This window comes from Prinia subflava, chromosome 1 (assembly GCF_021018805.1).
Source record: "Prinia subflava isolate CZ2003 ecotype Zambia chromosome 1, Cam_Psub_1.2, whole genome shotgun sequence".
NCBI classification, from domain to species: domain Eukaryota; kingdom Metazoa; phylum Chordata; class Aves; order Passeriformes; family Cisticolidae; genus Prinia; species Prinia subflava.
The window spans coordinates 23,072,564-23,326,810 of NC_086247.1; the positions used below are offsets into that span (position 1 = coordinate 23,072,564).

At 41.1% G+C, this 254,247-nt stretch overlaps 1 protein-coding gene, 1 long non-coding RNA gene and 1 other non-coding gene across 8 annotated transcripts; 2 read left to right on the plus strand and 1 right to left on the minus strand.

The window, feature by feature from the left end:
• Positions 1-25,236: 25,236 nt before the first annotated feature.
• Positions 25,237-227,398, minus strand: LOC134547118 (uncharacterized). 5 transcript variants are annotated; one of them, XR_010079382.1, is made up of 5 exons: positions 227,127-227,398; positions 224,985-226,586; positions 161,353-161,441; positions 153,960-154,063; positions 146,546-147,617 (listed from the first exon to the last, which is right to left on the minus strand). It is a non-coding gene; the product is annotated as an uncharacterized LOC134547118 (long non-coding RNA). The 5 variants fall into 5 exon arrangements; XR_010079387.1 differs by having other exon boundaries at positions 146,546-146,901; positions 147,067-147,617; positions 224,985-227,398; XR_010079386.1 differs by lacking the exons at positions 146,546-147,617; positions 153,960-154,063 and adding an exon at positions 25,237-27,543 and having other exon boundaries at positions 224,985-227,398.
• On the plus strand, positions 213,022-238,871 carry CFAP418 (cilia and flagella associated protein 418). 2 transcript variants are annotated; one of them, XM_063390694.1, is made up of 6 exons: positions 213,022-213,162; positions 229,442-229,541; positions 231,935-232,005; positions 232,507-232,572; positions 233,377-233,472; positions 235,410-238,871. In XM_063390694.1, exons 2-6 carry the CDS (start codon positions 229,458-229,460, stop codon positions 235,567-235,569), a joined length of 477 nt encoding a protein of 158 aa, XP_063246764.1. In that variant the 5' UTR covers positions 213,022-213,162; positions 229,442-229,457; the 3' UTR covers positions 235,570-238,871. The 2 variants fall into 2 exon arrangements, with proteins under 2 accessions (XP_063246764.1, XP_063246755.1); XM_063390685.1 differs by lacking the exon at positions 213,022-213,162 and adding an exon at positions 227,428-227,584.
• TRNAS-AGA (transfer RNA serine (anticodon AGA)) lies at positions 227,214-227,295 on the plus strand. Its single transcript has one exon. It is a non-coding gene; the product is annotated as a tRNA-Ser (tRNA).
• Positions 238,872-254,247: the final 15,376 nt, after the last annotated feature.

The window sequence follows — 254,247 nt, forward strand, 5'->3', positions numbered from 1 at the left end:
TTCACTAGAGCCTCAAGGGATCATTAGTTTCATATAAAGCTAACAACTTGTGTATCTTTCCAGTATTTAGGTAAGTGGAAAAGAGCCCATTTTCCTAATTTTATTGGCATCTAGGTTGTATTTTATGAATTTTATCATATGGAACTAATATTTCAGTACATGTCAAAAAGACTTTGCTTAATGAAATCCAGCATTCCTGATTATACTGGCCGATTTATACAACATTATGAAACAATTAGGATGATACATATGCAATATGAATATGGTATAAGTAAAAATGAGCTGAGCAACATGATGGTGAACAGGCCTACTTATAGGATACTCTTAGCTGAATACTTGACTGAACAAAGAGGGACAGAGATGACATAGATGGGAAGGTGCTTCCTGTAAGCCTGAGGCTTGTGTACATGCAGCAAATTCAAATGTGTGTAAGAGGCAGCAGTGCAAAGGACACCATCAGAGCTACCCCTTCTGTAAGCCTTGCTGAATGCCTACAGAAAACCCACAGGAGTGCAGGAGTTTTGCTCTTCCAGCTCATCTGTGAGCCTGAGGCCAGAGCTAAAGCCATTAAAATTACTCAGAAAAACTGGTAGATATTACCCTGTTGGACTACAGAAGGACACGAGTTTGCCAAGCTGCAGGCACGGAGACATGGGAAGAGATCTGCCCTGGGAATTTTCTGTGAGTAATGGAGATCAAGGTTGCCTGTGAGAGGAGGGGGAGGTTGCAGGGAGTGAGATGGTCTCTCACAGAAACCAGCCCATGCAGGGCGCCCCCAGTAGTGTGCTGGGCTTCAGTGCCAGGAATAGGGGCAAGGAGTGACACAGATGTACATTCACACAGCCAGACCCCTGGTTTTTGCAGCAAAGCCTTTCACATAAACATGGGGAGAGAGCTTCCAAACAAACCTGTGGAAATGGCTGACCCCAGGTGGTTTATTTACCAAGTAGCAAAGCAGCATTTTGCCTCAATTTCCCCCCCTGATGCCACACTAAGGGCAGTGGCGGAATAGGTTCCTTAGTTTTGCGTACATGGCAAGTTAGCCCAGTATTAGACACTTTTGCAGGGCTAGAGATGAAAAATATTAGGGTCAGAGAAAGAATAAACACAGGCAATGAGTCATCTGGTAAACTATTCAAATAAAAGCTGATGAAGAATCCTGTGTGTCTGCTCTGGGAAACACTTTTAGCATCACAAGAACCTGTTTTCCCATGCACAGTGCCTCGGCAGGAGTTTAGCACGGATGGTCTCACCCACTGCCACTGCTTTTCCTGAAGACAGTAACATTGCATCTAAGCCTAACTCCACTGTTCCTGTTCCTGCAGCAGTGCAGCAATTTCAGGCATCAAAGACCTACTCCAGTCTCTCTCCCTCTTCACCTTTGTTGCCCCAGGATCTTGTGGGACTCTGAAAGTCTCTCACTTCATTTTCTTTTAAAGAGATTACTTCTGGATATTCAGCTGTGAGAGGGGAATGGGATTTTGGCAACTTTAACGTAGTACAGGGTATTTAGGTTCAAGTGATGACAAATGAGTGTAATTAATATATTAAAGTATGAGTCTGTAAGTACTCCCACCCTCAGAGTAGTTTGCTTGTTTTTAAATGCAGTTTCAAAACATAATTCATTATGTGATCCGAGTGAACGTCGAGCCAATTTCCACTTGGATCTGTGTCCTGGAGGACTGTAAGAAACCTGTTATTCTGTCTAGCACCAGGGATAACATGTAAGTCTCAGACTAAATTCATGTGAATTGTTTTCAAGTAGCTGTAGTCAAGCAAACAGCTGGTTTCTGGACTGAAAGCTCCAGAGAAGTCCCAGGAACACATGCAGTTAGATCTGCTCTTCCTGACCATTACTGCTTTCACTCAGATGCAGGTTTGGTTTGAAAATACTTACTGGCACCACCAGCCAGCAGAGGGTAAAAGGCATAATTCCTGCCCTAAGTTAATAGTCCCATATATCAGAAAGATCTTCCACACCACCACCTATCTGTACTTGAATATCTGATCAAAAATGTCAAGGTATTACCACTTTCTTGTCCCAAACTTGATTCCAGTGGCTGTGTTCAAAACTTAGACAGACCTTAAAAGTGATTGTGTATTTGGATTTTGCTTTAGGTGTTTTTAGGATTTTTTTTTCTTTGATCGGTAGGATTGGTTGATATTTGATTTTTTTTTGTCTTTATTATATGCTTCGTTGGTTGACACATTTACCACCATAAGGAAAAATGTGTTTAAATTGTACAAGATCTTTTGCTGATGGAGACCAGTCATATACACCTTCAGCTTTTCTGGATTTGTCTTTTACATGATGCAGAGGGCAAGTCAGAACAACCTAGCAAACTAGCAACCATCCCCAATGCAGGAGCAGTAGCAGTAGCATTCCATCCTCTACAGGACGGATAGGAACATTATCCTGATAACCTGGAAAATTATGGCATGGCAGAGTAATATGTTTTAAATACCTATACTAGGTATAATTTAATGCAGATACATTAAATTAATTAAATTTAACATTTAAATTTCTACATAGAGAGGCACTAAAGAATTAAATGCTCAGTGAATGAGCCCCAAACCAGGAACGATGACTTTAATGAAAACACTTTTAAAGAACTTTAAGGTATTTTAAAACATAAGCTATAGTGAACATATATTTCATCTTGACTTATTTTTTTATGCAGAACTATCCAGCTGGATTGCATTTGCATACAAAATTTGAAAATACAAACTGGAATAGATGAAGGGAGTACTGTAATTATTGCTTTTTAAAGTATACGAAGTACAAGCAGCCAATACTTCTGCATGCAGTTCCCATGTTAAAGGTTCAAAAATTAGGACCTCTAAAATTTGTACCCATCATGCTGTATGTTGTGTGCAAATATTGTTTCCATTACAAGTGCTTTATACCACACAAAGCTAACCTGCTTTGAATAAGTGTCCAAAAGTGCCCCCTCAAAATAACTACACTGATTTCAGTGTAGGAAACCAACATTATAAAAACAGCTTCCTCAACAGTAATCCTTGTATTATATCTCTCTAGCCAGTTGTAAAAGTTATTATTTTGTATTTCCCAAAGAAAATCAAAATGTCAAGTTCTCAGGTGTGAACCTAAGGTCTAATGCAATATTTATCTGGGCTTGTAATAAAAGTTGAAACAATACATGAATGTAAATTCTAAAAAATGAGAATTTGTACCGTTCTAAAGATTTAATAATTTTTTTAATCCAGAGAGAAATATTGGAAGACCTTTACCCTTGAGACAGCAAGTTCTTCATAAACTCTTTGAGTCATTAGCAGTATACAGTCCATGTACAGGACAGATCCTGTTTCTAATTATAAGAAAATCATCTATCACTTCAGTCAGGAAAGGGCTTTCCAGCCTATCCCCTCCTCCCCAGCCCATTTGCATCTGTTTGCTATGTGACATGCTCTTTGTGATATAAGGGCCCAGTGCCCATGGAGCTACACAGCTTCTCCATCACCTCAAACCCAGATGTGGCTCTGCAGGTTAAAATTGCAATTAAAAGGATTGTATTTGATATTAGACTAGTATTTTCTGATTTGCATCAGCAATTCAATGTTGAGATACAATGTAAGACAGGTAATGGATGACCCACATATTTGATATGTCTGCTGTACTTATATAGATGTGGCAGCTGAGTACAGGACAAGTGACATGCCAAATTCTGGTTTTATATACTCATATCTTTTAAAATATTAACTTTTTGATTAAAACTTACTATCATTGTTTCCTACCTTTAGGATTTGGATTTTTTGCAGTTTGCTAAACCTGAATTTTGTGTTCCCAGAAATTGGGATGGGCATACTCCTCTACCTGCAGAACTATTCAAACTTCTGCTACAGATGATAATTGGTAATACTTGAAATTTAGTTAAGCTCAGACAAAACTAAGCCAAAAGAAATTATAAAAGCAGTAAAGTTTTCCCTTGCCTAATGAGGCAGCTGCCAAGATTCTTGGATAATTTACAGAATCACAGAATTATTTAGGTCAAAAAAGACCTTTAAGGTCATCAAGTCCAAAATTAATGAAGGCCTGCCCCCAGGTAGATGGATTCACAGCCTGGAAATTACAGACCCTTTCACTAACTTCATCAGGGCTGGGATCAGTCTCTTTGCATCATTGACACTCCTTTTCCTGCTCAGGCCTTGTTCGTAGGGCTGCTTATCAGCTGAGGCTCATGCTTTCCTCATGTCACATGGAAATTGCAGTTCATGTGTTAACATGAGTTTAGCTGCAATAGAGAAAGAAAGCAAAGCCTGCCCTCTCATTCTCCCCAGCAACATTGTCCTCCAGGCAATGGGGACAACCACCCTGCTTTGGCGGATGATTATGAAAGCTGCATGTTGCTGATTTGGCAGTTTCTCCCATTTTCTCTGTTTCCTTTAGCTTCAGAGAATGGTAGTGGACAGTTTGATCTGTTGACTTGGGCTCATCCAAGAAGATGGACGTGTCCCAGAATGCTCAGATTTTTTACTGGGCAATACCTATCTACCAATCTGCAATCATATTCAAAGTCTCCAGGACAAATTTCAGATTTATGTATTTTATTACACTGTCCTTGAATATTTCCCTATCACCCTTTTCAGATACAAAATAAACTAATTCCTAAATAAACTCCAAGCCAGGACATGAGCCTCCCTCATTCATTCATCTGCTGCTAGCATCATGCAAGAAGCACCAGCTCTGTGGTTTTGTAAAATGGACTAATTTATCACTGGATGTGGTGGTTGTGATAGTACCACCCTTACTTATATCAGATGCGTCACAGCTGTCTGATGAGATAGATTTCTTGTTCCTCTGGCAAGGCTTTATGAAAGGCACAATGCTAAAGATTAAAGGTCAATTTATTAAAATGGATGAAAACAGTGAGTAGCAGATTAAACTTGCTTTCTAGTAAATGATGCCACTACTTTCCAGTGAATAATGTCATGAATTGATGAACAGCAAAGATTGTGAGATAAAGAAGATACTCATTAAGTGATGGAAAATTATGCAGCTTTATGCACTCAAATATGCCTTTAGCTTTCTTTCCACCATGATCTAGTCCTTGAAATATTTACCAAGCAGTCAGTTTAGCTAGGCTAACTAGTGAAATCTGCATACAAATTAGAGCTAAATTCAGTCTGCAGCAATAGCACTATTTCATCAGCCCTGTTCCTAGATTTACTGGTAAGTGAGATGGTACAGGGAGTGCAGCCCTTTCCAAGCAGCACATACAAAAACCTTGAGCATCCCCTCATACTCCAGACCCTCCTGAGAGCCACCCTCACTGCTTGCATCACAGCAATTTTAAACAGTCATCTCAGTTCCTGGTTGCAAGTCAAAAGTATCTCCCATGCTAGCAAATAAATAAAAAAAGTTTCCTTACAGAGATAGAAGATTTTGTGTGGTTTTGTTTCCAGGGGAAATTACAGCTGGCACGACTGCTAGCCAGTACAACAAGGGGAACTCTTCTGCAGTGGAAAGGAATTCCTTCAAAGAGGAAAGATTATGTCTGGCCTAAAATTACTCAGTTCTGTTATCTTTACAGAAGTAGTGAAGCCAAGATCAGTGGGGAATCTTACATGAAGAACAGGAGGAAATATAATCTGTTCAAGTAAGAAAACATATTTAAAGTAACCATCTTTCAAATAACTCCTTAGCAGTGCTTAAAAAATCCTAGAGAGCACAACCATTGCTCGTGATATGAGCAGAGAGGCTCTGCAAAGCACTTCTATCAGGCATAGGGGATAATTATAAATGTAGCCTTTCAAAACTGAACTTCATAAACTGAGAAAGGAATTATAACAAGCAGTTGTCAGTGACCTTGAAGAGATTCAACTTAGTAACCCAGTAAGGTCCCTTCCAGTTCTGTCACCACACTTAAAGCCACTTGGCTTAAGTATAATTCAGCTTCTTTATTTGCTTTCATAAACACTTGTGCCAAAGGTTTCTATTTTCACAGATAAGTGGGGAATGATTGCTGAAGACGTGAATATATGCACTCCTTCATGCAGACACTTGCAGAGAGGGCTCTCTATGCCAGGCTGTGCCCTCTCCACTTTTAAACTTCAGTCACACAGGCAGAGAGCAGAATTGGGCAGTTGCCTGTTACTTAGGAGGATGGTAGCATACCCTGGAAAGTAAGCCAGAAAATATTCAAATGGTCACAACTTTGCAATGAGAGATGGAAGTGGCAGTTCAATGGCATCAGGCTTGCACTATATGTGCTCTCTCTAGTAAAGATTTTGACAAAGCTGGTCACAGCTGTGCGCGTGGAAACTAAGACCCATGAAAGCCAATGCCTCCCTCTTGGCCATCTCACCCTGGCCCAAGCTTCTACACACTCTCAGAGGGGACTCCAGGTCCACAATAAGGTCTTCTCCTCAAATCTTTGACTGGTAAATACCAGCCCGCCACCAGTATCTGCTAATGAATAATCCACTACAGAATAAAGGGCTTTGTTCCCTGGGCCAATGGTGCTGGAGAGTCTGCTGAGACTCCCTCTACTATCAGATGAGGCTGCAAATCAAATGAAGATGTTAATCTGACAAACAAATATTTACACAATGTCATTGACCATTTCAGCCCAAGGTCACTGTGGAAAAAACAACACAGTAAATTTTTTATAAACAGCTTTGGCATGTGTCTTCTTCTTTAGAAATTACAGCACATTTACTTTCTAAATTATTTTCAAAGAGGGCAAGGAGTAAACCACAAAAATACACATTTTGCAATTATAATTCATCTTTAATGCAGCCAGGGGAAGTGGATTACCAGATACTTTTTCATCCAAACTTGTCCTCTTGAATATTTCCATCTTTTTCCATCTTGCCCAGATAACCAAACACAGATACCAGAAAGATTAATTTCTCCTTTCTGGCTCAAGAAGGGACCTCTGCTAAATGATTCCCACGAAATGTACAATAGCTTTTCTTCCTTATACATCTGTTTGCTGCCTTATGCCTCATCAGGACACTTTACCTTCAGCCAATGCACAGAGCATTTTACTGCTGGGAGACCATTTTAGAGCATCTCTTTTTGAACCACCTAGATCTATACGTGGAGCTTCACTCCCATTTTTTTTCCTGTTACCTACACTCTGTGTGTGTGTGTGTGTGACTGTGGCTCAATCCATTGCACATGCACCATAAGTGGCACAGGATTTCTATCCAGCTCCTCAGCAAAGACCTTGCACTACCTGCATAGATTTGACAACTGCCCCTTGATTTTCCATGCCTTTTACACAGATAGTTTATTTTTAGCAGATAATTTCATTCTCAGTGTCTGCATTCCCACTCATTTATGCTGCACAGATGTTCAAGCTACAACAACCTTTCAGGACACATGAGTAAGAGTCAAGAACAGAGCACTCTCTTTTTGTTGAAGAGCTGGTTGAGCCTGTGCAGCAGACAGTTGGTCTTCTTGGTCCAAGTGGGAAAATCAGGATTTACAGACTTGGTCTTTAGCTATTTCAAAGAGTGAAATATGCTGTAAATTGGATTTGGCTCATTTGACAGGTGTCTCAGAAGTGATTGATCATGACCGTCTCAGACAGATACCTGAGGATGGCACAAGTGTTTCCAAGGAACTACCTGCTTCTTTTTGGTGTCCAGTTAAGACATGGAGACCTACCAGATGAGTAGAAGAAGGTGAGATGATTCCTGCCCCTCATGACTTGCTCACATTTGTACAAGAGGTATGTGTGAAAGGCAGGCACTACACCAGGACAGACCATGCCTGGATTGGATGCTCAGTGTGGTAAACTGTGCTCTGATTTGTCAGTCATTCTGCAATGACTTTTGAGTCCCCTGAGGAAATCATGAGCACTCGCCATTACCCTAAAAAAATCAACTTACAAAGTTGATAAATAAGTGAACTTGTAAAGTCAGGCTTAGCCAGGTAAATCTAAATTTTCTTGGTTGTTCTAGTCAGATATTTTTAAATACTAAATTCTCCACTTGACTTTTGTCTCAATTACCCTAAATTGTTAAAACTATAAAGGAAAAGTCACCACCAATCTGGAAACAATAAATCTCAATCCTGGAACACTAATAGGGTTTCCAAACACCCTCCTAAATAGCACTTAATTTGACTTATGGATACTAGTTGCAGCTGTGTACAAATAAGAATGGCAAACATGATTTCATCATACTGGGACGTGACTGCAGCTTCACAGTTTTATCACTGAACTAAGGAGTCATTTCTAATCTCTGTGTCAGCAGAAATCCACTGTCGTCAGCCTGTTTGGAAAGACCATTGAGAGGTAGTCTGCAGCACTATTTGATAACAGCTTTGAAAATAAAGCATGATTTCCTGGTTGTGGCTGTTGCAAAATGTTTCTTATAAGTCAGACCTGATCTGTATTGGTTTCCCTTCACACTGCCCGACAGTCACACAGCATCTCTTTGAGGATGCAACCAGTAAGTCTGGGAATCATCAGCTGTGCTGAGTATGCAGCATCCTTGACCATGCAAAATGTGTCACCTACAGGAGAATGTAGCATATTCTGAAGAAAATCACAGCTATTCGTATGTATTTTCAATTAAAAATATGTCAATGGAAAAAAATCAAGAGACATTTGATGCTACTTCTGTTTTTTGATGTATCCTAAAACCAGGCTTGAAATAACATTTTATCTTGAAGCTACTCTTGCTGTACTCCTGAGGGTTTTTAAGAGCTGCTTTCTTGTTAGGATCACTCAAAAAACCAAAGGAAACAGTATCTTTCTTGCACCAAATAAAAGTGAAAATTAAATTCTTAACACCTTCTCCTTAATTTCTGCACCCTAAATATTGAAAAGCAGCAGTACTTCCACAACTCCAACGCTTCCACAGCTCTCCAAATATATATTAAAAAAAAAGAAAATTAAAATACAGTTAGTTTTTCTCTTCTGCCCTGTGCTGCCCAGTTTAGCTCAGCCCAAGGAACCTCTAGCTCAGACTCCAACAAGTCCTCTGGCATATCACTGGATCATTTCTGAGCTGTAAACAAGAACCCAAAAACACACTCATGGTGCAGCTGTGCTTGTGGCCAAACTTCAATGTGCTATTACTTTAATTTGACTCTTACAAGCATGAACAGATTCCCATCTTCAGCCAGAAAAGCACCCCATCAGTGGTTTCTTTGCTGTTGATTTGTATACATGCCTCCAACTCTTGCTGTGACTGCTGCAGCCAAAGGGAGAACCAGATCTCCATTTCATTCAGCCTTGCATAAATAAAAATATCATTAAGCACTATTTAAAATATGTTACATTTAACAAATTGACATGTAATCCCTTACAATTTATTGGACTTGGCAATATTAATAAGTCTGGTCTATATTCTATAAATCAAGAACATGTTTGCTGGAGGTATGTGCACTTGAAGTCACTTCTAGCCAGAACTCTTACTTCCATTAGGGAGTGTTTTCTTCTGTTTTACTGGATACATGTCTACGGATGTGACTACAAGATATATTTTAGTCTAACAATGTATTTTTCTCCTCCCACCAGATGGGAAGTGTTTTTTCCTTGTTGCAAATGTCATCTTGTACTGATTATCAATGACAATAAATACATTTTAAGGGTTTGAATTAAAGTGATCCTTTAATTAAAAAAAAAAAAGGAATTCAGAAGATAGAACAATGGGTACAATTAAATACTGAGAAATGCTTTACCATTTTACTGTTAAAAGTCTTTGGGTTAACTTAGTAATGTCATGCTCTTTAAAATTTACATATAATAAGCTGTTACACTGTTTGCATATAATATTTTACATTTTCTAGTTTAAGATGTAGATTTTAAAGAGCTGTCACAAACAGAGAGCTTTATGCATTCCAGATGTGTTGGTAGGTCCAGAGAGGTGTGTCAGTCTGTGACCCACTGGTGTTCCAGATACATGTGTGATATGGATCCATTCTACAGAAGACTGTGGAAGTCACTGTTTTCTATCGGTGCATGATGCTACAGCTAATACACGTAAATCCAGAAAAGGAGGGAGCATGCAAGTTATGGATTTTTAACCAGGTCTTCGGAGTATAGTCTTTCTACACTTCCTCTGAACACGTCCTGAGGCAGCCAGACACAGGTAATGATGAATCCTCCAGCCTCCAAGACTCTCAGATGAAGGCATTTGACCAGATCACCCTTTGTTACCTCTGAGCCACCAAAATCCCAAATTAGTCCTGGGGCAGAGTTTGCTCTTCAAGGAACAGATTAAAGCAGACATGACTAGGAAGAGAGCAGAATCTCCTGAGATACAGGAGCCTTTTGCTCAGACTGCATAACTGAACCAGAGAGGAGTGGATCTGCTGAGATATATCCGTTGGTTTCAGCCATTACTGGAGAAGACATTAACCCTGGCCCAAAAATCAGCGTAGAGCCAGTGAGGGGCTTCTGCAAAGTGTAGTGGTGGGAGTTCTGTGTTTTAGATGTACTGTAAAATGTGGGGACTGATTTTCAGCTTACCTTACTGGAATAATGTGCAGTTCATTGGGAAGTGCATTTCTGTCCTGTAACCCTGGGGCTCTGCCTCTTGTTGCTCTCATTACTCTTGTGTCAGCCACTGACACTTCCTTTGTACATCCAGAGAAAGCTTGAGTTATATGGCCAAACTTATGAATCAAGATGACAGACTGTGTTACTGCATGTAAGTATTTTAAGTATTTTATATATTTTTTCTTACCATTAAAGGGCATCTTACATTCATTGTTAAAACTGTCATGACTCACTTTTCCAAGTTTGTGGGTTTAAAACTAAGCCAGCTATTACACTTGCTTCTGATGGCTACACTAAGTAGATTTCACTACCTACCTTGGTCTTTCTGGTATGTATTAACATTCTTACCTCCCTCTCTTCATTGATAATGCTGCAAGTGTGGTACAATGAATCAGATGTCAGGAGGTTGTCATTTGCTTCAGCTTCATATTTCACAGATGAAAAGATGTAGGAGATGAGATTATATACTCACAAACACATGCCCTGCTCCCTCAGAGCTTCTTTATAGTAAAACTATTTTGACTAGCTGACCTTAACACAGCAGAAACCTCCCATGTGTTCGCATTTAGATTTCTAAAGGACTTTTTTATTCTTCTGTCCTTGCATTCTCTTCTGTATCTTGCTCTTAAACAGTGAAAAATACAAATAAAGGATTTCTAATTGACCTGATTTACCTTAATAATCATAGCTACAGAGAATAATAAAGACCATTAATTACTTTAAAAATGCACATATCTTTGTAACCCCTACTTTTCGTGGACTTGAAAAGATGGTCCTGTATCACTTTTGCCACTCTATTACATGCCACATTTGTAGTAAACATACCATGTTTTCAAACAAGTCTTTTTATCAATGTTCTTTAAGCTCAGAGTCACCCTCTTGACTCATGTTTTATCTCTGCAAAAGCATCATGAGCATCATCACTGAAGTGTGCTTACTGACCTCATTGTTTAACTTCTCCCTGTACTCTCACTGCTTCATTTTTGCAGTAATGCATGGGATTTGGACCCATGACTTAATGTAAAAATACTGGAATAAATCATACTCTCAGAATGAAAAGCAAGGAAAAAATTAGCCAGAAGAATTCACTGCCTTATGAAAAAGGAAGGGAGAAAGTGGACAGTTTTAATAGTTACTAACTTCTGAAGTGAAGTTTGACTAAGGAAAATGCTGGGTCCAGGAAATACACCCACAGTGAAATATGTGGATGTATGGGAGGATTGAATATTCTTCCCAGATAAACTTTCCTGATATTCATGACCGTGTTTTTAGCATTAAATAACAATTCCATGCAGATCTAGGACAAAAATCTAGGAATTTTGTTACACTGAGGTATGTATTCAAGAGGCCTCTTGACCTGAGGCCAGAATTAAGGGACTCCTTTGACGTGTCTCTGTGCAGTTGTGGGGAAGAGGAACGCCTTGGATGTTTGCCCTTGGAATCAGGCCATCACCCAGCCACAAACGCTCCCAGCCCCTCTTCCAGGAGCTCTTTGCTGAAATGTAGTGTGCCCTGCTAGATAAGGGCAAGAATTTCAGGATTTGTTTTAAAATGACTGAAGAAATTGCATCATTGCTAATACATCATCTCTAACACAGTGCTCCCTGCCAAGGAAAAATCCATACAATCGCATAAAGGCAACAAGCAAAGCAGCAGACATGAGCAAACTCCAAATTCCTGAATGCCTGCATTAGACTGCTACTGTTGCCTGCAACACAGACTCTACATGAAAGGCCTTGCACACTGGTCCATACGTTATTCAGACATCTAAGCTGCTCACCCACAAATCCTCAGGCTGAGCAGGGCAGAGCTCAAACTGCCTAGGGAGAAGAGAAACCACAGGCACCAAGGCCAGACTCCTAACCTGCACCACAGTGGGCTCAAATTGTGGATAGAAAGGCAACCTGGGAAGCCTTTTGAAGGTTTATTTACATATAGCTGGGAAATGACATAAGCTTACTTATAGAAATGTATTCTAAGAAAATGAGGCATTTCCAGAGCTTGTATATGGTGCTATGTATTTTATAACCATTGTCATATGTCTGAAATCATCAAAGCCACTGAGAATAAAAATGGTCTGGTGACCTAGAACAGCATTTAGAGAGTTCATCCAACAAGAGGGAGCCTGAGGTTTAATTCCATCTGCATTTAATTCCATCTGGAGAACACCAAGGTTCAGACATCATCCCTCTCGCAGGGGAGGCTGGGTCATGGCGTGGTAAGCCTGCACCTTCTCCCATGTCCCAGCTGTGCTGCTGGTCAGGAGGGAACTCATCCATCTGCTACAGACACAGAGTGAGAGCAGCTCCTTGGCCTTGTCTACTGGGCATTTGACCTCGGGACTCTCTGCTTCCAGTGGAAATGCCATACTGGATGTTTCAGCAGAGCAATACTGAGAAACAGGCTCGGGAGAAGATCTAGAGGCATCAAGGCCAGTCTGACCAGCACAAGTGCCCTGTGCAATGCCCAGTGGAGCACCCTCTGCCCAGTGTCACAGCTCCCACAGGAGCCAGTTGGAAAGCCCACAAATACCTGTGAGCACTCAGAGGTCTCTGCCTTCCTGTGCAGAGTCAGAAGGCTGCAGAGTTCTTCCAGATAGGATGCAATCCAGCCCAAAGTTTCAATACAGGAAGAAGTATATACCTTTGCCATCCTGATGGATTTTGATGTGGCATATTCCTAAATTTCCCCCCACAAAGGGACATTCTGTAGCTGTCCCAGCTGATCTGTTACAAGCCTCCATTGCCTTGCTGACAAAACCATTTTGTTCTTTCTAACCAAAACTTTTCTTCTGCAATTTAAATCCATTACTTCTCATCCTGATCACAACAGATAGAAAGAAATTATTCCCTTGTGATCAACAGGAACATTTTTTATCTTGGAAATTTGCTGGCATATTTTTAGTCTCAACTTTTCCTTTTTCCAGTTTAGTGACTCAAACTTCCTGAGTCTTCTTTCCCTGACCTGTTCTCCAGACCTCATCATTCTCTGTATAAAGGGCTTCTGGTTGATTCACACCTGCCTCAAAGCACGGCAACATAACAGGAAGCAGCAGTCCAGCAGAGGTCTTGCTGAAGCTCAGATGAGCAGGAAGAAGGCTTAGTCTGGTAAAATTCTGGTAGAGGCAGTCCAGTCAGGGTGGTCACCATTCATGACAACAACTTGGTGCACACACTCAGGAGGCCTGCAATCCACTACAACCAAAGGTCCATTACTGCAGTTGGACACAAGCCAGTAGATCCCCAAAGGCATTCCAGCAATAGGTTATCTTATAAAAGCATCTGATAATGCTACCCTTTTTAAGGCATCTTACAATATGTTACTACATGTTTGATTTTTTTCAGACTTAAGCTCCAGTCTTTGAATGCCAGAGCCCTGTCCTCCAGTGTACATGAATTCACTTCAAGTTATGACAGCTTATTTAAAAAGCCTTTGAGCACTGCCTGATCTTTGTCGTGCATGTCAGCAGGGAGGAGACCACAGACTACATGCTGCAGTTGTTCTGTTCTGCTTACTTGGGTCCAAGAGATGGAGGCTGTGTCCCCCTCCTGTAGCACCTTGTCGGAGCCATAGTTCTGGTATATCAGCCTCACCTCAGGAACTTCAAACAAAACCCCAATGCAAAGGTTAATTAATGCTGATTCATTCCTTGCCTAATGTAAAATCCAATTTAATAAGAAGTGTATGTTTTTGCCTTTTCTTGTTTCCGCTACAAACATTAGATTGTGGGAATTCAGTTCAGGAAAACAAGAATTAAAAATTTGCTCACTTTGGTCTCTGCAGTCAGAGTATTCAGTTATTCAGTGTGACCAAAAACTATAGGGGAAAAAAATGGGTCTGAAGCAGAGTAGAAATATCTCTGCTTTGCATGAGGTGTGTGAGGGAGAAAGGGCTTCTCAAGCTTCTCAAAAACCCTGAATACACATTATCTTTGAAGCTGACAGGCTCTAGGTTATGCAGTAATGTAACATGTATTTAGTAATTTTGTATTAGCTAAATATTAACTAAAATATTTATTTCATTTCCTTTTTGCCTCTTACTTGTCTTAGATTATTTGAAAGGAGTAATAAAGCTTTTGCCCAAGACTTTCATGATGATATTGCAATTAATTAAGGTCCTTTATCTAAGCTGTAGAGTATCTCTGCACATTCAGTTCTTCAAAAATTTGTGTCCAGCATTCCAAACTTTTAAGCTAGACATGCTTCAAGCAGGACTAGGAGGGATTGCTGAGGGTTCACCAGAACACTCAGTCAACATTTTCTGTTATGTGAATTATGCTCTTGGGCAAACAAAATATTCTGCATCTCAAATTTGGAATTTTTCTCATAACACAAGACAGAAGCAGTCTTTTGCCTCTTTGTTGGAGTCTAGAACATCCCTCTGGCCACCCTGGAGGGTTTGGAGACCGGACAGGGGGGTCTGGGATCTGTACAGGGGGGTCAGTTAGACCCACACGGATCCCAGGAGGACACTGACTCTGATTCCTGTCCTTGGGAGTGAACACTCACATGCAGGAAGAATCACAAATCCTAAGAATTTAAAATAAGTAGTGGATGGTTTATTATAGAATATAAATATAGAAATTAGGATTCTTAGCATATGGGGCTGAAGAGACAAGATGGAGGAATTGGGGAGTGGCCCCTGTGCTCCTTGTTCTTGCTCTCGTCCCCCATCTTGTGCTGAGTTGGGTTTTAGAGATTGGTTTAGAGTAGAACTGACATGTTAGTATAGGTAGTAGGCATTGGTGAAATTTTGTAAATAAAAAATACTTCTCGGACAGTGGTTGGGTCAGGGGTACTGTACATAAGGTGCGGGGCTCTCTGATCCGCCCAGTCCGCCGCGTGTCCTGCTCTGCTGGGGATGCCTTGCAGAGCTGAGAAAGAACTAAGATAAGGTACCCTGCCAGGGAAGTGCCTGGCAGAGCTGAAAAAGGACTGAGATAATGAAGAATAAATAACCTTGGAAATGCGCACCGGCGGACTCAGCTTGTCATCTCTACCTCTGGTGTGTAACACTTAGGGCAAAGAGAAGACTGAAAACCTTATTACCTCTGGGAACAGCAACCCAGGGGAAACTCCCAGGGAACAGCAACCCTGGGGGAAAACCTTATTACCTTGTGGGCCAGCAACCCCAAGGAGAATCTCAAGGAAACAGCAACCTTGAGACCTCTTGTCATGTCTATTTTGAAGGCCAGAGTTAACATAAATGAGGGATTTGGTAACTAGGAGCAGAATCTTTTTCCGATTGTCTCTTTATTATAGAACCACAGAATATGCTCAGCTGGAGGGGTCCCACAAGGAGCACCAAGTCGCTCCTGGCCCTGCACAGGATCATCCTTAAGAATTACACCAAGTATTGGACAAACACTTAGTTCGTTCCATTTCCTAGTAAAAACTTGCCTAAATTCAAATTTTTATTTCTTTACTTTTGCATTTTGACTTTCAAATAACTTCAACAGCGGAAGTTGTTGTCCCACTCCTTCCATTCTGCTCCTGTTAGTTACTGCCTGTTATTCCAGAACTTAACATTAACCTTTCAGAATATTTCACTACTTCATTTCAGTACGTCATGATACCAAAATATTTTTAATTTCTGCTCTGCAATGTAATAAATTCCAAGTACTTCTTCAAGAAATTACTGTAATTATTTCATATTTTATTAAGACAAGTAGATAGGGAGAACTGAGCAAGGTCTAAGCATTACAGTTGGTTAGGTTGCCTTCCAGACAGTCGTACAATGGTTGTGTTTTCTGTGCATTGCTTTCCAAGGTGTATATGCTGGGACTACTGATGTTAGTCTGCTTCATAAAATCCTTCAGTCAGAAAAGCTGTAATGTACTTCAGTACTTTAAAGTGCATTAAGATTATTGAAAGGACAAAAGCCCCAAAAACCACCTGCCAGGCTGCTTCATTTTGCACTTCAGTTTTTCAGCTAATGTAACTAAGATCTGGTTTAGAATTTGGGTCTGATTTTGGCCCTCCATACTGCTGCAGGCTTGAGACATGTGCGTAGTCACATGCAACTCCTACAGCAGATTCTGTAGCTGTATTATTACAACCATACATAGGTACATATAATATCTGGAATCTAACCAGCAGCCAGATTTGAAGGATCATCCATAAAAGTTTCACATAGCTAAAGACAGCAGTCAATGCACTCTTAATAAATTTAACATTTTCACAGATTCTCTGGTCAGCTTCATGGTGTAAGGTACTCTTTAAAGAGACATGTACATTTATATAGAAGTATGCAGGTCACCTGGAAAACATCCAAACTCTTCCTTAAAGCAGTCAGTCACAAATTTCTAGACATACGGAGCAAGATCTGTAGCAGTGATATTACTCACGGCACTGAAGATTTATTTGGTGCAGCAGTGGGTTCAGCGGAATTTCAGACCTGCAATTATGTCATAAGATAAGCATGTCAGAGGCTATGGCTATGTCAGGTAATTTGACTTGCACACCTATCTTTGTTCTGGCATCTGCCCACTTGTGATATACACAAATGATACTGCCAAGGGAGTACTGAAGATCTGACTGTTACTGGTACTGTTAAAGTGAGACATAAAATGGTAAACATTAAGAATCCATCTGCTCGGTTTAGAAAAGTCAGGCAATTTCTGGCAAGATGAAGCACCAGCCAACGTGGTACATGACATTTGTATCTGATACATAATTAAATGCCAACATGTAAGATGAAACACTACAGATCTTCTTTATGGCATTGATTCTAGCAAAAAGATGTTTAACAGTGGTAAGAGAAAATACCAATGAAAAATAATCTCCTTAGAAAGAACATTCCATGCTTTATGAACAAGGTCTCATCTCAAAGAGTTGTCACAGGTAGTCTGCTGTGGGCTGCAGTGTGGAGGAGCAAATAAGGAAACAGAAAACATTAAAAATCCTGAAATTAAGTGTGATGTTGAATGTTATCACTCATCTGGACTGAACAATATGACAAGACTGGCAAAAAGAAGGAAATTTGAGGTCGTATGGAATACAAACCTTCATATGACCCCAAATGTTAGAATAAACTGCATTACTTTTTCCTTAACTGCAGTGCTAAATTCTGAGTCTCCAGAGGAGGTGAGAATTGGCTTGGCAGACTCCAAATACCAAAAGAATTGCCATAGTGAAGATTTTTTTATCAGCTCTTTTACTAGCCATCCATTTTTCTGAAGAATTTTGCTTGAGCTTCTGCCTATGTTTCCTTGAACTAATTTGGGCGAGACACTGTGCCTTAAGGGCACTATTAGGAGGGCATCAATAAAGTTATAATGCTATTAAAGTTCAACAATAACTCATAGATGACAATTTCCTAATTGGAAAATTAGGTGCACATTGATTGATGTTTTCAGTTTCTGATGCCTACTAGGTGGCCTAAAAATTAAACCAATCTCCATTGTATTTTTCTTCATCAAAGCTGGTTTTCTGGCTATTTCTCAAAACTATGAAGTCATACTCTTTCCACCTTATATTTAGTATTTGCCTTCTGTGAGCTACCAAATTAAAAAAAAATTAATCATAAGAGAAAGAAATATGAGACCTGGTTGAATATAGGACTAGTAGATGAAAACACCCTAATCAATTACATCCTTGCTGAAATCCTCTATGTGTAACTCCTTAGAAAGGAAGAACAAGTAATTTATAAGTCAAGTTTAATCTATGAAATTCAATCCATACATTTTTATAAAATCTTTTAGGACAGAACCCCTAGACTTTTGTTTTGTTGTTATTTTTTAACTATATAGAATATATCGCAGCATCATCAAGGTTAGAAGATTCCTTTAAGATCATTTAGTACAACCATCATCCTAGCACCATCATAATCACCCCTAGCTCATATCCTCAAGTGCCATATTCAGATGCCATTGAACACTTTCAGAGATGGTGACTCCACCAGCTCCTTGGGCAGCCCATTTCAATGCTTAACTGCTCTTTCAGAGGAAAAGTTCTTCCTAATATCTAATCTGAATTTCCCCTGACCATTTGTCCTTTTGTCCTTTTCACTTGAGACATGACAGAAGACACCACCCCCCACCTGGTTCCAAACTCCTTTCAGGTACTTGTGCAGAGCAATAACGTCACTCCTGAGCCTCCTTTTCTCCAGGCTAAACACCCCCAGCTCCCTCAGCCACTCCTCACAGGACTTGTTCTCCAGACCCTTCACCAGCTCCATTGCCCTTCTCTGGACACGCTCCAGGCCCTCAATGTCCTTCCTGAACTGAGGGGCCAGAACTGGACACAGCACTCGAGATGTGGCCTCAGCAGTGCCCAGCACTGGGGACAATCCCTGCCCTGCTCCTGCTGGCCACACTATTGCTGATACAGGCCAGGATGCCATTTGCCTTCTTGGACACCTGGGTATGTTTGCTCGTGTCCACCAGCACCCCCAGATCCTTTTCCTACTGACTGCCTTCAAGACACTCTTCCTCAAGCCTGGGTTTACTGTGACCCAAGTTCAGGATCAAGCACTCAGCCTTACTGAAACTCTTGCTGTTGTCCTCAGCCCATCAATCCAGTCTGTGAAGATCCCTCTGCAGAGCCTTCATACCCTCCATACCAGCTGATCAGCATTCCCATCCAACATGGTGTTGGCTACAAGTTGACTGAAACTCTCCTCGAGCAAGAAAAACAGCTTGAAAGAGTAAACATAGGTGGTAATTTAATTAGCACTTAGAAGATATGCCTTGTTCATGCTGGAGGATAGTTTTCAAAGGTATTAACTTAAAATAATTTTGACATTATTTGCACTGAAGTGTTGTCGGAGGATATTTCAAACACAGCCATACGTGTAGACGGACCTTGCCTGTTCCACTGAGCTACTCTGAAGTAAGGTTCAAGTGACCTTTTCCTAGGTGAAGTGAGCAATCCAAGAGTTTCTGGGTAGGATTTATGAAAGCAAGATCTCAAAAGCTTAGATAATTGGTAATTGTAGAGTGTTTACAAAGCTGATTCCAAGCCTGCTGTATGAAATTGTGAGTGTGATTCACCATATTGCTAGGGCTGTTCTGGATTAAGATCAGGATTGGGAATTCAAATAGGATTTGTAACATCAAGCACCAAAGAGATACTTTTATTGCAAAAGCCATCAGCCTCTGCAAAGTCTCTGCTGACAGAGGTCAATTCGGGATCATTAGCATGTAGTTTAGATGAGGGTGAGTAAAGGCATTTTTGACTACAGAAATATGGTCATGGCTGTAACTCCCTCCCTACATGTAGGCTCTGGCACACAAAGTAGGCCTGCATCTGTCAGTGACCCAAACAGTATCTTTAGCCATAACCCACCAACACTTCGTAAAAATACAGCTGTTTGCCTCTGCTAACATAGAATCACAGAATGGTTGGTTTGGGTTTGAGGGAACCTTTAAATGTCATCTAATCCAACCCCCATGCAATAAGCAGAGACATCTTCAACTTGATCAGGTTTCTCAGTGCCCCATCCCACTTGACCTTGAATGTTCCCAGAGATAAGTCATCTACTCTCTGGGCAACCTGTGGCAATATTTTACCACTCATCATAAAAATTTCTTCTATTTATCTAGTCTGAATCTAACCTCTTTTAGTCCAAAAGTGTTACCCCTTATCCAATAAAACAGTCCCTGCTGAAAAGTTTGTCTCTGCCTTTGTCCCCCATATAAAAGGTCACAATGAGGACTTCCCAGAGCCTTCACTTCTCCAGGCTGAGCAATCACAGTTCTTTCAGTGTTTCCTCATAGAAGACATGTCCTATTCTTCTGATCATTTTACGACCTCTTCTGGGCCTATTCCACCAGGTTCCTGCCCTTTCTGTGCTAAAGAATCCAGAGCTGAATGCAATACACCAGGTGGGTCTCACCTCAGTGGAGTAGAGGGGCAGAATCCCTTTCCTTGACCTATGGGTCACACTTCTGATGCAGCCCAGGCTACAGCTGTCTGTCTGGGCTATGAGTGCTCACATCCAACTTCTCATCCAGCAATCCTCCCAAGTCCTCTGCAGGGCTGTTCTCAATCCCTCCATCCCAAGTCTGTATTGATAGTGGGGGCTGCCCCATCTTCATACTAGCCTTGAGATCTTTCTAGGGTCCAGCAGTTAACTTGGATATTCAGATATTCAAATCCTAAATCATACCTTAACTTTAATTGCTGATTCAGCTTATGCCAGGAGCAAGCACCAACCTGCTCAGACTAAGTCTGGGTAGAAGGAAGAAAAAAACTCTAATGATCTAGAAAACTTGAAGCCAAACAAGGCTACTTGGAGTGAGTCCAGTACTGTGTACTGTGTACTGTGCAGGACTTGAACTCACTTTTCCTGGAGGAACTTTGGGTGTCCAGATGTCTGGCTGGGTATACAACCCAATTATTTTGTGCCTAGATGCACTCATCTTTTTTTCTTTATATGATCTGTTGAATGATACTGCTCTATGTTTGCAGTGGTTTCAGTGACTACAGCCATATTCACAAAAACCTCTCAAAGAACCCAAATATTCACAGGATTTTACCACAAGTAGTAGTGCATTTTTATTTTCTATTCCATCAAATATTTTTAGCTGCTATTCATATGTTTAAAGTCCTTATTACTATTTACAGTGCTTCATAATATAGATAAACAATTTTGGACCTGGAAAAGCAGATGCTAATTTAACAAAAATGCATTTCTGGAAAAACCCTGAAACTGAAGTTCCTTCACATAAACTATTCCATCAGTATTTATGAATAACAAATTCATCCACTGAAATCAGGTTGTGAGTGACTCATATTCAAGAAAAGGCCAAAATTCATTGGACAATCTGTTCATAACAAATAATTTAACCAGGTCTAAAAATATTTGTGGGGTTTTTTCTTACAGAGGGAAAAAAGTGTCTCACCAAAATGAACTTGTTAAAAGGCAAAGAAAAAAAAAGTCCAAGGACTGGTTTGTAACCCTGCAATCCAGCCCAAATAAGGGCAGTATGTGGTTGCACTATCCCAGGAGCAGAGTGCTGACTGGACTGTGCCTGACAATCCGATACTTCCCCTCTGAAGCGTGGGAGAGAGAAACCACTTGGCTGATGTATTGCAGCTCTCTGCCTGCCCCAGAGCAGGCCAGAGAAGCACAGGGACACAGCTAGCAGGGTCTGCCATCCCCCTGACACTGACAAGCTCCAGCAGCACAAGGCATTCACCTGGAGCCAAGCAGCACGTAACGCTTTTACTCAGCACAATGCAGATGTAGAAGAAATCATCACTTAGTCCAGGTTTTCAAAACTAATTTTCAAAATCTTGGGCAATAGGTTCTGAACATTTTGAACCTTTTAAACATAGTTAAAATAAAAGAAAATGCAAAAAGAAATGTGTGAATATCTCATTCTTTTTCTTGTATTCTGCAGGTTTTAGGTGCCTGAAACTAGTGGTGAACCATTTACTTTGACACTTCCTGCCTCATCATCCCTGTAATGTTTTCTGACCTACTGAGACTGCACTGATATGTGGTACAGCACCAGATACATTCCTGAAATCCAAAGAAATTATGTCTATCCAGCTAGGTTAATGTATCTTAAAAAATCCAAATACACTTCTCAGACATGGGATTTTTTTTTTAATAATTTCATGCTGAGTGACCTTTAATAAATCAGAGCTAAACAAAGCCCTTATAGGTCAGTGCATATATTTCCTCCCTTTAGCATGCTCCAGTTTATAGGTATGTAGAAAAATGCTGTAATTTTTCAGCCTCCTGCAAACTTCCCCTAAATGCAGTGAGAATTGGTCTATTCTGGCTGGGAGCCTGCATGCCTAAATTCTTTTGAGTAAGAGCCCTTCCCAAAATGTTGCTCCCTTGTATGACAAGGGATAGGTAGGTTCAGCCGTACTCTGCTAGGACTGCCTTGGGATACCTCTCCCAGGCCAGAATCCCTGGAAATAAGATGCCACCATTCAGAAAAAAGCTGGATGTATGCAATATCCATTGTCCAGGCTATCTGTAGGAAAATGGCTTGAGAACCAAGAACAGAACCAAAGAACAAGGAAGTCAGTGCCAACAATGACTGGTGAGGCTGAAGCCATTCACGGCAAGAGGTTTGATTTTAGAGTGGAAATAGCTGAAGGAGGCAGAAAACTACCTGGTTTTAAGGTGAAAATAACTCTGAAATCCAGCTCCATAGACTGTTAAGGGGCATGGAGGAAAATGAGGCAGGAAAAAGTCATTGTGATTTAGTTGAGTTTTGCTTGTTTGTTGGGCTACTGAAGGACTGATTGGCCTGTGATTCTTTCAAAAAACTTTCCAAAGACTGTGCAGGTGTTTGCTATACAGATGAGTACAGGTAGATCCCGAAAAATAAAAAACTTGGCTGTTTGAAATTATAAAAATTTGCTTTATCAGCTTATTTAAGAAGTCTCAGCTGGGCATGAGGTGGGCAGAGTGGCTGTATGTGTTGGCTGCAGTGTGTGCAGGCTCACAATGTGCCATGTGAAGCCAATCTTAATGTAAATGAAATCCAAAATACTGTTTACAACAGCATCATACAGAGTCTGGGTTCTGTGAGAGTGTGAAAGAGAGCCTGAGTTTGCTGCACAGTTGACAGAAAAATCTCTTGAACACTGCCAGCACACAAATTGGCTGTGGACAAATTGCAGTCTCTCAGAGCCTCCCACCTGGGATCACGACCTAATCTGTACCCACCATTTACAATGCCACAGGCACCCAGAGCACTGCTAGTACTCTTCATCTTCCTAGCCAAGCATAAAATGATTTATTGCAGGTTTATATAGCTGCAATGATTCCCTTGTCATATCAGGATCAAGAGATAAACAGCTGCAGGTTGGGGAGGATAAAAATGATTCAGGGTAGGGCACTGGAAGGAAGAAGCCAGGAGCTGACTGCTCATCCCTAGCCCTGCACTGAGCTCTGGGACTCCAGTGTTGCACATTTATGTCTTAGAGCAAACAGAATTCCCAGCTTGTTAGCTACAATGGGACTTGCAAGGTTAAGTTAGATGGAAATGGAAAGCAACCCATCAGTGCTAAGAAGCAGCTGAATGCTTTCAACTGTACGGTCCAAATACAGCTTCAAACTTTCAGTTAGTCCATGAGGATGGACTTCTTGCCCATAAAGAGCATATTACAGGATTGGGGCCAAAGCTAGCAAAATTCTTCTGAAGCACTGAAGACATGAGTGATTTTTGTAACATAATATTTATTCCAGAGCAAGCCACCATATATCTTGTTTCTACCACATTCTAGAAAAAGCACTTCTCAAGGAATTGGCTTTCAATACTAGAATAATTGTACCTCCAACTGTAGGACCTCAAACAGCATTGGATATTGTTCTGGCTGATGAGCCAGACCTCCAACTACAATATCCTTGTAGCTCTCACTGATGTCTCTTCTGAACTAGTGTAATTTGGAAGAGGAGGATAAAAAGGGAAACTCTGTGTTTACAAAGGGAAGAAGGAAACCATCTGTGACAGGGCTCTATTTTGAGCATTGGCTGTTTGAGCACTGCTCAGAAGTTTGTAATGCCAGAAGTGGTCCCAGCAGAAATGGATTCGTGGGCAGAGAACAAGTGAGAAGGTCAAAAGGTGAAAAATAAATGCAATTTATCACATGCCTGTGCTGTTTGTCACCAGACAAGAGAATTTAAGGAAATCACATGGATATTATCACTGTACTTTGGAATACGATGACCCTATATGCATACAATCTGAGCTACTGCTCTGTGTCGGCTTGTTAATTGTAAAGTGGTGGTGAAGGAGACCCAGCTAGTTTGCTTCATCTGGCATGCTCCTGTTTGGGGACTAAACTTATGTCAATAACTTTAACATGACCAACCTTTACAGTAAAGAGCCAGAGAGGACATTTCATACCCAGACTGGGAATTTTCCATGCCAGTTTTACAATTCAGAAAATATACATATCACACAGGCACATGTGCAGTAAGCACAAAGGATTAACATTAGAAACGACAACTTGTAAGCCAAGTTTTAGCTTTAAGTGATTTGAAACAGCTGAGTGATAAATTAAAATAAAAACAAATGCCAGCAGCTCCTTAGCGCTAATGGGATTGGTGGGTGCTCCTGTCATGAGAGCCTGGTGAATACATATTGTTATAATTGTCTGGGTGGAGGTGATAGAACAAACGTGACTCTTCCAAGCCAGTGTTGGCACTGACAATAATTGTTAACAGATTTAGTATCCTATTCACCTCTTTTTTCCCCTATAGCTCCTTCTTAACTTATCAGCAGATTTTATTTTTGAGTTATTAGAAATCGCATCCTTCTCTTATTGATTCTTCTGAATTGCCAGCCAGCCACTAATTGTTTCCAGCTCTGATGGTTCAAAATTACTGATTTCCTTTTAGATAGTTCAATCATTCATATATCTTCCCCTCCATCCCTCCACCCCCTTTTGACTTTCTTTGGCTTGAGGTTTTCTCAGGGGAGTTATCAGCGTAGTTAACCCTATTTGTCCTAGCCAAACTCTGCTCTCATTCCTTTGGCAAAGAGGTAGTCAAGAAGAGTTGACAAACATAAATCCTCATCTAATTCAACCCCAGCATGAGAACTCTGAGACCAAATACTCTGAACACCTAGTTGGTGTATGTTCAGGTGTACCTATATAGCTATCTACACACATACATACACATATATCCTTATCCATATCTATATACATAGTGAGTGTGGGTGTTTATATGTAAATATACTATGTTTATATGCAAATATAAATATACTGTATAAATATAGCATATAAATAATATATGCAAACCTGAATTTATAAATTAATGCATATGCATGTATTTAAGGTCTGGCTTGCTACTCCCTTTTGCTTGCTGCTCCCACTGTGTCACACGGCTCCTTGAAGCAGAATGTCACAGCACTGAGATTGTCATAGTCACCCAAGGGTCACACATCAGCAAGTCACCACAGAGCAGCTGAGTGGCAGGAGCTGCTGACAGACTTGTGGATAACCCAGGGCAAGGGGAAGAAGAGGTGATTTCTTGCAAGAGCTCTCCAACTGTTAGCAAAGATTACTTCAATTACATTGCGTTATCTGGGCACTACAAACATGCAGACAATCTGCTGCTGGGGGACCACAGACTTGAATCACTTGTCAAGAAGCAGGAACTGGTGCATGAGCCTGTGCACTGCCTGCTGACCAAGGCCCTCTCCTGCTCCTCTGCACAGCGGAGTCAGCTCATGCCCCTGGTCCTCTTCTGCCTTCGATGACCAGCTCAGCTGCCCATCATCCCCGTGGCACATTGGGATGGACATTTGGGGAGCTGCAGGAGGGGGAGTCTTCCCACAGTGCTGCCCTTGCCCAGGCACTGCTTGGTTCCCTAAAGTCCCAGCACAGCCTTGCCAGCTCTTTGTCCTGGGAAGCACACACCGACACTGCATTACTCCCTGAGCTTCCCACCCAACCCAGAGACATCCTGGAAGCATGGCCAGGCAGCTGCCAGAACTGCATGCCTCTCCTGCTGCAAACTGGAACTCTCCAGGCCCCCATCCTTGTTCAAGAGCCCAGCATTACTGTCCCAAGTGCATGTCACTGAGAGGTCCAGGTTAACACATTCTTGAAGAACCTAATATAAATTTTCCTAGGCAGGAGTTTTTTCTGTCAAAAATGCAATGCTCTGAGCTTCCAGCAGTGCAAGACTCTTTAAAAAATGCATAACTCATAAACTAATCAATATAAGACTAAAGTAAATCAGTACAAGGGCATTTGAGGTCACTCTTTCTTTCCCTGTTGCATAGTTGCTCCCTGTCCAGACCTTGCCAAAACTACTCCATTGTTACATTGAAAGCAACTAATGGCAGCTGTTAAACATGTGGTTCAACTTTAGGGATCAGTCCCAGGCATGAAAATTAATTTTTGCTTGGGTTAAATGCAAGTAGCAATGAGGTGCCTCCGCATAGTGACAACAGAAGTAGTTGGAAGCTGCTGCCCAGAGCAAGATCCTGCCTGAGAAGCACAACCACCCCCAAGGTTCATCCCTGACCACAGGCACAAAGGTGGAGGAATGGACTGGTTGCAGCTGTATGCATTGGTGAAGCAAAGGCTTGAAGATAGACATGACTGTGGGAGAAAAACAGACATTTCAGCCACGATATTCGTTAGAAAAGCAAACTTGTTGAGAATACAAAACAAACCTTGGTCTGTCTTCATGCAATATTGCCTTGTCTTATTTAGAACAGTTCTCCAAAACCACACAATATAGGATTAAAAAAAGAGAAAAAAAAAAAAAGAAAAAAAAAGGAAAAAAAAACCCCAACCAACCAACCAACCAACCAAAAAAAAAACAAAAACCCACCAACCAAAAAAAACACCAAACAAAAAACAAACAAACAAAAAAACAAACAAAAACCAAACAAACAAAAAAAACCCACAAAACAAAACAAACCCAAAAAAAACCAACCAAACAAACAAAAAAACCCTGAGTCTAATTAAAAAGGAGGAAGAAATGAGCTTTACTATCTGGAAGGGCCATGTTGTCACTTTTTCCATAGGCCCCTTCAAGTCTTATGCACTTTGGTTCAATTGTGAGTTTACTGAAGGAAGCAGGCTCAGGTTCCTCGGAGCGCAGTCAGCATCCTAGAATGATGTAGATGAGAAGTATCAGTGTGTATGACTGAGTCAGAAACCCACTCAGTGCATGCCATCAGGCTTTGGAAGTCACTCTTCTACTGTATATATGCAGCAGTGATAGTGACTAGGGCAGTAGGTGAGAGCTGGTGTCCCTTGGTGTGTCTCCAAGTTAAAATAAAAAACTCATTCCCTCCAGGCAAACCAAATCCTCTAAGCAAGCCTGGATATGTTGTCCTTGTCCCAGCTGTTAAGTTAGTGTAGTTTTCCAGTTCAGTAAAACTTCAGTCTCTTCAGGGCTCTGAAAGTCTGCAGCGGAGTGTGTAGCCAAGGAAGTGCAATCCAAATCCACAGCCTCGCTCTTACAATTGCACCCAATCTTGAATTCTTGTTCTATTTCTGTGGGAGAACCAGGATTCTTGAGTTGTGTCTCAGCCAAAAGAGAATTTTCTCTGCCTACAATTTTCTAGAAATGTCAACATATCACTGACACGTTGGCTCTTGACAGATAAAGTGGGATGTTACAACTGAAAAACAAAAAGAAAAAAAATGTCTGAGTGTTGCAGAAGATCCCTCTTCTCAAACTGAGGAGAGGGAATGGTTGCCCTGTTGGATCACACTGGGGCTGTGGCTGGGTAATTGAAAAGATTTGTTGTCTGAGAAAGCACATTTTAAAATTCCTCTCCTTTCTTCAGCTATCAGGATACCTCTGGGACTTTACCAGGTCCGTAGATCTGCTGCATAATGTGTGAACGGCCGTATCTCACCATGGAGTCAAGAGCTGAGCTGTTACAAGTACAGCGTAAATAAGATCAAAATCAGAGTTGACTTGTGAGGGGAGATATAGTGGCTGTGAGTAAGAGCTATGAGTAAGGCTGTGAGTAAGGAAAGTGGGGCTGGAGAAATCAGGTGGGTAAAATACAAAAGAGCAAAATGTTTTGGGTAGATAGATTTGAAACATTCAGCACCATCTCAACTGGTTTTATCAAAACCTGCTTATCATTTTGAAAATGATGGGTCATTCAGGTCATCTCAAAATTACTGAAGGAAGGGGTGGACTGAAGTCCAATTCAAACAGTTGAATTGGACTTTCCCATGATAAGTTTCTCTACAGACATCTCTATAGGTCATCCCAAGTATTACTGTATCACTCTGGAGTAAGAAAACCCACTGAAATAAATGTATTTACTACATATTTACACTGATATCACTTCATACAAGGTCAGTCAGGAGGATTTCAAACATGATGCTTCACAAACAGTGGCATGAGCTGATCACTGTAACATAGATTAAGGTTAATTAAATCTTCACCTATCTGAAGACTTATGTCCTAGACCTTTTCATGTTCAAAGGATTTTACCTTTGTAAAGGATTTTATGTCCTCTCTCCTGCTATTACAGCAGACCCACACAGGACTGAAAACATATTCTATTTCTCAAAAGGTTTTTCTCATCCATATGTGAGACAGCCACCTCTGTTTACATGGCAAATACAAGAAATTATGGTAAAACTACACAGATAAAAATTAAAGTATAGCAGTTCCAATGGAAGTAAGGACAAATTGCTCGTAAGTTAGGCTTCAGTGGGCAGGATCAGTGGACATTACAGGAAAACACAAAAGCAAAGAGAAACAGAGCTGGCATCCCTTAAAAATCATTGACTTCTACTCTATTTCAAGGCACTATCAGCAAAGTGTCATGAGCCTATCTGTCCCACTTGATGCTTTTTCTGCAGAGCTTGCAGGGATGAGCCCATGTGAGTTGAGGGGTTTTTGTCCCAGTGGTACCTCATATCTCATGTGACAGTGGTTTTTTTGGTTTGTTTGTTTTGATTCTAGGGATTTTTGCTGGAGGTAGGGAGAATTAGTCCTCAGTTTTGTGCCATCTCTGAGTTGCCAGCCTTTGGATTGCAACAGTCAGAGTCCAGCCCAGCAGCAACAAGGTACTTGCCCAAGGGATGAATTAAACTAGGTACTCTAGCAGCAACTTTCCTTTGGAAATGTACTGTGTAATCTAAGTATGCTAAAATCTCAATTTTTAGGGACACATGGTATTATTTCTGCTAAGGGATATTTTAACTTTGAGGAAACAGGAACATGAGAGTGGTGGAGCCATTGAGTTGATTTTGTTCTTGGACCCTCCATGAATGCAGCAACATCCACCCAAGCAGCACAGCTGCCACCCACACAACAGCAGTGGAGGGGCTCTTCCAGAGCCTTCCCACCTTCATGGCTACAAACAGCCTGCCTATATATGTTCACAAATTCCTTCTCTGTTCATTCAAAATCAATTTATAGGCAATCATTCTCAAATCACTATAGACTATGACTCAAATAAGCTTCTCTCCTTTATTCTTTATGCCTCTTTGTAAATAATTTTCCATCCCCTTTCAGGCTTTTTACTTTTTATTTTAATGAACTAAAAACATTCTCTAAGTCTTCTTTTGTATCTCTCTTACAGATTTACCCTGCCCCTGTTTTGCTCTTAACTCGCCATCCCTTATGATAGATGGCTTGGACAGTGTCTGTCCTCCCAGGTGAACCCTTGCCAGACACCTGTGCAGTATGGCAGCATTTCACGCCTCTCCTGCAAATGCCTCACCTTTACATATTTCATGCTGTTATAACTTCAGAGCATTGTAATTATTCTGAAACTACTACACAGTCTTTGTATGGTGTTATATTCTTATCATGAGCTCCCAGTTTTCCGGGAGCCGAGTAACTGACCATGCATTTTGTACTACTGACCTTGATCTTACTTGTCCCCGTTTCACCTTCTCCATGTTTTAAGTGTTACTGGCAAAATATTCTGAACCTATGCTCTTAAATGGTGCCCTCTTCCAGCCAATAATCTGTGGTAAATCAAGTAATTTGTGCATCCTCAGAAGTCAAAGATAAAATTCCTACTTCTTTTCAATTAAGTAGTCTCTTCTGCTCAAAAAGCTGCCTTGCCAGATGGTTTGTGCTTCCTCCTCCCATCCCAGACAGATCTGGCTCCCAGAGACTGGGAAAGAGCCCAGCACCGACAGCAGGGATATTCCCAGCCAGGGGTGTCTCCCTGGAAGTGGTTGTTTAGATGAACTTCGGAGTCCGTCCTGCCTATAAAAATATTGTTCATAATTTTGGTTCTCTGTCAGATCAGCCACTGATAATGGACTGGCAGAGCCTGTAAAATAAAATGGCAAGCAGAAACCTAGCATACAAATCCACCCTTCAATTTGAAATGCAAAGTGCAATACTTTTCAGGAATCTGGAGGGCTAATGTAACAAGGAATGTATCCTCCCCTAAAATGAGGGATTCATTTCAAAACACGCTGATACTTTGGCACAGAACAGTGACTTCATCAGCAAAGTCAAAAATAAGAAAAAATATTATTTAGAAGATATTACCTCTGGGCCAGATCATCATATGTCACAAATTTGGATTAATTTAAACAGAGCTACATTAGTTTTTATCAGTTCCAAATCGACCTATTTCCCATGGTCTGGAGCATTATATTTCCAAATTTTTTATTTCCTAATATTTTCCAAATGTTGTTAGAATTTTATTTTCTATTTTCCTTTTCACTGTGTTTTACGACTGAGCAATCTTTCATATGGATTTCTTTTTGATTTCAGAGAGAAGCTTTTTAATAAAAACAAAAAAGCTGATCAGCAAACATTGTAAGATGTCAGTTGGATGGGGAATCATTAAAGAAGAATTGCACATTAAAACCCTGTAGTTTTAGAATACCAGATATTAAATTAAAGAAGGAAATTTACTGGCCAGTACTTTGGAAAGTGGCTATCATTCATGGCAAAGTTCAAAGTAAAGGCAAGGAAAAGTGACTGTTAACAAATTTCACCGTCCTGATTCATTTTTCCATTTTCATGGTGACAAATGTCTTTAGATGTCCACTTAGTATTAAGTTAAATTATCTACTTGAGATTAGGAAAAATAATATTCATGTGCTAAAATTTCATCTTATTTCTGCATTAGCACTATGTTCTTTTAAATCAAATTTTCTCTGCTAAGAATGAAGCAGAGGTTTGTAATTCATACCTGCATCATTTCTCACAGCTGTGCCAAAGCCTGTACCACAGTCCAAAGCCAATCTCACCTGGGCACTGCTCAACACAACTTCTTGCTTGGACCTCAACTTCCTGCTAGGGGAATTATTTCATCACAGATAGAAATCAGTGACTAATTAGTGTTCACACATCACAGGCAAAGGGAGCACCAGGATGTGTGAAATGTGTGGAGTTTCATTTCAGCACAACAGTAAAAGCCAGAGCTGGGGTGTCTCCTGACTATCACACTCCTAATCACTCCTTTTTCTGTTAATGTTAGCTGCGTAAATATCAATTCATGTAATTATCAATTTACAATCAAAAATGTGCCCACATTATATTCAGAGGAAACATGAACAAGTTGAAAATGTGAAGAGAATTGTTTTTATGAAATCTGAAAAATTGCAGGTACTCAAAAATAGCAAGTAGATTGATTTTTTTAAAAACTTATCCTTTTGACCCAGTTTTCTCTTGAACATTCTTTTGAATGTGTTCAAAATATTCATTAATAATCTGAGAAATTTGTCTACTGAATGTCTTTGAAATTCATCTGTAAAACATCTGTCTTTCCATAGTTAATATCGTAACTATATTTTGAAAAATAATCAATCAATCAAGTATAACCCATATCTCATAAAACCATATTTGGCATCTGTAATAAAGTTGTACTTTTTATTTTAGTTCCCTCAACGAACAATTTTATAGTGTTTACATGGTATCCTGACCACCCATGCAGAATACAACAGCTTATTTCTGCGTCTTCCTAATCACACACACTGTACCCACATTTCCTAGTTCTTTCAGATGTTAATGCCTACCTACATTTATCAGGCATCATTCATTTTGATCCTTCCTTCCTTCAAAATTCAATAGTGAGAGCTAGCCAAAGCCCATTCCTTCAAACTCTGCCTAGTTTGAGGGCTTTTTATCTTTGAGAAATCACTGTGAGAGGATTTGTTTGGGGTGGAATTCCTCTTCTGCTCCACTTGAGGACCTCTTGCTTGCAGTGTTAGGCTATGCTCAGCTTTGCACTGTAAAGTGTAGAGAGAGAGTAGAGAATAGTTTGCAGTGAGTGACTTCTTAGGTGAAGTATGCTTCTAATTTTTTTTGCAGATTTTCTGTGCTTAGCAATCCCTATCTGCAATGCCACTATCAAAATTATTTGCTAATTAAGGCCCATGAATACCTCTTGGTACCCCATGTGCTCATGGGCAGTTTTACTGGGGCAGTAAACCCAGCAAAACCCAGAACTATATTGGGGTTAATGAGTGCAAAGATGATCTCACCTGGATGGAGGTAACTTTTGGAGTAAGGACCTCTGAAGCACCATTCTGTCACATATTGGGTATTGAGATAAGCTCCCAAAGTTAGAAACTCTGGTGGTGTTTGATCTGTGGCCACGGGACACTCCCCAGTATGCAGAAGGGAGACAAGTGTGTTCCAGCCAGTCCCTGGTCTGGGCAGCAGCAGGGCCGGGCCCATCATGAGTCAGGAAAACTTTCTCCTGGGCAATTACTCAGAAACCTTCTGCATTCACACATGTGAGAAAGAACCAGGTGCTCAGAGCTATTCAGATTTAAGATAAACTGCTTTTCAGAATAAGCCTTTTATTCATTGGGAACTGATATCAAGTATTGAAACTGAACTCTTAACTGAGACACTTCAGGCTAGTTGCCTAAATTTTGGTGGAATGTATCCAGGCCCTAACACATACACTAATTCTTCTGGGTAGCTGTAGACACAGCAAAATTCATTATTTCCATGAAAGCACTTGCTAGTCAGTCTTTACCATACCATATCTCCTGGCAGCATAGACAGAAGTGTGTGTTTATAATAACAAGACAGCAGAAATTTCAGACAGTGCTTTGAATAATGCATTTTGCAGTACTTGCTCAGGCTTGTTAAACTCAAAGCAAAATATAAAACACCCGATGTTGTTCTTCTTGTGAGGTTTATACTTCTGTTTTTTAATGGGAATTATCTTAAAGGATAAGTTCATTTCTTTAACATGCTACTAATACTAACCATGAATCCATCTAATCTCATTGCTGCTTGCATTGTTATTTTGGTATAAATTCTTCTAATCTTAACTTAGTCCCACAAGTCTGTCACTGGACTTTGTCCTGACTTGGCCCTCCAGCCGTTTCTAGCCTCATCTCTCCAAAAAGATAAGACTACTTGCATCCTGTAGTGGAACTCAAAGATTTTGCCTGTTCAGCTAGTGATCAGGTAGTCTAGTGAAGCCAAGTAATTCATATGGACTTGAACCTAGTTGGGACTGATAGCCTCACTGTTACTTACATTCAGTGGAGATAACTTCATGGTAGCCACAGAATTGTTCAAACCAGTGTCTATGAGGTATTGTGAACAATCATAAATTTTGCTACCAGCAAAAGCCACAACTGACCACAACTGCACAAAAAGTATGCAGCAGCTTGACTCTTGCACATGTACAGAAATCACTGTAATTGTATGAGTGTACATAACTCACTTCAGCATATCTTGCTAAGAGCTGACTTCAGGATTCTTTGTTTGAACTTTGAAAACCTTTCACAGTGTTACTCCTACCTCATCCAAGTATTTAAGTCCCTGTACATATAAATATCGAATCTTATTTCTTATTCTCAACTAGTAAATCTTATCTCTTTCTAAAGCTCTCTTGAAATATTGGTGTTATTTGGTGTGTTCTGCCATAAGTATGACTTGGTGGATCACATTGCCAAAATGCATTTGTGATCTGTCTGAGCTTAGTCATTTTAAATCCATCCATTAATACACATCTGCTCACAGATGAGTAAAATTCTCTACTGTAAATGTAAAAGATAAATTTCCTAACTAGTAATTTTGGTAGGTGATGTTTTCTCTGTGTGTGATTTTTCTGTTATTTACTCCTAGACTTTGGCTCTTGTGACTCCTAGATCCTGGATCCCACCCCTGATTGGGATGAGACACTTTCTCTTGGCACTCAGCAGAGTGGTTTTGGTGGGCCAGATTGTCACCCATGGGGACAGATTTGAAAACTGTCTAGTATCTGAGGGGATCACATGGCCTAAACTGGTGCATGTGTCCTGGCACAAAGCTGCAGTCTGGGTCAAATCCATGCTTGGGTTTGCAGAGAGGAGGTGAAGACACCATCAGCAGTACCAACAGAAGGTTTCTTCTGCCAGCCTCCTTGCTCTGTCAGCCCAGGCAACTTGGCTGAACCCTTCCACAATGTCTGGGAAACAAAACCAAGTCTTTGCTGTTGAGGGCATTATGAACAAGAAATTATTTTATACCAGTATTTTGCTACTAGTTGTAACAATCTGTATAAATATTTCTGCCTTGCTGCACCTTAGATAATGTGAGTGAGTTTATCCCTCACTAAAATACCTTTAATAAAAAAAGGTATAAAGTTATTTCACATTCCAGTGAAGAAAGAAACAATGTCAGATGAGACAATAGAATTTAGTTTGGTTTCTGCATACAACAAGCCTTTAAATTTTGCTATCACACCTGTTCCTGCAGCCTTTGAATGGTTAAAAACCATGTTTCGGAACTACATCTGATTTGCTTCACGGGCACCAGAAGAAGAAACTTCCATTTTCTAGATCAACCATTCATCCAAATTAGATATTTGGAAATTAACTGTAAGCGCCACACAGTTGAATTTATCTGTCTCTTACACTTTGACATTGCTTCTGGAGACTACTCCAAGAAAATGTTGTGCTTGCAGCAATCACCACAAGGAGTCTGCGCAAGATGGAATCAAGGTTCATCTTCCACATTAGAAAGGTTCTGGTGGAAAGGCTGTACTACACCTCTTGAGGTACCTGCCCCCAGTCCTTCTCTGCACACCTTTCTGAGTGAATTCAGCAATCAGAATGAATTCATGTGGCTATCATGTTTTATCATTCAAAACCTGGGGCTCAGGGAGTAGCCACAGACTTCTTGTTTATAGCAGTGGCCAGTGGTCCCAGGCCTATCTCCTGAGATGACACCATGGGTCCAGGAGGGATCTTGTGCCCTTTCTTTCTACACAGAAATAGTTCACACAGGACACTGCTAATTTTCAAAAGGCTTTACATATTCAGTGACTGTTGCCCAAGTGACTGAGCTGTTGGAGAGGTAAAGTCCAAGTCTGAATGAGGGCTGGCACGTATGCAGACTTAGAGAATAAATCATCTCTTTATGAGTGGGAGAAGGCAAACCACCCAGGAGCTGAGGTACTCTGGGAGCCTTCGTTAGCTGACTGCCTGTGGGAAATGCCTTTTTTTGAGACACAGAGCACTGTTTGGTGGCACTTCTCATGGACATGTTAGTAAGATGTCTGCCCCCAAGAGGCGCACATCAGTTCCACCTTGAGAGGAACCAGGATGCTAGATCATGTCTGTACCTGCTGAAGCACCCAAAAGACCCTTCCTGGACCTTCCTGCAGGTGCCAAATCTCCAGCACCAAGAGGAAACTAGGGCTGTTCTCAGCATCATGGCACAGCCCCACATGGCTGGATCCCACCAAGTGTTTCCCCCATTGGCTAAGTGTCACAGTGCCTTTAAGAGAACTCAGTCTCTCTGCCTGCCCAGCTGGCTCAGACACCGCAGAAGGCTAAAAGGTACAGCCAGGCAAGTCACACAAGCCTGCTGATCCCTGTGAGTTCTTGTCCTGAGAGGCTGTGTGAGGCTGTGGAGAATGCTGACAACGACGGAGAAGGAGAAGGAGAAGGGAGGAGCCAGTCCAGTAAAACAACAGATTTATTTGGGGGGTCACAGGGAACCTCCTTACCACTTGCCAGATCCTCAGACTGCACCCCCTAGGCTCTTGTGACCTGCCATTTTATACAACAGTGAAATGGGGTGTGGTAAGGAGCTTATCACCAATGGGCTTCAACCAAAGAGGTGGTACGAACATGGGGTGACAAAGAGAAACCAATCAGGGACAAAAGGGAGGGATTTACACAGACCACGAGAAAAGATTGACAAATAACCGAAGAGTTATATGACTTGGGGAATTCCAGGATAATACCAACAGAGGAAAATGGGGTACAAGGAACATACCATTGTACAATCAACCTGCACAAACCCAACAAACCTACCATGAACTTTAATTCCACAGCACCACAGAGAAGAATGATCATCCCGAGAAGACTCACTCTCTAACCGTGTGTCGTATTTTTTCAACAGAATTTGTGTCAGGCAGGGAAGGGAATCAGTGGGAAACCAGCCTCCGTGGACACCATTTCCACATGGTGTCTCCAGTATGTCTCCATCTGTTTGACATAATCATTCCTTGACTTTGTATCAACTGTAGGGCACAGTGGCCTGTCCGCTTGTTCACAGGCAGCGATACCAAGTCCTTTCTAAAAACTGCATGTAGCACTAACCTCCCCTTCACTGTACCTCTCCAAGCTGCTGGTCCACCTGGTGCCCTCCGTGGCTGGGACAGAAAACAGCTTGGTTTTGTCCCCTCTGTTTTATAAGTAATATTATCCCCCAAGGCTCTAAACATATAAGAGTTGCTGTGTGCATTTGGCTTGGGTCTGTGAGCTACTTTCCTGGTCACTAGTAAAGAGCAGTGTCTCTTGACCTTCCTCTTGAAGAAAAATTCCTCAACTGATCCTACCCCTGGAGCAGGATGGTCTGTGCTACGCAATGCTACAGCTGACAGCTCTGAGCCCCAGAAGCCAAGCCCCAGTGAGAGGTGCCACTCCTGCCTTCACACTCTCCTGCACCTTGAACAACACACACTGACCTACTTTAGGAGAGAAAACTGTCCTGCCACCCTGGGATGGATGACATCCTGCTACGGGGCACTACCAAAAATGCTGCTGCTGCAGCTGCTGCTGCTCCACCTTCCACCTGAACAGTGTGGGGACCTGTGCGATAAAAGGCGTTTATCACCTCTAGACCTGTGCATTCAGCTGAGGACCCATCAACCCAGACTCACCCACTCCAGCCTCATCCAGCCTGCAGGAAGTCACTATGTGGTGACAAGCAAAACTGGCCTCATCTTTCATAAAAACCTTCCTCTCCCTCCGAAAATGAATTGGCACATGTCTCATAAACCTGCCTCTGGTGGGAGAGATGTCTGTCAGGGCATAAAGGCAAGAGAAACACATTCAGGCACAGATGTACACCAAAGCAGATACAACTGTAGGAAAAAAAGGGGGGAAAGCTGGCTATGGAACAAGTATTTTTAATAGTGTTCCCTTTAACAGAACCTAAAGAGAAGTAACACTTCATTTTACTTTTTCTATTAAAGCAAAAGGCTCACCAGTGTCGGTTGTGTGCAGGTGCTATGCACAGTGGGAAACAACTCAAACCAGCATGTGTTCTTTGAAATATTTCTTTTAAACAGACACTAAGTATTTTCAGCTTTTGGAGAATGTGACTCAAAATAACAAGAAGATAAAATATCACCATGCTGTGCAAGGGAGGATATGTGCAGTTATCTGCTGTGATTTCATACTAATATTTAGCTATCATATAGCACTCTCTCTGCTGACCCCACTGTATAAACACTCAGTAATTAACCAGCCCACTCCCTGCTATGCAACAGGTAGGTAATACTGCTCTTACCATCCCCAAGCTACACTGAAGGAATTTAGACAGCGAGATGACAAACCTTGTCCAGACCCACTTGGGAAGTCTATGGCAAAGCAGAGAGCAGGATCAATTCCTGCAAAATGTGTTCGCTTTCCCCCACTCTGCCTTTTATGTTACAGTCCAGAGACACATCAGACTCCAGCACAGCCCTGAGCAGAGAGGAGTCCACCTGCAAAAACTCCTAAAGCTGTTTCACACCACTGACAGTTTCTGGAGCAGACATGGCTCAGAGGGGAGCCACGGGAGTGCTGTAAATCAGGACTGAGGCATATTGGCAGAGCTTTGTGGGAAAGCTTGCCTGGGGCCTGCCTGTTCCTTGTTGTTTTTCGCAGTGCTTTTGATGCTTCTTTTTCCTGATGACAAAGCACTGCCCCCAGTCATCCTACACTCACAATTTATTAATTGTGCAGTTTAATTATCATGTTTAGTTCAGCTGAGAAGGGGGTATGGAAACAAACATAACACGAGCAATGCACTAATGTACTGTGGGGGGCAGCTGCAGACTCCCCACTACAGGAATGGCTTGTGAACCTCCTACAGCTCCTGTTGTGCCCCAGCAGGGACAGTGCTCATCACCTGCCCTTCAGGAGGAAGCACTTGGTTCAACCCATTTACATTTACTGCCATTAGAAGCAACAACTGAAACAATGCAAACTGGTTCTCAACAGAAAAACAAAAAAAACCCAACCCCACAAAGCAGATCAAATAATATTACACATGTAAGGATTAACTGCTCGCATTTTGCACTTGATTTTGCTGTAAGCTTGAACTGATGAGGAAGCAGAGTTCATGGACCACTGAGATTATTTTCACCACAGGAAATTATGTGAGGGAAAAGGCAACCTTCATAAGGAAATTGGTAAAATCTTGTTAAAACTTCAATTTACTTTAAAGATTGCATTTTTTTTTCTGCAAGAATTACAGCAAATTTGGGAAGGTACTAAAAAGCCCTGTCCATTTTTCCCATTTCCCCCCCAAAGTAATCAAAATATGCAATTTCAGGGACATTTAAACAAAAACAACCTTAGAGAAAGCAACAGCATTTTGCTGTCATGATATTCATAAATTTTGGCTCGGCTATTGAAAGACACTGTTGAATTCTTAACTTTGTTGCATGGAAACTGCTTATGACCCATGTTTTTCTTAGCCTAACACATTCTTATTCCCTATTATAAAAGACATCCACTTAAACTGCAGCAACATTGCCACCACTTCTGAAACAAGCTGGTGCAGTGCAGTCCTGACTATCAGAGATCACATCTCTCACAAAAATCAAACTGCATGTTTTTCCAGGTGCTGCCATCTTGGAAACAAGACACATGGGGACCAAAAAATGTGTTTGAGGACTTAACCTGAGGCCTACAATTAGAATTTTTTATTGAGCCTAGTTATTGCAAACCTCTTTCAACTGAAGTGTACATTTGTTTAAACACCTTCAAACTCATATTTGCTCTGACTGTTGAAGGAATTTATATTCTCAGAGTCAGTAGAAGAAAATAGTGCCATTTAACTGCTAGTGTAATTTCTTGTAACTGAAATGCTTTATTTTAAGCAGTACATTTTTGCCGACATTGTAAAGAGACACTGCAAATGTTTTAAATGTGCAGGCTAAAGTTCCTCCATGGAAGCATGCTGTGCTGTACACAGACAACACAACAAACACACCCTAGTTCAAATGCCTATTGATACATATGCATACATATACATTCAGAGTTCCTGTGTAACTCAGGCAGACTGCTACAGGCCTGTTTTCCAGCCTATTTTCCTACATCTTCAGCTGCCTTCAGATGAAGTTAAACCTGAAATCTAAACCATCTCTTTAGCTGGAATTTTAGAGTCTAAAAAAACTATGCAGACCATATGTAAAACCCCCTCATCTTCCTTGAAAATGAGATTTTGGTTCCTAGTTTTCCCCAAAATGGAAACAATGATAATTCTTTTTGCCTAACATTTGCCTGTCTGTTTTATATGTTCATACAACTCTTAACCCACCTTGACTGGACCCCCTTGGTGGTATTCTGGTTTGAATAGCATAATACACACCAATCTAGATAGCAAAATGCCAAGCTCCCAACTTGTTGTCTCATGGACCTCTGGGTTACAAGAGAACAGGCTCTGACTCTGCAGAGCAGCTCCTGGAACTTCTCTTCATGTCAGATCAGAGCCTCAGCATGAGACCTGCAAAATGACTTCTGGCCTGCCCAAGGATGTTAGAGAGGCTCAGTCCAGCCCAAATATCCATGTGGCGACTCCTTTTCTGATAGATCACGACAGTTAAAACATGAAGTGCAGAAAGAGAATTAGGTGCTAGGAAATTTTGAGTGCTGTCTAGCTCTGGGTTTGACCAGAACATAAAACACATAGAGAAGTGGTCACAGCACCAAGCCCAAGAGAATTCAGGACACATTTGGACAATGCTCTCAGGCACATGGTGTGATTCTTGGGGATGGTGGTGTGCAGGGCCTGGAGCTGGACTCAATTATCCTTGTGACTCCTTTCTAATTCAGCACATTCTGTGATTCTGTGATATATCATTAGCAACTTTCTATATTACAGCATTTCTCAGATTAGTACCATGAAAATTAATAAAATACCTGAAATTACAGCTCTTTCAAATGAGTGTTTGGCTCTTCTCCTGTATTTTTCTCTTAATCACCAGGATTTCTCAATGGACAGATCTTCACACATGAACTTCAATGTGTTTTTACAGCATCTACTTTTCTTGTGGTCCTTGTCATTTCTAGTCTGTTCTGGAAATGCACAATGATATTAATATCATTTCAGGTATCATTTCAGGAGACATCATTGCTAGGATATTTTTGCCAATGATTTGCAGAAGTGGCCCCAGCCACTGCTCATCCTGTGGCTTTATCTGATTCTAGATAGCACTCGAGTAACATTTGCTGCTATTTCCAACTCAGCTGCATGAGGTAGAGCACTAGCTTTGTAACAATTTTGGCAGGAATAATAAAAAGACATGGATGTTTTCTGGGGTGGTGTTGGTATATCTGTACTTGTTACTATTCTCCTGGAAAGTGAAGAATTTCCCACCCTTTATTCATAGTTCCTGGCCAACACTAGCCAGATTGATCAATGAGGAGAAATCCTATTCCAGTGTAAGTCAGGCATAAACTGGCGCAATGGCATAAGAAGTCCCCATCTCTATTCCACTCCTTTACCCTGAATATTTCTGCAATCACTTTCTCCGTGAGGAAACAAAGCACTGGAGGTCAGGACAAGTATGAGAGGGAAGAGAACCATCCCAAGACTGGCTGGCAAGTTAAAAAAGGGACTGACTTTGTAGTAAGCCCTACAAGCGCTTGAAGTGTCTTCACATGTTCTTCTCTGACTCTACCCCCCTCCATCATATGCAGTCTTTGCTTTGCTAAAACACATGAACAAACTTCTCAGAGCCTTTACAGTTTCTCTCTATATCCTCAACTATGTTTGTGGCTTATCACTGAGATTGAGACTTTACTCACAAACCAAGGAGCCCAGAACTGCACCAAGTGTCCAACCCCATATGAAAGCCTCTTGCAGCACCCTGAGAGGGAAAACTACCTCCCTGAGAATGGATAAAATGCCTCCATCTACATGGTTTAAAAACCCAACTGCACCTTTGCTTTAACAAGATCTAAGTCTCATCTGATTTATCTACTATCTTCCCTAAATCTTTATAAATGCAAATGCTTCCAAATATTTCCCTCCTGATGATTATGCAGTTAGGATGTTTTTCTCCTGAGATATATGTTTGTGTTGTTTCCTAAGTTGAATCTAATTGTGCTATTTCCTGCACATATTTCTAACCCTGCAAGTCCCATTGGAGAAGTGTATATTTGAAGAAGACTAAGTAATCACTGGGGCCAGAAAAACAAGAACCAGAAAGGAAATAAAGTTTCACAGTTCCCAGGTCCCATTTATTTTATATGCACTTTGCAGATTGTAGTTAGAAATCAGCACCATGCAGGCAGGCAAAACACAACTGATTCCTGAGAAAGAGGAACAGAAGAGCTGGTAATGCATTACCAATCTCCTTTTACACACACACACACACACACACACACACACACACATATAAATTGTCTTATCATGTAAATAAAGAAATTAAATAAAATAAGGATTAGTTATAATCCCTGCAGACTTTTTCCAGCTCAGTATATTGCTGTTTACCACTAACATTTGTTTCCAATCTTTTATTCAGTTTTCACTCTACATAGTAAAGGTCATGTCCAAGTGAGCGTTCCGAAGTCTAATAAGAAAGAATTCATGGGGTGTTTTCATCAGTGAAATATTCCATTGAAACCATTCAGGTACTTCAGTGATCTGCTTTAGGATTTTGATAACGCACACAAACACACACACACACATTTTCTTTTTTTTGCACAATTCATAGGTCTCTTAGATTGTATTACAGGCAAACTGATTTGCTATTAATTTTTTTTTAAAAGATACTCTGCTGCAATACCCAATAGTAATAATTTAAAGAATACTTTTCTGAGTAGTCAGGATCATTGTGTCTTCTCATCTTCAAGATAATTCTTGATAAAAACTACAGAAATCCTGTAATTTTAAAAATTTTTAAAAATTTAGTGGAATGTATCTGAGACAGTGAAAAGTAATTACTCAAGTGTTCCTCATCACACACAAGATGTTTACTGTAGGAGTTTTGCTTAAGAAATTATTAATTGTTCCATTCCTAGATTGCCAAAACAGTTCAGAAGACCATTACTGAGAAACTCAGTGACTTTATGGAGTTAGAGAACTTGTTTCATGAAACGCTAACATTATTTTTGTCCCTTAGACTACAACTTTTGTTAACACACACAAAAAATTAGTCACAATGATCAAAATGTTCTCCTAGTCTCTGGAGGCTTTGAGAAGAACCTAGGTTATTTTCTAGCTCTACACTGAAATATTTACAACATTTCCAGCTTGGGTCAGTTTCAGTTTGGAAAATAAATGGAGCTCAAGAGCTCTGAATAAGTTTCATTCTGTGATTTTTGTAGTATTCATAAGTTTACTGGGCTGAAACTCACACAGATCAAAACCAAGGAAAATGTTCCCATGATTTCTTGTGAAGACTGAATTTTTGGCAAGCCTGCTGAAATCTAAAACAACCATGAGAGAGCTGCAATTGTCAAAAATTATTCATCAACATTTTCACTGTATATGGGTCTATTTTATTTATATAAAATTTTCTATGTGTTAGGATGTATGAGCTGTTTGCCTGTAACTTATCATCAACAAATCTCTGGGCAAGCACCAGGATTTGAGTGTCTGTCTTCTTGTGGCCTTACTACAGAGGTGCTGAGCTGTAAGCACTCCCCACCACCAACTGTGAGACTGCTGGTCAAGAAAAATGCAGACATACTGGCTTGTTTGTGTCAAAACTGCCAAATTTGCAGTTCCCTCAAAATTTGTTGAAAGGCTTTAGGCATATCTGCTGATCTGTGTCATCTGAATTACAAAATCCTGAGATGATCCTAATGTTTCCATGCCAGCCCAAATCAAACTAAATCAAATTATACTAAGCCACCTGAATTTAATTCTATTATGAAACAGAAGGGAAATTCCCAGCCATAATAGCAATAGAAGATGCTTTACATTGGAAAATAGTTACAGAGGATCTGTATTCACAACATAAGAGGGAAGGGAAGGGAAGGGAAGGGAAGGGAAGGGAAGGGAAGGGAAGGGAAGGGAAGGGAAGGGAAGGGAAGGGAAGGGAAGGGAAGGGAAGGGAAGGGAAGGGAAGGGAAGGGAAGGGAAGGGAAGGGAAGGGAAGGGAAGGGAAGGGAAGGGAAGGGAAGGGAAGGGAAGGGAAGGGAAGGGAAGGGAAGGGAAGGGAAGGGAAGGGAAGGGAAGGGAAGGGAAGGGAAGGGAAGGGAAGGGAAGGGAAGGGAAGGGAAGGGAAGGGAAGGGAAGGGAAGGGAAGGGAAGGGAAGATTAAAATAATACAGTAAAAATATTTATATTTTGACAAGGTGAAAAAGTCTCACAATAGGACCAAACATATTCCAAGTTTACATGATGGGGTTCAATGTGCAGGGTAGATGAGCCTTTTTTCATCTCAGTCCTCTCCACTGTCCCTGTCTCTGACCTTCTCTTCAGGTCCTCACATTTAAGTTTCTTCACCCTCACCTAAAGAAAGAAAAATGTGCAGATGGGTATCATAACTGTGCAAATAGTTCCTTTGTGAATATTTGGATTTGAGGAGTAAGAAACAAAGTTGAACTTGTTCAGCTTCCAAGGTTCTCAAGAGGTGCCTCTCTGACAGAGTTATAGTTGCCCCAAACAAACCTTCTATACATTGTATTAATCAAAAGGGAAAAATGAAGGAATGGCAAAATCTCTTCAGAGCCTTTTTCATTTGAGTGATGATCCTGTTAGTGAGCTGGAGAACCATTCCCCAAGTATGCCCCTAGAGCATTCCTGACCTGGAATGCAAACTGGAAGATTACGTGCAATAATAGTCAGGAGGAAAAAAACCAAGTCATTCCTGCAAAATCCCACTTATTACCATGTTATATAGGTATATATAACATTGTTAATAAATAACTAACTGGATGGTGTTGACAGCTTTGCTGTGTCTAACAGGAATGAATACACATTTAGATACAAATTGACAGCTGCTTTTGAAGTTGAAGCGCTTTCAATTACAGTGCTGGATCAGTATGCATGAGAATTTGAAATCCATGTTTCCATGAACAAATAGCTGATTCTAGTTTATAAAAAATGTAAGAACAGAAGGTAATTTGTTGTCTTGTGGGCTGCTCTCGTGCAAATTTCATATGCAAGGAAATTCTTATCGTGTAAGTAATTTGGTTTATTGGTAAACTAATAAAGCTGAAGAGGGAAAGGGGACTGATACTACATGAGGTGCAGAAGTCTCTTTAACTGCAGAATCTCAAAGCAATACTATTCTGGGTGTTTCCCTTTCTGCTTCTCTACTTATGTTTCTTGTTCAGCCCACAGCCTGAACAACAACTGAAAAACAGTGTTGTTCCAATGCAATGTACAATGCGGAAATATTTGAAATGGGAAGCAGTTGGAGTTACTGTAACAGTAACCTCAACAATAACTCAAGTATTTAGAAAGCAGGACATTTTAAAGTCAGGGTAAGGAGAAACCAGCAGTTTCTATTTCTCATTTTCTGTGTTTTGGAGCTGGCTGACCACACTACAGGCATACTGCATAGTAATAACACCTACGGGAGGCGGTGTTGCCATCTGGGCCGAATGGAGCTACGCTGATTTACCCCATCTGAGAATGCAATCTGTAATCTTCCACAGGTGGATTTGGTCAGAATGAGAAGTAGCAAGACAAGGAAAAATGAAAAGCAATGGTAACAAAGTTACCACAGCCTCTTTTGCTTGCAATGAAAAATCACTTTCAGACTTCTGTTGTCTCTTTTAATCTCATTTTCTGTTTCTCCCCTTTTCCTTCCTTTGTCATTATCTTTTGCTCTGCTTGTCTTTCCTCATTGGGTATTTTGCTCATTCCTGCTTGTGTGGTATTGAGGCAACATTTTTATGGATGTTCAGCCTCCTGATGGACCTGGATCATGGCTGCAAAGCCAGTCCCTCAGGCCACTCTGCCCCTCATTCTGCTGAAAGAAAGCCATTCCTCACAGCTCTCTTCCTCACATATGACCACCAGACCTGTGGCACCATTACCCTCAAACTATCAACATTTAGCAAGTTGAAAGTAGGGAAATTTTCCACTGGTCCAGCCAAGTAAATGTTTATGAGGACACAGAGCATACACAGCGCCTCTATGTATACACAGAGGAGATGATCTAAAAGTTTCCTGTTACTGTAGTAGAGCTACTAAATGGAAACTGACAGAATGTGAAGAACATTATCATGGAAACATCAGCAAGCAGACTAGCCTGTGGGAAAACATCACAGGAAAAGGAAAAAAGAGATCCCCTCCACATTTGAAAATTTGGATGAAGTGCTAAGCTGCAGGGGTTGGTTCTTGAAATAAATGTCAGTGCTTTTGGGTCAGTGACCTTACCTCTACAGTACTTTATTGGTAGTGTGATAGATAATTTATAGCTTTAAAAAATGCTGGAAGGACATACTCTTTCATTGAACATATGGTTTGGATTTCTACTATGTCCATTATTCTTATTTCTGACAATCTGTAACAAGTCTATATAAATTTGTTACCAAATTGCTATTTTCTAATAGATATACAAAGTTTCTATTATTTGATGATATTAATATGATAATATTAATATGATATTGAGCTTGCCATATGTCACAGGGGTACATATGGCAAGCTCAAAATCTATGAAATGTATGAGTATGTGCCAGGATTTCATTTGACACACAGACTTTAATTTTAAATGCAATCATATAAGCAATAAAGTTTCGCTGTTTCAGCTTGAATTCCTTGTAATAATAGCCTTTTGTTTTCTTCCTTCTTTTAAATAAAATTGACACTGACAGCATATTGGCAAGATTAAAACACTATTATTACAAGCATTTAATCCCAATAAAAAGGAAAGAATGTCTTTTTTTTTTTTTTTTTATTCCTTTGAAGCATTACTGCCTGATTACTTCATAATATATTTATCTGTTAGTTATTCTTTGCCAAGACTGTGCTTCACTCCTCTGTCTGTGAAGAATGTCATTTTCTCCCCAGGCAGAAACAGAATTTCTTTCAGTGGCTGTGAAATTCTTTCCTGTTTCTGATACTCTTACAAGGGTCTCCAACAATGATTTATCATGGGAGATGGGGTTTAATTACTACCATAATTTGCATTGACATTGCAGCAATCTGTAGGCTTGTTTCTGTTGTTTGGCCAAATGTGACTGTTTGCATAAGCAATAACTTGCCATTTCCTTCATGCTGGTGACACTGAATTCCTGTGACCTGGAGAAATTAGTGCATCATCTGCTCCCTCATAAGTCAGTGGGGTTTTGTTTTCAACTTGCGTGGGAATAAAAATAAAGTTCCAGGTAAGAAATTGCTGAATGAGCTGCTTTTTACACCTTTTTCTTTACAGAAAGCTAATCCTTTCATGAGATTCAAGAAAAATCATACAAAACCTTTTGTTTCTTTCATTATACTATCTTAGCAGCCAAGGGTCACTGTTGAAATGTTATGTCTGCTAGAGACTGCCAAGGTTTGTCATTAAGCACGATCACTTGGGAATGTTCCAAACATTAATACTTTTATATTTGAGATAATGATATTTTCAGTCAAGAAATATGCAATTTTTGCCAAACCCAAGCAAGGCAAATGCAACTTCTCTTTGGTCGTATTGGCAGGACCTGTATCACGTGGCAGGTGTCCTCCACAGCTTTGGTCCCCTGAGAGGTTGCTCTGGGGCCCTTCTGGAACATTTTGAGGTTCCCTCTTGACATTGAGCCTGGGTTTCCTCTGCAGAACTAGACAGGATTGTCTGGAAATGATGCACATCTGAGTCTTGTCCCAGCAGGAGAAACACTCCTGGATCCCACACTGTGGAGGAAGAATTTATCATTGCCTATTCCCATTATTCTGCCTCTCTGTTCATTTTGTGACAAACCATAACAGAACAACTAGCAAATGTTCAGTCTTGCCATTGTTTGTAGTGTATTTTTAACATAATTTGTTATTATCACTTTTCAAAAATCAAGGTCTGTGACATGGCAATTCTTCTATTTTCACGCCACACATTAACTCAGACTTCGCCTGTGCAATACATTGAAAACATAATCATTCATCCTACTGCCACTGGAGATCAGCAATTCCCCATCAACACAGAAGGAAAACAAGAATGGTCTGTGTCCTGGATTAAAGGACAGGTGCCTGCCAAGGAAGGTGAGAAACTCCCTTGGAATAGAAAATATGACCCCCTTCCCTCCTAATTATTATAATTCTAAAATTACTGGGCTTTCAGGCAAAGATATGGGAAATGGAATAACAGTTATTTACTAGAATATGTGCATATATATCTGTGTTGCTTGCCAGGTCCCGTTCCCTTACCGGCTAGCTCAGGATCAGGTCAGTTGCGGACAAGAGTGGCCGCTCCCAGACCACTTGAAGCCTGGGTCTAGGTAGTGGTACCTCAGGGCAATGGGCTGTGGCCAGCAATGGCTGGAAATTGTGTCAAGAGTTCAAGTAAAAGAGACGAGAGGGGTCCTCCATGTGATGCCAAGAGAGTTTATTCTCCAGCGGGACAGGGATGGAAAAGACCAGGAGCAGCCTGTGTCGGCTTCTTTTAAAGGGGGGGTGTGGAACAAGAGGTGGTCACAAACAAAAAAACAATCAAGGGATGGCAAGGGAAGGGACAAGGGGAATGACTTCACAGTCAACAACCAATAACATAACATTAGGGGTGGACCTCATACTAGCGGTCCAATGAGGAGCCGAACTTAACAAAACCTTCAGGAACTTGGGGAGTGGAGAGACACTGACTGACAGTGGGGTGACTGGGAGGGGATACAGGAAATTGGCTGGAGGGAAGATGGGCATGGAGGGCTCTAGAAAAGGGGAAGGGATTTAGGGCGACTGACAATCCATAGAGGCAGGGACAACTTTGGGGCACAACCATTTCTAATCTTAAAATGGAGGGAGAACAGAACAAGCCATTTATGAACCAGTAAACAACAGAAGTAAAAAATGCACCACCATATATCTGTGTATCTATATATTTATGTGTATATATATGTATATATAAAACAAGGCAAACGAACAACAACAGCAGCAGCAACAACAAAAATAACCAGAAACCCCAATACGGCTCCTCTCTCAGCCGCAGGCACTTTCCCCTTGGGTGCAGTTCCGCTCACAGCCGGCAGGGGCGCTGCTGGCTCCCGGCCGGGCAGGGCGGGCGCTATGGTTCCTCCATGGCTGCAGGGGGCGCTGTGGCGCGGGTTCGGCCACCTCAGTCAGGAGGACAATGGTGGCAGTGATGGAAAGAGGCGTCCTTCACACACTCCCCACGAGCAGCCTGTCCCAGTGCCTCTCCAAATGGTGAAATAGGCTGCAACACGAACCTTGGAAGCAGCTAGCTGAACAGCAGAGGCAGGCATATCCGGGATGGCAAACAAAGTGTACCAAAAACTGTGAAGCCCACTGGGTATCAGGTTAACATGTAGCAAGAGGAGCCTGAAGCAGTGGCAGAGAACAGCATCGGGGCTCCCACATGCAGCTGGAGGGGCTCCCCCAGCGGTGGGCCCTGCATTTTTCCCTCAGTCACCTGAGTAGATTGTGAGGGTCCTTCCCGGTGAGAATGAGTACTGAACAGGCCCCAGTCCATGGGCCGCTCTCACTAGCAAAGGCTCACCCACGGTAGGAGAAGCAGTAAAGGGCTGAACTCTGCCATGGCATTGAATTTTCCTCGCAGCAGCAGCCCAGCACCAAAACCATGAGTGTCTCACCTTTGATCCCGAGAGAGAGAGAGAGACAGGACAGAGTGAGAGAGACACAGAGAGGCGAGCCCAGGCCCTCACCCTCTAGCCAAAATATCAGCCTAGCTCTGCATTTCCCAAGAGAAAAAAACCCCAAGACCTAAGAGACTGCAAACAGCTGCACTCCTGCCTCCATCTTGGCCACTTATTTTGTCTCTCTTAAGTATCCATTGTATCCATCCTTCCCATCTCTTAGGCAACAAATGGGAGAATATTCCCTGAGAGAAGAAAAAAAAAAAAAAAAAAAAATCCTGACATCCAATAGTCTGCTCCTGTTTGACAAACCTGTATCTTTTATTAGTAGTAAAAATACTTTGTGCATATAAACTACATTTCATGTAAGAATCCCTGTTGCATTACAAAGGTTGAATTATCATCATTCGTGTTTTACAAATGGTCTGCCAGTGTCACAATGAAAACCATTATATCATTCCTTCAGCTAGATCTTTTTAAACACTAGTACCCAAGTCTGAGTTTAAAATTAAACTCCCATGCCAAGTATCAAACTATTATTTAACCCTCCTCACTGTCCCCTGGTGACGTTTCATGGAAGTAATAGCAATGAGCTTGAACATGTTGCTGAGAGCTGCATATTTGTAGAAGAACATCCCTAACACCAGTGAACATTCCACTCTTCCAACAGTTTGAGCTGTTCCTGGAGTAATGCAGGAGTTATCTAGTTGGGCACCCCTCTCTTTGGGTACACCAAAGAGAGAAGTACAGCTATAAACATAGGGTGATCTCAAGAAAGAAGAAATCGGTCCACAGCATGTATGATTACAGAGCAGACAGTCTTTCCTTTAGGAAACAAATTGTTGGGGTCGATTCCTGTAAGTCTTCATTCTATATGTGCACTGGAAGGTTTTGAGATCCTTTAATGGACACAAGACAAAACAGTTGGTAAGAAATTCATCCTTCCAGTCAGGTCATGGAAGGTTAATCTGTGGCAAGAAAACGAGGGAGTACAATTTGTAGCCTGGAAGACACTCAAGGAGCAGAAGAAGAGACCAAAAGAGAAGTCCAGTGCAGAGCCAGGGTAATTCCAGTGGTGAGAGAGATGTCCTTATTGCCTCCCTAGACCTTCAGAAAGTGGCAGATGATGGCTTAGCCTCCTTCTAGTCCACAGGGAACACCTGCAAGTGAAGCCCCCTCTCCATGGTGATGGAGACAGCCTATCCCTATGTAACTCTCTGCTATACACACTCAACAACAATATAATTTGAAATACATTTCTTCAGGGACTCTAACTTCACATGGGAATGGAACAACTATCTATTTCAGAAACCCCTGAAATATATCTGACTGAAATTTTGATCCAAAATGATTTGTTAAATCAACAAGTATTACTTCTGCTAGTACATAAGCTAGAGGATGTCACAAATGTTTCTACTCTTTAGGGTCAAAGACTGATTAAACTAAGAAATTTCAGTCTTCAGGTAGCTTATCAGTCAAAGCTCCAAGCAAAGAATAGGGTAGGCAGACATTCCCAGTATCTACAAACCCAAGAGATATGGCAAAAGAACTCCAGCATGAGAAATTTGAGGCAACCCCTCACCCCCACAGAACCTCTCTCAAAATGAGAGGTGGAAACTCCTTCCTAACACCAATTTGTGGATTGGTATTAATCTGATGAGCAAGAAGTGAGGGTTCAGGCTGAGAAACTTCAATACCATCTTAAAGCATGTAAGCCCTTTCTGCATTCCCATTGCCAGCTATAGTTGCTCTTTCATGCTTCAAGGGAAGGCAAAACATCTCCATGAGCTCTCAAAAGCATATAATTGCCATTTGGTCTCTGAGAGGAAAAAAGCTTTCCCCATATATTTGCAGAGACTGTGAACTACCTTACACTGAGCTGGAAAAGGCTTGAATGAAATACAAGCAAGACTGAAGTCTCACAGCCCATGCAAAAAGGGGGTGAGTATGGTTTCACACACTCATTAGCCTGTCACAGACTAGCTAGTCTCCAGGAAGCCGTGACAAAACATCTATTTTTCAAAGTCTGTAGTCCTGTGTTGGTATTGCAGCATTAACTTTGCCTGTACTACTTGTCAGCAATGATGGTTTTATTTTAATGTTACAGGTACACTCATGGCAAAAGATCATGGAAAGAGGGATGCCAATCATAAAAAACATTCTCTAATTTGCTTCTTTCCACCTGTGTGGCCATTCTTGCCTTGTCCTGTGAAACTTCTTGAGAAATGGGACAGACCTCTCTTCAGCAAAAACTTGGCAGTGCTAGTATCAGCTTTACCAGAGCACAGCAGAGCCATGTGGATGTTTATGGCAATAGCGTGGTATTAAATACAAAAGAGAGTTACAGAAAACACAGATTTTTGCTTCTGGACCTTGTTCAACTCCTCTGCCAGTCCCCCCAGCTGGGCAAGTTGTCTGGCATTTGTACATGCTGAACTACTCCTTGGCACTGCTTATATAGCTTTTCACTTTTCCTAGTGATTCTACAAGCCTGTGAACAGATGCATTTTAAGTATTAACCAGTTTTTCCAGTTCTCTTGGAATATTGCAGTAACCTCATCAGAAGTGGATGCACTCTTGCAGTACTGAAAGAGACATATTTACCATCTTTCTTCCTTCAGATTCATAGGCGTTTTTTCATATGCACTTCAATTGTAACAATAAAAATATCTGTTGGTATCCATACCTTTCACCAGCATGCATGGTGGATGCCTCCTGTCTGGGTCAGTGCATGTAATATTTTGTCTGCCATGGAATTCGTTCAATTCAGCTGAGTCTGAGGAATCACACATATGAATTCTAATAGAAATGTACAATACATATTCCTAAAAATATTAGTCTCAAGAGGAGTAACCAATAAGTAAACACTGAAAATAATAGAGAAAAATCCTATATTTTGTAAACTCAGCAGGATAAGAGGTATGAAATACATGTATGAAAGTTGTTGCCTTTGGTTGTAAAAAATACATTGCACTGCCTTGTGTGTGATGACAATTTCAGGCTACATGGCTGTTAGTTAATCTACTGCACCACAGCTGTGTGAAAGTGCCTAATAAGATGCTTATCCCCTTATAAACCTAGACTTCAGTAATTTAAAAACCTAACACTTTTTTTTTATTGTAGCTCAACCTAGGAGTTCATTAGTTTAGCCTCAGAGGAGACAGAGAAAAGCTCTCACAGAAGGATACAAACCCCCAAAGTAAATTCCTGCATTTGTATCCAGCTTGTGGAGTTATAACTACCTGCCTTGCATGGGTAGCCACCATCCTTCTGTGGGCAGCCCAGCACAGAGCCCTGCTGCAGGGACACCACGCTGTCTGTGCTGTTGTTAGTCCTCAGAAGGTGCTGTAAGCCATACCCAGCAGCTGGCAGGTGGGAAGCAGAGTCTCTGTGGATGAGTGAAGTAAGTGCTGTGAGGTGAGCAGAGAAATAATTTCCTTAAACTTACACAGCAAGCAGCTATTTGAGCAGGGAGCAGACATAGGTCTTCCCTTAATCTGCCTCCCAACAAGCATCTCCCACAAGCGCATGAGCATTTCTCCTGTGTGGAACTCACTTCTTTCTTCTCAGTTTTGTTAAAGCTTTTCAGCCTATTCTTACTTTGAATTCACCTAGCATCAACTTCCAGCATTTCTACTCTGCTATGCCTTCATCTTCAAGGCATTCTGTTGCCAGCTTTACTGGCATTCTTCTGAGTATTCTGTATTTTCACCTCCTTTGGGTCCCCAGCAGATGTTGGATTAGTGAAAAAGGGAAGTAAAATATTGGCCAGCAATGTAAGCAGGGAAAAGAACGACCAAAATACCTTGGAAATCTGAGTAGAATTATTTCATACACACAAAGGATCTTATTTTGGTTTTTCTGTTTTAAACACATCTGGGCTTTGGAGGGATGAGAGGTTTGAGTCCTTCTCTGCAAAATCAAGTGAAATTGCAAAACAGATCCAGATACCAGTGGCTGTGTGGCTCAAGGATGATAGCAAGAAGCATTGAATTTACATTGAAGCCTTCCTTGAAGCCTGTTTCTGCCTAAAAATGATCTAATGCCATTGTTGTCTGTTGGCTTACAGGCATACTGTCTCTGGAGTGCAGGAAATAAAACCTGGTGATGTTTTTTCAAGTTTTGGAGAATTGCTCACAGTCACTATTTCATGCCTTTTCAATAACTTCATTGGAGAGAACAAGTATGGAATGAAAATGCTCTCATTCCTCCAGACCAGAGTTGATTATAGCACTAAGTCAGCACTAGGATAACTGCTCTGTGTTGCCTGGAAAAGAAACAGAAAAAGAAAAAGAAAAAGAAAAAGAAAAAGAAAAAGAAAAAGAAAAAGAAAAAGAAAAAGAAAAAGAAAAAGAAAAAGAAAAAGAAAAAGAAAAAGAAAAAGAAAAAGAAAAAGAAAAAGAAAAAGAAAAAGAAAAAGAAAAAGAAAAAGAAAAAGAAAGAAAAAGAAAAAAAAGCATAATGTTTATTTTCTGTTCAGAGGAGAGTTTTCTTAGTTCCCAACTACAACAGGTATGTGGAACGTGTGGCCCAGCCATGTTCAGACCAATAGACATGGCAAAGACAGTAAGTTGCCTCATTTATTGGCTACCTGAAATCAAATAACAAAATAATAATATGCTTCTCTCTATAGATCCTTGTGCAGGTTAGGGATTGTAAGGAAATATGGGCAGACACGGCTGCCATGGGAAAAATAAAGGTCTGTCAAAACTAGAAGATTCATGAAAATATTTGGGCTTTTTAGAAACTTTTGTTAGGACTAAAAGAGAAAATTTTGCTAAGAATGATAAAAATGACTGATTTGACATTTTCTGATTCAATACATTCTGACTTTTTTTTTTCATTAAAAATAGCCTAAACCTTTTCATGTTATGAAACTCCAAATATTTTAATTACCCACATCTTTCCTCATAGATCTTTTTTTTCATTTCAAAATGAAACCATATTTCAATATCCTAAGAGGCTCATGAGAATGAGTTTGTACTCTCTTCATATTTCTGTCACATATTTAAATTGTCTTATTTTGATGCATTCACTTATTTCTCTGTGTTTTGCCAAAAGTGTAGTACTCATGTCTTAACAGAAAAATACCTTAGGAAACACATATTGAAAGTCCCATTACAAGTGTTTCTGGGTGGGACAACCTTGATGTGATGAATGACAAATCTCAAATAAGGAATCCTATTTAACACATGAATTCATATTCAATTTACAGTGTAAAACAAAGTATTTAAAGAAATTAATGGGAAAAGATGAATTCACAAGTAGTCTTAGGTAATGGAATTTCCCTTTCTGTGCTCTTTCAGTATGTTTCACTTTGTGTCTTATTTGCTTGGATCCATTCATGACATAATATTCCATTCAAGTAAGTTATCCTTTCTTTTTCTTAGTATTTCCAAGTCACCAGTACATCTAGCATGGCTTCATTGCAAAGATGCCAAGAGTTTACAGGATTAAAAGATTCAATCAGGTACTTACACAGATATTAAGGATCTTTACAGTTGTGTTACAAATATTTTTCTTAATCCTACCAGGTGTAGAAATTCTCACATTTCAAACCAGAAAATGACTCAAAGGGAGAAACACCTATTTCACTGGATATTTAATAGCTTAGCTAGTGACTTCTCAGTTGTCTGAAGCCTTTATGGTGGTTGACTAGTCTTTGCAAAAACTTAAAAGAGGAATGGGACTAAATGAGATATCGTATTTATTCACCAGTTTTCTTCACTGGATACTTAATGTATTAAGTATCATGTAACAGAGAAGCAAAGCATCACATTATTTTCCCCAAAACCAAGATGCTTTGAATTCAATTAACTTCTCACAGAAAGAGACAGCCTGCTATAGACATTTATGTAGTCGATGCAACCTCTAAAAGCTGAGCACCTATCCTGCCTTGATGCCCCAGCCCTAGCCCAGCCTAGGTGATAGATGACCTACATGGTTGGCAGAGGAACCAGAAAACTCTTCAAGAGTGCTAAGAAGTCCAAAAAAGCATGGGAATGAGTCCAAATTTCAGGGTCCTAAGAAATGTCTCAGTCTCTGAGAAAAGTCAGGTGTAGGGTACTGCACCTGGGGAGGAATAATCCCAAATCCCCCCCAGTATGGGGGCTGACCCAATAAAGAGCATCTCTGCAGAGAAGGATCTGGAAGTCTTGGGGGAAGTCAAGTTGACCATGAACTGGCAGTGCCCTTGTGGCCAAGAGTGCCAATGGTATCCTAGGGTGCATCAGGAAAAGTGTGGCCAGGAGGTCAAGGGAGGTGATCCTGTCTCTCTGCTCGGCCCTGGTGAGGCCATATCTGCAGTGCTGTGCCCAGTTTTGGGCTCCTCAGTGCAAGAAAGACAAGGAGCTACTGGAGAGGGTCAGCAGAGGGCACAAAGATGATGAGGGCTGGAGCACCTCAGATAAGGAGAGACTGGGGGAGCTGAGCCTCTTTAGTCTGGAGAAGACAGAGGGGATCTCATCAACACCTATAAATACCTCTAAGGCAGGTGCCAAGATGATGGTGCCAGACTCTTTTCAGTGATGTCCAGTGACGGCACAAGGGCAATGGCCATAAACTAAAATACAAGAAGTTTCATCCCAACATGAGGAAGAACTTCTTTACAGTGAGGGTGGCAGAGCATTGGAATAGGCTGCCCAGGGATATAGTGGACTCTTCCTCTCTGGAACCATTCAAAACCCACATGGACACATTTCAGTGTAAATTACTCTATTAATTAATAATAAGTCTAAACTAAATATAAACTACATCTAATCTAAACTAATTCTGTGATTTTGTGATGACAAAGATGATATTTGGATAAATAAGCACAGTCAGTCCCACCCTCCTGCCTCTGCATATCATTGTTAGTACATTTTACTTTGTTATATCTCAGTGCTATCCCTTTACACCACATACACCAATACTCTGATCTCCACAGCTTGATCTTCTAGTAGTGCATTTAGCCAAAATTCTCCATCCCTTTTAAGAGATCTGCAGTGACAGCAAACAACTTGGCAGTATCAGATAACCCAAAGACAGGAGTAGCTTGGTGTTCTGAAGTTGTGTCACGTGTATATACAAGTTACCTCGAGGCTGCTTTGTTGTTTCTACCAAAGCTGGTCAGCGTGCCAGATCACTGTTTCAGGTGAAGCTGAGAATGCACAGCTAGAGTACTCTTCCAAGTGTTTTTAGGAGATCCTGGTTAGGCAGTGCCCAGGCAATGGAGAGAAAGTGTTCCTATGCAACTCCGCCTGGCTGAGCTTCCTGTGCAGTCCTCCAACTCATCTTTTTCTACTTGAGATGTTCCTGTATCTGCCTCTAAGGGGATATTTACCCAGGAGATTGACTGCAGAACAGTGAGAACCTTTCCAAACTATATATCTTTTGCATGACATATCTTGTGCTTTGAAAAATAGCTACTGATCTTACTTAGCTTGCTGTATAGGTGGCAATGTTTCAGGTACCAAGTGCTCTGTTTGCAGCAAAATGGTTTCATATATGTGTCCACAGACTGCATCCAGAATTGGAGAAGGATGATACAATTGATGCTGAGACCAAAGATGTCCTGACTGGCTTGTCAACCCACCCAGGCATAATTTTCCCAGTAAGACTGAGCCCTAGTATTTGGCCTCTTCCCACAAAAGTGTGCTTTGATCAGAAATTCTTTACCCTGAGGATGGCGAGGCAATGGCAGAAATGTCTTAGAGAAGCTGTGGATGCCCTTCCCTGACAGTTCAAATCTTTGTTGGATGGAGCTCTGAACAGCTAGGTGTACTGAAATGTGTTCCCGCCCATGGCAGGGGGTTTGGAACTTAATGATCTTTAAAGTCCCTTACAACCCAAACCATTCTACGATTATGTTCTGTGAAGGAAAAGACAGCAGCACCAGCTGGGCCACAAGACACACGCCACCCTGAAATAGCCCAGGCCCTGACTCACAGATTCTGAAAGCCAGAGGAGAAATCCCAGCAGAGTTTTCTCCCAGGCTCTCAGTCTCATTAAGTGCATGGAGTTGCAGAGGTGTTCTGAAAATATCCAAGTAAGTATGCAGCACCTTTCTGCTTCTTTTCAGATTTTAAACAGGTATAAGAGCTTCTGCACTTTCATATTTGTTTTATTTTTCTTTCCTTTCATACAAAATCTCAATCAATACAAGAGAGGGAAAAGATGGCACTTGAGTTCATTCCTTAATTCTGGTTTTTAAATAAACCAGACTGGTGAGGTTTCTGTGGCTGATGGACAAGCACTTGTGTGATCTTAGAATTGCCAAGATTGGAAGAGACCTTTGAGATCAAGTCCAACCATCAGCCCAGAAATCTGGTACCTCGCACTGCCCCAAGCAGCACAGCCCTGCCCACAGCACTTCTCAGCAGCAGTCACTGGTGCATTAACTAGCCTTGAACCATGCCCCAGCAACGTCCAGGACAGAAATGGACACAATAGGTCCAAAGCAGCTCAAGGGTGAATGTAAACAATTAAATGATTCACGTCATTGTGAGTCTGTATCCTGACCGGTATTCATTTATCACAATAGATACACAACACTTGCTGCTCTGTGCTGTGCTTAGTCTGCACTCACACACTGAAGTGAACTATTTAAAATTGTGAGAGTACCTCCACTGGTGCTGTGGCTCTGATGCAGGCTGCAAGGGAGGACCCTTATTCCACCCTCAGCCATCTCCACAGCCCCCATAGCAGACAATACAATCCAGCCCTTGCTGCGTGCCTTGCCACTGCATCCTGTGCCTCTCCAGGCTGTTGCCCTTCCAAGATCACAAGTGGCATTGTTTTACTTCTCTTAGACTTTGTGAGCCTGTTGTGAAAAAACAGAGTCAAGCTGAGACACCACCTGAAGGAATTTGGACTATTTCTGCTGTGTGTTTGAGCACAGAGATTTTATTTGCCTGTAATAAGAAACATTACCTTCTCCTCCCCCCAATAAAATGATTCCTCTAATATGTAAGTTTCAAGACCATACACTGTGTTTATAACCCTTAGGCCCTGAAGTAAAATAAGATTGAGTTTCCCTCAGGTAAGTACTTCCAGACACTTTATCTGCTATATCATTACAACTCTACCCTATTTGTTACTGTACTGTGTAACACAATACTTGCATTATATTCCACATAAAAAGCTGTTTCTGCAGCATCTTGTCATCATTTCACGAACGCAGCTTTGAAGCCGTTTTGAATTCTGAATTCAGCGCATAACAGCGAAGGCTCAAGTGCACAACACCGTATTATTTACTCAGATGGGGTTAATTGCTGAATAAAAGAATGGTTCCTTTCAGTTTACCTTTTTACAATCTCACTCACACTGGATATGGAAGACAGGTAAGTCTGTGATAAATATCAAACTTTCTAATCAGAAACGAGCCCAGTCGTATTTGAAATCTTGAACTTAATCCAGAATCAGGAAATGCAGCCACTTGTGTTACTGTTGCTGAAAGAAGAAAATGACCTTTTTATTGTAGCTTACATTCACTATTGTACTTGTGAACCATGGGGAATGAAGCAGAAGAAATGCAAGGGCTTAAGGAGACCTTCTTTTAACAAGGAAACTGAAATTGGGTGCAATAAAAATATATGGCCAATATAAAGGCAGTGATTCTCCAGGGGAAATCTATGACTTTGACATGGATTCACTTCTAACAAATTATTCCTGCTTCCTAGCTACCATTAATATTTCTTTTCAGCTACTCATTGCCTTAAATTTTACTTGCTTTAGCCTCAGCATGGGTTCATTTGAATGTAGAAAAATTAATAACCTATACCTCTAATAAGAATATAAAAAGTGAAATGACACTATAAATTATTAAGTGGAGATTGACTTTCAGCAAACTTTTTTATTTGTCAGCAATGTTCCGGGGCAAATGTCTGCTGGATTATTTCTTAATGGCTCTCTGCTGATGACTAATTTACAGCTGAACTGGAATCCTGGGCCAACATCAGTAACAGAGTGCCATAACTCAGTGCTGTTGCACAGCAGACAGTGATACCAGAAGAGACCAAACATCAGACCAGAAGAGATGAGAATCATAAAATTATACACAATTTTTTGTGACATGGAACTCAGATGAAATTTATACTTTACATAAACTAAGTTTTTTACACGATCAGTCTATTGTGATGCCCTTCTCTGTCAATATTGCAGCAGAGGCTAGATTTGCCAAGCAGTCATAATAATGTATAGGCATTTAAATTAGATGGATGGATTTTAAAACAGTTTTAAACTTTTTCAAATGTTTTAGAAATACTGAGAGCCTTACACATTCCCTCAGGGCTGTCTGATCCCTTTTTTTTTTTTTTTAAATCAGTTAACTTAATTATCTAGAGAAATCAGAGCCTAGCTATGAGTGAAAGTTTAAGTTGATGGGTCAGGCAGTGGAAAGATGTGAGAGCTTTCTGTGCATTTTTACAAAGTCTCAGTATCTTGTAAAAGAGACTCAGCCTTGTCTTCTGATCCCTAGATCTCATTTTTCACTCTCTCTGATTTTGAGGATAAGACTATTTTTTTCTTTTTCACTGTTTCTACTATAAAATTATCCAGAAGGTACTTAAAATGAGATTAAAAAAAAAGAAAAATCTCATAGGAAGTTCCTTAAGCTGGCATGTTATTGAGTGAGGTACTGACTTTGACTGAAAGGGTAACTCATACTCATACTCAAAGCTAAACTCATAGTTTCTGGAATAAGGTCTTGTGAATTTTTTTCTCATCAGCTCACCAACTCATAGGTCACTGAAAATTTTACCACAAGCTTCAGCGGGAACAAATTCTAGCCTTACCTAGGTGTTTTCTTGGCTGTGATGGGCAAGGATCATCCAAGGCCAGCACTAGCAATGCTAATACCAGAAGATGGGAGAGTTGCTGAATAAATCCCACCAGAAGCCTCTGCCAGCAGTGCTCTGTGTGATTCCCTGGTGTCCCATCTCAGCAATCATGGTTATGATGTGCCCCCTGAGTAATGCTGTGTTCCTATATCCTATTAACATGGGGAGTTGAAGCTCTCTGAGAACAGTTGTCATTCTCAGGAAGCAATTCTGTAGTCCCACCTTACTGCAGTGGAGATTTTAATTTTTTCCTCTTTTTTTCTTTTTATTTTTTTTTAATTCAAGAAGAGGGAAAATAACACCTTCTGAACTGAAAAAGAAGAGTTGTGAAAAGCAAAAAAATATCTAAAACTGCAGCAGTCAGTTCTGTACTGAGGTTGAACTTGAGATGTGGGAAAATAACTTCCATGTCACTACTTTAAATCATTTCAAGTCATAGACGACAGAAGGGGACATAACAGGCCAGAAAAGCTGTTATGAAAAGCATCCATCACTCATGATTAGCTCTGTAAATTGAGTAATCAGCGTATCTCTAACCTGAGCACATAGCACTGACTGAAAAGCACATTTACTGAAATATAAAACTAGACCAGCAATCTGCCTCTCTTTTTCTATGTGAATGTCTGTTCAAAGATACCCATTACAGAGAAATTTCCACTTACTTCCGCACAATATTTATATGCATAGAGTGTAGTCCTACCTGCTATTGCCTGAACAATGTCCTCCAATACAAAGTCTTTACCTAGTGTTCCTAAGATGTATTTTTATGGATTAGTTATGTCCTTTCTCATTCTTAGTTCTGCTGAGCTAAGCAGGCTGAACTGCCCAAATATCTTCTCTCACAAGAAACCCTCTCCCTTCCAGCCATCCCATTCCTTCTGGATGAAAAGGACTCACACACAGTCTTTTCTGGAAGCTTTGTCAGTAGCACTGACCTTTCCCTCCCTCTACTGGCACCTCCCAAGATTAAATAAACCTCTTTCACATGGATCATGATGAGGAATCACAGACATCCTGTAGCAGACCAGTACCCCCTGATCTTCCTTCTCTTCTGTCATTTCATAGTAATGAAATAACAGAAAAATCTTGCATTTTTTTACATAAAATTATGGCTTTACCACAAGAACATTTTAACATCATGCTGCTATTGCAAACCTCCTCTGAGCTGATGATGCTTCCCAGTTTGATATCATCAGCAAGAGCCACTAATATACTTACTTCTGTGTGTGTTAAAGCAATTCATGAGAACATTTTGTAAGATCAGTTCAAAAATATCTTTCATGTACTTTGTCAATAATCTCTTCCCAGTCAATTTTAATACCACTGCCAATTACCATCTCTCATTAAAGATTTTTTCCAGTTTCAGCACAAAAACTGTGCACAACATATTTGTACCAAAAAAAAAAAAAAATCTCCCTCCTAGTGGTTTTATTGCAGATAACAAGCATTTTGTAAGACTTTTGCTTGTTCTAAATATGCATTATATCACAGAAGAAGGTATCACCTTCAGTCTGGTTTGATTCACTTTGTTATATCCATTTTGTACTCTATTCTATTTTATGTTTTCCCCTGTCTTTTTTTATTCTTCTTTTCAAGATTTTCTCTAAAGCTTTGCACACTGTTGAAACACAACTAAGAAACCTGGCTATTCTAGAATCTCCTTTCCTTCCTTTTCAAACTTCATCTCTACCTTGGAGGTGGACCCTTGCTGCTGGATACCAGAAAGTTATCCCCTAAAACTGCATGATGGGGGTGTTGCACAGGTCAATTTAATTCAGGAAACTCCTGACCTGAGCTTCCATCTAGGCTCAGAGCTCAGGAACCATTTGTCTCTCCTTTCCCAACTATGCTGGTTTCACTGTCAATGTAACTTTTCAGCCAACAAGGACGGAAGAATGGCTGTTAAGTTGCTGGTGTGGCAATTGGAAACATACCAAGCTGAATTTCTTTAGTCTAGCTTCAGTTGTGATTCAACAATGACTTTGTGATAACACAAGAAAGAGTTAACAGAACAAAACCCCAAGTTTTGCTTCAAGTATTTTTACAACTTTCTTTACACCATAGAACTGTAGAGAGAAACATCTCAAGGGTTGCTCTTTTTTTCCATTAGGTTGTCTGCTTTTACAGGTGTAGAGTTGATGTAAGATCTGAAAATCTCCATACATGAAAATGTGATGGTGAGATGGTCTGGAATGGAAACGCTCAACCTGCCCGACCCAATGCTTGCAGGTTTATAACATAGTCACTTGCTGAACTGACAGTAACAGTCTGCAGTATGAACACCTAACACTATGAAAGCCAGAGATACAGTTTTCTTCCTGGTAGCTAGTTCACCTTGTCCTGGAGCAGTGTACACGAACTCTCTTCTTCAGCCCTTAGGAGGAGTCAAGTGGTCACAGTATCTACCCACCAAACAAGTGCTGAATTCTGCTTGTAATTTCCATAATAGACAGATCAAACCAATATTTTCCTACCATTTTTTTTCCTGTAAGGATTTGGAAGATACCTTTAAAACTGAATTACTTACGTACCATTATTCTGCCAGAGAGCTGAATCAAGATGAATATTTGGAGTCAGAGTGAACAGAGCTGACATTTTTGGTGTCAAATCTTCTCATGGCCATCTGATTCCACCAAACTGGTGTCATGTTCAGGGTATTACTGGACAATTCCCTTATGAAGGGACCTAACTCAGCCTGTTGCTCCAAGAATGGTCAGCTGTTGGGTCAGCCCAGAGTGCTACAGAATTTATTCAGTCAGCTCTTGAAAACCTCTGAGGATGGAGAATATAGAATCTCTTTGGGTACATTGCTCCCCTGCTTGATTGGCCACATGGGAAAAGGCTTTTCCTTTTACTCCCTTGAAAACCTACTTTATTGAATTTCATTGTTATCTTGTCCCTTCCAGATTTTCTGAACTCTTTACCTTCTTACGATGGGATCCCATCTACCCATTTCCTGAATGAACTAAAGCCTGGTTTCCTACAGCCCGGGATCTGTACCCAGCTATACCCCCTCCTCACTCCCCTCAGATTCTTCTAATCCACAGGCTCATGGGCACTAAAACAGCAGGAGAAGATACTGCTTTTCACATTGCCAACCATTTCTTCCTTGTAAATAGCAGATCCAGCTTTGTGTCATTTCTGGTAGGTCCATTGAGTACCTCTTCCAAGAGGCGATCCCTGATTCTGTCCAGAAACCTCTCTGTAGCATCCCCTATTGCTGCTCTTCCAGAAAATGTCAGGAGATTGAAATACCCCATCAAATCCACAGTCTCTGATCCAAGAACTTTCTTGAGTTGTTTAAAGAAGGTTTTGGCCACTTTCTTACCCTTTTCAGGTGGTCTGTAACACAATCCTACCCAAATGGCATCTTTACTCAGCTCTTTGAGCCTGGCACACAAGTTCTCACTCAGCCATGATGATCCATCCCATCCAAAAGCCCCATATATTAAGACTGTTCCTTAACACAGAGAACAAGGTACACTCCTCTTCCACATCTCTCCTAAAGATCGTGTTGTTATGAGAGCCTACTGCATCACATCTGAGTTATTCCAGTGATGCAGTAACTTTGTAAATACATACAGAGCTCTACTTGTCCCTGCTTCTTTCCCAGGCTCTGTGCTTTGGTGTACCTGTACACCAAAACCAGCTTTAGCTAGCAGGATTGATGAAATGACAGAGTTTTCAATTCTCAGAGAAGTAAGGAGAGAGGTCAGCAGAACTATGACCTCAGACTTTCAGAGGGTAAACTCTGGCTTGTTTAGGTAGACAGTTTGAGACAGTGTATTTTTTTTTCCTTATGCAAAGACACCTCTTTCTCTGGGGTTCACAGAATTCATTGCATTTCTATCCTAAAGTGCCAGCCATGCAGAATAAGGGCATGTACCAGCACAGAGAAAACACAAGGGAAAGGAAGGTGGACAAAGGTAAATAAGATGCATATACATGATTATGCAAAATATTAATCCATTTCATTTTTTCTGATTTCAAAGAAGATGTTAATCTATGAGGAGGAACATGAATGGACTAAGAAGATAATATATATCCTTCAAAGAACTAATAAAAATATTGTGAGTCTGTTGTCTATTTTGCACCTTGCAACATATTATTTCTGTTATTAGAATGTAGAACCTGTGCATATTTCTAACATCTCTGAAGCTAATAACAACATGAAGCAGATACTAGAGGATGTCCTCAGATGACCAAGGGAATTTTAGTAACTTGACTGATTTATACTTCCAGACAACAGCACATGGTCAAGCTGATGGAGCAAGACTTTGATAATTGTAGAAATGCTTGAGGCCTAAGTAGAATTATTCCCAATCACAAATTGGAAATTTTGGGTCAATTGAACCTGATTTGTTCCAATACGGCAGTTGTTCTGTATCATCCTGCCCTATACATTAGAAAAAATATTACCTGATAATTTTTTTTAATATTTATTTTTATTGATGCTGAATCTTTCTGACCAAGAGGCAGCAAGAAGTCCAAGGTCATTCAAGACTTGCTCCACTCTTTTGAGACAGAGTTCTCAGACAGACAGAACTGCTTTTCATGCAATTTATTGGTCACAAAAAGGAGTGGAATAGAGGTAAAGAGATGGCCCATAAAAAAAAGGTTGTTCTAGATTGTATCTGATCTGGAATTTCACATCTGGAAAGGTGGAAAGTCAAAAGGCTCAGTTTTGCCCTTTAGGTGTGGAAAAGTGAGTATGTTTTATAAATAACATTCTCTTTCACTTGAATAAAAAATAATAGCATGCTGTATGTGACATTCCTTCTCTGAATAGGTGAGAGTGACATGGGGGCAGCAACATCTGAACTGAAGAAGGAGGTGAATCAAATTCTAACTCTTCTTACCTATGACAAAAACTGCAACTAGAGAGGTACAAATCAATCTGGACAGAATAACAGTCCAGACAATTCCCTGGCTTATTGAATATTACTGTAAAATACATTTTGTTTTCCATTTTCTCAAAGATACAGATATCAGACACACTTACCAGATACAGATTTTTGACCTGCCCATTTTATGCTTTTTGAAGGTCTTTGGTTTTTGTGTAAATTGCTTTTCTATATCATTCCATAAAATTCTGTAACATTCTGTTCTTCAAGGGTTCCTGGTTCTACTAGCTCTGTCAGAAAGGTCCTGTTGGTGGCCCATCGAAAGTCTGGCAATACCAGGCAGCTCTGCTCAGCTTTTTTTATGACTTTTTTTTTTTCAGTATTTGTTTTGGTTTTTTGTTTGTTTGTTTGTTTGTGAGTTGTTTGTTTGTTTGTGAGTTGGTTGGTTGGTTGGTTGGTTTGGGTTTGGGGGGGGGGGTGTTTCTTTGTTTGTTTTTTTTTTCCCAGTCATTTTCTGACCCTGACTGGAGCTGAGAGTAGTAGAGATCAAAATCAGTCCAACATACAGATCTGAGAGCCAACAGATCCAGATCCAACAGCTCCTCACTTGCTCTCTTCCACCTGGTATTTAAAGCATGGACTGCCATGAGTGAAATCTGGCACCTAATCTCACAGCCTCTGAAAAGCTGGATGAGCTTCTGATAAACCCATTAGATTCTGAAGGCTTCCCCTAGGGGTGTATTTAGCACACAAGGGATCTTTAATGACATAATTCAATGAACCAAAATCTCACATTTTCTTGAGCCTTTGGCATTATTCTATCCTTCTTCCCAATCTTGAGAGGACAGCAAAAGCAGATTTCCCAATGGTGTCATTGATGTGAGAGTATCACTAGAATCAACTGATTGAATATGGGCTGCCAACAATTAACAATATTACTTACAGGTTATTTTTAGCTGTGCATATTGTGTAGATAGATGAAGTGCACAATAAAAGGAGACTCTCTGCATCTTTTATAGCTCATTTGGGAGAAAGGAAGCTCCTCTCCAGTCTGGTTCTGTAAGACAGACTGAGCTCTGAGCTTGTGGATGATCATGCCTGGGAGAACGTGAGAGTCAATTTCTCATCACACAAGGCAGTTTGGCTACCCACATGGATGTTTCAGCATCTATGATGGTGCAGAACTAGAAAAATTACTCACCTGTGATTTCTGTGGCCTTTTTCCAGCAGAGATTTACAGCATCTGATGGTGAGGCATATTTTAGCTATTCCTAATGGATATAAACAGCCCAAGCTTGAGTCATTATATGTTCTTTTGGATGCATCAGCCTCAGATACATCTTAGCTGTCTTGAAAATTTGAAGCTTCACTGCTTTTTAAAGTCTACAGTGTAAAAAAACAATTTTACAGTGATTTATTTAAGGCTCTTGCCTGGATTCACATGGGTAAATCTCTGCATAGTGTTGATGTCTATCAGAGTGTCTGTTCAATAGGGCAAATAAACAAGGACACAAAGATGCTTCAGATGCTATGTTGCAGAGAAGGTACTGGTGTCTGTATGACAGGCAGATTTCAGCTCAGAAATGTACAGGCTCAGTTAGTTTGGTCTCCAGATTCCACTGCTTGGAAAACTCCAGTTTGATGGCGAGGTTTGACACAAAGCTGGGACTTCTCCTTTCCTATACTTAATGCTATGCAGATGTGGGGCAGACAGGGCACAGGTGGGAAGGGAGGATGGTGCAGAGCTTCCCGGGGGTGCTGCAATGCAAGGGTCCTTAGGACATGGAGCTCTTCCTCAGGTGCGTGCTGTGGCAGCTGTTACCTTGCAGGACACACAAGAACTCAGGCACACCAGGGTATGTCATGGAGCTGGAGGGAGGCCACAGTACTGTGCTGCAAATTGGTTTGGTATGTGCTGACCACCAGGGAAGGAGGTGAGAGGCAGAGGGATGAGTCTACCCCAAAATCAGCTTCAAGATGTGCCTGTCAGCAGAAAAACTGTGCTCAGCAGCTCAAGCACTGTGTGGCAGATCACAGGCCTCATCCACCATGAAACTCTTGCACCTTGAAATTGAGGTTAGGGCTCAAGGAAAGGCTAAGCAAATGCTGAATGAGCTCACTGTGAACTTCTGACCAGGGACCAGATTAACTTTTCTACTACTTTACAATCACAGCTCTACACTGCACACATGACAGAACCTGGAGTGATCATGGTTTTCCACATGTAGACAGCTTTGGTGGCACTGAATTCTTCCACGCAAGGCCTTCTGCCTGGTGCCTCAGTCGAGTGCTGGCACCATACGGAAACTGGAGCCAGTTTGATATGTCTTCTAAGCAACTCATTGCAGGAATCTGACTTCTGGTGTCACCCCAGGGATTCTGTTGGCCCTGGGGCCATTATCACCTCCCTGTGAGGGGGAAGGAGCAGGCTCTGCAGCCAAGCCTGCAGCCTGCACACAGCACAGGTTCGCATTCCTCCTGTGTTGCGGTGTGGATTTTCTACTCTAAGTTTTCAAGCTAGCTTTCTATTTCATTTGTGTGTTATGATTTAAATTATACACACTGTTAGGTGTCAATCCTCTGTGCCCCTGCCTCTATTTCTAGAGCCTTCCCTGCCAGTCTTTCTTAAATCGATATATCATTTGCTGTTTCATATCATCACACTGCTTCTGCTATTCCCATTGGATTTTGTTCTGTACTCCCTGCCCTAAACCCCTCCCTGAGTGCATTTTCATTGGTTGCTTGCTTTGTATTGCCCTGTCTAGAAAACGCACGGGAGGACACGTGCCCCTGGGCTTTGGGGTTCATTTTTTAGTTGTTATGCTTCAGTTATACCCGTAATAAATCTCCTTAGTTCACCCCAAGACCCGTCTCGTCTTCACTTTGTCTCTGCGCCCATAGACTGGCTGAGCCAGAGTCCCGGTGGGGAAGTGAGAGCTCCCCGGGGGAAGGTGTCGCACCCGTGAATGTCGCTGCGTGCCCTGGGGTTTAGGAAAACACGCACAGCGACACTCCTGCACAGCTGTATCGTGTTGCTTGTGTGGTGCTTTGCATGGTGTGAGGACAGTGCCACTGGCAGGCCTGAGGGCTCCTGTCTGCTTCATCACAAAACAGCATTTAGGGCCAGCTTCAGCTCCAAACCTGCAGCTCCTCCATCTGCACAAAGCTGCAGGAGGGAAACAGGAGGTGTGTTGGGGTGGGAATCCAATCCCTGCAGCCAGCTCTGGAGCTGAAGGAACACTGTGAAATACAGCATTGCCTGGTCTGCAGGGGGACAAACCTGGAATCTCTGAATGAGCTTTAAATGGATTAGTTACACCCCATCAAACTCTAGTGGGCATTTTATTATTCAGAATTAAAGTGACCTGATTTCAGCATTGCTTAATTCCACTCGTAATGCAGTTAAGCTGAATCTGAAAATGAAGGCTTTATTACAGCTGGTAAATCCTCTCTGCATCTCTGGTTAATTTGGATTAACGTTCTGAAGAGACCTTCCATGCCTGAACCCTGCAGGTGGTTGACTCAGTTACAGCATCTGTCACTCCTCTCTGCTAAGAGTGCCAGGAGAAAAACATGTGCTGAGACGGAGTGCTCCTCACTGCAGGCTGAAGGAGCAGGACAGAGCCAGCCACCAGAAACTACGTACTCCCCATGCAAGTCAACACTCAAAACACTTCTTTCCAGAGCTTAATGGCCAGCTGCCTCCTTAGCCAGGTGCCACATGGTCTCAATGCCAGGGCAGCAACACAGGAGGGGAGACTGCCTCCTTGGAACAGGAGATCCTGTCACTGCCACTGTGGTGAGAAACAACAAGGGGATGCCCTGGCAGCATCTGGTTTTCTCAGCTGAAAGAGGAAGGGAAGGAGGGGCACCCATGTGTCCTCCTCTTTAGCCTTTTCAAGGTGAATGGTTTTGAGACCCTCTCTTGGCTAGCCATCCCTACTTGCAGGGATTCTTCTGCAGACTGCTACTTGCCAAGACTTTGTGCTGGAGACTTGGTATTTCCTAAAGATGGTGACTCTAATGGTCAAGGTGACAATCTTGTGTATCCAAGTGTATCCAGGGCTCAGCAGCTGAGTGGTCATTCCTAGTTTAGGAATACCATGTTAGACTTCAGTCTCACAGATCTGTCACAGCCACTGGGCTTTTCTGCCTCTCTGGTGTGCCTGCATTTCTGAGCTTTCAAAAGTGACCAAAAAGGCTCTGGTTCTGCCTGAATCAGAACATTATTCACTTCATGAATATTTGTCTAAGATGTCTGGTTGTTAAGGCCAAATGAAGCCTTCACTTCCTCTACAAATACTTGTGCAATGACCTATAACTACTGGCCAACATGCCTGCCAGCAGTCCATTACATGACATCCCATTTGACAATTAACTATTATCATTTGATAACCTCTTGAGGTTAAGAATACAGATGTAAGATCTCCAAGATTTCTAATGGGGATACTTCATATCAGAAGTATGTTTCCCTTGAGGATGACATCACCACAGGGACACATATTTCAAATATTTTGGCCACCATATTTTGAAAGTTTCTTTGGAAATACAAAAGTGCTTTTTGAGCCCTGAAAGAGCTATTCTATTAGTCTCAAGTAAACATACTACCATTTAACTCTTTGGAAAGCCTTGAACAATAACAACACAATGTGTCACGGGAAATAAAATAAAGAATTGTAGAGTAGCTAAAAAAAGAATATGTTTGGTATATATTTTTGTTATTACCTGAAAATAGTTCTTTGCTGGATAGTACATCAGGGTTTTTTTTTTGTGATGAGGCAGTTCAAATGGAGCCTGAACCACAATTTCAGAGCAGAATCCTGACTACCTGGGGAGTTGAAAGCTAGTTTCAAGTCTAAAAAACGGTTCAGTGTGCACAATATGCCATCAGCTAAACTGAAACGCTTAGCTTGAATCACTCCCACCAGCTGAGCTCTGGAGAAAGTTGTAAGCAGCTGTAGTTTTACCTTGAGTTGCAGACAGGACTTTCACTAGTGCCTGGGTACTGAAGCTAAATCCCTTGGCAATTAAATTCAGTAGAAAAATGTTATACATATATGTGGATGTATATAGATATATACAAAACTACATATGTATATGTTTTTGTGCATATATATGTATATAATTTGGATATACAGTTACATGAATAATTTATTAGTCATTTTGCTTTGGGGTTTTTTTTTCATTCTTTTTTTCTTTTAATGGCTTTGCTTCTATTTATGACATGCTTTATATGTCTCAGATTATGCAATTTAGGAAAGCAGACTATGAATGAGCAGCATTTATTATACTTTCAACTACTGAAGGCTCCTTTCACTTATAAATATAACTAAAGTTCAGTGTATTTGAGGATTCCTACTGAGGAATACTACAGTTCACGGAGACAATGCAGATGAAAGAGTCATCTTTCTTATTTGAGGGTCTGAAATTGATTTAAGTAATGTACCTGGGGACAGGCAAGCAAAAATTCAGATTCCTGCCCCTCCTTTTTGGCAGAAGCAAAACCCAATTCAATTTGGGCCCTCTTACTGTGACTGTTGCAAGGGCCAACTATATTCCACTATCAAGGCCATTATCTATGACACTTACTAAATGTGGGATGGCACTTATTAGACGCACTTTAATTACCTGAAGTTTTTCTTGTCACTGATGAACAGGTCAATAACTGCTCTAAGATGTTTTTTTTATTTCCTATATTCATACTAGATTAATTACAAATAAGAGTTTATGAAGCATTAGACTATCATTCAAAGGGTAGAATGCATTAGTATTATCTTTATAAACCCTTATAAACAGTGACAATAAATTAAAAATGAATATTCAAGTATTCATTTAATAAAATGTCTGTTTTAGGTGTTGAACCTCATAAATGTTTTTTGAAAGTGGCATTCTAGAATTGCTTCCATTCTCACAGAATTCAGAGAACTAATAATTTGATAGACAATCCCTAAAAATTGTGAAATGGGGATGATAATAGGAAGTCATAATTTAAAAAAAATTATTATAACTGAAATCTTAGTGTAGAATTAACACTAATTATCTTAGTGGTATAGTTTGAAAGTGGGGTATTTGAAAAGACAGATAGTTTATCTGAAGCTTTAAGATGGAAAACATACTTTTGCTTTTAACAAACTGTATTAATACCTATGTATATAGAGAGATCTATTTATACTGTGAGACACATTATTACATTAATTTTTAATAGAGTTGTTAAGGTAAACTGTAGCTCACTTCCAACAGTTCAGACAGCCAACATTTTGGATACTTTGATAATGAACCTGGGGCACCTGCTCCTTCTTCCTCACGTATCCAGAAAGAGACTTAGCACAACTGGAAGGCAGACTTTGAAAAAGCAAATTGCATCATGTTCACATGAAAAAAAAAATACCTGTTCTTTTGAAAATAATACTCAAAAAGCTTAAACTTCCTCTGAAAAGTGATCAATTCATTTTCCAGCTTATTGGGAAACCTGGACATAGGCTTCATCTTAGCCTTTCTAGAATGGTTACAGAAGAACAGATGTGCTTTCTGGAATGAAAAGCTGAGACAGAGGAAAATACACATCTCTCATATGGGATTTACATTTTATATTGCTGTAGAACTGTCCCCTTGGCTGTTTGTCTTGTCCTGCAAGATCTTTTCTGTAGGGGTGACAGCCTTCAATTCTGATTTCAGTGAAACACCTCCCAGAATAAAGCATATAGAGAATGGGACAAACACTCCCTATGTTTGTTGGTTTTTTTTCTCATGCTTCAGTCTCATTCTATTTAGGCTTTTATATCACACTGATTGAGTTTTTCTGTACATTAGCCTGATTGCAGACTGGGACAAAAGGAAGTAGAAGACAATCCTATTAGGCAACATGGCTCCTTTTTACCATGCATCTTCTTACCGTGTTAAATATCATCACAACAGCACTGTTAAGATTGCATTGGATCTGTTACTTGGTAAAATACCATCAATAACCATAATCAATAAACCAGTAATTTGATGCAGAAATACTGAATTATAAAATTTGCCTAAGACACAGAGACTGGGTTAGCATGGCTACCGCAGATCAATCTTTTTATTATGAACACCAGTGTAAGAAAAGAGAAAAGAAAAAGAGATTGGCAGGAACTGAGCTTTCAATTGATAGACACATGAAAGTGCATGAAATACGCATTTGCTGGCTTAACAGCCCATGAGAGAATGTTACCCCAAGAAGGAATGAAGAATTATTTGAAAAACACAGTGAAGCTCACAGAGTGATACCAAATTAAATGGATTTCATTTTTAGTTTTTGACATTACTAGACAATGGACTTCACAAATCACTAACACACACTGATTCTAACGTGACCTAAAAATTATAGGAACTTAGGAGAAGGAATAAAACCCCCTCAAATTCAGTTTAAAAGTACAGATGTCTTTGTTTTTTCACTGGCAACTTCAACACTATTGCCTTTGGACATTTTATTTTTAAGAAACATCTGTCCAATTTGGATCTGTCATACTGCAACTGTGATTAGTTAGAGATGTTACAAAAAGTGACATCAAGACTGTACTTATGCAAGTCAAGTCTACAGAGTTAGTATATCATGAACACAAAGTAATAAACTTCCTGAAAACAAAAATCTGAATTTCTCTGTTGTCTTTTACTCATGGACCCCAAACCACCTGAAAAGCATTATTTAATTACATATTGCTCAACGGAGAGACAGGATGTATACCAAAAACTCGGTAAGTCTCCTCTGAGATGGAAAAGAACACACATTCAGAAGAAATGAAATGCCATAACTTAGGAGGATGTGAAAAGTAAGTGAAAAATCAAGAGCACATAAGTAGGGAGCCTTAAATTATTTGGTTATATGACTGAGGTATCATCTTTTACAACAAAGCCTTTTAGGTCATAATCCATGATGCTTAAAACCACTGGTGGATAGTAGGGCAGTTTTCCCCCTAAAATATGGCAGTGGTAACTATTCTGCTTTAAATCTCATTTATGAGAATTTTGAGATAAATTTTAGATCTGGACAAAGATTCATAGACAAATAGTACACTCACCAAAAATGAAGGACAACCGAAGCTCTTTGAAAGTTTGGATTGATTTCAGCAGATTGTTTCAGCTAAACAATGTGGGGGAGGAAAGTGGAATTCTGAAAATGTGAAACATTCTGTTCTAACATTATCAATTACAAAATTCCTCTTTTATTTTCTTCTTTTTAGTTAAAGCATTAGAAAAAGTGGGTAATTCAACCAAAAGACAAGAAAAGAGAGTTACACACCACAAGAAAAACCTAGAGTGTGTCGCACTTGGAAGCTTTTCAGTCTGACTATTCCCAGTTTGTGCAAGAAAGCCTCCAAACTAGAATGAGCTTTACCACAGAGAATAAGGATACGTGCACATTCCACATATTTCTCCTGTGAGTTAGAGCAAAGATGCACCAATTGAAAGCTGGAAAATGCTATTAGTAAAGTCTACCAATTTGATCTCTTTGCTCATCTTACATAACCTGTTTGATGAAATGCAATTTAGATGGCTTTTCATGAACTCTTTTTGACAGAACTATTTTTGCACAGGTCATCTTCTGCCTTTTAGTGATTTAAAATATTGATCAGATAAAACTATCTGTACTCCTAAATTTACCACTCATTTTAGATAAATGTTTCTCTTCAGCAGACTACTGTTTCCTGGAGCTGAAAAGTACAGGACAAAGTTAAAGTTGCCTTACCTGCTCACAAGAGAACTGTGTCACAGCAGAAGAGACACTATCTAGTGACCAAGAAACATACTTTAAGCTATGAACATCCCACTTGGCAGAAGACTGAGATATAACTTGCTTGAAATACCCCTTGAATGTAGTTAAAATATACCCCTTGAAATACCCCTTGAACATTACTTAAAATGAGGGCACTCTGGCACATATTGGACCAGTTTTCACTGGAGAGCACACAAAGAGCCAGAAGGAAACAGCTTGCTTGATAATAGGCAGGGGCAGAGCCTTTACTCAAATGCATGAGTGATGGTCAAATGTCTCATGCATCATTCCTTCTACTGTAGGAAGCTAGCAGAGATGCAAAAGAAGATTAGAAGACCTTCAAAGATGCACATTTCATGTATCTGCCAGAGGCTCTGACCCATTTCTTGATGGATATTTGTGCTTGTGCTCAGGGGCACGTTGAACAATCATCCACAACACAAACCACCAGGACCCAGCTGTTTACCTCAGGTTTCAAAATCTCTGGAGTCTCACCCCAACCTGTTGTTGTCATGATGTCTGGACAGATTGGGCAGCCTTCTACTAACTACTGGCACAAATCCCAGGCTCAGCTGTACTGGGGCTCTTTGGCTTCTCTCACCCACTAATGGCTCATTATGCTGTCTTGCGAGGGAAGGACCTGGCATCCAGAGCTGCAGCTACTAAACTCCATCTACTGTCATCTGCATACAATTTGCTGTGTGGAGCTCAGGCACCAGACTGTTGTGAAAGGAAAAAGTGATGTGGAGGAACAAAAAACACTCACTCATACGCCATCCAAACCTTGTTTTTATATTTTCATACGTTTGTTCACTTTTGCAGTGAGCAGAAAATGGGAGGAGAGACAACTTTGAATATGCATATGGAAAAATCACCTGTGATGCACCTGGCCACTAATATGAATTTGGTTCAGCTTAGCAGTGACTGTATGTAGACTCCTGTCAGTGAGAAACTTTCTCAGCTGTGTTTGTTTTGCTGTTGATTTCTGGTTAGAGCATCTTCTCAGGGCCCAGAAGTTGCTTTCCAATATCAGTGTGTGGGAAAATACAGTCCACTGACATAGTGAAGGCCTTTAGCTACCAAGATAACAGAGAACAGGGTTTGACATGACCAAGAAGGCTACACTGTTAACCAGATAGAGTCAGAACACATGATGAAATAGATTAACTTGCTCAGGTCTTGCCTTTGGCAGTTTTGGGTGTAAATGACCTCTTGCCTGTATAGTACAACTGTCCATTTTCCTGCCTGCTTCTACAGAAGGCACCCAGCCACCACTTGTTTCAGTGTGCTTTTCTTTATCTAGTTCCCACCTGTAAAAAAAAACAAAAACGAAACCAATAAACCCAACCAAAACCCCTATCATAGAATCTGCTATGGAGTGTAAAATGTTTTCCATCTACTCTCCCTTGCCCCTCTCAAGTCTGCCAAATGATCTGCTCACAAGAATGCTGTCTCATCTGATTCATCCAGATTAGCAAATATTATTACTGAAAGTATTTTGTGTTGTCTGGCTGGTTTGAACAGGCACAGGATAGAAAACTCAACAGAAGCAGCTCCACCAAATCCAATGGAGCAGTGGTATCTGTCAGAAGAGGGCGATGAGCAGGCAGAGTTGGAAGGAAAGCAAGCAAGAGGTGACAGTCCCTTCTGCCCACCAGGCTGAGTTTTGTTTGCGAGATCAATCTTCAGGAGTGGTAAAACTTCTTAGACCAGGAAAAGTTTAAGGCTGTGAGCCAGAAGGAAATCTCTCAAATTTGAGAAACCTACTTTGGACAAATGCCACTAGGCAGCATCTCTCACATGAAAACAATATTAACAGCTCAATCCTTATATAACTAAAAGGGATAAAATATGGGGAAAAGGAATAAAAGGATCTGAAGTTAAAAAGGAATACCTGGATTATGAATTTCACCATTATTTTTTATTCAATTCAGAAAAGCAGGCCTGCTTTTTATGAAGAGAAAGTATTTTTCCTTGATCTTTGTGAGAGACAGCCAGTACAGCAAGGAAAAAAAGAGAGAATTCATAGTCTTTGCCATTTCCAGGGCCCTGTTCTAACTCAATCATTAAGCCAGAGCAGTAGTGTAATCACACCTAAACATGATCAGTTATCTTTACTCCTTCCCTCTTAACATATGTTCGATTTTATAAAGTGCTGAGGAAGAGAAAATTGAGATTCTACTATTTACAGATGTCCTGAGTATGCTGGAAATGGTTGATGGAATAAACTACAATGAGAGATCACCTTTCCCTCATTTAAAAGCATGTGATCCCTAATTTGGCTGATGCTGAGAGATGTTTTCTTCATGGGGCCTTCTGTCTCTATAACTTTGGCAAGCAATGGAAGAAGATGATAAAAGAGAAACTGATCCAAATTCAAACACTTTCAATCTGGACTTTAATTCATGTTTGGGAGGAGAGGTTTTTCAATTATATAAATAAATCAAAACTTTTATAAAATCTTTTCTATGGCTCCCTGACTGCATTGGTCAATAAAAAATAATACTTCTGTCATGCATAACCCATGAAAACTATCCCTTTATCATGAAAATGGATTACAGATATGCTGTTTTCATTCTTGGCCCATTTCCTTAGCTAAAATATAATGCCTGAATTTCCTTTTCTTTTCAATATGAAATTAGTCCTGATGAAAAGTACCAGCTTAGCAGCTTAGGTAACTGAACATGTTACTCACCCAGAGAGTGAGAAAACCACAGGTAAGCATAGTGTAGGGTACCACCAAAACAAATCAAAACTGGTGTAGATGAGAATGTTATTTCAAGAAATAACTTGCTCCCCCCCCCAAGATATATACAATTCTTAGTCTCCCTGAGGACTTTATCAATGGCAAAGACAAAGAAAATATGACTCAGAGTATATGAGCATAGTGATTAGGTGATTTAAATTAAAATATCAGAGGTAACTCAAAGTTTAGTCACTGTTGAATATGAACAGGGGTATGTTTTTTATGAGATATATTAAGGTTTTAGCTGTATGTGTGCCTTTCTATAGACCTCTCTTTTCTTCTGAAGTGGTAATTGGTGGTCTTCAGGCTATCAAAGCATATATGTTGTTAATTAAATTTATGATAGATTTATCAATACCATCAGTAATGAGAAAAGTGTCATTAATTACATTGTTGATAATGAGATACATCTTGACATATGTACATTAGTGTGACACATGCAAATGCTTAGTCTTTGATTAAGTTGTGGGTTTGTCTGTAACCCATGCCCATCTTGGCTCCAGTGGTGGAAGGAAATCACACTCTGAACTGTTCTCTTCACATCAGGATCACCTGGGGTCAGAACAGGACCATGGTCTCAAAAATACATCAGAAAGGTCAGTTAATAATTAGTCAGGAGCAAATGAGTACAGAGGCAAAAAATAAAAAGAGAAACCTAATTTGAATTTATGCTCCTCTGTTAGCTGCTCTTCTTGTACCACTCATCTCTCTCTCAACCCTTTGGTGGTAGGTTACTAACTAACTTAGGACTTCCTTAAATATTGCCTTGGATGGCCAGGTTCAGGATTCATGCAAAAAGCTGGGGGATTTAAACTATGGCTGGTGGATGTGAGCCTGAGTACATCTCAATGAACATAAATGAAAACTAAATCTGAGGGAAGCTAGGCCAGCATAATGCACTCCTGGGATGAGGGGAGGCGGAAGAAGGTGTAAAATACACCAGCTCAGACTCCCTCCAGAGCTGGAGAACTCAGATTCACATCTGAAATTGGCTCTCATTGCCTGACTCAGAAAGGCAAACTCTTTCCAAGTCTGGAGACACCGGTACATTCTGTGCAAAATTCTTACAGAGATACTGTTCAGCTTGTCTAGCCCACAAATTAACTTAGCCTGACATATCTCCTGTTTTCCTCTGGAGGCACAGGCAGCGTTCAAAGAACCTGTGTTCAGCAGAAATGAGAACAACGCCGTGTGCTGCTCTGTGACCTGCTGCTGCGTGCCGGCATGTGCATGGGCAGGACCCCGCCTGATGCCATGGGCTTTAATGCCGGGGCTGCTCCCTTAGATGGAAGAAAATGAAAGTGAAATAGTCTACTACAGGGCCAATACATTGCAGGGAAGGCTCCAGGATCCTTAGAGCAAGATGTGCTGTGAAAAGTACACTACAAAGTAGGGACTGCTTGGCTTTTAGATGCATTGTAGTCATGTTGTGAGCTGCAAAGAGGGGACATCTATGGGTAAGGATCTGTCAAGCAAAAAGACAAAGAGAGTACCAATACTGACAGCCAACATGGAATTTTAAACCCTAACTCAGATCTAAGAGAAGATGCTTTGTAGCAAAGTCTACTTACGCCACTGAAATTTTAAGAAGTTACATGGCCTCCATGACAAACAGCATAACACTCAAGGCTTGGCTGAAGGAAACCTTCTATCTTTCCCTAGAGCTGCACTCTAGAAAAGAGTGGGGAATTTCAAGGACTGCCACCTCCTCATCTTCTACGGTCTCTACAAAAAGCAATACAGTAAATTATGTTTTCTTTAATTCACATGAGAATATAGAGAGATGACTAGAACCCATGGCTTGGGTGGGATCACAAGCCACACTTCAGTCAAAATGGTGTTAACATGGCAGTTCAGAACTAAATCCAGGAATTACATACCCAAGAAAATCTGGGGAAATACTTTAATCTCTCTTTTACCATGAAAAATGTGGCTTAGTCATGGAAAAGTTACAAAAGTAAAAGAAGATAAAATTGGGGACTTGCAAAATTTTTAAAAATCTGGCTTAATTCTAGTCACAACATTAGAACTTTCTTTTATCTGGATCACCAGATGAAAAATAATTATATTAGAAAAGGAGTGCCTCCAAAACCAGACACATGAAACTAGAATGCTGTTCCCCCTCAAATATTAGCACTGTTAATGGATGACCTGAGATCCTAGAAGTATCAATCAGGGACTCAGAGCTACTTTGACCTCCATTCTCTCTGTGGCAGGGAGCAACCTCCAGCATCTCCCCAAATCCAAGCTGCACATTGACACAACAGGACAATGACCACCAGGAGCCACCTGCACATGGGGCACAGGGGTGGCCAGGCACAGGAACCCAGCAGTGCTGCTGATGTCAGGGAAGGGCAGCGGGGAAAGCAGAGCAATAACTGTGGTGGTTTGGCCCAATGAGGGAAGGCAAGGTGGGAACACTACAAGGAGGTGAGCAGTGTCAGCAGCCTGAGGCTCCATGAAGTGTCAGTGAGAGGGAGCAGCAGCCCCAGCACAGCTGTGTCCCAGAGACCGAATTTGTAATGACTCGGCAAAGCACGTGCCAGAAAGCCTGCCTACCCCTGCAACCATAGAAGTTGTGAGTGGATGCTTTGGGCCAAATTAATCCCTGCTGGAAGCTCAGGAAAATCCAGGGGAGGTAGAGGCACAAAAAATTGTGGCCCTTTATTAGCATCATAGCTTGAAAGTCAATTTTTGTACATCATGAAGGATAAGCAACCAAAACAATGTCAAAGCGAAAGACGAGTTTTCTTTCTAAGAACTTCTGACTCATGTTTCTCATTGTTGTTTCTGCAGTCCCATCCATTCTCTCAAATTGCTGGTGGGAAATCTATTATCACTCTCTAGCAAAACAGAATAAATACCTCTTTTAAAAAGGGCTCGGTGATTTGGTCAGCTTCATGGAAATGGGCCAAGAGATTAGCACTAGATTCTGAAAGCAGGATCAGCCTGCTGCAAGCCCACACTGTGTGCAGGGAAAAGTTTTCCAGACATTGGACTTACACCTGAAAACTCTGCACTGTAACATGATAGAGCAGGTAACATCTGCCAGGTTATGAGAAATGTTAAATACACAAACATATGTTTGGGCAACCTCATGCAGACTTTTGTAGCTCGTAAAGAAGACACCTAAGGGGGTATGCTTTCAAGAGCTGAGGTTGATATTTTTCATTGGGGTGATTAATATTGGCTGGAAAGTGAGCAGTAATAGTGGTGAAAACTGGGAAAAATAAACTTCAATAAAAGTCTCTGCGAAAAGGAGACGTTCCCAGAAAATGTTTAGACCAAAGCCAATTTTCCTTCAAGAAAAAGCACTAGAAGAAAGCCACTAGCCCAAAAACTAAGTCAGTGTTTTGATTGCTGCCAGGCACTTTGAGGTACAAATACACAGATTTCCAGCTAGAACCAGGCTGCAGGTGCAGGTCTGATGGCAATGCAGCAAGAGTAATAAGCAAAGCAAGTATCAGTGTGCAAACTGCACCATATAAAGAACTATTCATGTGCTTTTCAAATGTTATACACAGTTCAGTTTAATCTATGTCATGACTGACCACATAGAGTTAAATCAAAACAGGCTGTTAGAAGAAACAAAAAGGAAATGAAACAATGGCAAAGATATGTTCAAGCTGAAAATACCAAGTGGTCTTTGAGGAAACAATAGGGATGCTATTAATTGTAAAATACCCTGTAGGCTCCAAGCAGGTTGGCAGCATTCACATTTCCAAGCCTGAGGCCAGAATCAAAGAGGACACTAAGTCCTGAAAGCCTAGGAAAGCAGAAAAGCTGAGTGAGCTGCAGAGGGTTATGGAGAGGGTGTCAGTGAATGCTGTTGGCTACACAAGGCACCCAGATGAAGATGTGAAGATGATGCTGCAGCTTAGCAATCTGTTGCTAACCCAGTGAAGGAGTTAATGGGACTGAAGAGGAACTCATACATGCAGAGCAACATTGAATTCCTGCCTCGCATTACCCTAGGTGAGAGAGAGCTCACGGAACCAAGATAGATGCTCAGTATTAGACCTATTATTTGTGATTTACTAGGTAAAACCTAATATGGATTTCAATGCAAAATCCTTAGGCGTGCTTGGGAAACAGAAACGTGGCACAAGGAAGGAGCAAGGAACATGACATGTCATCATCCTGTGCTGGAGTGTGGCTCAGGTGTGGAAGCCCTGGCCATGACACACAAGGCAATGCATCCTGGCCCTGTTATCATCAGGCTGCACAAAGTTGCTGCTCCCAGCCCCAGAGCTGGCACAGCATATGCCACCTTAAACACCGCTGCAGTGAGAGGTCTGTCCTGGGGAGCCATGTGTCATCCCACAGAAACCTGCTCCTGGAACACCACTCAGCTTCTGCAAAGCGTGTGGGCAACCTTGAGTGGGGCCATGGACCAGGGGTACTCAGATGCTTGGCACATGGTAGTTCCCACCCCCAATCTGAGATCGGTGCTTGTAGTAAGACCCTCCTGCTCCTCACCACTCAGAGAGTGCTGACATCTGACACCACAACATTCTCAGACTCGCAAGCCTAAGCTGGGCAGCAAATCGGACTTCAAGGTCTTTTTCTTAAGTAAGGATTCACATGCTAGGATGCCACAGGCTTGTTGTATGCTCCCTCATGGACTACAGATCTTTCAGCCACTTGGATTTAAGTGCAGATTATCCTATTTGGGACTATATCAAATAATTACATAGCTAGAGATAAGAACTACTATTGACTCTTAAATTATTACTGCTAAAAACAGCTGGTTTAAAGTGACAACTATAACTCAGTCGTGTAGTTCTGTATTATTTGGTGATTGCAAACAATACATACAAATATCTGTATAGAGACATTTAAGCAAGAAGAGGTTCATAAGAGAAACAAAAAGAAACAAGTTAATGTTTAAATCAATGCCTATTCATGTTCTAGTCAGTCTTGCATAAAGTATTCAAGGTTACTTTAAAAAAAACTGTAAAAATTATTTTGGATTAAACTTGCTTGAAAACAAGTGCAGTTTTAACATGAATTGTTTTGACTGCACTTTCATTTTGAATGCATTTTGAAATAAAATAAACCAAACCAAAACAACAAAATGTTGCATTCAGAGTGATTAACAGAAACCTTGACATTTTCAGCTAAAGCAATTTATCAAATCTAAATGCAATGTGTTATGCTTTGCTGAAACTTTGATTGGCATAAAAATATGCCAAATCCTTAGTGTCACCAAGAAAACAGGTGACAAAATACTTAGGAAATCAAGGAAAACTTCGAGGACATAAGTTCATAAAATAAGGATGAAAAAGTATCATAAGACAAACCCTGAGAAAGTTCCCACAGCTATAAATAAAGGACAAATGTGAAGCTGGACAGGCTCATTGCCCAGATCATTGGTATCCTATATTGTCCCTGTGTTGTCACTCGGTAGACTTGATGGTACCTTCTGCCCAACTCTTTGATGACACCCTGGGTTTCACCAGGAGAGCCCCCAGGAGCAGTGGGCAGAGCCAGGAGCACCCACCTCTCTCTGAGGTCAGCACACCCCACAAAGTCCCAGGCAGTGCTGTGGTCAGTGGTGGTCACCTCACGTGGCATCCCTGTGGGTCACACAAGGCACTGCCAGGGCAGGCACCCACAGAAACACACCCCTGACCTTCACACTTTCTCCAGCACTGCCAGTCCCATACAAGTAATTAAACTCTGCCTGGCATCCAGCCACTCGGGGGTGAGTCTGGGTGACAGCAGATGCTCTGCAAATGCTGCCTCTTTTGGCAGCTAATGTGCAAGGTCCTTGCAAGAGCTGTTGGGTTGTATTTCCTTCCTCGTCCCCAAAACTGTGGGGATCCAGGGCAGCCTGTGCTGTTATTGAAGGGGCAATGGTGCAGGCTCAACCAGCCCATAGCCACATGGCACAGGCAAGAACAGACAGATGTGACCCTTTTTCAGCAAGGAAAGCATTTTCTCTGTGACACCAGCTTCTGCTTCAGGATGCCTGCTGCCTCCACAGGTCTCTGTGCTCTGCTATGAAGAACTGCAGACCAACATGGAGAAGAGCAGAGAGGAGGGTTCACCCAGCAGAGCTGGCCAGCCTTCCATGGCCATGCAGCAGAAGCATGCTCAGGGTGAGGTGGGCTGCCCCAGTTTTCCCCCACCCACAGGGAGGAGAGGATGATGACACTGACCTGAACATATTTCGGATTCTTCTCTTTCTCTTCCTGCCATCACCTACCCACTTCTTGCTCCTACCACCTCCCTCTTGCTATAAGGCAGCTTAATAGTCTCCAATCTGATTTCTGATTTCTGATTTAGTCCTTTCAAGTTATGTTTCGATAAATAGATTAAATATTTTCAAGGCCCACCCCTACTAACGTGTCACTATTTTGAGGGACAGCAAATTTACCAGGATGGACTAGTTGGCCTCTGTTCTTGAGAACATGCCATGCCATGTTTACTTTTCCATACAGATGTGACCATGGGGACCAGGAAATATCATGCAGAATTAAATAAACACATAAAAGAGAATATTTTCCAATATCTACAAGGAAATTTTGGAGGAGATGACTGATGCCAAATATTTTTTACACTTGATGTGTCAGCAGGGTTTTGGCAGGTGCCCCTAGTAAAAAACAAGAACATATTTGTGCACATTCAACACCCTCTTTGGGAGATTCTGTTTCCTTAAACTGCCATATGGGTCGTATTCCGTATCCAAGGTGTTTTACAGGAAAATAAAACAATTTTTTATCATATACAGAGCGCTTAAGCCTAAACAGATGAGGGGAAAAAAGTAAAATATCATGATAAAAGGCTCCAAGCAGCTTTGGAAATAACTAGATCTGCTACAAAGAAGTTAAACAAACAGTAAGTGTAATCTAAATGCTATATAATGTAAATAACACACTTGGAAAAGAAGATTCAACAGCCCAACACACAGACAGTTTTCAGTATATGCAAGCTGTCACTAACATGTTTGCCCTGACTGGCAGAAGATAGACAGGTTTCCCATGACAGTGAATTCTGGGAAGAAATGTATGACTGAAAAACCTTGTCAAGCAGCCAGGAAAACAGATCCTTTTAACGGGGTGCAGTTCTGAGTCAGCCCCACACCAAACATTCAGCATAGCACTGCCTCTGGACATGCTACCAGCATGGCGCCCTCACAACAGGTGGGTCTGTACTTGGAGAGTGACCAGGGAACAGCTCTGTGCAGGGACCACCACTGAAAACTGCAGCTGTCCTTCCTCCCAAGCTTCAAGGGGACAGATAGTTGCTTGAGGAACTGCAGCACCAAGATTTAGAGTCAAGCAAGAACAGTGTATTGCTGTTACAAACCACACCCTGTCAGGTCCTTCCCAATCCTGAAGACTGGGATCCTTCAGCTTTCAAGTACTATTTTGCAGTTGAACACAGAAATAGTCTGGAGCATGTCACAAATCTATACAGGTCTTCAATCTAAACCAGCTTTTGTATAATCCAGCCTGTTGAGTCCATGCCTTGTCTGGCTTCAGAGAGATGATGCAGAGATCAGAACTGCTGCAGAGGGCAGCTCTGGTACACAGGGCTGGAAGGGCATGTCCTGAGCCCTGCTGAAGGCATCAACACGACATTCCTCCCCTGGCAGAGAGCACTGATCACAGGTAGAATCACACCCTTGAATACCTGCTATTCAAGAGCAGGTAAGCTGTTCTGAGGAAGATGAACTGCAATTGAGGTACAGGGGACAGGGTGGGCAGTCTCATCTGAGGAAGTCTCATGTGTGTAACTGTAAAACTGAATCCAGACAGCCATGTCCTGTGACACAGCACAGTGGTCTCCACCCAACAGCACAGTCACCAAGGATTAGCCACACCGTGCCACTTGGTAGGCTGCCTGACATTCTGCATGATCTACATTTTGCTCATTGTTGTTTTCATAGTATCTGCAGAAAGAGAATGTTTGTCTACCTTTACTGAACTCTTGCAGAAGTCAACTGGAACCAATTTTCAGCTTGGGCAGGACCTCATTTCACATAGCACCATCAGTGAGCACCAAAGCTCTTCTTGAGGGTAGTGACCCCCTGTCAGACACTCTGTCTGGCCATGGACATCTGCACCCAGACATGCCTCAGACACCAGCTAGCCCATGGCTCCTCGCAGCACGCCAAAAGAGGCAAGGGTCTGTTTTACAGCACAGTGGCACAACATACAGAGAGATTCTTATAGGGGAAGAAAACAGTGAGGGTCATCTTGGTGGAGAAAAGGCAAAACCAAAAGGAGCTGACTGGTTAAAACATGAGATAATCAGAACACAATGACCTGCTGTTTAAATCAAGACTGATAATGCAAAGGGAGAAGAAGTTAATGAAATACTGACACAACTATTCCATTTTAAAAAGTCAGACATTTCCTTTTATAAATAACCAGTATAAAACAATAGATAGTGCAGTGAAGCGACTGAAGAATATATTGTTTTCACCAAACAATGTTGTATTTGGGAGTAGAGGAACCACTAATTATGATATTTTAGCAAAGCCTGGTTTTGGCAGCTTTTGCAGCATTCACATGCAGAGTGAAATGTCAATTCCAAATATCAAATTAACAGTAAATCTAGCTCTCCCATTTCTTCTGAGCTTCATTCCACTGACTTTCAAATCAATGAGTGATTTAGAAAATCAGTGTGTTTCAGAAACAAAATATACTTGGTGGCATTTCAAGTCTAATATTATGCTCAGATGAGTATTGTACAATTCAGCAGATTGTTTAAGAGAAAGCAGCTACAAGGGTCAACAGACCTGACTCAGCTATGAAGTTACTGGAAAAATCCAAGTTGGTAGATTTTTAAAAATCTAAAATGAGCCACATGATTTGGTTTCAAGGTTTAAATGAATTTAACAAAATTATCTGGTTCTAATAAAAAAAAAAGGGCAAAACACCAAAACCAATATCAAAAGGAAAGGAAGCAGAGAAATCAAAATCCCTTTCTAGTAACTTCAGTGCTTGCTTGATTGTGGGGATGAATCAGCATGTCAATAATGCTGGTGAAATTTCTCCAATTTTATGTGGAAAACATATTGCATTAAATAGACTTTAATCTACAGATCCCTTGATTATTAAAACTCTCCACAATCAAAACAGGGTCAAAAGGCAAACAAATGAAATGAAATCCCGTGATTACAAAAATAAACAACTGAGCAGTAGATGGTAATTTTATGAAGCATATGCAGTAGTTCATATCACAAGGGCAGAAGGACCGGGAAAAAATGCTGTATTCGGAAAAAAAATATATTTGTCTGAAAATGATCTCTTAATTTTTTGGCTACTCTTTCATCCAGCACAATTGTGTGGTCTGTTTTTCAGAGAAAGAAGAAGCCATCTGAACTTCCTTTGGCCAGAGTTTTTTGTCTCAGGAGTGGAGTCAGGTTTCTTTTAAATAACTGAAGGCAAGATGGTTGTCTTATATTATATGTGTTGTTACCAAAGCTATTGTGGATGAAGACCATACCCAAACCATTGAAGACTGTACCAAGTCCAGAGAAATATGTTTCTTCCTTCACAAGAAGAAAAAAGTGTTTTCCATTGTATGACTGAGAAAACATCTGTTGCTAATCCACGCAGTTTTAAAAGACTGACTGGTAGCTGTGTTCCTCTGGAGATGGATTGACTTAGCAAGCAATAGATCAGTTCTAAGAAAAAAATCTTCATTGGTACCTCCATGTCCTCCCTGCACTATGAACATACCAACCCTAGGGAAGAGGGTGTACCAGACTCCAGAAAAAGATGACACAAATTTGAGCTGGAGGCATCCCTAATTATCCAAGAGCACAATCCTGAGTTTACCTGAAAGGCTCTGGGTGTTATTTCCTTATCTTCTCATGCTATTTTTAAACATTTCACATGCAGAGCACACGTAACAAAGTGGTGATAAGAAAAGGAAATTAAAATATGTCTGAGGAGTATCCATGGACCATGAGCACAGGGGAACACACTAAGCATATAAACCTTAAGATCTCAAGCCTATGATAACTGTCAGCTATCCTCACATTATCTAAAGCTGGTATCTGTGGTATTTGAGTATCACTTCAGAGATCCTGTTTTTATCCCTGTGACTACCTCAGGGAGAGTGCAGGACGAATTCTACAAGGCAACGCAGGGTCAGGAGCAGTGTGCCTCGAGGCAGACAGACCTCTGCACTCCTGAACCAGGAGCCTGTCCACACAATATTTTGTAAAGTATGTCAGGTGACGCTTTTTGATTTTAACCAATGAGTAGCAAGGAATGTATCTCTCTATGTAATTTGACTTGAATCTTAGACCAATATCAGAAAACCTTAGTTCCTGGAATTGTATTACTTTTCAAACTTCTCCCCTTTCTCTGTTTTTTCCCCTTTTCTCTCCCAGCATTTTACTCCAGCAGTCCCATATTGCAGCATGAGGTGAGGCATCTCCTGCTCACATTACATCACAGCATCAATACCCCATTTGATGTCTACTCTCTGTTTTCTCCTCTGTATAAAACACAGCAATGATCTTTGCTTCAGATTTTAAAGAGGATATATCAGTAAGCTCTGTTGATCCTCTCACAGATCCTAAACTGTCTTTCCTTCCCACTCTCATAACATAGGTGCTCCCATACTAACTTTCACAAGAAAATGTCTTGTTAGGAAGAAAACACAATGGTGTCTTAGCATTTTATTGCTCTCCAGTATAGTGTTTCATACCCAGGTATCTGTAAAGGATGTGTCAGATTAGGTAAAGGTCTCTATGTTGGGATCTCACAAACTGTGGTAGATAAAATGAAGGCAAGTCAGTTACTCCTGGATGTTTACTCTCATTCAGGGCTTAAATGAAATAAAGTATCCTGTAGGCTTTTGAACATAGCAGCTCAGAAACTATAATGAACTCAATGAAACATCCCAAGTGCAATTTTAAGTTGTGCCCTATGAAGTTCAGTGCTCAAATCAAAATATCCTGGAATGGACATGAAAGGAGGTCACCCTCTGTCTAAAGATGTTGTGTGGCTTTTTTTTAGTCCTGCAGAAAGCTGGTACTCAAGACATGTGAATGTCAGTCTTGAAAATGGAGAAGATTGATTTTTTCCCTCTTGAGTAATTTTTATATCTATGAAAAGTAACATCTATGATGGTGGTTCTACATCTAGTAGAGCTTGGTTGTGATAGAGGGATGTTGATTAAAGATCTTGAAAAATCAGTGTAAGTTGTAAAATATTTGTTTCATGCTCAGGTTTGCCCTATCTCAGCATGTATGTTATAGGGGTGTTTGAAACTGGTGAGTGTTTCTGAGCAGGGGCAGATTTGGGACGGAAGTTCCTGACAAGAGTGTGGCAGTACAATAAACTGCGAGATTTAAAAGAAAGGTTAAGAGAGAATTTAATTAATGGCTCCTGTGACCTCAAGAGCAGTGGGAGGGCAGAAGCTAGGACAGAAAGGAAATCTTGCTTCACTGTTGACTCTGAAGTATCACAAGTTATCAGTCTGACAGGAAAGTGTAAGACTTTACCCCTTTACATGCTTACTTGAACTTAGACCTTCATTACCCTTTCCTTAATAATTTTCTGCAGTACTGCAAACCACAACAAACCACTCTTTAACCATGTATCTGCAAAGAAAGGAAGGACAGTTCTTTTCCAGGGCACTATGTGTACAACGTCTGAGTCTGTTGGTAGTGTCTACCCCTCTAGCAATTTTAGAAGTGTCGGCAAATGCTATCTAAGTCACTTGTCACTGCATTTTTCAGAGATCTTCCGTACCATTGTCCACAAAAAAAAAAAAAGTCGTGACACTGTTGAGTGGACAATTGTATTGGCAATATCCTTAAGAAAGCTATTCCTGTTTTATCGACCCAGCTAAGGAAGGCAATTTCCGCAGTTGCTTCCTCAAGTGGTTGCACTGCATATTGAAGATGGTAGGCTGAAAAATGTGTATCACAAAAGATCACTTTTTAAAAAGTTTTGATTTGAAAAGGGATAGGGATTTTTTGCAAAAGATATGACTTAAGAGTTGGATTCGATGATCCTTGTAGGTCCCTTCCAACTCAGAATATTTTGTGATTCTGTGATATTTTAAAATCAAAGTGTTTGATTTCAATTCTAATACTTATGGCTTAAGGACATTAATTTTGGATAGAATTCACTGTGTGATTTCTGCAAGAACCAGAAAGAGGTTTGTACAGCATTTCAATTTCAATTGGCCTTAGTCAGCCCTTCACACCTCCAGAGGATTTGTAAACAGGGCAGGAAAAACCTTTGTATGAAACTTGAATTATCCGAACTTCTGATGCCAAGGCAGGGGGTTAATGCTTACACTTTCTTCAAAAAAAATGGTAGCATGTAGAAAGCTTAGTGTAGTCTGTGAACACAATAAAAATAAGAAAATTCAGTGGGACCGAGGTGTGCTGCAATTTAGCTAAAATGCCAAGAGGTAGGATTATTACAGCTCCAAAACAGAGTTAAAATGTTACTTGAAATTTCTTTCAGATTACATGACTAGAAAATAAAAATCTGATTTTCAGTAAAAATTCATGGCTTCTATTGTTTTTTGTTTGGTAATTTTATGATTTTTTAGTATTACTTTTTAATTACTTATACTCAAAATAATCAATAAATACTATTAATATTATCATTATTATCCTCATTATTAGTTTAAAAGGCTTAAGTAGTATCAGTACTTTCAATATAATTTCATTGTCTGGGAAGGGAAAACTTATAAAAGTGCATGCATTTATATATGATGTCATTTAAGCATACAGACAGTTTCAGAGAAGTGTGTTATTTAGGAAATCACTGAAGTTCTACCTTTTCCATCAAGTTGTTTAATGGTAAATTTAGGCTGACAGTTTACTCAGAAAAAGGAAAATGCATCTTCCACAGAGCACCATTTTCTACAAAACTTCTATTTAGGCTTCATAGAAGTCTGAGACAGTAAATATAGAATACTAAAAATTATTTTGCCTGGAATATTGTAAAAAATCACCAAACTATCCATTTGGCAATGGATGTTTCACAGAAGATCTTTGCTTGTGCTGTTGTGGCCCTGATTTTTCATGGTTAGAACAGAGGTGTTTGCTGACTCTTACAGGAGTAAATTATGCTGCATCCAAGAGGTGAACTTCTGCTAGCAAAACGGGAAGTTTTGTTATCAACCTCCACGGTAACAGTATTCAGATGTAATAACTTCCATGGGATGTGCTGTGGTCTGGTGGATTACACATGAGCCTACTATATTTTCTGCCCTGTAATCTAAAGCAATTTGTTTTTAAGGAGGTCTGGTTATTTTGATTCTGTCTTAATGAACTTTCAAAGAATTTTTTATATTGTGAAACACTTCAAATCTCAATCACTGAGGTAAAAAAATAGTAGTCATTTTATACTGCTTCAGCACTTTCAATGCATTCTGGTCTATTGAAATTACAAAATGGACTTTTTTGCAAGTCATCTTAGATCTATCCTGGTTTCCCAGCAGCAACACTTTCCATTATGAAAATTTTGAAATCAGACGGCCCATGCTCTCTTCCCTCTGCATTACAGGTCTACTTTCTGCACGACTACCTGCCCTGCAAGGGGAAAGCTCCCCCTCCATCCAGGTCATGTGGTGACCCATGGCAGCCAATAAACCCCAGAGCCAAGCACGAGGTTCCCAAAGAAACTTGGTCAGGCACCCGTGTCCACACTGGTGAGCACTGGCCTGCAACACCCAAGCTAATCTTCTGAAGATGTACATGGATGTTAACTGGGATGGTTTGGGCAGTTAAACAGAGCAGAATGTTTTCACTTGGGAACATGAAGAGTGAAAGATGCTAACTGAAACCATCAAAACGAAGAATTTTCTCGTCTCAAACCGTGAAGAGTGAAAAAGCTAACTGAAACCATCAAAACAAAGAATTTTTTTGTCTCAAACCATACAACTGTATGTGCCATGATCTTCCAGTTTCACGACTCTTCACACAAATGAAAGATGAAGTTTCCAGTCCCTGACACTTGTCCCAGTCTTGGATGGTATTTATAGGATCAGTTGCCCTTCTGCCTGATGTTAGGGTCCCTCAGAAGGCACCTCATTCATCCTTGAGACCAAGACTCCAATTTTCCTGGCCTTAGTTCCTGGATTGCCTAAATTGTCTAATCCTGTTCCTGGATCGCCTCAATTGCCAACATCATTTCACAAGCTCCTTTCAGACTGAGCAGTCACTTCTCTGGAAGATTTTATCTGGCACCCTTCTTAACAGAATTGCACAGATTAGTCCTTTAGAACAAAAGATTAAAAATTTTGAAAGCATTTGGTTTAATACACTTATATTACCTAGGAGTTTGTCACCTTTCAACAGAGAACTTCAATGACATTTATTTATTCATTTTCCCTGAAAGTCCATTTCTTTAAAACCCATTCCTTACTCCTTCAGAAGTTGTTTGATTCAGTATCCTGGAGTTTTGGTTCTCCTCTACATCCTGCTTGGGACATGTTCCCAGGTGGGCAGAGTTTGCTAAACCCCTCAGCTGCACAGATGTAGGACATCAAAGCAGATGGCATTTGCAGCATATCCTAAATGCAATTAGATTCTTCCTTGCCCATGGACAGTCAACACCTCCTAGGAGCAAACATATTTCCATACTGTAAATCCCTCATGGCATTTAAAGACACTTATAAACATATGGAATTCATAAATTATTCGAGAGCAGTCCAACATCCTTCTTTTTTTTTTTCCTGAAGCGAAATATTCTACAGAAATGCAAGTTATTATTATTATCATGTCATGCAGCCAATAACAGCTGGGAATAGTGAAGAGATTACTGCCGCTTTCTCTTTGCACTGTACTGGCCTAATATGTGTTTAAAGTTTGCTGGACAATTACAGTTTAAAATAACCCTTTGTGTAACAACATTTTTCTATGAGCAAAGAGATGGAATTCAGAACATACTGAGCAGAAGTAAAAAAGCCCAGTGCTAATAATCTTTATATTACTGAGCTAATTAAGTTAGGGCAAGCAAATCACATTCTCTAGATTTCCATTAGATTTAAAATAAGCGAGTTCGAAGAAAATGGATTCAGCTGTTACTGACTTATATATGTACACAATTTTCCACTGGAATGTCTGGGGCAAACTGTACTGCTACAAGCACAGGAACAGCTGGATGTATTTTGATGAAGCAATAAAAAAGGTGGGGGGAAAGGTAGTTTCAGAGAGTAGTTTGATGTAGAAAGGATTTCATCTAAGATAGTTTTGGTACATTAGATTAATGCCTGACTGAAAGACAGCTGAAGCCAAAGACTCCCTCCCACCTTTGATGGGCTTTGGATGAAACCACGCAGGAGGTCATAATACAAGTTGTGCTCCATTCTCAGCTGCTGCAGGTGTCACTGTTCCAGCTACAAATCACTATCAAATAACAAATACTGAGGCACCTTGAGTATTTCCACCAGACAATGCTCATCTGGTCTTTGAACAAAGGCTCCATGCTTCTGATTGATGACTATTTGGTGAGTTTTCAATACATTGTGATTACCCTGACCTGCAGCTTTCTGCAGCCACTGAATGTTTGTTCTACTGCTGTACTTGGGCCATAGGGCCAAAGGTCTCTTTCATGGTGAAAACTGTGATGTTAGAGGGCGTTTCTGTCCGCATAAGCCTGTAAACCAAACAGCTCTTTGTTGCATATGTTTAGGGCTGTGAGAGCAATATGCTGAAAACATGTTAGGGGAGAGGTGAGACAGGGCCAGAGGACACCAGTGGAGCAGAGTTCACATTTCTGCAAGACACAGAGCTCTTCCAGTTCTCTCTGTTCCAGAAGGTGGAGTAGTCCCAAGATAGCCTAACACTGGCTTTTCTTCTCTCCCTGTCTCAGCAGCCACTTCCTCCACAGAGTTTCTCCAGCCAGAGTAGAGAATAAGAACATTGTTTTGATCAAGGATAATCTTATCTTCTTTCTGGAATGCTGTTTCAGCTAGAAACTGATTCAGAAATAAGAGTAGTTGAGGGAGTTCAGGGATTCCTATTTAGGTGAAAGATGAGATGTTGATCTATTCCAGCCAACTAGAAACACTGTGGAACAGAAGCTTTAAAAAAAAATTCCTAAAAACTGTCTGTTTTGAATAACAACTAAAATAACTCACCCTGTTATAACACAGTAATAGTAGTGTCTGGCAGACCATCTTTGCTTTGCAAGGCATTGATTAAATGCAATTAGACATAGACAACTGGACAACAACCTTGGATTTTTCTCATTAGCATAATTAAAAGTACTGGCCACTCCTAAGTGGGCAAGAAGATCATGGCCCCTGTCCCAGAGAAGGCAGCAGAGTTGTTGTGTTTCATGTGACACTGTAGAGGGTATCATTCAGTTTCTGTCTGGGCACTGTGCTTCCAGCAGCTCCCTCATTCTGCAAAAGGCTGATGCATACCCCAGATGACAGTACGCAAGCTGTATGGATGAAGAACTTACTCGAACTATGTGTGGTTCTGAACACACCATCAAGACCAATTATTACTAATACCATAATCTAACTGCTAGGGTAACAAGGTGGCCCTTCCCTCTTTACTTTGTGGGATTTCAACCAAAAGACACTAGCATAAGAGAGATCATACAGTTTGTAGACACCATAACCTCCTGGGCCACTCCCAAAGTGTTCCAGTAACATCTAGACCCAAACTGAATTATCTTCTGTTGACTCAGCATTACTCCTATGTGACTGTTTAACCCCCAAAAGGTCCCTTTGTACATTCAGCCTGCCCCACTCATGTGCATCATGCAGAGCACCACCCCAGTGTCTGCCACAAGGGGCTTGACTCAAGTCATGCCATCAGCACCCCTCAGAATAAGACAGGTAGGGATTAGAGATGCTGATGCAGCATCTGAGCAGGATTTTTGGATTTCCACCTTTCTTATTGGTCCAAGTCTTGCCCCAAAACTCACCAAGCCTCTGGAGTCCTTGCAAAGTTCAATGCAGAGGGAAGAGAAAGTCCCTTTCTTGCCTTGTGTGTGTACTTGGAGTGAGTTTGGGAGGGAAAAGTATTCCCTGGGGCAGCAAGTTCACAGTGCTTTTCATAAGATACCACATGCTTCATCCTTGACTGTTGTCCAATACAAAAGTCCTTATGTCTCTGAGAGAGCACAGATCTTGTGGGTCAACAACTGGTTGCACAGCAGGTGTTGACAGTAGGGATTTGCTTTTTACAACCATGTGACAGTCGAGGAACGTTACAATCACACATGGGATCCACCTGACAAAGCTTAATCAACAAAACAGGGCTGAAGGGAGGACATCTCAAACATATGCTCATAAATAAGGAAGTGTCTTCTGGACAACATTATTGGGAAAGCTCTCATGTCTCTTCTGGGGAATCAGCCTGATTGGGTGCCTCTCTGGAGGGCCCTAATTCATTGCACTAATGCAAGCAGCGTGAGGAACAAACAGGAGGAATGAGAGATCTGTGTGCAGTTGCAGGGCTGTAATATCACTGGATCACAGATCGGGGTGGAACAGCTCCCACCACAGCTGCACTGCTGTGGATGGTTGCTGGCTCTCCAGGAATGACAGGCTTGCCCAAGGAGGGTAAGGAGGAGGAGCTGCCCTTTGTGTGAGAGCAGTACGATCATGTGGACCTTGGCCTGGGACTGGACATTGAGCTAGCTGGGAAGTTGTGGGTTAGGATTACAAGTCAGACCAACACTGGCTGCATTGCAATAGGTGCCTGCTACCAATGTCCTGATCAGGAAGAAATAAATAAGGCCTTTTTTAACCACCCCAATATTTTCTTCAGAGACAATACATCAGGGTACAAGAAATCCAGGCTTCTGGAGCACACAGATGACAACTTTCTGAGACACTTGATCAGGATGATCACACATGAGAGAGATGTTCTGGATGTTGTATTTACAAGCAAGGCAGAACTAATCAGGGATGTGAAAGTACAGCACAACCTTTGAGCTTCATGAAATGATGGAATTCAGGAATCCAAGAGGAGAGCAAACAGAAGAGTCAAAGCTCTGCAGTTAGAGAGAGACAACTTAGACTCTCCATGTAGCTGCTTGTAAAGATCCCTGGGAAGACAGGCTGGGATAGAAGAGGGGACCAGGAGAACTGGTCCTCTAAGATCCTCTAAGCTCCAGAATGGTCATCCTGGAGCTCAGGAAATTAAGAAAATGCAGCAGGAGGCCTTCACGGATGAGCAAGATGCTCCTGACAAAACAGAGGTAGAACAGGTAAGCAAAGGTGGAAGCAAAGACAGGTTACCCAAAGAGAAGATAGGCACATTGTTCATGTGTGCAGAGAAGGAGTTAGGAAGCTCATCTAGTCCTTTGGGCCTCTACTGGATATGAAATAAAACAAGAAGGGTTTCTACAAGAATATCAGCAACAAAAGGAAAACCAGGGAAAATGTGGCCCCACTTCTGAACAGGACAAGGCACCTAATGACAGGTCACTAGGACCTGGAAGGACATGGAAAAGACTGGGATATTTAATGGTTTTTCTGCCTCAGTCTTTACTGGTAAGACCAGCCTTTAGGAATCCAAGGCCCCTGAGCCCCATGGTAAAGCCTGGAGTAGAGAAGACTTACCCTTTGGGAAGAAGGATCATGTCAGGGTCAGGGAACATTTAAACAGTTTGGACATGCAGATGTTGATGAGACTAGTGGTGGTTCACCCACGGATACTGAGGGACTTGGCAAGTGTTATGGCAAGGCCACTCCCAATTATCTCTGAAAGATCATGGGGATCAGGCTACTTTCCTAAGGACTACAACAGAACAAATGTCACTCCCCTCTTCAGGAGGGCATGGTTTTCAGTGTTACCTTAGAACTGCAAGCCAGTCAACCTCATGTCCCTTGGCACATATACTAGAATAGAGCCAACAGTACTAGAAACCATTTCTATACACAAAAGACAAGAAGTTGATTGTGAACTATCAGCATGGATTTACAAAGGAAAAGTCATGCCTGGCCAACCAGAGGAGAGCAATGGTTGTTAGTCTTGATTTCAGCAAAGCTTTCATTGTCTCCTGTAATATCCTCATAGATAAACTGCTCAAGTAGAGGCCAGATAAATGGCCAGTGAGTGACTGGAAACTGGCTGGACTGCCACTCCAAAGGGCTACTATCTGTGACAGGAAAACCAGATGGAGGCAAGTCACCAGAGGAACACCCCAGGAGATGATACTGGATCCAGGCCCACCTAGCATCTTCATTAATGGCCTAGATGGTGGGGCAGAGTGGGCAAACGTGCAGAATATAGAAAACTGTGGGGAATAGTTGCTACACCAGCTGATTGTGTTGCTGTTCAAGGGGACTTTAAAAGGCAGAAGAAATGGGGCAGTGAGTTCAAGAAAGAGAAGTGCAAAGTCCTGCACCTGGAGAAGAAGAAATCCCATGCATCAGGACATGCTAGAGGCTAATCCTCTGAAAGTAGTTTTGCAGGAAGGGCTCTTGTGGCTGTTGGGGGACAAGCTGAATGTGGGCAAGCAGTGTGCCCTTGTGACAAAGAAGACCAACAGCCTGGTGGGCTGCATTAGGAAGTATGTTGCCCATGGGTCAAAAGGGGTGATCCTTCCCCTCTTCTCAGCACTCACGAGACATGTCTGTGTGTTGTGCCTCAGTCTGGGCTCCCCAATAGGAGAGACACACAAACATATGGGAGAAATTCAGCAAAGGGACACAAAGATGATCTAGAGACTGGGGAATTTAACATACAAGGAGAAGCTAAGAGAGTTGGGACTGCTGAAACTGCAGAAGAAAAGACTATGAGGAATCTTTACCATGTGTAAAAACACCTGATGGATCATGTAAACGAGGTGGCATCTGACCTTGCTCAGTAGTTCCCACTGATAAACAAAAGACAACAGACACAAAATGAGATACAGAAATGTCTGCTTAAACTTAAGGAAACCTACTTTACCATAAGCTTAGTTGAACACTGGCTCAGGTTTCCCGGAGAGGTCATGGAGTCTCCAGACTTGAAGATATTCATACCTTACTGGACATTACCTTGAGCCACCTGCTGCAGCTGATTCTGCTTGAAGCACAGGGTTGGTGCCTTCCAGCCTCAGCTATTCCATCATACCGTGATTCATCATACAGCTGAACCAAAAGGTATCAGGAAAGCTTGGGCTTCCTACACAGAGGACTGCAGTCCTGGCTACAGCCTCATCTTTCAGGATCTTGCCCCTCATGGCTGACACACTAGCAGGAAAGGGATTCAAAGGCAGAGGAATTTTTCTGCTCTCTTCAAATCGCTCATGGCTTCATGTCAACACCACTGAGGGCTATGATCTGCTTTCACATTAAAGCCCACTGTTTCATTTGCAATGGAGAAATGGCAGGCAGCAGGAAGGAGAGGCACTGTACGAGGTTCAATTTTTCTGTGAAATTTACCTACAAACCAGATCTGAAATTGTGGGTAAGTTTGAGGCAGGAGGAATCCACAGCTGGAAGGAGGAAGGGAGAAGGAGATGATGAGTTTTATTTTAAACATATGTACTAATCATGGCACAAAAGAGAAATAAGGGTGGGAAAATGCAGCTGGGAGGGGGAGGGCAGGCAGAGGCGCTGATGATTATTGTAGATATATTTATTAAATCATTGCTCCAAGCAGGGAACCAGGGTGGGAATATGCAGCTGGAAGGTGGAGGGCAAGGGGAAAACAGCAATTTTATACTCGATGTTTGCAATGAGCATGGCTCAGAATGGGGACTAGGGGCACAGCCTTGCAGCTGGAGGTGGGAGTGCCACAGGAGAACACTGGTTCTTAAACCTGTCACGTTGAAATATGCACATATTGCCTCCAAGAAACCCTGGTGCAAAGGCTTTGCAAAGCTTGTGGAATGGGAGAACTTTTATTTTTAAAGAGTGAGGGGGAAAGCTTGTTCACCTGCTGGGTTTCTGCTAAGCTCTTGCAGCTCTATTACAAAATTACTCCATAAACTTTTACAGCTGGCCCCACGCCAGCAAAATGTCATTATTAATACTGCTATGGAAAGTGCCAACAGAAGTGAAATACTCATGGGGAGACACTGCAAAAGACATACAAAACTGCAGACTTTCAGAGAATCAGAAGGAGGGAAGGGGGAAGGGGGAGAGAAAACTGCCATATGGACCCTGTATGAACTAACTGAGCATATACCAGAACAGAGGTCAGTCATCAAGACTGGTCAGTGCCAGCAGGTTTCCAGCTTGTAAATGCATCAGCTCTGGTCAACAGAGGTAGCATGGGGATGTGATTAAGGTGGGGAAAGGAACTGTTGCGTGGTTTAGATGGTTCACAGTGATAAGAATGAAAATGCAAAAAGCGAACTATGGAGAGGATGTGGTCCTGTCTAGAGCTGCCTGTTTTCTTCTTTCCAAGCAGTGGTGGTAGCAGCAGCTACTCAGAAATCCATGGGGTCTGAATCTCATCTGTGTCACCTCCTCCTCGCATGGCCTTGCTATAGACCTGTGTCACACGGTCTTTCATCGTGTGGCCAATCTGCTGAAGAACTACTTTGACCTGGTTAGAATCATAGATCACAGGATGGATTGGGTTGGAAGGGTTCTGAAAGATCATCTCATTCCAACCCCCCTGCCATATGCACAGACCCGTTCCACTAAACAAGACTGCTCAAAGCTTCATGCAACCTGGTCTTAAACACTTCCAGGGATGGGGTATCCACAGCTTTTCTGAGCAACTTGTGTTGAGCAGTGTCTTATCACCTTCACAGTAAAGAATTTCCTCCTAATATCTAATTTAAACCAACTCTCTTTCCATGTAAAGCCATTCCCCCTTGTCCTGTCACTACCTGCTATTGTAAATAGCCTCTCCTCATCTTTCTTGTAGGCCCCCTTCAGGTGCTGGAAGGCTGAAGTTAGGTCACACTTCTCTTCTTTAGGCTGAACATTCCCAGTTCTTCTAGCTTTTCCTCATAGGAGAGGTGCTCCATCCTTCTAATCTTGGCCCCATCTTGGTGGCTCTTCTCTCCAACAGGTGAATGTTCTTCCTGTACTGGTGACCCCAGAGGTCAATGCAGTACTCAAGATGGGGTTTCAAGACAGCAGAGCAGAAGGGCAGAATCCCCTCCTTGACTCTACTGCCCATTCTGCTTTGGATGCAGCCCAGGACACAATTGCTTTTCTGAGGTGCAAGTCCACATTGCTGGATCCTGTCCAGCCTCTCACCCACCAGCACCCGCAGTCCTTCTCAGCAGGGCTGCTCTGGATCTGTTCATCTCCAGCCTGTGTTGATACCACAGCCCCAACCCAGGTGCAGCACTTTGCACTTGGTCTTGTAAAATCTCATGAGATTCCCATGGACCCACTTCTTGAACTTGTCCAGGTCCCTCTGGGTGGCATCCCCCCCTGCAGGTGTGTCAGCTGCGCCACTCAGCTTCGTGTCATCTGCAAATTTGCTGAAGCTGCACTCAATCCCTTAATCTACATCATCAATGAAGGTATTGAATAATACTGGTACCAGTATGGACTCCTGAGAGTCACCACTTGTCACTGAAATCCATTGGGACTGGGAGCCATGGACCACTACCCTCTGGATGCAACCATCTAACCATTTCCTCATCACCTAGCAGTCCACCCATCGAATCCATCTCTCTCCAATTCAGAGAGAAGAACATTGTGGAGCACCATGTCAAAGACCTTACACCAGTCCAGACAGATGACATCCACAGCCATTCCCCTGTCCATTGATGTAGTCACCCCATCATGGCAGGCCAGAAGTTTGTTCAGGCAGGACTTGCCCTTGGTGCAGCCGTGCTGGGTGTCCTAAATCACCTCCCTGTTCTCCGTGTGCCTTAGCACAGCTGCTGGGAGGATCTGTCCCATTATCTTCCTAGGCACAGAGGTGAGGCAGATAGGTTGGTAGTTCCCAGAATCCTCTTTTTTATTCTTTTTAAAGATGAGTGCAGTGTTTCACTTTTTTTGGGGACTTTACTTGACTGGAATGGGAAGGAATGGGAAGGGGAAATTTTCCCATTCCTGTGGCAACTCTGCTAAAAGTTTCAGAGCCACAAAGAAAAAATTGATAAGCCTTTCTGTAAAAGTTATATAGATATAAATATAGATTCATACACAGGTTCTGGAGTCAGAATCATGATATTTAGAAGTGTGTGTTGTCATCCAGCTCTTGAGTTTGGACACATAGAGCCAACACAAAATAAGAAACTGGCATCATGTGTCACTTGGACACTGATCTACTGTCTCAGGAAAGGACACAAGCTGGAGATTTAGAACTGGATGAGGAAAAATAATAGCCAAACTTTGAATAATCTTACCTGAAGTTAGTCTGATACTCAGAATAGCTTATAAATAATCGAAAAAATCAGATCTATACAAGCTCATACATTCACTCAGGCCCCCAGTTAATCTGGTTTCAATTTCTCCCTGGATAATCTGAGAGAAGCTGACTGTCAGTCAAAGATGTCACATTAAAGCATATGTTTTTAGTTCTTCTCAGGACTGAAAAATTATCATGTTCTCATCCTCATGTTGTTGGGATATTCGCTGGTTTAACTGCTTTCCTGAACAGGATTGCTTTATTGAATCAGGGCCACAGAAAACATCTGTCTCTGCAGCACAGGGGATGATCTTCACAAAGCTCATCATCAGGAAGTCCTTCATGAATAAAGCACTAAACCAACATTTTTAAAATATTTTTTGCTATCAATTAGAGAATGAAATTAAATACATGAAATAAAATCATGAAATCAAACAAGACCTGTATCATTATCTTGAAGCTATTCATGATTGCTGTCTTTTTTACTCTTTGGGTAGGAAAACTGCTTAAAATAATAGAATTAGTTGCTAGAAAATAGAAAGTCAACTTGCCTTTTACTTGCCAGTCAAAGATTGTTTCTTGTAGTTTTTCACCTAGATTAATTTTAAAAGACTAAAGTATTCATCACTTCTCTTTTTTTCCAGGAGCAAAAAAATCCAAAGAGCTCAAAATTAGGAATATTTCTAAAGCTTACTTTAAATCTCCTCCTTCCTAGCTCTATTTACATTTAGACTCCTTCCTAGGGAGTGGCTTGAAATTATGCTCTTATAACTGATAATGTATCAGTTTACCCTTTTAATATCCAAAACTAACACATCTAAATAAATATATATATACATATTATAGGACTTTATGAACAAATATGAACTGTTGCCATTGATGGTCTATGGATGTTGACATTAAGAACATCACAGTATTGTGCTGATTATGGTTTACTCTTGTCTTTATAACAAACATAACATTGAAATCAGTGCATTTATATGAAAAGAAATCTGAGTTTAGAAGTTAACAGAATATACACCATTGTATAGGAAAATAAAGTCCATTATGCTTGATTTTAATAAATTTTCTTCATACAGTCAGCAACTGCTTACGCTGTGTTGTGTTATAAGCATTTTCTGGAATTTTATATCCCTTGTGATTTGATACCAGGATAAAAAATAATTCCAAAATGTATAAAGAACTTTAAATCTATGATTCCAGCCATGAATCCACTCTATAGACAGGAAAACTGAAGAAAGTCTCAACTACTTCCCTCAGATCAGGTAGCCATGGTGGCTGCATCGTGCACTCTCATGCTGGTTTCCTGTGTGCAGAAGACAGCCCTGAGACACAGGGCTGGATGTGGCCACGGTGTCGATGCACGGAGCCTTCCCAATGTTTGGGTGTTTGGCAAATCCATGCCTGGAGGAGAGTGAGCCATGCAGCCTGTGCATGACTCACAACCAGCCCAAAATAATGAAAAAGTCTCCACGAACCTCAGGTCTCAACATAGGTCTCAGATTTTACATTTTCACTGTACACCCAGTGTAAGTTCCATTGCAACTTGTTTGTCAGCATATTCAGATGAAGATAGGCCTGGAGACTGAATATGACTGAGAAAAGGGAGTGATTCAGATGTCCTCCATAAAGTCCAAAAAAAAATACTAATTCTGACTTATTTGATGCTTTACCATGGTGGTGTGATCAGAATTTAAACTCCTAGTGAGTTTGTCTAGCCTAATGCACATGGTACCAACCCGTTATTTCAAAGATTTAGTGTGAAGATTTTGTTCAAACTGTAGCTATACTAAAATTCAAAGTCTCATTTTTCAGTGATACAGCAATACAGTGATACAACAATATAGCTAGCAATTCTTAATCCTATAGCCTTTCTAAAATCATATTTTTAAAAACGTGACCTACCACATTAAGTGTTTTATGTGTATGGTTTTGGAGTGTTTTGAGTTTTGTATGTTTTTTGGTGGAGGCAGATGGAGGTTACATGCATCAGAAAAAGACTTCTCTAACCTTGACAAGACAACAGACAGCATGTTTCTCCAATTTATGTTAAATATATAATAATCTAAGAATAACAACACCAGTGAAATCTCCATTGATTTGTCAAGTGGAAGCAAAAGGAGTCAGATAATCTTTTATTTCTTTTTTTGCAGTTTTTCTATCCAGCCAGACAGGTGTGCTGGCCACATTATGTTACCATATGTCTAGAGAAATTGTTTTTAGAATAGCTAATACTATATTTGAGAAAATTTCATGTAGCACATGCCATATAATATATACAAATTTTGTCCATACAATTATACAATTGGGTAAAATATACAAAATCTAGTTGTGTTTAAGAGGATTTTTGGTTATAAGCCAATGCAAATATTATTCTCCTATTGCTCCAGGAAGAGATTAAGTGTAGAGTGGTGACTTGTGCAGCATCTGCCAATTGCTGACTAATTGCATGCCCACCATTATTGCATCCACATATACAATGTGAGTGAAAATTCAGAGCAGAACCACACTGCACAGCAGATTTCAAATGGCAGTGGTCATTTTGAGGCAAATTATTATATATTTTTTCAGTGTTAATTTCACTCAGTTATTTTAGTGTCCTCAGGGACTTACAGCATCACAGCACTGGAAATAAAGTACTGGACATGTGTCTAATATAAATAAAAAGGCAGATACTAATACATGTGCACAGACTGCACAACTTTTTCAAATTTATTTTTCAAAAAATATAAAATTAAGAGAAAACTACACTACACTGCTCTCTATGTATCCTGTCTATCAGGGAGTGGTTTACAAGTCAGGATCCTGGAAATGTTGTACATTATAACAGGGGAAAATAATTGGAGCAACCACAATGTATATACAGCCAGAGACACATCTTGGAAAAACATTTCCTATAATTGCACTGTGACAAAATGTGCAGTTAAATATTCTACACATGGTGAAAATTACTCCACAATTAATGCCATGCCTCTAACATAATTAATTCTTAATGTTTTTTAGTAGTTTAGGAAAAAACCCTATCACTGTGTGCTGCTTCACGTGATAATATTGTTAGACAACAACTCTCAACAATTACCATAAGCCAGGCAGTGTTGGTGCTGGCAAAAAATTTCTGCCTACATTCAAAATACCTCTCTCTGATCTCATTTTAAGTTGCATGTTAAAACTTGAGATGTTAAGACAACAGATTAAGACCACTCTCCAGTTTAATTGATTCATTTTGCTGAAAAACGTGTCTGTATTTAGAGAAATGGAGGTTGATTTCCCCTCTTTGCTATATTTGGTATCCTGTTGCATGAAAACTGTGGTGTTGCATGTCCCTTTAATCATTACAAGTGGATTCTTTTTATAGTAGTGGACGTTCAAAGCTATCCCCCAAGACAGGACATTTGCAATTGCTAACTGAAAGATAAGCTGTGTTATTTTGTTTCCTCCTCATCTGGGATGGCCTGGGACACAGCAGTTGTCACCTTAGTGAAAGCTAAACCAGTATCCCAACACTGTGCTAATAGTTGCTGTTCAAAAGGACATATCCCCTGAACTTAAGTGCGTATTACTATATGAATATCGCAGCAACTTATAATCTCCTCCACCACTTAAAGACCTACTGATATTCACAGCCATTAAAAGCCTCTTCCATGTCCTGACCACACACAGCAAGGCTAATTACTCTTGGGGAACTTAAATTCCCACTTCAATTTCAACAGGACTGCACTTAATTTCTGCTCAAGTCTCTTATACAGCACCAGTGTTTGCTGCAGAGGATATCAGAACACAGGGCTCCAAGGAACTTTCTGGGCCATTAAGTCAACTCCCCTGTTACTGTAAGCAAACACATTGTATAATTTCTTTCATACACTCCAACATAAAAGTTGTTGGGTTTTGGCCTCTGTTACCCAACTGGAGAATATTCCAAAATGCACTTGCTCTAAGAAGCAGGAGTTGCCTTCTAGTTTCAAACTTAAACTTGTTTTTTCTCAGTTGACACTCACCGTACATGTGAGAATATTTTAATTTAGTTTAAATTACTTTTTTCCCTGCTGCTTTCCCTTGTGCCCTCCCCCTTACCCTCATTCCACCAGTCTGACCAAGACCATCTCTTCCATCCTCTCACAGGGACAAAGACACTTCTTTTGAACCTGTGTGGGTCCTTGTCTTCTTCTGCTAGGCTTTCAAATGGCTTTTCTAAAGACAGAAGTTGAGAAGACATCTAGCCAAAGACCTGTAGGGTGATGCTAATATTTTTTGCCCACATTGGCAGTAATTTGACAGACAAAATCTGGAACTGCATTTGTCTTTTCGTGGTTACATCACATTGATGGCTCTTAGTCAAACCTTGATGAACAAGTAAAATTCTTGTATGCGCAGTTGCGCCCTGAGTTCCTAGCAGATTTTTTTACATTTTTTTATTTTTGTATTTTATCCTATTCCAATCTGGGGTCTTAGACTTCTCTCTCTCCAAAAGAGGTGTATTGGCAATGCCTCTAAACCCTGCATATCAGTACCTTTTGGCATGACCCTATTCATATTTGCATCAAGTCACTGAGGAAGGATTAAACAAAATCAATATTGGTTACCAGTCTGGTTTCATCCCTTTCCACAGACTGCTGCTGTCCACATTCATGATTCCTGTTACCTGCTTTACAAAGCCACCCCTAATTCCGCTCACTAAAACAAGTAGAATTTGCCCATTTGTTTCCAAAACATGTTTTCCTGAAATCTTGATAGATGATATTTTACACATTTTTTTGTGTGGAAAATGTAACTGTTCAGTGCCATCTCTGTTAAATTTTTTTTGTTTGTTATTTTCTACGTTTAATTTATCTCCTAGTGCTCCTGCAGGATCTTTTTCAAAGCCTGATGTAGAGCCTTACACAGTTTAAATCAGATTTTTATGTCCGTGGCTGTCTACATACATTTTCCTGTAGTTAAGTACAGCTGTTTCCCTTGTCACTCTCCTGTCTGTAGTGACAATGCTCACTCTACCCTAAGGTGTTATGAAGCTTGCAGCTCTCAACAGCACAACTTCCAGCCTGTTGGGATAGAGACAGGTGATAAGTTCCACTCAAGATGAACTTTCAAGCTGAAATTTGCACTTGGATGCCACATTCCCTATGATCCCTTCCCATTTGTCCTCATGGCCAATATTGTCATCCCTCCTGAGCACCGGGGCAAAAGATTTATGACACAGTAGAGAATTCTTACACAATTCTCACTGGTTTTGACTTTTGCAACGAGGATTTCGTCGAGAGCAGTCTTTTTACAGCTCCTATAGGTTCCCTTCTTATTCATAATATTCTTCCTGAGGCAGTAGTTCCCTCTGCCAGGTCTGAAACACGTCTGTATAATTTTCCCCATGGCACTCTTATGTATTCCTCAGCATCTTTGACCTGAAGCATTTCCAAACCTTTTTCACTTTGAAGACCCTGAGAAACCCAGCCCCAGCTGTCTCTCCTAACCTGTCCTTTCAATTTTTCAAAGTTTGTTCCAGTTAAGTATGAAATGTTAATTAGAGAACTATTTTTTTGTTTATCCTTTCATTTAAACTGAGTCAGCTCAAGACCACTCTTGTTAAACAACTGCCAAGTCCCATCCAAAAAGTGACTGAACTTTATTAGTGAATGAAGTGATTGCTGCCTGCAGTACACAGAGCCAAATCCTGACATCTTTCCTCTGCCCTCTTTACTCTGGCATAAGTTTGCTGAAATCAACGGCAGTTTTGTTTATGTTACTAAAGGATTGGGCCTACGGTTCATAGTTTTCTTTGAAATCTCTTAATATGAAAGGTGCTACACAAATACATTATTATTTTACTTTCTTTTTATAAAGCACAAAATATTATTGGTCACTGAAAGTTTATGGAAACGAAGCAATGGCAGTTGGCATTGACCTCTTCCCCAGAATAGGAGTCCCTAGGATAACACAGATGTCATGTGCAATGAAATTAATGTTGTGAGCACAGCTGTTTAGTAAAATAAATTCAGATAAAAGGAAACAATTACCTAATTTGATATGGGATCTTTATAATATTTTTTTCTTTATCTTATGCTACAGTGTGCAACTTATTGACTCATCCAGTGCCAGATAGGCTTTTTACCTTCTGTAAAACCAGTTTTCACCAACATTTACTGCTGGGAAGCATTATTTGAAATGATGAAGTGTAGGAAGTAGAGCCAACAAGAACATTTTACATAGTTAGCAAGTACACCCGGACTTCTCTTCTACAATTTACTTATAGACTTAACTTGATTGTTCTCAGGCTAATATGCACAATTTGGAAAATTGAAATAGCCTTCTATAATGTTCAAACACAATCCCATAAACTGAATCAATTGTGAAAGTAAGTTTTACCTCAAGACCCCACAATGAGGTATCTATTACCAGGAGCTCTAAGCAAATGTTCTTTTAATTAGCTACATTTATCTTTAATGCCTGTTTTGACAGAAACTCTAACATAAACATACATTACAAATACAGAAAATCCAGCTCAAAGTATGGTTAATTTTTATGCTTGACAGAGCCATTTGGAAAAAATAACTGTGACCTTTTTGGAGCCTGGAAAAAAAAATCTTAATGTGATGTCATTATAACACAGTTTCAGAAACCAAGAAGAAACAGTGGCATCTGTAGCTAAAGTACAATAACAATTCTTAAGCTATTCCTTAAATGTGGCAATAAAACTCTAAAAAGACCTTTGGGACTTATGCTGAGGCAGCTGAAAAATCATGTTAAATAATTTCTGTAAGGACAACAGTAATTATAAACCTGATTAAAGTTTACCTACATTTTATTCCTAGAGTGTCTTAAATGAGGACTGTGAAACCAGATGGTTACAGAGCACATGATGGATATAGTCCATCAAGCATGTCCATTGCCATGGAAACAACAGGAATAACATTATCTTTAGTGTCTATTTCTTCACAAAATTTTTTATTTAACTGTTGCTGCCAATCTAAGCAAAGTCCATATGAATACCTGAGTACCAGCTCAAAAAACCAGGTTTGCCTTCTGCACCCCTCAGTAAGTGACAGACATTGTTTAGTGTTGCAGGAATGAGAGCAGCCTGTGTCTTCTCCTTGGTCCAAGCTGTACTCAGCTGCTTCTCAATAGACTTTCTTTGGGTGTATTGAGGGGTTTTCTGTTTGCCTTTTCTTTTTTTCTTTTCAAGGTCATTTGATTAGGGTTACGATTTTGGGCTGTCCTATTCAAACAATTCAATTGTTATTTGAATGAATAAACACACCAGGTGATAAAAATGTCTTTTTTTCTCATTTTCTGCATCAATGAAAGGAACCAGAGACAGAGCAGAAGACAGAGAGTTTGACAAAGACATGAGACAATACAGATGTGTTTTAAGGGTCATCATAACCTTGCAAGTGAGCATGTGGATTACAAAACCATAAATCTGAAGCGGAATGAGGGAATGTGTGCACATAGAGACAGCAGACACTATTGACACCATACTAAGCTGAAATGGTCTATCTTCATTCTCTCTGTTATGGATGTTTCATTTTCAAGAAAATAAATGTTTTATCCTGCTCTTAGCTTTTCCCTCTTACCCTGTGTCATAAAAATAAACATGACATGATGCTGTATGTAAAAATCTATACCCAGCCCTCCAAAAGCCAGAAAATTGAATATTTTCTGGTTTATACTCAACTCAGAAATGTATGGGACACATCAATGGTCTGAAATGCATTTATGAATTCAGTTACTGTAGAAGATAGTGGCCACTGAAAAGAATTCCCAGTATTTGATCTGCTTGTTCAAGTCTGTCCAAAAAAGGATTCATGGGGTAAAGGCTCTACTTGCCCCTAGGAAAGTACACAGCAAAAATCCTATTGGTACCACTGGGGAGTGGTTAATCTAATTCCCTTTCACAAAGTACACCTAGCAGGTCCATCCCATGGCACATACATGCAGGTTAAAGCACTTTAGCCACAAAATTGTCTCACCATGTGTTCCCACAGCCAACAAGCTCAATGAAGTGTTATGCCACACAGTCACTAGATCAAGAGTTGTTGCCAAAACTTGTGAAAACATTCCTGGAACCATGCGAATATGATCTGTGCCTTTGTTCCATGCAATATACACACCTATGAAAAAACTGAGGATTTGAAGATGTCATGCTGAGTAAGACCATCTGCTTAAGAATTTCACACATTGGAAAGCCAGTGTGGAATATGCATCAAAGTCCCTGTGGCTTACAGAGGAAGGGCTGCAATGCAGAGACCCATACAGCCACAGCTGCGTGCTTTACAGCTTGGACTGCTGTAAGAACATGCCCAAAACACTTGTGCCTTGCTGCCATCAGCATATCAGAAACACAGCTTCATACAGGCAGCAGCTGGGACTGCTCCCTCAAGTTCAGTGGTGCACTCAGGGGCTCTGAGTCTGTGACAGGGACACAATGGCCACAGACAGCTGAAATTTCTGCTGAGCTGCAAATATTCTCACCTCAGGGATATCACATCACTTCAGTGCTTTCCATTTTCACGTTCAAAGCTCTGCATACCTGTGCCCTGACCCCTACTTAAGTCCAGTGTCTTATCATATTCCCTCTCCATCCTCCACTGAGCCAGTGTTTTTAGACTAATTCCCTTACACTCTGCACTTCATGGACAGTATTTTATTTTTACTGGTCAATATTTGGATCTCCTGGTTTTACAAAGAGGATGTTTTTCCTGGTAGGAGAGTTGCCTAGTGTTATTAAAACAAAACATGGCATACTATGCAAAATGCAGTGAGGCGGTGTTGCCCTTACTGCACAAATTAACACATAGTGCATTTTCCCAGGCATGGTATGGTGACTAAACATTTTAGAGCTGGCCAGAGGCTCCCACAACGCACTTCTTTGTTTTGCTGCTACAAAAGAAGTTGTCATAGTGTCCATTTGTCTCAGGTTTTGCAACTGGCATAGAGCACAACTGAAAAAATCTATGCATTTTTTTTTCAGGACAGAATCTTATTTTACTTAGAAAAAATATCTATGAAGGTCTCTCTACTTCTGTCACATTACTCTTATTTCTGTATTGCTGAATAAGCAGGGTTGTTCACCTGCTGCCTCATACACAAAAATTGTCTTCATATGCCTGGTGAGAGAGGCTCCAGCATGACTTTAATACAGAACATACACTCCCTCAACGACTGCCTTTGTTTTCTGAAACATCTGTAACCTGGGGCCCGATCACCCTGTACAGGAGAGGAACAACCACAGCTGAAGTCAAACCCGGTTCAGCCACCACCTGACTTTACCTTCCACGTTCTTTCATTGCCCTGCATTGTTTTGTTTTGCCTCTGACAGACAAATTTGTCTGTCAGTCGGGGTTCTCACTCCTCAGCTTCCCAAGGAACGTGCACACATCACACACAGCTCTTTACCTCGTCCCCTCTTCGGCTCCCCAGAAAGCAGCAACCCAGAGAAATTGCTTTGCAATGTGCTTATAAAGTTTTCAATTCAGTATTTGCTGGTTTCAGTTCTTATTGGAAAAACAGTTCAAAGAAATGAGCCTTTCCTTGGACCAGAAAGTTGTGCTGCAAACAACCAGGGAAAATGTAGGTCCCAATAAATATGTCCTCCAGCTATTAAGGGGAGGTAAATAGACCAGACAGAAAAGGACTGGAAACAACAGAGCGGAGCAGCTGCATGCATTGCATTAAAACATTTATCATCTGGCCTAGTTGGAGTTGTATTTTACATTGTGAATGTATTATATTTTGGCTTAATAAATGTGAATTCTCACGTTCTTCCAAAGTTTTAAGCAAGTCCAGATATGCTTCCCACACACTTCTTCATGATCTCAAGTTGTGTTTTTTAACTACTACATGAATGATAAATTTCAAGAAATATATGAATAAATAAGGCCTTGCCAGGTATATTTATCATATCAAAGTCCCTTTCTTCAGACAAGATGTACAGACAGACCTCTAAGTTTGAAAACAAGCTTCATTCTCACTGGTAACTATTGTATGCCACACACACATGCAAAAAAAAAAAAAAAAAAAAAAAAAAAAAAAAAAAAAAAAAAAAAAGAAGATAGCTGTTGAAAACCATTCTGTTAAAGATTTTTAAGAACAAATATACCTAAAACTAGTTTAAAATATACACAGTGAACAGAAAAATGCTGTTTCCCACTGCCTTTGGGAAGTGCCTTGTACTACTGCAGGTGAGAGCTTTCTTCTCCCAGGCAGTGAAACAGTGTGGCCAGCAGGAGCAGGGCAGGGACTGTACCCAGTACTGGGCACTGCTGAGGCCACGCCTCGAGTGCTGTGTCCAGTTCTGGGCCCTCAGTTCAGGAAGGACATTGAGGGGCTGGAGCGTGTCCAGAGAAGGGAAATGGAGCTGCTGAAGGGTCTGGAGAACAAGTCCCGTGAGGAGCAGCTGAGGGAGCTGGGGGTGTTTAGCCTGGAGAAAAGGAGGCACAGGGGAGATCTTATTGCTCTCCACAACTACCTGAGAGGAGGCTGGAGCCAGGTGGGGTCAGTCCCTCCTAAGCAACCATAGACAGGACAAATGGAAATGGCCTCGGAGGGAGGGAGGGAGGGAGGGAGGGAGGAAGGAAGGAAGGAAGGAAGGAAGGAAGGAAGGAAGGAAGGAAGGAAGGAAGGAAGGAAGGAAGGAAGGAAGGAAGGAAGGAAGGAAGGAAGGAAGGAAGGAAGGAAGGAAGGAAGGAAGGAAGGAAGGAAGGAAGGAAGGAAGGAAGGAAGGAAGGAAGGAAGGAAGGAAGGAAGGAAGGAAGGAAGGAAGGAAGGAAGGAAGGAAGGAAGGAAGGAAGGAAGGAAGGAAGGAAGGAAGGAAGGAAGGAAGGAAGGAAGGAAGGAAGGAAGGAAGGAAGGAAGGAAGGAAGGAAGGAAGGAAGGAAGGAAGGAAGGAAGGAATACATGGTGCCTTCTTTCCCAGTAAATACTGCAAAGCTGTGCTGAATTCCTGTCATCTTTATCCATAGGATCTAGCTGGATTATAAATATTTAGAGAAGAAGGTCAGACTAATGGGTGACTGTGAGAAGGGAGACTGGGCACACCACGACTCAGCCTCATCTGGTTCTTTTTCTGGTTGCTATGACAAAAACAGGTAATGGTAACATTATTTTTCTAAAGGCAAAATCCTGCTCAGCAGAGCCAAAGTATTTATGATATTCTTTGTATAATTGTTAACAGAAATTATTTTTAAAGTTAGACATAAAATTTTCTACAAGCTTTACTGTTTGAAATTACATTGAAGTTGTTTAATGTAATTAGCTTTCAGGCATTATTTCTATGTGTTAAAAATGTACTATGAAGAGCTAGAAACCTGAGAACACATTGAAGTGCAGAGTGGACTTGAAGAATTAAATGAATGTAGTCAGAGAGGATTATGTATTACCAAAAGGAAAGGACCCCAGATCTGGGAACCAGTTTACTGATTCTTGTCAACTGAAATGAGTGAAATAAGATCTATTTTCCTTTTTTTTTTTTTTTTTCCCTCTTTCTTTTTTTTCTCCTTTTTTAACTCCCCAGGAAAGGAATTGTGAACTTGAACTACTTGTAGGAGAAGGTGATTCAGTGAAAGGAGATGAAGTAGGTGTCTCAAAATCTATGCTATTTTATAAATAAACCCATTAGAATTCTCCAAAGAGAAAAAAAAAATAACATTATAGAATTACTGAAATGTGGAATCACCCATGTTAAGAAATGATGAAGCTCTTTCCACAACCTGATCTGACCAACCAGGTTGTTTGCCAAAGGTCAATTTACAACTGCCACACAAGGACAATTTTAATTACACCGTCCAGACAAGCCTCAAAAGTCCCATTTTCCCATTTGTTTATCTGAGAGAGTGTCACATAAATTGGCTGATCACTGTTTTCCTCAGGCATTTCCAAAAAACCCATGGGGAAGAAGGGGAGAAGGGAAAAGGGAAAGCTGTCAATGCCTCACTCCTGAAAAGAAAAAAAGACAGACATGGAGGCATGAAGACAGCTGAGACGAGGAGATGACGGAAAAAAGGTGCAATGGAGCTGGAACTGGTGTGTGGCTCAGGGATGGCTGGAGCGGGTCAGGATGAGTGGTGGGATGGCCAGCTCTGGCAGCAGTGCACAGGGGGGACAGGGAGAGGGGTTGGGGCACAGAGGGAGCCTGCCTTGGCACAGCAGCACAGCCCCGACCACGACCCTGCTCCTTCCACCTGCCCACAGGCTGGGCTGGGCTGAGCACACCCTGAGCTTCTGTGCAGTGCCACCAGCTCTGCTCAGGAAAATGAGAGGAAGCAGCTTTTCCAGGGGGTTGATCCAATTTACATGCATCTTATGCTGCATTATCCAGGAATAAGTTACACTCTTTGATTTCCTGATTGTAAATTTTCCTCCTGCTGACAGAAAGAGTAATTGCTGTGACCAGAATCAAACTGATTGCTTAAAATCTTGAAGCTGACTTTTGTTCTCCTTCTACAATGTATACATTTTTGAAAAGTGAGGTTTAGAGGGATAGATATGGTATTGGTGTTTACCAGAAGTATCTTTGAAATGCTTTGTAGTGCCAAAATATATAGAGGGCTCATTTACTGTTTTGGAAGACTAAATGCAATGGGACTGTTTCTGCAGAAATAAAATACATGTATGTTTTTATTTCCTGTTCTCTTACATAATCTTGTTATTAGTTTGAAACTCTCCAGGCATTCTGTAGGTGATAAAAAGAGAAGTTATTTCTAGAAAGCTGAGAAGTTCTTATTTCTTCTGGTTTTAAACTAAACATGCCAGCTTAAGCAGAAAGGTGTAACCACACTCCGCTTCAGGGACAGGATAGCAGTCTGGCCAACAAATGAAAATAAAGGTCAAAGCAATTTCCATAAGGAGATGCAGCCGAAGGCCACTGGTCCGTTCCTGGAGACACCCGCCGTGCTGTCTCAGAGGGGATAGCAAAGAGGGCTGATGTTGTGAGGGAAAAAGCAGTCCCCAGAAGAAATCAGATGAGGGGCTGTTCTCCAGCTTGCCCTGCATGTCTCTTCTGTGGGTTTAATCACACCCTTCCAGATCTTCTCCCACACAAAGTCATGTGGGTGCTGGGAGGCAGTCCCAAGCTTTCAGCTGTTCCTTGTCCATGCAGGGCAGATACCCGCATGGTTTGCTCCAGCCCTTCCCTGTCCCTCCACCCCTGCCACTGTTATTAATATATATTCTACATATAAATATATATATATATATATATATATATATATATATATAAATCAGCACTTCGTACTCCACACATACTATCTGAATTTGAGTAAACTCACTGAAAGATGGAGCCTTCTGGGGTTAATCAACGGCTCAAGTGAAAAAGGTCATTTTGATTAGGGTTTGGTAGGCTGAGTTCACATGAATATTGCTGTAGATGCAGGGAAGTGGGGTAATAATCCCCTGCACATTCAAATGCTTTGTTTTCCTAGGTCTGTCCCTAGTGTAGCTGGCCATCCTTCCCATCCCTTCCCACACTGCACATGTTGCACAGACACATCACCACTTTAGGTGATAAGGAGGAAGACTGTCACGCAGCAGTTTCTTCCTCCAGCCTCTTTCCCAGAAACTGTCAGCTGAATAAACATTCCTCTCTGTTCAAGAAATGAGGAATGAGCTCACAACTGGGTTGATAAGGGTGGAATCCTCCTCCCCAAGGTGGGGGCAGACCCATGCCCCTGAAGCCCTTCAGCCTTCTTCCATCCCTCCCCATGCTCATATCCACTTGTGCAGCAGGAAGAGCAAGCTAATTTCATATACTCAGCCCTCTACCGCCTGGCCCTGGCATTATTTAAAGTGCCTGAAGATCAGTTCTGATGTATAATAACCTTTTTCAACCACTTACTCAGCTCACCTTACTCAAGCACTGTTATCTCATAGATATACTATACAATATTTATTATAATTACTATTAAATCACTAAGTTTTACAGTGTGTTGGATTTGCATTCTGAAGAACATTAGGAAGAAGTAGGAAGAAATTTAGACCTGTGCTAAGGATTCCTGAAAATCTTCTTAGTTCATTTTTCAAAGCATCCCAAAAGAAAGCTAAGTCTAATAATATTTGGGGAGTTTCTTATGGAAAATTTTGAAAGTATCTGAATAGTTTAATATTTACAATGACCCCCTGAAAACTTTTAAAAATAGCTCACTCTGAGGACTGAATCTAAATGGCATTACACAGCCTTGTAAAAACAGATAGAGCATCACTTCACGGGAATGTGTAAACAGAAAACTAAATTCTCCATTTCTGTGGGGAACACTGGCAAAAGGAAAAGCTATTGCAAAATATCTGCATGGCTAAGGAAACTGTGGTTTTACCACAAGCACTGAGATTAAAGAGCACAACATGGATAAGCAGTGAGCTGCAGAGATGGGAGATCTCTCCACAACCACAGCTGCTCCAGGGGAGACAGGGGCTGCAAAAAAACATGGGTCTTGCTTAGAAGATATCCTTTGCAGCCTTCCCTCGATGAGATTAAGCACCAGCATACATGAATGTATTGTAGACATGCATTGCCATTACCTCCCCCTGTTTACCAGCCCCTCAGAGCAGTCATCTGTGGTGGTGGCTTTTCGAGTCCCAAATATTACTTCCATAAATGCCGTACCCTTGTACAATCTCATAATTAATGTGCTGCTGTGCTACTCTGTATTGCTGATGTTGTGAAAGCCTGTGTGCAGAGCTGCTCTACCTGCAGAGGTTGGAAATGCAGGACAAAAGCAGCTGCCTTTATTCTGAAATGGACATCTATAGTGTTTCAGGCACCTCTACACCACTCTCCATTTGGTTTCACAAGTACACCACTAAAGTCTAGTTCAAATGAAGTTCTGTGCAGAACTGTTTTAACAGGCTTAAACTCTGAATCCCCAAGCCTATTTTATTGATTCTCCAGAGGCTTATAATGATGCCACTCAAGGGAACACAGCCTATGAGAGAGAGGTATGTTAATTTTTTTATTGTTATACAGAGAAATTAAAATACATGGATTATTACATTTGCCTCATAACTGTGCATGCTACATGCAAAAAAGGCAATAAAAATGAAGTCATGCTTTTTATAATGTGACTACTAGAATAATTTTATGTGAGTAACTACTATTTGGGATGCATTTGAAATACTACAAAATTCTTAGATGGCTGTTTCAGCATACTGTATTAATCAACTCAGGCGTAATTGTATGATGGCCCAAAAGTCAAACTTTTCCTTAAGTTTCCTGACCTTGACCTGAAAAAAATGTTATAACAAAATTTCAGATTGGGTTTCTTTAAGGCAACAGTTCCTCTTACCTAAACATACCTTTGAAATGGAGAGAAAGAGCTTGCTGATAAATGTTTCAACACCATACTTTATTAAAACAAGTTATTTCTGTTGTTTACTATGTGGTTAGGCCATGATGAAAAGCAGATCTTCACCAATACATTTTTGTGCAAATTCCTTACCTTTCTGTTTACAAAAGAAAGTGAAGTACCTTTCAGTGGTATTTGTCACAGAGCACTAGCAGCCAACAATGCACACTGTCAACTGCTTAAGGTTTCACTTCCTAATTAACTTTCCTAGAAGCAAAAGAACTGTCTGAAAACACAAAGCTCTCACATTTACCCTCCTGCCACTCCATCCTATTCATCCCTGGCCACACGGCTGCGGCCACCAAGAGCAACAAAGTCCTGAAGGAAGGTCCCCACAGCCCAAAACATCAAGGGGGTAACTTGAGCAGCCTGACTACAGAGCAAATTAGTTATTTGCCTTAGTGGGTTTTTTTTTTTTAAGAGATTATGACTCAATTGCAATTCCACCACAGACTCCTTGATTTTAATACCTTTTGAAACATCCCATTCCTCTTTTTCTTTTTGCTTTATATGAAATCCCATTCAAATTCCATGGTTTCTTTCTAGGCTTGTTGAGTGAATGTACTCTCCTCAAATACAAATCCCCTTTTGTTCAACCAAATAGCAAAAATACTAAACATAGGTGAAATCGTTATGGAGGGTGTTAATATCTACTTGCATGTGATCAACAGAAAAAACAATATTCCATGGACCAGCTCACAAGTGTTGTCATGCTTTCCACTTATAAAACTGCTTTAAGCTGAACAGTTCAAAATGCAGTCCAATACAAAAGTAGACATGAAACCTATCTGTTTCAAACATAGTCCCCTCTTTCTTCCCATGGTCACTTATGGATCAACTTCTGAGTATCATGTGTGTCTTTTAGAGCATGATTGGTGTACCTGCAGCAAAGTTCTGCAATAATTATCAAACCAGCTGAAAAAATGCTGAACACAGATGTTGAACACAAATATTATTTCACCAAGTTTCTACAAATAAGCTTTGGCTAAATGTCCTCCTAACGATGTGCCCCATCTTCTGCTGTTCATTGACTTTTAGGTTGGACCAGGTTTTTATTACTCTTACCATTGTTTAAAAGCAATATTCACATGAGTCTCAAGGGCACAGAAAACTGACATGTTTTGACTTTTCTACTGTAAGTTACTTTCATGTCAGGATGATGGTAAATTATTAATTGCATTGTACCTTGAATGTCTCCAGATGACTGCAGATTGTGAAGCTCTTCTAAACACAGCTTTGCAAGCTGATCGACCCGGCACACATTCTGGTAGCTAAATTGCAAAATGACAGATCCATCAACTGAATGAGCTGCTATCAGATAATATTAGCTGGCAGATGTCTCAAAAGAAATAGTTGACGTCTGAAGAGCTCTGGCAATTAACTGTTTACAGGTCCAACACCTGCCTCAGTGATAGTATTTATTTCACAAATCATTTTAATGGCCATTTTCTCCAGCACACAAAATACTTAGCCTGGAAGGTAAAAAGTTCAGCGCCAGCCACCTCTCCTCTGCAGCGCACAAAGCATCAAGAGAAGAAAGGGAGACAAAGCGCTTCAGAGCCGGGTGCTGAGTGATTCCCAGCCCCGCCGCCACCCAGGTGAGCGGGGCGGCGGGAGGGGCTGGCGGCGCCCGCCCGGGGCTCCGCGGGGCTGCTGGCACCGCACCGGGATGGCTCTGCCACCGAACCGGGATGGCTCTGCCACCACCGGGATGGCTCTGCCACCCCCGGGATGGCTCTGCCACCGAACCGGGATGGCACTGCCACCGCCGGGATGGCTCTGCCACCGAACCGGGATGGCTCTGCCACCACCGGGATGGCTCTGCCCGCACCGGGATGGCTCTGCCACCGCCGGGATTGCTCTGCCATCGAACCGCGATGGCTCTGCCCGCACCGGGAGCCGAGGCCAGCGCTGGGACAAGGCGAGAGCCGCGCCCGGAAGATGCTGCTCGGCCGCCCATAACAGAGCCACTTCTACAGCAGAGGAGGCAATGACACTAATAACCGCTAATCCTCTCAAAGGCTTTTTGGTCTCTTGCCAGGTCAGCTTTAATCAACTGTGACTATAAAAAAAGTAAAAAACTTCGGAGGACTGGGTTCCGTAACACGGCAAACCTTAAAAATGCACCAAATCCAGTCCCCCAAAATCAGGCAGGATAGCTGCTTAAAAAGCTGCTTGCTCACGGATACCATGGACCATCTGCTTAGGAAAACATGACCAGCAGGTAATCACACAAGTAACAATCTGACTTCTGGTGTATTTGTCTCACTAAATGGCCATGTTTCAAGTCATCAACTCCACATATTTCAATGGTGAGCTAGAAGCATTTAGATTCCCAGTGATGTTGCATACAAGGTGGATAGATAGGCTGTGCTCTAAGCTCCATTTCTCCTGCAGACTCATGAGCATATTAATGACCATAAGCCACTCAAATGCAATGCTTTCATGCCACTTAACAGCAAGTTCTGGGCTTAGGTACCCCAAGTAATCAACAGTCTAGATACATAGTGAACATTAAGAAATTATTCATTTCTATAATTAAACAATAGTTATATAAGAAAATACAATAATTGTGTTAAGAGCAGGAAATTACCTTTTTACTGGGATAAGTCCAGATGTTGCCTCCTAACTGGACACTACAAAATGTGAAGTGCAGTGAGTACCACTGAAATCAAGCTATCTAAATTAAATTAATGAAGGCATTTCCTATTCTGAGAGTTTGAAAAAAAAATGAAGACAGCTGTCAGGGTAAGCAGAAAAAATTACAGAAGTGAAAATCTTACCAGGTAGCCCACTGAACAAACATTTTACACTTTCTATTGAGCAATTTCCAATGTATTTTTAAACAAGGAATATTAATTTTTCCATACCTGCAGGATAGTATTTTTGAGAGCAGATGAGTTATCTGAGAGCACATAAAGATGTGCCTCCAGTCATGGTAAATAGCCTGATAAATACCCACAGACCCCTCAAAACTCAACCGCTGTGCTTAATCCTCTCAGCAAATTTGTGGGGCTTCTTTCTCTCCCTACCAGACAAATTCTTACAGATGTACAGTTCACATTTGCTCACATAGCAGTTGCATGCAGACAAATGTCCCCACCACGTAACCCTTCTCCCTCACAGGCAGCAAGGGACACTGCTGCAGTGCATGGAACACTATGCTGTGGTTTCACAAGGAAAAATTTAGTGTAAAAAGGCTATACCTGGAAAGACAGCTTACACAGGTTATTATAGACTTGTAGCAAGTCTCTGGACACCACACTCCATGCGGAAGAAGATTATCCTTGCTCATATGAGCTTGTACTTTAAACAGACAACCTGGCAAAGCAGGGCTGTTCTCTGTCCTGAAACACCTTGCCTTCCCTCCCTCACTCCAGCCTGCCACTGGTGTTTTGCAAACCTCTAACTAAACCTGGCAGCTATAGATACCTCTTGGAAAAATTCCAGATGTTCAGAAAAAGGATGCAAAGAACTTTGTTTCATTGGTTAAATCAAAAAATGATCAAATTAGGGAACACATCTTTATTTCTACAGAAGAGCTGTAGCACCAGAGTCTGACACCCATTTTCTATAACCTGAAGATCAGGCTTGATAACACCTCTCTTGTGCATCACCTCAAAGGACTCTTCTTCCAGGCGGTAGCCAGACAAGGAGAGGGAATTTGTATTTTGTAAGATATTGAGTTCCAGCTGAAATATAAAATGCAAATTTAGAATTGTTGACATTTTTTTCCATCCGTAATGAAGCAGAGCAGCTGACTGCATCAATCCTGGACCATCTGAGCCTTGGCATGGCTCAGGATCAGGGTCAAGCCAGGGGCTCATGTAGGTCCCAGGTTACCAACAGATGGACACCCATTGGCAGGTGTCTCCACAGTCCCTGGCACTGCTAGCCCCTCCCACCAAAGGCAGACAAGCAGCAGCATCACAGCTCTCCCACCAGCTGCATTCCAGCTGCTGCTGGGCATCCAGTGCCCTCTTGTTTTTTTCCCATTACTCATTGTGGCTTTTGAGTTATCTTAGGTTTTTACATTAATATTTTTGTATTTCCTAGAAGGTGCTAGGGAGGCAGAGGGAGGGTGAGAATATACAGATGATTGCACGGACTTTTCAAGACACAGTCTTTAGTGCTTGGGTTTTGCACTGGTGGGAGAAAGAGAAACCAAACACCAATATTCTGTTACTGTCATAAACTCCTTGAATTCTCCCACTTTCAATACTTCTAAAATTAGGGTCATGCACCATTGCCTCACTATATCCCTTTCACTCTGCTCTTTATAGATATCCTATATGAGGCAAGTCTACAGTTTCTGTCATCATTAGAGGATTTCATGACAAATGGGCTATAAGCCTGAACCTTTAATCCTTCCTATTCATGCAAGCGTAGAGACCCCAGGGAGCGCTCGCATCGTATTCTCACGGATGAGATTCTCTCAGTGTGAATCTCTTTCCTCTGAGGATATTCAACTTCCACCTCATCAATGGTAGCTTTCTGAGGGGAGGTTTCTAAAGCACCTCCATGTGAATCTTCACACTAACGAAGTAGTTATGGATAAAAAATTCATCCAGGCAAAATCCCTGGACTCAAAGACAAATAGCAAAACTCCTGTTGCCATTAGGCCACGCTGAGCAGATCACATTGTACAAATGCTACACATGGAAATACTGTCAGTGCATCCCTGTTTAAAAATATAATACCTGTCTGGCTATTATTCCTATTATTTCCCAATCTTTAACATCTTGATCCATGAAATCCTGAATTTCAGTTTTCCTAGAAAGCATTTTAATAAGCCTAATGCTCCTCCCTTCATATGCCTTGAGAACAGAGATATAAGACTGGATTCTCAGATAAAACAGTCATTATCTGAAGAAAAATTAAAATATCAACAATGAATTTCATAGATAGAAAACTAAAAAAGAAAACCTGGTTGAGATTATATTTAGAAAAAAAAAAGTCAACTTCATTCAGTAAGAAATGTGTGGAGAAGACTCTTAAGCACTTTACGTAATAAGGTGTGATAATGTGACAAAATAATTATGCAGTTATGGTGGAATGATTTTATTTGATTTGTTCTGGATAAAAGTTCTTTTTAAAGACACTTTATGGATTTTTCACTTGCTGATGCTCCTAGAGATAGAGTTAATATTCTGCTTAACTGTAAAAGTTCTCATTTAAAACCTTTTTGCCTAATTTCTCTGTTACAAATAGGTTTACTACTGCATTACAGGCATGCAAAACTGCCAGACCTGGCCAAGTCATTGATGTGCCTTTGATTCAGACTGGTCATGCTTGAAGAGCCCAAAGTGTCTGGAACTTGCTGCTGTTTCTGACCTTTATAGTTGCTGTGGAGTGTGTGATTGGATGGAGAGCCCTGAATCAGTGTCTGAACTTCTGACTGTGCTCTTGCATCACTTCTCTAAACACAGTGGGATCATTTGGGCCAAACAAGAGAACATCAGGCTCTGTCCCTCTCACAAGAACTATTTACACATTATCTGTAGGGGAAAGCCTGTCAGTGCCAGAGTCACCTGCAAGACCATAGGGACTTTGTAGCTTAACTTCCTTACATGAATACTGCTCCAGTGGCAACAGGATCACCGAGTCTGGTTTTCTACAGCCTCATGTCCTTTGTGCCTTTTTACTGTTCCTCATCACTACAAAAATCTCAGCCTGTCTCTGAGGGACATTCCAGAGATCAAGAAATAGCAGGGGCTGGTGATCTGGGCAGGTTGTATGCCCTATCTGGGCAGCCCAGGTCTTCTAGACTTTCTTGCAACAACTGTATTGATCCAAGTCATCCATCTCAATGAAATGCTTTCAGATAACTTGTAGGAAGCTGATATTTGTCCTAAATCTGATTAATTTTGCTAAAAATAAACTAAAGTAGTGAAGCATTCAACAGTTGGAAATACACTGACATTTGTTTTGCCTGCATAAAATTAGCATTTTACTGGGTTTATTAGACATGAATATTTTACTGCAGGTTCCTTATCCCTTTCAATTTACAGGGCAAACATTTTAGAAATTGGTACAAATTATGAAAGAAAGACTCTTCCCTTCTTTTAAACACTCTTTCCTTCCTTGAAGACATTAAATTTTGTGTCATGAAGATAACAAAGAGTACAGTCTTGAAACAAAGGCCATATTTAGTCCTGATACCAAAGCCTGGTGGGACTCTGAATGAAAGATGGTTTTCTCCAAAATGTCAAAAATCTGAAAAAGTAAGTATTTAATAAACTGATTTCTTAAAGCTGAAAAAGTTGGATAAGAACTTTCTCAAAACAGTATTTCCCCTGCAGGATGCAAGCAATCTTCACTTGGGTGAAAAAAAATCCAGCAAAAAATCCATGTAAAAGTAGCCAAAGTTTAGCAAAATTTTCTGAGAACGAGATTGAAAATATGTAGCATCAGCAAAAGTGCTTGTAATAGGAGTTTAGAACAACACTGCATAAAAATTTAATCATAAATTATGTCTTCAAATGTATCCTGTGCAAAATAACATTTTTCACAATGCTTTGCAGCTAACTTTTTTAAGCTAGAGTATCAAACAGACATAAACGTTAAACTTGTCCAAGGATCACATCTTTAACTACAGATCCAATTTACGTCTAATTTTAGCTTAGAAACTGGTTGGAAGCTTTACTTGTGAGATGCCAGAAAACTTATCCAATGTGAAGTATGGTAAATTGCTAAGGACTGGGTGCACTTTCATAAAAATCTAGAGATTTAATCCCTTCAGAACAAATCTTAGTCTTAAAATTGTCATCACACTAGGGCCTTCCAGCATGCTTTATAATTTACTATTATTTATTGATTCCTACATATGCAAACTCTGCCAGCAGAAAATCCTCATACCATAAACTAGATGAGTATAGAAAGATAGAATGATTAATTCCCAATGTTACCAGCTGTTAATTATCTGATCAAATTCACTTGCTTTAGAGCTTCTTAATTATTAAATGGTGCTTGCTAGTTCATACTAATCCCAAATAAGAAAAAAAATGTTTAGTTGTGCAGCAGAGATTAAAGGGCTTCAACATGCTCACTGTTAACAGGAAGTAAAGAAAATACATTTCTTCATCAAATCAGTTTCACAAAGCCTCATATATTTCATCAAAAATGGCCATTAGTGTTATTTCAAAGACGTGCCTGTGGTTTCTGCTAACTACTTATTACACAGCCATCATTTTGTAATATAAACCAATGACTCGGTGATAAAGTGTACCAGTTGGAAAGATAAATAGATGCATTATGGATAACTGAAGTACTGCTTTCTCTTCTACAAATTCATTCTATGTCACTTAAAAGGAAAAATCAAAGGAGCCTTATGTTTAGTAATATTTACATATTCAGGATATGCCTAAACTTAGCAAATTAAAGCAGTTCCAATATTCTGTGTTGCAGAATACTGAATTCCTCATTCAAAAATCAAATGAGATGGAAAATGCTTATGATCCCTTGATAAGCATAGCTAGGAATGAATTGGCATATGGAGGAAATAGAAAAGCCAAAAACAGCAAGAGTTGTGCTGTGCAGGGCTTTTGTAATGACTTTGCGGCCCTATTTCCCAGATTATGTTTCCAGTTTTTGAAAATCAGACAGGCAAGGAAGAACATTTTGAAAAATCAAATTCTTCTGCAGAACTATCAGCATGTTTTTATAACTATCCCATGGTAATGCAGACCCAATCCTTAAACACATACAAAGCATGTAACCTCACTGGCAAGATAATGTCCTTGCCCCTAGTAGTGCCTTCAAGGAAAGTAACACTCCAGCTGTGCAGCAGAGTTTGCCTGTTTGATGGTATAGATAATCTACTATTCAGGTTACTTTAAAAAGTTTAGACCTTTACTCCTGAATACTTTAAAAGAAACCTGCAAAAATTTATCACCTTTGGCCTTGTAGCAAGGGATGATCAGATTGAACTACACTCAGAAAGGAATTTCTATGTATTCAATTCAAATTCAATTTCTCTGGACAGTCTCCACTAGCTCTCTTACAAATTGTCTCTTTAAATATAGCCTCAAGAACAGCACCCTTCTCATGAATCATTTCCCAGTGGAGGAAGTGTTCCTTTAACAACACTCTCAGCATGGCTTCCTCAGCCTCCCTATATCCAAAGTGACCCTTCACCATCCTGATGGCTGCACTACAAGGTGGAGAAAAAACTGTTTGAATTGTCCATTTCAAAGGGTAGTTGTTACTGAGTAGTACCCTAAATAGAGGCTGGTGAGGAGTTCCTCAAGGGTCTGTTTTGGGACATGTCAGGAAGATTAGAGACACCAGATGTAAATTGGAACAAGAGGGATTCAACCTGAATATTAAAAAAAAAAAGGCAACATTAGATAATTTAGCACTGTAATAGATTGCCCAGTGATAAAATCACAAGCTGCCTAAAGCCCATCAGGGGATCCTCAGCAACCCTGTTTTCCAGAGACATCTATAATTTTGGCAGTCCTTTTCAAGTGCTTGCAAAATGAGCAGCCATTTGTGTCCTAAATGAGTCTTTGGCCCGGCACAAAAAAGACAAAGCAAAACCTGTTGTGTCTGGCTAAGACCAGTGCAGTGTGTCATCAAGAGCTGCAAAGCACTCCAAGATATCAGCACCAGCTTTATACACCGGTTGGGAAAGTAAAATGGAAAAAAATTATCCCAGAAGTTATGCAGGCCTCAAACAAACAAGAAATGAAATTAAGGAGCACAGTTCATAAGGGTCACTGTTGGAGAGAGAGAGAAACTTCTAAAATACACCTTTAATTGAATCAATAGCAACTGAAGTAATACTTTATAGTTTCTTAAAAGTCCTAAATTTGCACAATAGTTAACAGAGCCACAAGTGAACAAGAACTTTTCCACTGACAGTTTTCACAATTTCTACTTTTTATTTATTTCCTTTAATCTATGAGGATTTTCATATTATAAACATTTTATCATTTCTCTGTGTGATGTTCTGTACAATGATCTAAGGCAAATTTGTATCAACAAAATTCCAAGACAAAACAAGTCCCAAATTTGTTTCACAGGAAATCTAATTTTTTTCCCAGCATGTTTTACAGAAACAAACAAACAAACAATTACATAGAATGGAAAAAAAAAAAAAAACCAACCAACCAACACTTTATATTTAGCAAAACCTGTAAATTTTGCTATTGCTTTTTCTGCGTCAGGCATTTTGGAAAATTTTTCTTTTGAGAAAACTGAAATTGTCATCATATTTTGTTCAGAATAAACAATCATTGCAAAACTGGCATAGCCAATTGATTTTCAAACTCACTGTTTCTCTGTTTCCTTTACTCCATCCTGATTGAAAGCACCAGAGGAGAAATATTAGGAGTTAACACTTCAACTGTTGCCAGTGCTGCCTTGATTCCCTTTCTCCAATACTTTAAAGTAAAGAGCAAGTAAAAATGTAGAGTGCTAATTAACCATTAAACAATCACAAGGCAGTTTCCTGCACTCCATCTCCAGACCTATTGATGGAGAGGAAACTCTCTACCCCAGTGGTGTGATGGAGCAGTAAGGAGAGGAGGGATGGACCAGGGCAGTATCTGGTACCAAACACTGGAAGAACATGACAGTCTGCAGAAGTGTAATACACCTGGTTAACTTTTAAATAGAAGAAAGAAAAAAAAAAAAAAAAAAAAAAAAAAAAAAAAAAAAAAAAAAAAAAAAAAAAAAAGAGAAAAAAGTTAAAGTTCTTAACATTTATTGCTTAATGAAGACTGACAAGAGTCTATGTAGCAGGGTCATTTTATATTAAGAACAAACAGTGCCCTCTGTGGTTTAACAGAAAATGTGGTGTTGGTTTCTTCTGTATTGTATTTTTAAACATAGAAGCTAAGAGCACCCAAAATTGCCCTATTTAGTATAATCACTTAGCTCGATGAAAATCCTCAGTCGTTTTAGCATGCTTGCCTCAGGAATGCAGATTACAAGTAGCAAACAGAGAGTAATCCACAAATAGCTTTAGAATCCTGTTTGAAAAATTGGTCTGTGAGCTATGTAGATCTAAAAGCCAAGTGAGTACATTATGATCCAAAAAAGTGAACGATTTTTTTAAATGATTTATGTAAACTAGGAAAGAAAAACTCACTTTAAAACAAACTTGAGTGTGTATTGTTGATACGATCACATTTTAGAATACACTAAGTGTTCCAAATGGCCCTCAGATCAATTTTGGGAAGTAAACAAAGCTCAGCTTTCAATGAGATTTAGGTTTTAAAACACAAGAAATTAGGTATAGGTTAATTCAAACATTCATTAAATCCAGACTGCCATGAGTTATATTCCATGGTCTAAAGTGATGACTAACGCAGATAAGAGTCATGCTTATGCAATGTGTTACAGATAATATGTTAAGTAAAATAGTTTGCACAAATGCTAAAATAAAAGATCTTTCCAGTTAACAAAAAAGCCAAAATTAAAACATAATTTGAAACATTCATTTTGTTCTATATTTGAAATCAGAGACCATGCCTATATTTTATACACACAAATACACACGTGCAAATACATATAACACACACACACACACATGCTCATACACATTATTTTAATAGATGCCAGATGGGAAAAGTGCTTGACATCCAGTTTACTTTCAGCAGCAAATGCAGCAGCCCTTGTGCTCACAATGGAGCACAGCCCTCCCTGGGCCAGTGGCACCAGGGCCCCAGGACCTGGTGTGACAAACTTGGTCGTGGAGGAGGAATGCCACCTAGGACACATCCTGGGAGCACCTGGGGAGGAGGAAGCAGCCAAAATCAATTCCCATCCTTGGCAAGCAGACAAGTCTGCAGAGGGAAGGGCACAGCCCAGGCACCTCAGCAATCTCAGCCTCTCCTTTCCCAAGGGAGTCTTTGGAGGATTGAAGGGTTGTTGGGCATTTCCCACATGATTTGCTTCCCCTCTGCTCTATCTGACCCTTGATTCCCCTCCATGGTTTGGATGATAGCACCAGCTCCAGACCAAGGGCAGAGATGATGGTGAACAGCTGAGCCACAAAGTGGGGTCCAAACCCCTTTGTGTAAAGCACTACCATTTTTCCCACTAATAGCATCTGGAAAAGTCATCCTTGCTGTAATTTATAGTAACTTGTGCTTAAACCCCTACAAGCTCCAAAATATGCACCAAGACCACTCTGGACTCTCTGCTCAATGGCCACATGAGCTCTGTGTGCTGCTCTGGGTCCCACAGCTGAAGAATGAGGGTAAAGGATGAGAGTGTGCCCAGAGGAGGGCAACAAAGGTGATGAAAGGGCTGGAGGCAGTGTCCTCTTTGAGGGACTGAGGACTTTGGGCTTGTTTCATTTGGAGAAAAGGAGGCTGAGGGGTGACCTCCCAAAGAATGTGCAGTCCAAGCACAGGTGACAGCAGAGGGGAGTGGACTGCCTTCAGTACATGGCACCTGACTACGCTGAGTGCACATCTGCTTTCCAAAACTTTGATATGTAGTATCTAATCTGCCTTTGGGGGAGATACAGGGAAAACCAGAACTTTCTGCAGCCCAGTTCCAGTGGTTAGTCATCTGTAGCACTAATGTGTTGCTCTCACAGGCATCAGGATGAGATCTGCTGCAGCAGATGGAGAAATGGCAAAGCAGGTTTGCAAAGCTATTACCATACTTCATTCACGGCCGTTCATAAAAGACTCTGAGGATGTAAAGGGTAATATAAGCACTGAGTGATATTGTTAGTGTTTCAAAAGTTACTTTGGCTTTTAAGTTTGATACATTTACAGCATGCAAAAAAAGCCTAATACTGTCCCATAGCTGGAAAGACATCAGTGGGCAAAGAGAGCAAAATTACCTCACAAGTATCTATCAAAACAATTACATTAATTTAGAGTAGTTTTATTTGTAAAGTATTATAGCATAAAGTATTATTAGAGTTAGCTGGATGTCTGAGATGGATATGGGAACATGAAGAAATTAAATATTTATTTTACTACCCTGGATGTCCCTTTTGTTATGATATCTGGGTGTAGAGTGCTTTTCTGGCTGGACCTTTCTATAAACTCAGCAGCACAGGGCACAGCACAGACTTGTCTAAATAATCTCCAAAGGCAGTTTCACTTTGCTGATTGATACTGATACAGATTCATGGATATAGAACCTCCTGTTGTATTGTCCCAGCACCTCTTTATCCTCTGACACCAAACTTCAGCACCCCAGTCTTGTGGCACCTGGGAGCATTTCCAAGTTCTGAGGTGGTTGGTTTGCCTGAAAATTCCAGGGAAAACATTTTGAAATTACTATTCTGGGCTTTTGTAACACAGAGCAGGTTCTACAGTCCAGTGCTTTCAGTGTTGCCTTCCCTTTCACCAAATAGGAAACTAATTTCAGTGGAACATCCCAGAGTTGTGACTCAACATTTGCAGAAAAGAGGTACTTTAAACATAAAAGAAAGAATTAGAAAAAGAGGCCAGGCAAGTGGACACTCCATCAAAATAAAAAAATTCATAAGCATAAAAAATACTATATATATATATAAAACCACTTTGAGCTGCTGTAACAGAGTCTTATGGGAGCTGTAGGCAAATAATTTCCTGTCTCCACTTTCATCCATGGTTGCATTTCTTGGCAAGACCTCATATCCTGGGGTTCCAGAAAGACTCTTAGGATACACAGTCATATCCTCACTGGGAATAGGATACACTGATAATATCTAGGAAAGATATAGGGAAGGCAAAACCAACTCTTAATTACAGAAAGCCAAAATATTCTAAAATTATTGTTCATGAAACAGCTAAGAGATAGATACTTAATCAATATATTTAGAATTGTTTGGTTAATAATTTAAATACTATATCACAGAAGAAGAAAAGAGACATAATAAATCTTTTCTTTATGGGATTAGATGATCATTTTGTTGAAATCTCAGGCATCTTAGTGAAAAGCCCTCCTGGAGGCCGGCAGGGAATATAAAGGCACCTTGATTCTTATAGAGAGCCTGAGGCTTCTCTTCTTCTCATTAAAAATATCTAAATATATGTCCCTATCAGTTTATTTCAAATTTTCTCATGAGCTGTTGTCATGGTTTAATCCCAGCCAGCAGCTCAACCCCATGCAGCTGCTCTCTCAGCTCCCCACAGTGGGATAGAGAAGAGAATCAGAAGAGTAAAAGTGAGAAAACTCATGGGCAGGGATAAAGACAGTTTAATGGGTAAAGCAAAAGCTGTGCACGTTAAGTAAAGCAAAACAAGGAATTATCTCACTGCTTCCCATGGGCAGGCAGGTGTTCAGACATCCTCAGGGCAGCAGGGCTCCAACATGTGTAACAGTGACCCGGGAAGACAAACACCATCACTCCAAACATCCTCCCTTTCCTTTTTCTTCTCCAATCTTCATATACTGAGCATGACACTATATGGTCTGGAATATCCCTTAGGTCAGTTGTTGTTGGTTGTTCCGGCTGTGCCCCCTTCCCTCTGTACACTCCTTGTGTGCCCCCATCCTACTCACTAGGAGAGTGGTATGAGAAGCAGAAAAGGCCTTGGATCTATGTAAGAGCTGGCCAGCAATAACAAAAACATCCCAGAATTATCAGAATTATCATTTGTGCTGTTTTCAGCACAAATGCAAAACACAGCCCCATACTAGCTACTGTGAAGAAAATTAACTCTATCCCAGCTGAAACCACCACTGCTGAATGTTCGTAGTATTGCAGGTAGCACAGATGATTTCCAGTAGACAGCAAGAGATCCATCAGGGTAAATTGAAAGTGGTCCTTGAAATGTGTTTAAAGAATAACTCAATATCACCAGTCAACATGGGCTCACAAAGGGAAAGACCTGTTTAATTAACTTAATTACCCTTCTATAGTATGGTCACTCACCCAATGGATGAGGGGAAGACCGTGGAAAGAGTATTTCTGAATTTTAGCAAGGCTTTTGATACTGTCTCTCAAGTATCCTTCAGAACAAATAGTGCACCTTTGGGATGAGCAGGTTCATGGTGAGCTGGGCAATCAACTATCTGAAAGGCAGATCTCAAAGGGTTGTAGTGAATGGGGCTACATCTGCCTGGAAACCTGTCCCAGCAGTGATCCTCAGGGCTCAGATCCTGGGGACTTGAGGGATGAAGTGCCTTGCTGAGGGGTCTAGATAGCTTATAGAATTGGGCAGTGATTAATGGGATGAAATTCAACAAGTTTGAATGCTGGATTCTGGACCTGGGATGGAGTGGCTGGAAAGCAGCCCTGCCTGAAGGGATCTGTGTGCTGGTCAGCAGCAGGCTCAGGGGCAGTCAGCAGTGCACCCTGGCAGCCCAGAGGACAAACCCCTTCCTGGGGTGCATCAAACTCAGCATCCCCAGCAGGTCACAGAGGTGCCTGTCCCACTGTACAGCCCTGGTGGACAGCCCTGAGCTCTGTGTGCTGCTCTGGGCCCCACAGCTGAAGAATGAGGGCAAAGGATGAGACTGTGTCCAGAGGAGGGCAACAAAGGTGATGAAAGGGCTGGAGGCAGTGTCCTCTTTGAGGGACTGAGGACTTTGGGCTTGTTTCATTTGGAGAAAAGGAGGCTGAGGGGTGACCTCACAGCTCTCTGCGGCTTCCTGAGGAGGGCACATGGAGAGGGAGGTGCTGAGCTCTTCCCCCTGCTATTCAGGGATAGAACGTGTGGGAATGGTTCAGAGCTGTACACAGGAGGCTTAGACTGGACATTAGGAAGCATTTCTTTACTGAGGGGGGGGTCAAAGACTGGAAAAGGCTTCCTACAAGAAGTGGATGCCCCAAGTCTGTCAGTGCACAAAGGGCATTTGAAAAATTCCATAATGTGGTTAACTTTTGTTCAGCCCTGAACTGGTCAGGCAGTTGGACTGGATGATCATTGTAGGTCCCTTCCAACTGGAACTTTTCTATTTTTTTTTTCTATTAAACCAATCCTCTTCACATATGGAAGAGCATATGCTCATCTGCACTTAAGGAGAGCCCCTTCATGTCACTGAAAAGAAAACAAAAAAATCAACACAGCACAGAGAAGGAGCTAGTAATTCACTTCCTCTATCTTGTTGACACACAGGATGCTCCTACAACAAAGCTTTTCCAGCACTAGCCATTTGGCTGTCACAGCAGTCTCCAGAGATACTCTTCAAACAAATGACAATCTTCAACTGTGTCCCTACAGATGCAACCCTGTAGCTTCACTTATTTCATTGCCATTTGCCTGGTTCTTAGCTGAAAAATCACTATTTCCTCTTGCTGTATTCCAAAGTAGATTACAAACCAGACCAGTGGGTCTGCTGAAGTCGCGCGAGGATTGAAAAAGTTAGGATGTCTCCTGCTGCAAAGGCAAAGTTAGAAAGCAACTCTTCAGAGCAGCTGCCCTAATCACAGGACTATTCTTTCTCCTCCTACAGTCTTCTACAGCATTTAGTCCAGTTTACTAATTTCTGCAGCCAGAGAAGCAAGTGCTCTACAGGCAAGAGCTTACTTCCCTGGAAAAAACCCAATCCACTTCTTGGACATGACTATGCCCTGAATGCTCCATGGAAAAGGATGACTATAGGTTGCTTCATCTCACACAAATTCAAGGGACACAAGTTATCCACAGTACTTCCAAGTTTTCAAGCAACTGGTTTTTCAGCTTTAGATTCAATGCTTTCACTAAAATTATGTGAGTGATTAGGGTTGGGGAAAGGCTGTTTGACTCTTTGCTAGCTTGGGTTTTTAAGAGAGAAAAAGATAAGTAACATGCTATTAATAATCCCATTGGCTAGGGTTTCTGGAAACGAAGGCTTTGAAATCAGGGATCTACTTTGTGATGAGGGAAGAAGGCCCCAGAGCAAGAATGAGACATACCTGATCCACCAGGACTGGACCATGACAGGATCAGACATCCGAAGGACTAGAACACCTTGCAGATTTTCTCTGGATAAGGAAAACTTGAAATATGTGGGAAGCACATGTCCATTCAAAGATTCACAGCATACTCTGGTGGTCATTGACACACAGCATAACCTCAGTTGACCCAAAGCCTCCAAAGGCAAAGAGAATGTATCTGTTCCTGAGCTGGAGACATGATGAAATACCAACATCTCCAGATGATATCAAAATATCAACTACACGATTCCTTAGCATGTCATTCCTTCCTCCACATTCTCCCCTACTAGTTCCAGCCTTCCAGACAACATTACAAACTCAGCTATTCATCCAGCAGATGAATATATTTATTACATCACTGTGGCTTAGTACGTTCTTCTGCTCTGCTCTTTGATATAAAGATAGCACATAAAATTTTCGTATAATTGTTTGACTGAGCCGTGTTCTCTTTTAGAAACTCTGATTTTAGTGTATCCACTGAAGAAAAAGGGGCACACTCATGTAATATAGCTCAAAAGGTTAAAACACTCTCTAAAAATATTTGGATCTTATTACCACTCCAAAACTGTCAGTCTGAAGCTTAGGTTGTTTTGTCTCGTACTGCACCAGAGCTCTAACTCCTAGCACTGCCTACCTGGAGCCTTCAGGGAACATAACCAACAATTTTATGTAGTGAGAATACATCAAATCTTTACCCTAAATTCTAACTTTCCTTTTTGTTTAAATAATCAGATTGAACCCCATGAGCCTTTCACGAGAAGATCTAACCTTTCACCACTTCAAATCTCACTGTACCTACCTCTGATTTCCTCTTTGTACAAAGAAGGAGCTGATCAGCTTATTTAGGAAATTGCCTTGCCTGGTAGAAATATTTGTAGAGTTACTTCTGACAATTTGGAGCTGCTGTCTCACAAGAAAGGCTCATTTTCTATTTTTTCCAGAGGTGTGACATTACCTTTATGGTGTTCTCAATTCAGGAGATGGAGCTCTTGTTTTTATTAGGTGTCTGTCTCTCTTACTTATCACTCCCAATCCCCACATTGGGTTGGAAACATCCTCTCCAATGATTTCCTGTCAGATCTTCAGTTCAAAAAAATTGAAGAAGACAGGACCTAGAACGCCATGGTGCAACTTAAAATAGACATATTCAGCAGTGATAATCCATTTATTATATGATCTAATCCATTTAGTACACTGCAGGGAGTAAATTACATCGTTATTGATTAAAATGCTACACACTATATTTTCAAACATTTTACATTACTTGCTTTTCAACCAAGTTTTATGTATATGAAAAAAAAGCCCCACCAAATGACAAGTTAGTTTCAGAGGTTTTCCCTGAAAACTATGGGTTTGAAATAATTTGTATTAACTTCTTCCATTATTTATTGAGATTTTTAGCAACAATTCTGGGATTTTTTACATTATCAATATAAAGGTAAAAGACTTTAAATTACCTAGGCTGCAATTTTATCCCTTTGCTATGGCACATCTTCAGTTTTTCCTGTGTCCTCTAAAACTTTATACTGGTCCAAGATTTACTGCAAAGTACCATTAATCATTCATAGAGTTCTTCGGCAAGCTCTTATAAAACTCTCAGATGCAAATTATCTAGACAACCTGATATTAAAATGTCTAGCTTTAGCAGCTGCTGTTTAACATCCTTTGAGAAATGTTGGACTGGAAAATGTTTCAGTTTCAGGATCAGCATGTAATATGACTAATTCACATGGCTTTTCTCCAAAAACATAACTGCAGTATTTCACAGAATCACAGAACAGATGAGGTTGGAAGGGACCACACTGGGTCATCTGGTCCAACCTCCCTACTCCAGCAGGGCCATCCCAGAGCACATGGCACAGGATTGTGTCCAGAGGGTTCTTGAGTATCCTCAGTGAGGGAGACTTCACCATCTCTCTGGCAGGCTGTTCCAGTGAATCTGCACAGTAAAGCTTTCCTCATGTTCAGGTGGAACCTCTGTGCATCAGTTTCTGCCCATTGCCTCTTGTCCTAGTGCTTGGCACCACCGACAAGAGCCTGGCTCCATCCTCTTGACACCCTCCCGTCAGAGACTGGGACATAATGATGAGGTCCTCTCTCATGTGCCTCTTCTCGAGGCTGAACAGGCCCAACTCTCTCAGCCTTTCCTTATATGAGATGCTCCAGTCCCCTCATGATATTTGTACCCCTCCTCTGGACCCACTCCAGCAGCTCCATGTCTCTCTTGTGCTGTGGAGCCCAGAACTGACCAGAGCACTGCAGATGTGGCCTCACCAGGGCTGAGCAGAGGGGAAGGGTGACCTCCCTTGGTCTGCTGGCAATGCTCTTCCAAATGTACTACAGGATACCTTTGGCATTCTTGACCATAAGGACACAGTGCTGGCTCATGGACAGTTTGTTGTCCTCCGGAATCCCATAGTCTCCCCCTGCATTCACCTTTGTTGAATTTCAGATGGTTCTTCTCTGCCCATCTCTGCACCCTGTCAGGGTCCAGAAGGGCTGCACAGCCCTCTGAGGGATCAGCCACTCCTCCCAGCTTTGTCTTGTCAGGGAACTGAGGAGGCCTCTGCCCCTTCACCCAAGTTATTGGTGAAAAGTTAAACAATACTGGAACCAGTACTGAACCTTGGGGGACACCACCAGTAGCAGGACTCCAGCTAGATCCTATGCAACCCTCTGGGATCTGCTGTTCAGCCAGTTCTCAAACCACCTCTCTGTCCACTCACTCAGTCCACACTTCCTGAGTTTGCCTGCGAGGATGTTGTGAGAGACAGATTTGAAAGCCTTGCTTAAGTCAAGGTAAAACAATATCCCCTGCTGTCCCCTCATCCATCCAGGCAGTTGTTTCATCATAGAAGGCAATCAGGCTGGTCAAGCATCATTTCCCTTTAGTGAATCCATGCTGACTACTCCTGATCACCTTCTTGTCATCCATGTGGATGGTGATGTCCTCCAGAATGAGGTGCTCCATCACCTTTCAGGGATTGAGGTGAGGCTGACTGACCACTGGTTCCCTATGTCTTCTTCCTTGCCCTTTTGGAAGACTGAGACAACATCTGCTTCCTTCCAGTCCTCAGGCACCTCTCCTGATCTCCATGTTCTTTCAAAGGTGACTGAGAGTGGTCTGGCTGTGGTGTTCACCAGCTCTCTCAGCATTTGTGGATGCATCCCCTCAGGGCCCATGGACTTGAGCATGTCAGGTGAGTCTAGGTGTTCTCTAATCCAATCCTCCATGACCAAGGAAAGTTCTTCCTTCCCACATCCCTTTACCCTGGTCTCCTGGGTCAGAGATCCCTGGGGGCTGGTCTTGTCAGTGAAGATGCAAAGAAGGCATTTGGTAACTCTGCCTTCTCTGTGTCCTGTGTTACCAGGGTTGCCCCTCCATTTAATAATGGTCCCACACTGTCCTTTGTTTTTCTTTCCTTATTGATGTATTTGAAGAAGCCCTTCTTGGTGTTCTTGACATCCTTGACCGGATTCAATCCCAGATGGGCTTTGACCTTCCTTGTCTCATTTCTAGTAACTATGACCACCTCTATACCTACTCTTAGTGGCCTGACCCTACTTTCATCTCTTGTGTATTTCCTGCTTACGCTTGAGTAACGACAGTTCTTTATTCATCCACACAGGTCTCTTGCTGCCTTTAACTAATTTCTTGCTCATCAGGATCCATCATTTTTGAGCCTGGAGGAACTGATATCTAAATATCAACCAACTCTCTCGTATCACTCTTTTCTGCAGGGCCTGTAGCCATGGATTCTTCCAAGAACATCCATAAAGAGGCTAAAGTTAGCTCTCCTGAAGTCCGTGGTTGTAAGCTTACTTTCTGTCCTGCTTCCTCCTCACTTGACACTTGAACTCCACAATTTCATGGTCACTACAGCCAAGGCTGCCCCCAACCTTCACAGCTCCAACAAGGAGGCCTTCCCTGTTTGTTAATATGAGGTCAAGCACATTATTCCTTGAAGAAACCTCCACTGCCTGAGACAGGAAGTCGTGATCAAGGCTTTCCAGGAACCTTCTGGACTGTTTGTGCTTTGCTGTATAGCTTCTCCAGCACATGTCAGGATAGTTAAAGTCCCCCACAAAAACCACTTCTTGTGACTTTGAGGCTGCTTAAGCTGCCTCCAGAGGACCTCATCCATTTCTTTCTCCTGATCTGGTGACCTGTAGAAAACACCCCCAATGTCACCCTGACTACTCTGCCCTTTAATCCTAACCCATAAGCTCTCTACTTATTCATCATCCACCCCAAGACAGAACTCAATACACTCCATGTGTTGCCTCACAAAGAGGGCAACTCCACCACCACACATTCCTGGTCTATTCCTCCTAAGGAGTGTGTAACCCTTCATGATAACATGACACACAGCTCTGTGATTATTTCTTTTCTATGCACTAAGGTTAAATCTATTATAGTATAAATAGGTGATCAGTTCCACTAAATTGTTTAAAAGTCAGTATGTCTTGAAAAATCTACAATATTAGTGTTGACAGAATGGAAGATCCAGCATATAATTCAAATTGAAACTTCTAGCATCTTACAGGGTTTTTTTTCATTCCAGCACACAGTGTAGGGAGGCATTAAAAAACCCCATTACAGTGATTTTGTGAATTCTGTTGAATCCTAATTAAAAGCATCTCCTACTTTTGCATAGAAAAGCATTTGGCATAATTTTCATGACCTCATGTGAACCGTGCCAGGAACAAAGAACTGTAAGAGACGTAACCGGACCCTTTCCCGTGCACAGTTACTTCACATAATACCTTGCTGGGCCAAATTTTAATTTTTGTTGCTAACTGACATTTCCTTACGACACTTTCATGATTAGAGTGGATTTTTTCTCTGTCATCTCTAGCCTTCAGCAGGTCCTTCAAAGGGATGAGCATCCATGCTGCATGCTGTGTCCCTCTCTTCTACATTCTCATACACAGGAATCTACAGTAACAAGAAACACACACTTTTTTTTTTTCCTCAAGGTTAGAGAGACACTAAGGATAAAGCCACTGCCCATGCATCTCTTCTCCACTGTGCAGAAACACTGACCCCAGCCACAAGCAGCTGTACCAGCCAGGACCTCCTGTCTGCTGGGACAACTTGGTCTCTGGTGCCAGCACCTGAGTGAAGGGCATTCCGTGCTGTGCTGCCACATGCATGCACTCTCCAGGGAAACCTGTCAGTTGCTGGGACAAAGAGATGCTTTCTCCCTGCACCACTTTTCAAATCTCCTGAAACCAGAGTGCAAACTGTGGGGGTGTGGAGTAGGAGTGGAAAAGAGGGAAAGGGAGAGGATGGCCAGTGACTCAGAAGGAGATAACAGCTCATTTTATGTGGCTTGCCATTCCCCTTCCCCTCTTGACTCTTCCTAAATAGGTTATGTTGACGGGCTTTTGCATTCCAGGCATGTGAGTTCTACAGGCAGCATCCAGTGACAGCAATACAGACAAGTTTATTACCAGGTTAGGGGCACTGGTGTATAGACAATTAAATACTTTTTTTTCCATCACACCCTTTGTGCCTCAGTTAAGTTTATCAATAACTTATTTATTGGATGGAAAATGAGTGCTTATTTGTTCCCACTTCTACATTGGCTATCAGATGAGTCCAGCTTTCCTTACAAGAAATTGTAAGGAAAGCTGGACTCACCTGATAATTACTTACAAGGCTCCCTCCTCTCAGGACTGAAGGTGCCATCCACTCCTGGTGCCAGTCCCATCTCTGTTCTACATCCCTCTTTGCCCCCAGCTCCCCAGCCATGGCCAGTTCTCTGCCTGTGCTCAACTCTGCCACATACTCTGTTCATGTGCTGGCTGAGGACAGGAAAAAAGTTAATTAAAATCACCCTATAATCATACATAGAAAATAAGTGTTGTTTGGACCTTATGCAAAGAAGTCTACTTTATTTCTAACCTGCCTGTTCCCACATCTAACACAGAAGGGCCTGAGAGATGTGTGACTTGGCATCAAAACTCCAAGCTGGTGAGGTTCTTGCTTGGCTATTAGCTTGTGGGTCAAGTCATCCTGTGAATGACTCCTAGGTTTTTGAATATATTAAAACAAAAAAAAGGGAAAACAGCTATTTTCAGCTTGTCATGGGCAATTTAAGGGGGCAAAAGAAAGGCTATTTTCTATCCAGGTGACCCTTTCCCCACTGAATTTCAAAGGCCTGCTGACATGACTCACAAAACTCTGCTGAGAGAAGGATTTTTAATAACAAAAAGTGCCAGAAAACGTTAACAGTCAGGGGCCTGTCCAACTCTCAGGATTGCATATTCATACTGTCACACAGCAAACTCAGTCATTCTTCATCTGTGCTTCTAGGCACAAGAAAGAAGGGTTAATAAAAATGCACCTTCACTTAATCACAGTGCCTTAAGGTTTCCTGTCAGGAAACGCAGCTACCAACACCATGAAGTCATTTTAAAAGAATAAATAAATAAATAAATAAATAAATGCATTGCCCAGGGATGATTTTCACTTTGGCTCCAATTTTTAATCAGGATAATAACACCCAAGAGCAGCATGGCAGTGCCTTTCTTTCATTTTGTGCCGCAGTCAAGTGATGTTGTTTCACAGCTTTAATAGTCCTGTCAGCATTCATCAGCAAATCAAGACACCCTCCAGAATACCACCATAAAAACATGGTGGATTTTTAATTGGAACAGGGCAGCCCTTAGCACACAACTACATGTTAAATTGATATTTCTCACTACAAGCTCAAGATTACCCAGTTTCAGCTGTTTCCAAATGAAGCAAACCAAGCTTAATGTGAGCTCAGCTGAACAAATGTATTTTCTTAGGTTTACAGAACTTTTAACTTTTAATGCCGTGTCTTTTTTTTCCCTCTTTTAAAAATGATCTTATGGTAGGAAAATGTTACACTTGCCTATGTGAAATTTACAGATGACCTTTTTTTACTGGACAAAAGTTCTGGGGGACATTGGATACAATATAAATCCCAGACTCTGCTCCATCAAAAGCCGATAAATAAGTGGGGAATATTAAGAGTGTAGTTTAATGAGACAATATGTTTTCCATTACAGAAGTAATTACTTGCCAAAAATTGTCCTTTCCACATTCATTTTGTTTTGAAAAACAATGACTCCTTCAAAAAACCATCCAGTAGGTTTTCTGGATGCACTGTTTCTTTGGAGATCAGTGGTTTGTGGTCTTGTTGATGTGGATTAGAAGAAGTCATAGTCATTTGTTGCTCTTCCTGAAATCTTAAGTACCACAAGCTGCTGGATCATTTCTTATTAGTATCTGGGAATTATTAAAGTGTACCCAGGATTCCCATCCCATCCCATTTTACAGTAACAAAAACCACAGGGAAAAAGTGGCTTTTGTTACTTCTGTGTTACTTTCCCATAATTTACGTGGAGTATATTCCCCTGCCATTTTTCTGTTTAGCCCATCAGTACTCAGAAGGTGTGACATCAGGAAAATGAAACACTTCCAAAGATTAGCTCAGATAGGTGGAAGACGAGAGGTGAAGTCAGGCAACACAAATTTTGCTTGTTCCATGCCCTAAAGAGCAGGAGGGTGGGCTGGTGGGGTCAGGAGGCCATCCCCAGGGCAAGGTGAGTTCAAGCACTCCTAGCACAGCGTTCTTCCACATGCAGGGGCTCAGCAGAAGAAGCATTAGCAAATCAAGAGTCAGACACACAGCTCATCTCTCCATCTTAACAGACACTCACTAGAGAAGGTTTTTGAGTGGACACTGCCTTATTTTCATAATAGTTCAGGAAACAGTGTGGAGCCATCCGTCAGGAATGTCAACCCATCGACAGAGATGTTTATTGTTGGAATATATGCTTTAGCCTAGAAAGAGGTCAAGGCATAACAGCAGAAAGGGAAAAGCATAGTTAGACACCTAAATTAGCTGAAGACTGTACCCTTCTAGGTGCTGCAGCTCTTACATCTGTTTTGAGTATAACCTGTCTACAAATATCAAAAATAGTATAAGGCAGTTGAGTCCCTTGGAAAGGGGTTGACCGTAGCTAATGTGCTGAGCAGGGAACTGTGGAGAGGTGGGGGTAATGCAGAGGCAACACTGCTCTTGATGCCTTGCTTCTGAGGTGAGCTGGTAGTGTGAGAGCTGGACATCACGAGATGCACCATCACCTGGCTCCCAGTGACCTCCTCAGGTCTCTGCCTTGCTGAAGGGGTCTGGAGCACAGCAGGGAGCTGCACCAAGGGCATCCGAGAAAACCCCACATCCTATTGCACCAGAACTTCATCCCCCTCTGCGTGGAGCTTCTCTCACAAGAAAAGAGCTGATACCAAGGGCTCTCTAGTGCTAATCCTCCTAGCAGCAAATTGCTCTCTATATATTTCTCCTTGATTTCTCAGGAAACTGCAGGACTTGCAGACTGTTCAACCAGCTTATCCCATACATGAAATTATGCACTCCAACAAGATGATGGGACAAAAATCTTCCTCCAGGCTTCTCTGACATGTTTTGTTGTTGAGTTTGGGTTTAGCCCTAAATTTTGTGTGCATGTGTGTTGTTTGGGGTTTGTTTTTTTTAAAATAAACATATACATCACAGTAAGATATTCTTTTTTTTTTTTTCTCAATGTTCAACCTGAAAGTCCATCATCAAAACTAAATTAAACAAGCACAAACCTTTACTTAACTTTTATACAGCAAAGAAGCTTGGAAAAAAGATCCAGTACCTGAAATATCACGTGTAAATTATGACTTCACTTTCAAAATTTATCTTGGCCAAATTTCTGGAGTAAATTCAACAAATGCAGTCTCCTGTGGGAAGCTTAGTTCTGAGAAACAATTTCCTACATTGAGAAGCAGAGGATAAGTACAACAACAAATTCATCCCTTTGCATATGGCTGTTTCAGAGGTATACACAGTGATAATACCTTTAGAGACAGACACCACGATAATGCAAAACTCAGAGAGACTGAGGCAACATCTGTATTTTACCATTCAGCACCTCTTTCAGCTCTATGCTAAGGCTCTGATCTGAAAGGTGCCCAGTAACCCCAATTCAGCAAACACTGAAGGGCACAATTTACTTCAACCTTACAAAGCAGATTTCAAAATTAATGGGAAATCAAACAGAACAAAAGAAGTGGAGCAAAAAAAGCATACTTCATTATAATATAAGGGGATAAAATTGATCATAGTGAAGTGACCTCCACTGTGCTGGACTCCCTATTTGAGAAGATGAAAGTCCATTTCTATCCACATGAGTTTCCCCATCCCATTTAGAACGCTGTTTCTCCACAAGTCCTTATTTCTATCTGTGCATGACCTGCCTTAGGGTTAGACATCAACCTTCAGGAATGATCATGGCATTGAGCTGGGGTTTGATGGGGAACAGGGCAGTATACAACTATGGAGTCACCCTCTTTTAAAGAGCAGGTAACTTCATCACTTTCCAGAGGGTACTTGAGACATTGGCTTTGATCCTTGGGAGCTGTCTGACTTCGTGCTTACAAGAGATAGAAATATGCAAACTAAAGTGAAGAGGAACACCCTGGATTAATATTCCGCTGAGGGTATTTACATATATTATATAGGTGTAAAAGAGTATTTCAGGTATTAAAAAAAAAACATAGTGAAACGAAGGGGCTTAGTTCTGCTTAGTTCTGCTGATGACCCCACTAATACCTGACATTAATAGCTACATGTTTACATTCTGTACATAAGGGAAAGAGAGAAGCACTCAGCACCCACAGATAATTTCCATAAATAGGGGTATAGGCAACCCATGGTGAATCACTCACAAAAGGCTAGTAGAAAGGTATGAGAAGCAGCCTCCTCTCTTCTATTTGGCACTTGGCAGACTAAGTCCCACCAAGTATGTGGCAATTACCATGATTCAATTACATCAGCTAGCTAAAGAGGAACTTACACCCCAACTTTCTTTCCCCTGGAAAACTCTCAGGCTGGGTTGCTGCTGGGAGGATCAGCTGAGAAGTGACTATTGTGGCTTAAAACTTCCAGGCCCTCAAGATCCCCATACTTAAATCATGGTGAGTTTAGGTGAAAATGGGCCAGAACTTTGTCTTCCAATGGACTCATAAAAATTTCCCAGTGGGAATGGCTTAGACCCTTTTAGAGAGAGAAATAGCTAAAAAGAAACACGTGAGAAACACTACTGGAAATCCATTAGTGAAAAAAAGAATTTGTTTTCTGAGTTCAAATAATTAAACTAAAGACGTACCAGCCATCAGAGAGGAGCTGCATAAATACTTTACAAGTGGGTAGCAAAGAACCAGAAAGGAATAAATAAATTACTTCTCTGCCAAATAAATCATGCAGATTGCAAGCCTTCTGGGGCAAATACTTTAGACACTGTATGTTCTCTTCAAGTTGGTACTGCATGCAACAACACAACCCCCCCAATTCTTTAATGGGGTCTATATACACTCGATTAATATAACAGAAAATTGTGTGCAAGTAATAATTATGTAGACATGGTCCTTAAAAAAGGGCTGTGCAGCTGTGACCACATCACTTGACATCGTGCATCCCTGCACTGAGAATGTTGTAGCCCCAAATCTGCAGAGCTTGAAGGCTGCCCCCACACCACATCAGTTTGCAAGCTCATGCTGCAGTGTCTTCCCACATGCCTCCACTTAGGGAACAGGTCGGGAAACTGTCCCAAAAAGAAAAGGTCCAACCAAAATAATAATGTGGCAATTTCTAGACAGGATTTTACAGAGCATAAGTGGCATTGTTGTTACATTTGTAATTGGGTAGACATATCTTAATATAACTTCAAAGAAGAAGCCAAGAGCAGCTTGAAGCAGGGAGGAGGAATGTTCCCATTGGGAATACTAGAGAGACTATTTTGTATGTGTGCTCCCCCTCCCCCCCACCTCCCCCCAGATTGCAGTGGGTAATCCATGTGTGCCTAACCTTTGGGCTTTCAAGTAATGTACTTTAATTAGTACATGCAGTGTTAGTGAGGTAATATTTAATCATGTTTCAAGTAGGAAAGGTTTTGGCAGAGTGCAATCTTTTCTTAGTCCAGATTGGAATAACAGGGGTTATGTAAATGTAAATTACAAAATTTGACAGCTGTGCTACATCAGCATGTTATGACTTAAGGAGCTAAACCCAAGACCTGTCACTGACCAGTGAAATCAGGCTCCCAGTGAAAGTTGCCAGTGGAAATGGCCTGCAGAAGACAACCCTGGCACATAGCCTCCATGGCTGCACCTTCTCATCTTCCCCATCAGCAGCCCTGCCCTGGTCACTCGTGGGCTTTCTGTGTGTGCTCCTCCTTCTTGACCCACTGCTAGCCTTCCTTCTCACACCCATCACGCCTGCTTCCTCACTCACATTTTTTTTCCTCTCTCTCTTTAATCTAACTGGCCTTTCTTCTGCTTTCTTCTGCTTTCTTCTGCTTTCTTCTATCTTGTCATCTTTCTTTCTAGCCTTCCTTAATTTACTTCTTCTAAATTCCTCTTCCCATTTTTGTCAGAAGAGCTTCATGCTATTTAAATGATTTATTGTAACTCAGCATCTTTCTGAGCACTGACAGCCTCTTCTCTCATTCCCATCATCACTGTCCTTCCAGCCATTGCATTTCACTTTCACTGGCTCTCTTTGTCTCCTTGCCTGCCCTCCCTCTCACTCTGCTATTCCTTTACTGCAGGAGCAGTGCCATGGGTGCCACTGTGGAGCCATCTATCAGGTCCTGCACATGTTCCTCTCTGTGGAAGAGGAAGGACTCGTTGGACACAGAGGTTCAAAAGCATTCCCATGGCCAGGTGGCCTTGGCGAGGTCAAGGTCCCCCATAACAACAGTGACAACACAATGTGGTAATACTTTTTGCTCCAGGGAGCAAAACAAAATGAACTGGTTCCTAGTTACCTCATGCACTTCCCAAGCACTCCTCATTAGACTGAAACAGAAAACATTACTGATGGCAAAAGAACGAACCAAGGTGACCCCCACCTCAATAAAGATTCCCCCATCAATTCACCTCCACTTTCTTTCAAATACCTTGTTCAAAATTCAGAGTAGGAATCAGCTTAGTTTGGCCTGGATCATACAGAAATTGGTCCTTAGCAGATGACTCATCACCAACACCTTTTTCTTCCCACCACAGCTTTTCCTGCTTTTCCCTGCTTTCCCAGTGGGCCTCTTGCCCCAGTGGCTGATATACCCTGAAGGCACTGCAGCAAAGACCTAACCTGGCTCCTCTGCAACCCCTACAGCCAAACCAGGCTTTCAGACTGTTTCTGTTTTTGTTGGCTCCTACCACACCTTAGAAGATCCTGCTTCTTAGGTATGGAAGAAACAAGAACTCCCGGAAATTTTGTTGGAGAATCATCTACAGCATTAGCTTTATTATCAGACTTGTTTGCTGTCCTCTCTCTGCTGTGTCCAGAGCCTGACCTGAGCATACAAGACTGGAATTTGCCTTCCACTCAGGACATATCCAACATAACTGTTTTGTTGCTAACACTCACAAATATGTTTTTTAAATTCTTGAGCTTAAAAAATGTTAATTAAAATTATGGAAACATTTATACTTTGTAACAATATGCAAATGAAGTATGATCTAGCCTGTCTTTTCCATCAGGCATAAACAGATTTTCTCTAAACCTGTATCATTCAGAGCCTCCTGCTCTAGGAATTACACATGCATAAAACTTCTGGGAGTAATCTGAGGGCTCAACAGCTTTGAAGGAAACAAACATGAAGTGACAAATGTAATTTTTACCCACATTAAAATAATGATCTAAAAACCAGCAAGGGCCAGAACCTCAATTCAGGAGGCCTTGCATAGACACAGAATTAAACTACATTCCTTCCTCCAAGGAGGTCACAAGTAATTCACCAAGTAAGAGACAGCAGAGAACAGGAAAAGCCCAGGGAAGCAGATGTGCCCAGCCTTGCAGGCAGTGGCAACAACAGAGTAACCTGCTCGTAGTACGGTGTGATTGTGTTTCACAGAAAGAAAAGGTCCAGAGATAGTGGGGATCTGTATACATGGATAGCTAATATCCATATATGAGATCTCCTGGGACTCCTCTGAAGACCAGACCAGAGAGGACTCCTGACTGTATCCGCCTTGTGGCCCTGAGCATGTGCCTGCACTGGATTCACATCCTCATGCACAACAAACACAGCTTTCACACAAAGCAGTTTCAGTCCCTTTCTCTGATGCAGCTCTGCAAGGAGCTCTCCCAACCCCATCCACTTCACAAGGCATGTTCCAGGCTGGTGGTGTAGAGAGGGAGTGGGCAGGTTATTGGGACACATCCAAGAGGATAATTCAGAGGATACTGTCTCACAAGTCCTGTTCCACCAGCACCTTCAGCCAAGGCTGTGCCTATGCCCTGGTTCACAACAAAAACTTTTGTCCTCCATCCTGCTCAGCATTACACCCTGAGCACAGGAAGGGATATGGAGAGGAGGAAAGAGCAACAGTTCTTCACACGAAACACAGAATAAACAGAATTGCTCAGGACATGGACAGAGTCAAGGATGACAAAGGTCTGCCAAAAGTTAAGGAGCTTCTGACTTTACCATTGAAAACATTTCTGAGAATGCTTTCCAAAGTAAATAAGCTACATAATTTCTTTTTTTCCTAAAGATTTCTAGGAAGGAAAATCCTGCTGACTCTGGTGTAAGTGCATTTTACATCACAGCACCTAGAAGTACTTTATAAAAGTTGGTAAATTTCCTTCTTTGTAGCAGAGAGAGATTATCCCCTTTTGCAAGATGAAGAACAGAAGTTAGGTGGGTTGGTCAAGGTCGCACTAGGACAGAACATTGGTCTTTTGACTTCCAGGACCGTGACTTAAACCATAATCCTTCCTCTTTTTTCCACTACCATTGCAGCTTCCACTGCACTCAGTGCTCAGCATGGTGGTTGTCATAATTTCACACTAATTTTGACTAATTTTCTGCATCACTGCTCTGCATTTAATTACTTCAAAATGTATCTCAGAATCATTTATATACTGTAACTGCTTTTGTGTGTTAGAAGTATCAAGCGGTCTGGCAAAGATCAGCACTAAATAAATAGACCCTCAGAGAAAAATCTGAGGGAGCTGGAGAGATACTTCTTTTTCCAAAAAAGCCGTGGCTAGCCTTATCCATATTTCCCAAGTCTGCTAGAAAGTTTCACAGAGTAGAGCTCAGAAAACAATTGCAGAAACCAATATAATTGATGCAGCCTTCTTTTCAGTACCAATAATTTTCCATAGGAGAGATCTGATTTTTTTTGATGTGCTAATTATTTGTACTTATTCAAGCATGAAAAACAACAGGCTCATTAGGAAGGGTGGGGAAAGCAACAAATAAAAAATAAATAAGTTGCTTGCAATGAGCATTTAATTTGCTAAAATGCTTGTTACAAAGCAAAGAAAATTGACAGGGCAAATTCAGAGTGTCAACAGAAAATCAGCAAGCAACATTTCTGGTAATAGTAGAGTGCAGAATAACACTGCCAAGACACAGTCTGACCTCTGTGCTCTACAGAAGATACAGTGGGTTAGAGAGTGTGGACTGCTGGGGAGGATGAAACCACAGATCCCCAGATGCACTGAAACTGTAGTGATTAATGAGGCCTGAAAACAATTATATTATTCCAATTTTCTTAACAGGAAATTCTACATCTTGTCCTGTGGATTTTTTTTTTTTTAGTTAAAGAAAGTGGAAAAGAGACACAGAAAATGCTGAAATGTCTAATAAACACTTGCAAATAAGAGAAAAAACCCACCATTTTCCAATTTCTTCAACAAAAAATATTTCTCATCTCATTTTGTTACCAGGTACACAGAGAAGAAAGAAGACCTGGCAGCAGGGTTTGGAAACTGACACATTCAGGAGTCGGAGGACAAAGGTTTGGAAAATGACTCCAAATTCACAATGATTCCAAATCAGGGATTCCTTTCAAAGACTATCTTGCTTCAACCCATTTTTTCAAAAACAGGCTGGTATGGGTTGGTGCCCTGCAGGGACACCCATCGGTGGGATGAAGCTGGGTGGGTGGTGAGCAGAGGAGGAGCTGATGGAGCTGCACATCAGGATGAAGTGGTAGGTGGAATGTGGCCAGAACACCTCTACACACAGGCATGAATCCATGCACAGGAACCCTTTGTGGATGTGCAATAAATTCCAGGACCCTGAGTGTCATAATAACTTCTCCTGGGACCTCCTCATATGTTCCTTGTCCCAGTGCCTGGGGCTGTCCCCAGCTGCCCTGCTCCTAGCTAAGGTGGCAGGATGGGCCCTGGCTGTGACACTCTGCCTTGCCATACTTGTGCATTGACAGTAACTACTTGTGCCCTGGAAAGATGATTGAATTTAAAAATGTGCCTTACCATTACCTGAGTGGTGAAAATTAAAACAGTATTAATTTAAAGGGGAAATTAGTTTCACAGAGAAATTATTAGCAGTAACCATATTTCTCCTTCATGTTCTGCTTTGCACCCAGATATCTCATCAGCAGAAGCATGTGTCACTGTGAACAGCAATGAGGATGTGTGTAATACAGCTCACCAAATATGCATTTGTCTGTAATGTCCCTAGTAGCTTAGAGTTTGGCATTTTGGGTGCATTTAAAACTGTTAGGGGTATTGTGGAAGCCTGTTTGGCTAGAGATGAAAAATGTATCTCCTGAGACAGGAGGTGAGAGGTCATACTTTAGAAGGAAGGAGAGGGAAAGATAGTTCTTCAAAGGTGGTCACCTATAATCATAGGCTTACTGCAGGTCTAAACCTTGCCAAAAGAGCATGAAGCACCTGGTTTCAGATAGTTATGGACTGAATTAGCTCTGCCCCACTGCTTTCCTCCTTCCAACTGTTTTCCATGATGTTATGTTGAGAAAGCTTTGCTGAAGTTCATTTCCTAGTCTGGCTTTGTGGGCAGATGCAAGTGCTCAGCCATGTTTTCTGCTGACTCCCATGGAAAACACAACAGCAAAGTAAGTAGACAGAGTTTGCAATTCATCTGATCTCACATAGCTACAAACTACAGCATTTCTGTGTCAGTATCAGTTCAATTATTATGAACTGTGATAAGAAACTTTAAGGAAGATTTAATAGGTAATAAAAAAGCACATAATTTTTTCAATAACATCAATTTAAGAAAACAAAGAACAACTGATTGCTCTAATGTAATAAAAATACATATACGTGGCAGTTTCAGTAATGTTTTGTTTTCTTTTTCCATTAGATCTCAGAGAATCAGAGAGTTTCCCCAGTGAATGCAACTGACTAAGTGATTTCACTTATTCCTTCTTTGGATTGGATTAAGTTGCTGCCATCTGCTTAGTGTCTCAAGTACTTTTGAGGAAAATTCTTTTCACTCAAATGGTTACGTAATGGTACGTGGTCTCTTGCCATCCTCGAATGCAGTCACTGAAAAGACCGAACTAAAAATAGAAAAAAAATTATGATCACCATCAACTGCTGTTTGTGCTCTGTCTTCTTTTAAACCTTCACTGCAGCAAGCTGTTAGCTCCCTTTAAAATCACCTCCCTTTCTACGTCTACTCCTAAAGACCAAAAGTACAACACTGACGGTATAATTCCATTCACCTGCTTTTTTACTGAGCCCCAGAATTTTTTTGGCTTATGTGTATTCTCCAACAAGTCTTGGTATGAAGTTTCCAGGAGATGTAAAACTCAGTTTTTCCCTTGATTGCTCCGTCATTTTTCCTGCATCGCTTAAATATTTGTCTCATTTCTCTGCTGTATCTGTTTGGTGCTAAATTGTATCCAGGGGTTTGTTCTGCCTTTGTTATTGAAGTTAGAATTCTTAACTGCTGTGCATTTCCACTGAACGAAAGATCTTAGTAAATAGTCAGAGAAACATTTAGGTCATGCTTTTTACATCTTCAGGTGTTACTGGCCCATCTTTCCACTCTTGTATTCCACTCCAAGAGTGCAGTTTTTTAGCCCCATAAATAATAAGTAGGGAGGGGAGATCATCTCCTTATACTGATTTGATATGCACCACCTTCCTTTTTTCATAGCATTGCACTGAAAGACGATCCTCAGCTGTGTCCACCATGACTCCCAAATCCTCACATATTTCCAAGCAGCAGACAAACTAAAGCTTCAAGTACCTTGATATAGCATCTAGAGTTCTGAAAGATACATAAAAACCAAAAAATTAAAATAAAGAAAAGGCATCAGAGAATATAAGCCTGTGCGAATATATGTATAATGTCATTTTACCCCATCACAATAATTCTTGAGAAGTTGCCAGTAGCACATTAAGCAATAGGATTGCTATCTTTTGGATGTTTCAGTCAGTTCTTCACCTGCTTCCTGAGGGTGGAGAACTGCCTTTGGACTACATGGTTTTCCTCTTGCTGGAACTCTCATTCAGATTTATTTTTCATAAATGTTTCATCTGCCCTACATGTATTCAGGGAGGACAAAGCTGGGCGACATGCCTCTTACATATGGTGTGGCAAGCACTGAGGCTTGGGATGTTCATTATTCCCATAGCAGTCGGCTCCACGGTCTCCAACAGGCAGCCCAGAAACATCTGGCCCTCCTACAAGGCCAGAGTTTGTCTGTCAAGCTGTCTGAAGACTACTGCTAGCTGGATGTTCACTGGACATTAGCATCTGTTTAAGACTATTGAGCAACACCTTGCAGCATCTGGGGTGAAAATGCCAAGTTACATTCATAGACACTTCAACAGGAGTGCAAAATGTTAAGTACTACAATTGCAATATGGGAGAAAGGCTAATATTGCTATAATTCTCATGCAAAATGTCTGTAATGATCACCTGAAGTTCAATGCTTAAGCTTCATCATGTCATCTGCAAAAATGGATATTTCTTTTAACAAAGTAACACCAATTCTCTGTGATAAATTACACGAAGAATCCCAAATGCTGTGTTGAAAGTCCTGCCGACAAAGACCTTTTACTCAGAGTACTATGAAACTGAATAAAGAACACATTAAAATTATTGTAGATAAGAAAAAACAGTTGGAGAAAGAAAAAAAAAGGTGACAAAATAAAGTTGCTTCTCATTGATCATTGGCTTCCAAGGAAAATTCAAGTGTTTACTACTGCACGAGCCATTGTTATTCCCAAAAACTCACAGATAGAGCTTTTCTCGCTGATGCCTATTAATGATCCCTGATTAATGATCCCTCATTATTCACCATCTTTCTTTCTCCCTTAACCTCTCTTTCTGTTCACTCCTCCAGTCTGTGAAAGGCCCAAGGGACTAATATAGTGTAGCCAATGTTTAAAAGCCCCAAGTCCCTTTTAAAAAACCTCAACACTTTCTCTATCTGAGGAGTAACAAGAGAAACTTTTATTTCACCCCAGGACTCACTCCATATGACACCTATAAACAATAAATCAAAGCACCAGTGTCACCCTTCCAACCTCCACTACTACTCATATTGGGGTAATTTAGAAAGTTTCTTTTAATTTTATTTTTTTTTATAAATATGAAATGACAGCCCAAGAATACGATGGGCTGGCATAGATGCATTTGGTATCATTGTAAAATGAAGTTTATAAGGCTAATCCAGTTACCAACATTTTAGAAGTCGGGAAACTTTCTGTCCCAGATGGCTTAACAGGTGACTCCTATAAATTACACAGTACATTACAGCAGCATCCACCGGTCTTGTTAGAATAAGAAGTCAGTCAGAATTTCCATTATAAACCCATATTTTCAAAGTTTATGAGATAGCCATAAAAACATTCTCTAAGCTGAGTCTTGGCACACAGTGAATTTTCACCTTATGAACAAACTTTCGGTGTTACAAAAAGTAGGATAATAATCTGAAACTCACGTTTCAAATTAGGTCAAAATTTTCAAAGCTGATTAAAACCAAAGCCTCTGAAATTTTTAGAACTCCTCTTGCCCTTCCTGCTTTCATACTGAGGATATTAAAGTTTACCAAGGTTTTGTTCCTTTATGACCTAAGATTTCTTGCTAACTGATCCTGAAGGGAGGTTATTGAATTTGCAAGATGATAATTCCTTTCACAGCAATGCACCAGAATGTCATAAAGGGAATCCTACACCACATTTTAGCAGAAGGATATCTCAAGCTATGGTGAAAGGGAAAAAAAAGGGCAAATTAAAAAACTTTGAAAAAACTTTTAAGTTTGTCTGCAGTCTGATTCTCTGTCATTAGGTCAACAGTTGAGGTGAAATGATTATAATTAAACAATACCTGAACATTTAAGGTGGAAATGAAATGGAAATTCTAAACACCTCCATATCCCATGTATTTCTCACTCTAATGTGCACATACTGACTTTTAAACATGCGCACACCAGACAATTCCAAATAGCCCAGAAATAGTAGCTCAGGCACAGAAACAGGACTTTGGAGGACACATGGTGATTGTACAATATGTAAAGTATTAAAACCACTTCTATAGGTATGTCTGAAAATTGAAGCAGACAACAATGTGAATTCTGTGCCATTTAAAGCTTCTTTGCTTTAATGCAAGGAGCTCAATTTGCATAGGTTGTTAGCTCAGACATTTGTGTCCCCACACTTCAGTTCTGTCTGCCTGTGTTACAGAGGTATCACCACGCTGGAGGTAAATGGGGCACCTCAGAGACCATGGCCCCCACAGACCTTGGCTCTCACAGACTCACACCAGCCACGTTGTGCATGTTGAGCACAGTGCTGTTACTAGTCCCATGGGAGAACATTCAGCATCAGACAGCTTTCAGAGGATCCTCTGGATCACCTACTGCCTGTTCACATGCCTGCCCCACTCTTCCAGATGAAGCAAGACAGAACTATAGCTTTCTCTCTTAAATTTTTGAGAGGAGTTGGCTGACTGCATGACTCACACCTGAAGTTGCCATTTTGGTTCAGTCCTTCAAACACATATTTTCTCTGAACAAATAAAATATTTCAGCAATTTGTGAAGGATAGTTCACATGCAGACAAGCTGGCTCAGGTATATATGTTGGCAAAATCATGGTTATTTCCACACTGTCAGTCAGGCTATGCAAATATCCTATTTCTTCCTCCAAACTAACTGCAAAGTCAGCTGAAGTCTATGGAGGGCATCTTTCTTTTACACCTTGACTTCACCTCACTGTCATGCAGGAAGGTGTGGAAATTCAGAGCTTTGTATCTGCTTTTTACTGCTATAATTCCTTACAGGAGTCTGAGGCAGGTCAGTGGCAATTTGAGCTGGTCAGGCAGTAACAGGCAAGAATCCACACTGCCCCACTGAACAGAATGCATTAATTTGTTGTAAGAACAAATAAAACAGAGTAACAAATTAACAAACCTGAACTACAGATGAGAAATGTCACATTGATAACCTCACTCCCCAAGCTGACAGCCACAAGATGAGAAACTTCTTTAACTTCCTTAGTGCTTCATCAGCTCCCACCTCACCTGTGCTCAGCTACTCTTCTTACTGGGGTTTTGCTCCTTCAAATCACAACATTACTAACTTACACTATACACAATCTACTTTATTTAAGCGCTTTTGGAAGAATGTAAGTGAAGTTAGTTTCTGTTTACATTTTGACTTTGTACCTGAGAACTCCAACATCAGTGATGCCTGCTGTTCTTTGCTACAGACTTGGAGCCTTTGCTTTGCATTGCCTCACACCCAACTTGTGTGAAGTACCCTCCCTCACACAATGAACTATATCCTCCATAGCAATATGGGAAAGATAAGAAAGAAAAAGATAGGAAAACTATTGACAGAGCACAGACACATCATCGTCACTGTGTTTTTATTTTGGTTACATTCTGGTAAAATCACTGTATTCCAGCCATGTTCTGATATGACAAAATTGCTGTCAACAAGTGGTCTGGGAAAGGCATAACAAAGGTCAAGCCCAACTGAGGGAACGTTTCACATTCTTCCTGGCCCAGAAGGCTTCCCATGGTCTGAAAGATCCACGGACAAAAGAAGCTCTTTCCCATGTGATTCTTAAACTTCTGTCAGCCTTTGCTTTCTTCATATAAGTACAGAAACAGGAGATGGCACACAAACTTTACAGCAAGAAGAGCTTTTACAGCCTCTACGGGCAGAAGAATGTTTGTTCAATATCTTTCACATTTAGAGAGAACTATATTCCTCTTGAGATCACTCCTCTGTATTGTTTTTATCTAAGGGATGTGAGAAGGGCAATTAAAAGGACATACTTGGCTGCAGCAACTACCCAGGCCGTAGCTACAGGATCTATATGTGTCACTCCTTGATCCACACTATTTTTCATCGCTACTTTTGTTGACACTATCTAGGTAGTGCTAAGTCCTCCAGATCTACTGATTTCCTGTGGAAGACAAGACATTGATTTCAACAGGCTAAATGACTGATGGAATTTGGATTTCATGCTCTGCAGCTTTTTCATGCACGTTTTTCTCTTTCAGCCTTGTAGGGTTGTCTCATTAATGGCATTCCCATTCTTTCCAGCTACCAAATACTCCTGAGTACTGAAAGTTTTCCCTTCCAGAGGATGTGGAACGCCCTTTTTAACTGGCTTTGTCTAATAAATTATTTTACTTTCTATCTTTTTATTACAGATGGAAGATGTAATTTTCCTATTACAACAATTCACATGTAGACACAGTATATGTGGAAGAGTCCATCTAGCAGCCACCTCATAGTCCCTGTACCAAGTCTGGGACTTAACACCCACCAAAATGGGGTTTACAAAGGCATCATGAGGGTTATTTTTGCACCTTTATTGCCTTTGGGTTTTCTCACTGTATCCCAAAGGTTTTGGATAAGAAATTGAGAATATATTAAAGGCGTAATGTGGTTTTGCATCCTAAAAGATGGGTTAACTTTAGAGGAAAATTTTGCCTTAGGTGATTTTAGATCAGCAAGTGATCCAACCACAGGTCAGCAGGTGGTAAGTAGCCATGAAGTCTTCTGAACTTCATTGGGCTTCCTTGTTTTGCAAAATTTAAACACTGCTATGCTTCCTGGTTAAAAGGACCGCCAATTTTTGTCTTAAAACCTTCATAATCTAATAAAACAACAGCAAAAAGAAGTATCTGTGAAGAACTGTAACCATGGCTCAATTAGAGTAATATCTAAGACAAAAAAAATCCCACTTGTTTCTGAAATGTTCTCCACACAAATAACACCTTGCTAATCCACAAAGTTCAAAAGAGATTCATTAAAGGTCAGACTGTGGCCATCAGACTGCAATGTGATGCATTAAGACAGTAATAAAACTCAAGCCATCCTCTGATGCCAAAATAAATTAAAGACAATATTTTAGCACATTTAAAGAAGCCTTAACTCTATAGTTTTGTTGGCTACTTGTTGGCAGTACCTTATTGCACGTATTTATTGCAAGTATTTATTTGCAGTTTACACCTGGAATTCAACAAACTCCTCTTTAGCAACCAGAAATCTCATTTTTGACAAGGAGAGAGACCAAACAGACATTCAGTTTTTCTGAGTAAAATTGGTAATTTCTGTGGTTTCTTTAAATGTATGGACTAATTTAAAGCACTGGAGCCACTGAAAAATGAAAAGAATAATTTTAGGATGGAAGCCTTGAATACATACAGAGATCTTTGGTCCTTTATGCAGGAACAATGACTGTGCAGCAAACTTCAGTATTACTGAGAAACTTACAGAAAGAATAGTTGCTTGGATTTCAATTTTTACACAAGTGAGCAATGCAGAACATAAAGTTCCTCCAAGCTTTGGCAAGAGCTCACAGGTAGAGCACAAGGCAGGACATCCAGAGCCTCTGACCTACAAGTCATCTCTATTATCAGGCTCAGCTCCTGGCAAATGCAAATGCCTTAGTTTTGTTCCACAAAAGATACCACCAGTACTCAGGCTATCTCCTGCTTGTTCCATGGTACATGAACAGACTGGGGCACTCATCAAGCCTCCCCTGAGGCTCAACAACTTGTCATGCCCTTGTCACATACAGTCTGTCACTTGCCAGGCACCCAGACCAGTACCCATAGGCAGGCATTGGTGTACTTCTTCACTTAAACCTGTCACTTAAAGCTGTGTTTTCCAATTTATCTACTTGCACACTCTACTTTTATCCAGTTTGACACAGCAGTCCTGTTTAGAAATTTTAAACTTTTTTAAAACTTCAAGTTTTTAATAACTAATGGCAGTGATCACCCTTGGGGTTGGATACCTTTGTACACATATGTATAAATACACACTTATATGTATATGGTTGAGTGGATGTAACCGGTCTGACTTCACATGTATGACAGCAAATTATGTTAAGTACCAAATAAACAGAGAAGAACATCTAATTCCTATCCCAAAGAAGAAGCTGAATAAAGTCATTTAAAAGATAGCACAGAACCCAAGGAATTAAACTAATGTTTTGCAAATATTTCCCTCATTACTCACTTGTTTACTGTGATTCTTAACCTAGTTTTCCATGACTGTGCTTACCCTGTCTGTCCTATCTGTCCATCAGATTACCCTAATTGTATTTGGCAGACAGTAGACATCTTAGAGGATACTCACACATATTTGCTGGAAATCTGAAATGTCTGATGGAAACAGGAGAGGAACTCAGCTGTTGTTCAATCTGTTTGGCAGCAGCTGACCAGTCCACAGCCACATGTTCTCTAGAAAATTAATATGGATGTGTCTCTGATCATCACACACAGTGTCTTGCTCAACAGCACAAAAAACATAAGAGCTTAGAGTACTGTGGAGGGGGAATAACCACAGGCAGAATTGACTGTGCTGTTGCAGAGGTAGACTGGCAGTATGGATAGTGCTCAGGAGGGCAGGAATAGAGGACAACAAGCCTAGATTCTGCTGCTCAGGGAGTACAAAAATTTGCACAAAAATTTCTTTCCTCAGATCAGGCTTCCTCCAGTGCTCAGGCTCCTCATCCTCTCATCATTGAAGGCCTCAACTTCCACACCTGCTTCCCCAGGAAAAATTTTGCTTGGGAACTGCCAGAAGTCTAGTATGCTGCTTGCACCAGGAGAGAGAACACTTGGCAGCCTTAGCTCAGCTCGGATATCTCAGACTGTGATATGTCTGGATCACAACAGCTCCTGGGACTAAATCCTCCAAGTCACTCCCACACTTGAGCTCCTTCCACGGCAGTGAAGTGCATCTCCTCCAAGCCCCTGGCCTGTTCCTCCAAAATTTCTCTTCCTTTAATTGGTCTTGGCTAAGGAATGAGTACAAATAAATCCATTGGTATCACAAGTTAATGCTCACCATCTTAATGCACCAAATCTTTATATGACTAAACTTAAACTCTCAGAGATACAATGTAAAGCTAGTCAACATCCATAAATCCAGCAGTTATAATGAAAATAATGTACTAGAGAAAGAGATTTAACCACATACAGAATAGCTGAAAGTAATTCATGCTGTCTACCCAACTACCTGCCAGCGAGGTTGTAATTCAGCTGACAGTGTTCTCAACAGATGTTGTCTGACTGTCAAAAAAAATAAAATGTCTGGGTTCATTTCCAATATAGAAATGGAATGGAAATAAATATGAAATATTTTGCCATCTGTTACATTGCTGAGTCACTAGAGAATATTATCCCCAAATGTGCATACTTCTAGATTAATTGGTCTATAGCTGTCTGGCAACTAGAATTAAAAAAAAATCTCCAAGGCACTGATTCCACCACATTACAGAAGATATATGGAGATGACTGCTGCAAAGAGAAATATTAACCCAAGCACTAAGAAAAGGCCGCAAGAAATCCTTGAAGATACTGTGCTGTCTTATTATACATTAATTAATTTGCAGATTTTTACAATGAGTCTCCTGAGGGCCTGTAAATATTGTGTCTTCAACCAAACCATTTAATGCTGAACTTGATGCACAGCCTGTGCTTGCAGGGATCTCTGTGTGCTGCACAGCAGGGTGGGATAGGGGGTGGAGAAAGGAGAAAGAGGGATTTCTCCCCAAGGAGAAAGAGGGATTTCTTGGGGTGAGACTTTGTGTTTATGTGCTGTTTGAATGCAAGCCCCTAGTGGGAGCAGCATAAGGCTCCAGGCCGTATGAAGTCTCAGGAGCTGCAGATCATGCCAAGATCCAGCCATAATTCATCCACTTCAAGCGGCTGCCATGGTACCCAGAGGATCACTAAGCCTCCTCTCCTCTGTGCCATTTCTTTTGCAGGGTGTTAATCACCACGCCTTGTCTCACCAGGATGTACATGCCTGGCACTCTTGAGGTGCCTTCCAGTGCACAAGATCTCAAATCACAGTTGCAGAGGAAAGTCACAGCAGCCTAGGAGGGCTGGGAAGGCCAGGCAGGCTCCTTTGTGTGTCCTGCCTGTGTGAGGCTGGAGGCACCTCCATGATTTCTCTGCTAGTTGACAATTCCCCCTCAGCAGGGAAGTCTTTACCTGATGGACATCTGCAGACAAAACACCTTGTTTATGAACCAGTCAGGTGGCAAGAAAGGATCAGGATCACCTGCTCAAGGGTTGCATCACCTCCTCAAAGCACAGCAAATCTCCCCAATCTTTTTCAGGAGATAATGGATACTTTTCAACACCAGCTTAGCATAAAAGAAACTGTAACCTCTCAGCTGGATCTCCACTAGACAGAATATCAGTCCTCTTGCAACTCAGGCAAACCCAGTCAAGAGGTATTTGCCCATATGCTGCTTCTCAAGGGGCACTTTCTCAAGCCAAGCATTAGGCCAAGGTTACCATTGTGATACTGCAATGGAAATCAAGGGCCTTCATCAAGTCTGTCTCAAACCATGCCCACTATTTAAATATCTCTGCTTTACCCCATTCAAATGAAGACGTGTTTGGCAGAGAAAAGCAACCTTATGGCACAGTAGAACCGACTCTTTAGAAACTCTCTTTTCTACTTCATAATACTATTTCCACATGATCATATTCTTATTGCTAATTGCTAAATTACACCCATCATCCACTGCAGGAAAAGTCAGAAAGAGCAAGTGAGCCGGGACTTTGACTCACACCCAGACAGCCTCTGGGGTGAGGACAGTTACAGCCCAGCTTATCCCTGTGAGAAAAATGAACTACCAACCAGGATGTACCAGAAATACAGCACAAGAACACACTCCTCTAAGGCCCTGGGCAGTTTCAGATTACTTTGAAATCAAAGGGAAATGTGAATGCTAAAATCATCTGAGCTCATACCTGTAGTTGAGATAATCTCTGTGAAGACTCTACACTTTCATAGTCAAAAAGGTAAAAACCTACCACTCTTCTCAAATCCAGCAATGTGAAGGGTGGTTAAGAACTGCAAACCATCCTATACATTTTTTGAAAGTGATGTGGCATTTAATACCTTAAAACCAAAGTTTGAGAACCAGCCTTTTTGCAATGACATTTTATGAGTTGTATTTTGATGAAGTGAACTCATTAAAAGAAAATGGATTTGTTGACTTTTTTTCTGCTCTAATATTGATTAACACTAGTGAAAAATTTAAAAGGTTCTAATCATTCAATTTTAAAATGAGGCAGATAAAGGCATCTGTTCAGATACCAGTAACCTTAAGTATTCATAGTGATAAGAGAGTCTTGAGACCAGGCACCAGAGGCAGAAAATATAGACAAGAACTTGGCCTATTCTATTTACTTGAAGCACATGGTCTCACTGAATTCAACAGAAAGAACAGAAAAAAAGCCCGAAGACAGAAAAAAAGATGTGGTCAAAAACAATCTACATAGGTTACACAAGGAATCAATAACATTAAACAGCAGTAAAAGGCAGTACTACACCAAGGGAAAGGGGGTAAGATGGGGGAGAAGAGCAAGTCTTAATGAATAAACCCAGTAAATCAGGCCAACTACCCAGAAAGTAAAGATAGCTCAGACAAAATTTCCAAGGTGTTTTTAGAAAAATGTTACAACAAAGAGAAATAATTTGAAGGAAGTAGAGACAGCAGCATGGGGAGACTAAGAGAAAAAGAAGCAAAGGATCCATCAGAAAAGCAAAGGTCTGTAAAGATTCAACAGGAATGATAGTGTAGAGAATAGTCCATATGCACTGAGCTTCTGGAAGAGAAGACTCAGTCAAGTTTAAGACATTTATTTCACATGAGCATCATCATCCCAAAAGTCATCATTTGCATGTTTGATATGTCTTGGAATTGAAGTAAATCTTTCTTTGACCAGGTCATAAGCATATTGTTCAACAGCAAGAACTCCATTCATCATACTTATCAGGCCAGGTTTGCCTTTTGTCACATGACCAATGTTGTAGCTCTCATGCCCACCCTTCCCCACAATCTGAAGCAAAAATAGATCAAGATTCTCAGTTTCCCTAAGGTGCTCATGATTGCTATTCTGCATAGTGTCTTCTCACAGAAGGTTGGTTCATTATTACCTCATCCTACTGCAAAGAGAGCTTCTTCAAGGATCTGTTTCCTCCCTCTCCACCATGAAGTTCCTAACCTCTTCTCCATCTTTGAGGTCCATATGGTCATCACTTCCCACAGGATATCCAGGCAGTTTCGTACAACCATGGCTGTCACCTCTTCCAGCACTTTCTGTCGAGACAAGACTGTGCCATGTCCCACTCCCCCTGCCCAGCATCAAGTCTTAATCACTTTGCCATCAGGAAAGTGTTAAAAGATAATGCTTGCCCTAAGCAAAGAGCTGTAGCTATGCAGAAAGAAGTAATTACTTTATAACAGGGTATGTGAAGGAAGCACTTTTTACAAATCAGAAAATTTAGCAAAACGAGTTAACTGCAAAAGCTAACCGCTGGCTATCTGAGTAGACAATCTTACAGCGCATGTGCAGAAAACAGAGGTGAAAAGTCCAAGCCTGAGGAAGACTTCTGAGCCTTCATCAAAAACGACCACTGGGAGGCTGATGACCACCTCGTACAGAAACCGTGCGTGTGCTACAAGGGCTTACATAATAATGTAATTAGAAACTATGTTGCAATATGAAGGTTAGGAAAGTATAATGTGCACATTAAGCAAAAAAGTATAAAAGCTAGTACTGTGCAAAGAATGGGTGAGTTTGTGGTGGAACTATCCCCCTCACTCCCGGTGTCGAATAAACAAATACCTGCTCTATAGGCCTTATATTATGGAGTACTGTTTTCTTGCCTAGTTTTTGGGCATCAGTATCTAAAACAGAGCTTTAAGGTTTGAGATTTTTTTTCCCCTTAAATTGCAGATGTCCAGGGCAGGGTCTCTGTCCCTGGGTAGCAAATATTGTCTTTTCCTGCAAATTAACTCTCAGAATACACCAGGTAAGTAAGGTACCCTGTGGGTAGCTACTTACCTGTGTGTGCACAGCTGAAAGATCCAGGATGAGTCACTTCACTCAGAGGATATCTCTTAGAGTTGAATAACTTATTGTATAGGCTTTGCAAAGATAAGTGAGTGCACTGGAGGGTTGGATTGTGGGATTTTTTTTTTTTCTGATAATAATATTGAGAGTTATGATAGCTTTCCTCTCCTGGCCTTTTTTCTTTTCTGAAACTTTTCTTCATGGGATTTCATTTGCCACATGCAGGCATGCATGCAGTGCACAGGACAGGCTTAAGTGTTCTGTTTGCGATACTGGTGATGATTTTCTTCCTGTCTTGTAGAAAGGGAAACATCTGAACTTGCTCCAGTCACAATATGTCACTCTCTTTTTACACTCTCCCCAAAGCATCACTGCAGTCATCGCTGGGTATTTGCCCTGTGGCCCAGTCCAGGATAACTGCTCTTATTTTCCTGCCTCCTCATATCAAATATTCTGGGAGTGGACATGGCAGCTTTCCAGTGTTTACAGACTGTGCCTGTGTGCTGTTTCTGCCTGCTAGTGTCAGCTTGACTCTCCCCAGCCTGGATATGTACAAGCCAACAGAACAAGAACAAGAACTTCACTAGAACAAGAACTTTAAAAAATGCAGTGACATTTTATCCACTGCAAGAGAGAGATGTGGCATGATAACATACCACAATGTGCTGGAACCAAAGGTTTTTTAAAATTAATCTAGACAATGCTCTGACCTGATCTAGCAGTGACAACAGTCCTGTTTTCACCAGGCAGTTCCCATCAACATCACTTTCAGTGGTGTTCTCATAATTTTAAACTGGACACTTGAGGGAAAAGGACAGCCCTGAGGTGGCTTTCAGTCACTGATAGGGAATCCATCTTTCCAGTTGAGTTTTTCTCCTTTATTAATTCCTGTAGCTTGCATCAAAGACACGTCTGTCTGGCACTCTGATACTGAACTTGCTGGGGAGAAGTTCTTGACAGACCCCTAAATTTCAGTGTTTGTGTCTTCCCAGTTTGGGCAAGATCAAGTTCAGGGTGTTCTGGTTTTGGGTTTTTTTCAAATAAAGAATAGAATAGAACAAAACAGAACTTGAATGTTCAGCTGGGAAATGCAGATCAATGAACCATGTCATAGATTATTACACAATATATGAGATGGTTAAAATAAACATGTACTAAACAGGCAAAATACTTAAAAACAAAATAAGACTGGAAGTTACACTTCCTTTTTAAATGTATTCCCCTAGGAAAGTCAGTACTCATGCCAATTTAGAATGCTTACTTAATACTGGATGTTTTTTCTCCACGAATAATGAATGTTTCTATAAGTTGAACAAGCAAAGGTGTACTTAAAAATGGGATAAGAGAGAAGGCTTAGCTACTAATGCCACAATGAAAGTCTCCCACTCTAATGTGTGTGAATGAAATCTCCACATGCTTGATTTCTAGGCTTTGTTTTGGCAAATATGGTCAGCATGAAAGAGGAGAGAAAAAAGAGGAGAAAGACTTTAAGGGGGAAAAAAAGTAGAGTAGGTCTGTGCAGCTTGTTTTACTCTGCTGCTGGTGAAATAAAAATTTGTTTCCAAATAGCCCAACAGCTCCCAATAGCCCTGACTGGCTATTACTCCACTGCTCTGGCAAGTTGCTAATGGCTTTGCATTTTCTTTTATTGTCATCAAGAGTGTCTAAAGTTCATTAAGAACTACAGGAATAGCCTCCACGCTTTTCAAACTAGATTTGGAAATATATGCAAAAGGGATCAGTGATTATAGGCTTTGTTAATTCTATGGCAGCCCATCACAATCATTGGAAGAGTGAATAAAAAAAATAGACACTTGGGAAGCTGTGAAAAGTTGTTAAGTAGATATAATAAACCACTGTGAAAATGGAACATAATATCACTTATTTGGTAACTGTTGTATTTAAAAGTCCTATCAAGACCAAAAATAAACTAAAAAGATAACCTTTTCCATAGCTATAAACTGAAAGAAAACCTCCTATTCCTATGAAATTAAAATCAAATACTTGCACCCATTCACACACTTTTAACTGACCATAAAGATCTAACATTGGCAACGTTTACTTATAAGAGCTTATAAGACACAATCCTTTTCCTAAAGGGGAAAGAATGCATGCTGAAAACCCAGAGGACAGCTCAGGGAGCTGCTCACAGAGAGATTAGATACCACATAAAAATATTACATTAACTCAAACTTGGGACAGCAGTAGAAAATATGGCCATTGAGGTTTTATTTTTCTTCTATTACTTCTCAGCAAGCAATATGTTTTTAAAGAGTCAGGAATGTACTGAAACATTTAATTCAGATTCTCAGAATTTAAAGCCTTTACATGTAGCAGTCTTGATACCTTCCACTCATTTTTCCTTATCTGTGAGTATTATTTATAACCAGATATTGAACTAGATGCTCCTGCTTCAAATGCATGAAATGCTAATTGAAATTAGGGTGAACCCCAGTGAAGACTACTGCTTCAGAAATGGAAAAGTAGACCAGACAAGAAAGAAATATAACCAAGAAAACAATCCCCTAGTTCTTTAGGGTCAGAGACAGCACCTGGCCTATCTTTAAGAGCTGATGTGGATTTCTGCAACTTGTAATCTTTTGCTACCCCTGGGAAAGCGCCTGAAAAATATCAGATCTACTCACCTGGTCAGTATGGGCTGGCTTACTGACAGGCACTGTTCTTCTACAGATAGTCCAATTCACTTAACTGACCATTTTACTTTCATCTGAGCCTGCAAAGAAGAGAGTACAGCTTAGTAACAAATGAAGAGTTGGCTGGGGACAGAAACAGGAAACAGGCACAAGAGCATATGGTTGTGCAATGCTTCTCCTGCCATCAATCTGGCCACCTACCACTGTCCCCTCACCCCAAAAGCCAGTTTTCACTCCTTGCCTTTGCATTTCTCAGTGGTCCCACAACCCTCAGTGCTATTGCACAGTAGAAGGAAAGGGAAGTGAGTGCCCCAATGTTCTAAGGGGAAATTTCCCTAGAGTTACTAGAGGAGAAGACAGTGTTCACAAACACTGGTGACCAACACTGCACACATTGCAGGATCGGACCAAAGGGACAAAACACCTCTTGAACGGAATGTGAGCAGATACCAGGGGCTTAGGCTGTGGCTGATTGAACTGAACAAAGCCTGGGAGGTGAGAACATGGCCATTACTACAATAAGTCTACATGTTTTGATCTATACTATAAGGATGAGCATTATCAGGAGTAGCGATCAGGGCACACACATTCCCCTGGAGATTAATCACTGTTTGGAAAGAGCTCAGGGACAGACGGCCTTAGGGCATTAACCCCAAATGGTCATTAATCCCCCAAAATGTCATCTACTCATGCCTTTGTCACTATTAAAAGGTAAATAAAAAAACTTTGGAAGGAAAAGGGACAGACTGAAAACCAGTATTTTCTTCTTCCTTCCTGTGCAGCCGTTCAGATGTGTGCAACAAGTCAAATCAATCAAATTTTCAAGTATTGAAATATCCAACTTTACTGGGACAGAAACAGCTCTCTCTTTTCCTTCTCTTCACTTAAGAATAAAAGTGCATATAGTGCCTAGAAGAAACTGAGGAGAAGAGATAGGCTGAGATACAGTGCTGGGCTTTAAGCTGGCATATTTTATCTATTAAAAGGCCACGTCAATCTGACCACTGTGATCAGTTTTTGAGATTCAAAATAGAAAAAATGATCTTCATACTAAGTGCAACTAACTCCCAAGATATCTGTATACACATAAAGTGAAATAATTAGACCTTGAATGAAAAATCTTGACAGTACAAAGAAAGACCATGATCTAATATCAGAACAAAGTTAACAGATGTCATTAAGTGAGACAATTAGCTGATGACGGAAGGTCGCACCCAGTTTACTTTTCACAGTTGACAGATCAAAGTTATTCGTTCAGTTTGAGCAAAGACTCAATACAGTTACCCTAGGAAAATCCTTTCACATAACATTAAGTCTCTCTCTGTCTTGGGTTTCTTAGACACGAATTGTCAGGAAAAATACCAGTGAAATAATACAGAGCAAGGGCAACCAGCTCAAATCGTAATGAATGGAAATTCCCTCAGTAGTAGGTAAAAATAAATGTGCAATTGTATCCAGTGGCCTTTAAACTCATGTGAATCACATGCCTGAGATATTATAAACCTGACTCTAGCAGGAGTTATGCAGCTGTGAATTGGGAGAAACCATTAAGCCACATCCTGATACAGATCCAGCCCCCAGGTCCCCTCTGATGCCAATTCTCACTGTCCACCCTCACCCACATTCCCCTCCCTGCCCCAACCCCTGCCCAGCCATCACTCTAACCCAATTATCTAGTGCTTGGCCAGGAAGGACCAACCCCTTTGCAAGTGACTATGGGCTGGGTGCCACTGGGGGTCTTAAGGGGTAGTGAAACAAGGTGACAGGTGGCACAGGGAGAAGCACAGCTGCCTTTCCTCTTGTCAAGCCCCAGCCTGGTGCCCAGAGACCACTCTGGGCTCTGGTGGTCTCAACAGGTCCCCTCAAGTCGCTCTCCACCCGTGTCAGCAGAGTAGCACAGCATCACCACCAGCACTGGGGACACACCATTGCTCAGCAAGGCATCACACCCCTCACGCCCGGGTGGGCATCCAGCATGGCTAATGCATGCTGAAACAGCAACTTGGGTTGCCATAATTCCTTTTTTAGCATTAGATTTTTACATAGTATCTGTCCAAGTTTCAGATAGTTGCTGTTAGTGTTGGGTTTTGTTCCTGGTTTTTCTTGTTTGTTTTCCAGAACTGGCAGAAAAGGGACTATTTAAAACTCAGATTTTAAACCTAACCTACTTCATACCTTTTCTGCTAAAAATTGTGATTAATTTTACATTGGTTTTCACTTAGAGAGAGACTGAACTTTTGCACAGGCAGTTCTGAAATCTAGAGTGAAAAAACACACAGGAAATATCCTCACCTTCAGTAAATTCACTTCAGTCCAGCTGTGCATCCACCACTTGTCCATTTACTTAATTACACCATCATATATTATGCAATATGTTATTATGTTTATTTTCTTTTATCCATTCAGTCTACAGGCTTGATTGGGTTGGTTTAAAAATTATGAGCCTTTATCTCAATGCTACCCACTTTGTAGTCAAGCTTTTAATAATGTACATGCCCCCATATAAAGAAAAAGGAAATAATAGCCTTCAAATAAGTCACAGAACAGGTATTAAAAACATGCTCATACCCTAATAAATAAAGAAAAATAACACATTTATACTGCAATACATATATTCATAAACTCAGTGTCGTAGAGTTTCAATAGGCTGCAATTCAAATATTCTACAAACCCTATGTCAGCTAAAGTTACCATTTGAATGCAGAGAGACTAACATTAAAGAATGTTTTAAAATGCAGAAAGATTATGCTGGCCACTGCCCTGTGCAAACTGGGGGATTTGTTGCCTGCCAAACCTGCTGCAGGATGAGAATCAAGATATTCAGACCCTGACAGAGAAGAATGATTGCTTCATTGTGTGAAGGTATTTCTGTTACACGAAGCACACCAGCAGGGTTCTTCATCAGAGAAGCGCACAGTGGATTATAAAATCTCTTAACTCTGTGGTCCTCAGGAATTTCAGCAGTTATCAAAGTCAGAGGACCAAAGAAACTGGTGTCTAATGGAGAAAAGAAAGGAAGGATTTAACCTTTGTCCTGAAGGTGATAAAATAGCATCACATGGCTGAAAATCAGTCTAGCTTCAGCCATGTGATGCAGTTGACACCATTACTTTTGTGAAAGTTAGAGGATGGCATGAGTAGTTGAAAGGTCATATTTGAAAGACTTTCTAAACACACCATCAGAATACTGGCTGGAAGATTCTGTGAGGCCTTATTATGCAGCTACAAGTCAGGACATATTTGTTCCTTTTTGCACTGAAAGCCCTTGTAACATTCCCAAAAGCAGCAGGCAGACAACAGGAACTATAGCACACAATTGAGACATTTGCTTGTGGTACAGGTAACATATCGAATCTTACCTCTCATTGCACAGAGCCCATCTCCACCTGTCTCAGCACTTCTACCATGCCAGTTACAGCAGCATTTAGGTGGAATTTTCTGTGGACTTAATTGGCAGAAGACCATTTCTAGAGGTATCACTGAAGACATGGACCAAATTCTCTGCACTATGTTGGTGTTGTTGTTGGGAGAGCATAAATATGTATTTGTGTGCTTCAATCTTCTTTTGAGAGAACACATGCTCCCTAAAGCAGCAGGAGCTCTGTCACTACTGTGGGTTCAAACAGACAGACTTCACCTGTGGAGTTGGTAACTGTTCTTTATTTCCTCTTCTCAAGATTGTTCTGCTCTTATCTTCCATGATCCAGTCCACCATGTCCTGCTTTGCTCCCAGTGGTTTCATGACTAAGACTTCTTCTAGTTCTTCCCCTACCCAACTAGCCAATCCATCCATGTCTATCTTGGCAAACCCAGATCCTCACTACTCAGTCATAAGTGCTAACAAAGGCCATCTTCTACACCTTCTCTTGTAGTATCCTCATCAACTTGTAAACATGTGCCTTTTTCCTGATAATTCTCTCTCTCCTGAATTTTCATCTTCCCCTGTATAACTCTGTAAATTACTCTGGCTCAGACAATTAGCCTGCTTAGCTTTCTGCTGAGATCCATGTGATCAGAACTCATTTCCTAAACTTTCCTTCTGAAGTTTTCCTGGTCTCCCATCATCACTGGAAACACCAAGAATTTTTTCACAATCTATCCCACCACCTTTAGAGACACCAGCTCTTAAGAAATAGATGATACAGCTGTCTTTCAACTCTTACAGAATAAACAGTGAGCTTCTTTTTAAACTGACTTCTCACATTTATCACAGACACTTGGACAGATCCAAAAATTTTCTCAATGGTTTCATGATCCTATTCCTGCATGCTGACTCATTTAGCATCAGATGAGAGTTCAAAATCCAAGAACATAAACTGCAATAAGTATCTTTAAAGGGGCACAACATAAATTTCTTGCACACTCTTTAGGATATTTCCCCAAGTGTCTCTAAAGGGGGATGGGCAGATATCCTGAGCTGAACAGCCTTAAGCAAAAAAATTTCACAAGAGTAAGCTGCCAGCTTGGAGCAGCACTGAACTTCTGCATTCCCCTTAATCCAGAGTAACCTTCTTGAAAGCAGATGAGTGATTCCAGTAAAACTTTTCCCAATTTGCCCATACAAGTAAGAAGACTGCAAGATAGGTCCAGATCAATTTATTCTGCAAAACACCTTGAAAAAGCCCAGAAGCATACGGAGGCCAGAAACTACCCCATTTTGTGCTTTGAAATGATCCTTTTGTTCCCCAGAAATCTCAGATCTAATCAGTCATGAAGAATGAAAGAAGCTAAATTTACACTCAGCCTTCTTCTGTCTATTTAAAAAAGAGGTACAAAGCTGCAGGAGCAGTACAACATTTCTGTGCCTGTGACCAGACCTAGGAAAGGATCTCATGTGCAGCTATGAGTACAGTTCATTGCCTTGCCCCAAGGTAGCTTAAAGGTGCCTATTAAGTAATTCCAGCAATGACAAGCAGCCCCTGATTGCTTTTCAGATAATTTTACGGACACACTGCTGGCTAGGGAGCTATTAAACCACAGGCCACCCAGGCCTTGCTGGATAGTATCAATTTTTCATAATTGTCTGTCACTCTGGCTCATCTCTTCATCCTGGATGATTTAGATTTTAGCTGTGCATCAGGCTCCACACCCCTGCTCTGGGCATGGCACTCCGTGCCTGCTTCCCAGCTGCCTGCAGCTCTCACCATCACAGCACACACTGTCAGACTGTCCCTGCCTTAGCCGTCCTGTTTAGTTCTGAGGCATGTAAATATCTCTTCAGTCTATTTATGAAGGGCATGCTTCACAAAGGGCTCAACCTTCCCATCACAAGGTTTTAGAACAGCATGCTTCACAAAGGGCTCAACCTTCCCATCACAAGGTTTTAGAACAGGAGGCTAACCCCAAATCATTTCCAAACAAACATCCTCTTTCCCCTATTTTATTGCCAAGTCTGTTGTTTTCTGATGAAATTTTGAAGAGGAGGAATGTGTAACACATCCCAGAACACATCTCTGTGCTCAAAAGAAAGAGAGAGAGCTATTAACCAGAGTAGTGAATTAAAACTAATAAACACATCATTGTACCCAACATTTATGGAAAGGATTCCTGTTGGAGGAAAAATCAGTGGCCAGTTCAACACATATTCTTCTTTTTTTACAGAAAAATTATACTCTTGAGGGTATCAAAAGCCACTTTTTATAGCCAGGTTCTAAATATCTGAAACGTAAGATGTATTACGGGAACTTATAATATTAACTATATTTAGTGGGCATTTTATTATCCATACAAGCCATGCTATTAAAGAAAATATTTCTTTTCTAAGCTATGTGTGTGTGCGTCTGTGTGTGTGTGCACGCACATATATGCATGCATACATGTGTCTGCTCTTGAAGAATTTCACATGATCAGCAAAAGAGCTTTGTGTTTTATTTTTAAATGAATATAAATGCTCAAAAGATCTTACACTAGATGCAAAAGAAAGAAGAAATGGACAAAGCATTTGTGACTGCGAGCAGCCAAAAGAGTTCGCAATCTGCATACCAGCAAGAATTGGTCATATACCATACATAATAAAGTTATTGGTAGTTTTTGCCCACGCACCAAGAAAATGTTTCAAAGCTCTGTGTCTCTTCAGACTTCTAATTCAGGAAATAGTTAGGAGTGGTTTTCATACAAAAAAGCAAGTAGATATTTTCACATTTTAAATGAGAGGGACAAAAACACAAGAATAAAAGTAATGCTTCTGTTTGAGCACATTTCCCTCTGTGACAGTCTGCACTGAACAAAATAACAGCCTGGGTCTGCAGGCACTAGAGGGCTGGGAAATGCTAAAAGTGCAGTCACCAGAAAGTAGAGATGACATCTCTCCAGCAATATGACATGTGAGGTGGTGAAAGGGGTATGTCCAGCCACACCCTCCAACACAGATGCTGAAAGGTTTACTCAAAATTCCTGGTCAATATCACTGGGAAGTGAGCTCTGCTTTCCTTTTTTTCCTCTTTTACCAGTAACCTGGGAGGTTAGCTATGCAAAGGTAGCTCTCAGAGCCATCTCAGGCTCATTCAACAGCAGCAAGAAGGGAGCATGGAATGAAACTGTCGCCACAGAAGTGGTCACCATCTATATATCCATTTACCGTGCACCCAGACCCAGGTGCTGGGGAGCAAAGAAATTTGTCAATAATTTGCCAGTAATTGCTGTTTTCAACCAGTTGAATTTATACCACAGAGAGAGGCCTTAAAAGTTGAAAACTGTAGATCTGGCATCACACTCAATCTCAAAAGATAATGAATTTTTTTTTTCCTTTTTTTTTTTTTTTTTTTTTTTTTCTTTTTTTTCTTTTTTCTTTCTTTATTTTTTTTTCTGAGCCCAAAATGTAGTTGTTATCTCTTTAAAGGAGGGTGGCAAGCCATATCTCTTGTATACTTACCTACTTTGTGTAAACCCTCATGTTGCTTTATCTTACCAGGGGATCTGTTGCACAACCACCACTCACAAAAGGAATCACAAGGTCATGAAAATCTTATGATCTGTCTGTGGTGAAATTTCAACCAGCAACAATGAAAGTCTCTTCAGGGCGATCACACTGACCTGATTTCTTACAGAGGTTTCAGCAAAGCTCTGTTCTGAAAGGACAGAAACACATATCTGGTAACACCACCACCACACAGACCAACCTAAGCTGATCTGGTGAGCCCTCCTCATACGTTCAGCCAGCCTCAAAACCTAGTGTCTTACAGGTTGAGCCATGTAAGAAGAGAAGCTGGTGCTGGACTTAGTGAGTCCTGTACACCAAGGAAGAGCTGTTTACCAGAGGATGGTCAGGGTGCACCACAGAGACAGCTTTCAGCTTTTCTTACAGGTCTTCTTTTACTCATCAGCTTATCCTGGAAGTCCTCTCTTTTCTGCCATTTCCAGTTCAGGAAACTGAACAGGCTGTGTGCACTTCCTTCTTCTCCCTCTTATGGCAGTTTCTGACTGGTCCTTACACACCCACATTGCTGGCTGCAGCTCTTCTGCCACGGGCATTCGAACTGCTCAGCCTAGCAGTTGCCTTTGTCCCAGAAAACAAACAAAGCAAAAAACAACTGTCCTGTAGCTATCAGAAATGGAGGGCCAAAGTTAAATCTGTCTTTCATAACAAGACTTAATTCAATTCATTGCTGTATTTAATGTGAGACTGAACATATATTATGGCTTAGAGGGAACATCAGCTATATCTCAGACAGAATAGTCCTTGGATATAAAGGTAAATGTCCTGAGGGCGAGGTGGGCAAGTAGAGATGGGTTTATTATTCAGACTTTTTGAGCTTGCAATTATGGGCTAGAAATCTCATGAAAACATGATTTATTGGAAGATTTCTAATATTTCCTGCTTCTGCTGGGGCTGGAAGTACCACAAGAACTACATTTCTGTGGTATTTTGGTATTTCCACTTGTGGTCTCAGCTGGAACTAAGAAGGGAAGAGGCACACACACTTGGAAATGGTGGGGGTTTGGTTGTCTGCCTTTTTTTAGAATCACAGGAAAGGTTTTTTCTAAGTCCACTTTGAGGCAACATATTTGGGGAGGTATTCTCATTCTAGCAGATACTACAAAATATTATGACTTTTCAGTTACATAAAATTTGCACTTTAGGTTGGAATTTTATGCAAAATGCCTCTCTGGCTTATTGGTTTATATGAACTCTACATAGCTCTGCAACATAAGAATTTCACGATGTCAGTCATGCATAATAATAATATAACAATCTAAAATAATAATGTAATAAATCCACTCACTAGTCATCATGGGCCAAGCTCTGACAACCCTTTGTGAAAATGTGCTGCAAACACATGTACAAAAAGTCTCTTAGCTCAGTCCCACTGGCCTCCAGCCAAGAAGTTATCTAACGGCAAATCAACAGACAAGTGTCACCAGAAATGTCTCATAGCTAAACAGCTCTGCTGTGAGCATAAGTTATTCCATTTCAGATGTGGAAAGATTTAATTGGGTTCTATGCAATTAACAAACCTCAATTATGAGTAATTTGTTAGTCATGCTTACTTTTGGCTAAGCCTTGTTTTCCTTCTCTCAGCTCTCCTTCTTGAAACACCTGCAAGTAGATGCGTGGGGGAGTGGGGGGCAGGGGGCAGTGGTTCTGGCCAGAACTCTGATAAAATGTCTCCTTGGTACGGATTTTAATTGTTTCTATGAAAACAGCTGCTCTCCTTAGAGAATGTGCCCATGGGCAAAGCTGTTTTCACTTCAAACAAAGGCCTGAGGAGCTGCACTGACAAAAATTACCTGCTGGAAACAATGAATCAGTGTTTGTCTCCAGCCCAGCCTGGTGCTGCTCCCCATCTTGCTAACCTGATCAACCCTGAGTCTGTGCTGGGCAGGTCTCCCTCACCTCTGGTGGACAAATGGTCTGGTCTGGCTCTCATTTGGACATAATAAGAGCTGGGGCAGCAGTCCAAGGCAGGGTAGATGCTTTTGAATCACTTGGTGGAATATCCCTCCATGCTGTGCTAAATACTCTGCTTCCACTGGGAGTGTAACTTGTGTTTTCCCTCCAGCTCTCTTATTACACAATGCATATCTTGAACCATCATTTACCTCCTGAAATTTTAACCATATCAGCTTTCTAAATACAGGCCTGTCTCATATTACTGCTCAACAAAAGTCTTTGGAATCAACAGAGGATGAATTTTATTCATCTGCTTCGATCCATATATTAAGATAATTGCAATAAAAAAAATAGAAACAAAGAATTTTGACCATGAAGAAAGAATTCTGAGACTGAAAGACAAGGTCCACTGGAGAAAACATCTTACAAGTGCTGATTGTTCTCATAATGGGACAAAGAACAGCAGTTCCTCCCAACTTAAACCCAGATTATTCATTCTGCACAGTCAGCTGTTCTGGACTCTATGTAGACTTGTGATCCTCTGCACTGCTGTTTCTGAAAAGTGGTGTTCTTTGAATGGAAGGGAATTTTACTCCAACTTCAGTAAATCAGGGCTCAGAAAACTCAATCAAATGAGAAAAATGTTAGTCCAGAGATGGAAGAAATATAGCATGACCAGAGGTAATCTTCTTTAGCAGAGTGTTAGAGGCAGGCTAACACAGCAATATTATTTTCAGGCCCACACTTAAGATGACTGCCAGTATTTGTGTTGATGAGCAATAATTTGGGTGCCTTTGCTCAACTCTCCTGTGCTCAGCATGGCTGGGCAGCCAGTGTGCCATTACAGTCTGCAGCCTCTCACCCTTGCTGAGGGCACTGGTCAGAAGGAAGCAGTACCAGGTCTGATGGTGTAAAACACAACCAAGGGAACGCCCTACTGACATCTAAAACGTAGGAGAGAAGAGAGGAATCCATGGCTGGGCTTCTCTGAGCTTGTCTGCTCTATTCTGCTGAACTGTCTCTTGAGACACATTTGATGAGGCTGCCTACAGATTTGTACATCTGCTCCAGCTTTTAGTCTCTCTGATCTCTTCCATCACCTCTTGCCTACATGTCAACATATCCCCCTTTATGTCCAGTAGGTACACAGGACACTGTGTTTTCACTATTGAAGGCAACAGGTTCTGTCACAGATCAAAATTTTATCCATTTCAGACTCTCCAGTCTGAGGCAAACATCATGGAAGTCTGAAGTTCTTTTTCCTCAAGGATGTAACAGAGAGTGGCAGGTCACCTGGACCTTAAAAGCCAAAACCTTACTAGGTTTTACTCAAAAATAAATTTAACATTTAATGGAAAAACATCTGAAGGTTTTGTTCTGATAGAAAAGTTGTTTCCAATCAAAAAGGAAGTCTGTCACAAAAATTTAAAGTTACCAAAAACTATCAGAAATATTTAATACTCTTATGAACATAACCAGAGAGTAATTACGCTTTGGGAAAGAAATATCTGCAGCAACAGTGGTTACATACTATGTCCTCATTTGCTGGGGTGAAAACTAAAATCTAACAAGTGAACTTGCAGATTTAACATAAAATAACAGCCAGGGAATATAAATAAAATGTAATAGAGCAAAGGGGGAATAATTATTTTGTGGATTTATGACACCTGTTTCCCTGTTCCATATTCAGGACTGTTAAGGGAAAAGAAAAAGGTACACACAGAGGTGAAAAGTTCTCATAATTCTTTGTTATTATTATTTTTCAATTAATTTCTAAATATATGCTTACCACACAGTTCTTCATGAAGAAAAAAAAAAGGCTGAGCTATAAATAATATTTCCTCTTCTGGGAGTTATTTTAACCTGTAAATTTTTGCTGTTGTCAGAAATGGGAAAACACAGAAAATATGAAGGTTTGGATTAGTTTTAGTCTAGGAACTTGCATTTAATTAGATTCCTTTAAAATACTGATAGTGGTCTTGCAAAAAAAAAAAGGTGCCAGAAGGCCAAGACCCATCTGGAATTCAATCTGGTCAAGGATGTCAAGAACACCAAGAAGGGCTTCTTCAAATACATCAATAAGAAAAGAAAAACAAAGGACAACATGGAGCCATTATTAAATGGAGGGGGAACCCTGGTAACACAGGACACAGAGAAGGCAGAGTTACCAAATGCCTTCTTTGCATCTTCACTGACAAGACCAGCCCCCAGGGATCTCTGACCAGGAGACCAGGGTAAAGGGATGTTGGAGGGAAGAACTTTCCTTGGTCATGGATGATTGGATTAGAGAACACCTAGACTCACCTGACATGCTCAAGTCCATGGGCCCTGAGGGGATGCATCCACAAATGCTGAGAGAGCTGGTGAACACCACAGCCAGACCACTCTCAGTCACCTTTGAAAGAACATGGAGATCAGGAGAGGTGCCTGAGGACTGGAAGGAAGCAGATGTTGCCCCAGTCTGTAAGAGCCTAGATGAGAGATGCGGGACCCCCAAGCGGCTCTTAATAAAACATCTGTGTATTACATAGATGAAACTACAGCAATCTTGGGTTGCAGGTAAGAAGAGCCAGCCTAAAGTTGCCAGTCACAACTGAAAGCATGCTTCAGAGATGTTTAAGTTTTGGTTACAATACATTACATCTTTTTCTATATTGAATATGCTAATTTACAACATCCAACCAGCAAAAGAGACAAATCCTATAGAATCTACATACAGCCTATTAGAAATCCTACATTACCATACTGTGTTACATTTTAAACCCTAAAAGCTACTTTCTAGACCCCTTTTTTTCTTCTCTGCCAAACTGGCAGGGTCTCCCTGACACTTGGACTCTTTAGCTTGCAGAAGCATCCCTTCTGTTTGACTAGGACATTGTTCAATCAACAGAGATCTTCCCTTCAGTGCACTCAACCCTTGTCTTTCCGGTTGTTCAGTAACTGACTGGCTTGGCATCTTATACATCAAAACTAGCTCTCATTTCTATTTCATTTATAGGTTTCATATTCTCCAATTCTTTTACCAAGCAATCATATTTGTAAGATTTCCCTGTATCATCTTCCCCAACATCAGTCTTCCAAAAGGGCAAAGAGGAAGACACAGGGAACCAGTGGTCAGTCAGCCTCACCTCAATCCCTGAAAGGTAATGGAGCACCTCATTCTGGAGGACATCACCATCCACATGGATGACAAGAAGGAGATCAGGAGTAGTCAGCATGGATTCACTAAAGGGAAATGATGCTTGACCAGCCTGATTGCCTTCTATGATGAAACAACTGCCTGGATGGATGAGGGGACAGCAGGGGATATTGTTTTACCTTGACTTAAGCAAGGCTTTCAAATCTGTCTCTCACAACATCCTCACAGGCAAACTCAGGAAGTGTGGACAGAGAGGTGGTTTGAGTGGACAGAGAGGTGGTTTGAGAACAGGCTGAACAGCAGATCCCAGAAGGTTGTAATCAGTGGCAGAGTCTGGTTGGAGGCCTGTCACTGGTGGTGTCCCCCAAGTATTGTTTAACTTTTCACCAATAACTTGGGTGAAGGGGCAGAGGCCTCCTCAGTTCCCTGACAACACAAAGCTGGGAGGAGTGGCTGATCCCTCAGAGGGCTGTGCAGCCCTTCTGGACCCTGACAGGGTGCAGAGATGGGCAGAGAAGAACCATCTGAAATACAACAAAGGTGAATGCAGAGTCCTGCACCTGGGGAGGAATAACCTGCACCAGTACAGGATGGGGCTGACCGGCTGGAAAACAGCTCCGCAGAAAAGGACCTGGAAGTCCTGAAAGACAACAAAGAATGCCAAAGGTATCCTGTAGTACATTTGGAAGAGCATTGCCAGCAGGTCAAGGGAGGTCACCCTGCCCCTCTGCTCAGCCCTGGTGAGACCACATCTGCAGTGCTCTGTCCAGTTCTGGGCTCCACAGCTCAAGAGAGACATGGGAGGGGTACAAAGATCATGAGGGGACTGCAGCATCTCATATGAGGAAAGGCTGAGAGAGTTGGGCCTGTTCAGCCTCGAGAAGAGGCACCTGAGAGGGGACCTCATCAATGTCTATCAGTCTCTGAAGGATGTCAAGAGGATGGAGCCAGGCTCTTGTTGGTGGTGCCAAGCAATAGGACAAGAGGCAATGGGCAGAAACTGATGCAGAATGAGCAGAAACTGATGATGGAGGTTCTACATGAACATGAGGAAGAATTTCTTCACTGTGCAAGTGACCAAACACTGGAACAGACTGCCCAGAGAGTCTGTGAAGTCTCCCTTACTGGAAATATTCGAGAACAGTCTGGACACAATCCTGTGTCGTGCTCTGGGGGATCCTGACTGAACAGGGAGGTTTGATCAGATGATCCACTGTGCTGTGTTCCAACCTGCCGTTCTGTGATTCTGTGAGTTTGTGATCCTGTGATTGTCTCCCTCAAATACATTCAGGTAGGTACATAGGCTTCTATACCAGTTGCCATAAACACGCTTAAGGGATTAACAGCTTCTGCCTATTGTCTCCTTGATCCAATTTCCCTCTGACTGGTTTCTAAGTACAGCGTCTCATATCACAGCAAGTCAAATACTGTTATAATCACTGCACCTCCACTGCCAGTGATGACTCTGGTACCAGCAGGTTGCACATTTAGCGGTATTACAGTTAGTGATGGGTGAGCTCCCAGGCAGCAGCGATAAACCCCTGACACCTTCCCCTGCCTCCCAAGGAATGCAGCAGGGTCACGGCTTGAGTGGCCTCAGATATTACAGAGATGGGCACCCTGGAAAGGCTTATCAATAAATAAAGCCATGACTTTAGGTGCTTAATTAAACTCAAGGGACAAAATCCACCCTCCACTAACAAGCAGGGAAGAATAACTTCTATTTGTGAATGCAGGAAAAATGGCATACATATAAAGAGGTCTATGGAATTCACACTAGGCCAGTAATTTTTCCAATGTTTTTGAGCACCAGTGCTGGTTCTTTAATGCACAATGCAGTTCCTGCAAAAGCAAACACGTTTTCAGAACAGGTGCCAGGAGATGGGTAGACACTAGGACACAAGGGTTCTAGACTCCATTTGCTGCCCAAATGCTTGCCCCTGAACTCCCAGTAGTCAAGTAACTTAGGGAATTACTTTAACCTTTGCTTCTCAGAAAATGCACTTTACTTTGATCTTTGAACCATGATCAACAGAAGGTGCAGAATAGCAGGGAAGAATTTTTCAGCTCAGGGGGAAACAGTGTAGTTCAAAATGTTCAAATAGCCTTAAAAAGCTCTCTGTAGAATGTGTCCGGAAATTGCAGGCCAGTTATTTGTTTTTTCATGCTAGTTTACAATAATATCACAAATGCAGTTCCCCATCTTCATTCTGTGGGATAAGAGCAAGGCCTGTATATGACAAGGACATTTCTTTGTAGCAGCAGAATTTGCTTGAACTCAGATTGAACTTGATCCCCCGTCCTACAGCTACAATAAAGTAGATGCAGGTGCCATATGACTGCACTATCACATTATTCCAGAAGTTCCTACACATAAATAATGAACATTTAACAAACAGCTACATCAGCTGAGAAGCTTCCAAGATGCATTGGTCTACCACAGGAAAAATGTACTTTTTGCAGCAGAAATAGCAGCATTTCACAGTCACTCAGGGAGGTTGTTTCCAAGAGCCACAGGCATGTGTACAAATCAACTGGTAATAAACATTCTGATCTTGGTTACAGTCACTGGGCCAAATTCTGTTTGGCACTATATCGGAACTATCTTCAGAGTGGTTTTCTGTGATCCTGAAAATTATTGCCCAGATTCAGAGGTGCATCAAACTGATGCTGTTCATTCTATTCTAATACTGCAGTAGTGGGTTACATAACTAGTTCACTTACTTTTCTCCATGAAAACACCAGATTGGCCATATTCCTTGCTTAACCACGTTGAACAGCCCTCAGGTTTGCACTAAGTGAAAGTCACTCAAAGATGTTACAGCTCCTTATCTGTTAGTCACTCTGAGGGTGAGTCCAAGTGCTCGTCACCTCACTCCTGCCCTACAGCCCAGGAAGGGCCCAAAGACGCTTTTACAGCCCAGGAAGAGAAGACAGCACTGGGTGTACATCCTCTGAGTATACATGCAAAAAAGCCATCACATTTACAAACAATTAGTTCTTGTAGTGCCACACTGAGAGTCAGGACTCTGCTGCAGGTGCTTGGACATCTGCTGCTTGCATTAATACTCCCTATCTAATCCTCCAGGCAGGTATGGAGGAAACAGAGAACTCCAGTATTTACTGCAAATCAAGCAACAGAGAGATGAAAGGAAATCTTTTGACTCCAAGTGGATCCCTGTGATGGACAGCAGAATATACTGAAGGATCGAGATCATAAATTGGATCCACCACCCAAATGAATACACTTGCTCTCTTTTTGCTAGTAAATACAAACTCACACATCTGTAGCATTTGTATGTGCACAAGCCAGACCATCAGTGAGACTCATACCATGCCAGTTCTCAAAGCGTTGACATGGTGTGAGAAGGACCCAGCAGCAAAGGGGAGGAGAAGAGCTGTAAAACCAAGAGTTTAATACGTCAGTCCTGTGTAGGGGGAAGGATGGGTGGCACAGAACCATGTTTTGCTCTGTTTCTCTCCTCAGTAAAATACTGCTGGCAGGACAGATGTTGCAACTATGGCCAGTATTAAAGCAGTTAAGAAATTGTCCTCACAGCCTGCAATTCACTTTCCAGCTTCTACAAAATAAACACAATGCCAGGGTTTACTAGATGAGTATCTCACAGCAATATATCAGCTTTATCAGCACATGTCTTTCAAGGGATAAGAAATTTTAGCATCTGCTGACCTAAAATACCTGCTGAAGTTTAAGCTGACATTCTTCCCTCCTGTTTGACCAGGCTGTAAACTGTACCAAGCACAGCTCAGCCAAGTGGCAATATCTCTGCTCCTTACAAGGGTGGTGTTCAAACCTTACGCCACACTAAACCATAACAGGGTTCATTTTGGGTTGGCAAAGCAGCTGTTTGAGAGATTTTATATCAATGTATTCTATTTGCATACTTTTAGGTACAATTAGGGAATGATGGTAAAACATTATTACCAATATTTTTGTGGAAATCCAAACAATTCATGGCAGCTGAAAAGTGGTTAGAATATGTCAGGATGTGTTTTTTATTCATAGTCCAGAGGTGGAGTAAAGCTATTATCTTTCCTGTACTTCAATTAGACCTACATTTTAATTTAGATCATATGTAATAACTACATACCTTCATCTCATAAAATTAGTGTGAAACTAGTAATCTGCCTTTGTATAACTGGATTCCACCAGAACATCCTGTCAGTTCTATTTGGTTCTTTCAGGGCACAGTGGAAGGCAGCTCTCTCCACTCTGACCTGATGTAAACAATAGTTCAGCTCCACAGCAAAGTTAACCCAGATGACTGCCAACAGTCCCTTCCAGAAAACAGTTTTGTGATTCAGAAGTGAAAAACAGATAACCTTTGTTTGGCTTTAGATTGTGTGTCTTCTGATAAACTCCTTTATGTTGTGTTTTTCAACTGTTTATAGTTGCTTATAAATCAACAAAATATTTTCTTAATTCTCAGTGCAAACACATGGACATTTCTTGCAATGTATTACAACAATTTTCAGAGCTATATGAATGCTATCTTTGCTACAAAAATATTAAATTCATAATATATGTCAGTATATATATTAAAAAATTATTGATTCACAAGAATATTCAATGATGTGGTACAGAACATCTTGTTCTTCCCAACTCAAATGTTTTGAGCTTCAATAACAGATGCCCCTACCTTTATTTGCTTTAATTTTAAAATACCTTACACCTGTGAATTTCTAGTACTGTAGTTCTTATTGCTTTTTTTTTGTTACTGTTGTTGTTATATACACCATATGAAACATGGTTTTAAAGTGTTCGTTTTTTTTCAGACCCAATATGTGAGAATGTGAAATATGTGAGAACCGCCCTCCACACCAGGACAGTAGTCCTTGCTGCATTCAGTTCATTGTAGTGTGCTTATAATTTATACCAATGGGAATAATGGACAGCTCACTCAAAGCATTATTCCTATAAGAACTGTGTATGGGACCTTGTCTGCAAGAAGTAGATTCAGAAAGATACTGCACAGATCTGTAAGTGACATGTTCAGCATCTCAGCCTGCTGCTGAGAAGGAGATGCATGTTCCATTTTTTTTTTTTTAATCTAACTAACCATCATATCATCTCACTGCTTTTTGCTTCAAAAAATCAAGTTCCCTGTTTCACAAAGTCTTGGAAGACATTTTGCTTGGATCAGCCTGACAATATCATCCCCATGTCAGGGTAAAATGTCATTAAGGATGAAACAGGAGTTCCCAGCATAACATTTTCCACTCTCTTTCCTCATGCAGTAGCTCTTTCAAACATATTCTCATAGCCATAAAAGGTACCTTTGTCAATGAGACAGGAGCTACTAAGCTCCTCTGAAAATTCAGCTTTCCAATCCTCAAAAGCATTGCCTCACTTTGAATATTTCTACACCATCTCTGTTTCTGTTTTCTATGCAGAGTCTGAGAAGAAGCCTCACTAAAGCACTGTACAGCTTGTGACTGCTGGGCCCCTAGAACGCGAGTACACAAGCAAACCATAAACATTAAATATTATACCCATAATGTCGTATCAGTTATTCATGAAGCTGAAAGTGAATCTCTGAAGGTTCTAATACTTCCTGGCCCTTATACTTCCAAGTATTTTCAGATGAGACTGCTCTACTAACCGGTTTCATTAGACAGCTTTAAGCTATATGCAGTTCTGTGCTGTTATGTTTTAAAACTTCACACACTCCTTGGTTTAAAAAGTAATTCCTACTCTACTGTTTCCTGCTTAGCTCTTTTTCCTCTTGTCTTTACTGTCTTTATCTTCTATGTAGAAAAAACCACAGATTTTTCTTTCTGTGCCATATGACTGCCGCAGAAAAAAAAGGCACTACATCCCAGCCCAGACCAAAGACTCCTCTGCCAGCCATCTTTCCTTGCAGAAGTTGACATACCAGAGAGTTTGAAGGTAGAGCCAAACAGAAAAGGTGTGGTTTGGCTGGCATAACTAGAAAGCATGCCAAGTCATTGAGATGACTGTACACATATAGAAAAATAAATACATAAAATGATATATAGGGTCACTTTGACCACTGCAAAAGCACGCCAAAATATTGTCACTGTCTTGGCTCTGCTGTTTTAATGGGTTTTGCAGGCCAGCCAAAACCAGGTTCTCCATTAGCAGTTTCATTCACTTTCTCTTCTCTGTGCAGGCAGAGCAATAGAGCCATTCAAACTCCGGGTGCTCAGCTTAGCAAACGCCTTGTTTGTAAAGAACAGGGGTTCTGGTTTGAATCCCTCTGCTCATGCTTTCTGGTTTTCTCATTTTTAAGACAGCAATAAACCTCCTGATGCCTGGAAGACTCAGAAAGGGGTGCAGTTAGGAATGTCTCTGAGGTCAGCTGTGTCCTAGAACTTTCCTTTCAGTATCTACATAGGACAGTCACTTCCTCTGAGAAATCTTCAGCCTAGTTACTTATTCCTACTGGTTTAAAAGCCCCATGCAGACATTTGAATTTGTTTTCCATGCTTCCCTGACACTACCACCTTTTCTCCTCTGCTTCTCAAGGAAAGTAGATGCCAGGCACAGTGACATTTTCCTTCTCAGTAAGGCTACCAGGTAAGATAGGATAAGAGATAACATGAGAGTGAAAATACAGGGTGCAGTGTAGCAATAGAAACACCTCACTTTTCCCCTATTGGTCTAATCTGATGAATATTCTGCCAGGTGACTTCTGCAAATGCAGTCAGTGAGCAACTCACTCACTCACAGGAGCAACTCCTGGCCAGGGAAAATTAGCTGCCTCATGCCTTACCTAGGATGCTCAGCTTTGCTGAACAAAGATGGTTATATGCCCCCTTTTTTGTCCAAAGAGGACTTTGACGAGTTTTGCTGTACTGTGTTAAGCTCTGACAAGCTGGAAAACCAGAAAAACATCTCAGCTTCTGACCATATGCAAATTTCCCTGGCCCATGCTACACCAGTGAACTCATGCTGTATAAAAGACAGAAATAGGAAAGTTCTTGAAGTAAAGCTTCACAGATATTAGTTCAGCAAGAAGTAGAAACACAGTAATTCCCAATGGACATCCTAATTCTCTTGGTCATGCTTATAAATGAACATCTGGTATTCAAGAGTTGTGTTTCTGTGTTAAAGACCTGTCGGGTATACTTTTTGGATGTTGAAGAGCATGGTACTGGTACTTGGAGAACACGTACTATGTTTTTAATTACAACCTCAACAAAAGACATATAATTTTTTACTCATTTCCATTCAAGTTATCATCCCAGTCCAATCTTAGTATTTTTCTTGCTGTATCATCTTTCTTGCTTACACCAGACGGATGGACTTTAGGAGCAGAGGAGTTTGCCACCTGACTTCTTTCCAAGCATAAGGTTTTGAGGAATTAATTCCTTTTTCATATTGAGTTGAACTCTTGAGTACTTGAACTTTTGAGATGGCTTTTAGAGGAACATCTAGTCTTAGCAAAAACATTATCAGAATTTTCAAGGGTGGAGGTTTCATCAACATCTTTAAGAAATTTCTTTCAGTAGAAAATTATCTTCACTACTAAAGTTCTAGAATGTTTACTTTAGCTTTTAAATATTTGGCTGGTTTTCTTACTATTTCAGTTGTCATACCTCTGTAGTGCTTGTAATTTTATATGCATGGGCTTGAGAAAGGATTCACCTCATTTGGCTGTATCCATCTGGGAGCTGAACTTCCAGCCCAAAATGTCTCTACAGTCATCCCGGAGGAGGACAAGCATCTCCAAAGTTCAGCTCATCCCATCTCCTCTACAGACCCCTCTTAAAATGAGAATGACTGCTTTCCACATTTGTCTCTATCATCTGCCTAAGAAGGCCAAGTACTTAGATTTGACCTAAAAGAACAAAACTACATGACTAAATTTTAGATTGTCCCAATCTCACTAGTAAAAAATTAAGAAAGAGAAAATGAAGTTGTAGAAGCAATTGCCATTGAACAAGGCTGCGCTTCTTTAGCAGTCATTGACTTACTCTTGTTTCTGCTGTTCTGCCATCTGCCCAAAACACATGGGAAGCTGTCTAGTCTTTATTTAGCCATATTCAACAAGACATTACCTTCCACTTCTTTTGAATGATGGCAGAATAATATTAGACCTTCTTGACCATCACCTAATACTTCAGGATGGAGAAACATTACCTACGGCTCTAGACGACTTTTTTTGAAAACCTGTTTTGCAAGCTGCCCATAGCTTTAGTTTTAACATCATATGCTTTGTTTCCAAAAATGTGCAGTGTTTAGCAACTGCATCTGAACATTCCCCTCAGCACCTGTTTGGACTGATATGATCAGTCTCCATTAACTGGCTTGTCCTCAGCTGCAGAAGAGTAACATGTATTGACTGTCACTGCCAGATCAGTACATGACCATGCACTGTATTCACTGTAAGGACAGCTGAAGGACAAATCACACACCTGAACCATGAGCAGAGCTCAGTGACATACAGAGAACTGGATCTGTGGCCATACACATGAAAAATTGTGACAAATCATGATCTGAAGCAGCCTTCCAAAAGTCGAACTTCCAGTTGGATATTTTTACACATAATTATTAATAGCTATCTGTAGTATTTAAAAGGCAAACAGTTCTCTATTCTGTTCTGAGCATCATCTTGGAGAACCACTTCCATGATGTAAAAAAATTACAATAATCAAAATCCAGTGAATTTCCTGCTTCTCCACAAGCCCCAGCCACACCGCAGGTTTGGCAGTAAAATTGGGGCAGTTTGGATCGGAGCACTATTTTGTATTGGTAGCCCAAAGTTAGAGAAACCACTTTTGAGTTTGACTCAGGGCTGGAAACAAAGGCAGCGAAAATTTCTTGGTGAGTGATCCAGGCCATCAACGCCGCCTGGGCTGGGATGCTGCGACACCCGCGTCCGCTCCTGCTGCCACCGCTCCTGCCGCGCACACGCAGGGGACACACGGTAGGGCACACCTGGAGGGGGACACCTGGCAGGGGACACCCAGCAGGGGACACCTGGCAGGGCACACCTGGCAAGGGACACCTGGCAGGGCCTGGGGCTGCTGCCAGCGTGGCCAAGGCACGGCACGGCTGGGCTGTGGTGCCCGCAGAGCCCTGCTGGAACCTGTCTATGTCACCTCTGAGCAGCTGCTCCTGTTTTAAAGATGTGTTTAGTTACTGTGGAAGAATGTCTCTGAAAATCGCAAGGGCTTCCACAGGAGGCTGCCTGCATTCCCCATGAGCCAGGACTCCCACCTTAAGTACAGGGCTGCCCACTGTAAATCAGACAGAGCCTGTGTCCTCAGCATCCCTGACAAACAGGGAAGGCTTTGGACAGCACTCGCCACGACAAGAGGATCCTTCACCTGTGATGAGCAGGAGATGAAAGCACACTTCGAAATCAAGGAATCTTCTGTCTCTTCCCACTGAGATGTGGCTTCCAACTCCATGCAAGGTGATGCTTTCTAATCCCTAATACTTCCTACTATAGGATATATTTCTTGTTGCCTGTGAGATGTTATTCATGACACTATCAGGCACAACTTAATTTTCTTCATCAAGACTGCTGCTTTTTTTTTTTATGCTGCGTCCTTCAGCAATAACAGATCATCCTTTAATGGAATATTAATTACTTGCTTTATTACTACAGTACAGCAGCAGCTGCTGTCTCGTCATAGCAAAAGTTCTTTCATTTCTTTCTCCCTGCAAGCCCCTTTCTGGTTCCCAACTCCAATAGTTCCTGAGCACTTCATACTCTTTTCACCTTCTCATTTTTCACTCTTGCAAGGCAATGAATCTCTTTCTCTCTAACCTGTATCCAGAAAAAAGCATATGACTCAGAGTTGATACCTGAAGTTGTGGGCTACCAATATAGATTTTACATTTCCAGATGAATGACAGACCCTGCAAACAGAGGTGATAAGCAAAATTCTAAACCTCCTAAATGGTTTCTAGCAAAAATACAGGAAATTTTAGAGACATTAAATATATGTAGTTTAAAGAGCAATGCCAATATCTAAATTGCTGCTATAAAGTTTACAGTTTTCAGACCACAGTTTTTCTATATAGATGTTTAAACATCTTGGCTGCAGAGTCCAAGTATCATAGTGTGTTACTGCAAGCGGATTTTTTTTCATGCCAGAGAAATAGAACAAAAAGTGAAAAAAAATTTTTTTCTTAAGAGGTCACAAAAAATTATCTGCTCTGGGATCCAACTTCTCTATCCAACTTCTCAACATCCAACCCTACAACCAACACAGAGTGATGGTAACCCTCCAAGGACAACTTGTCCTAAAACAAATGCCCATGATAGCTTGAATGAATCAATCTGGGAACAGACATTTCTCTCCACTAAGGCCAAGCAAGTAGATTCAACACTTGACTTCAATATCTCAATACTTTGGTGTTATGAGTCCATTCCAGAGCCTGAGAAGCCATTACACTGAGTGAACATTTCTATGAGGGATTTCACAGAAAGCTTTTTTCCTCTCCCCAGTAAAAGACATGGAGAACCTAACCTAAGACCTGGAAGATCAATAGAGGGAGCTCCCTACACACTGTCCATCCCAGACAAGAGATTGCTACTGCTCACCTACCCTTAGCTGTCAGGCCTCCTCAGACCAGCATCTATAAGTTATTGCACATGCACAGAGGACTGGTGGAATAAAGGACTCTAAAAAAAAACAAATCATCCCTCCGTTTTTCCTGCAAGCCAGAGAAAGCATATGGAAAGAATATGCAGTGAACTCTGGAAACTGAGCTCAGTGACCTCCAAAACACTTCAGATCACCAAAGCCCTTTTAGGCTCTGCAGCAAGATGGAGTGTGCTGACTAGACCTCGGCTCCCTTCAGGACCTCGAAGAATCAGGAAACTCCATCTGCATTGTGGTGTGTTTGGGACATTTGGACAATCAGCACATTTTTGGGAGGCTATGGGAAGTCTTCACACTAGTGGTACCTGGTGTTACTCGTCTGATACCTTCAAATACTGTGATACATCGTACATCTTCAGATACTGTGATCGAAACATGCAAAGCTTGTGAAGATCTATGGAGGGTTTGAGAAATATCTTCATTCATAGCTCGTGAACAGAAGTGATTTTCATGAAGATCTGTTAATACTACCTGGCTGCCAGAGTAGGAAATTAAACAAAAGAAGATCTGAAATCCTTCTTAACTGGGTGAATTTTGTTCACTGAAAGACAGGAAAGGGATTTCTCACACTGAAGATAGCACCTGCAAGGGCTGCTTGGAATAGATTACCATTTCACTTGATTCCTAGCAGTGAATTCCTAACTGCTAGTTAAGAAACAAAATAAACATAAACAAAACAAACAAAACAAACAAAACAGCAAAACAAACAAACAAAAATAAAACCAAAACACAACTGAACCAAAAATTCCAAACAAGCAACAATAAATAAACAACAACAAAACCAAAACAAACAAAAAACCCTATAAAAATAAAATTATTCTGAGTGCTTAGAAGGGATCAGGATGGGAAATGAACAGCTGAGGTCCTCCAGGGGCTTCAAAAGAAAGAAGCTTACAGTGGAAGGACTGAGATTTGTTAGGTCAGAAGGCAGTGTTGGAGATACCAGACATGCTTTGGAAGACATAAATCCTCAGCACTCATCTACAGAGCAACACAGGGTAATTAAGACAAGCAGATGTCATGGACTCTTCATTCAGCCACAGTGGGGTAGAGGGGCTTCCTCTCTTTTCAACACCAACAAAATCTGTCATTCCTAACAAAAATGTCTTTGAAAGGAAATTATGGTTAAGACAAAATTCAACAGATTTGTCTCACCTTGTCATGTAAGAATTCTGGAGTTTTGAAAAGAAAAACTAGACCCCTGAGCTGCAAAATGCAGGTTGCCCCTCTGCACCAGAAAGTCCCAGAGTGCATGATGCAGGAGACTCAACGGAGTCAGCATGAAGTCATCTTGTTCCCATCTTGTGAGCCTGGGGACAGACCAGTCTAACACAGCCTCTGCTGAAGACATAGATATGAGAACTCTGAGAAAAATCAGTCTGCCCTGTTAATCTCCCAGTCCTACAGTTTCATTTTTCAAATAATTACACAGCAGAAGCATTCTCTGGAATACTGGTTGGTCTGTTAGGGCTTCCTTCACCAGCATGATACATAAGTTATATGGAGAGCTATTACAGCTTCCTTTCTGTGGGAGAACAAGGTTTGAGAAGATTAACAGCATGTCCTAAATCTTTAACTTATGACCTCTATTGCTTGTTTGGTTTTTATTCCAAATTGAAAGTACTTGACAGCTATTCTGATCTCAGGCTACTGATAATGTGCCTGCAGCTGAAATGTCACCCATTTTAAGGGGGTTTGGTATAGATATCAAAAGCAAAACAATCACTTCTCTCTTTGGCTTGATCTCTGGGGCATCCAACCCAGATTAAGCATTATCTGAAGTATTCAGCGAGTGCTTTCACAGATGTCCAGCTCCTTTTGAAGAACTGTCTCAAGCATCTTTTAAGCCTCGAGTATAAAATAAACTTCAAATCTGTTACAGCTAGAAGAAAAAGCAAAGCTGGCAGTCATTCTTTCCTCTGAAGTCTTCTGTTTATTGTAGAGAGTTTTAACCATGTTTTAATTTAAGAATTTTTAAAATATGTATTTCTGAGAAATAAACTTAGATGACTTAACTGTAAATCAAACCTGAACTGCCTGGCTGCTACCCCAGACATCTACCAAGAAAGTTGACTGTCCTATAAGTTCAGCTGCATCTCCCTGGCTGCCCTATAACCAGGACAATCTCTGTTTATGTTTCTCATAAAATACATATATTTGCTGGCACAGGGATCAGCAAGCCAGAGCTTGCAGTGCTGGACTTTCAGCTCCCAAGGAGTCTCACATGACTGGTGTCTGGTGTGGTTACATCCACACAGGTACAGCTTAGAAAAACACTTCTGTCTGTGTAGAAAACCTGCATCTGTAGTGAGCCACAGAACTGATGTGGACAGTTAGATACTGTACAGTAAACTGCATCCTGGAAGGGCAAAAGAAGAATCTGAAATGAAATCAGTACTAAATCTGCCGGAGTGGCTGAAAAGGGAGTGGGGTGGCTGAGATGGGTGATAGGAGAGCAAGTGTGTAAATGCTACATTGGATTTGCAGGTAGGTCTGCACCCTAAGGTGTTCCCCCTAGCCAGAAACAAACAGACTAGAGCATTCATAGTTTTAAATACTTTTTTTGGACAAAAATTAGATGTGGCAGATGAACAACATAAATTTCAGCAGCACAGAAAGTAGCCAGGTGAGTCAGGAGAAACTGCTATTTTTTAAAATAGCAGATCATTACATGGCAGTCAGAGCATGGCAAATGGGTAGGATTTGAGTGTATTCTCACCTGATTCAGACTGGCAGAAGTTTTAACCATCATTGATGAGACTAAGTTGGACATAAGAAGCATGAAAATGATAACCCTGAGTACACTAAGTCAGCAATGGCTTTGTTGTAATAATGATTAATGGGTAATTACAGTAATACTAGCACACATCCATAAGCTCTGTGAATTACTAACTAGCAGAGGAAAAGACACAGCCCTCACAAATCCACACAATGCCACACAATGCCACACTGCAAATGATTTGGCTGCTCCAATGAAGAAAGCTCAGTGTGAATCACTACAGACAAAGGGGACATATGACTAAATTTCAGCAGAAATCTCTGCCACCACAACAGGCATCAAAAGTTACTGATCAAGGGAAGTGTTTTGAATGAGCATAGATACAGCAGCAAACATGTGATGTGGTACAGAGCATTGTGGATGCTTCTATCTACATATCTACATATGTCTATACCACTCCAGTCACTTTATCTGCAATAGTCTGGAGCCACCTGAAGAACTTAATTTTCTAAACTGCCTGTAGAACCAAGTTTGCGTATCACAGATTTGTTTTTGCCTTAGGTAGCTCATTTAAGTGATCCTGCATGACACCTTTTCCCAGTGATCTGAAATGTAACAAAGCTGTATTCTGTCTTTGACGCTTTTATGTCCAGTGGCAAATAAACATCCTCTGTGGCAAACCCCAGCCAGGTCAGAAACAATGAGAGAGATAAAGCTATCAAGACATCATATCTTACACACAGTACAGAGAGTCTACATAACGGCTTGATAAGAAAGGCAATATTCAGCAACTCCAAGAGGTCTCTGGAGACCTGAACTCTCAGTGCTGATGAGAAGCCAGAAAGATCTTGAGATGGTTCCAATCTTTATATCCATGCCTACAAGAGCAGGGACTACCTGAGAATGTGCTGCAACAGGTACCACAATACAGGAGTTGCTAGAGCAGGGGAACCATGTATGTTTTTGTCATCAATCAAGTGAAAATCAAATTCCAGACAGAAGAAATTTAAAAACAAAAACAACAAAACCAAGTTCACTTTCTTTTAGCAACAGCAATTTTTCAAGCCAGGAGACTGTACGGACACTTTCGCCATCAGTGCAGTCACCTAGACAAGGGCCTGGTGTTCAGTGGGGCAGTGTGTCAGGAATCTCAGTCCTGGCAGCAGGAAACAGCAGGTGCCTTAGACCGATGGGTAGCTGCAACCTGCAGTGATGGGACTGGTGATACTTTTAGGTGTGCAAGATGTAGTTGAGAGAAACAGATTGTGGTTAATGCAGTGATATCCAAGAGATGTGTTCAGCTCTCAGCATTGCCCCTCTCTGCCTTGCATGTTGCAACCTTTTTCCTATTCAGCTGCCTTGCCTATTTAATCTATGCATTGCTAGTCCCATGCTTAGAGTTTCACTGTTGCCTAGGGCCTGTAATAACAGAAAATAATAATCATAATCTTAGAAACCAGAACTGTAAACACAAATTGATTTCCAGAGATGTTTTGGTCTGTTTTTTACTTTCTCTGTGTGTGCAGCCCCCTCAGTGTCAGCATCAATTCTAAATATGCCCTGGTTGGTAGAAGACAAAACTTTGTGTATAGAAAAAGGAGTTTTTCCCATAACACTCGATTTTTGTAAAAGTGAAAAAATGTAAAAGACTTTGAAAAACATTTGAGGAGGGAAAAATGACGGAAGAATTTCATCACCAGGATATGAAAAAACTGCTTTTTCTAGACATTCTGGTTGACTTCCAAGCTGCATCTGACAGCTAGAGAAGCACAGTCCATCATGGCTGGTTTTCCATTTCCAGTCCTTTCCCTGAAGCCCTTCGTTCTGTAAAATATTCCTTCTCAGCGTCCCCCACACTTCATCCTAATCATGACTGATTTAAGTGATGCATCTGAACAATCTGAGCTGTGTAAAACACAGCTTTGTACAAGCCTGACACCCATGATGGATAGAGGGACTCAACACTTTTTTTCCTGCAGATGTGGTGATTTGGGAAATGCATAGATGGTGAATATGTGCCACTAGATCCATTAGTCTTTGCAAAGAGTACTGAGTATGCTCGTGTGTGCACACGGTCATTTAGAAACACTCACAAACAGAAAAAAAATCAGGAAAAATTGTAGAGATTTCCTTTCTGTTAACCTGATCTTTCAGCTAGACCTTACCAACTGGAGAGGAGTGGATACCTTACAGCTTGGAGGGGGGGACTTATTTTCCTTTTAAAAACAACAGATATATTTTTTACTTATTCATCCTGTATGTTCTAGCTTTAGCAATAGCCTGTATCCTGTCAGACTTTATTGAAGACCTCCCACTTATGGTGAGAATTGTTATATTCCATGAAGTCACAAACTTCTTAGTCTAATATCTTGCTTTTAAGACTTACCAAGATGTTTCAAAGAAAATTCATGAAAATCCCAGTGGTAATCAAATTATGCAATAATCTATTTCTAAGATGCCATCTTCATTTTTAGCAGTTGGCTTATGTTCTTATTATTCCTCCTTTCCATTTTCAGTATTTATGTCAATAATCAAGGTCAGATTATTGGCATAAATACTCACTCGTTGTCTAAGACAGCATTGCTCACCAATTTCAGCTGAGATGCATAATTTCAGATGAAGATGTTTTCCTCTCCTTATTGTGCCCATCATTCCTGTGGTATCAAAGCATTTGCTTTTGAAACAGGAGGAGTTTTTGGTTGGTTGGGTTTGGATACTGCTAGTTTAGTGAAGGACTTCATAATAGATCTTTCTGCTGGGCTCATTTATTAATTATAAAAGCTCATTTTAAATGCACCATAATTCCTGTGAGTTGTTCATGCACCTTTCCCAAGAGCTGCACAGCACCCAGTGAGCACTGTAACCCTGCTTATATCCAAGAACTCCTCTCACTCTTCACCTCTTTCCCAGTGATACTATTCTGCAGCATGGATTGCACCTGTTTTTCTTCCAGCCTGCCTAAACCTAGTCATTTTTCCTTTTTCTTATGTTTTCTCTTGTTCCTTTTCTAATCATTGACAGTGTTTTCTTCTTGTTCTGTGATTTCATAGTTTCTTTAACAACCTCTTTTGAGGGATTTTGTGAGAGACTTTTTGAAAGGTTTGGTGATCTTCTCCTGAGCAGAGGGCATGACATCATTTTAGAGTTCAATCATTCCTTTTCCCTGTCTCCCTACAAAATCTGTCAAGGTGAGAAGAGTGAAGGGGATTAAACATCCATTGTATGCATGCTGGCTGGCATAGCCTTCTCCATGTGATGGTACTTTCCATGGAAATTGTGACTGCACTAATTTTGGCTGAATTTTGAGGTCTATTTTTGGAGGGTTTAAAAACCTCAAGCAACTTACTTTTATACATGTAAATGGTCTTGACTTAAATTTATTAAAGAAATAAAAACATGCCCTGTCTGCTTTACTTCAGTTAGCTTTCACTGAGTATAAAGAAATGGGATGATTGGAGCAGAAGCCAGGATCCCTGATTTGTTGAGATGGCTTCTCTGAACCAAGACAGGATCAAACAGGCTGACATGAGTGGAGGATTGTCAGACAATGATGATGGCTTGGGACAGTGAATAAAAGTCATTTAGGTCTTCTAGAATACTTCCCTCCACATTAGGGAAGAGGTCAGGGGAAAGGACATAGGTTTGGGGGAGAGGTGGAGAAAGGACCAAAGAAGGGAATTGTGGAATTTCCAAGTATACAAATGCTGTAATCACAGTCACTACAGGGAAGGCAAGTCTCAGGGACCTTTAGACATAGAGTGACTATAATCTGTCAATACTCTGTAGTACAGAACATAGACTACTGAGCTGCTACTCAGTCACTCTGGGTGGAGGGATCATCCAGAGTTTTAAGTCTTCTCTATTCAGGTGTACTAGGCTATGTGGACACATGAACAGAGACAGTACAAGCTGGGAGTGGACCCATGAGAGAGCAGATCTGCAGAGAACAGTCTGGGAGTTTTGGGGGATGCCAAGATGACCATGAGATGGCAGTGCCCTTGCAGCCCAGAGGGGCAGTGGTATTCCTGGGTGCACTGGGAAGAGCACAACCAGCAGATTGAGGGAGGTGATCCTGCCCCTCTACTCAGCTCTAGTGAGACCACATTTGGAGAGCTGTGTCCAGTTCCAGCCTCCTCAGTACAAGAAAGACAAGGAGCTACTGGAGAGGGTCAGCAGAGGGGCACAATGATCAGAGGTCTGGAAAATCTGTTACAAGAAGAGACTGGGGGAGTTGAAAGAGGACTGAAAGGGGATTCATCAACACCTATAAATACCTCAAAGGCATGTGCCAAGAGAATGGTGCATTTTCACCATCTTTTTTCAGTGGTGCCCAGTGACAGGACAAGAGCAATGGCCATAAACTAAAACACAAGAAAGAGAACCTCAACATAAGGAAGAACTTCTTTACACTGAGGGTGGCAAAGCACTGGCACAGGCCACCCAGGGAGGTTGTGGAGTCTCCCTCCTGGGAGATATTCAAAACCCACATGAATATGAACTTGTGTAAACTGATCTAAGTGACCCTGCCTGGGTGGGGGTAATTGGACTGGATAATCTCCAGAGGTCCCTTCCAGCCCTAAGAATTTTGTGATTTTGTGAAAGACATAATTTGGGAGAAAACTAAGTCTTGTTGCCTTTTTGCAAGTCAGCAACCTGCACATTGAAATAACAGGCATTTGAGATCATGTCAGACTTTGATTTGATTTTCTAAAGGGTGAATTTGCTACTGTTTGGACGAGAAGAAATCAATTCTGGTCCAGGAATGGCTCCATCTAAATGCAAGGATATGTGCAATGGTGTACCTGAGCAAGACCACCTGAAGCCCCTTTGCCAAAGAAGCTGACAGCCAACTGCTTTGCAGAGACATCCTTTTCTTACAGGCCAGTTTCTGCTGCCTCTGGAGATCAGCAAACAATATCCATCCGATCCACCCTCTAAAGGACTTAAACCATCAGGCTTTATTCCCTACATCTACATATAAGATCAATAAATCTGTGCCTAAGTCCAAATAAAAAAATATGGTAAATTTTTAATGTATGAAGATACTGGTTTGATTGAATTTGATTGGTTCTTAGATAAAGACAATGGATTGCCTTGCTCTATGGGTATGCAGATGCTGTTCCCATGTGTACAACCATGACCAGCTTTGAGCCAGTCAGCTTCATTAAGCCACTCCTCAGTACCTCTAATCCTGGTGTTATATATTCCCTCTGGGACCAGCAGGCAGAATCTGCTCTGCTCCCAGAAGACCAGTATTTTCTCTCAACTGTTTTTATTTCCATTTTTTAAAGTTCACATGGGAAAAGGTGAGATTAATGTGGCCTAACTCTGTGGCACTCGACCATTTAGCTTTGCTAAAGCTAATGGGGATTGCTTGGGGCTGCAAATGAAGCAGTGCATGAGCAAACCAGATTGTGGGCTGAAAAACAAGTATCCTATGTCTTCTGCATTTATCTGTTCACAGAAGTTCCATCCGGTCTTAAGGCCTTACCTTCAGGTCAGAATTGCACCCAATGAAACTGCAGAAGTGAATTTATAAAGTATCTAAAAATCTGCATTAGTATAATTCTGCCATTAATGTTACTGATACTTTTCCCACCCATTAGGCACCTGGATTACCTCTGCTGTGCCATACTGCAAGTTTGTGTGTGCAATGCAGATACAGGACTGGGAAAAAGAATTCTAGGGCTTGTAACAACCAACAACAGAGGACCAAGAGACCTTTGGTGTAACCAAAGCATGCACCAATATTTCAACTAGTGCTCAGGATGCAGGATTCCCTTTCACAAATTGCTGCTGGATCGCCCAGTGTCTGGATCCTCAGCAGCCACTTTGCCTTAGTAAAATCTCCATTATTCCTCTGGAAACTAATCATGCCACGTAAACAGTAATGTTTTTTAAGGATTTGGAAATTCTTATGTCCTAACAAAAAGACTTGGTAAATTGGTATGACATTCTCTGGAATGAAGGAAAGCTGTGCTTTGCAGTCTCTAATAGACTGCAAACCAATTAAGAAAATTCATCTTCAGCAATGCATTTTGTTAATTTCTTTTCAGATGATTATCTTGAAAACATCGAAATGAGACTTCACTTGACCTAGATTGAGGTAAACAAAGAGATAATTACTTCAAAAATACAGTTTCACTAATCTTGGGAGTGTGTCAGTATTTTTGACCAAGTCATCAACAATTGGAGAACTCTTTCCAGAAAGTCAAGCCTGAGTGTGTGCTGGTAACAGTAAAAATCTGAAGCATCATCTTGAGGGTGTAATGAATAGAGTCAGTTCATGCTGTATTGAAGCCCGAAGTTAGACTTTTCACTGTCTACAAAAATGACTGAATATAGTTGTTGCAGGGCAAGCCCGGAGAGGAGGAAGTGCTGCATAAACAGGCAGCAGGAGCACGGATGCCTCAGCATTATCCTTCCAGGCTGATCCAAAACTCACCCCTTGGGTGTACTGCTGTTTTCCAACATCTCCCATCCAGCTGTGGAACGGATGTGAACAGGTCCCAGAAAAATACAGCACAGGGACAACCTCCCAGAGGACCAACAAAGTCAGAAAGGGGAAGAAGCAACTGCAGTGTCCTGCAGATTTTTCCTTCAAACCATTGTAAAATTAGTATTAGTCCACATGAGATACATGTCTTGGTACGTGTTTGTTTTTCTTAACATGTTCCAGATAGCTGTAGTGCTCTGTGAACATGCGGTGTATGGTTGTCGAGGCAAATGCTGGGGTTTTGGGGTTGAAAACAGGGTAAATTAGTGTCAAATGTGCCTTTCACTTTCTTCATGGCTACACTGTACTTCCATCTCTGAGCCACTTTCAACCATGCATGAAGGAACAACTTATGTTCCTTTGGCACAACAAGCCATTACTGAGGCCAGACTGAGCATATAGAGCACTTCTAGTCTTTTCTGACAGGAAGTTATGCTTTGCAACAACAGAGTTTATCTTTTTAAATAAATTTACCTTTCAGCAAAGATTCCTGAGAAGGAGGCTTCCTCAAGGTGCCTTACTTGCTGTAAATGCTGTAAAATGTTTCATTTCCTCCAAAATTTCTGCAGTGTTTTTGTCTCTGTACTGAACTTCTCCACATCATGTAAATGCTTGATCTTGCTGCAAATCTAACCAGCAATTTTATTCTGGTTGAAAATATTTTGAACAGCCAGTCAGAAATCTGGATTTCAGCAAATTGGTATTTCCATGCAAAACCCAACCTTGTTGTTTGACCTGCTCCACATTGCACCCACTGACAATCTGGCCCACTTCTTGTGCAAGAAAAGTTGAACTTGCAGTAGGAGAGACTAAACTGTTTCCTTCAAGCACCAGGATCACATACGCCATTTTAGAGACAAGAAAATGGAGCACAAAAAAGAAAAAAAAATATTTGTCCCAATACAAGAAGACAGGCTCAGAAGGAATTTTTTTAAAACATTACCTGGTTTGTTTTTCACAAGAGACTGTTTTGTCAGCTTGACACTCGTATAGTAATGATTTCTACAGCCATGATTTCAGGGAGCTGGAAGATGGAAGGATGGAAGATGGAGGTGAAAGATTTGAGGACATTTCCTCCAAAAATACAAAGATGGACATCCCCTAACTGCTAAAGGGAGGCCTGTGATTCTCTTTACTTGCATCTGACTGTAGTTCCTCATAAATTCCCTGATTAAATTTCAGAACTTTAGCACAAAAACATACACAATATGTTTAAATTACCTTTCTCATATCAAGTGGAATTATTTGAGACATGTAATCACAGTATTTTTTTCTCAGAAAATTCCAATTTGCCAGAAGTAAAGCATTACATGGGAAAACATGTATTCCAAGATCTTATTTTCAAGAGCATTTTATAAAGTCTTGAAATTAGCAAAATAAAATGTTTCAGGACTTTTGATACTCAAAATTCTGTTTCTCCTGCTGAGTGCTACTTTATTTAAAAATATAATCAAATCAAATTCAAAACCTTTACTCAGGGTGGAAAAAATGCTGCAACATCTGACAACCCATTCTACATAATTTTTGTGAGCATCAATTACACCGTGAGCAAAGAAAAAACTTGATCCTCTAAGCAAAAGTGATGAATTGTCTTGGGTAGTCAGTTAAAACAGTGCAAGATGGGTCGGAGCATTATTACTTGTTTATGAGTACCATTGTTCAGCAAAACACCATTACTTAAGTAAAAATATGTTTTAAGGAACAGCTGTAGAAAGCTGGTTTTCTGCCATCTGGAAAAAATGAAGCAGACGGATTCTAAGATATGTTTGTGACATTTGTAATGTAGATATGATGCTGTATGCATGCAGAAAATGTGCAGGTAATGGTTTTTCCTTGTGAGCATATGAGGCATTTCTTGGTGATTTATTAAATTCCTTTTCTGCAAAGGTAAGGAAAAAATTATGAGAGTCTAAGTAGGGGAATAAATCTCCCAAAGGTGCTCTCTGCCCCTCAATGCAACACAGCCTCAGTGTCCCACCAAGGTGGCTTTTAGTGCTGGAGTGCATTCAGACACCATTAATCCGCTGCTTGTGGCAGTCCCACTGCTCTGGTCATCCCACTCCACACTGAGCAGGATTGGGCTGAGGTTGCAGGAAGGGGGTGCAAGGAAACCAGACTCTTGTTTTCTGGCCACGCTGGTATGAGTCAGAATGGATGATGGTTAATAAAACAAAAACAAGCATACCATGGGGTATGGAAGGTCACAGTGAGTGACAAGCTGGGGTAAGATCCGGGCAAACCTGGGAAACATGTTTTTTCCTGAACAACCCCATAATTGTCCCATCCATCCTGCTGGTACATTTACCTATTTAAAGAAGTAAATTCTGACAGAATTTACTGTTTCTGTCCTGGAGGCTGCTGACTAAAGTGATGGCCCTGCTCTCCCTTCCTGCCCCATCCTCATCTCACTGGGGTGTCTGCAGTGACACACCTGGTTGCAAGAAGGGCACTCGCTGTGTGTGTGTGCATGCACAAGTGCATGCTTTCAGAAGATGCAGCTCACCAGGATGTTTGCCCGGCATCTCCACCCAGTGGAAGCAAAGCTTCAAGAAAAGGCAGCCTGGGATAAAGGCTGAGTCCAAAACTGACCAATTCTTGTATTTTCTCTGGCTTCACCTAGGGTAAAGAATCAAGACAGAGTGTGTCTGTCCTTTTTCCCTCTGCAGACCAAACCTGAACCAGAAAGATGAGGGAGATCCATGTGCTATGCTTATCAGAGGCAGTGTGCACCCAGAGATGAGGAGGGACTGGCATGAATGGGGTGTGCTGTGACTCCCACCATTTCTTCTACCCACCAATGTTCTCACATGTAGCACTTGCCTGACCCTTGCCAAGCTGCAGGAGCCCACAGCATCTCTAAAGCTCCATGCTGGGCATCTTAGTGCCTGGCTGCCGGGACAGACACCCTTGAATGTAGACATCCTTGGCCAAATGCATTACCTGACATGTAGAGCATTCAGTGTAAAAACTCATTTCTGCCCCTAATCAGCAATAAATTTTGCCAGGAGTATGTTCAAGTTAAGGGTCTGTCACCCACTCTAAGGGCTGAACATGGGCTTCATCATCCCTATACATCTGTGGGAATATTTTCAAGTGCTTTCACACATACATGCCATACAGCATCGTAAAATGAAACGAAAACATTCACACGTTCTGTGAGAGTAGGCAGACATGGGCATTATCAAATAATCTGGCTGCAGTTATAAATATAGAATTATATTTAAATTTACAAATCTGTCTGCTTATATCTAAAAGCCATTATTTACTTTGTACATAAAAGCACTTTACATCATACACACATAATAAAGAAATGGAAAGTCTGAAATACTCTACAAGCATAGGATCTCATCACCTTCTAAGATTTAAGAAAGAAAAAGTTTGTATGGAAAATTTAAACTTGGGCTACCAAGATGGATTAGAAGATCTAAAACACATCAGAAAACTGAACTCCTTTTTAAACAGTACTCTTTGTATAATATGCTGTAATTCAACAGAGTTATCAAAGTACTTATCATAGTACTTTTTCTAGTGTAATTCAGAAGCACTTTGCAATGGCTATTCTCAGTGTGAACAGATTTCATCTGGTTTACCATAGGATTTATGTTTCAGAGATAATTGTATAGAAATTATACAATTCAAAATGTGATCACAATCCACTTCTACACATCCTGATTAGTACTTTTGATCTTAAGGCTTCATTAGTTATTTTTGAAGTGAATTACTTAGAATTTTTAGTATTTGCTGTAATGTTTTTCTCATCTTCAAGGTGGATTTTATTAAGTTAAATTTTTTAAATGAGCAGCTATTAAGAATACATCCTCATGTAACAGTAATAACTTAAGTGACACGGTGAGCAAAAGAAAGGTCAGACAAAACATTATTTCTGTATCCATTGACAATTTGGCCTCATGTGGATTTCTTCCTCATGTCACCTGATGCATGTGAAATATAGACGGGCATTCCCTGCTTGAACATTTCACTTCTGTCCTATTTGGTTACTCTACATTCCTGAGGGCTCACAGATAAAGGACTGAATTCCACTCAGTGCTTAAAGAAACTAGATTAAAACTGAGATGCATGGGGGAGGGTGGAGAAACTAAACAAGTAAATCCTGTTTTATAGCTCTAGTTCATCACTATTTCTGCACATTTTGTCTCCTGTGTTTAACAATTACTTCTTCTTCTCTGCAGGAAGAGCTAGTCTTTTAGTTAAAGTACACAACTACCAAATTAGGACACTTAGCTTCTGGTTTTAGCTTTGGCACACTGGTTTTTTGGCTGTGGTGAAATTATTTCCATGCTGGTTTTGGCTGGGGTAGAGTTTATTTTCTTCATGGTGGCTATTATGGGGCTAGGTTTTGGATTTGTGCTGAGAACAGCATTGATAATTCCAGGATGTTTTTGTTACTGCTGAGCAAGGCTTGCACAGCATCAAGGCCTTTTCTGCTTTTCATACTGCCACACTGCTGAGGAGACTGGGAGTCCATGTGAGGCTGGGAGGAGACAATTGGGACAGGTGACTCCAAATGACCAAAGGGATATTCCATACCATGTGGCATCATGCTGAGTATATAAAGTGGTGGGAAGAAGGAGGAAGGCGGGACATTTGGCGTGATGGCGTTTGTCTTCCCAAGTGGTCATGACACATGATGGGACCCTGCTCTCCTGGGGATAGATGAGCACCATTGCCTACCCATGGGAAGTAATTAAATAATTCCTTGCTTTGCTTTGCTTTGCTTTGCTTTGCTTCCATGTGTGGCTTTTGCTTGCCCTATTAAACTGTCCTTATGTCAACCCATGAGCTTTCTGCCTTTTGCCCTTCTGATTCTCTCCCCCATCCCACTGGTGGGGGAGTAAGTGAGTAACTGTGGGGCTTGTTTGCTGCCTGGAATTAAACTACAACAACACCCTTCCTACTTACCCTGATTTTTCACAATTGTTATACATTTGTTAACATGTTATACATGTTACACACAAACTTTTCACAAGGTTAACAACCTTGGCAGGGAGCATGAGTATTCACCTCCCCACTCCAGGTGAGCAGCCCAGGTCCCCTGCAGCTAGTCGATCAGAGGGATGCTCCATCCTCCTTACAAGTAAACTGGGAACAGAAGCCCATCTTCAGAGCCACTTACTGCCTTCACCTCTCTCCCTCCCATGACCTCAGAGAAACTGCAGACCCTTACATAGGCCCTTTGCTTTAGATGCCCAAGGAGGAGAGTGTGCTCATCCTCCCATGTCCATGGGTAGAACAACGTGTTTTCACATGCAATTGGGAAGAGTTTTTACCTTGAGATTAATCACAGGCACTTGACTTTTTTTTATTTAAAGAAGCTAATATTCTAGCGAGCAATTGTAATCACACCAACAATAACTACTTTTTCCTCAGCAGTAAATCAATTTTACATTCTTATTGACCTTAGTGCAAAGGTGTGAATAATTTAAGTGCATATTGGAAGCATTATGTAAGAATAAGGCTTGATTTCTATAGTTCACTTTTGTTGCAGTTTTGTACTTGGGTGTCTACAGTGCCCAGTCCCTTTACAGAACTTTCACCCAGCTGAAAATCAGCACTTAGAAAATCCACTGAAGCTTTGGGCTTTTTACTTCTAAAAATTGACCTCAGGCTTACAACTTGCTTAGAAAGTCCTGTATATCTCAACAGAAATCTTCTGGTGTCTCAAATGTTATGTGAAAGATCAATTGTGCGACACACTGTTAACCAAGGGAAAAGGAACGAGATATCACTCCTTTGGACACAACAAAGAATGTCAATCTCCTTATTTCCCTTTTGCAAGCTTGCATGCTCTGTGGTTGCTGGTGGATTGACCTGGTCTTCAACAAATCATATGTATAATTTTGAAAGAGATGAGAAGAATAAGACAAGAAAAAATGTGGGGGAAAGTGCAATAAGATGGATTTCAACTTGTAATTGCATTGTTTAACCTTTCGCAGTCCTGCAACTTGTCTCTGTTACTCAAAAACATAATGCATTTTCTGCTATCTATTATTTGCAGTAGACTACTGAAGAAAAAAAATCCAGTGAGGTATGCCTCTGAGTCAAAATGGTCTTTGCCAGGAATAACAGCAGAGCTCTTGCACTAGTGCCTCATTAGTTTATGGAAAACAGGTCCCTAAGGAAATGATGAGGTGTAAATAAATGTTAAACAGTTTAGTCTTACAAGTAAAGGGGATGCCAGATTTTTAAAACAGTGGAGGCTCAATGATGCCTTAGCACTGTGTTTCACGTATCATAAATTTTAGCTAGGTTCTCCAAAATGTTTATAAGTACCATAGAATGACACAATTACAGACACATGCTTTTGACCTGCGAAGTGTACATGGGCTCTTTGTCATCTCTAAGGGGTATTTTTACTAGTGACAGCAATTCCTGTTAGATGTATTTAATAGAGGCACAGAAGGATCACTCTGCCCCTTGACACTCCAACCCCACTCTGTTCTGCCCAACAAACTGACTCGCTTTGTGTTCATGGGGCATACGCAGACATCACAGGGACAGTGCAGAGCATGCTGAATAAAATCTCCGGATGAGCAAGGAATTCAAACTGCTGGACAAAATCCTACTGCCAACAGAGACTCACATGTAGATAGCTCACACAGGTTTCTGAAGATCCCATACCTGGAACCAGCCTAGTAACAACATCCAGTTCCTCCATGCCAGCTCAATGGATCTCAACTGCTGATCTAGCTTGTGATGAGTTTTCCCATTTGGAAAGATCCCAGACTTGGATGTGCCCCTGGGAAAGGGTACCAAGATGTCCAAAAAAACAGGTGCCAACTACAACCTAGGAAGTGAAACTTATCCACATATATCCAGGGGTCCTTATACAACTTGAGAATATTTCAGACAACAGGTGTCTGAAGACAGAAAGGATTCATGAGTCAGACTTTAAGATGGAGCTACATAAAATATTGTGTAAAATCAAGTTGAGGTCATGTGAAACATTTGTTTAGGAAAGTAATTTAACAAAAGATAAGCAAAACCAGTGCCCAGAGATTTATATGAGAAAATTTCCAGCGGCACAAAAAGACTAAATATATCACTAACACCAAGTCGTTCAAAGCTTTTATGTGCAGTGGCGAATAAATGCCCTCTGTGGCAAACCCCAGCTAAGTCAGAGACAGTAACAGAGAATACACCTTTGTTATGTTTCAGATCACTGGAAAAAGGTGTCATGTATCACTTGAATGAGCTACCTAAGGCCAAATGATTCTGTGATATCCAAACCTCCCATGCCACCACTGCAGCAACTCCTCTCATGTATTCTGGTGAAGCAATAATCCTGTCTTGTGTTATAAAATACAGGCAGGAGGCAGTACCTTATTCAAAGGTGATAGTCACTCACATTTTAAAGTCTAAGTCTCAAAATTCATGGCAAGTGTATTTCTGTGTCCTTTAATAAGATATCCCTTATTGCTCAAGGCTTCAGTGTAGCGATCTGACAGCAATAGGCCCTGTTTCCACTTAACACATAGGAGCAGGATTACATCCATCCTGAGCTGCCAAAAATTTATGAAGCAAAAATTCTCTAGAGAAAGTCATAACTTTATATAACATTACTGGGTATTTACATTTACAGTGGGACATGGGACTTCTCCATTAGCGGATATATGTGAGAAAATATGTGAACCCAGCCATCCTTCTTGTGCCTGTACATCTGGGAAAGCTACTGCATATCAGAGATTTCATCTGAAGGCTGCAATAACAGTTTTCACTGGCTCTGGTCTTCCTCTAAGCCAATACCAGCACTGAAAATTTGTTTTTACAATGTGTTTCCCTGTTTTGGAGATGGGAATGGGGTTTATCCCCCATCACCACCACCAGGAAAAAAACTCAGTTACAGGCATGCAACTATCAGGAGTAAGTAGCCATTCAGAGATTCACTCAGATCACTCATGCTTCATTTTTGACACCTGAAGATGTTCAGCACAAAGAATTCCCCAAGAGAGGATGTGGAGCTGTAAAAATTAAACATCTTTGGAAAAGCCACATATTCTTATGTGCCAATTTGAGCAGGACAGTTTCATTCTGAAATTTTTGATTGTGACCATGGACAAGTCTCCCCCACCTTTGTCTCATGGGATGCAGAGCAGAGAGACAGCCTGCTCCCACCCTCCCCCAGGAAGAACAATGCAGGTTGTCCAACACCACCTTCAGCCCAGGCAGGACAAGGAGGAGGGCTGGAAAAGCTCTGCCAGACCTGACAAGGGGGCACTTCTTACAAGCGAGTTTTTGAGATGTTGCAGGAAAGATTTTTCTGCAGGAATAGACACTGGTGTCTTGAGTGTTGTTGAATAAAAATAAATTTTTTACAAAAACCACAAACATTTGGAAATCCTGTAATTTGTCCATAACAGGATAAGCATTTTTCTTTTCTCATTAGGATACTTTAATTCAGACAGACTGTATCAATGAACATGCCCAGAAACCTCTGTGGAAGACTCCAGACATCCTCAGAGATGGGCAGAGGAGCCCTGCTGGGTCAGCACTGCTAGCCAGAACAGCACTCCAAGCCTGGGCATTGCAACAAGTTTGCATTTGCTCAACTAAACCAGAAAAGGTGAAAGGAGAATCCTCCCAGGTCTGTGAGTGCCCTTGTAATCCAGTTGTATCTTCTCTGTCCAGCCTCATCTTCAAGAGAAGCACCATCACATTCTGGGCTAAATATTTCACTAGCAAAAATGTAGTTCCCCAGAGAGTAAACGTTGTGCCCGTTCTCTCTTATTTACTGGTCCAGGTGAAGAACTGGTTGCCACTGGCATAAGCACAAGCACTGCCCTGGCATGCCCCAGGCCCAGAGCCCAGGCAGAACTTCCCTGCAGAGCCTCCCATGCAGCGCTTTTAGGCAGGCTGGCTGCTACAGACACATCTGCAGCACACCAGGTAACATCTTTTAGGCAGGCTGGCTGCTGCACACACATCTGCAGTACACTAGGTAACATTTCTGAGGTCTTCACAGCTCCCTGTGCACCCTCCTGGTTCATCCAGTGCTGTTTGAGGGGACAGAGAAGGCAGCAGCAGCAGAGCAGGGCAGTGTGGGTCACCAGGGGTTCTGACACACGGTACAGCTGGATTTCCTATTACTCCATCTCTCAGGTCTAGTGAAAAAGGTGCGCAGTCTTGTGGGAGATAAATCTACCATGCACACATAGAGGAATGAGCCTAATGCTAGGTTAGCAGCAGGAGCCTGATTCACTCTCTCTGAGAGCTTAGACACTAACTAATCCCATGAAAGGTGCCAGGGGTCTCCTGTGACAGCTGAATAGGTGATACACCATAACAGCAAGCCATCCATCCTTTCCAGTGTTCTCAGGTCTTCAAACAGACTTGACCTGGATTCAAGTTTGAAGATAAGAAGATGACTTCTAGTCAACTGACGTAGCTGTAGGCCAAATGCAATAACTGGTGCAGAATTATCCAGACGTTACAACCAGAAAATTGACAGAAAACATGTCTGATTCCAAACTCCAGACCCAAGAGCCTGAGATAGCAGGTGATCCTTAAAGTTGTAAAGGACACTCAATTCAACACCTCTATAGTTAGTATACCTATAGATTGAACCTTCATTTAACATTTAACTAGAATTGCTTAACATATTCCAATCCTCAGTGGGTTTCCAGTGACTAAACTGTACATAAAATTGAATGAAAAGCCTTAAAGAGGTGGAACTCAAGGCACTATTTATTCCTCTTCATTTGCTTTTGTTTGTTACTTGGACTTAGCTGTAACAACATTACACCAAACACTGGTGCATGTTCAGTAATGCCTCTGGAACAAAAAAGATGATGATAGGAGATCTCACTACAGCTTCTGCTATTAAGTCTTTGGAAGAGGTGAGAAGAGATTGCTCATTAAATAAGTGTTATAAAGCATTCAGCACTGACAGACTAGTTCAGAAGTAGAAAGTCAAAGGTCAACTGTTCCCACTAGAAAAGTATCTATCACAGCCAAGCAGTTATTGCCTACTGTCACAGCACCCTTCTCAGAAACCAGGGAGAAGTCTTGGAGAAGCTAGAGAAACAAAACCAACAGTGTTTAATCAGTACAGCAGTACAAGAGGACAAGGCAATCCAGAGGGCAGTTCTGTGCACAAAGGGGAAAGTATCTAGAAGCTGCTTTTACTGTATCCTTGTGCCATTTACTAAGAACACATATGTAGACTGAGTTAAAAAACAGGCTTTGAGTCTGTGTCAGCTGATGAAACAGTTCATAGAAAAACTAAGAGTAATTTTAATTTCTTCTTGAAGGTAATAAAAAAAATCACTTTCCTACATTTTTATCTGTACTTAGAGTATCTAATGTGCTCTACAACAGAGCACACTGTAAATATTACTGAAAAGCAGAATCTGACTCATAAATTATTGGCATTTTGTGCCAGACAAGCTTGTACTAATGTTTAAAGAAGCAGATCACCTGGGAGAAATGTGTTCTACAAGTTGCAGGAGAAACTAAAGAGACAATTAATGGGCATTGGCTGTGCAGCACATATTGTTCCCATGTTGTTCAGGCCGAAGTTGACTGCCTGCCAACAGATATAGAAGTAATTTTCAGCAAGATTTACAGTTACTTTTTCATTTGCACAGAAAAGTAGAAAGGTTGAAAGAGTTATGTGTTTTGTTGAAGGTCTATGCTAACAACTGATCGACCATAGCATCCTGCACCGGAGAACAGTAAATACACAGAACACAGACTTCACATTTTTCTTGATTCTGGAAGTTGTTCTTCATGGCAGAAAGCTGAATTGCCTTCTGATCATCAGCAGGAGTTTCTTTTTACACATCCATTCATAAAACCATCCTTTCTGTTGCCAAACTAAGCACCAGGAAAGTTCTAATGCAATGGGAAGTTCCCAGCAATGGGAAAAAAAAGAAGTATTTTTAGCCAGTTGCACTTTAATGTAATGAAATGAAATAAATGGCATGGTCTTTCAGCTTGTGGCAGAACTGCTAGCAGGTCCTGAGTTGGCCACTCTTATATGTGAATGTGGGTTATTTCACAGAATCACAGAATCATTGGGTTGGAAGAGACCTCCAGGTTCATCAAGTCCAACCCTAATCCTAACCTCAGCTAAACCATGGCCCCAAGTACCAGATCTAGTCTGGAAGTCTTCTCTTTGGTGGCTTTCTGTAATATCTCCAGAACCTTGAGTAAATTCCCTCCTGCATATGGAAGGCAGTGAGATGCTTCCTCCCATCAAGGTCAAGGATATCCATTACTAGAGTACCTTTGGCAAAAATGTCAGTACATCTTTATTGGTTCTTTCACAGATCCTCCTGCACAGTCCCACAGCCTTCTCCTCTTGACTCTCCTCAAGTCCTCCCACTGGGGCTCACAGGAGGGCAGTGCTTCTGCTCTCCTTATTCCCAGCTAACACAGCACGCAACAAGCTTTGGCTGGTTTGTAGCTGCACCCCACTGGCTAGTGCTTGCTTTGGGCTCTGACAGTGCAAACTGTGACACAAGTGGCTCTTTCAGCCTTCTCTGAACAGGGTCTACACCTCCTGAAGGAGAGTGCAGTTTGTAAATGGGACTCTGGTCTGGTGCTATCCACACACGTTTGTAAAAACATTTCATAAGCCATCTCAGCTGGAAGTAGGCTTAACTCTGTCCTCTAGCAGAGGTGACATTTTTTGTCATGGCCAGTGTAAGAGCTTAACTTCAGCAGAAATTAGTTGAGCTAATTTAGGGGCAACTCTAAATTTGTAGGATGAACGCATTAGGATTTGTATTCCCACTAGCATTTAAAACTGTAGCAAATATTATTGATTAGAGTAATTGCTGTGTGTTTATCACAGACATACTGCAGGCCGGAATCAATAGGCTGCAGTTCCTCAGCACTGCCAAATTCAAAAATGATGGCAAATTTTATATATCAAAGTAAGGGCAATAAGTGATGAGGATGCTTAATAAACATGAAAATGGATTTGGAGATATCTGATGACATTTTTCAGTCTTCCACCCCATGGAAAGGAAATGTGAAAATTCTAATATAACCTCACACATTATTTTGACTAGTCATGGGACTAAGGGATCCCAGGGCTGATCATGGACTCTGAGAGGCTTTTCATATCATCCTTGCCATTTTCTGGTGCACTTTATTAAAATGAGTAACAGAAGAGGGAGTAGTTCAAGCTTTAGGTACAAAAGTCAGTAGAACATAAAATTCCTATATGTTTAGGGTAGAAAAGCGCCAAGTCTGGACTCTTGAGACAAGCCTGATCAGTTCTTCCTCCAGAAATACCATTGTCACAAGAGCTAAGGGAGAAAAAGTCAGAGGCAGAAAATACATTTCTTTTCCACTGCAGAGAAAATTTTCCCACTAGCAATGCAAACATCAATTCTTAGTTCAAACTATCAGCACTGATCTCCACTGCACCCACCTTCCAGAATCTTCCAAGAAGGGTACCTACTAACTTCCCTCTTTAAGGAGGGATTTCTAAAGATGGGCTTCTTGGAAACCATGAAATGTGTAACTTCTCAATCAGCTATCTGTATGATAAATCTGTACAGCTTAGCACACATTAGCACACATTATCCCTACTCAGTAATACTTCCTCACCATTCTACTTTCATTTTCCACACCACACAGTGACCACAGAGATTGACAATAGATAACAAGATAATGTTAGCCTGAGACCTTCAGGCTAACATGACCTCAAATATGGGTAACACACCATCTAGCAAGGAAGAAATGGTCTCACAGCAGGGACCCACTATGGCCAAATGCTGGGGAAATAATTTTCCCAGAATATCTAGCTTCTCTTTTCCACAGTAAAAAAAAAAAAAAAAAAAAAAAAGAATGTTAAGAGGTTTAGAAAATATGACCTATGAGGAAAAAGCTGAAGGAACTAGGCCTGTTTTACCTAGAAAAAATGAGACTGAAGGAGCACATGATAACAGTTTTCCACTATGAAAAAGCCTGTTGGAGACAGATACAATGAACTGTTCTCTGTGGCCATGGAGAAAAGTATGAAAAATTAATTTGCAGATTTCAGAACAATGCAGGAAAGGAGGGAAAGAGTTTTCAGTCTAGGAGGTCAGAGTGAGCAGTGGACCAAAGCTCCAGTCTATTGGGGAAGACTGTGCAGATTGTTAAGAACAAACCAGACATGTCATGGAATCCTGCCGTGATATAGGTGATGGAACATATTGTGACCCCTTCTAGTCCTACAAGTTTGTGACTGAGCTTTGATACAGATCAGCCTCACATTGAATCCAATGGGCTTCTCTGTCAAATCATTACTTCAGAATCAAAATAGAAGGTTGCAAATCAGATCATGACCAGATTAGCCAATTAGAACTATTTTTTTTACCTAACCCTGACTAAATACAGTATAATCACTAGAAGCAGGAATTGGATGCGTTGAATCTCCATGCTTTACTTTCAGAAGATAGACCACTTGCTGTGTGACAACATAAAGAGAAGTCACCTGAGTGTGCCTGAGTGATAAAATACAATTCTTTGGCAGCAGCAGACCCAACAAGACTGTAAGGCTGGTTACAGTGTTGTAAATCCAAGGTAGCACAGAAGAAATCAGCAGATTTATAACAGCATAATTGTGACCAGAATAGAAGCCATTGTATTTTCACTTGGGAAACAGCAGTTAAGCATTCAGCAAAGGTTCTGTTTTCTCCCCTCAAGCTTTTCACATGATTCTCTGACATGCTTCTAGTTTTTTCCCATGCTCAGACTTCACTTTTTTACTCAGAGATTTCAGTCAACTTTTGGGATGTCAGGGTAAACCGTCCATCTGGTTGTTCAAGTGTTTTCAGATTTTATTGTGATATGTTTTGTCTCAAACCCACTTCCACAAGTGATGGCTTCTCAAAAGCCCTAGCAGTGCCAGCATACCTTAAGCAAGCCTGGAGTGCCTGTATGAGAGGCAAACATGCTGACCACTAGCTCATCGGTATTATTCTACACATGTGCCTAAATTATAGCTGCCTTCAGGTCTGTTTTAATCTTGGCTGTTGAAATATTCCTACAGAGCTTGTCCAATTGGCTGTTGTTTGAACACTGCATGGGCCTCTCTTTGAAAAGACCCTTTCCAACTCATCTGTCGTGTTTACCACAAAGTGTTGACATTCCCTTGAACACATCTGCAACGTGAATAAATGCAAAAGACAGAAACTCCTGGGGACATGGTTCAATGGTGAACATGGCAGTGATGGATTAATGGTTGGACTCAATGATCTTAGAGGTCTTTTCCAACCTAAATGGTTCTATGATTCTAAACAAAAAGGACCCTGATTTCCTGGTGTCTATCATGGCTCTAATGCTCTCCTATCCTCAGCTACTCTCCAAAGGAAGAGTCAGTGGGCTTAGGACAAGACTGGTGAAAGGTTGTTGAAAACAAGAGTCTAGACCCCAAGGAAATCTGCAGTTGGATGAACCCTAGGTCATATTTCCTCTGTTAACCTCTGACAGCACTTACCTCAAGCTGTGCAGTTACCAGATCCAGGTGTGGACTTGTTCCATCCTGCCTTTCCCTTTGTCCTATCACAGACCTCGGCTGAATGACTTACTTGTTTTACAGATAAGAAGACAATTTTCTGGCCATCTGTGATCTTCCTGATCCTCACCAAAATGAGCAATCAAGACCTTCTTTCCAGTGTAACTCTGGAAAGTTATGAACAATTTCCAAGTCCTTCTTGCACCACCAGCATGCTGCACCTGGAGGTTTCTACATAGATAAATCTAAGCAGGCAGAACCTGCTTGTCACCAGCACAGCTGGGGTAAGTTGCCCACACACTCAAATGCTGCTTACCCTGAGTCATAAAACCTTAGGGAAGCAGAACATGCAGCATATCATAGGCCCTAGTTCAGATACAAGTATTTCCAACCAGGACACAAAACTATGCAGGACCTAGAAACTCAAACAAGGGTCTTGAAAATTCAAGGCTATCTCAGAGATAATGACTTGCATTGATTTTTAGAATATTTTGCTCCTTTTTTAAGATAAAAAAGTGTGTTCCAACTTTGTGCACATGACCAGTGTAAATTGAATACATAACCTTCAAAATATGCAAAAAGTGGGATTTCCATATGTACTTAGTGCTCAGTTTATCATGTACTCACTGAAGTAATTTCAACAAGGCAGAGGTAACAGCAGTTAGAATACGAGTTACAGAAAACAACATAGAATGCTAGCTTGATTGCTTGGAGAGAAATTCTCTTACTTGCCCAATACAGATTCACTATCTGCCATGTCTTTCCCTCCCACACCTGTCTTCCTGCTCTTACTCACCCCTTATTTTACTTTTCTACCCCCTTGTCTGTCATTTCTCTGTTGCACTGAGCCACAGGAGAGACCCAAATTCCCCTTATAATCCCTAGAGGAACTCAGATACCAGAATAAACAAGGAAAGCAAAACATGCACAATAATGTCAATAGCAATTTTCAACATGTCAATAAGAATGTTAAAATTGTGTTTGAGAGGAGACTTGGTAATGTATCAACTCTACTGGCAGGCTATGCATTAGGTTTTTAATCATGCTTTGATTTTACATTTATTACTTTAATTAGCCTAAATCACAGAGATTTAATCTCCTTTTAGTTTCAAAGGAGACATTCAGCAATTAAAAATATTGCTAATTCTTCATACACATAAATACTACTAACACTTAACTCCTTAATCACCAAGAAATGTATTTCACATGTCACCACTGATCCATCACATGATGGTAGCTGTGGTGAAAAAGAAAGACGATAAATTTTGTGTGTTCTTGATATATATTGGTGAACAGTAGAGTTGAGAGTTAGCTAATTTCTTTTCAGATTCTTTACATTCAGGTCCAATTAATTTGCAAGGTGCGTGGCTTTTGCAAAGCGACAGAGCTCTGTAGAGCTGTTATAAAAATAATCTATTTGCAAAGGGTTGAGGTAATGTGTGGACCAGCACATGGCATTTCACACTCATAGAGGAAAGAGTAAAAACATGGCATTTCCAGTCACAGATGCTGTGATCATTCCCAGATGGTGTCAGACAATATCTGTGCAGTGATACCAAACAAAAAAATAATCACTCTTCCTTATGTTGAAAAAACAACAAGGTGTGCATTGAATTAATATCGAATTAATCTCAAATTTCTCCATGTGTTTGTGCAGTCAGATACATGCCCTTTGTGCATGTACACATGAAAGCATATACTGGGAAAAGATTGGCAAGAAGGAATTTCTTCTAATTATGAAGCTTCACATTAAAAAAATTGCAGCCAACTCTGTGGATGTGTCAATGAAAAAGCAGGCATGGTCCATGGAAACGAAAATTTGAATGGATATTCAGTGTGGTCTAATCTGGAAGGACCAAGAGGAGAAAAAGAATTTTAAGTTACTTAAGATATTATAAGTGTATTTGTCAGGAAAACATCCTTGTGCCTCTCAGCCTTGCTCATGTAGCAAACCTGGTGCCATTTAGACAATTTTCAGACAAGCAATAAGTGCATTGAACAACTGAGCTTTGTAATGAGCATAAACTTAGGAGTTTTTCTTATGTTTGGAAACATTTTATGGCTGAGATTAAAAAATGGAAAAACTTTTTTATGTTGAAACTTTTCATTTAGCAAAAGGAATACTTGTTTTCATAAATGTCAAAACATCATTTTTAATATTCTCTAACAGAGACCCATGAGCTCTTGGTTTTGAACTCATGTTTCTCTTTTTAAAAATTAACTTTTAAGTCTGTGTGGGTGACAAAATGGTGTGGAGGTAAAGACCACCTAACTCACATCCACCAGGAAAAGAACTATGGTAAGAAGACACGGGAACCATAAGTTGGGATCTGCCACGTAAAGGAGAAAATGCATTAATTAAGGCCAAAGAGCTCTACAAAGCCTTTCTTTTTATATGCACACACATCCCAAAATCCAGCCTAGATTCCAAAGGCTCCTTAATTTTTTGAGTAGACTCAAATATGTGTTAAAAGTTTTACACAGAAGACAAATGTCACCTTTAAGGTTTTACAGGCCTTAAGCACACAATCTGTTACACAGAAATGGGCTTTTCAATGTTTGTCAGAGGTAGTTCTCATTCAAACAGTACTAAGTATAAAAGTGGCTCAAATAATGTCATTCCATATTGGTGAGTACGGGTAAAATTCTTTATCTCTAGGAATGCAGAAGTTCATATCAATTTATCATAATTGTGTTTTGACATCTGAAAATTTCAGATATTTTCCAAGCTATTCCATTTCTGAGTCACATATTTTTCACCAAATTATGCTTCACACACCTTTTTATTATGCATAGAAGCAGGTAAGGGTAAGAGGGATCCCAGAGAATGCCACAAAGCACTTACAAGGTTAAGTCCCAATCCTGTAGTCTCCTTGTATTCCTGAGAGAGCTCTATGGCATTTCTCATGTCCACCAATATCCTCCAGTGTTCCTCAAACTACAGGATCAACACCTTGGTCAAAGGAGAGGGTCACAAGCTTTTAATGGATCCGCAGTAAAATTTTTATCATATCTTTTATGTCTGTAATGTAAGCACAGTTAAATAACCCGTGGCACTGAACACTCCACTCAGCTATGCAGGGGTGAATATTACCATTTATTTGGGGACTGTCAAAGTATTATTTTCATTACACTAATAAATACTGTAAAAGTCAAAATAAAAAATGTTATAAGTTCTGGAACATGTCTTATCTAAATCTATATGATCTGGAAATATTTAGCAGGGGAGTTCAGTAATACAAAACAGAAACAGAAAGGGTCCTGGGTAAAGCCTTAGGGAAATGCCAAACTATTAATTACACATTAAGTGAATGGTTTTTATTTTTATATTGAAACAGCAACTATTTAAAGTCTATGCTACAGTATAACAAAAATTATTCTCTGGTATAACTTAGTGCAGAAGTCCGAGTTATTTTGATCCCTAGAGTCAAAGTGCTTTAGAAGATTTAAAAAATTGCATTGGGATTTTTTTTTTAATTAGGAAATAGGAGAGACAAATTCCAACCCATTAGCACAGAACTTGGCAAACACTAATTATAAATCAAAGCTATGCTCTGCAAATACTCTTGCAAGTTTAACAACATACTTGCAATTTATTTGTCTCTCCTATTTTTTTCCCAAATTGAATTTACTATTGGTAAACATCACCAATATACCTAACAGTTCTGATGAAGTCAAAAGGACTGCCCTCATGTAAAAGGAGAATGGTTGTCCAATCAAGCCCAACAGCTGTTAAATGTTGTTGGTAGCACTGCTGGCCATCCCTCTAAACTAATAATAAATAATAAAAATTATTTTAAAAAGGATCTCCAAACACTTCCCTTTCCAAAGGAACCTGTCTTCTCAAGGCATGGCCTTTCACACTCTGAACAAACATGGGAAATTTGCTTTTGTGTGCAAAGCCCCCTTCAATACCCAAGTCTTGCTGCATACACTTGTGTGTATGTTTACACAAATGCACAAGCTGCATCATGAAAATGCAGACACTTCCAGGATAGAGAAAATTACTCTAATTAGAGTATAGATGCTCCTTGGCTTTGGGGAAAAGGTTATGTTTTGGTCAGAACATGAGGGTAAATCCTCCCCTAGTATGTAAAGCAACACGGGATCTTTAATGTCTAGACTGAGCAGACATGACCTCAGTTTTCTGAGGTTTCCTTAATTCCTCAACTCCCACCTGTGAAAGGTCACAGAGCAGTTCCAGTGTTACTGAATTTGTGCTTTGCTTTGGATTTTTGGGAGGACTGTTTTGGGGTTTAGCATGTTTCATTTGGGTTGGTTTTTTTGGTTTTTTTTTTTTTTTTTCTTCTTCTTTCATTTGATCAACCTGTTTTCTCCTCAAATTTGCCTGGTCCTCAGTACCAGAAAGTCACTTTCTGTGAAAGCCTTGGATGCAGGGTCAGGGTAAAGATGTAATCTGGAATCTGAAACTAGACAAAATGCATCATTCCATGAATCTGTGCTCATCTTGGTCTTTTTCAGCCTTCAATGGCTGAAAGCAAACCAGCAGCTGCAAAAGTACAGAAAGCAAGCACTGATAATTTGAACAGTATGAAGAAGAACTGGAGAACCTAATGTTCAAGTTAGCCACAAGAATCAAGTGAAAATAAAGATAGAAATCTGTCTTTGAGCAAAAAAACCTTCTCCACTAACTACAGTCCTGCAGGTATCCTGGTCTGCATGAAACCATGTGCATTGAACTCACCATCCAGCATTAAAGGGAACACAGGAATCCCTGAATTAAAGAAGAAAGGGGAAGAGAACTGAGGAGAAATTTATAAAAGAAATCCTCAAAGATTCTTCTTTAGTGGAAACCTTTCTCCTTCTTCTTATAACAGTTCCCATCCAATAAAGACATACTTGTCTCATTGTTGATGGTGATTTCTGCCAGCAGTCACATGTGAATGACTGCCTGCCTTTAGGTAAGATTAGAAACCTGTCAAAGCATATGGGACTCTCAGCACTGCCCACAGACTGCTCCACAGAAGATGGCTAAGATTTGCAAAGGTGTATGACATTTATATGACTAAAAATTAATAAAGCTTCCTTTTCAAAGGACTGCAATTTTCAGTACAATCTTACAATCCCTTCCCAGTTACATTTTGTAATTCTTAAAATAGCTGAATGTGAAAGAACTGGAAAGCATGAAGTCCTGCTTAGCAGAGAATAGACTGTAATTCATTGACATGGGCTTGGATGCAAGCTACAGTGACTCTAATGCCCTGAAAAATCTTCCATCAGAAATTAACACAGCAGTGATAAACACTCCCTCCAAATGCACATTCTCATTTGTGTGCATGTGATAGCATTCTTCTTTGTAGTCTCCCAGGAAACCTGAGAGAGGACTTAGGTTACCCAGCCTCACTTAGTCCTCCCCTCCCACAAGGATATTATCCACTTGACTCACTAGTTAAGGTCAACATAACCTTGAGCAAGTTATCACACTAAAGCCACATGCATTTTTCTGCAGCAGGAGGAATAGCACAGCATTCTGCAGAAACAGGGGTTTGCTTTGAGGAAACTCACAGACCTAAATCAGGTGAGCTCTCAAAACGTGCCAGGGCCATTTAAAACCCAGAGCTGATCAGTGTCTACTGACACAGAGGGCTACCAATGGAAAATGGGGTGGAAGTCATTGCACAGTGGTGGAAAGGAGGGACTGTCCATAGAAGTTCATTGTTCCAGTTTAAAAAATCAAAATAAGCTTGCCAAAAGATCTTTTATCTTTTTTCACTCTGTCTTATGTTTATTTTTCTCTGTCTGTCTGCTCCCCCAAGTTCCACTGGTTACATCCTTTGCTTATTAATCTAGAGTCATAAAGCTGTAAAAATACCTTCATTTCAACTATTGACCACTCTTAGATCTCCTAGTCCATAGGTCCTTTAATGAAGTCCTCAGGCAGCATTTCCCTGTATCGTTATCTGAGTTTGGTAATAAAGCATATCTTAAGCCAACATCCTTTTAGAATATATGAACTAGAGCTGGGCAAGCTTTTCATAGCAAATGTTTTATTTAGTAGACTAAGCCTTTTGTTCTCTTTCTGAATTATTATGGAGAAACTTTGACTTCAATTCATCTGGTTGTTATTCACAACTGTTCAAATAACAGTTTCAATGAACATATTTCAGCTGTTTAGATGTTTTCAAATTACTCATTTCAGTTCTTTCTTTTGCTATTTGTTATATGCTATTTACTCTTCAAGGACTGTACTTGGTTTTACCCCACCCGATGCCAAAATTACCTAATTCTCACATTACTAGAAGGTTTGTGGAGAGAAGCAAAATCAAAGAGATTTCATTATGCCCTCTTTTCTACCATAGTCTGTTACCAACATCTATTTCTTACAAAATTTTGTAAAAACATATATAATAAGTATCTGTAATGAAGCCTATTTTTCATTAATAGCCTTTCAACAAAAGTAATTAACTATCCCCATATTAAGGGAAATCATTAAAAGATCTGAGAGTTCCATCTAATTGACAGCTTCAGTCAAATATCCAAGGTTCTACCTAAAAGTAACAAGGCAATGGAATAGGAGACTTCATCAGTTTTGTACCTCACTGAGCTCCTTCTTTTGTTGAAATTAGCATTTCTTAATACTTCTGCACAGTATTAACCTGACTTTAATGTGATCTCAGTAGCATACGTATCTTCAGATTAGATAGTATAAATATATTGTATGCTTCTGCAAATATGAGAGACAGAATACATGCCACATAATCTATTTCAAATTATTTTGATCGTTATACTTCATAAAATAGTATATCCTGTCCATAATAATGGATCATGCATCTCCTTTTTTGCATTTCAAGAGACTCCCAGAAACCTCTATTTGCAGTGCAGCAAAACTAGAGTGTACCAAATCAGGATTTAGTTCTGTTCCGTATTGTGTGCCCCACGGCTCTGAAAATAGAGTTTCTGCAATGGTTTTCTCCCCCTATGCAGAACTAAACAAAAGCAACACAAAATTGTTAACAAGAAAATAGACTAAAAGAACTACAATGGACCAGATTCTACCCTGAAGTCAACAATGGAGCTGCAAGCACTTTTTTAGAGGGAGTTTTAAGCATCTAAGTTCTCACATTTGAACACAATACCTGGTAAACTTTTTCTACAAATCCATACTTTTGCATTGAACGCTAATGAACTGTGATTCAGGGAACCAGGTAGAAAGTACTTTGAAACCTCTTCAGGTGCAGCTAATATTTGAACCTGTATCCTCTATCAAAAGCTTTCCCTTTACTGTATTATGTGATCATGTGTTTTCCTTTCAATCTGTTAAAGTTATCACCATGAGAGCAATTTCTTCAGATTTCTCCTTAAAATTGTAGCTTTAACATTTACTGCATTTTTGCAATTTATCACTCTTTCTACCCTAGTGTAGTACGAGCTCTTCAATTTACTTAAGCAAATATTGGCAGCAAATCAAAGAAAATACTGTAAGTCCATGGAACACAATTTTAAACTAACTATGGAAAGCATGGCAGGAATAGCCATGATGTGAAATATGTTAGGCACACTAATTTTCCTATGTGGTATATTCTTCCCTGACTATATGCACACAAAGCAGAAAACATAACCTATTAAATATTCTATTTACAGTTCCTGCAATGTCTTCAGAAATACTCTATTAATTTTTTCCAAGGGTCATTACAGCACTACTTAGACAGAGCTGGCAACCTGACTAATGACATTTATTAATCTTAGTATCATGTTTTTTTGGTGACATTTTTCTCTTAGATCTACATTTTCTAGAGTTGTGCAACAGCTTTTTATTACGCTTTCTTGTGACCAGGAGCTCCAGCAGGGCACCAGAAAATAGGACTATAAAAGACAATTGGGATACTGCCTGAGAACTTGCCTGGACCTGCATACATCCACCAAAGCATATTTCCACCAAAGGGTAACTTGCAACACACCAGGCACAAGCTGTGTTTAATTCTGCAGCAGTGTGGTCAGGACCTTGTTAAACTCCCTGTGGAGTTACACTGAATTTATACCAGTATTATTGTGATTAAGATTTAACTGTGACATCTAGCTGTAAAAAATTCTCTCCTTCCAATTTCCAGTAGCTGTAGAGCTCAATCTTCTCAAACACTTATCTTCTTTTCCATTTAAATTGCATGCAGATACCCCAGAGCATATGAACATATTTAACACTCAAGACTCCAGTGCTGTCTTAAAGGAAATGCCATAAATAATGGAAAACTCATGATCTAAGAAAAACCAAAATAAAACAAACACCAAAAAAACCCCAAACAAAACCCCAAACTGTAATATCCATGATACACATTTTTTATCAGCACTATACAGCCTTGCTGCAGGTGCAGTTTTGCAGATACTGAATTTTTTTTTTTCAGTCTGGAAACCAGTCATAATTCATAATGATTATAAAATAGGTGACTTTATAAAACTCCATTTTTACATTCACAGGAAATCTTTGCTTTTACAGCTCAGCCTTCATTGGCTAATCTTGGTTTTCCCAAGATGGACATACCATGGACACTTGTAAAAATAAATAACAGAAGCAAACTTAAAAGTATATTAACAATATCTCTTCATAATCATACAGGAGCTTCGTGCTTGGGTGGTAGGCATAGACAACTGCTCATACATTGCTATCCAACAAAAAGCAAATCATCTCAGGTTTCCTACTAGAGGAAACTCCTCTCCCACCCCCCTCCTTGATTTTTGGATAAATGTGATCTGTGGTGAAGTCAGCAAGCACCAGTCAAGCCCAGGTTCCTCCTCCACTACTTTGTGAATGTGTTCCCCCTCATCAAGGTACCTGTTGGCCTCCACCACCTTTGTTCCTTCCCTGTTCTTCCCTCTTCTCTGCCCCTCATCCTTTTGCCAAAGCACCAAACAAAAGACCGTCGCCCATCATATGATCCACACAGAAGAGCTGCAGCCAAAAATACTCAATTAAGGTAATGATCTAATGCCACTCTTTACCTCAGTCATGGAATACACTGCATTTATTTATCCCGCTAACAATTCCAGCCAAGATTTCTACCATACACTGTGCCAGAGACAACTGCAAAGGCCTCAGAGAAGCCTTGAGTGAAGAAGATGGATGTCTGTCTCAGGGTGGACTTAGGCAGTACCCATCAAAGGAGTACCTGGTTATGCCTTGCACGGAACTAATATTTAAAACTTGGGTTATCTATAAATAAAAATACTATGGTGCTGGATCTCCTCCCAAGTGTATTGCCCAGATAAATGGTAGAAAGAAAAGAGATTAATTAATCTCAGCCCATTGAGACAGACATGAGAAGCTGCATAGCTGGACTCCAATCTTGAGCAATCAAGATTCACAACACCAGCCAACTGTGTGGTTCTGACAATGGAAGAAGAAAGGACTGAATGCCAAAAGCCACACTACCCAAATTATTTGTGGTGAAATAGAAATAAGCCCCTCCCCACATGTGCTAGGCTTCCAACATGTGCAGTTCGAGTCAGAAATCCCAGGAATGGGGCCCAATATCATCAGCACCAAGAGGACATATATCTAGAGCTAGCTAACATGAAATATGGGCAGTAATAGAGTATTAGCAGCCTCCTCCCACCCTACTGCTGAAGCTCTTCTCCTTGTGCTGTGGAACACACTTCTGCTTGAGGTCAAGAGCTCCAGAGTAACTCTTGAAGCCCATTCCAAAACGAGCTACAGAGAATCATGATGTTTGAAAAGCTTTAGCACAGCGATTCTACCATCAGCGTCTTATGCAGACGCCTACTGGATAGAGCCCCTGAGCGGTTCACTTCTCTGCCTGGAAGGTTCAAGCTCCCTGCCCTAACCACAAGACACCACTCCAGGCTCTCAGGTGAAAATCACGTGAACACGGCTGAGTATCCTGCTGGGAGACTCACCTGGAAAAAGTGGGACTCATTTTTCCAGTCACTGCTCTAAGGCCACAGAGATGTTTTCCTATCCAGTAATTCTTCAATGTGAAAAAAAAAATCACTCTTAATATTCTGGAAACACATTGGAGAAGTCCCAAACAGCACATCAAAGGCAATTTCATTAATGTAACAAATAAAAGGCATTAAGTCTTGAGGTTTTTTCTGCACCACAAGAGGAACTGTGAAATCTTGTGGTGTTATTCAAAAAAGAGAAAAATCCTTTTCCCAAAATGGGTGGTAAAAATAATATTTCTGGATTTTTTTTTAAAATTTTATTTTTTTAGCAGAGGAGTGAACTGAGGATGGATTTTTCACACCTTCAGTAAGAGCACTAATCTCTAGGTTTTGAGAATGGGGGTCATAAAAGAAGAGACAATCACAATCTGTGAAAGAAACAATGCTCTGATGCACTCCTTTGAGGTTTTAGGGATCTTGTCCTGAGAGCTGGGACTGTCCTGTTCCTCTAAGAACATGTAGATCTTTCATGTTTGGAGACATAAATCTAACTGAAGTGTGAGCCTCAGCTGCAGACATCCTGATTTGTTTATGTTGTTAAGATATGCTGACATTTAGCTGACTGAAGGTGATGAGCTATGTAATGCTAAGTAGGATAATTCACGTCAGAGCTCACAGGCAGCCATTGTGTAAAGACTGGGTGGGTGACTTTACTCAGCAACAGCAAAATGCATACTACTTCATCCTAGCTACCAGCAAGTGTTTGGGAGGCCTGTCTAGTTGCTATGTTTCATACAACTGTCCTTGTGATTGTTAATACAGAGACATGTATTATATTTGCAATTCCCCTTAATCAGAAGAGAGAGATGAGATTAGTTCCAAAAGGGTTATTACTATTTATTTCTCCTTGCTGCTTTTCTGGGTTATAATTTAGATGAAATTCCAGGAAATTTGTGATCTTCTTTGTGCTGCAGACTTTTCAGACTACTTGCAAAGCCACAGATGTCAAGAAGGAAAAAAAGGAAGGCCATAAAAATAGATACTCAAGAGAAAATAGGACGACTATCAATAAACAACAGAACAAGAGAAAAATATTAATTCATTTGGAACCTGAATATTTATGTAAAGAGTTTCAAAAGAACAGCTTTCTCTCTCTTAGACATAAGTAATTTCCAAGCTGTAAAACAGTTTTGGAATAGTCATTCACTTTTGGTAGACACTGAGAGCAAGAAACAGGGGGGTAAAAGCAGAATTGACACAGATCAGGAGCACTTAGAACTTGCTATCTAGAGAAACGTCTGCTTTACTTCCACCACAGATTAATGAAACACCTCACTAATGCTGTGCATTTGTGGAGAGCACGAAGGTCTGTAGGCAGCACACATTATACAGAGCGCACTACTCCTGAGCCTTGCTTTTGAGCATCACCACCAGAGGCTTTTTAAGCCTCTGCAGCCATGGAATTAGCTGCGGTATTGCCAGCCAGCTGTGTATCCTCCATGGACTTTGGAACAAGCTATAAAAGTAAAAAGAAAAACACACTTTGCCAGCTCTTCGCAAAACAGAGCCAGCACTTTAAAACCAAGTGGGTCCTTTTCCGCCTGGCAAATCTGGAGGTCAGCCTCACAGGTCACCACGCGGGATTACGTCAGGGACCAACTGGTTGGGTTCAGGCAGGCTCGGGTTGGTCTGGCAGGCTGCATGAAGTGAACAAAAGCCAGACCAAGACAAGAAGTTAAGGGAGTGGGATAAGAGGAAATTAAGAAGACTGTTCCAAAGGCTTTTAAATTAAGATGCCCATGTTGTTGCAATACAATTGGAAAACTAAATTAATTGCTCTTTCTTAGCCCCCTCCTGCTTTGGCTGTATTTCTTTTAGCTAAAGGCCTGAGCCACTAAAGATGCATCCAATTTCTATGCTGTCCAAATGCTTGTAATCACAGATTTACAGTAAATTGAGCTATCACGAAAAACAAGGCTGTTCATTAGGTGGCTCTCGGCCTTCAAAACTTCCAAGACAACAGAAGTAGTGGGAGGTAACAAATCTACCCTAGAGAGGGCTAATTTCCAAAAAAATCTGATCACCTATTTTCTTAAAAGGACTTTAAAGAATTTCTGTTCAGCAACTCAAAAGCTGAGGCACCTTGATTCTACAGTCAGTTTACAGTCACTACTGCAAAAAGAAAAGCTAACTATCTTAACTATAAGATTTTAGTTTACAGTTACATTACTGGAAATCCAAAGGTTTTCTAGGCACTGTAAAACCACAAAATAAAAGCAGAGCCATTTTCTGTAGAAAACCAGAGGTTCTGTAACTTCACAATCAAACTGTAACATAAATTGCAAGGATGCAGCTAGATGGAAACAAATCTTATTTAACACATCACAGCAAAAATCATCTAAATTTTGTTCATCAGAGCTTCACTTGGCACAGGTTGTCAGAATGTCATTGGTAGCACTCCAAGGAAACACTACTTGTTATTTTTAAGATCTATCACCTTTTCTTGAGTTATTCTGTAGCCACTAAACAGCCTATGAGTGCAATCACAGCTATGTATACTAGCAAGTTCCCTGTACAGCACAAAGAATTATATTAAAATGAAATGGTGAAGCATGAGATGCTCCTTTTCTTTGCCCTTCTCCCCTTAAATGTGTCTTTTTAAAGAGTGAGGGTTGATTTCTGTTTCTTCTTACTCTTCTGAGTTTTGTTTCTTCTTAGTTTACTCATGTAATTCATTGCAGACATCAGGACAGTAACCTCTGTAGGAATTGCTAGTGGCCCACAGAGCTGGCATAAAATAAAAAGTTACAAGTCTACATAACCTTAATTTTATGGTTATAAGCTATATTTACTGCTATATCATAAGTTTGAAAAGACTGCAAAGTGTTCAGTGTGGGAATGCAGGGAATTTCTCTTAAGTTAGTTTTATGGAGAAATGTGTTGTTAAACTGTAGGAAAGGTTACAGTCCTTTCAAGTCCTCCAGAGCTGAATGCTTATTAGGCATTTTTAGGGTACGTATAAAATACCCCAACCACCCCCTCAATATCACCCACTGAAATTCAGATTTGGGACCTTTGCTCTGCTCAAGTTCCTTTGGTTTTAACACTGTAAACTAACCTGAGTGAGAACATTATCATGAATCAAGGTGGTAGAATTTGCTCTTTAGCTCTTGCCTACCTGGACTTCTTTGACTTGGAAGTGTTTCTCACCGTAGCACATAGACATGGTGCAGCTCAGTGAGTGTACAGCAAAGCTGAGACTTTATCAACATGAGAGATGGGAGTGCTGTTAGTACTTCTATCCTGATTTTATCTAATGAGTCTGGGCAGGCCACAGTCACCTGGGTGACTCAGTTTCTCCACCTGCAAAACTACAATGACTACTTTCAAACACACTGAATCTTCTTGTGACCTGCCAAAGAACAAATGTGAAACAAAAGAATGTACTGTTGCTCCACACATTTCTCAGCCTCTCCTGCCCTCAGTCCCTCACTCTCCTCTGCCAAGGTATGTGCCCTCTCAGTTTGCTGGGTGACCACACAATAAGCTGGACTGAACGCTGCCTGTAGACAAAGACTTAACAGAACGCCTGTGTTACGGAGTCAGCCTGCTCTGGTACATTACATCCACGTAGACTGCCTCCACAAGGCGGATTGGCACAACTGTTATGGGACTGAACCAGCCAGAATGTGGAGACAGGGTCAGAAGACCTGTCTGTGCGACAGGTGCTGCCCTGTCTGCCCTGAATGTGTTCCTGATGTGTCATGTGTGGGGGCACGCAGGGCTCAGGGAAGAGAGAAGCCTGCATTGAGGGCTATGCACTGCTCAGGGTACCCTGTAGCTTCTTGGTTTGATACTCAGCATTCCCCAGTCATTTGAAAAATCTCCTTTCTTATCTCCATTATTTGAAATGATGCCTATTATCCACATCTACTGCAAATGTTGAAGTTTCTCTCTTATCCTTGTTGCTCACATTATCATTTTCATTTTAATTCCACACTTATTTTTATAGGAAACAGTTTATTATTTTTTACAGAATGTCAAGAGGATCTGAACCTGAAACAAGTCTTTGCAATTCAGTCATCTAGAACATGAATATAAATTGTGTGATAGAGAGACTGAGGAACAAATGTTTTCTGGCATTTGTTTTCTCTTTCAGGCATTAGGGTTTTTTAGAGTGCAAGGAAAAATTTTTTTTGTCTTCCAGCTACAGTTTGCTAGCAGCATCTTTTGATTTCAAACGACTGATAATCTACGTTTCCAGTGGAGGTCATGAAAATAAATTTTAGACCGGCCAAATAACCCCCCGAAGTTCAGTTTACCTTCTGACAGATTTCTGAAAAGCAGTAATGTCGTTCTGCAACGCCCTCTGCTGGGAGACGCAGCCTGGAGCGAGGAGAGCTATCACTTCCCGTCCTCCAGCAAGGAACAGGTACTTGCAATGAGATGGACTGGATTTTCACCTTCTTTATGAAATCCTGACCCTGCTGAAATCAGTGAGATCCTAGCTTTTAATTTTCATTTTGCCCTTAAACATTCTTCCTTTTGAAAACTGCACTGGAAAAAACACCTGTTTATTTCAAGCCCAAATGAAAACCTTATTACTTGCTTACAGACATGAAGATCTCTTTTTAGCATTTGAGCTTCTAGAGGGAAGTTTTATGACAAAGCTTTCATCTGAAAAAGACTTTGTTCTTCTTGCCATTTTTTAAGTCTTTTAACTGTAAAACCCTGTACAAAATCACACATGAAAGTGTCATTCATCTTACACATCTTACAGGTGTGATTCTGCTTAACATATTTTCACTGATCAGGATTCTTGTACTGAGAAAAGGAAGCTATGCAAAAATCACATATGAAAGTGGCATTCATCTTACACAGGTGTGATTCTGCTTAACATATTTTCACTGACCAGGACTCTTGTACTGAGAAAAGGAAGCTATGCAGTGAAACAAAGTGCACTGCTATGCAGTGAAACTAAGGAGTGTATCTGGAACCCGATGTGTGACAACACCAGCCCTGTCAGCTGCCACATCTGTCTCCCTCTGAGATGCAGTATCCTGCGGCCTCAGGAAGAAAAATCTGAATATGCCCCACTGAGGAACAGGATATTAGTGTGGAGTTCACACAAACAGCACCTTCACTCCCACACGCACACTCACACCATGCTCCTGTGGCTTACAGCACTAGTTTTTCCAAGCTAACAACTCTTCCGGAGAATCATCCCTGAAAAATATTTTTCAGCCTTGGCAAAGGTGACAGAACACTATCTCTGCTTTGGTTTCAACTCCCTCAGCTAGGCTGGTTTTACATGGTGTTTATTTCTCACCACAGCTGTGCAATGCTTGTGCAAAGCTTGATGCTTTCTCCTTCCTACTCACGTTCTCACAGCCTAGGTCCTTCCTGGCAGACCAATCATCTTATACTTACTACTTATTATTTCTGTTAAATGGAAACATTTTTACCTTGTGATATGTTCTCTGCACTGACCTGCTTTATCACCATGTGCCTCCCTGTGCTCCACTTTACAGGGACTGACACCCTTGGTGCCAGAGAATGCAGGTGCAGTAAAGCTGCACAGTGCCTGACAACACCATTTTTATTCAAAGTTACACGTAATTATCATTGATTTGGAAGTGTAACCTCCTTGTTACACAGCCTTACAAACTGACAGTTTTTTCCATAAATGGCTTTCCAATGTTTGCTATGCCCTCACAGAGATTGAAATGTCATGGTTATAAGAAACTTTGAGGATTATGCCATGTTCATTAAAAGGTCCCCAGACAAGTATTTTTTTGTTTTGTATACTGCCCTGAAAAATCTTCTGCTTCTCTTGGTAAGCACCCTGTCACACTCATTTGAAATGAGCATGTATGTTTACAAACATCCAAAAGTAAGTTTGCCCCTCACAGCAAGGGCTAAGGTTGTCATTCTGGACACTTACTTGTTCTTCCCAGGAACAGTTTCTTTTACAGGAGAATTGCATAGCCCAGGCAACAGATGGTGGCTGCTCCCATACTCTAACCTTAAAATTATTAATTGAGAGGAAGGCTGGAAGTAACTGGAAGTTGTTCCAGTCCTCATGCCCCTCATGGGTAAGGCAGCTGTGCCAGCAAACTAAACAGAAAATCCACCCTCTGAGCCGGCACCTTTGATGGAAGGATTGACAGTGAAGTCCAAGACTGGGACAGCCTCCAGCTTAAACTGTCCTTTGATCCAAGGCTGTCTCTCAACACCACAAACCAGTGTTATATGAGGAATCTTGCACATACTGTTAGTTTTGCTGCCAAGAGGTCTTTCAAGAAGTTGTATCTCAATCTGTTATCTTTAGTAGAAAAACTGCATTCACAGGAATGGTTGCTAGTGGTTAAATTTATGGCCAAAAATCTAGATTTAGCCCTGAATTTTCTCCTGTTGATGCACTGTACTACTAATAAGAAATAAGTGGTGTGACTCAAAATGATATTGTACTGGACTGTGACGAGGAACAGGATTAAAGTAATATCCTGTAACTAGGAGCAAGGAGTTGTACAGTTCCACATATGCTGGAGGTGGCAGAACACCTTGGGGAGAGGCAGTCACTGCATTACCTCCATCCCAACATCTGGGGCAAGAGACTGCAAGGCAGAAAGGCTTGCAATTTTTTATCACCTGTCTTGGGTTGCAATGCAAGATGTAACCAAAAGTATGTATGCTATTGCCATCTGTTGAAACCAGTTGGGGAGGTGTTTTCCTTATCTCTTCTATGAACCATTCCTCATAACTCTGGGGGGGAGGGGGCAGGTGTCTTCTGTTAATGGGCCAGCTGTTAAAACCAGGTGGGGCAGTGTTCTTTATCTCTTGCATGTCCCATCTTCCCTCCAGGGGGATATCTTCTGTTAATGGGCCATTAATGCTCACTGCATGACTGATAACATTACATCATCCCATTGTGAGATGTTCCACCCAGTGGGAGCAGCCAAGCATTCCTGTCTGGGTAAAATCTGAGATTCAGAACACCATGGCAGCCTGTTTCCACTGGATTCCCAAAGGAAGACTGGACCTACCTCACCACCACTATACCTTCAGAGGAAAACTACACTCTTCTACCAGATCATCTCTGCTCCAACAGAACCACAAGTCACTCCAGGACTTAACTGGACTGCTACCAACATCCTGACCAACAGGGTGTCAGGTTGTATTCTGACTCTGTCAGTGTCTTTTTCCTTTTTTTTTGTTTGCTTGCTTTCTTTGCACTACTACCCTTTCAATATTCCTAGTAAAAAACTCTTATTCTTATTCCCATTCCCATATCTTTGCCTGAAAGCCCCTTAGTTCAAAATTGTAATAATTCGGAGGGAGGGAGTTTACATTCTCCATTCCAAGGGAGGGTCTGGCTTTCCCCTGGCAGACACCTGTCTTTCCAAACCAAGACACCACCATATCAAAAAGAAGAGTGCCTCCCTGCAATCATTTCCCTCTTGTCTGGCAATGGGTAGCACTCAGAAACGACTTTGGCATTACCTGGCTCTGATGACCTCTTATCATTGCTGAGCCATGGAGAGTCCATTGTTCAGAGAAGAGGACTGAGAAGAGTTCTGGTCAACCTCAATTTAGGCTTACCTTGGTTCCTAGAGAAAACAGAAGAGGGAAATTAACATCCTGCCTTGAAAGGTTTTTTTGTCTTCGTCACTGTTGTGGCAAAATCCAGTTTTATCAGCACCACTGAGAAAGCTTTCAGTAGCTTGAAGATTAGAGAACATTATGGCTTCCACCCAGGACAGCCTTCCAGCTTTCTGTCCTCTCTTCCTAAGGATATATTGAGATAGTATATTAAGGGGAAAAAAAAAAAAAAAAAAAGAGCCATCATTGTCAAAGTGGTCATTCTGTACTTTTCCAGCCCTCAGCAATCAGTAACCTTTCCATTTGCACCCAAACAGTCAGTAGGAGACATGATTTGAACAACACACTTCACTGATTTCCTAGGAGAGGACAAAACTCAGGGCATGACCTCAATTCCTTTCTTCTGGCCACAGCTTAGCTGAAGGCCCAGTATGTCAGATTCACCTCTGTGATTCCAGGGGCTAGTCTGGAATCAATTTGACCCAGTAAGTCTCTTCGATTGCATCAGGCCTTTCAGAAGTTTTGAACAACAAGGATCTAAACAGCAGGCAGCAATCTGCACTAAGCCAATCTTTTGAGTTCAACAATTTTTAAAGGTCTGTGCCTTTTTTCTTTTTGGTTTCAAATGCTTTCCAACTGAGCAAATGCTCCAATGAGTTCATGGGAGAAGGCCTCGAGGCTCCCCTGACTTTGGCACCGTTATCGCATAGACACTCCATACATTTTTGGCACCTTACAACAGACACACTGACAGCCACAGGATTGATGGAAAGGGAAAGAAGCTGTTTTGCAGTCAAAAGAGAATGTACTCAGATTTCTAAGGCCATTTGAAAGAATGCCAGAATGATACTGGATTTCGGCATTCTTAAGCTCCTTTAAGATGATGCAGCAAGTGGTCTTTTCCACATGTGATGATGTATTTCAGGACAAGAGTTTCTTCAAGATTTTCCAAGCCTGTGGGCTCCTGATCCTTTTTCAAATTATAGAGATGATAGCATACTGGGGAGAATTGTGATTAGTTTAAACTCTCCACAGCTGCAAGAGATGAATGTAAAAATTCCACCCAAAAATCCACTTCTTCTGGATTGAATTTACCTACATGACACAGAGTCCTGGCCAAGGGACCACTTAAAAGAGCTGGAGCAGCATCAACACTATTTAGTTTCTTCCATCACATCAACCCAGCAAAGGCTCACAACCCTTCTACCCAAAATATCTCCCCCAGCAGCACTGCCATGGATCGGGTGGGGGTATTAACAGTGACCCGAGATATGTGGGGAGGAAAATGGAACAATGAAATACAAGCTTAAGTACGAGGGAATTTGGACAGGGCTTGCAACTCATTAATTGAAATACCCAGAGAATTATAAAAATACCTTGTTATTGAGAGGCTTTGCTTGGAGCTCCTAAGGACAGCAGACTCCATTTCATCACAGGCTGACAAATTTTGAGCTATCTTGGCAATGGGAATGTACAAGCACTGTGTTTTCCATCTCAGCTGACCTAAGGAAAAGTGGCAATGCTCTGTTTAGCTTAACAGGACCTCTCTCTAAATGTCTTCATTATATTTCTAAAAAATATATAATAATATACAGCATTCACTGGCACTGTGGGTGGTGTGTCCACCTCGGGACACCTCACCTCTCGTATTTCTCTGAGGGGGGGAGAGGTGGAGCTGGCATTGGAACACTGGTGACTGACACCTCCTACGTTTGGCTGGATTTATTAACAGGGCAATAGGCAACAGCCACCTCTATAGGCCTTTCGTCAAAAATGCCTGCTCCGGGCACTCCTGAGCACTGGGGATGCCAGCTGGGGAGTGTTCCTGGTTTTAAGGGGACTGAGGCCGCTCTGTCCACAGCTGCTTCTAATCTACACCAAAAACAAAACAAGAAATAAATTTTTTAAAAAATTTTTAAAAGGCTTTTCCCGCGGGACTTAGCAAGGCCTAACCGTTTGGTTATGCTCTAAACAGACTAATATCCAGCCTAGCCAACTGACAGACGCATTAAGTCTAACCTCTATTTTAAACCTTTCACTGACCCTCATGAGGAGACAGACCCAAGCTCCATCCATGCTTCTTCTCGGGTAACCAGTCATGAGAAGGTGGGAAAGCACTTTATAGCATACGTAGTCGTGGCCGAGTGGTTAAGGCGATGGACTAGAAATCCATTGGGGTCTCCCCGCGCAGGTTCGAATCCTGCCGACTACGGCCATGGTCCGGTGGCTCTGCTTTTTTCCTTTTTCTTCCCGTCCCCGTCCTTCGCTGCCGAGTCCCGGGAGCGGCGCGGCCCCGCGGCCCGAGCCCCGCAGGAGCCCCACGGCCCACAGCCCCCGCCCCGCCCGCGGGGACAGACCCCGCCCCCGCCGGCGCCGCCTTGGCAACCGCGGCGCGGCAAGATGGCGGACGAGCTGGACCGGCTGCTGGACGAGGTGGAGCGGCGGCTGTGGCACCGGCACGGCGGCGAGGAGGAGCAGCCCGCGGCGGCCAAGGAGGCCAGGTTAGCGCTCCCGCCGCGGCCAAGGAGGGCAGGTTAGCGGTCCTGCCGCGGTCCCGCCGCCCTCGCAACCCTCCCCGCCGAGAGCGGGGCCGCCTGAGCGGCGCACAGCCCTTCCCCGCCTGCGGCCACACCTCTCGCGAACCCAAAATATGCGGGTTCAGGAGCGGAACCGGGCCGACGGTCGGCGAGTGTCACCTGCGGCTCGTGTTTTTTAAAGACCCAAATCGTGTGCCAGCGAGTTTAGTTGTTTCAGACAGCCTTTGTCTCCTGCGTGTGCCGCAACCTTGGATTAAATATGGCGTTAAAAGCTGCACTAATTTGCCTCTGAATTAGGGTTGGGGATTACTTGGCTGTGTAACTGACTTCATGATAGCTCTCTGTATATATCTGGCCTCAAATATCTATAAACCTCGCGATTTAGAGCAGGAAGAACTTCAGCAATAGCACTATCAAAGTTTTTATTTTCTTGATACTTCAGTCATTTCACTGAAATCACAGAATATTCTGAGTTGGAAGGGACCCACAAGGATCATCGAAGTGCAGCTCCTTGCCCTGCCCAGGACACCCCAAGAGTCACACCATGAGCCTGAGAGCACTGGAGAAGCTCTTCTTGAGCTCTGTCAGGCTGGTGCTGTGACCACTGCCCTGAGGAGCTGTTCCAGTGCCCAGCCACCCTCTGGGGGAAGAACCTTTTCCTGATATCCAACCTAAACCACCCTGACACAGCTTCATGCTCTTCCCTCGGGTCTGTTTTTTCTGTTCATAATTTTCTGTTCATATTTCATTAACCATATCCGCTACAGTAAGCACTTAACTTACATGCTACACTTTGAGGTATCTGCCTCAGATTCCACAATTTTCAAAATGGTGATTTTGCAAGTTTGGTCTTGACAGGATCATTGCTGACAGTACTGCCAAGCATTCGGTGTCCAACATCGCAGCCTGCCCTCAGGCTTCCATCCCAGACATCAGGTTTCCATCCTGGTCCTGACAGGCATCTTCACCTGCCCTTGGGTTTCCATCCTGACCATCAGGTTTACATCCCAGACCTCACAGGCATTTCAGACTCCCTCTGGAAGGTCTCTGGACCAGAGAGGTTCAGCCAGATGTCTCTACAGGTGGGCTGCTGAGAGCTTACCCAGCACACATTTCAGAGTCTCGGGAAAGGATCTTGAAGAATCCAATGACTAAAGCAAGACCACTACCTTTGACCACATTACTGGGCTTCCGTATTGTTTGCATAATGGTTAGATGAGAGCTTAATTTTAGTCGATCTAATTACAATCTTGAAAAAAAAATACACAGTTTTCTTCTTTCTCTGGAGTAGATTTGTTCTTGATTGGCTTATGCAGCCCTCTCTTTTTTTGACCAAGAGCTAGCAAACAGCAGACTTGGGTGTTACTTGAGCAAAAGCAAAGTGCAGGTGATCTTTCTAAATGCATCCAGTTCAGCAGGAATTCTCTTCAGGACCCCTGCAGTGATGTAGCTTGAGTCGAGACCTTCCTCTGACCTTATCACATTACTGCTGCTGAAGCTAAATGTGAAAAATCAGGGTCGTGCAATTAAATGACCAATAAGTGTAGCAGGGCTTATACTGTCATAGTTCTATTCACAGTTGGGAGTGGTCGGAAATAAAAGAAGCAAGCAAAAGTAAGACCTGTGATGGGACAACTCAACAGTGACTGAAAGGTGTTATCATGCAGTTTACATCTGTTCAGTCATCATTTGGATGGCATACCTGAGATACTACAAAAATATTAGGGGGAAAAAGCTGTAACTGTTTATATTTTTTAACTCAGTTCTTACAGTTGCTGTAATCCTGCTACAAAAATGAAGGCTGATTTATTTATTTTTCAGATCAGCTAAAGTGTTAATGAGTGCTGGCAGCAGTGAAGAAGATTTAGACAACATTATTGATGAAATCTGTAATGACAGCAGCTTCACCAAAACACCTCTGGTGAGTAGGGTTTGGAGAAATTCAGAACAACTCAGGTTCAACAATGGAAGTAAAAGCACCATAAGCTAAAACTTTTAAAGCAAAACATGAATGAAAACAAGCTGTAGAATAAATTTGGAAAATACAGCAGAAAGGAAAATGCAGCAATCCTGTAGTGAGGAAGAGGAGAGATATAAAGAGATGTTCTTACCTAGGCAATAACAGGCAATTAAGGGAAATGCTAGTTCAAAATAGAGCATAGTGTGAGTGCTCAGAATCACAAGTTGGAAGTGCTCATCACAAGTGCTCAGAATGGTCACAGTTGGAAGAGGGACCTCTGGAGATCACCTGGTCCAACCACCTGCTTAAGCAGGACTACCTAGAGCCAGTTGCCCAGGACTGTGTCCAAATGGCTTTCAGTTATCCCTGAAGATGTAGCCTGCAGCCTCTCTAAGCAGTCTGTTCCAGTGTTTGACTGCTCTCACAAGTCGTAAAGATTTTTCATACTTTTGAGTGGAAATTCTTGTATTTCAGTTTGCACCTATTGCCTGTCGGTGATCCCCACTGAGAAGAGTCTGGCTATGTCTTCTTTATTTTTGCCTGACATACCTTCATGAGGTTCTCCTGACCCTTTTTTAATCCAGGCTGAACAATTCCAACTCTCTTAGCTTATACCTGCATGTCAGATGGTCTAAATCCTTAATGACCTTCACGGTCCTTTCCTGGGCCCACTCCATTATGTCCATGCCTCTTCTGTGCTGGACACAGCGCTCCAGACATGTCTGTGAGGTTGTATCTGGAGTAATGTGACCTGTTCTGGTCTCTCAAATACAAGAGAGAGATGGAGCTACTGGAGAACCCCCAGCAAAGGCCCATGGAGGTGGTTAAGAGACTGAAATCCCTGTCATATAAGGAGCAGCTGAGAGAGCTGGGACTGTGAAGTCTGGAGAGGACTCCAGGGGAATCTTGTCAATGAGTGTAAATAGCTATGGGTGTAGTAAAGAAGGGGCCAGACTCTCCTCCCTAGAGTTCAGTGACAGGACAAGAGGCAATGGCTATACACTGAAACACACAAAATACCATCCGTATACAAGAAAACACTTTTCTTACTGTGAGGGTGGTCAAACACAGAGGCAATCTTCACAGAAAGGTTGTGGAGTCTTGGTCTGTGGAGATTTTCAAAATGCTGCTGGGCACAGTCCTTGGCAAGCTGCTGAAACTGCCCCTTCAGCTGAAATGATTCTTTGATTCTGTTTCATCAGTGCTGAGTAGGGAGGAGGGATCACCTCCCTGGACATGGTGGCTATATCCCTCCTAAAGTGTCCCAAGATGCTGTTGGCCCTCTGTGCTGCAAGGGCACATTGCTGGCTCATGGTCAACTTGTTCTCCACTGAATTTCCCACAGCCTTCTCTGCAAAGCTGCTTTCAGGCTGGTCAGCCCTCATGGCGTTCTGTGCATAAGGATTATTATCCCCCTGGGGTGGGAGTTTGCATTTCACCTTGGCTGAACTTGAAGAGATTCTTCTCACCCCGTTTCTGGAAGTCATTTGAGGTCCCTCTTAATGGCAGCTCAGTCATCTGATACACCAACCACTGCTCCCCATTTTGTATCCTCTGCAAATGTCTTCTCATTTCACAGCAGGAGATGGAGATGAAGCTGCAAATTTACATTCTCAAGACAGTTACAGTGATAGAAGGCATTGAAAATAGATATTCATATGGGTATCAGCAGTAGAAAATGGTGTTACTTATACGTCATAACCTCCTGCAGATTCCCTTATTTTCACAAGTGACATTGGTTTTGTTTTATTTGTCTTTGACTTTTTACAGAGTGGCTGAATCAGAACCAACAAAAAATACTTCCATACATCTGAGGGCGAGAGAATTATGCCACTAAATTTGTATAATTTTATCATTTTATATCCCTAGAACTTCCCATTTTAGGATCTCATCTCATCTCTTTAGAGTTCTCATATTCTATAATTCAAATCAACTCTTCTGCATGCAGCAAACAAGAACCCTTTCAAAGACTCTATCTTTTTGAATAATCTAAGTTCTTGATGGGTTTTAATTAAACAAAAGCTAAAAAACATTGAGGGAGAGGGTTCCAAATTATAACTGTTTTTAAAAACAAAATTAATAAAAGGAGGCCATCAAATACTAAGTCTTGATTTTAAAGTCTAAATGATTGTGTGGTGTGGAACTTTTTCAGCCAGAGCTGGAAATTCGGTGTGGGAAGAGAAGCCTTGTTCCTCGCTTACTTCAGAGCCTCATAAACTTGAATAAGAAAATTCCCAAAGTCTTAGTCCTCTTCTTCTGTGACTGAGATTTTCTGGCTCCTGCTTATTAAGTAAAACAGAATATTGTGACCTTGCTGTAATACTGCATTTTGGTTTTTGGTTGTTTTTAAACAGAAATTGAAGTCTAATTCTGCAAGTCTCACACCTGAAAGAAATAGTGTTGTTGTACAGGCACATGGGAAAAGGTAGGTGAAAAATGTTCAGGCTTGTTGGACATTGCTTGATTATAACTTCTTATCAGTCTGTTTAATCTGTGTTAACATTTCTTAAGAAAGACATTGAGAAGAGAGACAGTCTTTTTAAAGAAAAACAAAGATAAACAGATCATTTGAAAGAATTGTTAATGTGTTTTCATGTGGTCAAAATAATTTATTATAAATTTATTAATTATTTAAGCTATTGAACAACAACTTCCTTTGTCTTATGGACACATACATTTATCAAATGTTAAATAATGTAAATCTTTTTATATTTGTCATAGAGAGTGATTTTGATATAGTTTTTCTTTGAACACTTTGATAATAAAAAAGTTTAAATTCCGTAGTTTACAAGCATTTGGATGCTTTGCCTATATTTTTAAAAAAATATTTTTCATAATTACCATGCTGTTAAACTAGGAGAAATGTTGTACTGCTTTCTCCAACCTGTCTTGCTATAATTTGATATTTTTTAATGAATCCGTATAGATGCTGTCCAGTGTACCTGGGTGGAAGCCTTTCACCATCTGGGATAGGAACAAATATTTCAAAAAGGTAGGAAACCTGAAAAAATATGTGCTACTTGCTGTATTATTATTTTTATTCACAGCTATGTTTCTGTGGTTGTACAAAATTCTGCATTTGAACTGGGCAGGACGCCTTACAGTCATCTAAAGAAGTGGCTGCATGTAACTGCAGGTGAAATCAGCTGGTCCTTTCCAGTCCTCTGTTGTTAACCACTTGATCTTTTGTTTGTTTGAGATATTGAAAGATGCTTGCAAATGAGACATGAAACCAAAATTCAGTAACAGGTAGTTAAGGAAATTGCTGCTGCATTGTTATATTTCCCTGAATCTCTTCATGTTTCTATGTGATGCCAAGTATGTGACTTAAATCAGTGGGCTGATTGTAATCATCCCAGAACCTGAACTGAAGATGGTCAGAGTGTTTTGCAATTGCAGCTGAATTTAGCAGAAGGGGTGATGACTTTGATGATTTAGCCACATCCTATAGAATATTACTGCATTTCCATGTGGCATTTTTTGTGTGTACTCAGCACATATTTGGATGCTGCCCACCATATTTGGTGCTGTACCACTGCGAAAGACTAAAGAGAATATAACCAGTGAATATTAGTTTATTTTATGTGTTCAGTGAGGATAGGAACCTGTAAAAACAATACATGAACATATAATTAAACCACATACCATAATTCTGAACATGCCAGAGGTGTAAAAGCATTAAGATTAGGTGACGTTGCTTCTGGTATTTCTGAGTGAGTGCTGTACTTTGACCCATTTATGGTGGATGTGTATTATATCAGTCAGCTTCTCTGATTGTGTGTTCTTCTTTGTCCAGAACGTGTGATCAGCTGCGTTGTACTGCCTGTGACTTCCGAGTGTCACTTTTCAATGACTACGTCTGGGATCAGTCCTGTGATTATCTTTTTTTCAGGTGTGTCTGGGGTGGGTATTCATGTTGTGCTACTCTGCTTTGGGGCTCAGTAAGAACAGGAAAGATGAAAAGCCCTTAGCACTGCTGTGTCACCTGAAAAGAGGCATGCGTGCCACCTGTCTGGGATCAGCTGGGACAGTCTGTGGGGAGGGGGAAGCAACATCTCCCTGTTGAAAACAAAATCTGTTTTCATCTGTTTCTATCTCTTCTCCCATGACTCTCCATCTGCATTTAAAAATAATTCAGTTTTCATGGATCAAAAGGCCAGCTTATTGCTGAAATAAGCTGGTAATCATGCAGTGGGTTGGACTCTGCCAACCAGTGCAGGTATCCACAATGTCAACAGCATGAATGCAGGCTGTTCAGCATGCGCTTTGCACCTCACCTTCACTCATACAGACTGTGGTGGTTTCAAGCCAGATGTTCTTTTTTCCACCGTGTGTGTGCTGTCATGTTCAGTGAAAATCAAATAGCTTTATTTCTGAACAGATTTCTTTCTTGGAGCAAGGTTTGGTTAAATGGAGAGATGGGATTTTTGGTTTTTGCTTATATTGTGATGTCTTTAACTCTTTAAATAGTTTTTGAAGACTTAAAAGTAAGGAGTTCTTATTTCCAGTTCCTCTAAAGCTAATGCCAAGACCTAGTGCAAGGTAGTGTAGTAGGCACCTTCCTAATAGACGTCAAATTTGGATTCCTCTTATTTTAGTACAGTTTCTGTGTGTGCCTATTAACTGATGGAAGAGGTGATGTGTTCAGAGTATGTGCTTGGGCAGTGATGTGACAGTCAGAGAAGAACATTAATGGAGATACTGGCTCCTTTCCACCATTGTTTTTCCTGTGTTACATCTTTATTCCTGTATTTTTCTTCCAATCTCAAAATTCATATTTCTTATTGAATACTATTATTTTTCCCCTTATTTAAAGCAGCTTTAAAAATACCATGCTGCACTAGTCTCCTAAGATTAGTTTGGTAGTGGAAAAGGCTTAAACAAAAGTGGGATTCTTTTATTTACCCAAAGTTAAAATTATTTTGCTTCTCAGATCTCAAAATTAATAAATGAAACAAAAGAACAAACTTCATAAGTGGCATTAGTATCAGATATTTGCAACATCGATTCAAATCTGTAATCTTTAGCAAGATATTTAGCTGTTTATTTTGACAAACCTGAATTTTAGAATTTTCCTTCCATCAATAAGTGTCTGATCTCTTCGTCTAAAAATTCTTCCCTTGATACTTGTTTTAGGTTTTCTTTATTTAATTTAGTTTGTTAATGTTGTTTTTGAGCAATTCAGTGTCCAGTGGCCAGGAGGAGGTCATGAGAGCCGAGATAGCTAAAATGCTACATTTTTGCTTGGTTTTTTGAAACAACTTGTTTTTGTCATAGCATGCTGATTTTTCATTTGTTATGGTTAGTGGCTGCACAGGAATTATTTCTGGTTTGATGTACAGCCTACCCTCTTATGGCCATTTCATTTCAGTCACTTTAACATAACAATCACCTTGAGTAGCAGTTCCTGATGAAAAGTTTAACTCTGTAATTGTACCCACTATGCATTGCAATTTTTACGGTAAGTTTGATAAGATAATACATTTTTTGGTAATTTTTTAACTCAGGAATTAGCTCTGCTTGGTTTTCTTCACAATTCTTTCTCTGGAGGCTGACTGGAAGTCTCTAAACCCATCAGATAACATTGTTTACAAAAACATCAGTCTGTAGTTGATCTGAGAACACAGAAACTGCACACTGAGTCTGTTCTCAGGAAAGGATTGTGTTCAAAACAGAATTCAAATATATCCCTAAATTCATCCATGACCATGGTACTCAGAATTGTCCTTTAGCTGTCTTCTGATTTGAAATAGCCTCATGAATATTTTTTCTTAAAAAAAAACCCAACAAAACCAGCATGATCCTAAGATGAATTCACTTCTTTGGCAGGAATAACATGCCTGAACTCAGTAAACTAAGAGCAAAGATGATAAAGAAGAAAGGAGCACGTGCATATGCTTGTCAGTGCAGCTGGAGATCCATTGATGAATTAACTGACCTCCAAACAGAGCAGCAGCTTCGCTGGGTTTGTGGTAAACATGGAGAATGAAGACTTCTTGTGTGGGATACCTACTTCTGTGGAAATGGCTCTTAAAATCTATTTGTTTCCTATCCAGTTTTCTGAGAACAGATGGAAAATTGAATACTTAGATTTAGAAATAGATTATAACACCCAGATTTCAACCTGAATTTTTCTTAAATGTAACTGTCTTGCAAGCAGTGTGGGGAGTTGAATTATTAGGAGAAATAACTAACCTGGAGGCTTTCTGGAAGCTAAATGAGGTTAAAGTTCATACTCAATGTGTTAAAGAAAAGAAGAGGAAATAACAGACTTGGGCATGGGCAAAGCACCTTGAGACCTTCCTCAATGTAGCAGAGACCCTTATTCCCCATGTCTGCAGAATGTTGGACTCAAAATGGTGGGTTGAGAAACAACTGTGACACTCAAGCATATGATTTTCTGCACAGAAATGAATCCTGCTCTTCTGCTTTGCTCGTAGTTGTTAATGAGCAAGTGGTTGTTTATGTCTTAAAAAATTACTATGGGATCAGCTCTCATCTTAAAGGTTTCAGCTCACCCCAAACTTTACTTCTTTTTACCCACCAGTAGCCAAAACTGCAGGTGCTGAAAATTTTCTTCCAGTTCCTACTGCTTGCTTCAGAGCACTTTCTGCTGACTAAGGACTTGTCCACAATGAATTTCTTGAACTTCTCTTCAGCCCTCACTGCACAAGAGATGAACAAGTTATTCTGCAGTTATTAAACATGCAATTTTAAAGAGATTCTGAAGGGTATGTTACTCTTTTATCAATATTTTCAATGGAAAAAGGCTCAGGCTTTTAAGAGTGAGAAAATATATATCCCCAGTAGTGTTCAAAATCAGATCTTTTTTTCAGTTTCACTTAGCCTTCACTTCATCTTCTCTTTAAAAAATTATATTCAGAAAGTGTAACTGTCCTGTTTCAACACACTCCTTTCCCTCAGTAACATTGTTACTTGGTGAATTGTTTTGTGTACAGTCCCTGTCACTAATAGTTTATGACCTTTTTCTTTTCATTACGTATAAATAACACAGAAGATAGATTTGAGTTTTGTGCAAGGGGAGAGGGAGGAAAGGATAACCAGTTCTGTCATTTATTACACTGAAAAGTGTCTCAGTATGGGAAGTCTGTCAGTGTTTTTTGCTGTGCAGTATGTGTACCTGTACAGATAAATTCAGAATTACTTACATTGGGCAATTCTAGTTATACAGAGCCATTTCCCTTTCTCTGAAGTTTTTCTCATGGTTCTAATATGTACATTCATTCTGCTTCTGAGCTTTTCCAAAACAATTGCATGATCTTACGGAGGTGATTCCTGTGTCTGTCACCCTCTGAAGGAGCAGCTCTCAGTAGTGATCAGAGGCATCATGCACTCTGCACCCTGCTTACCTTGTCCATCCATGAGTGCTTGTTTCAGAACCTGCAGTGTGCCTGGGAAGTCTGGCAGTTCTTCTTCAATGCTCCAGACTGCACCTTCCAGTATATATATAGACATATTTAGGGTCATGTATTGTTTTCAGTGAATTTACTGTTTCAGGCTGAAGTTTCCACTGCTAGAGTCCAAAACTGCAGGTTCAGGACCAGAGACCAGTGTACTAATGCCCAGTCAGCTGGAAAAGCTCTGCTTGTCTTTCTGTCCTTTATGAAGATGTAGCCCAGGTCTGGGCTGTACACAATGAGTATTCCTGGGTGTTCTTCAGGTGGGCCCAAGCAACTTTCATGCCTAGAGAGCATCAGTGCTAAGAACAGAAGAACCCAAGCTCTGGGGAAGAAGAAACCTGCTTTCCATTCTTATTGAAGAATACATTTCAAAAAGTGCTGAGTTGCTTTGGCTTTTCTGTTCCAAGGCTATTTGGAATTCATGACCAAGTAGTTCCACGGAGTGTCTTTTGTCTAGAATGGTGCTGAACTTGTGCCACAGGGTAGAAACAAGGTGGGCTTGCAACCTGTGAGCAGGAAATGGGGAAAATCCTAGTTCCCATGTCAGTTCATGAGACCAAGTCTTATGCGACTTGGAAAGGGAGTGTGTCTCTCTACCCTAAATATTTCCCTGAAATAATCAGGTTTATTCAAGTGTAGTTAACTTGTTTCTGGCCTTGGTCAGAGTAGTGGGATAAGACAGCTTTCTGTCCAGGGGAAGTTGTAAACAGGTACAGAAATAGTGCTTCTTGTATGAGTTTTCAGAATTTATATTTCTAGATTTGAGAATGATTGCTATGTCATTAGATAGAATTATTTTGTTGGAAGGAGGAGCCATATTAAGATTTGATTTCCTTTCCTTTATTTTCTTCGGTTACATGTTACAAACCACTCCAGAGTCTTGGATGAAAAGAATGTAAAGAAAGATAAAACTAGAGCTTGAATGTTCATTTGATGAAGGTATTGTCAGAGTGTACAAGGTTTTCAAATGTAGCCCAGACGCTAAGTGATATTTCTGTGTTGGTTGTCTGAGATAGCAGGGATTATGTAGAGAATTCTGTTTAAGAATATGTAAAGATTTCCATTTAGGAATGTAATTCAGCTGTTGTCAAATGGAAGCACTGGAGAACAGTGTTGCTAAGTATAAATGTGACCATTGTTTTCCTCCAATTTTTTGGTTTGGAATAATAATACCATTTCCATTTGTGAAATGGGCTGGGTGAAAATGTAAGACTTTTATTTTGCTTACTGGTGTGTTTGGAGATTTTCTAGCCTGTCCCATTAGTCTGCAGCAGATCCCTCAAAAAAACCGGAAGTAATGAAGGCTGACAAAATGAGATTCCATCTAATTTTAATATGCTGCTCTGACTTACCTTTCACTCTTTTACCTGCAAACTATGGAGGGTGAATATAGTTCAGAAAAGTTGTTATTAAGAGTCAACCTGCCATTAAAGTTAACTTACAGAAGCATAATAACATTATATATTGCAAGCTCTGCACTGTATTATATCAAATAAAGATTTTTTTTTCCAAACACCTATTTTAGTTTTGTACTGAAGATATTCTGCAAATGCTGCCACTTGCTGAAAGACTGCCACTTCTCTTATTTCCTGACATGTGAGTCTTTGGGTCATGTAACCAGTACATGTGGTAGTCACACAACACAAGAAGTGCTGTGTCGAGAGCAAATTTTTCTTCCTGCCAGGCTCTTTTTTCAGTAGACCTGATGTTCTGTCTGTGGTGTAACACCTGATAACTGCAGGCAGGTGGAGTAAAGGAACATCAGGTGCTGCTCAGTTGTGAGAGCCACATCTGATGCCTAGGGTTTGGCTTGTGTGCTTTGAGAGTTTTTCAAATGTCAGCACTTAATAAAATGAAAAGTTGGAACTAATTTGGATCATGTGTTATGTGAATTCTTATCATATTGTTCCTATCCAAGAGAAGCCTTATAAAAATGATGTTTTCTGTCAGGAGGGTTATCACATGTCCTTAGTTCAAAAGCACTGTCCAGCTCATAGGAAGCACTAAGTACTGTTGTGTGTGTTTTCTCACATCAGTGAGGATGCAGCAAATAGAGGAAAATGAAACAAACTTTAACATTCTTTACCTGTTAACATGAGGAGAACCCATGAAATTATAGAGAGCTCATAAAGGTGGATGCATTTACCACATTTCTTGGACATTTACTGAGGATAAAATGTGCAGGCAGGTGCTGTACAGAATGGCATATAGCTAAACAACTTGCAGAGTGGGTGCTGGTAGCCTGGTGTATCAGTCAAGCATTTGCTGTGGTCCACATGCCCTGGGTCTTGCTGAAGAAAAATGTTCTTAGTACCAGGGAGGAGTTGCCCTGCATATGGGAGTTGGAACTTTTTTCTCCACCATCCAGAAATGCTGTGTGGCTTACATTAGAGTAACACACGTAAGTACTTCCTGTACCTCATTCTGAATTTGGATTCCAGGCATGGGTACTATTCAGGCAATAATTATTTCCCCAGCTTAATTGGCAGTGTGGACACAGTGAGGATACTCAGAAACCAGGTGCTGCCTCAGGAGTACTCCTGACTTACTTAGGACTTGCATGTCACAGTGATGTCCATGTGTGTTTCATTCACTTCGGTAACTTCTTTTTCTGTTGAGTTTGATTTGTTTTAGAAGTGATTGGGTTAATATGTGATTATTCAATCCAGTCTGCAGAGGGCAGAGCAGCACCACTGAGAGTTACTGTTCAGGCTTCTGCTTCACTTATAGAACCTTATACTCCTATTTTTTTCTGTAATAGTGATTTACATTCAACAGACCAAGGCTTCTTGCATTTGTCTCCTCCTAGTGTCATTATAAGTGGGATAGCCAGATCTGTAGCAATTCCAAATGATTTTTGTTTTAACTCATCCAAATGGTTTTCAAGTGGTCCTTGACCAATACTGAAGTAATTCAATTTTTAACTGTCCTGTAAAGAAGCATAAAAAACTCTGTGTGTCCATACATCAGTATATTTGTGTATCTTTATCCTCTAATAACATCAGTGGAAAACCTGAATTGCCTCATGATTTTTTTCACCCTGCCTAAGTTAATTTTCCCTGAAAAATGTTAAATAATTTTGGCAAGTAAAGGTTACATATGATAGTATGTTCTAATGTTCAATACAAAATTTATATAGCACATCACCTAAGGTGACAGCTCTTTAAAAGGAAATAGTAAAAGTCCAAAATTTAGAAATGCAAAAAACCCAAGTTGTTCCTGTCTATGTAGGAAAGCAATGTAGACCAGAAATGCAGCAGAGCAGTCTGAGATACAGCATGAGAATCATCCAAAGACCTGCATCCTGCAGTTCATCATTCATGAGCCACAGCTGAGGTTAGTGGAGTCTCACTCTCTGAACTCTCTGCTGGTTCTTTGGGAATCCAGAAGGTTTGGGTGTACAAAGCAGATTTAAAGTGGATGGAAATATTATTTCCAATAATCAGTGAAGTTGTGTGTGTTTCTGCAGAAGTGACAAGGTGCTTTTAACTAGAAACACAAACATATCTAAACCATTAAACTAAAGTTTACTTATTTTACTCATAAAATAGGGAATATGATCTAAATTTAGCCTAGTTACACCGTAGGTGAGTGAGCTGTGTAACACTTCATTCTTTATTTACTTGATTTCTTCTAACAGGAGAAACGATTGAATTAAAAGTTTAATAGAGCAGAAAGGAAAAAATAAGGCTGAGTACCACACTGTGAGAGGTTTCATATGTTTTGATGAAACATTTTTCCAGATAAGAAATAAGCTATTGGTTTTTGTTTGCTTCTAAACTAAAGACACACGTAAGTGAAAGAAATAAAAATACCATGCTGCAGGGAGAAATTCAGATGTCCACCATTTGCCAAAAACAAGGACAAAACTTCACATGGAAGGTGTCCTTTCTAGGAATCTTTTATGATTGCAATTCCACAGCCTGGCCCAGAAGATGGGAGAGAATCTATCTTCTCATTCCCTTTTTCAGGATTTCCTGTAGTATTTTGAAATCTGTTTCCTGTTCAAAGGTTTTAGAGATAATATCTAACATAGGTATTATATTTAGATAGAAGAGCTAAGATACTCAGGGCTTAGTAAAACCCTCTTAGACAATGGTTTATAACTGTTATTCAAATATAAGCAAAAGGTACTGATGTTTTTTAAGAGAGTTTAGTGAAACTGAAACCCTTGCAAGCTTCGGAACTTTTTGCTAAAGAACTGGCAGGCAGAGAGGAGGAAAGGCATTTTCACAGTGGTCAAACCAGCACATAATATTCTAGCTCCTTAGTACCTTAAATTCCTCTGCTTAGAAAATGTGATTGCCTGCAGAGGGGAAAAAATGTTCACTCTTGTCTTGAATGGTGATAGTTTAAAGCATCCATAGAAATTTTCTCTATTTAAATAGAAAACCTCTATTTAAAGGCAAGCCATATGGCCTTACTCATTGCAGTAGATGTGATAGTGAGCATACATCTTTCAGCTAGGAGCTGTGGGTTAGTCAGCAGTCTATGAATGTGCTCGGAATTCCATGTCCTGACTGCCCTGATGTAAACACCATTCACAGGAAGGGGGAAGCAGCTACCAGAGACAGGAAGGTTGAATTTAGCATCAAACTCCTTATCTAGGCAGAGCGGGCTGCTCAGGATGCTGATAAGAAAAAGTGTATAAATTGTTACAGCAGCCTGTGATAGCTGCCTGGCCCTTCCTGGGAAGACCATTCCCCTCAGTGTAATCAGAGTACAATCTTACACGTGCAGATGGCTTTAGGAAGGGATTATATCTGGGGGCTACTTATCCAAAATAATGCTTAGTGTATTACAGTCTCATTCAGTCTAGGTTACTGGCACTTTCAGGAAGAGATTAATCTGCATGCTGAGGTAAGAGGATGTGTGTCTTTAAAAATAAAAACTTTGTCATAGTAAGAGTTATTATTTGTCTTACTAGCCATAAAGGAATATAAGCCTTTCCTGGATCTGAATATGCACTGCAATATCTGGATTGATTTTTAGATTACAGATTTTATATCAGTGCTGACACAGCTCTAGTTCCACCTCTTCAGACATAAAAGCTGTTGCTGCATTGTCTTTTGCACTATTTGCAGTGTAATCAGTTGCTCATTAACATAGGATGTCATTTTCCTTTTGATTTATGTGTGTGTATATTTTGGGAAATCCATCTGCCCTGAGTCTACAGCACAGCAAAGCACCATTCCATCAATATGTGCTCCTTAGTGGGTGAAGTGACACAAAATGCTAGGCTCCTCCACATTGATTTTTCTATGAATGATGACTCTCATTTCTCATGTCTTCCCCAAAGTATACTGAAAAATTATTTTGGCTAAGATTGAGACCTAGAGGCAGTTCAAAGCAGTCTTTTAGCTGCATCTTCACACATATGTCTGAAACATCTTTCCCTTTCCCCACGCTCTATGCTAGATTTATAGTTAGTTCCATTCCAGTGAGGAAGGCTAGAAACAAACTATGAAAAAGGAGAGTGGTATAAAAGAGTATACCCATGTCCTGAACAGCAATAAAGCAATCTGTCTGGGTCATTGCAAAGAGAACATTCTGGATTTGAATGGCTAAAATGATTCAAGTCAAGAGGATATTGGGGTCCATGTGTTCTGCTTGCTGAACATGAGTACCACACATCTCCTGAGCACAGGAGAACATGGTGACACAGCTGTCAGCAGTCTTAGAACCAGAGTATCCAGCCAGGTGCTCCACACCAGGGTTGCTAAGGTAAGCTAAAATCTTTAACCATTCTAGTTTTGCAAAACAGTTTTTCCTCTGCGGTATATTGCAAATCCTTCCTAAAACCTGGAAACATTACTTCTTTATAAAGTATATATTTGTAAACTGGGTAATTTCCAGATGTCAAATCATTTGGCAGACCTTGCAATAACAATTCTCTACTCTGTGTTCTCAGCCAGCGCTGGGCATGTGGTTACTTTGGGTACTTTCAGGACCCATCACAAGGAAAACGACACGTTTAAATAGGGGAAAACAAACAGTCTAATGGGCACCTATTGGCAGAGAGCACCTCATCCGGTTTGTCCCAACACATTCTCACGTCGTTCTTCAATAGGGTAATGGGCCATAAAAGAATGAAGCAGCTACTTTCCTTTTCTGTCAGATGTTGGAAGTTACTCCTATTTCCTGTCTTGCTATTTAAAGGACTAAGGGCTGAAAATGAGAGTTCATTAACTTGTCTAGAATTAATCTTTTTTTTTTCTACAGCCATGCTCAAATGAATAATAGTAACATAGGGGCTGGAAGGCATTGCCTTCTGCCTCGAGTCAGGAGTGCCCTACAGGAAGCTCAGGCTAAAGCCAGGTGCAGGTTGCCACCAGAAATGCCCCTCCAGTCTGCAGGGGAGCTGGCTACAGTGTATATCAAAGAAAGTGACACCACGCATTCAGTGCCAGCTGCCGAGTGAGTCCCAGGAGCACGGAAGGAACACCCTTCTCTCCCTGCAGACTGATGGGTTGGGCTGTCTCTTAGCCAAGAACAGAAATACGCGGGAGAACACGGGAGAACTGCAATAAGTGAACACCACAGTGGGCTTTAGGCACTTGGTGGTATTTTTGACAGTCTTACTTTAACTGAACACATTGATGCTTCAAACATTTTAAAATAAAACATTGCTTCCCACACTTTTTTCGGCTCCTGTTGGCTGTTGTTTTCTTAACAGACTTGAAACTATGCTTATTCATCCTCCAGAAAATTCCTTATCCCTGTCTGAATGGCCTGGGAAAAGCTCAGGGCATGCTTGCAATGCAAATTTTGAGGAAGTAAATTTAGTTTTCCAATAAATCTAGCCAATTCAACTGATGTGTTTGACAACCATCCTTCTAAATTTTGATGGAGACTGAGCTCTTCTCTGGGTCGTGCAGTCTAGAGTTGTGGTCCTTCGGCCTTGTGCCCCAGGAGGTCACAGGCCACATCTATTAGGTCCAAGAAAGGTAACTAAGAAAAACAATTCTGTTGTCAGCGGCCTCAAATTTTCTGTGCTGGAAACTGCACTACTGGGGAAAAAATAAAAAGTGTGGGTTTGCAGATTGAAAGAAAGGTCTAAGAGCACGGCCACAAGTGGGACAGCCACAGCTGTTGTGTTTTCCAAAATGCAGAGGCAAATTCTTCTTGAAATGCATAGATGTTTTCAAGAAAATCTTTCCACTGTTTAGCATATTCTTATTCAGCACTTGTGTGTAAACTATAGACCATTAATGTATTTGTGTACAAACATCATCATGCAAATTGCTGCCATCTAGGTACGTGTGAGTGAGCACTGAGGAGTCTGCTCACTGGAAAGGCACACCTGAGGAGCTCCCCTTGCTCTGCTAATTATACTCTAGAGGAGGTTGTAATATATGGCACCAACCCACCCTGCCAACTACGGGCCTCCATTTTTCTTCCATGCACTTTAAATGCAAAGGAAGGGACTCCCAGCAGGAGCTCCTCAGTGGTTGCTGCCAAAGAGTAGCAGTGAGCTTGACAGGGGAAGGAGATGGAGAATGGTTCCTGTGAGATGAAGGCCTTTCCACATCTACTCCTCAGCTAAACTCCACACCACTAGTAGGGATTGGGGGCTCTACCATAAAAGAAGGCATCTGTGAAGCCACAAGTGCACTGTGTATGAGGAAGGCTTGTCAGTAGCCAGAAAGCAGAGGAAGATGAGATGAAGGAGGCAGGCTGCACTTTTTTAGAAGTTTGGGGAGTTCAGACAATGAGTACTCACATGCATTGCTTACTTTTTAAAATGTCTCCATAAACTGCTAGTCATTTAAAAAAAAATCACCTCTTAGCAAGGAAAGCAAAAAAAAGTAAGAGAATAAGCTACAGTCACAGTCTTATAACACAGATTTTTACACCTTACAGCCTTGAGAAATTATCTTCCTTTGATTCATAAAATAAATCAACATGGTGCAAACAGCATCAGAAACTTAATAGTTTTAAGAGGAGTTGATGCTAAAATAAGATATGGCAGCCCTGAAATGCCTCCAGACTTGGTTGTGTAATGGGGATAAGTACAGTGCTTCTTTGGAGCATTAACCTGAATTAAAGGATGAAACGAAACGACTGGGCAGCTGGGCAGGGATCAAGCACAACCCTGGTCACTGCTGAGGCCTTGACAGAAGGATTAGAGAAATTGCAAGATGATGTCTTAAATACAGAAATTCCCACTGAGGAGCGCAGCAGTTTTCTTAAAAGGACCAAACTGACTCTCAGGGCAGCCATGGCTGTGAAGGAAGGCATTCAAGAAGGGGTTCAGCATCCACTCTCCACCACATGCACACCCCGTCCAGACTGGCCCTGTTCACCCCACGGGTTGCATTGGCTCTCCACAGAGCTGAGCGTTGCTTTCCACAGGCAGATGGATAAAGTGTAAGGGACTGATGCAAAACCAGTTTGTTGTGTCTGTTACACAGCTGTGTCAGGAGTTAGGTACCTAAATCCCTCCGCATCATGGCAGCGCTCCCCACGCAATACTGTTTGTTGACAGCAATCCTTTCAACTCACTCTCCAAAATACAGCACACAGCGGTTGCTGCTGTGCCATGGAGAAAACCATGGGGTGTTCCCAAGTCCTGCAGAGCCTGATCTTCAGCTGGGACCAGGCCGTGTAAACCAGGGCGATGTCTGCCACAGCTGGCTCATCCCGCTGGAGGCATTCCTTCCTGAGAGAGCACAGGCAAGGCCACACACCAGCAAAAGGCTCTATTCATAATACACAGCCCTTCAGATGGATTATTCCAGATTTTCCTTGGGGCTCTTGAGTCTGGATTTAGGCAATAGCACATACACAAATGCCATTTGTTTGAACTAAATCCATTGGTTTTGTTTCAGTTTAAGAGATACCTCAAAGGCACACACCTCTCTGTGTGCTTCACAACCTGAGAATGGATTTAAAGATGCTGCTCCCTGTAATGCACTCTGCCCTTGCAGAGCTGCCTTGCATATGGCACACAGGACAACCTTAACTTTCCCATCTCCATGATAACGCACTAGATAGGTTTTCTGCAGGGGAAGCCCATTGGGTGAGAATTAACCTTCAATGAAGGGAAGGCTGGTCCCTGTGTATGTTGTATATAGGTAGAAATCTTACAAAAGAAAGGCCTTATAAAGTCAGGGCTTAGGCCTGTTACTTCGGCTAAGTGCAGCTAGCCTGTGAGTTCCCATGTGAAAGAATCATGAGAATGAGAATCAGTTAGCACCACAATCTATTCTGGTAAGAGAACCATTCACACCTGTAAAAATAAAAAGTCTGTCCCATGAGAATCCGCAAAGAAAACATGTAAACACCTGGGTAAAGAGAGAGTCTTAGCAGGTACGTGCACAAGCACCTTCTAACCAATGAATTGAGTGGCAAGAAAGTTACCGGCCAATTAGAGTTAAACATCATGTCTTTGAAAACTGTATAAAAATGGGCTGTAACATTAAAGATCTGCTTTTCTGCATGAATAAACAAGAGTCACGTCTGTTTATACTGCAACATGTGTAACCATGTTGTATTCTCAAAATAAAAATGACAGTCAAAGGTCTTGCCCACTAGATGAACATTTTGAGGCTCCCAAGTGTTGCACACTCTTTTTCTTCTACTGCATTGCCAGGTTTCACCTGCTGCTGACATTAATGCAGCTCCATGGTTTTCTTGTGGTGATTTTCACACTTAAAACACCTTGATGGGATGGGCAGGGTTGGCACATACATATTCCCTCAACCATGAACAATGCTCGCTTCTGGGGGCTTCTTCTCTCAAAACTAGCTCCCAGAATTGGAACAGAACAAGATCTGAGTCAAACTGCACACTGGAAAAAGTCTTCCTTTGCCACTGATTAAAGGCAATGTGAAGAAGTTTGGCTCGTGTGTTCCCCTAAGTTGATCATGTGTCTGAGCACAAAACATGCTATAACTAGGCAAGGCAGGCTGGCTCCAGCTTCCCACTAAGACTGGTTTAACATGTGCTGGGGGATAAGTGGCAGTGCCTTTGGTTGGTTTACACTGTGGTGGTTACATCAAATCAGTTGAGATGATTCTGCATCATCCCTTTCAGCACTGTCTAGAGTTAGAAAGCCAGAAATTAGAACAGTCAGCCAGACTGATACTCTCCTAAGAAAACTAGTTCAAGAGTCATACCTCAGGAGCTTATCTAAATGTAGGATTGCATTAATTCAACAGGAACAATTAAACTAATTGAAGCTTTTGCAAAACACTGCACTTGCATTTTAACCAAGTGTCTTTCATACCTGCCTCCACAATGCTTGTTCCAGTGGTTTTTGGTGTCTGTTTCCTCCACATTCATACAAGTCACAAAAACAGCTGAGAAAAGCAGTTCGGCAACAGGTTTGAATTCCTCTTGGATAAGTACTGGAAAATGTCTGGGCAAATGACATATTTTAAAAGATAAAAAACCTACCAGCTTCTTTAGTGAGCTAAAGCTTATAGTTAAAGCCTGATGATGAAACCCACGTCTCCCTCAGATATCAGTGCCTTGGGAGTGACCTGACTGTCCTGCAGCATGGAGCAGAGGTGCCATGGCAGGGCAGTCAAGAGTGCCATCCCATCCCACCACTTCTTTTCTCCATGCCACGGGCTTCAAAAATAAAAAAAAAAAATCACAGCCTCTCACCACCTCACCTCTGCCAAACCCAGGTGCTCAGGTCTGCTGTGATTTCCATCGCCGTCCAGCTGCAAACCTGGGTGACCAACCCCCAGCACACACAAGTCACCATGGCACTGCCCTTCCCACTGTCCCCTGATGTGGTCCTACACACAGGGATGTCCCCACATGGCTGAGATTTGGCTTTATAAAGAACCCTCAGCCTTGCTGGCAGGTGAGAGTTGAACCAAGCTGGCTCCTCAGGGAAGATTTTGCCTGTGTGATTTCTAGTTCAGTAGTTCCCACAGCTGAAATACAAAGCATTGAGGCTGAAGGGTTTAAAATTGGCATTCACACTAAAATACACTGATTATTTTATAGAATTGTCATTACTGTATAAAAATGTAGGCTTCAGATCCCCTCAGAAGCAAATGCTGGGGTAGTGACACATGGTGGGAAGGAGAAAGACTCACAGAGGTTTCATCCTTTTTCATCTTTAAACTACATTTTTAAATTATAGTAATCACAGTATCTGATCATATTCCAGACTGGCAGAACCGTTCCCAACAGAGTTGTCTTCCTTAAAGTGTTTAACCTTTAAGTGTAAATAGATTTCTTTTAGATAACTCCTAAAATTACAGATAACTTTTGCCCATTGAAATGTCTATTCATTTCCTGTACACTCACCATTTTTTCAATTTGGCTTTTTTTAAGGAACAGTTTTTGCAGAAGTAAGAAAGTAGCATCACATACAATTTCATTGTCTTTATCTGCTTTTGAATTAGTGATCTAAAAAAAACCAAAAACCCTGAGAAGTTATGGATCATAGACTCATAGAATCATAGATCACAGAATATGCTGAGTTGGAAGGGACCCACAAAGATAATCGAGTCCAATTCCTGGCCATGCACAGGACACCCCAAAAGTCACACCACGTGCCTGAGACCATTGTCCAAACACGTCTTGAATTATTCCAGCTTGGTGCTGTGATCACTTCTCTGGGAAGACTGTCCCAGTGCTCAGTGATCCTCTGGGTAAAAAAAAAAAATCCCCTTTTTTTTTAAAGTTATTCAAAAACAAAGCTCTGTTCTCAGACATCAGCCTGCTGAAAAAACACCTTCAAGTCCCACAGAGTGTTCACAACCAGGCAGGTGGGTGTAAAATAAGACTATGAAGCCTGAAGTGCCCTTCTCTGGTAGATGCCGCCTGCCTTGCCAGACCAAAATCCAGCTTGGATGAGGTGTCATGGAACTGGGGAAAACCACCTGCAGGGCTGGATCAGACCCCACTTGTGGCTGGGGCTGCTCATCAATGCATCTTTCAGAGTAGCAAATTTAGCAGGAGACACCTGAGCAAACATCCCCACACTCCCAGCCTATTTTCATATCCCAGGGTTCGAGATGTCATTCCTATGTCTCTGAGGATGCCTCCAGCTTGGCAGCTTCCCCCTGTGCAGCCTGCAGAAAGAGGACCCACATCTTTACCCAAATCTACGTGCTTTAGAGTGGTTTTGAAGCAGGTTTAGCCCCAGGGGTACTGACTGTGCCAGTCCTTGACATTTCTGCTGCTCTGCTCAGAGACACAAGCACTGCTTTTATTCATCAGGAAATGGCTGTAGCAAAAGAACAGATTAGTATTTATTTGGTTTTCTTCTTTCAGGAAGACTTTCAAAAAGCACCATTTCTGTGGTTTCAGCCTCAAACCCATCTCTCCAGCCTCAACTTCTGCAGTGTTTTGCTTGAGACACAGACACGTGGCAGGGTGGAGGTGGGTGCAAGAGGAATGCAAAGTGCTGGGTGAGTAAAGACCCGGTTAACAAGGGACATTCCTCTGCTTGCAGGACCTGCCCTTCATCCCCATTCACCACTGAGCCACTGCCCCAAAGCTTTTATACTGGTCATGCCTTTGCTGGTGAGGGGCATTGCCAGTGTAAATATTAAAGAGCCACTTCTGCATGCTCAGTTCTGCAAAGCATCTGTAGAGCAGTGCTGCTGTGGGTGAGCTGCCCTTTGAGAGCTACAGAAATGATTTTTGTTGTGCTGATGTGACTTGGAGAGGACCACTGGGGAGGAAAGTCTGCATGGCTGGAAACAAAGATAAAATTAGATGAGCCTTTGACATTTGTCCAAAGTGAATTCAGTCTAGAGAGGCCTGAGCACCCATACAGACCAAGATGGGTGACCTTATTTCCCTCATCAAAGGGGATCTCTCACTCCAAAGTGCTTAGACAAGAGTGGGTGGGCTGGCTCTCTGGCACCACACAACTGCCCAGGCAGCTCTAGCTCTCGGCCCCCGTGTCACACATGTGTGGCCTGACAGCTGTGATATTTAAAATTACCACTTCCTTCATGCTGAGACCACAGGACATGCCCGGACATCCAGGGGCATCCCCTGCATGAAGCCATGGACCCTTGCTAGTTACACCTAATCACTGTTTACTCCTTCCATCCCTTCCCACCTGCCCACTTGTGGCAAGTTAATATAAATGAATAATATTTAAATGAATAGTGCATTTGTGATTCCTAGTAATTTCCCTTGAAGTAGTCATGATGAGCACATTAACTGGTACTAATTCATCATGCTGCTTGTAATCTGTCCAGGATTCAGATGGGAGAACCTGTTTTCACAGCAGCTAATAAAAGGTGGTTTATTGCTGCCCTAGCAGGTGTCCTGGAGCTCCACTCACCTTCCCAGCACAGCAGCCATGAGCATCTGCTTCTCTTGGCACAGGCTTCTGGTTAGAGACATGACAATTTACAAATAGGCCAAGCTGGTTATGACTCAGCCCTCATCACCACAGTCCTTTTGTTTCATCAAAGGAAAACCAGATGGAGCAAACATCTACTGAATGCAGAGCAGCTCAGGTGCATTATACAATACCTGAAGCCCAGGGATGTGTTCATAGGCCTTGCCCTAAAACACAGTGCAGGCTCAGGAAACCAAATTACACGGTGACCTTGCCTATGCATCATCTTACAGCTGTTCCACTCGCACAGGCACCCCCTGCTCTGGGGTTCCCATGAGGCCAGACCTGCTGCAGGGACTGGCACAGCAGCACTGAGGGCTCCAACCCAGACCCAGGAGTTGATTCCAAAATGGGAAGCTGAGGAAAAGGGCTGCAAGAGGTTGGCAGGATCCCCAGGTCAGAGCACACTGACAGTTGAGCTCTGTGCTTATTCCCCCTCAGCAGGGCAGGAATTAAGTCAAAACCTGGCTTCTGAAGGCTGTGTGGGCTCTGCTGACTCATGCCAGATGTCCGAGGAGGGGGCTTGCCTTGTTAGCCAGAGAAATGGAAAGGCTGGGAGAGGAAACCAGGGCTGAGATTTCCATCCCACTTTTGCTAGCACACCCAAAGCCTGTAAGGCAACACACTCATCCAGGGGCAGAGTGGAAACTGCTTACAGGAACAGGGAGAGAATTTGTCAATGAGTCCCTCTAATCTGAAAGTGTTTATCCCAGTAAGGGCAAAGACAGAGGGCACTTGCCCTTAGGGGATGCAAAACAGCTTGCCAAGTACCTCCTTATGGTAAAGATGCTAAGCTTCTCTAAACCCATCAGTTAATAATAGCTAACAGCTAACAAAAAGGGAAAGAGATTTGGGCTTTGGGGTCTTGGTCAAGGCCATATCAAGACCTGACCCATGGTGGCCCCTAAGGCAGCAATGTCATGCAGTATTGCTAGCAGCATCAGAGGCCTGCCTGTGTCACTGCAGGGCACCCACTGTCCCTGCCCCATTCCATCCCTGTGCCACCCCTCCTCTCTCAGCAGCAGCTGCACTTCATTGCTCGACAGCCAGCTACCAGGCTGGGGCCCAAGGTTGGCCAGACACTGGTGTGTTCCCCACCAAAAAAAATGTCCACAAGGACAAGAGTCATCCCAGACCAGCCTGACCACATCTCAAATCCTGATTCTTCTTTTTTCTAATCCATTTTACTTTATTGTTTTCTGATCTTTCTTCTTTCTTATCTCACTTCCACGCCTTTCTCTCCCTGTTTTTCCTTTTCCTTCCCTAGCTGTCTTCCCCTCTCTTCTTGCAGCGCTGCAGGGTAAACCATCAACCCTAGAAGTGGCTGCCAGTACTCAACAGTGCAGGTGAGAGCCTTGTGAGCCCTCCTGTAACTCTTGCCTTGTGGGCTCAGGTGCCATACCACAGGCCATGGCTCTTCCCTGTTTCCAGGGGAGCAGTTTGCCAAACAGTTAACACTTTTCTGGACCTTGGCAGTGGCTCCAGCAGCAATCACACCAGCAGCCACCTGGAAAGGAAAGGCTGGGTTTGCCCAGGCTGGCCCAGCTCTTCACTGACAGAGCTTTGGCAATGAAAGGTCCTCCTAAATTAGTAAGAAGAGAGGGCTGCCTTGCTTAAAGGGTTTGTACTTTTAGGCCATTGTACTGTTTGCTATGGAGGCCAAGGATGAGGAATTGATCCAGGGAGAACCAAGGGGTAGAGAGTGGAGATGAACCCGAGGCAGCAGTGTCAGGCTCTGGAAAGCACATCAAAGCCACTTAAGCCATTAAGCTACACCCTGCCTTAACCAGAAAATACACCAAAGCTGCCAAACAAAAGATAAAAGCAGGAGCAGCATAGCACTTTGCAGAGTTGCCAACTCTCAAGAATGTAAAGGTCAGAATTCAATGCTTAAAAAGCAAGAATTTACATATAATGCACTTGGCTTCTCCTTCAGATTGGGAGCCTTTAGGATTGTGTTTCAGTTTTCCTCCCAAACCACTAACTGCATAATGAAAATGAACATTTTGATGTACTCCATAGTACTCTGGGAAGATGGAGCTTTAAGTAAAATGCTTTAAGTAAAAAAATACATGAAGAACCAGCGGCATCTTTTGCATGGCCCTCTGCAGCCAGCTGCCATTCTAATAGCCAGCAGAAGGGTTCCTCTTCTGTGGGCTGCCTGAGCAAATTAACCATTCTGACTTCTCTGCTGAAGAGGAATGCTGTGTAGTCTTACCAACCCCAAAAGAATGACAGCAAAAAATGAGAGGGGCAGAATCTGGCTGAGAAGAAAATTAATAACTAACCACATCATTCACTCCCCACTGTTTTTTGGGAGGCATTGCTGAAGCAGCACACTGCCTTCACCCTGGGTAAATACAGCACTGTCCTGCCCACCTGCAGACAGACATCCAGCCCTGCTCTGTGTCAGGTAAACAGCACTGTATTGGTAGCCAAAAGTGAATTCACTCTGCTGTTGGGAGTCTCCCTATGCATAGCTTCCAGCCAAATTCTTGCCTTCTCCAGGAGCTCTGCTCATTCTTGGTTTCTTATCCAGTTTGTGTTGCAAGACTCAGAGCTACAACTTTAGCCAGGTCTAGGGAAAGCAATCCTTCTTTCCTGCTTACCACGCTGAAACAGGTTTTGAATCTGCCCACAATATTGTTACATAATAAGGGAAAAAAAATTAGAAGTCTTGTGAAGATAGAAACAGTAAATAACAATCTTGCCATCACCCTCAAGGCAGAAGAGGCTGATAAAGGAAGCCAGCTTGCAGCAGGCATCAGGGAATCCCACAACAGAACCCCATCTCTCCTGGCTAGCACAGCTGCTCATTTACATTTTGTAAAACTCCTGCTTTGGGCAGTTACAGCATTCCAGAAGCACATGGGACATTTCTCCTGTTCTGTGTGGCAGCAGCTTCACACACAGACGGGCTCTGGCACCGCACGGCCGCTCTCGGTACCCGCAGGCTGAAGGGCTCCACACAGAGCAGCCCTGGAGAGCACGGTGACTGCACCAGGACCTGCCCTTTGCACCGTGCAAAGGCTGACGTGGGGAGCTGATGGCAGTGAGCAGGTTTCTCTGCGTGCAGCAGGGTCTCCTTGTGACGTTCTCCATGTCTGGGTGCCTCCTGGGTTTGAACCATGAGCCTCCTGTCTGAACTGCTTCCAAGATAAGACTTTCAATAACTAACTGCATGTACAATGAAGTAAATATTCAACCAACTCAGAGCTAGATTGCAGATCAAATATCTTTAAATCTTTCTTCTCTCCCTGTTAAAAGCAAAAAACCCACACGTGCAGCCTGCAGGGGAAAGATTGCTCTCTTAGCACTTCCCTCAGCTCATGAGAGAAATAAGCAGCTACCAGTTTTGTACTTTACAAAAATCAGGCGAGGCAGCTGCGCCACTGCATACCATGGTAATGTGCTGGGAAAGAGCCAGATGCCTGCTGAGGTCTGGCTCCTCTTCTGCACTTGCTCTTCAGTTCTGCCCTCCAATCCAGCTCATTGGTACAGCAGCATGGGCTGCCTGAGCTGTCTCTGGCCAGGAGAGAAGGTGGATGCCATCTCCTGTCCTTACCCACCAAGTGGAAGGGCCACATTCACACAGACCCAGACTAAAGAAAATCTCTAGAGAGACTGTGGCTGAAAAGCCCACGCTTAAAACAGAAAGAAGAAAGAAGGAATATGGGATACATCCTCTTTCCTGATTGTGGATTCTGCAAAAGTTGTGGATTCCACAAAAAGTGAGTGCCAGCCCCAGGGTAGGATGTCACAGTGAGGACCATCAGAAGGCAATGTCCAACTGTTTCTACATACCACCATGGGTTTGCTGGAAGCCCCTCCTGCAGGGCAAGGCAGTGGCTCTTGGTAAGGGGAGACAAATTCCTCTTCCCTCGCTGCTGGCATTGTTTCACCAAAGGAGGGACAC

Coding starts and splice junctions, on each gene's coding strand:
- CFAP418 (XM_063390685.1), top strand. CDS start 227,484: ATGGCGGACGAGCTGGACCGGCTGCTGGACGAGGTGGAGCGGCGGCTG. Junction 229,542..231,934: donor GCTTCACCAAAACACCTCTG/GTGAGTAGGGTT, acceptor GTTTTTAAACAG/AAATTGAAGTCTAATTCTGC. Junction 233,473..235,409: donor TGTGATTATCTTTTTTTCAG/GTGTGTCTGGGG, acceptor CTTCTTTGGCAG/GAATAACATGCCTGAACTCA.